General features: G+C 44.4%; 1 protein-coding gene across 1 annotated transcript; it reads left to right on the top strand.

Moving 5' to 3' along the window:
• Nucleotides 1-3,835: 3,835 nt before the first annotated feature.
• On the top strand, nt 3,836-241,865 carry LOC306766933 (inactive dipeptidyl peptidase 10-like; the record flags this gene model as incomplete). Its single annotated transcript, XM_079254791.1, has 29 exons — nt 3,836-3,892; nt 14,731-14,842; nt 17,970-18,065; nt 37,114-37,208; nt 37,529-37,603; nt 184,367-184,419; nt 184,697-184,778; nt 189,890-190,010; nt 194,998-195,152; nt 199,012-199,109; nt 199,189-199,312; nt 199,383-199,421; nt 206,574-206,681; nt 206,912-207,003; nt 207,080-207,127; nt 207,669-207,790; nt 207,884-207,931; nt 230,579-230,648; nt 234,153-234,347; nt 234,828-234,882; nt 234,957-235,056; nt 235,329-235,381; nt 236,389-236,480; nt 236,530-236,744; nt 236,862-237,086; nt 237,141-237,253; nt 240,486-240,558; nt 240,676-240,749; nt 241,749-241,865. The coding sequence occupies 29 exons, from the start codon at nt 3,836-3,838 to the stop codon at nt 241,863-241,865; spliced, it is 2,907 nt and encodes a 968-aa protein (XP_079110917.1).
• Between the last annotated feature and the right edge of the window lie 1,928 nt (nt 241,866-243,793).

Genomic DNA, 243,793 nt, shown 5'->3' on the forward strand with positions numbered 1-243,793 from the left:
TATATATATATATATATGTATATATATATATATATATATATATATATATATACATATTTGTTTTTCAGGCCCGAAGATAACGACCTCTGTCTTGTCTGAGTTTAAAAGGAGAAAATTCAGAGTCATCCAGGTCTTGATGTCTGTAAGACATCTTTGTAATCTAAGAAACTGATTGGTTTCATCTGGCTTCATGGAGAGGTAGATCTGAGTGTCATCCACATAGCAATGAAAATTTATACCATGCTGCCTGATGATATTTCCTAAGGGAAGCATGTATAATGTGAAAAGTAATGGTCCAAGTACAGAACCCTGAGGAACTCCATGACTTACCCTGGTGTGTGAGGAAGACTCATCATTTACATTTACAAACTGAAATCTATCAGATAAATATCCCAATCCCAGGCCCAGTTTGGTCCAGTCGGGTCCAGTCTGGTCCAGTCTGGTCCATGCTGGTCCAGTCTGGTCCGGTCTATTCAACCCAGTGACATCTCCAGGTAGGTTCAGGAATGAGGCCCCATCTCCACGACAACTCTAATCCAGTGGTTCCCTCAAGGCACACCAGGTGCAAAGTCAAAAATCTCAAGGCACACCTGTGTCAAAAAGCCCCTTAAGAACACGTATAATCACTTGTATCATGTAAAATATATGTAATCATTATTTACTAATGCCAGATAAAATGTGACAACTATATTTTTCATTAAATATTTATTAACACAATATTTCAAAACATAATTTGAAACTTCATATTTTTTAAAAAAAATTTTACATAAAAAATGCTTCATAAAAACAGCAAAAAACCTGTTTGAACCAGACAGGTCACAAAATGACCAACTCAGCGAAGAAAACTGAGCAGATATTTAGCAGAAAGAACGGTCAATGCAGGGAGGCGGAACTGTCCTGAACTACACCTCTTGTATTTTGTATCAGCATTGAAACTTGTGCTATTATAAATATTTTGCCTGCTTACAAATCAGTGAGACACGTGTGGTTGTCGGGGAGCACAGATTTTTTTAATCCTCGGTGGCACTGAGGACAGGCGTAAGTCCCGTTCAACAGAGAGCCGTGACCTCCTGTTGTTCTTCATGTAAACCAGAGTAGAGAACGCCAACTCACACAGGTAAGTCGTAGGAAAATGAAGAAGTCGAGTGATGTTTAGGTACTCCAACCAAAACTGATCCAGTGGGAGCTCACTAAATGTTTGAGTGTTTTAGTGTGCGGTCCATACAGATCTCTGCACACTCTTCTCTGTCTTTCATGGTGAGCTTTTCTGTTGAGGATTCCTGGTTGAATGGGTCTCGGATCCAGTCATACTCCTCCATGTCAGCCACACCTGGAAAGTAGCGCTCAAACAGCACACCACCTCTCATCCTTGTCCTGATGTGGAACAGCGTGCTCACGGGAAAATTCCAAAAGCTCTTCCCGAAGCTCATAAAGACGAGACAGAACTTTCCCCCGTGACAACCATCGCACCTCTGTGTGGAGGATCAGGCTTGTGTGGTCGGCGCACAGCTGGGAGAAGAGGCCAGATTTCAGGGGCCTTGCACGGTGTTACGGCTGCCTGTATTGCTCTTCAGCCTACTAATTCTGAACCTTCAGCTGGGATTCCTGCTCAAACACAGCCCTGATTGCTGCCTCCTGGCTGGGATTGGTCCTTCATGTCACCTGCTCATCTCCACCCTGCTCACTGGATAATTGGAACTCCAAGCTCAGCTGATTCCACTAATCACCAGGACTTAAAAGACACCAGGAGTCCTTCATTCAACGGCTACCACTGGCTCAGTCGTGGTCTGCCCTCCGCTTGTGTGGTGACTCTGAACTGGTGTATTTCGGGAGGACTTTGACAGAACTGCATTATTTTTCTGTTGTGTTGTTCATTGTCATGGTTCTTGACTCGTGTTTGTGGCTATAAAATCCAGTCCTGTAATATCTGTTAGTTTTTGTTTGGAATAGTTAAACCAGTGCTGTATTTTGTTGGAGAACTGCTTTACGGGTTTGTTTTGCTCTGGGTTTGGCTATTTTGAGGCCATTTCTGGCCTGTTCTTGCCTCGTCTTCCCCCCCATTGGACAATAAATCTGTATTGGTCCACATGTACACCTGGCCACAAGTCTTTCTTTCGTGCGGCTCAGTTGCCCTAGCTGAGTCTGGGTCGTAACACACGGCCTGATCCAGCAACTCTGTCAACTCTGGGGGCGTGGTTTTGGCAACTAATGCTTCTCGATGCAAAATGCAGTGGTTTGTCACAATATGTGGGTTCTGTGCTGTCACCTAAGGGATAAATCCTTTGACTCTCCCCGTCATGCATGCTGCGCCATCTGTGCAAAGACTGGCGCACATATTCCAGGTCAGATTGTCCTTTAGTCATTAGTTACCCTGAATGTTTCTTCTCCCGTTGTATGGCTTTCCATTTCTTTGCAGAAGAAAAAGGTCTTTGATAGAGTCCCCATCAACATATCTGACGTTAGCCAGGAGCCGGGCAGCCCTACTGATGTCAGTAGACTCGTCTATTAGGAGCGCTAATCTGCCGCACATCCGCAGTTTCTCCGCCTGCTGTTGCTCAATGTCTTCTGCCATGTCGACTTTTCTTCTTTCAATTGTATTGTCAGACAATGGCACTTTGGATAGCTCGTTTGCCGCATCTGGACCTAACATGACACCTGTGGTTATTTTGCAAGCGGGGAGAATGAGTGTCTCCACTATTGTGTGAGGTTTCTTTTGCCGGAAAGACTCACTTGTTACATAAAATGCTGTGTAAAATCTGGATGAAAAGAAGTACATTATGCTTGTCACGTTACTTAAAACCAAACACTCTTGTTTCCCTTTTGGCTTGTTCCTCTGAAGGGTCGCCACAGAGAATCATTGCGCCGGGTGAATTGGCATGTTTCACACTGGATGCCCTTCCTGACACAACTCTCTGCATTTCTCCCGGCTTGGACCGGTCTGCAGAGAACAGTTGTGTCCACAGCAGTGTGGGGCCCAGTCTGCCATGATGAGGCCACCAGACAAGCAGCCCTACCACCTGAGGCACTGCCACCCAGATTTAAAATCAAACAAAAAAAAGTATCTAATCAGCAAAAGAAATGTTTTTATGATTGATAACATTTTTTGAGGACATTACTATTTATAACTATTTAATTACTATTTCAGTAAAATTATGTATATGGAATGTGTTATATATATATATGCAATTATGTAGAAGAGAAAATATCCAATTTAAAAAATACTTTTTTAGTCAAATAAATTATATTTGTTATCTGCTTCATTTTATAATATTAAACATTTGATTAACTTACATTGATGGGGAACATTCAACTTTTTAACTTGAACTGGTTTAATCCGAGCAACTCTCAACACTGTAAATATACATTTATCTCCCCAATAAATGGCAGAAATGCAGATAATAAGTGTTAACTTTATAGAAAGGCTTTAAGTTCCATGTTCTGAATTTCAGTATTTAAAAAGATCAGTTTTATAACTAAATGATTCTCTAATCTGTCTCAATAAGGAACCCCAGTTCCTGTTTGTAGAAGTAAAAGCTTTGTGATTCCAGACGCAGTCTGTGTGTGGAAGGAGAAGAGTTAATGAGTTGTAAACAAACCCAGATTTCTGTGGATTATGTCCCGTTCTGTGCATGGTGAGCCTGCATCAGCCTGATTGCTGTTGTGGGATGAAAGCACAGCTGGCGCCAGCCTGCTCAGCCATCATTGGCTGGAAAAGAAGAAAAAACAGAAAAGCTCTGCGTGTCTAAGAAGGGGACCAAACACTAAAACGCCCCAGAGCAGCCCATTCTCCTGACTCTGCTACCGATCCGCGGACTGATCAGGATTTTGGTCCAACATGAACCAAAGCGCGGGAGCGGCGCAGCACACGCGCAGATACTCTGTAGAGGGGAAGGTAAGTGATCGCTGTGCTGGTCAGACTTCTTCTTCATCTTCAAAGTCGCTTGAACATCGTCTTCCCAAAACTTTCACAAAGCTACAGCTGCTTGGATCACATGCTCGTGCACGTGCACAGGTGGGGATGTAATGTGTCTCTAACCTTCGGGAGGAGGACTGGTGTGTTGCTGTGGAGCTCTGAGATGGAAAAGTCTGAGACTCCATGCATCCAGATCCAAATAGTGAATGAGCAGAAAAAATTAAGATTCCTCTTCCTCCCGACGTCACACGACAAAAAGCAACGCGACAAAAAGCAACGTGACAAAGAACAACGGGACAAAAGGCAACACGACAAAGAACAACGCGACAAAACACAACACGACAAAACGCAACGCGACAAAATGCAATGGGACAAAATGCAACGGGACAAAGAGCAATGCAACAAAACGCAACGCGACAAAATGCAATGGGACAAAATGCAAAGGGACAAAGAGCAATGCAACAAAACGCAACGCGACAACGCAACGTGACAAAGAACAACGTGACAAAGAACAACGGGACAAAACGCAACACGACAAAGAGCAACGCGACAAAACACAACATGACAAAACGCAACGTGACAAAGAGCAACGCGACAAAACACAACATGACAAAACGCAACGTGACAAAGAACAACGCGACAAAACACAACGCGACACAATGCAACACGACAAAGAACAACGCGACAAAACACAACGGGACAAAACGCAACGTGATAAAAAGCAACGTGATAAAAAGCAACAAAAAAAGGAGATTTTTACATTTTACAGATCAGTTGTTGATCTCATGAGAGCTACACGTCCACAAAGCAGAATCCGGTAGCAGGAACACAACATGTTGACAATGCGGAAACAAACTGAGACGTCGCTTCCAAAGAAACATGATGCTTCTTCTGTGTGTGTGTGTGTTTGTGTGTGTGTGTGATCATACATGAAACATAGTTTCTTGTATTTCATTGGAATCTGGTCATTTTGACCTCCATGTGCTGACAGTTGGGACAGAAAGTGTCTGCTGGTCTGAGTTCTGATCTCAGTGCTTTTTGTCGTTGGATCAGAGACAACGAGGGGTGTGTGAGTGTGTTTGTCTGATGGACGGGGACCTGTCCTGTGCCGGGATCAGAGACAACGAGGGGTGTGTGAGTGTGTTTGTCTGATGGACGGGGACCTGTCCTGTGCTGGGATCAGAGACAACGAGGGGTGTGTGAGTGTGTTTGTCTGATGGACGGGGACCTGTCCTGTGCCGGGATCAGAGACAACGAGGGGTGTGTGAGTGTGTTTGTCTGATGGACGGGGACCTGTCCTGTGCCGGGATCAGAGACAACGAGGGGTGTGTGAGTGTGTTTGTCTGATGGACGGGGACCTGTCCTGTGCCGGGATCAGAGACAACGAGGGGTGTGTGAGTGTGTTTGTCTGATGGACGGGGACCTGTCCTGTGCCGGGATCAGAGACAACGAGGGGTGTGTGAGTGTGTTTGTCTGATGGACGGGGACCAGTCCTGTGCTGGGATCAGAGACAACGAGGGGTGTGTGAGTGTGTTTGTCTGATGGACGGGGACCTGTCCTGTGCTGGGATCAGAGACAACGAGGGGTGTGTGAGTGTGTTTGTCTGATGGACGGGGACCTGTCCTGTGCTGGGATCAGAGACAACGAGGGGTGTGTGAGTGTGTTTGTCTGATGTAATAAAATAAAACTTTACAGCTGATATTTTCATCAATTATAGCCAACTGACCAGCACAAATTGTTTTATTTGTGGGCGAGTGCCAGATTCTGCCAGCCAATCAGCTGCACCAAGGTATTTTGCCACAGTACCTTTTTACTTTTTCACTCTCTTTATTTTAGTCAGGCCACTTAAAAGCAAAAAAAAAGAAAAACAAAAATCAAAACAGTAGGAACTGTCTGCTGCTCCCGACGGCCAATCCAGGCCTGTGGAGGGGTAATGGGGGTCTCCAGAGACCACTGTATTGAGTTTATTGTTGGCCAGTAATCTGTACAAAACCATCTTATGACAACATATGTAAATAATATGCCACTTAAATAATTTTATGTGTAATTTATATCTATTGAAAGCTTTTGGTGTGTAAGACTGGAGGCCGTAGTTTAAACTACAAAAGCATGTCCTTATAACACGATACATGACGTGTATGTAATGACTGCATCTGTTTATGAGAACATGACATGTAAACCAACTGTCCCGTGTAATGCAAGGTGTTGTAGAAATGTAGTTAAACGTATCCACACCTAAATGCCCCTAAGTAAAGTACAGGTACATGGAAAACATGTGCAGCTGCAAAGTACTTGTACTTGCCAGTGAACATTGCCAACCAGTGAAGGTGGAGAGAAAACTACAATACAAGACCAACCCAAAGTTCCTGGAACAGAAGTTATAAACTGGGATTTTCCTCCATGTTTTTACTTATTAGATATTTTCAACTAGAAATGACTGATTCAAGCAGAGTATTCATGTGCCCATTGAAGAAGCACATAACTTGTAAAATGCTGTTTTTTTCCAGGGATAAGCAGGAACGCAGTACAACAGAATTCCCACTTGGCACATTAACACACAGCTGAGAGGAATCCACAGTGAGCTCCTACCTCAGGACAGATGGGCAAACAGTTGTTCCATCCCCTGTAGAGAATGTTTTGGGAGAATGAATGAACCCTTTAACACCCATGAAAGGGGTCTCAGATGTTTTCTCATCTGTGTAACATCCTGCAGCAAATTACTCTACATTGACATGCAACCCACAGATACACCTATAAGACATCAATAATCAACAAAAAGCTCCTTCCTAGAGGAAAAAAGGACTAAAAATCTGACAGCAGATAAATAGGGAACTGAAAGATTACCGAAGAGTAATCTTTGTTTGCATTCAGCACCCATGGCAAACAGGTGTCTAGGGGAGGGACCAGACCAAGCACGGCTCATAGACCCCTATGATGACGACCAACCTGGGCATGAATGTTCCCTTGCCCGGACGCGGGTTACCGGGACCCCCCTCTGGAGCCAGGCCTGGAGGCGGGGTACGAGAGCAAGCATCTGGTGGCCGGGCCTTCGCCCATGGGGCCCGGTCGGGCTCAGCCCGAAAGGGTTACATGGGCCCCACCTCCCGTGGGCTCACCATCTGCGGGAGGAGCCGTAGGGGTCGGGTGCAATGTGAGCTGGGCGGCAGCAAGGGGCGGGGACCCTGGTGGTCCGATCCCCGGCTGCAGAAGCTGGCTCTAGGGACGTGGAACGTCACCTCTCTGGTGGGGAAGGAGCCTGAGCTTGTGCGCGAGGTTGAGCGGTTCCGACTAGATATAGTTGGACTCACCTCCAACTATATCTAGTTGGGTGAGGCGGGAGACATTGAGTCCGAATGGGCTGTGTTCCGTGCCTCTATTGCTGAGGCGGCCAGCCGGAGCTGTGGCTGCAAGGTCGTTGGTGCCTGTCGTGGCGGTAATCCCAGGACTCGTTGGTGGACACCAGCAGTGAGGGATGCCGTCAAGCTGAAGAAGGAGTCCTATCGGGCCTTCTTGGCCTGTGGGACTCTGGAGGCAGCTGATGGGTATCGACAGGCTAAGCGGCATGCGGCTTCGACCGTTGCCGAGGCAAAAACTCGGGCATGGGAGGAGTTCGGCGAGGCCATGGAGAAAGACTTCCGGACGGCTTCGAGGAGATTCTGGTCCACCATCCGGCGGCTCAGGGGGGGGAAGCAGTGCTCCATCAATACTGTGTACAGTGGAGATGGGGTGCTGCTGACCTCAACTTGGGACGTTGTGGGTCGGTGGAAGGAATACTTCGAAGACCTCCTCAATCTTACCAACACGTCTTCTGATGAGGAAGCAGAGCTGGGGGACTCAGGGGTGGACTCTCCTATCTCTGGGGCTGAAGTCGCTGAGGTGGTCAAAAAGCTCCTTGGCGGCAAGGCCCCGGGGGTGGATGAGATCCGCCCGGAGTTCCTTAAGGCTCTGGATGCTGTGGGGCTGTCCTGGCTGACACGCCTCTGCAGCATCGCGTGGACATCGGGGGCAGTACCGCTGGATTGGCAGACTGGGGTGGTGGTCCCCCTTTTTAAGAAGGGGGGCCGGAGGGTGTGTTCCCATTACAGGGGAATCACACTCCTCAGCCTCCCTGGTAAGGTCTATTCAGGGGTCCTGGAGAGGAGGGTCCGCCGCATAGTCGAATCCCGGATTGAGGAGGAGCAGTGTGGTTTTCATCCTGGTCGCGGAACAGCGGACCAGCTCTATACCCTCTCTGGGGTCCTGGGGGGGGGGGGGCATGGGAGTTTGCCCAACCAGTCTACATGTGCTTTGTGGACCTGGAGAAGGCATTCGACCGTGTCCCCCGGGGGCTCCTGTGGGGGGTACTTCGGGAGTATGGGGTACCGGACCCCCTTGTGCGAGCTATCCGGTCCCTGTACGACAGGTGTCAGAGCTTGGTCCGCATTGCCGGTAGTAAGTCGGATCCGTTTCCGGTGAGGGTTGGACTCCGCCAAGGCTGCCCTTTATCACCGATTCTGTTCATAACTTATATGGACAGAATTTCTAGGCGCAGCCGAGGGGTTGAGGGGATCCGACTTGGTGGCCTCAGGATTGGGTCCCTGCTTTTTGCGGATGACGTGGTCCTGTTGGCTTCATCTGGTTGTGATCTCCAGCTCTCACTTGAGCGATTCGCGGCCGAGTGTGAAGCGACTGGGATGAGAATCAGCACCTCCAAATCTGAGACCATGGTCCTCAGCCGGAATAGGGTGGATTGCCCTCTCCGGGTCGGGAGTCAGGTCCTGCCTCAAGTGGAGGAGTTTAAATATCTCGGGGTCTTATTCATGAGTGAGGGAAGGATGGAGCGTGAAATCGACAGACGGATCGGTGCGGCGTCTGCAGTAATGCGGACTCTGAGCCGGTCTGTCGTGGTGAAGAAGGAGCTGAGCCAGAAGGCGAAGCTCTCGATTTACCAGTCGATCTACGTTCCTACCCTCACCTATGGTCATGAGCTGTGGGTCGTGACCGAAAGAACGAGATCTCGTATACAGGCGGCTGAAATGAGTTTCCTCCGCAGGGTGGCCGGGCTCTCCCTTAGAGATAGGGTGAGGAGCTCGGTCATCCGGGAGGGGCTCAGAGTAGAGCCGCTGCTCCTCCGCATTGAGAGGAACCAGTTGAGGTGGCTCGGGCATCTGGTCAGGATGCCTCCTGGACGCCTCCCTGGTGAGGTGTTCCAGGCACGTCCCTCTGGGAGGAGACCCCGGGGAAGACCCAGGACACGCTGGAGGGATTACATCTCTCGGCTGGCCTGGGAACGCCTCGGGATCCCCCCCGCAGAGTTGGCAAATGTGGCTGGGGAGAGGGAAGTCTGGGCTTCCCTGCTTAGGCTGCTGCCCCCGCGACCCGACCCCGGATAAGCGGCAGAAGATGGATGGATGGATGGATGCATTCAGCAACTGGTCAGAGGTCATTTAAAACAGATACTTTACTAAAACTGATTCTGGGAAGTTGATGAAAGCCTGGCTGTCCATGAAAGAAGTGAGATAAGGTCTTCTTTCAGTTGTTCCACAGAAAGAAAGCAGTTGTCTCCTGTGTGTCTTTGGATAATATTAGTGTGCTTAAAGCTGAAGTATTAACTGAACGCGAAGCCGTTGCGTAGTTTCAACCTGCTAACAGGTTATGGGCCCAGAATAAGTTAAAGACTGTGCGTTTCCACTGAAGTGATGACATTGAAAGCACAGTGAGTAGACGATCAACTGATACAAGCTGTTGGTCTCGGCTTCTGTTTGATGGAGATGAATAGAATTATGAACTTTGGGAGACTAAATTCTTGGGCCATCTTCGGTTACAAGAGTTAAAAGATACTATTTTAAACCAACCTGCTGCTCCCAAAGACGTGCATACAGCAAAGAATGCCGAGGCATATGCAGAACTTATCCAGTTTTTGGATGACAAAATCCTTTCACTGGTAATGCATGAGGCAGCTCATGATGGGCGGAAAGCACTACGGATTTTGAGAGATTATTATCAAGGTAAAGGAAAGCCTCGTATAATCAGCCTGAACTGACGTCACTTAAAAAGTCAGATGATGAAAGTGTGACTGAATACGTGATTCGTGCTGAGACTGCTATCACAGCATTAAGAAATGCTGATGAAGCCTTAAGTGATGGCCTACTGATAGCCATGGTTTTAAAGGGGCTTCCAGAATCCTTCCAACCATTTGCAATCCATGTCACACAACTTGAAGAGACCATATCTTTGGCCGAGTTCAAAACAAAGTTAAGGAGCTATGAGGACACTGAAAAGATGCGTGCTGCTGCAGCTTGTGACAATGTGATGAAGACCCGGTTGCATCAGAGAGGGAGACCTGCCAACACAGGTGACCGGGGGCCAGAGAAGGCAACATGCTTCAGATGCGGCCTGAAGGGACATCTGGCCAGAACCTTTCAGCACAAGCTATGGTGCAGCTACTGCAGGAGCAGCTCATACCGGGACAACACCTGCAGACGGAAACAGCACAGAGGACGAGACGAAGTACGCAAAGCCTCTGGTGAAACAGATGCCCAGAACGATGGGGAGGAATATGCATTCGGAGTGAGCGAGGGGGCAGGTATCGACCTGAAGGGCCTGATAGTTGACTGCGGAGCAACCTCGCATATCGTCACAGATCTCGGGAAATTTAAACGTTTTGATGAGGACTTCAAAGCTGGAGCACTGTGTGGAGCTGGCTGATGGCACAAAGTGCAAAGGCGTGGCAGTGGGTCGTGGTGACGCAGAGGTCTGTCTGATTGACAGCGGAGGCAGACATGTGAAGGTCGTTCTGAAACAGGCCTTGTACGTCCCATCCTACCCACAGGACATCTTCTCAGTGAAAGCAGCAACTTCCAGTGGGGCCACTGTGACGTTCAAGAAAGGGAAGGAAGTTTTGATCCATAGAGACGGTACGAAATTCCACATTTCTGAACATGACAGACTGTATTATTTGCATACAGGTAATACTGATCAATGTGATGACCAATGTAAAGGGTGTTCTGATATGCAGACATAGCATGAGATTCTGGGGCACTGCAATAATAATGATATTCTAAGATTACAGAGTGTTGTTGACAGCATGAAAGTTAAGGGCTCAACAAGCAGGCTTCCATACTGTGGAGTTTGCATTCAAGACAAATTTCATCAAAACAGAAACAGGAAACCTGATGTAAGAGCTACAACACCTCTAGAGCTTGTACATATAGATTTGGTTGGACCAATCCACCCAGAGTCCAGAAATATGTGCTTTCATTCACCGATGATTTTTCTAGTGCAGTGTTTGTGTATTTCCTCAAGAGTAAGAGTGACACTGTTCTAGCTACACGAAGACTATCAAAATCTGGTCTGCTGAAGCTGAAGATGCTCTTAGAGGAGGCTTTGAGGCTACAGACTGGAACGTCCTCTGTGAACCTCATGGAGACGACATCAACGCCATGACTGAGTGTGTGACAGATTACATAAACTTCTGTGTGGACAGCATCGTCCCAACAAGAACAGTGAGGTGCTTACCCAATAACAAACCCTGGATCACCAGTGACCTGAAAAAGCTGCTGAACATCAAAAAGAAAGCCTTCAGGGATGGAGACAGGGAGTTATTGAGGGCAACACAAAAACAACTTAAAACACAAACTAAGAAGTGCAAGGAGGACTACAGGAAAGTAGTCTCGAAAGCATTTGCTTGACTTGCCGACGGCACCATAATCCTAGTGCCAGTTAAACTGCAGAAAACATTTTTTTTTTTAATGACTTGGCAACCCACAATGGCGGATGCTATTGGCTCATAAGTGTAAACAGAACAGCATTGTCGAACACATCAAAATTTTACATTTTGTAAATATTTTTAGGCTATATATAATTTATATATAATGGGGCTGCACGGTGGCACAGTGGTTAGCACTGTGGCCTCACAGCAAGAAGGTTCAATACTTGGCTGGGGAGGGGTTTGGTCAGTGGCCTTTCTGTGTGGAGTTTGCATGTTCTCCCCGTGTATGAGCCTTTTTGGGTTCTCTCCAGGTACTCCGGCTTCCTCCCACCGTCCAAAGACATGCATTAATTGGTTACTCTAAAAAATTGTGTGAGCATGAGTGGTTGTTCGTCTCTCTGTGTGACCCTGCAATGGACCAGCGAGCTGTCCAGGGTGTACCCTGCCTGTCGCCCAAAGCCAGCTGGGATAGGCTCCAGCTTCCCTGCAACCCTGAATTGGATTAAGCGGTTCAGAAAATGAATGAATGAATATAATTTTCAAGAAATTGCTGTACACCCCTCTCAAAGCCTCATGGAAGTATTGCATTTTTATTTATTTTTCTTTTGCTGAGAGACATGTTCCTCTGGGTGAAGTGGTTCCTCATCCTGATAGTAGTCTATACATTCTGTCATCATGAACAATAAGAAATATATTTAGACCCCTCAGTTTACTGTAAATCTGTAACAACTCTGACCAATCCAAACGTTCAGACCCAAATGGAGTTGTTCAGTTCTTATATTTCGTAGCTTCTTCTCCCGGCTCCCCTCCTCCCCCTCCAGCAGCACATACCTGATAGCCACACCCTGCATATAAACAGCATGTTAGGATGAAAATACAAAGTAGTGAAGAAGAAACTCGGAAGGCAAACATGGCTGAGAAAATGCAGGAAGGATTTCCCGACCCAGCTCGGTTCATTTGCCTCCTCCTGCTAAACAGCCGAGAAAGAGAAAATCGTTGGTGGAAAAAGCTGTGAATAAAAAAGCCTCGGATCACGCAAGGAGGAGAACCAGAGAGGGGAGGAGCCAAGACAGGGGGAGGAGCCAAGGTAGGGGGAGGGGCCAAGACAGGGTCCTACTAGCTCCTAAACACTACCTACCCAAGCTTCAAGTCTGCAACACAAACATGCCCAATTTAATCTTTCATAGATATTAAACATATTGTTTCATATATACAGTTGAAACACAAATGAGTTGAACAAAGAATGAGTAAAATAGAGCCATCGACATAAAACAATAAAATAACCATGTTAATTAAAATATGGAACCCTTCTCGACAGACAGGAAAATGTAGACACTTGTTTTCTTTGTGAGGAACTTGAAAAACAGTGATACAAAGCAGCCAGCTGAGTAGGAGCTTTTGCTTCTAAACTATTTCATTTACCATGGTCATTTTATTTTGAAAGCCATTGCATTGACACCTTAATGGGTGCGGGGTCACTCCACATAGGGTCTTGAGACGCTGTGGCTGGTATTATCACATACCTCCTCCATAGTAGCTCCACCACATGAGATGGTACGTGTGAGCCTTTTTGAATTTTTGAGTGCCCCACTCCGTTCACACCTCATAGTGATAGGAACCATTTCTCATGCAGACTTCTATGGAGGCATCTGATACCATTGGAAATACAGAACTGTCTTGACAGTAGCTCTGGGTATTTACCTAAAGTTTAATAGAAGGTTACAATTGTTCCACTTATCATTGGAGGGGTACAGTTCAGTCAGATATCCCTCAGTAAGTCATTCTTGCTCATATCAGGAATGACACTACATCTGGTACCGATGTCAGATGCTCGTGTCACAGCTGTTTGTATTTCTTTGTTTTTTCTGTAAAAGAGAAGAAAAGTAAGGAGATCTGGGCATTTTCCTACTTCTACTCAACCCACCATTACACCTGTCCTCTACTCATTGGCTTAAACCATATGAACGGGTGTGGGAAGGCATAGTTAACTTCCAGTTGGTGGTTGGATTTCCAGGTTCTAAGACAGGACTTTCCAAGGGGCAGGACTTTCAGTTGGAGGCAGTACTTCTGGTGATAATGTGTCAAGGTTGAGGGTACCTGTGAAAATTAATTTGATGTAAAGTACCCTGAATAGGTTTTATCTCCCCCTCCAACCTGAACAACACCCCAACATACAGGAACCCCTCCACTTGTGTCAGGGGCTCATTCCTGACCCAGAGAGGACACTCCAATCTTTTTATAGCTAAGGAACATGGTCTCAGATTTGGAGGTGCTGATTCTCTGGTGTAAAGTGGTCGGAGAGGGGGACTGATGGCGCCAACAGAACCACATCAAAAATTCAATCCTGAGTTCACCAAACAAGATTCTTCACCTGATCCCAGAAATTCTATACATAGAAACACTGCAAAAACTGAAATTTAAGTAAGATTAAAAATTTTGAATTAAGTACACATGTGCTTATTTTTTAAAGGTAAGATAATTCTTAGTTTCTATGCTAGAGAACTCCTCTTGTGTAATTGTGCCTTACGGGGAAGAAGGAATCTATCCCAGCAGTTACCATCTTAGAGACAGGTACACATAGACCAGTCCATCAAAGGACCAACACAGAGTGAAACAATCACCCACACTCAAACCTAGAGAATTTAGAGACCAGTTAACTCAACTGCTCTCCCAGTCACTGTGTTCTTGGGCAGGACACCTCACTCTCCTCTACTTGCTTCCAGTGTCATCATCGGGAATGTTTTGGTGGTAGCTGAAGAGACTGCTAGTCTGCACTGGTTTTCTTACAGTGTGTTCCAGGGCAGCTGTAGCTACACATGAACGAGGAGTGAATGAATAATAAATCCAATGTAAAGCACTTTGGGTGCCTTTAGAAGCTCTATATCAAACGAATCTATTATTATTATTATTATTATTATTATTATTATTATTATTATTATTATTATTATTATTATTATTATTAATAATAAAGATCCACTGTGTTCACCTCTGTTTGCAAAACAGGGATCTGGCTTCACCAGACATGAGACAACCTTTGTAACTACAAGGCTACAACTCCACTTTATCATGAATTAATTTTTTAATGAAATGAAATCCTAAAATATGAACTATTTGTTTTCTTTGACAGGAAATTGGACCCACTGGACCAGACAGAAACTGGAAGGGCATTGGCATTTCTCTGCTGGTTATTTTGGTTGTGCTGTCATTAATTGGACTTTCTATTGTTCTGCTGTCTAAGGGTGAGACTTCCTTTTTTTCGTTTTTAACATCCTATAACAAAATAACATTGTTTTGGAGGTTTGAAGAAATTGTATAATTTTATAAGATTATTCCAATTTAAATTGTGAGTGATTTGAAAAGTAATGTTCAATTGCTTATAGTTCATTGCTGTGTCCCAATTCAGAGTGTGCAGACTACGTATGCGTACGAAGTTTCTACATTGTTGGCAGACTTTGTAACACACTTAACATTAGTGAAATAAGACAGCCTACCTAGTCTTCATAAATTACTCATAGCACTCCAGTCCTCTGTTGCCTAGCAACTAGATATGCCAAGTTCATCTAATTAGTAATCCCATTCTTTCACAAAAAAACATAAGTATTTTTTTAAATGACAGAAAATCGCGCCAATACTTTTAATTTGATTTATTTTTATTTACATGTGGGGGAAGTGGCCCAGACAAGCTCTCCTCGGGCTTAGAGTGCAGTGAAGCTCTGTCCTTTGGCTGACAGCGCATCCTTTCAAGCTAAGAGCAAATTTCAGTGAAAAATATTCCTAGTTGAACACATTTAATTAATTTCATTTGTGGTTATTGGACACAGTGCCGCTGCCCCAGCTTTTCTGCTGGAACATTTATGTGTGTGTATGTACATTTAAAAAAAAGCAAACATTTTATAACAACTACACACTCTGAAGCATTAGTTAATTATTAATAAATACTGAATTCATAATTTTTCAGAACAGTTGTAGATGTTTTACTCATCATTGATGAGCACATTAGGAGTTCAGAATTCCTGAATTAACAATTTATTAAGAAAGTTTCTCACATTAATACTCATTGGTAGATACTTTATAAACACATTTAATAATGTTTTACTCTTTATTAATAAGCATATCTACAATAAAATTTATTGATTGTATTTTCATACCATAAAATATAGATTCAGCATTTCAAAATCCAGTATTACATCATTTACCAACCAGTTATGACTTATTTTTACGTATGCTTGTACTTATAGGGATAAGGTGTGTGCTAGTGGTTAGTAGATATCTTAATATTCTTTACAAATTCACAAATTTCTTTTCAAACCAATGTCTTACACATAGTTATTAATATAGGAATTCATTATTGTAAGTAGTTACAGAGCATTTATTACCTATTTATTAAGTATATGGTGTCAGGTCACCTAAAGTGAGTACTATCTGTATACCCAAATAATACCCAAAGAATCACAGAAATATCCGTTATTGGAGTAAAGTAAAGCTCAAACAAATTGCATTAAAATGTATTTCTACTTCTCAGGATGAAGAAGGTGACTCAGTAAATACGTGTCAACACCAACTACAGACAAAGTTCAAAAGTACAAAATTCAAAGTCTGAAAAATGATAAAACAGATATTAAGAACTGAACATAGTGCAATGCTTCCTCTGGTGGGATGGATGGTCCATTTCCTCTGCTGTCTTCCATTTGAGACTGAAAGAACCCTGCAAACTTTGGAATGCTCCAGTCAATGTTTCTCCCAGGTCTGTTTTTCACAGATCTGCTGATTTTCTCATGAAAGCACCATTCTAACTTTTTGGAAGACATATTGCACCGTCTCCCAATTAAAGTGGTGAAGCCTGACCATAGCTGTATATGAAAGATGGGCAGAGCCTCCGGTGGTTAAAAGTGAAGCCTATGCTGAAGTGCATAAAACTGCAGTTCCCCCTACATCCACTAGGGGCTGCAAAACAGAGCAAATTCCCATCGACTCCCATGTTAAAAAGACCAACTTCACAGCAGAAATAAACATGTTCACAGCAGAAATAAACATGTTTACAGCAGGAATAAACATGTTTACAGCAGAAATAAACACGTTTACAGCAGGAATAAACATGTTTACAGCAGAAATAAACATGTTTACAGATGGAATAAACATGTTTACAGCAGGAATAAACATGTTTACAGCAGAAATAAACATGTTTACAGATGTAATAAACATGTTTACAGCAGGAATAAACATGTTTACAGCAGAAATAAACATGTTTACAGCAGGAATAACATGTTTACAGCAGAAATAAACATGTTTACAGCAGGAATAAACATGTTTACAGCAGAAATAACATGTTTACAGCAGAAATAAACATGTTTACAGCAGGAATAAACATGTTTACAGCAGAAATAAACACGTTTACAGCAGGAATAAACATGTTTACAGCAGAAATAAACATGTTTACAGCAGGAATAAACATGTTTACAGCAGAAATAAACACGTTTACAGCAGGAATAAACATGTTTACAGCAGAAATAAACATGTTTACAGCAGGAATAAACATGTTTACAGCAGAAATAAACATGTTTACAGATGGAATAAACATGTTTACAGCAGGAATAAACATGTTTACAGCAGAAATAAACATGTTTACAGATGTAATAAACATGTTTACAGCAGGAATAAACATGTTTACAGCAGAAATAAACATGTTTACAGCAGGAATGACATGTTTACAGCAGAAATAAACATGTTTACAGCAGGAATAAACATGTTTACAGCAGGAATAAACATGTTTACAGCAGAAATAAACACGTTTACAGCAGGAATAAACATGTTTACAGCAGAAATAAACATGTTTACAGCAGGAATAAACATGTTTACAGCAGGAATAAACATGTTTACAGCAGGAACAAACATGTTTACAGCAGGAATAAACATGTTTACAGCAGGAATAAACATGTTTACAGATGGAATAAACATGTTTACAGCAGGAATAAACATGTTTACAGCAGAAATAAACATGTTTACAGATGTAATAAACATGTTTACAGCAGGAATAAACATGTTTACAGCAGAAATAAACATGTTTACAGCAGGAATAACATGTTTACAGCAGAAATAAACATGTTTACAGCAGGAATAAACATGTTTACAGCAGGAATATACATGTTTACAGCAGAAATAAACATGTTTACAGCAGAAATAAACATGTTTACAGCAGGAATAAACACGTTTACAGCAGAAATAAACATGTTTACAGCAGAAACGGCTTAATTTTTCCCTCATGTTTGTGAATTAGCTCAGTCGACTTCTAGTGGTCCAATGCACTGCTGAGTCTGCAGTTTGTTCCAACTCGAGGAATGTTCATTGATTTGTGTTTTCTGCTTATAGATAATGGAGGTAAACCTTCTGGATCGCAGCTGACTCTGGATGATCTCTTTAAAAGAAATTTCCAAATACACGATCCCGATGCAAAGTGGATTAGCGGTAAGAAAGACAACAGACCAGAAGTCCGATCAGATGGAACATCAAACATTTCAAACATGCAAGAGAAAAAATACTTCTATCCACCGCATGATGACTGTATAAAGTTAGTTAGAACAGTCAGCTAGACTTCCAATCAAACTTTATTTCTATATTGCACTTTTCACACAGATGCACCGCAAAGTGGTTTACAGCATAAAAACAGTTTCACACTTCCGCATGTGGAGGCAAGCAGTCTGTCAGTCAGGAGTCTGGTTCTGAAGTAAAAATAATTACAAAGTCTATTAAAAAGGTAAAAATGAACAAGGTATTACAAATTGCAATGTGGAGAAACCATTCAGAGGTCTGATTGAGCAGAATGCTGGTTAAGCCTTTCTTTTACAGTCCCTTGATCACCAGCTATTTACTAAGTACGTAACTACTGAATTCACTGACTTACCTGATAATTGCAACTACATTTAATGGGTAAATATGAAGAAACTACTGATTTTATAGTTTAACTAATCAGAATTTACCACTGAACTTCTAGCTACTAAGCAACAAACTACTTGGTAACTACAGGAACATGTAAGTGAATATGTACAGCTGAAGTACAGTGAAAACCCTTTCTTATTTCCAGGTTTAGTTATATTTGTCATCAGAAATACATGGAAGAAAACATGATAGAACATGTATTTTTGGGAAACTAAAGATGAATTTTTTTAAATGTCAATTTGTGTTACTGTTAAATCAAACGTAAGTTGCTCATGCATAATGTTCAAGTTGGTATCAAAGAGTTTTTCAGTGGGTATTATATGTATTTTACTGGGTAATTACTGAGGAATATCTGATGATGTACTTAGAAAGTCCTGTAAAATAAAGCCAGCTTAGTTCCCATGGTTTTGCAGGTACTACCTGACTGATTTTACATTACACCTTATTTGTGAGCAACACAAACCGGTTATGTTTCTTTGAAACTCAATCATTATTTATTGAGCACACATAGACACAAACATAAATATTGATGAAGAAAAAAAAATATAATGCCCTGTATGGTGTCACGTACTGCTGTTACCTGTTGATCTGTCACAGTGTTTCTCAATTCTGGTCCTCAGGACCCCCAACCCTGCACGTTTTATTGGCAACCCTACCTCAACACACCTGGATGAAATAAAGACTCGTTAACAGGCTGCAAAGAACTTGATGAAGAAGTTCAATAATCTGAATTAGGTGCTTTGGAGGAGGATCATGTCTAAAACATGGAGTACAGGGAGGTAATGACCACATAGCTTTACCTTGGAAAGTCCACAGATCCATTGTCCTCATTTTTACACCTTATAACATGCTCTTATATCTTAAAACAAGCGCCCAAGAATTCCAGCCCTATGTTCTCTTCCAAGCCAGTGGTTCCACTCTATGAACCCGAAGTTTATCCTCAAAGCTTTCTGTCAAATTTCTTCTGTATCCGTAGACTTGTTCTTTAGAATTTCACCATGCTCGTTCAATGTCAACAGGATGAACAAAATGTCGGTGGTGAGTCACTCGATAGCTAATGGAACCATTATCTGACAGTCTGTTATAAGAACCCCGGGGATCACTGATCTGCCAGATCTTACATATTTCCTTATTACTGGTACCAATTGCCTTCTGGATTTATTTTTCACAAGTTTTAAGACCGGTCGGTAAGAGCTCTTCACCTCTAAAAGTCAGAAAACCCAGGACCGTCTTCTCCAGGTGAGTCCACATGATCCTTGCCCATACTGAAAAATATGCTAAATAGACTTTTAAACATCTTCTAAGGTGTTTTTTACAGAGTTTTTCTGAGGTGCCCAGATGCTTTGTGGCATACAAAGATTTCAAACAAAACTGGAATAACAAACTAATTGATTTAGACTGAACTTAGATTAATGAATGAAAAACCTGAATCTCACAGTGGGGAAATGGACTGGACTGTTGTACTGGATCCATATCCAGTACAACTTGTCCAAGATTAGACAAAAAAAAATGCTGTACAGAAACAGTATCGGGCATATATATATATATATATATATATATATATATATATATATATATATATATATATATGTATATATATATATATATATATATGTATATATATATATATATATATATATATATATATATATATATATATATATATATATATATATATATATATATATATATATGTATATATATATATATATATATATATATATATATATATATATATATATATGTATATGCCTGATATTTCTAGATTATTTCTAGATTAAAGGTAAGATAATATTGCTAAATTGCATGGACCAGGCCTAATCCTGTGAAAACATAAAAAAACATGACTTGATAAGGTGAGGTTGAACTTGATAAGGTACAAAAATAGACCAGAACTGAAGGGTACAGAAATGTCTCTCAAAAGAGTACACCCCCAGCGACAATATATATATATATATATATATATATATATATATATATATATATATATATATATATATATATATATATATATATATATATAAATATATATATATATATATATATATCTTGTCGCTTCACCCGTAGGTTTATATATATAAACCTACGGGTGAAGTCACGGAGGCTCCGCCCATCTTTGATATATAGTATATGTGAGAGACATATAAGAGGGTGGGGTGGACTCTCCCAGCATGGCCAATCAATTCGCAGCCAGTCAGGAGCATCTCCAACTCGCCATCCGTAAGTGGGGGGAGGGGCAAGGTCCAGAGAAGATGGTGAAAGAGCTTCAGGCAGCATTTCATTCCAGGAGACGTGATAACCAGCCTGCTCTGCCAACGAAGGGAGCCAGATTTAGATAACAGCTTTGTTTTGGGTCAAGCCAGGCTCCTTTTAACTCAACCTTAAGTCCTTAGTGGTCTCAATCGGACTCTGAAACAGCCAAATCGGGCCTCAGTTTCCACCAAGCCAAGCTACAACTTCTTCATGATGTTTCCCACTACATGGATGTGTTCCAGAACCACAACCAGCCTGCCAGTTCGGGCCAGACTGGCATCCAGTTTACCATCCAGCTCTATCTTTTAGCAGAAGAGTGCACCTCTGACTAAACTTACGATACAAAGACCTAAATGTAATTACCTCTCTGAGTTCTGGGTCGGTCTTATTTGACAACATTCAGTGGTAAGCATTATTACAAGCTTACATAGAGTTCTAACAAGTCAGCTGTTAATAAAAAAAAAAGGTACTCCCTGACCAGAGTAAGAAATGTAAGAATTACAGAGAGAAACTTTTTTACCTTTCTTCTGTGCCTGAGTTTGCCTCCATCTATGGCCACAAAAGCTGCTCTTCCTCCAATTCTGGTTTGCCTTTGTCTTCCCAGTTGCCTCGTGGCCACAGCACAGATTGTCTGCAGAAACTTTAGTCAGTTATTTAAGCTAACATTGTTGCATATAAAGTTTAGCTAATTAGGCAACATAAAGCTGTGATTACATGGATCTCTACTAACATGAGGAAAATACTTTATATAATAAAGTGCCATAAGTACAATACTCAGGTATTGTGTAATTAATTAACCTTTAAGATGATTTCGGTGTATAGAGTGTGTAATATAGAACTTTACAAATAATTACACCTGTGTCTCTTCACTTGCATGTGATAAAAGGGGGGGTGGGATGACACAATCATATCATCTACACCATGGTCACTGATAGATGGACAAGTTAACTTACTGTCTTATCATTCTGTTACAGGTGTTGCTATAGCAACGCGTTAATCAGCTGGTTCAGATCAGCTGATTTTTGACAGGTGAATGAGAGAAACGTTACTTAACAACAGTTGTTTGGCATAAAAACTATAGAGGCCAACATGAAATAGTTCCTGTGGCCTACTTTAGCATATTTAGTGAGTTTTCTAAGAAAAAGAAAAGGAACAGAAATAAACGTTTGTGATAAAATGTTTACAGTGTGGGAGCATGGTGATGATGGCACCTAGACTCCACGTTGTCCCGTGAAATGCCGCTCCTCCTTGTTTAATCCTGTGTTTGAATGCTGTTAGATGTCAGACAGTCCACCGTGTGCGACTGAACGGTTACTGTTCTACAATCTGACTTACAAACATCTTCACCAACGCTGCAGCTGCGCCTCTTCACGTCTGTTTTACATGTGCTTTTTATTTCCAGCAGGTAGAGAACCAGGTAGGCTACAGTAGACATGTTTAATACAGAGCGTGCACGAGTCATGTCTGTCTCTAGGCAACCGTGACTGTCCAACACGCAGGCGCAGAGGGGAGGAGGATGGACCTGCGCAGTTTCTGCATGAAAAGAACGTTTTTACTGGCTGCTGTGCTTTATTTAGTTAATTATTTTTAGATTGAGTGTTGATGTGACCGACATGTGTAGGCTGTTGGATAGTTATGAAAATGTTGAACAAAGTGCGTCCCGTATTGGTTCAATCTGGGATGCAATGTTTTTTCTGTCAATTAAAGGACGATTCCGTATTTTACGGGATGGGTGGCAACCCTAGTGGTGGTGTCAGTATCCTCAAATATTTTATATTTCTATGATCTGAACAACTTAAACTACAAAGCTATGAAGTATAAATGCCATAAAAGATTATTAAAATGAGGAAGTGAAATGTATTTTAGTTTAGGAGATACATTCCTTATTAGGAGCATAAAAGGTGGTAGTGATTGAGCTGTTCAAAAGAGCTGCTGACAAATCCTGACCACAGCTATGACTACAACTTCAATTTCTGTCGCCACAACTCCTTCGACCACGCTCACAAGTTCTGTGACACTGACGACAATTTGGCTTCACATCAAGTTCATGCTGTGATTTGGTTGGATGCTCTTCTGCTTTTTTTAACCCCTCTGTTATGACCCAACTCTGTGAGGGCAAATGTGCCGAACAAGAGATAAGTGTGGCAAGATGTTGAAAGTTGGACCAATACCAATTTATTGTCACATTAGGAGATGAGGTATAAAAAATCTAAATAAAAGCAATAATAAAGGAGTTGAGGTTAAAGATTCTGCTTAAAACAACAAAATGCCAATAACAGCCCATAAAAGGAAAACAGGCCGGAAAAGTTAAGTATATACAAACAAAAGCTGCACCGATAACTGTCTAAAAAGAAAAATACAAACAAATGGTATCCAACTCTACACCAATAGCCAATCCCAACTTCTCACTAACCAAACCAACAGAAAGAGAAGCTATCAGGGCTTTAAACAACCATAAACGACCATAAAACAAAACTTAAACAGCCGTTTAACCGTAGCTCAAAGCCACGTACTTTTAATACGACTGTTGACAACCAAGCAACCACAAACAAAGGACCTATACTAAAAACAAATCTCCCCTGGAAATCTCACCATAAGTCCAAGCACAAAAAAACTGAGGAGCAAGCAGCTGCCCTGACTGAAGGCTTCCAGGTGTCTTTTATTTCCTGGTGGTTGGTAGAACCAGCCGTGATTGGAGCATCAGTTGTCCAGGGAGAAGGGAGGAGATGAAGGTCATTATGAAGATCATTATGTTTTTTTTCCTGTCTGTAAAGCGTCTTGAGATGGCATTGCCGTGATTTGACACTATACAAATAAAGTTGAATTGAATTGAATTGAACTGAAGGTGTGACCGGTTGGACCAATCACAGCCAGAGAGCAAGAAAAGATTTGAATGAGTAATGGATCACAGGTGTCGACTACGACAGCACGAGCACCCTCCAACTTTATTGAGGCTAATAAAGAAATAAAAATATTTTAAAAAAGGAAAAAAAAAACTGAATAACAAAAATAATGATGTAAAGTTTCGAAATTTGAATCATGATAAGAATAAAACTAGAAAAAGCACTCGGAGTGCGCAGACCTCCGCCAAGCACAATGTTATAGAATCCTTCCGGATCACCACCAAAATGCAATCAGTTCTTCCTTTTCACATTTCCAACAAGTCCTGAAAATTCCATCAAAATCCATCCAGAACTCTGAGTTATCTTCAACACAAACAGATAAACGGCGGGTAAAACGGAGGGAATTATCCAGAAAGATGGACTTGCATGTTGTGGCCTTCAGGGAAAAAGTCTTCATCCTCACTGCAGGATTCTGGTCTGGAAGAAAAATCCTCCACTCTCCTCAGTCTGCCAACAGCTGATGAGCCATCACCTCCAGATGTGTAACAAAACAAAACTATACTAAAAACAATCAAGAAAAATATGTTAAATCTGCTGAAGAACTATCGTTAAAAATACCAGAATACTAATATAACTAATTGTGATGTTCATATTAAAAAACTAAATTATACTCTTTATTTTACGATCGCTCTAATAATTGTTGCGCTCTTAGTCTCCTGCAAGCTCCGTGTTCCGCCATGTGTTTATATGGCTGCAGTGCACGGCACACAGCCATGTGTAGTTCGGGGGGTCAAGTGATGGCGGTGAGCTCCGTGCCACTTGGCTACATTTTTTCTAATATCCTGACAATCTGCTCGGTAACCACCCGAATTTTTAGTAGATACTACGAGCTATGTCCCTAGAATCATTTTGGCCTCAATCTTTTGATAGCATGGGAAACCAAGGAAACCAAAAGACAAAAATGATGCGTCCTCAGGGAACAACGACTCGCACCAAGATGGCGAAGGGCCGTCTAGCCCTGATGCTAACGAAGCTACCGTTGACCTAGACCCAGCCATGGCTTTGCCGTCATAGCCTTTGAGGCTATGACGGCTAACATAACAAAAGTGATTGATGATAAGCTGGGCCCATTGTCTACAACGGTACGCCAGCATGCTGAAGATACTAAAGCCACAAACACGCGGCTTGATGAGGCTGAAGCTAGGATACTAGCCTCCGAAGACATGATTGCAGCCTATGAATCCAGAATCGGACAGCTGGAGAAGGAAGTCCGTTTATCATCTGAAAAGGCTGACATAGCAGAAAACTACAGCAGACGTCTCAATATCCGACTTTTGGGTATGGCTGAGGGCTTGGAGACGAATCAGCCGGTTCATTTTTTGGAGTCGTGGTTACCTCAGTTTCTTAAGATACCCACTGACACGGGGCGTATTCGGCTTGAGCGCGCACACCGGGTACCTGGGTCACAGCTGTCTGCCGCTGTAACAAACCTCGGCCGTTGCTGCGATGCTTCCATGCATTTCAAGACAAGCAGCGGGTGATGGAGGTGGCGCGCAGGGCCAGTCAAGGTGACGCTCTTGCGTACAACCGGTCCCGACTTTTCTTCTATAATGACTTCTCTGCCTCCGTCGTGAAGAAGCGTAAGGCCTTTGATCCAGTTAAACGCCAGCTACGGGACCAGGGAATATCCTACGGGTTATTTTATCCAGCCACTTTGCAGGTTTCTTACAATGGTGCCAAGAAGAAGTACACATCTCCTGATGAGGTCCTCGCCTTTCTACACTCACTCACTTCTGACTGATGCAAGTACTAATACGTGATTTATATTGTCTGATGTATTGGTTGCTGATCATGACTGCCTATAATTTGTTTTCTTTGTAACGCCAAGTGGCGCAATTGCTGCTTATTCGATGGTGTGTCTATGCTCTGTTTGAGAACAGTAGAATATGAGAGAGTTGTCCCTTTGTTTTTAGGGAAAGACCCCATTATTTTATTTTGGCTTAGTATTTTTGTTTTGTTTAATTGTTCTAGTTCTTTTTCTTTGTTCGTTGCTCAGGACGAGAGTATTTGTCAATGCCTTATAGCTGATTGTTTTCTGCATGTAAATTTTTATCTCTTTTGCATGATGTCAGCATTTACATTTTTGCAATTTTTTTTTTTTTTTGTCATTATAAGGTCCAACGTAAATATTAAATTTTGTTCCTGGAATGTGAGAGGTTTACAAAAATCTGCTAAGAGAGCTGCAATTTATTTATTTTTAAAGAGAGAGGAGATTTCTATTGCATTTCTTCAGGAAACTCATTGTGAAAACAAAGATTTGACTAAACTCCATAAGAGCTGGGCTGGTCAAGTTTTTGCAACTTCTTATTCTTCATATGCCAGAGGGGTGGCAATCTTGGTTAACAAAAAAGTCCCTTTCACTGCTACAGATCCTATTGTAGATCCTGTAGATCCTGCTATTGTAGATCCTTCAGGATGCTTTGTCAGGGTTTCAGGTACACTCTTTGGTCAGACTGTTTCACTTTTAAATTTATACCGTTCACCCGGATATTCGCCCGACTTTTTGTCGAAAGTGTTTTCACAGTTTGCAAATTTGGCCTCTGATCACTTGTTTGTCGGGGGTGATTTTAATTGTGTTCTCGACCCCTCTATTGATAAATGTCCAGTCCATGGTTTATGTATGTCCAAACAGGCCAAAATGCTCTCCTCTTTATGCCAAGATACAGGGTTTTCTGATGTTTGGAGATGCTTACATCGAACAATCCAGGAGTTTACATTCTTCTCTCCTCCACATAAAAGTTACTCCAGACTTGATTACTTTTTTGTTCCTTCCACTAATATAGCCCACGTTCTCTCTTGTTCTATCGGCAACATTATACTTTCTGATCATGCTCCTGTATTTATGGTTTACAATTTTACCAATAATGCTTCCCTGTCCAAATTTTGAAGATTTCCCCCCTTTCTTCTTTAAGAAGATGCTTTTATTTCTTACTTAAATTCTGACTTGAAGATTTTTTTGTGCATTAACTCTGTTTCTGCTAAAAATCCTTCTATTCTTTGGGAAACTTGTAGGTCCTATTGCAGGGGGCTGGTTATTTCCTATATGGCATCTAAGAAACGACATAGAACAGAACATATTAAGCATCTTCAATCTAGCTTAGCTGACCTTGAACAGAAACATATTTCTACACCCAATCCTGAATTACTTACAGAAATTTCAGCTGCCAGAGCAGCTTTGAATACTCTTCTAATTCAAAAAGCAGAAGACTCTCTTAAATTTGCTAAACAGAAACTTTACGAATCCGGAGATAAACGTGGTAAATACCTTTCAAATCTTGTGAAGAAGCGATCGGCTGCTCATACTATAGTTTCTATTGTGGGTTTAGATCGTTCCAGGTATTTAGATACGAAATCTATTAATGCTGAGTTTGCAAAATTTTATTCAGATTTATACAAGTCGGAGCAGCCTCCTAATGCTATAGATCTCATGCATTCTTTTTTTTCAGATATTACACTTCCAGAGATTACAGAAACTCAGAAACAGAGTTTTAATTTACATGCAGAAAATAATCAGCTATAAGGCATTGACAAATACTCTCGTCCTGAGCAACGAACAAAGAAAAAGAACTAGAACAATTAAACAAAACAAAAATACTGAGCCAAAATCACCAGGGAGGAGGCTCTCCTAGCATTGAAGTCTATGCCATCTGGGAAGGCCCCAGGGCCGGACGGGTTTGGGTACGAATTTTACAAAGTGTTTTGTGACACTATTATAGACCCCATGCTTGCCATGCTGGATCATTCATTTACCTTAGGTGTCCTCCCTCCCTCTTTAAGGGAAGCAAATATTTCTCTTATTCTAAAAAAGGGAAAAGACTGAAAAATGTGCATCCTGTAGACCGATTGCTTTGCTTAATTCATACCAAAAACTACTTTCTAAAATACTGGCTTTAAGATTAGAAAAAATACTCCCCGATGTCATTTGCAATGATCAGACTGGTTTTATAAAAGGTCGGCACTCTAGTGACAATATGAGACGCCTACTAAATATTATTCAGTTACTTCATGACTCTAGAGGCCCAGGTTTAGTGGTTTCTCTTGATGCTGAAAAAGCGTTTGACCGCGTAGAGTGGTCATATCTATTTTATGTTCTGGCTAGATTTGGCTTTGGTGACACCTTTCTCAAGTGGATTCAGATTCTCTATAGTTCACCAACCGCCTCTGTCATTACTAACGGATTTAGATCTGATAATTTCCCTCTTTTCCGAGGGAACCGGCAGGGTGACCCTTTAAGTCCTCTGCTCTTCAATCTTTCCATTGAGCCATTAGCTCAAGCAATCAGACAGAATAAATTAATATCAGGAATTTTGGGGAATGATAGAGAACATAAGATTTCACTGTATGCGGATGATGTACTAATTTTTATGTCTAATCCTCTATCCTCTGTTTTGAATTTGGTCCGTACTATTGCTCTATTCAGTGAGTTCTCTGGCTATAGAATTCATTTTTCAAAATCGGTGGCCATGCCTTGGTCCTTGGTGTCAATTCCTGAGCTGCATATACCATTTCCATTTCGTTGGTCACCATCTGGATTTGTTTATTTGGGCACATTTATAACACCCTGTTTTGATTCTTTATATAAAGCTAACTATCCACCTCTCCTGGATGCCATAAAATCAGATTTAGATCGGTGGACTCCTTTGCTGTCTATGCCTATGTCTTGGCTTGGTAGAGTTGCTCTTGTCAAAATGTGTATCTTACTGAGGTTGCTTTACCCTATCGAGATGATACCGGTTTTATTAACAAACAAAGTGATCAAGTTGCTTGAAGGGTGGCTGAGTTCTGTTATATGGAGTAAAAGAAAACCTAGATTGAAAATGTCTAAACTTCAAAGACCTTGATCTGATGGGGGTCTTGATATGCCCAACTTCAGACATTATCAGTTAGCTGTGCATCCTGCGTGTAATAACTCAGTGGTTCCAGAATGGTAATATGTCAATGTGGTTTGACATTGAAACCAACCAGTGTAGTTGCCCTCTTTGGAACCTCCTTTTTGTGAATAGTCCTGTCAAAGAAATTTGTAGAAATCCTATTTCTTTAAATATTGTTAAGGCTTGGAAAATGGTACGTAAACTGGAGGCATGCCATAACCGTACCTCTCCTCTCACTCCAATTGTAGATAATCCGGATTTTTTGCCTGGCTGCAAGGACCAGGGTTTTAAACTTTGGTCAGGGAAAGGTATTAAAAAATTAGGAGACTTATTTGAAAATCACAGGCTGATGTCTTTTATACAGGCACAACAAAAATTTGGGTTACAGAAAACGGATTTTTTCAGATATCTACAACTTAGGCATTTTATTATTCAAGATACAACACTAGCAAATACTGATTTAACTGCTGTAGAAAATACAATTTGTTCTCAGGGTAAACATTCCATTTCTATATTTTATAAAGCTATAGTTTCTAATATTCCCTCTGCCTCTGTGTCTGTGAAATTAGCATGGGAAAATGATTTGGGCATTTTGATAGAGCCTGAGGTGTGGCAAGAAGTATGGGAAAAGGCTGCGAGAATTTCTGTTTTTAACCGGACCATGGCAGTTCAGTTTAGGATATTACATCGGATACATGTATACACCTGTTCTCAAAAATAAGATGGATCCAAAGTTTTCTCTGTTGTGTTGGAAATGGAAAGCTGAAGTTGGTGACTATTTACATGGTATGTGGTCATTTGTAAAAATACAACATTATTGGTCTAGTGTGGTTAAAGATTTGTATTTTATTTTTAATATTACCATACCCTTGAATCCCAGATATCTTCTTCTTGGCCTCCTGGACCCACATATCCAACCCAAGTACAAACCACTGTTTAATTTGTTAACTTTTACTGCCAGAAGGAACATTTTGCATTTTTGGATTAAGGACTCCGCTCCGACAAAAAAATCATAGCATAATATCACAATGGAATGTATCCCTAATGAATACATTACGTGTATGCTTCACACCTCTACGGACACTTTTTACTCCACCTGGGACCCATATTTGAGATTTATTGGCCCAAGTTTAGCATCCCGTGTGCTGAAAGGATTTCCCTCTCGTTAACTATGTCTGTCTTTTGTTTGTTTCCTCAGTTGTATATATGCTGACATCTTAATTTTTTATTTTTTAATTTTTTTTTTTTTTTTTACGTTTATTTGTACATACTTTTTATACATAATCTCTCTTTAGTTTTGCCTGAGCAGTTGTGTTTTTTTGTTTGTTCATAATTCAATAAAATGGAAAAAAAAAAAAAAAAAGCTATGTGTCATTCTGTGCTCCACCGTGTGTCTTTATGGCTGCAGTGCACGGCACACAGCTATGTGTCATTCTGTGCTCCACCGTGTGTCTTTATGGCTGCAGTGCACGGCACACAGCTATGTGTCATTCTGTGCTCCACCGTGTGTCTTTATGGCTGCAGTGCACGGCACACAGCTATGTGTCATTCTGTGCTCCACCGTGTGTCTTTATGGCTGCAGTGCACGGCACACAGCTATGTGTCATTCTGTGCTCCACCGTGTGTCTTTATGGCTGCAGTGCACGGCACACAGCTATGTGACGACACCATTGATGTGTGGTGATGTTTATTTTAGAGTACTTTAATTGCAGCTGTACTTTTCCATTTTAAAAGTGTTCAGTAATAATGTTATGTTTTTGTGTTTTAGGTAGAACTCCAGAGGATGTTGTTCACAGAAATTATTGTAGTGTACCAGGAGCATGGGGGTCTGCTATTGAACTTTTGACGTGGATCGGGACACCATTGCTTTGACTGCCATCATTGCTGAAGTCCTCATTGCTTCAGAGGGTGAAAACTTGAAGCCAACATTACCTCATTTGCAAAATCTTGCAAAGTTTTCTTGGAGGGAAACCAGTGTTCAAAGAAAAACTTAGAGAAATGAAAAAAGTTTCTGATCTGCTAGCCATTAAATATAAGTTAGAAAAGCAAATCATTCTGATGTAATGTATCTGTTGTAGAGTTTAGGGCTTTAAAAGCTTCACAAAGTTTCTTTTTTCTTTAACCTGTCCTGTCCAGCATCTCAGCATACAGAACAGCAATCTGCGTGCCATATTTTTGCCAGACAGATTTGCTGTCAAGGGAGACATCTCATGTAAATAGCTGCCCTTGATAATGTGAATTTTATTATTATTATTATTATTATTTATTTTGTAATCATCGTCAGTCTTGATATGGCCAAGCTGGACCTGGCAGGGGAAGAGGGAAAAAAAAGAAGATGAAGGGAGAAAAAGAGAGCGAAACGAATGGCGTGTCTAAGCTGCTAAAGTTACAGTATTCGCAAAACAATATAAACTACTACAGTAATAAAACAACATATAAGGAGAATAGTGACAATATTCAAAACAAACAAAAAAAAAGTAAAGAAAGTAAATGACTTAATAAAATAAAGTTTCATTTGTTGTGGCCTTTGTAGTGACTAGTGTTTAAAAAGAACAGAAGCAGCAGTCTGTATTTTTTATGGTAACGTTTGGGTTACTGTTGACTTTATTTGTACATTCATGAGAAGATATTTATTTTTCATACTTTATTAAAGACACCCCCAGGCACAGACCCCAACCGCCCCACCCCGGAGACAGCCATGCAGACTCATAGACACATAGACATATAGACATATAGACATATAGACACATATGTCACATAGACGCCCAGGAGGCGGCAGAGGGGGGTCCCAGTCAGAGTCCCCCGCAGTCAGGGGGAACAGGCCCCAGCAGGCCCGGACCAGCGAGGACCGGCCCCGCCGGGCAGACAGAGGGCGGGCCCCCCGGCCCCAAGAGCCCGGAAGCAACCCCCCACCCCCGCAGGCAGAGGGCCCAGCCCACACCGACGGAGGGCCGGGATCCCCAGACCGCCACCGAGCGGCAGCCAGGCCGCACCCCAGTGGACCAGCAGCGTCCCCCAAGACCCTCCCCATGCACGCACGCACACACACACACACACACACACACACACACACACACACACACACACACACACACACACATGTGCACACACACACACACACATCCACACTTCCTCCTTAAACACACCCTATCCACCCATTCTCTGACACACGCTCAAACTCACACTCTCCTACCCCCGTTCTTTATACACACACACCCCCTCACACACACATCCCTGCTCCCTCTATAATCACCCATTCTTCCATCCACACACACCCCACTCTACACACACACACACCTCCCTACACCCCTCTATCCACATTCACACTCCTCATTGTACACCCACCCCATCACTTCCCCGTACCACCAACATAACCCCACATACACACCCCCACCCATCTGCATACACCCCCCCTTCCTCCTATCCCAGCGGCCACCCACTTTCCTAAATTCTTTCACCCGGGGGAGCAGGGGATAGGAGGGCCCCGATCAGGGCCCCACAACTACCCCCCACCCCTGTCAATGCCCCCCCACCACTCCACACATGCAGCCGATCCAGCACCACCCAGGGCCAGCAGCAGTCCCACCCCCGCCAGGCCAGCCCAGACCCAGGCCCCCTGAACAGCACCACTCCCCCACCCAAACCCCCCCGGCACAGCCCCGGAAATAGGGGTGTGGCAGGACCCCATCGTCACCCCCTCCCTCCCAGCTTATGAATGATTGTGAAGTGTGTGTTGTTTGCAATTAAAATTGGGAAGAAGTAACCACATCATGTTGGGAGCGGGACCACCAAAGCAGCCCCGCCCACCGCACACTGCATGCCCCCCCCCCCAAAACATTTTCTAAATTTAAGGTTACCATTCTCTTGAACTACCTACACTGTTGAAAGTTAAAAAAAAAAAAACCCATTTATGTGTGAAAACATTTATATATATAAAACTTGTTGAATAAATGTTGATAAGAAACTTGTACTAATGAGAACTGAATGTGTAAGGTTACTTATAGATCAAAATCATGGGAACTAAGCTGGCTTTCTTTTACTGTACAGTTTCGCCGTACTTACTAAGTACATCATAAGATATTCCTCAGCAATTACCCAGTAAAATACATATAATACCCTCTGAAAAACTATAATACTAACTTAAACATAATGTTTGCGTAACTTATTTTTATTTATGGCTAACACAAATTGGCATTAAAAACTAATTTTTATGCTCCAAAAAATACATGTTCAATCGTGTTTTTACCATGATTACAAATATAACTAAAGACTTTATTACCAGGTAATAACAGAGGGTTTTCACTGTGCTTCAACAGGTTTTTCTTTCCACATATTCACTTACCTGTTCCTGTACCAAGTAGTTTGTTGCTTAGTAACAAGAACTTCAATAGTAAATTCTGAGTATTTAGATGCTGGATCTGTCTTTGTGTTTCAGATTTAGTCTTTAACTGTTCTAAAGTTAAGTCCATTTACTCACAGTTCATCAGCAGTAAGACGAGAAGCTGCTGTTGAGTTAGCAGTGATGCAGGCTGTTCTGAAGATCATGGCTGAAGAAGAATATCATCAGCAGGAGTTGCAGAGGTTTGAAGCTGAACACAAGTTGATAGCTGCAGATCATTAAGCAAAGAAGCACGTCTTGTCTTCTAACTTGGCGTCTCCAAGAAGAAAAGGAAGAAACGGAACAAAGGCTGGAAAGAGAGAGACAAGAAGCTGTTTTCTTAAGATAACAAGAAGAGGAAAAGGCTGCCCAAAAATAGCAGACTTACAAAAATGGCTTGAATGTCTGGAGATGAAAAAGCTGAATGCAGCCAGAGCAAGACTTCAGATTTATGATGGACATGAGCTTCATTTAGAGCAAGACACTAAACAAGTGATCTGTGAACTGCCAGCAGTCAAGCAAGCACTTCCTGAAAGGCCTACCTTATATCAACTTCCAGATCCACCAATGAATGTGGCTCCAAAAACTGAGGTACAAGATGACAGAGTGGAGTTTGGGAATGTCTTGGCAGAAGCAATAACAGAAAAAATGTCACCTATTCCAGAGCCTGCTATGTTTTGTGGCGATCCCCTCAAGTTCAACCAATGGAAGTCATCCTATGAAACACTTATTGGGAGGAAAAGTATCCGAGTCATTCAGGAAATCTTCTATCTTCAGAAACACAAGGGGGAACAGTAACAGATACATGAAGTTATTTTTTTACTCATTAAGAAGAAGCATTTCACTCAGCATAAATTCTGCTCATTGACAGATTTGGTCACCATTTTGTTATTGCCAAAGCTTTTCGAGACAAATTACATGCTTGGTCCAAAATAGCCTGAAGGGAGAGTGCAAAGAGTGCTTCTTACACAGTTACAAATCTGCCATGATTCATTGAGAACCAGAAACTCACAGCAAGGCTACTTGAGCGGTAAATCACTAGTTGGAACTCAAAAGCTACAGAATATCAGCTTGAACACAGATTTCCAACCTTTAGTAATTTGATTACATTTCTAGCGATGGAAGTCAGCATTGTTTGTGACCCTACCATGTCTTACCAAGCACTGTGGCCAAGTGAGACTAATAAGGAACAGTAGTTACACCAGTGAAATACCCAAAATAGCATGCATGTTTTGCAAAAAGATAGGACATGGCTTGCAAAAGTGTAAAAAATTCATTGACAAACCAGTCAGTGACAGAGTTAAATATGTGAGAAGTGAGAAACTGTGCTTCAGTTGTTTGAGCCCTGGTCAATCTAGAAGCTGCTGTAATAGAATGAGCTGTAACACTTGCTCAAAATGCCATCCGACATGCCTCCATGAGAATCACTTTGCGCAAGAGTGAGTACTAAAGACAGAACAATCTCAATAACTGGGTCGCAGTAATGAACAAAAGCAGTCAGCACCATAAGATATAGTTAAAGAGATTATACCCAACCAGGTAGTGCAAGATAGGAACAGCAAACATACTTCAGCAATAGTACCTGATTAGGTCTCTACCTCTGATGATTCAAGCACGGAAGTTGTGTTGATGCACTGTCAGACTTACAATATGATTCTTCTTTCATTCTTGAGGGACCGGCAGGTTTCCTCAATGTAGACACAGAACAAGTAAAACAGAAGCTGTTTTACTGCAGCTGGAACTGCAACTTCCAGCTGCAGTTCGAAAGGTTCGAAAGGTACAATCATTTTGTGTAAAAGACTGAAAGGTCTGCATTTAAGAGGTGTGTTTTCTTTCAAGAAGATAACAATACCAACCACTTAGACTTGTGAGTTCGTTCAGCTGATGAAAAGAAGTTTGCAGGCACGCTTAGACTATACAAGTTCATTTCCAACAACAAGAAGGTACTGGAATCCATCTGAAGGGAAGAATGTGTTGACTGTGTTAAAGACCTGGACATTCTATTCTATTCTATTCTATTTCATTGTAGAGTCATTTAGACGCTTTTATCCAAAACGACTTACATCTGAGTGAGAACAACACAAGCAGGAAATCAGACAGTAGAGGACATGGTAGGAAGGTGATGGTGGACTGTCCAGTTGGGCGCAGGTCCTTCCATGAAGCTACAGGATTGTTTTTTTTTGTTTGTTTACTCCCTTCCCATCCCATAATATCACCAATGTTATAGTCCAAAGAATTAATACCATAAAGTTTGTTGCAAAGAACTGGACTAAGTTCTCCAACTTTCCAACAAATACAGCTAAACTAAGTGTTGAAGTTCTCCTTGAAGAGCTGAGTCTTCAGCTGGGTCTTAAAAGTAGACAGGGACTCTGCAGAGCGGACAGAGTTTGGGAGATCATTCCACCATCGTGGAACAACAGAGGAAAAGAGTCTGGCTGGTGATTTAGTCCCACGTTGTGGTGGTAACACGAGGCGTCTTTCACTAGTGGAACGTAGCTGTGGAGAGGGAGTGTAGGTCTGGATTAGGGAGTGAAGGTAGACGGATATGTATGTATGTATATGCATTGTGTGCATTCATTGCAATACGAGAAAATGTCAGGCAGTTAAGGTGTGATCAAGGCACAAACTTTGTGGGTGTAAAGGCATAATTTGTGAATGCTATTAAGGACTCAACATATGAGCAGCTAAAATAATGAGAGATTGTAATGAACATTTTGTCATCAAGCCACATTGGCAGTTTTTGGCAAAGACAAATATGGACGATCAGAAACGCCTTCACAGCAATCCTTGATGAATCACCTGAAAGTCTGGACAGTTCTTATCTACAACCTCTCTGAAGGAGGTGATGGCAACAGTCAACAGCAGACCACTGACAACATCTGAATGATCCAACTTGTCTTGAGCCTCCCAAACCCAGCTACATTCCTATGATGGAGATAATAGCACCACCTCCTGGGGAATCTGTGAGCCAGGATTTATACCTGCGCAAGACATGGCAACAAGAGCAATTCTTGGTGAATGACTTTTGATCAAGGTGGAATAAGGAGTACCACCTTAATCTTCACCAAAGATAAGAATGGCTGAAGAGCAAGAGAAATACGTGGGATCTCGACTGAAGGGATCCCACAGTGGAAGTCAGCTCCAGAAGCTATTCCCAACGCTGATGGAACAGTCGGAACGGTAAAGTTACTGATGAGTGATAATCAGGGAAACGAACCACAACGCCGGTTTACCTCCACAGACCGGTACATTAAACCATTTCATTGCTTGAAACAAACACTTGAGTAAATTTGTGAAGATAAGTAAATTAATATCACTTGTTTGTGATTTAGTGGGAGTTTGATATTATTTATACAATTGTTTATATTTTTAGATTATTTGTATTGTTGATTTAAGTTTGGAACTAGATTTTGCGGTTAGGAACCAACGAGACGTTCCTGGCTGCACAGCCACCGGTTCTGTTACGTCCAGCTGCTCTGGAAGGCAGAAGGGTTTTGTCTGATGACGTACCGTGTCAGTATGAAGACTTTTTACTTCATTCCGTCTCGGTTATGTGCAGCCACTGGTATGTTTGCTGATCTTTAATTAATTTATTTTATTTATATTTCTGTATGGGTTATGCCTGTTAAGGCGTACCTAAAGATTTCCCAGTGAATAAAGAACTACGGTGTTTGTCCTGGAGGGAGTGCCGACGTGTGCTCAGGAATGAACCGACTGACATAATGAACATGTTCTTTAATTGGTTCAGTTCCACCTTAATCCAGTCCATCAGACCACATAGCCCTCACGATCCACAGGTTTCCTGTCTCCACTCACCATGCAGCCAGCTCAAGGACATGAACACATCTACCAGACCTCCTTGGTCTCCACCTGTCAGGTTCAGGGAAAACAGAACCAGTTCAGGGCAGCAGGTCCAGATGGTTTCAGCTCTAGAGTTCTGAAAACCTGCCTGGACCCACTGCAACCTTTTCCACACCAGAAAAGACTGTTGTAGAAAACATCCTGCCTTGTTCCAGGACCTGACACATTCCAATCATCTGGACCAGCTGCCTTCAGGTCCCATCATACTGATTTTTCATGGTTATTAGTTTATGTTTGGTTTGTCTCTAGTTAGTGATGAAGCACCCAAACCTGGCATGGTCCATGTAAGTTAACAGTTTGTTTTGTCCTAGAGGAAGACATCATCTTCCGGAGGTGGGATGGAGATGTGATGAGAGTCAACACACAGAGGAACGAGACACACGTCCTCCTGAAGAACACAACATTTGTGAGTTTATCACCAGCAGTTACTCAGATAGCAGCTCGAGGAGCTTATTGCAGGTTAGAACCCCCTCAGTATGGAGAAAAACATGATGCTGTATAAAAACACACCTGCGTATAGAGCATATTCATTATTAGCCTTAAAAACAATAAATACCTGCAGCTCCCAACACCGTCTCCCTGAGAGATGGGGGGTTTGGGGGGCCGCCTTAACGTGCAATTTGCTCTTTAAAAACGATTTCAATGTTGCAGGAAAACAGTCTGAAAGCTAAAATAATAACTTTTTCTTTCTGTAAAATTTCTATTGATTCATGTTTCTGTTTACAGGAAACATTTAAAGCGTTGCATTTCCACGTGTCTCCAGACCTGAACTTTGTCCTCCTGGCGTACGACGTCCAGCAGGTAGGAAGCTCCTCCTGTTCTACACCTGGTGTTGCTGGCTCCTCCTCCTGCAGCAGGAGGAGTAGGAAGCTCCTCTTGCTGCAGGAGGAGGTCACCCCCTGCAGGAGGAGGTGACCTCCTGCAGCTTGTTGCATGTTGGAGGCTGGAACTGTTAGTTAAATATCTAAAAAGGAGATTTTCAGTTCAGGTCTGTTGAGTTTTTCCTCTGAAAATGTATTTCTCCAGAAGGAATCAGGTCGTAGCGCTGATTCTCCAGAAGGAATCAGGTCGTAGCGCTGATTCTCCAGAAGGAATCAGGTCGTAGCGCTGATTCTCCAGAAGGAATCAGGTCGTAGCGCTGATTCTCCAGAAGGAATCAGGTCGTAGCGATGATTCTCCAGAAGGAATCACATTGTAGCCATGATTCTCCAGAAGGAATCAGGTCGTAGCGATGATTCTCCAGAAGGAATCACATCGTAGCAATGATTCTCCAGGAGGAATCAGGTCGTAGCCATGATTCTCCAGAAGGAATCAGGTCGTAGCGTTGATTCTCCAGAAGGAATCAGGTCGTAGCGTTGATTCTCCAGAAGGAATCAGGTCGTACCCATGATTCTCCAGAAGGAATCAGGTCGTACCCATGATTCTCCAGGAGGAATCACATCGTATCCATGATTCTCCAGAAGGAATCAGGTCGTAGGCATGATTCTCCAGAAGGACTTAGGTAGAAGCCTTGATTCTTCAGAAGGAATCACATCGTAGCCATGATTCTCCCGAAGGAATCAGGTAGTAGCCATGATTCTCCCGAAGGAATCAGGTCGTAGCCATGATTCTCCAGAAGGAATCAGGTCGTAGCCATGATTCTCCAGAAGGGATCGTATCGTAACCATGATTCTCCAGAAGGAATCACATTGTAGCCATGATTCTCCAGAAGGAATCAGGTCGTAGCCAATGATTCTCCAGAAGGAATCACATCGTAGCCATGATTCTCCAGAAGGAATCAGGTCGTACCCATGATTCTCCAGGAGGAAACACATCGTATCCATGATTCTCCAGAAGGAATCAGGTCGTACCCATGATTCTCCAGAAGGAATAATATCGTAGCCATGATTCTCCAGAAGGAATCAGGTCGTACCCATGATTCTCCAGGAGGAATCAGGTCGTAGCCATGATTCTCCAGGAGGAATCAGGTCGTAGCCATGATTCTCCAGAAGGGATCACAGCGTAGCCATGATTCTCCAGAAGGAATCAGGTCGTACCCATGATTGTCCAGAAGGAATCACATCGTAGCCATGATTCTCCAGAAGGAATCAGGTCGTAGCAATGATTCTCCAGAAGGACTCATGTTTGAGCCATGATTCTCCAGAAGGAATCACATCGTAGCCATGATTCTCCAGAAGGAATCACATCGTAGCCATGATTCTCCAGAAGGAATCACATCGTAGCCATGATTCTCCAGAAGGAATCAGGTCGTAGCCATGATTCTCCAGAAGGGATCACAGCGTAGCCATGATTCTCCAGAAGGAATCAGGTCGTACCCATGATTGTCCAGAAGGAATCACATCGTAGCCATGATTCTCCAGAAGGAATCAGGTCGTAGCAATGATTCTCCAGAAGGAATCAAATCGTAGCCATGATTCTCCAGAAGGAATCAGGTCGTACCCATGATTCTCCAGGAGGAATCACATCGTATCCATGATTCTCCAGAAGGAATCAGGTCGTACCCATGATTCTCCAGAAGGAATCAGGTCGTAACTATGATTTTCCAGAAGGAATCAGGTCGTAGCCATGATTCTCCAGAAGGAAACATGTTGTAGCCATGATTCTCCAGAAGGGATCACTTCGTAGCCATGCATCTCCAGAAGGAATCACATCGTAGCCATGATTCTCCAGAAGGAATCACATCGTAGCCATGATTCTCCAGAAGGAATCAGGTCGTACCCATGATTCTCCAGAAGGAATCAAATCGTAGCCATGATTCTCCAGAAGGAATCAGGTCGTACCCATGATTCTCCAGAAGGACTTAGGTAGAAGCCATGATTCTTCAGAAGGAATCACTTCGTAGCCATGATTCCCCAGAAGGAATCACATCGTAGCCATGATTCTCCAGAAGGAATCACATCGTAGCAATGATTCTCCAGGAGGAATCACATCGTATCCATGATTCTCCAGAAGGAATCAGGTCGTACCCATGATTCTCCAGAAGGACTTAGGTAGAAGCCATGATTCTTCAGAAGGAATCACTTCGTAGCCATGATTCCCCAGAAGGAATCACATCGTAGCCATGATTCTCCAGAAGGAATCACATCGTAGCCATGATTCTCCAGAAGGAATCAGGTCGTAGCCATGATTCCCCAGAAGGAATCACATCGTAGCCATGATTCTCCAGAAGGAATCAGGTCTAAGCCATGATTCTCCAGGAGGAATCAGGTCGTACCCATGATTCTCCAGAAGGAATCAGGTGGTAGCCATGATTCCCCAGAAGGAATCAGGTCGTACCCATGATTCTCCAGAAGGAATCACATCGTAGCCATGATTCTCCAGAAGGAATCAGGTCGTAGCCATGATTCCCCAGAAGGAATCACATCGTAGCCATGATTCTCCAGAAGGAATCAGGTCGTACCCATGATTCTCCAGAAGGAATCAAATCGTAGCCATCATTCTCCAGAAGGAATCAGGTCGTACCCATGATTCTCCAGGAGGAATCACATCGTATCCATGATTCTCCAGAAGGAATCAGGTCGTACCCATGATTCTCCAGAAGGAATCACATCGTAGCCATGATTCTCCAGAAGGAATCAGGTCTGACCATGATTCTCCAGAAGGAATCACATCGTAGCCATGATTCTTCAGAAGGAATCACATCGTAGCCATGATTCTCCAGAAGGGATCGTATCGTAACCATGATTCTCCAGAAGGAATCAGGTCGTACCCATGATTCTCCAGAAGGAATCAGGTCGTAGCCATAATTCTCCAGAAGGAATCACATCGTAGCCATGATTCTCCAGAAGGAATCAGGTCGTAGCCATGATTCTCCAGAAGGAATCACATCGTAGCCATGATTCTCCAGGAGGAATCAGGTCTGACCATGATTCTCCAGAAGGAATCACATCGTAGCCATGATTCTTCAGAAGGAATCACTTCGTAGCCATGATTCTCCAGAAGGAATCAGGTCGTACCCATGATTCTCCAGAAGGAATCAAATCGTAGCCATGATTCTCCAGAAGGAATCAGGTCGTACCCATGATTCTCCAGGAGGAATCACATCGTATCCATGATTCTCCAGAAGGAATCAGGTCGTACCCATGATTCTCCAGAAGGAATCAGGTCGTAGCCATAATTCTCCAGAAGGAATCACATCGTAGCCATGATTCTCCAGAAGGAATCAGGTCGTAGCCATGATTCTCCAGAAGGAATCACATCGTAGCCATGATTCTCCAGGAGGAATCAGGTCTGACCATGATTCTCCAGAAGGAATCACATCGTAGCCATGATTCTTCAGAAGGAATCACATCGTAGCCATGATTCTCCAGAAGGAATCAGGTCGTACCCATGATTCTCCAGGAGGAATCACATCGTATCCATGATTCTCCAGAAGGAATCAGGTCGTAGGCATGATTCTCCAGAAGGACTTAGGTAGAAGCCTTGATTCTTCAGAAGGAATCACATCGTAGCCATGATTCTCCCGAAGGAATCAGGTCGTAGCCATGATTCTCCAGAAGGGATCGTATCGTAACCATGATTCTCCAGAAGGAATCACATTGTAGCCATGATTCTCCAGAAGGAATCAGGTCGTAGCCAATGATTCTCCAGAAGGAATCACATCGTAGCCATGATTCTCCAGAAGGAATCAGGTCGTACCCATGATTCTCCAGGAGGAAACACATCGTATCCATGATTCTCCAGAAGGAATCAGGTCGTACCCATGATTCTCCAGAAGGAATCATATCGTAGCCATGATTCTCCAGAAGGAATCAGGTCGTACCCATGATTCTCCAGGAGGAATCAGGTCGTAGCCATGATTCTCCAGAAGGACTCATGTTTGAGCCATGATTCTCCAGAAGGAATCACATCGTAGCCATGATTCTCCAGAGGGAATCATGTTGTAGCCATGATTCTCCAGAAGGAATCACTTCGTAGCCATGATTCTCCAGAAGGAATCACATCGTAGCCATGATTCTCCAGAAGGAATCACATCGTAGCTATGATTCTCCAGAAGGAATCAGGTCGTAGCCATGATTCTCCAGAAGGGATCACAGCGTAGCCATGATTCTCCAGAAGGAATCAGGTCGTACCCATGATTGTCCAGAAGGAATCACATCGTAGCCATGATTCTCCAGAAGGAATCAGGTCGTAGCAATGATTCTCCAGAAGGAATCAAATCGTAGCCATGATTCTCCAGAAGGAATCAGGTCGTACCCATGATTCTCCAGGAGGAATCACATCGTATCCATGATTCTCCAGAAGGAATCGGGTCGTACCCATGATTCTCCAGAAGGAATCAGGTCGTAACTATGATTTTCCAGAAGGAATCAGGTCGTAGCCATGATTCTCCAGAAGGACTTAGGTAGAAGCCATGATTCTTCAGAAGGAATCACTTCGTAGCCATGATTCTCCAGAAGGACTTAGGTAGAAGCCATGATTCTTCAGAAGGAATCACTTCGTAGCCATGATTCCCCAGAAGGAATCACATCGTAGCCATGATTCTCCAGAAGGAATCACATCGTAGCCATGATTCTCCAGAAGGAATCAGGTCGTAGCCATGATTCCCCAGAAGGAATCACATCGTAGCCATGATTCTCCAGAAGGAATCAGGTCTAAGCCATGATTCTCCAGGAGGAATCAGGTCGTACCCATGATTCTCCAGAAGGAATCAGGTGGTAGCCATGATTCCCCAGAAGGAATCAGGTCGTACCCATGATTCTCCAGAAGGAATCACATCGTAGCCATGATTCTCCAGAAGGAATCAGGTCGTAGCCATGATTCCCCAGAAGGAATCACATCGTAGCCATGATTCTCCAGAAGGAATCAGGTCGTACCCATGATTCTCCAGAAGGAATCAAATCGTAGCCATCATTCTCCAGAAGGAATCAGGTCGTACCCATGATTCTCCAGGAGGAATCACATCGTATCCATGATTCTCCAGAAGGAATCAGGTCGTACCCATGATTCTCCAGAAGGAATCACATCGTAGCCATGATTCTCCAGAAGGAATCACATCGTAGCCATGATTCTCCAGAAGGAATCAGGTCTAAGCCATGATTCTCCAGGAGGAATCAGGTCGTACCCATGATTCTCCAGAAGGAATCAGGTCTGACCATGATTCTCCAGAAGGAATCACATCGTAGCCATGATTCTTCAGAAGGAATCACATCGTAGCCATGATTCTCCAGAAGGGATCGTATCCTAACCATGATTCTCCAGAAGGAATCACATTGTAGCCATGATTCTCCAGAAGGAATCACATCGTAGCCATGATTCTCCAGAAGGAATCAAATCGTAGCCATGATTCTCCAGAAGGAATCAGGTCGTACCCATGATTCTCCAGGAGGAATCACATCGTATCCATGATTCTCCAGAAGGAATCAGGTCGTACCCATGATTCTCCAGAAGGACTTAGGTAGAAGCCATGATTCTTCAGAAGGAATCACTTCGTAGCCATGATTCTCCAGAAGGAATCAGGTCGTACCCATGATTCTCCAGAAGGAATCAAATCGTAGCCATGATTCTCCAGAAGGAATCAGGTCGTACCCATGATTCTCCAGGAGGAATCACATCGTATCCATGATTCTCCAGAAGGAATCAGGTCGTACCCATGATTCTCCAGAAGGAATCAGGTCGTAGCCATAATTCTCCAGAAGGAATCACATCGTAGCCATGATTCTCCAGAAGGAATCATGTCGTAGCCATGATTCTCCAGAAGGAATCACATCGTAGCCATGATTCTCCAGGAGGAATCAGGTCTGACCATGATTCTCCAGAAGGAATCACATCGTAGCCATGATTCTTCAGAAGGAATCACATCGTAGCCATGATTCTCCAGAAGGGATCGTATCGTAACCATGATTCTCCAGAAGGAATCACATTGTAGCCATGATTCTCCAGAAGGAATCACATCGTAGCCATGATTCTCCAGAAGGAATCAAATCGTAGCCATGATTCTCCAGAAGGAATCAGGTCGTACCCATGATTCTCCAGGAGGAATCACATCGTATCCATGATTCTCCAGAAGGAATCAGGTCGTACCCATGATTCTCCAGAAGGACTTAGGTAGAAGCCATGATTCTTCAGAAGGAATCACTTCGTAACCATGATTCTCCAGAAGGAATCAGGTCGTACCCATGATTCTCCAGAAGGAATCAAATCGTAGCCATGATTCTCCAGAAGGAATCAGGTCGTACCCATGATTCTCCAGGAGGAATCACATCGTATCCATGATTCTCCAGAAGGAATCAGGTCGTACCCATGATTCTCCAGAAGGAATCAGGTCGTAGCCATAATTCTCCAGAAGGAATCACTTCGTAGCCATGATTCTCCAGAAGGAATCAGGTCGTAGCCATGATTCCCCAGAAGGAATCAGGTCGTACCCATGATTCTCCAGAAGGAATCACATCGTAGCCATGATTCTCCAGAAGGAATCAGGTCGTAGCCATGATTCCCCAGAAGGAATCACATCGTAGCCATGATTCTCCAGAAGGAATCAGGTCGTAGCAATGATTCTCCAGAAGGAATCACATCGTAGCCATGATTCTCCAGAAGGAATCAGGTCTGACCATGATTCTTCAGAAGGAATCACATCGTAGCCATGATTCTCCAGAAGGACTTAGGTAGAAGCCATGATTCTTCAGAAGGAATCACTTCGTAGCCATGATTCTCCAGAAGGAATCAGGTCGTACCCATGATTCTCCAGAAGGAATCAGGTCGTAGCAATGATTCTCCAGAAGGGATCACATCGTAGCCATGATTCTCCAGAAGGAATCAGGTCGTAACTATGATTTTCCAGAAGGAATCACATCGTAGCCATGATTCTCCAGAAGGAATCAGGTCGTAAACATGATTCTAAAGAAGGAATCAAATCGTACCCATGATTCTCCAGAAGGACTTAGGTAGAAGCCATGATTCTTCAGAAGGAATCACATCGTAGCCATGATTCTCCAGAAGGACTTAGGTAGAAGCCATGATTCTTCAGAAGGAATCACTTCGTAGCCATGATTCTCCAGAAGGAATCAGGTCGTACCCATGATTCTCCAGAAGGAATCAAATCGTAGCCATGATTCTCCAGAAGGAATCAGGTCGTACCCATGATTCTCCAGGAGGAATCACATCGTATCCATGATTCTCCAGAAGGAATCAGGTCGTACCCATGATTCTCCAGAAGGAATCTGGTCGTAGCCATGATTCTCCAGGAGGAATCAGGTCGTAGCCATGATTCTCCAGGAGGAATCAGGTCGTAGCCATGATTCTCCAGAAGGACTCATGTTTGAGCCATGATTCTCCAGAAGGAATCACATCGTAGCCATGATTCTCCAGAGGAGATCATGTTGTAGCCATGATTCTCCAGAAGGAATCACTTCGTAGCCATGATTCTCCAGAAGGACTTAGGTAGAAGCCATGATTCTTCAGAAGGAATCACTTCGTAGCCATGATTCTCCAGAAGGAATCAGGTCGTACCCATGATTCTCCAGAAGGAATCAAATGGTAGCCATGATTCTCCAGAAGGAATCAGGTCGTACCCATGATTCTCCAGGAGGAATCACATCGTATCCATGATTCTCCAGAAGGAATCAGGTCGTACCCATGATTCTCCCGAAGGAATCTGGTCGTAGCCATGATTCTCCAGGAGGAATCAGGTCGTAGCCATGATTCTAAAGAAGGAATCAAATCGTACCCATGATTCTCCAGAAGGACTTAGGTAGAAGCCATGATTCTTCAGAAGGAATCACATCGTAGCCATGATTCTCCAGAAGGACTTAGGTAGAAGCCATGATTCTTCAGAAGGAATCACTTCGTAGCCATGATTCTCCAGAAGGAATCAGGTCGTACCCATGATTCTCCAGAAGGAATCAAATCGTAGCCATGATTCTCCAGAAGGAATCAGGTCGTACCCATGATTCTCCAGGAGGAATCACATCGTATCCATGATTCTCCAGAAGGAATCAGGTCGTACCCATGATTCTCCAGAAGGAATCTGGTCGTAGCCATGATTCTCCAGGAGGAATCAGGTCGTAGCCATGATTCTCCAGGAGGAATCAGGTCGTAGCCATGATTCTCCAGAAGGACTCATGTTTGAGCCATGATTCTCCAGAAGGAATCACATCGTAGCCATGATTCTCCAGAGGGGATCATGTTGTAGCCATGATTCTCCAGAAGGAATCACTTCGTAGCCATGATTCTCCAGAAGGACTTAGGTAGAAGCCATGATTCTTCAGAAGGAATCACTTCGTAGCCATGATTCTCCAGAAGGAATCAGGTCGTACCCATGATTCTCCAGAAGGAATCAAATGGTAGCCATGATTCTCCAGAAGGAATCAGGTCGTACCCATGATTCTCCAGGAGGAATCACATCGTATCCATGATTCTCCAGAAGGAATCAGGTCGTACCCATGATTCTCCCGAAGGAATCTGGTCGTAGCCATGATTCTCCAGGAGGAATCAGGTCGTAGCCATGATTCTCCAGGAGGAATCAGGTCGTAGCCATGATTCTCCAGAAGGACTCATGTTTGAGCCATGATTCTCCAGAAGGACTCATGTTTGAGCCATGATTCTCCAGAAGGAATCACATCGTAGCCATGATTCTCCAGAGGGGATCATGTTGTAGCCATGATTCTCCAGAAGGAATCACTTCATAGCCTTGACACTCCAGAAGGAATCACATCGTAGCCATGATTCTCCAGAAGGAATCAGGTCGTAGCCATGATTCTCCAGAAGGGATCACAGCGTAGCCATGATTCTCCAGAAGGAATCAGGTCGTACCCATGATTGTCCAGAAGGAATCACATCGTAGCCATGATTCTCCAGATGGAATCAGGTCGTAGCAATGATTTTCCAGAAGGAATCAGGTCGTAGCCATGATTCTCCAGAAGGAAACATGTTGTAGCCATGATTCTCCAGAAGGAATCACTTCGTAGCCATGATTCTCCAGAAGGAATCACATCGTAGCCATGATTCTCCAGAAGGAATCACATCGTAGCCATGATTCTCCAGAAGGAATCACATCGTAGCCATGATTCTCCAGAAGGAATCAGGTCATACCCATGATTCTCCAGGAGGAATCAGGTTATAGCCATGATTCTGCAGAAGGAATCAGGTCGTACCCATGATTCTCCAGAAGGAATCATATCGTAGCCATGATTCTCCAGAAGGAATCAGGTCGTACCCATGATTCTCCAGGAGGAATCAGGTCGTAGCCATGATTCTCCAGTAGGAATCACATCGTAGCCATGATTCTCCCGAACGAATCAGGTCGTAGCCATAATTCTCCAGAAGGAATCACATCGTAGCCATGATTCTCCAGAAGGAATTCGGTCGTAGCCATGATTCTTCAGAAGGAATCACATCGTAGCCATGATTCTCCAGAAGGAATCAGGTCGTAGGCATGATTCTCCAGAAGGACTTAGGTAGAAGCCTTGATTCTTCAGAAGGAATCACATCGTAGCCATGATTCTCCCGAAGGAATCAGGTCGTAGCCATGATTCTCCAGAAGGGATCGTATCGTAACCATGATTCTCCAGAAGGAATCACATTGTAGCCATGATTCTCCAGAAGGAATCAGGTCGTAGCCAATGATTCTCCAGAAGGAATCACATCGTAGCCATGATTCTCCAGAAGGAATTAGGTCGTAGCCGTGATTCTTCAGAAGGAATCACATCGTAGCCATGATTCTCCAGAAGGAATCAGGTCGTAGCCATGATTCTCCAAAAGGGATCACATCGTAGCCATGATTCTCGAGAAGGAATCAGGTCGTAGCCATGATTCTCCAGAAGGAATCACATCGTAGCCATGATTCTCCTGAAGGAATACGGTCGTACCCATGATTCTCCAGATGTAATAAGGTCGTAGCCATGATTCTCCAGGAGCAATCATGTCGTAGCCATGATTCTCCAGAAGGAATCAAATCGTAGCCATGATTCTCCAGAAGGAATCAGGTCACATCGTAGCCATGATTCTCCAGAAGGAATCACATCGTAGCCATGATTCTCCAGAAGGAATCACATCGTAGCCATGATTCTCCAGAAGGAATCAGGTCGTAGCCATGATTCCCCAGAAGGAATCACATCGTAGCCATGATTCTCCAGAAGGAATCAGGTCGTAGCAATGATTCTCCAGAAGGAATCAGGTCGTAGCCATGATTCTCCAGAAGGAATCACTTCGTAGCCATGATTCTCCAGAAGGAATCACATCGTAGCCATGATTCTCCAGAAGGAATCACATCGTAGCCATGATTCTCCAGAAGGAATCAGGTCGTAGCCATAATTCTCCAGAAGGAATCACATCGTAGCCATGATTCTCCAGAAGGAATCAGGTCTAAGCCATGATTCTCCAGGAGGAATCAGGTCGTACCCATGATTCTCCAGAAGGAATAAGGTCGTAGCCATGATTCTCCAGGAGGAATCATGTCGTAGCCATGATTCTCCAGGAGGAATCAGGTCACATCGTAGCCATAATTCCCCAGAAGGAATCACATCGTAGCCATGATTCTCCAGAAGGACTCATGTTGTAGCCATGATTCTCCAGAAGGAATCAGGTCGTAGCCTTGATTCTCCAGAAGGAATCAAGGCTACGACCTTGATTCTCCTGAAGGAATCAGGTCGTACCCATGATTCTCCAGAAGGAATAAGGTCGTAGCCATGATTCTCCGGGAGGAATCATGTCGTAGCCATGATTCTCCAGAAGTAATCAAATCGTAGCCATGATTCTCCAGAAGGAATCACATCGTAGCCATGATTCTCCAGAAGGAATCAGGTCGTAGCCATGATTCTCCAGAAGGAATCAGGTCGTAGCCATGATTCTCCAGAAGGAATCACATCGTAGCCATGATTCTCCAGAAGGAATCAGGTCGTAGCCATGATTCTCCAGAAGGAATCACATCGTAGCCATGATTTTCCAGAAGTAATCAGGTCGTAGCCATGATTCTCCAGAAGGAATCACATCGTAGCCATGATTCTCCAGAAGGATTCAGGTCACGTCGTAGCCATGATTCTCCAGACGGAATCACATCGTAGCCATGATTCTCCAGAAGGAATCAGGTCACATCGTAGCCATGATTCTCCAGAAGGAATCAGTTCTAAGCCATGATTCTCCAGAAGGAATCAGGTCGTACCCATGATTCTCCAGAAGGAATAAGGTCGTAGCCATGATTCTCCAGGAGGAATCATGTCGTAGCCATGATTCTCCAGGAGGAATCAGGTCGTAGCCTTGATTCTCCAGAAGGAATCAAGGCTACGACCTTGATTCTCCTGAAGGAATCAGGTCGTACCCATGATTCTCCAGAAGGAATCATGTCGTAGCCATTATTCTCCAGAAGGAATCAAATCGTAGCCATGATTCTCCAGAAAGAATCAGGTCACATCGTAGCCATAATTCTCCAGAAGGAATCAGGTCACATCGTAGCCATGATTCTCCAGAATGAATCACATCGTAGCCATGATTCTCCAGAAGGAATCACATCGTAGCCATGATTCTCCAGAAGGAATCAGGTCGTAGCCATGATTCCCCAGAAGGAATCATTTCGTAGCCATGATTCTCCAGAAGGAATCACATCGTAGCCATGATTCTCCAGAAGGAATCACGTCGTAGCCATGATTCTCCAGAAGGAATCAGGTCGTAGCAATGATTCTCCCGAAGGGATCACATCGTAGCCATGATTCTCCAGAAGGAATCAGGGCGTTACCATGATTCTCCAGAAGGAATCAGGTCGTAGCCATGATTCTCCAGAAGGAATCATGTTGTAGCCATGACTCTCCAGAAGGAATCATTTCGTAGCCATGATTCTCCAGAAGGAATCACATCGTAGCCATGATTCTCCAGAAGGAATCAGGTCGTAGCCATGATTCTCCAGAAGGAATCAGGTCGTAGCCATGATTCTCCAGAAGGAATCACATCGTAGCCATGATTCTCCAGAAGGAATCAGGTCGTAGCCATGATTCTCCAGAAGGAATCACATCGTAGCCATGATTTTCCAGAAGTAATCAGGTCGTAGCCATGATTCTCCAGAAGGAATCACATCGTAGCCATGATTCTCCAGAAGGATTCAGGTCACGTCGTAGCCATGATTCTCCAGACGGAATCACATCGTAGCCATGATTCTCCAGAAGGAATCAGGTCACATCGTAGCCATGATTCTCCAGAAGGAATCAGTTCTAAGCCATGATTCTCCAGAAGGAATCAGGTCGTACCCATGATTCTCCAGAAGGAATAAGGTCGTAGCCATGATTCTCCAGGAGGAATCATGTCGTAGCCATGATTCTCCAGGAGGAATCAGGTCGTAGCCTTGATTCTCCAGAAGGAATCAAGGCTACGACCTTGATTCTCCTGAAGGAATCAGGTCGTACCCATGATTCTCCAGAAGGAATCATGTCGTAGCCATTATTCTCCAGAAGGAATCAAATCGTAGCCATGATTCTCCAGAAAGAATCAGGTCACATCGTAGCCATAATTCTCCAGAAGGAATCAGGTCACATCGTAGCCATGATTCTCCAGAATGAATCATATCGTAGCCATGATTCTCCAGAAGGAATCACATCGTAGCCATGATTCTCCAGAAGGAATCAGGTCGTAGCCATGATTCCCCAGAAGGAATCATTTCGTAGCCATGATTCTCCAGAAGGAATCACATCGTAGCCATGATTCTCCAGAAGGAATCACGTCGTAGCCATGATTCTCCAGAAGGAATCAGGTCGTAGCAATGATTCTCCCGAAGGGATCACATCGTAGCCATGATTCTCCAGAAGGAATCAGGGCGTTACCATGATTCTCCAGAAGGAATCAGGTCGTAGCCATGATTCTCCAGAAGGAATCATGTTGTAGCCATGACTCTCCAGAAGGAATCATTTCGTAGCCATGATTCTCCAGAAGGAATCACATCGTAGCCATGATTCTCCAGAAGGAATCACATCGTAGCCATGATTCTCCAGAAGGAATCAGGTCGTACCCATGATTATCCAGAAGGAATCAGGTCGTACCCATGATCCTCCAGAAGGAATCACTTCGTAGCCATGATTCTCCAGAAATAATCAGGTCATACCCATGATTCTCCAGGAGGAATCAGGTCGTAGCCATGATTCTGCAGAAGGAATCAGGTCGTACCCATGATTCTCCAGAAGGAATCAAATCGTAGCCATGATTCTCCAGAAGGAATCAGGTCGTACCCATGATTCTCCAGGAGGAATCACATCGTATCCATGATTCTCCAGAAGGAATCACATCGTAGCCATGATTCTCCAGAAGGAATCACATCGTAGCCATGATTCTCCAGAAGGGATCGTATCGTAACCATGATTCTCCAGAAGGAATCACATTGTAGCCATGATTCTCCAGAAGGAATCAGGTCGTAGCCAATGATTCTCCAGAAGGAATCACATCGTAGCCATGATTCTCCAGAAGGAATTAGGTCGTAGCCATGATTCTTCAGAAGGAATCACATCGTAGCCATGATTCTCCAGAAGGAATCAGGTCGTAGCCATGATTCTCCAAAAGGGATCACATCATAGCCATGATTCTCCAGAAGGAATCAGGTCGTAGCCATGATTCTCCAGAAGGAATCACATCGTAGCCATGATTCTCCAGAAGGAATCAGGTCGTAGCAATGATTCTCCAGAAGGGATCACCTCGTAGCCATGATTCTCCAGAAGGAATCAGGTCGTACCCATGATTCTCCAGAAGGAATCAGGTCGTACCCATGATTCTCCAGGAGGAATCAGGTCGTAGCCATGATTCTCCAGGAGGAATCAGGTCATAGCCATGATTCTCCCGAAGGAATCAGGTCGTACCCATGATTCTCCAGAAGGAATAAGGCCATAGCCATGATTCTCCAGTAGGAATCATGTCGTAGCCATGATTCTCCAGGAGGAATCAGGTCGTAGCCATGATTCTCCAGAAGGACTCATGTTGTAGCCATGATTCTCAAGAAGGAATCACATCGTAGCCATGATTCTCCAGAAGGAATCGGGTCGTAGCCATGATTCTTCAGAAGGAATCACATCGTAGCCATGATTCTCCAGGAGGAATCAGGTCGTAGCCACGATTCTCCAGAAGGAATCAGGTCGTAGCCATGATTCTCCAGAAGGAATCAGGTCGTAGCAATGATTCTCCAGAAGGAATCACATCGTAGCCATGATTCTCCAGAAGGAATCAGGTCGTGGCAATGATTCTCCAGAAGGGATCACATCATAGCCATAATTCTCCTGAAGGAATCAGGTCGTAGCCATGATTCTCCAGGAGGAATCAGGTCGTACCCATGATTCTCCAGAAGGAATAAGGTCGTAGCCATGATTCTCCAGAAGGAATCAGGTCACATCGTAGCCATAATTCTCAAAAATGTATCAGGTCGTAGCCATGATTCTCCAGAAGGAATCAGGTCACATCGTAGCCATAATTCTCCAGAATGTATCAGGTCGTAGCCATATTTCTCCAGAAGGAATTAGGTCGTAGCCATGATTCTTCAGAAGGAATGACATCGTAGACATGATTTTTTAGAAAGAATCAGGTCGTAGCCATGATTCTCCAGAAGGGATCACATCATAGCCATGATTCTCCAGAAGGAATCAGGTCGTAAACATGATTCTAAAGAAGGAATCAAATCGTACCCATGATTCTCCAGAAGGACTTAGGTAGAAGCCATGATTCTTCAGAAGGAATCACATCGTAGCCATGATTCTCCAGAAGGACTTAGGTAGAAGCCATGATTCTTCAGAAGGAATCACATCGTAGCCATGATTCTCCCGAAGGAATCAGGTCGTCGCCATGATTCTGCATAAGGGATCACATCGTAACCATGATTCTCCAGAAGGAATCAGGTCGTAGCCATGATACTCCAGAAAGAATCAGGTCATATCGTAGCCATAATTCTCCAGAATGTATAAGGTGGTAGCCATATTTCTCCAGAAGGAATCACATCGTAGCCATGATCCTCCAGAAGGAATCAGGTCGTAGCCATGATTCTTCAGAAGGAATCACATCGTAGCCATGATTCTCCAGAAGGAATCAGGTCGTAGCCATGATTCTCCAGAACGGATCACATCGTAGCCATGATTCTCCAGAAGGAATCACATCGTAGCCATGATTCTCCAGAAGGAATCAGGTCGTAGCCATGATTCTCCAGAAGGAATCATGTTGTAGCCATGATTCTCCAGAAGGAATCACTTCGTAGCCATGATTCTCCAGAAGGAATCACATCGTAGCCATGATTCTCCAGAAGGAATCAGGTCTGACCATGATTCTCCAGAAGGAATCACATCGTAGCCATGATTCTTCAGAAGGAATCACATCGTAGCCATGATTCTCCAGAAGGACTTAGGTAGAAGCCATGATTCTTCAGAAGGAATCACATCGTAGCCATGATTCTCCCGAAGGAATCAGGTCGTAACCATGATTCTCCAGAAGGAATCACATCGTAGCCATGATTCTCCAGGAGGAATCACATCGTAGCCATGATTCTCCAGAAGGGATCGTATCGTAACCATGATTCTCCAGAAGGAATCACATTGTAGCCATGATTCTCCAGAAGGAATCAGGTCGTAGCCAATGATTCTCCAGAAGGAATCACATCGTAGCCATGATTCTCCAGAAGGAATTAGGTCGTAGCCATGATTCTTCAGAAGGAATCACATCGTAGCCATGATTCTCCAGAAGGAATCACATCGTAGCCATGATTCTCCAGAAGGAATCAGGTCGTAGCCATGATTCTCCAAAAGGGATCGCATCGTAGCCATGATTCTCCAGAAGGAATCAGGTCGTAGCCATGATTCTCCAGAAGGAATCACATCGTGGCCATGATTCTCCAGAAGGAATCAGGTCGTAGCAATGATTCTCCAGAAGGGATCACCTCGTAGCCATGATTCTCCAGAAGGAATCAGGCCGTAACCATGATTCTCCAGAAGGAATCAGGTCGTAGCCATGATCCTCCAGAAGGAATCATGTTGTAGCCATGATTCTCCAGAAGGAATCAGTTCGTAGCCATGATTCTAAAGAAGGAATCACATCGTACCCATGATTCTCCAGAAGGAATCACATCGTAGCCATGATTCTCCAGAAGGAATCAGGTCGTAGCCATAATTCTCCAGAAGGAATCACATCGTAGCCATGATTCTCCAGAAGGAATCAGGTCTAAGCCATGATTCTCCAGGAGGAATCAGGTCGTACCCATGATTCTCCAGAAGGAATCAGGTCGTAGCCATGATTCTCCAGAAGGAATCATGTTGTAGCCATGATTCTCCAGAAGGAATCACTTCGTAGCCATGATTCTCCAGAAGGAATCACATCGTAGCCATGATTCTCCAGAAGGAATCACATCGTAGCCATGATTCTCCAGAAGGAATCAGGTCGTAGCCATAATTCTCCAGAAGGAATCACATCGTAGCCATGATTCTCCAGAATGAATCAGGTCTAAGCCATTATTCTCCAGGAGGAATCAGGTCGTACCCATGATTCTCCAGAAGGAATCAGGTCGTACCCATGATTCTCCAGGAGGAATCAGGTCGTAGCCATGATTCTGCATAAGGAATCAGGTCGTAGCCATGATACTCCAGAAAGATTCAGGTCATATCGTAGCCATAATTCTCCAGAATGTATAAGGTGGTAGCCATATTTCTCCAGAAGGAATCACATCGTAGCCATGATCCTCCAGAAGGAATCAGGTCGTAGCCATAATTCTCCAGAAGGAATCACATCGTAGCCATGATTCTCCAGGAGGAATCAGGTCGTACCCATGATTCTCCAGAAGGAATAAGGTCGTAGCCATGATTCTCCAGAAGGAATCAGGTCACATCGTAGCCATAATTCTCAAAAATGTATCAGGTCGTAGCCATGATTCTCCAGAAGGAATCAGGTCACATCGTAGCCATAATTCTCCAGAATGTATCAGGTCGTAGCCATATTTCTCCAGAAGGAATTAGGTCGTAGCCATGATTCTTCAGAAGGAATGACATCGTAGACATGATTTTTTAGAAAGAATCAGGTCGTAGCCATGATTCTCCAGAAGGGATCACATCATAGCCATGATTCTCCAGAAGGAATCAGGTCGTAAACATGATTCTAAAGAAGGAATCAAATCGTACCCATGATTCTCCAGAAGGACTTAGGTAGAAGCCATGATTCTTCAGAAGGAATCACATCGTAGCCATGATTCTCCAGAAGGACTTAGGTAGAAGCCATGATTCTTCAGAAGGAATCACATCGTAGCCATGATTCTCCCGAAGGAATCAGGTCGTCGCCATGATTCTGCATAAGGGATCACATCGTAACCATGATTCTCCAGAAGGAATCAGGTCGTAGCCATGATACTCCAGAAAGAATCAGGTCATATCGTAGCCATAATTCTCCAGAATGTATAAGGTGGTAGCCATATTTCTCCAGAAGGAATCACATCGTAGCCATGATCCTCCAGAAGGAATCAGGTCGTAGCCATGATTCTTCAGAAGGAATCACATCGTAGCCATGATTCTCCAGAAGGAATCAGGTCGTAGCCATGATTCTCCAGAACGGATCACATCGTAGCCATGATTCTCCAGAAGGAATCACATCGTAGCCATGATTCTCCAGAAGGAATCAGGTCGTAGCCATGATTCTCCAGAAGGAATCATGTTGTAGCCATGATTCTCCAGAAGGAATCACTTCGTAGCCATGATTCTCCAGAAGGAATCACATCGTAGCCATGATTCTCCAGAAGGAATCAGGTCTGACCATGATTCTCCAGAAGGAATCACATCGTAGCCATGATTCTTCAGAAGGAATCACATCGTAGCCATGATTCTCCAGAAGGACTTAGGTAGAAGCCATGATTCTTCAGAAGGAATCACATCGTAGCCATGATTCTCCCGAAGGAATCAGGTCGTAACCATGATTCTCCAGAAGGAATCACATCGTAGCCATGATTCTCCAGGAGGAATCACATCGTAGCCATGATTCTCCAGAAGGGATCGTATCGTAACCATGATTCTCCAGAAGGAATCACATTGTAGCCATGATTCTCCAGAAGGAATCAGGTCGTAGCCAATGATTCTCCAGAAGGAATCACATCGTAGCCATGATTCTCCAGAAGGAATTAGGTCGTAGCCATGATTCTTCAGAAGGAATCACATCGTAGCCATGATTCTCCAGAAGGAATCACATCGTAGCCATGATTCTCCAGAAGGAATCAGGTCGTAGCCATGATTCTCCAAAAGGGATCGCATCGTAGCCATGATTCTCCAGAAGGAATCAGGTCGTAGCCATGATTCTCCAGAAGGAATCACATCGTGGCCATGATTCTCCAGAAGGAATCAGGTCGTAGCAATGATTCTCCAGAAGGGATCACCTCGTAGCCATGATTCTCCAGAAGGAATCAGGCCGTAACCATGATTCTCCAGAAGGAATCAGGTCGTAGCCATGATCCTCCAGAAGGAATCATGTTGTAGCCATGATTCTCCAGAAGGAATCAGTTCGTAGCCATGATTCTAAAGAAGGAATCACATCGTACCCATGATTCTCCAGAAGGAATCACATCGTAGCCATGATTCTCCAGAAGGAATCAGGTCGTAGCCATAATTCTCCAGAAGGAATCACATCGTAGCCATGATTCTCCAGAAGGAATCAGGTCTAAGCCATGATTCTCCAGGAGGAATCAGGTCGTACCCATGATTCTCCAGAAGGAATCAGGTCGTAGCCATGATTCTCCAGAAGGAATCATGTTGTAGCCATGATTCTCCAGAAGGAATCACTTCGTAGCCATGATTCTCCAGAAGGAATCACATCGTAGCCATGATTCTCCAGAAGGAATCACATCGTAGCCATGATTCTCCAGAAGGAATCAGGTCGTAGCCATAATTCTCCAGAAGGAATCACATCGTAGCCATGATTCTCCAGAATGAATCAGGTCTAAGCCATTATTCTCCAGGAGGAATCAGGTCGTACCCATGATTCTCCAGAAGGAATCAGGTCGTACCCATGATTCTCCAGGAGGAATCAGGTCGTAGCCATGATTCTGCATAAGGAATCAGGTCGTAGCCATGATACTCCAGAAAGATTCAGGTCATATCGTAGCCATAATTCTCCAGAATGTATAAGGTGGTAGCCATATTTCTCCAGAAGGAATCACATCGTAGCCATGATCCTCCAGAAGGAATCAGGTCGTAGCCATGATTCTTCAGAAGGAATCACATCGTAGCCATGATTCTCCAGAAGGAATCAGGTCGTAGCCATGATTCCCCAGAAGGAATCACATCGTAGCCATGATTCTCCAGAAGGAATCAGGTCGTAGCAATGATTCTCCAGAAGGGATCACATCGTAGCCATGATTCTCCAGAAGGAATCACATCGTAGCCATGATTCTCCAGAAGGAATCAGGTCGTAGCCATGATTCTCCAGAAGGAATCATGTTGTAGCCATGATTCTCCAGAAGGAATCACTTCGTAGCCATGATTCTCCAGAAGGAATCACATCGTAGCCATGATTTTCCAGAAGGAATCAGGTCTGACCATGATTCTCCAGAAGGAATCACATCGTAGCCATGATTCTTCATAAGGAATCACATCATAGCCATGATTCTCCAGAAGGGATCGTATCGTAACTATGATTCTCCAGAAGGAATCACATTGTAGCCATGATTCTCCAGAAGGAATCAGGTCGTAGCCAATGATTCTCCAGAAGGAATCACATTGTAGCCATGATTCTCCAGAAGGAATTAGGTCGTAGCCATGATTCTTCAGAAGGAATCACATCGTAGCCATGATTCTCCAGAAGGAATCAGGTCGTAGCCATGATTCTCCAGACGGAATCACATCGTAGCCATGATTCTCCAGAAGGAATCAGGTCACATCGTAGCCATGATTCTCCAGAAGGAATCACATCGTAGCCATGATTCTCCAGAAGGAATCACATCGTAGCCATGATTCTCCAGAAGGAATCAGGTCGTAGCCATGATTCCCCAGAAGGAATCACATCGTAGCCATGATTCTCCAGAAGGAATCACATCGTAGCCATGATTCTTCAGAAGGAATCAGGTCGTAGCCATGATTCTCCAGTAGGAATCACATCGTAGCCATGATTCTCCAGAAGGAATCAGGTCGTAGCAATGATTCTCCAGAAGGGATCACATCGTAGCCATGATTCTCCAGAAGGAATCAGGTCGTAACTATGATTTTCCAGAAGGAATCACATCGTAGCCATGATCCTCCTGAAGGAATCAGGTCGTAGCCATGATTCTCCAGAAGGAATCACAATGTAGCCATGACTCTCCAGAAGGAATCAGGTCGTAGCCAATGATTCTCCAGAAGGAATCACATCGTAGCCATGATTCTCCTGAAGGAATCAGGTCGTAGCCATGATTCTCCAGAAGGAATCACATCGTAGCCATGATTCTCCAGAAGGAATCAGGTCGTAGCCAATGATTCTCCAGAAGGAATCACATCGTAGCCATGATTCTCCAGAAGGAATCAGGTCGTAAACATGATTCTAAAGAAGGAATCAAATCGTACCCATGATTCTCCAGAAGGACTTAGGTAGAAGCCATGATTCTTCAGAAGGAATCACATCGTAGCCATGATTCTCCAGAAGGACTTAGGTAGAAGCCATGATTCTTCAGAAGGAATCACTTCGTAGCCATGATTCTCCAGAAGGAATCAGGTCGTACCCATGATTCTCCAGAAGGAATTAAATCGTAGCCATGATTCTCCAGAAGGAATCACATCGTAGCCATGATTCTCCAGAAGGAATCACATCGTAGCCATGATTCTCCAGAAGGAATCAGGTCGTAGCCATGATTCTCCAGAAGGGATCACAGCGTAGCCATGATTCTCCAGAAGGAATCAGGTCGTACCCATGATTGTCCAGAAGGAATGACATCGTAGCCATGATTCTCCAGAAGGAATCAGGTCGTAGCAATGATTCTCCAGAAGGGATCACATCGTAGCCATGATTCTCCAGAAGGAATCAGGTCGTAACTATGATTTTCCAGAAGGAATCAGGTCGTAGCCATGATTCTCCAGAAGGAAACATGTTGTTGCCATGATTCTCCAGAAGGAATCAGGTCGTAGCAAATGATTCTCCAGAAGGAATCACATCGTAGCCATGATTCTCCAGAAGGAATTAGGTCGTAGCCATGATTCTACAGAAGGAATCACATCGTAGCCGTGATTCTCCAGAAGGAATTAGGTCGTAGCCATGATTCTTCAGAAGGAATCACATCGTAGCCATGATTCTCCAGAAGGAATCACATCGTAGCCATGATTCTCCAGAAGGAATCAGGTCGTAGCCATGATTCTCCAGAAGGAATCATGTTGTAGCCATGATTCTCCAGAAGGAATCACTTCGTAGCCATGATTCTCCAGAAGGAATCACATCGTAGCCATGATTCTCCAGAAGGAATCAGGTCTGACCATGATTCTCCAGAAGGAATCACATCGTAGCCATGATTCTTCAGAAGGAATCACATCATAGCCATGATTCTCCAGAAGGGATCGTATCGTAACCATGATTCTCCAGAAGGAATCACATTGTAGCCATGATTCTCCAGAAGGAATCAGGTCGTAGCCAATGATTCTCCAGAAGGAATCACATCGTAGCCATGATTCTCCAGAAGGAATTAGGTCGTAGCCATGATTCTTCAGAAGGAATCACATCGTAGCCATGATTCTCCAGAAGGAATCAGGTCGTGACTATGATTTTCCAGAAGGAATCACATCGTAGCCATGATTCTCCTGAAGGAATCAGGTCGTAGCCATGATTCTCCAGAAGGAATCACATTGTAGCCATGATTCTCCAGAAGGAATCAGGTCGTAGCCAATGATTCTACAGAAGGAATCACATCGTAGCCATGATTCTCCAGAAGGAATCAGGTCGTAAACATGATTCTAAAGAAGGAATCAAATCGTACCCATGATTCTCCAGAAGGACTTAGGTAGAAGCCATGATTCTCCAGAAGGAATCACATCGTAGCCATGATTCTCCAGAAGGACTTAGGTAGAAGCCATGATTCTTCAGAAGGAATCACTTCGTAGCCATGATTCTCCTGAAGGAATCAGGTCGTACCCATGATTCTCCAGAAGGAATCAAATTGTAGCCATGATTCTCCAGAAGGAATCAGGTCGTACCCATGATTCTCCAGGAGGAATCACATCGTATCCATGATTCTCCAGAAGGAAACAGGTTGTACCCATGATTCTCCAGAAGGAATCAGGTCGTAGCCATGATTCTCCAGGAGGAATCAGGTCGTAGCCATGATTCTCCAGGAGGAATCAGGTCGTAGCCATGATTCTCCAGAAGGACTCATGTTTGAGCCATGATTCTCCAGAAGGAATCACATCGTAGCCATGATTCTCCAGAGGGAATCATGTTGTAGCCATGATTCTCCAGAAGGAATCACTTCGTAGCCATGATTCTCCAGAAGGAATCACATCGTAGCCATGATTCTCCAGAAGGAATCACATCGTAGCCATGATTCTCCAGAAGGGATCACAGCGTAGCCATGATTCTCCAGAAGGAATCAGGTCGTAGCAATGATTCTCCAGAAGGGATCACATCGTAGCCATGACTCTCCAGAAGGAATCAGGTCGTTACTATGATTGTCCAGAAGGAATCACATCGTAGCCATGATTCTCCAGAAGGAATCAGGTCGTAGCAATGATTCTCCAGAAAGGATCACATCGTAGCCATGATTCTCCAGAAGGAATCAGGTCGTAACTATGATTTTCCAGAAGGAATCAGGTCGTAGCCATGATTCTCCAGAAGGAAACATGTTGTAGCCATGATTCTCCAGAAGGAATCACTTCGTAGCCATGATTCTCCAGAAGGAATCACATTGTAGCCGTGATTCTCCAGAAGGAATCACATCGTAGCCATGATTCTGCAGAAGGAATCAGGTCGTACCCATGATTCTCCAGAAGGAATCAGGTCGTACCCATGATTCTCCAGGAGGAATCAGGTCGTAGCCATGATTCTCCAGTAGGAATCACATCGTAGCCATGATTTTCCCGAACGAATCAGGTCGTAGCCATAATTCTCCAGAAGGAATCACATCGTAGCCATGATTCTCCAGAAGGAATCAGGTCATAGCCATGATTCTTCAGAAGGAATCACATCGTAGCCATGATTCTCCAGAAGGAATCAGGTCGTAGGCATGATTCTCCAGAAGGACTTAGGTAGAAGCCTTGATTCTTCAGAAGGAATCACATCGTAGCCATGATTCTCCCGAAGGAATCAGGTCGTAGCCATGATTCTCCAGAAGGGATCGTATCGTAACCATGATTCTCCAGAAGGAATCACATTGTAGCCATGATTCTCCAGAAGGAATCAGGTCGTAGCAAATGATTCTCCAGAAGGAATCACATCGTAGCCATGATTCTCCAGAAGGAATTAGGTCGTAGCCATGATTCTTCAGAAGGAATCACATCGTAGCCATGATTCTCCAGAAGGAATCAGGTCGTAGCCATGATTCTCCAAAAGGGATCACATCGTAGCCATGATTCTCCAGAAGGAATCAGGTCGTAGCCATTATTCTCCAGAAGGAATCACATCGTAGCCATGACTCTCCAGAAGGAATCAGGTCGTAGCAATGATTCTCCAGAAGGGATCACCTCGTAGCCATGATTCTCCAGAAGGAATCAGGTCGTAACCATGATTCTCCAGAAGGAATCAGGTCGTAGCCATGATTCTCCAGAAGGAATCACATCGTAGCCATGATTCTCCAGAAGGAATCACATCGTAGCCATAATTCTCCAGAAGGAATCACATCGTAGCCATGATTCTCCAGAAGGAATCAGGTCTAAGCCATGATTCTCCAGGAGGAATCAGGTCGTACCCATGATTCTCCAGAAGGAATAAGGTCGTAGCCATGATTCTCCAGGAGGAATCATGTCGTAGCCATGATTCTCCAGGAGGAATCAGGTAGTAGCCATGATTCTCCAGGAGGAATCATGTCGTAGCCATGATTCTCCAGGAGGAATCAGGTAGTAGCCATGATTCTCCAGAAGGAATCAGGTCGTAGCCTTGATTCTCCAGAAGGAATCAAGGCTACGACCTATATTCTCCTGAAGGAATCAGGTCGTACCCATGATTCTCCAGAAGGAATAAGGTCGTAGCCATGATTCTCCAGGAGGAATCAAATCGTAGCCATGATTCTCCAGAAGGAATCAGGTCACATCGTAGCCATAATTCTCCAGAAGGAATCACATCGTAGCCATGATTCTCCAGAAGGAATCAGGTCGTAGCCATGATTCTCCAGAAGGAATCACATCGTAGCCATGATTCTCCAGAAGGAATCAGGTCGTAGCCATGATTCTCCAGAAGGAATCACATCGTAGCCATGATTTTCCAGAAGGAATCAGGTCGTAGCCATGATTCTCCAGAAGGAATCACATCGTAGCCATGATTCTCCAGAAGGAATCAGGTCACATCGTAGCCATGATTCTCCAGACGGAATCACATCGTAGTCATGATTCTCCAGAATGAATCAGGTCACATCGTAGCCATGATTCTCCAGAAGGAATCACATCGTAGCCATGATTCTCCAGAAGGAATCACATCGTAGCCATGATTCTCCAGAAGGAATCAGGTCGTAGCCATGATTCCCCAGAAGGAATCACATCGTAGCCATGATTCTCCAGAAGGAATCAGGTCGTAGCAATGATTCTCCAGAAGGAATCAGGTCGTAGCCATGATTCTCCAGAAGGAATCATGTTGTAGCCATGATTCTCCAGAAGGAATCACTTCGTAGCCATGATTCTCCAGAAGGAATCACATCGTAGCCATGATTCTCCAGAAGGAATCACATCGTAGCCATGATTCTCCAGAAGGAATCAGGTCGTAGCCATAATTCTCCAGAAGGAATCACATCGTAGCCATGATTCTCCAGAAGGAATCAGGTCTAAGCCATGATTCTCCAGGAGGAATAAGGTCGTAGCCATGATTCTCCAGGAGGAATCATGTCGTAGCCATGATTCTCCAGGAGGAATCAGGTCGTAGCCATGATTCTCCAGAAGGACTCATGTTGTAGCCATGATTCTCCAGAAGGAATCAGGTCGTAGCCTTGATTCTCCAGAAGGAATCAAGGCTACGACCTTGATTCTCCTGAAGGAATCAGGTCGTACCCATGATTCTCCAGAAGGAATAAGGTCGTAGCCATGATTCTCCAGGAGGAATCATGTCGTAGCCATGATTCTCCAGAAGGAATCAAATCGTAGCCATGATTCTCCAGAAGGAATCAGGTCACATCGTAGCCATAATTCTCCAGAAGGAATCACATCGTAGCCATGATTCTCCAGAAGGAATCACATCGTAGCCATGATTCTCCAGAAGGAATCAGGTCGTAGCCATGATTCCCCAGAAGGAATCACATCGTAGCCATGATTCTCCAGAAGGAATCAGGTCGTAGCAATGATTCTCCCGAAGGGATCACATCGTAGCCATGATTCTCCAGAAGGAATCACATCGTAGCCATGATTTTCCAGAAGTAATCAGGTCGTAGCCATGATTCTCCAGAAGGAATCATTTCGTAGCCATGATTCTCCAGAAGGAATCACATCGTAGCCATGATTCTCCAGAAGGAATCACATCGTAGCCATGATTCTCCAGAAGGAATCAGGTCGTACCCATGATTCTCCAGAAGGAATCAGGTCGTACCCATGATTCTCCAGAAGGAATCACATCGTAGCCATGATTCTCCAGAAAGAATCAGGTCATACCCATGATTCTCCAGGAGGAATCAGGTCGTAGCCATGATTCTGCAGAAGGAATCAGGTCGTACCCATGATTCTCCAGAAGGAATCAAATCGTAGCCATGATTCTCCAGAAGGAATCAGGTCGTACTCATGATTCTCCAGGAGGAATCACATCGTAGCCATGATTCTCCAGAAGGAATCAGGTCGTAGCCATGATTCTCCAGAAGGAATCACATCGTTGCCATGATTCTCCAGATGGAATCAGGTCGTAGCCATGATTCTCCAGAAGGAATCACATCGTAGCCATGATTCTCCAGAAGGAATCACGTCGTAGCCATGATTCTCCAGAAGGAATCACATCGTAGCCATGATTTTCCAGAAGTAATCAGGTCGTAGCCATGATTCTCCAGAAGGAATCACATCGTAGCCATGATTCTCCAGAAGGAATCAGGTCGTAGCCATGATTCTCCAGAAGGAATCACATCGTAGCCATGATTCTCCAGAAGGAATCAGGTCTTAGCAATGATTCTCCCGAAGGGATCACATCGTAGCCATGATTCTCCAGAAGGAATCAGGGCGTAACCATGATTCTCCAGAAGGAATCAGGTCGTAGCCATGATTCTCCAGAAGGAATCATTTCGTAGCCATGATTCTCCAGAAGGAATCACATCGTAGCCATGATTCTCCAGAAGGAATCACATCGTAGCCATGATTCTCCAGAAGTAATCAGGTCGTACCCATGATTCTCCAGAAGGAATCAGGTCGTACCCATGATTCTCCAGAAGGAATCACATCGTAGCCATGATTCTCCAGAAAGAATCAGGTCATACCCATGATTCTCCAGGAGGAATCAGGTCGTAGCCATGATTCTGCAGAAGGAATCAGGTCGTACCCATGATTCTCCAGAAGGAATCAAATCGTAGCCATGATTCTCCAGAAGGAATCAGGTCGTACCCATGATTCTCCAGGAGGAATCAGGTCGTAGCCATGATTCTCCAGTAGGAATCTCATCGAAGCCATGATTCTCCCGAAGGAATCAGGTCGTAGCCATAATTCTCCAGAAGGAATCACATCGTAGCCATAATTCTCCAGAAGGAATCACATCGTAGCCATGATTCTCCAGGAGGAATCAGGTCGTAGCCATGATTCTCCAGAAAGAATCATGTTGTAGCCATGATTCTCCAGAAGGAATCATTTCGTAGCCATGATTCTCCAGAAGGAATCAGGTCGTAGCCAGGATTCTCCAGAAGGAATCACATCGTAGCCATGATTCTCCAGAAAGAATCAGGTCGTAGCCATGATTCTCCAGAAGGAATCAAATCGTAGCCATGATTCTCCAGAAGGAATCAGGTCGTACCCATGATTCTCCAGAAGGAATCAGGTCGTACCCATGATTCTCCAGGAGGAATCAGGTCGTAGCCATGATTCTCCAGTCGGAATCACATTGAAGCCATGATTCTCCAGAAGGAATCACATCGTAGCCATGATTCTCCAGAAGGAATCAGGTCTTAGCAATGATTCTCCCGAAGGGATCACATCGTAGCCATGATTCTCCAGAAGGAATCAGGGCGTAACCATGATTCTCCAGAAGGAATCAGGTCGTAGCCATGATTCTCCAGAAGGAATCATTTCGTAGCCATGATTCTCCAGAAGGAATCACATCGTAGCCATGATTCTCCAGAAGGAATCACATCGTAGCCATGATTCTCCAGAAGTAATCAGGTCGTACCCATGATTCTCCAGAAGGAATCAGGTCGTACCCATGATTCTCCAGAAGGAATCACATCGTAGCCATGATTCTCCAGAAAGAATCAGGTCATACCCATGATTCTCCAGGAGGAATCAGGTCGTAGCCATGATTCTGCAGAAGGAATCAGGTCGTACCCATGATTCTCCAGAAGGAATCAAATCGTAGCCATGATTCTCCAGAAGGAATCAGGTCGTACCCATGATTCTCCAGGAGGAATCAGGTCGTAGCCATGATTCTCCAGTAGGAATCTCATCGAAGCCATGATTCTCCCGAAGGAATCAGGTCGTAGCCATAATTCTCCAGAAGGAATCACATCGTAGCCATAATTCTCCAGAAGGAATCACATCGTAGCCATGATTCTCCAGGAGGAATCAGGTCGTAGCCATGACTCTCCAGAAAGAATCATGTTGTAGCCATGATTCTCCAGAAGGAATCATTTCGTAGCCATGATTCTCCAGAAGGAATCAGGTCGTAGCCAGGATTCTCCAGAAGGAATCACATCGTAGCCATGATTCTCCAGAAAGAATCAGGTCGTAGCCATGATTCTCCAGAAGGAATCAAATCGTAGCCATGATTCTCCAGAAGGAATCAGGTCGTACCCATGATTCTCCAGAAGGAATCAGGTCGTACCCATGATTCTCCAGGAGGAATCAGGTCGTAGCCATGATTCTCCAGTCGGAATCACATTGAAGCCATGATTCTCCCGAAGGAATCAGGTCGTACCCATGATTCTCCAGAAGGAATAAGGTCATAGCCATGATTCTCCAGTAGGAACATGTCGTAGCCATGATTCTCCAGGAGGAATCAGGTCGTAGCCATGATTCTCCAGAAGGACTCATGTTGTAGCCATGATTCTCCAGAAGGAATCACATCGTAGCCATGATTCTCCAGAAGGAATCAGGTCGTAGCCATGATTCTCCAGAAGGAATCACATCGTAGCCATGATTCTCCAGAAGGAATCAGTTCGTAGCCATGATTCTAAAGAAGGAATCACATCGTACCCATGATTCTCCAGAAGGAATCACATCGTACCCATGATTGTCCAGAAGGAATCACATCGTAGCCATGATTTTCCAGAAAGAATCAGGTCGTAGCCATGATTCTCCAGAAGGAATCACATCGTAGCCATGATTCTCCAGAAGGAATCACGTCGTAGCCATGATTCTCCAGAAGGAATCAGGTCGTAGCAATGATTCTCCAGAAGGAATCACATCGTAGCCATGATTCTCCAGAAGGAATCAGGTCGTGGCAATGATTCTCCAGAAGGGATCACATCATAGCCATAATTCTCCTGAAGGAATCAGGTCGTAGCCATGATTCTCCAGGAGGAATCAGGTCGTACCCATGATTCTCCAGAAGGAATAAGGTCGTAGCCATGATTCTCCAGAAGGACTTAGGTAGAAGCCATGATTCTTCAGAAGGAATCACATCGTAGCCATGATTCTCCCGAAGGAATCAGGTCGTCGCCATGATTCTGCATAAGGGATCACATCGTAACCATGATTCTCCAGAAGGAATCAGGTCGTAGCCATGATACTCCAGAAAGAATCAGGTCATATCGTAGCCATAATTCTCCAGAATGTATAAGGTGGTAGCCATATTTCTCCAGAAGGAATCACATCGTAGCCATGATCCTCCAGAAGGAATCAGGTCGTAGCCATGATTCTTCAGAAGGAATCACATCGTAGCCATGATTCTCCAGAAGGAATCAGGTCGTAGCCATGATTCTCCAGAACGGATCACATCGTAGCCATGATTCTCCAGAAGGAATCAGGTCGTAGCCATGATTCTCCAGAAGGAATCACATCGTAGCCATGATTTTCCAGAAGTAATCAGGTCGTAGCCATGATTCTCCAGAAGGAATCACATCGTAGCCATGATTCTCCAGAAGGAATCAGGTCACATCGTAGCCATGATTCTCCAGACGGAATCACATCGTAGCCATGATTCTCCAGAAGGAATCAGGTCACATCGTAGCCATGATTCTCCAGAAGGAATCACATCGTAGCCATGATTCTCCAGAAGGAATCAGGTCACATCGTAGCCATGATTCTCCAGAAGGAATCACATCGTAGCAATGATTCTCAAGAAGGAATCACATCGTAGCCATGATTATCCAGAAGGAATCAGGTCGTAGCCATGATTCCCCAGAAGGAATCACATCGTAGCCATGATTATCCAGAAGGAATCAGGTCGTAGCAATGATTCTCCCGAAGGGATCACATCGTAGCCATGATTCTCCAGAAGGAATCACATCGTAGCCATGATTTTCCAGAAGTAATCAGGTCGTAGCCATGATTCTCCAGAAGGAATCATTTCGTAGCCATGATTCTCCAGAAGGAATCACATCGTAGCCATGATTCTCCAGAAGGAATCACATCGTAGCCATGATTCTCCAGAAGGAATCAGGTCGTACCCATGATTCTCCAGAAGGAATCAGGTCGTACCCATGATTCTCCAGAAGGAATCACATCGTAGCCATGATTCTCCAGAAAGAATCAGGTCATACCCATGATTCTCCTGGAGGAATCAGGTCGTAGCCATGATTCTGCAGAAGGAATCAGGTCGTACCCATGATTCTCCAGAAGGAATCAAATCGTAGCCATGATTCTCCAGAAGGAATCAGGTCGTACTCATGATTCTCCAGGAGGAATCACATCGTAGCCATGATTCTCCAGAAGGAATCAGGTCGTAGCCATGATTCTCCAGAAGGAATCACATCGTTGCCATGATTCTCCAGAAGGAATCAGGTCGTAGCCATGATTCTCCAGAAGGAATCACATCGTAGCCATGATTCTCCAGAAGGAATCACGTCGTAGCCATGATTCTCCAGAAGGAATCACATCGTAGCCATGATTTTCCAGAAGTAATCAGGTCGTAGCCATGATTCTCCAGAAGGAATCACATCGTAGCCATGATTCTCCAGAAGGAATCAGGTCGTAGCCATGATTCTCCAGAAGGAATCACATCGTAGCCATGATTCTCCAGAAGGAATCAGGTCGTAGCAATGATTCTCCCGAAGGGATCACATCGTAGCCATGATTCTCCAGAAGGAATCAGGGCGTAACCATGATTCTCCAGAAGTTATCAGGTCGTACCCATGATTCTCCAGGAGGAATCAGGTCGTAGCCATGATTCTCCAGTCGGAATCACATCGAAGCCATGATTCTCCCGAAGGAATCAGGTCGTACCCATGATTCTCCAGAAGGACTAAGGTCATAGCCATGATTCTCCAGTAGGAACATGTCGTAGCCATGATTCTCCCGAAGGAATCAGGTCGTCGCCATGATTCTGCATAAGGGATCACATCGTAACCATGATTCTCCAGAAGGAATCAGGTCGTAGCCATGATACTCCAGAAAGAATCAGGTCATATCGTAGCCATAATTCTCCAGAATGTATAAGGTGGTAGCCATATTTCTCCAGAAGGAATCACATCGTAGCCATGATCCTCCAGAAGGAATCAGGTCGTAGCCATGATTCTCCAGAAGGAATCACATCGTAGCCATGATTCTCCAGAAGGAATCACATCGTAGCCATAATTCTCCAGAAGGAATCACATCGTAGCCATGATTCTCCAGGAGGAATCAGGTCGTAGCCATGATTCTCCAGAAAGAATCATGTTGTAGCCATGATTCTCCAGAAGGAATCATTTCGTAGCCATGATTCTCCAGAAGGAATCAGGTCGTAGCCATTATTCTCCAGAAGGAATCACATCGTAGCCATGATTCTCCAGAAAGAATCAGGTCGTAGCCATGATTCTCCAGAAGGAATCAAATCGTAGCCATGATTCTCCAGAAGGAATCAGGTCGTACCCATGATTCTCCAGAAGTTATCAGGTCGTACCCATGATTCTCCAGGAGGAATCAGGTCGTAGCCATGATTCTCCAGTCGGAATCACATCGAAGCCATGATTCTCCCGAAGGAATCAGGTCGTACCCATGATTCTCCAGAAGGACTAAGGTCATAGCCATGATTCTCCAGTAGGAACATGTCGTAGCCATGATTCTCCAGGAGGAATCAGGTCGTAGCCATGATTCTCCAGAAGGACTCATGTTGTAGCCATGATTCTCCAGAAGGAATCACATCGTAGCCATGATTCTCCAGAAGGAATCAGGTCGTAGCCATGATTCTCCAGAAGGAATCACATCGTAGCCATGATTCTCCAGAAAGAATCAGTTCGTAGCCATGATTCTAAAGAAGGAATCACATCGTACCCATGATTCTCCAGAAGGAATCACATCGTACCCATGATTGTCCAGAAGGAATCACATCGTAGCCATGATTTTCCAGAAAGAATCAGGTCGTAGCCATGATTCTCAAGAAGGAATCACATCGTAGCCATGATTCTCCAGAAGGAATCACGTCGTAGCCATGATTCTCCAGTAGGAATCAGGTCGTAGCAATGATTCTCCAGAAGGAATCACATCGTAGCCATGATTCTCCAGAAGGAATCAGGTCGTGGAAATGATTCTCCAGAAGGGATCACATCATAGCCATAATTCTCCTGAAGGAATCAGGTCGTAGCCATGATTCTCCAGGAGGAATCAGGTCGTACCCATGATTCTCCAGAAGGAATAAGGTCGTAGCCATGATTCTCCAGAAGGACTTAGGTAGAAGCCATGATTCTCCAGAACGGATCACATCGTAGCCATGATTCTCCAGAAGGAATCAGGTCGTAGCCATGATTCTCCAGACGGAATCACATGGTAGCCATGATTCTCCAGAAGGAATCAGGTCGTAGCAATGATTCTCCAGAAGGGATCACATCGTAGCCATGATTCTCCAGAAGGAATCAGGTCGTAGCCAATATTCTCCAGAAGGAATCACATCGTAGCCATGATTCTCCAGAAGGAATCAGGTCGTAGCAATGATTCTCCAGAAGGGATCACCTCGTAGCCATGATTCTCCAGAAGGAATCAGGTCGTAACCATGATTCTCCAGAAGGAATCAGGTCGTAGCCATGATTCTCCAGAAGGAATCATGTTGTAGCCATGATTCTCCAGAAGGAATCACTTCGTAGCCATGATTCTCCGGAAGGAATCACATCGTAGCCATGATTCTCCAGAAGGAATCACATCGTAGCCATGATTCTCCAGAAGGAATCAGGTCGTAGCCATAATTCTCCAGAAGGAATCACATCGTAGCCATGATTCTCCAGAAGGAATCAGGTCTAAGCCATGATTCTCCAGGAGGAATCAGGTCGTACCCATGATTCTCCAGAAGGAATCATGTCGTAGCCATGATTCTCCAGAAGGAATCAGGTCGTAGCCATGATTCTCCAGAAGGACTCATGTTGTAGCCATGATTCTCCAGAAGGAATCAGGTCGTAGCCTTGATTCTCCAGAAGGAATCAAGGCTACGACCTTGATTCTCCTGAAGGAATCAGGTCGTACCCATGATTCTCCAGAAGGAATAAGGTCGTAGCCATGATTCTCCAGAAGGAATCAAATCGTAGCCATGATTCTCCAGAAGGAATCAGGTCACATCGTAGCCATAATTCTCCAGAAGGAATCACATCGTAGCCATGATTCTCCAGAAGGAATCACATCGTAGCCATGATTCTCCAGAAGGAATCAGGTCGTAGCCATAATTCTCCAGAAGGAATCACATCGTAGCCATGATTTTCCAGAAGGAATCAGGTCTAAGCCATGATTCTCCAGGAGGAATCAGGTCGTACCCATGATTCTCCAGAAGGAATCATGTCGTAGCCATGATTCTCCAGGAGGAATCAGGTCGTAGAGATGATTCTCCAGGAGGAATCAGGTCGTAGCCATGATTCTCCAGAAGGACTCATGTTGTAGCCATGATTCTCCAGAAGGAATCAGGTCGTAGCCTTGATTCTCCAGAAGGAATCAAGGCTACGACCTTGATTCTCCTGAAGGAATCAGGTCGTACCCATGATTCTCCAGAAGGAATAAGGTCGTAGCCATGATTCTCCAGGAGGAATCATGTCGTAGCCATGATTCTCCAGAAGGAATCAAATCGTAGCCATGATTCTCCAGAAGGAATCAGGTCACATCGTAGCCATAATTCTCCAGAAGGAATCACATCGTAGCCATGATTCTCCAGAAGGAATCACATCGTAGCCATGATTCTCCAGAAGGAATCAGGTCGTAGCCATGATTCTCCAGAAGGAATCACATCGTAGCCATGATTCTCCAGAAGGAATCAGGTCGTAGCCATGATTCTCCAGAAGGAATCACATCGTAGCCATGATTCTCCAGAAGGAATCAGGTCGTAGCCATGATTCTCCAGAAGGAATCAGGTCGTAGCCATGATTCTCCAGAAGGAATCACATTGTAGCCATGATTCTCCAGAAGGAATCAGGTCGTAGCCATGATTCTCCAGAAGGAATCACATCGTAGCCATGATTCTCCAGAAGGAATCAGGTCGTAGCCATGATTCTCCAGAAGGAATCACATCGTAGCCATGATTTTCCAGAAGTAATCAGGTCGTAGCCATGATTCTCCAGAAGGAATCACATCGTAGCCATGATTCTCCAGAAGGAATCAGGTCACATCGTAGCCATGATTCTCCAGACGGAATCACATCGTAGCCATGATTCTCCAGAAGGAATCAGGTCACATCGGAGCCATGATTCTCCAGAAGGAATCACATCGGAGCCATGATTCTCCAGAAGGAATCACATCGTAGCCATGATTCTCCAGAAGGAATCAGGTCGTAGCCATGATTCCCCAGAAGGAATCACATCGTAGCCATGATTCTCCAGAAGGAATCAGGCCGTAGCAATGATTCTCCAGAAGGAATCAGGTCGTAGCCTTGATTCTCCAGAAGGAATCAAGGCTACGACCTTGATTCTCCTGAAGGAATCAGGTCGTACCCATGATTCTCCAGAAGGAATAAGGTCGTAGCCATGATTCTCCAGGAGGAATCATGTCGTAGCCATGATTCTCCAGAAGGAATCAAATCGTAGCCATGATTCTCCAGAAGGAATAAGGTCGTAGCCATGATTCTCCAGGAGGAATCATGTCGTAGCCATGATTCTCCAGAAGGAATCAAATCGTAGCCATGATTCTCCAGAAGGAATCAGGTCACATCGTAGCCATAAATCTCCAGAAGGAATCACATCGTAGCCATGATTCTCCAGAAGGAATCACATCGTAGCCATGATTCTCCAGAAGGAATCAGGTCGTAGCCATGATTCTCCAGAAGGAATCACATCGTAGCCATGATTCTCCAGAAGGAATCAGGTCGTAGCCATGATTCTCCAGAAGGAATCACATCGTAGCCATGATTCTCCAGAAGGAATCAGGTCGTAGCCATGATTCTCCAGAAGGAATCATATCGTAGCCATGATTTTCCAGAAGTAATCAGGTCGTAGCCATGATTCTCCAGAAGGAATCAGGTCGTAGCAATGATTCTCCGGAAGTAATCAGGTCGTAGCCATGATTCTCCAGAAGGAATAAGGTCGTAGCCATGATTCTCCAGGAGGAATCATGTCGTAGCCATGATTCTCCAGGAGGAATCAGGTCGTAGCCATGATTCTCCAGAAGGACTCATGTTGTAGCCATGATTCTCCAGAAGGAATCAGGTCGTAGCCTTGATTCTCCAGAAGGAATCAAGGCTACGACCTTGATTCTCCTGAAGGAATCAGGTCGTACCCATGATTCTCCAGAAGGAATAAGGTCGTAGCCATGATTCTCCAGAAGGAATCATGTTGTAGCCATGATTCTCCAGAAGGAATCACTTCGTAGCCATGATTCTCCAGAAGGAATCACATCGTAGCCATGATTCTCCAGAAGGAATAAGGTCGTAGCCATGATTCTCCAGGAGGAATCATGTCGTAGCCATGATTCTCCAGGAGGAATCAGGTCGTAGCCATGATTCTCCAGAGGGACTCATGTTGTAGCCATGATTCTCCAGAAGGAATCAGGTCGTAGCCTTGATTCTCCAGAAGGAATCAAGGCTACGACCTTGATTCTCCTGAAGGAATCAGGTCGTACCCATGATTCTCCAGAAGGAATAAGGTCGTAGCCATGATTCTCCAGGAGGAATCAAATCGTAGCCATGATTCTCCAGAAGGAATCAGGTCACATCGTACCCATATTTCTCCAGAAGGAATCACATCGTAGCCATGATTCTCCAGAAGGAATCACATCGTAGACATGATTCTCCAGAAGGAATCAGGTCGTAGCCATGATTCTCCAGAAGGAATCACATCGTAGCCATGATTCTCCAGAAGGAATCAGGTCGTAGCCATGATTCTCCAGAAGGAATCACATCGTAGCCATGATTCTCCAGAAGGAATCAGGTTGTAGCCATGATTCTCCAGAAGGAATCACATCGTAGCCATGATTTTCCAGAAGTAATCAGGTCGTAGCCATGATTCTCCAGAAGGAATCACATCGTAGCCATGATTCTCCAGAAGGAATCAGGTCACATCGTAGCCATGATTCTCCAGACGGAATCACATCGTAGCCATGATTCTCCAGAAGGAATCAGGTCACATCGTAGCCATGATTCTCCAGAAGGAATCAGGTCACATCGTAGCCATGATTCTCCAGAAGGAATCACATCGTAGCCATGATTCTCAAGAAGGAATCACATCGTAGCCATGATTCTCCAGAAGGAATCAGGTCGTAGCCATGATTCCCCAGAAGGAATCACATCGTAGCCATGATTCTCCAGAAGGAATCAGGTCGTAGCAATGATTCTCCCGAAGGAATCACATCGTAGCCATGATTCTCCAGAAGGAATCAGGGCGTAACCATGATTCTCCAGAAGGAATCAGGTCGTAGCCATGATTCTCCAGAAGGAATCATGTTGTAGCCATGATTCTCCAGAAGGAATCATTTCGTAGCCATGATTCTCCAGAAGGAATCACATCGTAGCCATGATTCTCCAGAAGGAATCACATCGTAGCCATGATTCTCCAGAAGGAATCAGGTCGTAGCCATGATTCTCCAGAAGGAATCAGGTCGTACCCATGATTCTCCAGAAGGAATCACATCGTAGCCATGATTCTCCAGAAAGAATCAGGTCATACCCATGATTCTCCAGGAGGAATCAGGTCGTAGCCATGATTCTGCAGAAGGAATCAAGTCGTACCCATGATTCTCCAGAAGGAATCAAATCGTAGCCATGATTCTCCAGAAGGAATCAGGTCGTACTCATGATTCTCCAGGAGGAATCACATCGTAGCCATGATTCTCCAGAAGGAATCAGGTCGTAGCCATGATTCTCCAGAAGGAATCACATCGTAGCCATGATTCTCCAGAAGGAATCAGGTCGTAGCCATGATTCTCCAGAAGGAATCACATCATAGCCATGATTCTCCAGAAGGAATCAGGTCGTAGCCATGATTCTCCAGAAGGAATCACATCGTAGCCATGATTTTCCAGAAGTAATCAGGTCGTAGCCATGATTCTCCAGAAGGAATCACATCGTAGCCATGATTCTCCAGAAGGAATCAGGTCGTAGCAATGATTCTCCCGAAGGGATCACATCGTAGCCATGATTCTCCAGAAGGAATCAGGGCGTAACCATGATTCTCCAGAAGGAATCAGGTCGTAGCCATGATTCTCCAGAAGGAATCATTTCGTAGCCATGATTCTCCAGAAGGAATCACATCGTAGCCATGATTCTCCAGAAGGAATCACATCGTAGCCATGATTCTCCAGAAGTAATCAGGTCGTACCCATGATTCTCCAGAAGGAATCAGGTCGTACCCATGATTCTCCAGAAGGAATCACATCGTAGCCATGATTCTCCAGAAAGAATCAGGTCATACCCATGATTCTCCAGGAGGAATCAGGTCGTAGCCATGATTCTGCAGAAGGAATCAGGTATTACCCATGATTCTCCAGAAGGAATCAAATCGTAGCCATGATTCTCCAGAAGGAATCAGGTCGTACCCATGATTCTCCAGGAGGAATCAGGTCGTAGCCATGATTCTCCAGTAGGAATCTCATCGAAGCCATGATTCTCCCGAAGGAATCAGGTCGTAGCCATAATTCTCCAGAAGGAATCACATCGTAGCCTTAATTCTCCAGAAGGAATCACATCGTAGCCATGATTCTCCAGGAGGAATCAGGTCGTAGCCATGATTCTCCAGAAAGAATCATGTTGTAGCCATGATTCTCCAGAAGGAATCATTTCGTAGCCATGATTCTCCAGAAGGAATCAGGTCGTAGCCATGATACTCCAGAAAGAATCAGGTCATATCGTAGCCATAATTCTCCAGAATGTATAAGGTGGTAGCCATATTTCTCCAGAAGGAATCACATCGTAGCCATGATCCTCCAGAAGGAATCAGTTCGTAGCCATGATTCTAAAGAAGGAATCACATCGTACCCATGATTCTCCAGAAGGAATCACATCGTACCCATGATTGTCCAGAAGGAATCACATCGTAGCCATGATTTTCCAGAAAGAATCAGGTCGTAGCCATGATTCTCCAGAAGGAATCACATCGTAGCCATGATTCTCCAGAAGGAATCAGGTCGTAGCCATGATTCTCCAGAAGGAATCAGGTCGTAGCAATGATTCTCCAGAAGGAATCACATCGTAGCCATGATTCTCCAGAAGGAATCAGGTCGTGGCAATGATTCTCCAGAAGGGATCACATCATAGCCATAATTCTCCTGAAGGAATCAGGTCGTAGCCATGATTCTCCAGGAGGAATCAGGTCGTACCCATGATTCTCCAGAAGGAATAAGGTCGTAGCCATGATTCTCCAGAAGGACTTAGGTAGAAGCCATGATTCTTCAGAAGGAATCACATCGTAGCCATGATTCTCCCGAAGGAATCAGGTCGTCGCCATGATTCTGCATAAGGGATCACATCGTAACCATGATTCTCCAGAAGGAATCAGGTCGTAGCCATGATACTCCAGAAAGAATCAGGTCATATCGTAGCCATAATTCTCCAGAATGTATAAGGTGGTAGCCATATTTCTCCAGAAGGAATCACATCGTAGCCATGATCCTCCAGAAGGAATCAGGTCGTAGCCATGATTCTTCAGAATGAATCACATCGTAGCCATGATTCTCCAGAAGGAATCAGGTCGTAGCCTTGATTCTCCAGAAGGAATCAAGGCTACGACCTTGATTCTCCTGAAGGAATCAGGTCGTACCCATGATTCTCCAGAAGGAATAAGGTCGTAGCCATGATTCTCCAGGAGGAATCATGTCGTAGCCATGATTCTCCAGAAGGAATCAAATCGTAGCCATGATTCTCCAGAAGGAATCAGGTCACATCGTAGCCATAATTCTCCAGAAGGAATCACATCGTAGCCATGATTCTCCAGAAGGAATCACATCGTAGCCATGATTCTCCAGAAGGAATCAGGTCGTAGCCATGATTCTCCAGAAGGAATCACATCGTAGCCATGATTCTCCAGAAGGAATCAGGTCGTAGCCATGATTCTCCAGAAGGAATCACATCGTAGCCATGATTCTCCAGAAGGAATCAGGTCGTAGCCATGATTCTCCAGAAGGAATCAGGTCGTAGCCATGATTCTCCAGAAGGAATCACATCGTAGCCATGATTCTCCAGAAGGAATCAGGTCGTAGCCATGATTCTCCAGAAGGAATCACATCGTAGCCATGATTCTCCAGAAGGAATCAGGTCGTAGCCATGATTCTCCAGAAGGAATCACATCGTAGCCATGATTTTCCAGAAGTAATCAGGTCGTAGCCATGATTCTCCAGAAGGAATCACATCGTAGCCATGATTCTCCAGAAGGAATCAGGTCACATCGTAGCCATGATTCTCCAGACGGAATCACATCGTAGCCATGATTCTCCAGAAGGAATCAGGTCACATCGGAGCCATGATTCTCCAGAAGGAATCACATCGGAGCCATGATTCTCCAGAAGGAATCACATCGTAGCCATGATTCTCCAGAAGGAATCAGGTCCTAGCCATGATTCCCCAGAAGGAATCACATCGTAGCCATGATTCTCCAGAAGGAATCAGGCCGTAGCAATGATTCTCCAGAAGGAATCAGGTCGTAGCCTTGATTCTCCAGAAGGAATCAAGGCTACGACCTTGATTCTCCTGAAGGAATCAGGTCGTACCCATGATTCTCCAGAAGGAATAAGGTCGTAGCCATGATTCTCCAGGAGGAATCATGTCGTAGCCATGATTCTCCAGAAGGAATCAAATCGTAGCCATGATTCTCCAGAAGGAATAAGGTCGTAGCCATGATTCTCCAGGAGGAATCATGTCGTAGCCATGATTCTCCAGAAGGAATCAAATCGTAGCCATGATTCTCCAGAAGGAATCAGGTCACATCGTAGCCATAAATCTCCAGAAGGAATCACATCGTAGCCATGATTCTCCAGAAGGAATCACATCGTAGCCATGATTCTCCAGAAGGAATCAGGTCGTAGCCATGATTCTCCAGAAGGAATCACATCGTAGCCATGATTCTCCAGAAGGAATCAGGTCGCAGCCATGATTCTCCAGAAGGAATCACATCGTAGCCATGATTCTCCAGAAGGAATCAGGTCGTAGCCATGATTCTCCAGAAGGAATCATATCGTAGCCATGATTTTCCAGAAGTAATCAGGTCGTAGCCATGATTCTCCAGAAGGAATCAGGTCGTAGCAATGATTCTCCAGAAGGAATCAGGTCGTAGCCATGATTCTCCAGAAGGAATAAGGTCGTAGCCATGATTCTCCAGGAGGAATCATGTCGTAGCCATGATTCTCCAGGAGGAATCAGGTCGTAGCCATGATTCTCCAGAAGGACTCATGTTGTAGCCATGATTCTCCAGAAGGAATCAGGTCGTAGCCTTGATTCTCCAGAAGGAATCAAGGCTACGACCTTGATTCTCCTGAAGGAATCAGGTCGTACCCATGATTCTCCAGAAGGAATAAGGTCGTAGCCATGATTCTCCAGAAGGAATCATGTTGTAGCCATGATTCTCCAGAAGGAATCACTTCGTAGCCATGATTCTCCAGAAGGAATCACATCGTAGCCATGATTCTCCAGAAGGAATAAGGTCGTAGCCATGATTCTCCAGGAGGAATCATGTCGTAGCCATGATTCTCCAGGAGGAATCAGGTCGTAGCCATGATTCTCCAGAGGGACTCATGTTGTAGCCATGATTCTCCAGAAGGAATCAGGTCGTAGCCTTGATTCTCCAGAAGGAATCAAGGCTACGACCTTGATTCTCCTGAAGGAATCAGGTCGTACCCATGATTCTCCAGAAGGAATAAGGTCGTAGCCATGATTCTCCAGGAGGAATCATGTCGTAGACATGATTCTCCAGGAGGAATCAAATCGTAGCCATGATTCTCCAGAAGGAATCACATCGTAGACATGATTCTCCAGAAGGAATCAGGTCGTAGCCATGATTCTCCAGAAGGAATCACATCGTAGCCATGATTCTCCAGAAGGAATCAGGTCGTAGCCATGATTCTCCAGAAGGAATCACATCGTAGCCATGATTCTCCAGAAGGAATCAGGTTGTAGCCATGATTCTCCAGAAGGAATCACATCGTAGCCATGATTTTCCAGAAGTAATCAGGTCGTAGCCATGATTCTCCAGAAGGAATCACATCGTAGCCATGATTCTCCAGAAGGAATCAGGTCACATCGTAGCCATGATTCTCCAGACGGAATCACATCGTAGCCATGATTCTCCAGAAGGAATCAGGTCACATCGTAGCCATGATTCTCCAGAAGGAATCACATCGTAGCCATGATTCTCCAGAAGGAATCAGGTCACATCGTAGCCATGATTCTCCAGAAGGAATCACATCGTAGCCATGATTCTCAAGAAGGAATCACATCGTAGCCATGATTCTCCAGAAGGAATCAGGTCGTAGCCATGATTCCCCAGAAGGAATCACATCGTAGCCATGATTCTCCAGAAGGAATCAGGTCGTAGCCATGATTCCCCAGAAGGAATCACATCGTAGCCATGATTCTCCAGAAGGAATCAGGTCGTAGCAATGATTCTCCCGAAGGAATCAGGTCGTAGCCATGATTCTCCAGAAGGAATCATGTTGTAGCCATGATTCTCCAGAAGGAATCAGGTCGTAGCCATGATTCTCCAGAAGGAATCATGTTGTAGCCATGATTCTCCAGAAGGAATCATTTCGTAGCCATGATTCTCCAGAAGGAATCACATCGTAGCCATGATTCTCCAGAAGGAATCACATCGTAGCCATGATTCTCCAGAAGGAATCAGGTCGTAGCCATGATTCTCCAGAAGGAATCAGGTCGTACCCATGATTCTCCAGAAGGAATCACATCGTAGCCATGATTCTCCAGAAAGAATCAGGTCATACCCATGATTCTCCAGGAGGAATCAGGTCGTAGCCATGATTCTGCAGAAGGAATCAGGTCGTACCCATGATTCTCCAGAAGGAATCAAATCGTAGCCATGATTCTCCAGAAGGAATCAGGTCGTACTCATGATTCTCCAGGAGGAATCACATCGTAGCCATGATTCTCCAGAAGGAATCAGGTCGTAGCCATGATTCTCCAGAAGGAATCACATCGTAGCCATGATTCTCCTGAAGGAATCAGGTCGTAGCCATGATTCTCCAGAAGGAATCACATCATAGCCATGATTCTCCAGAAGGAATCAGGTCGTAGCCATGATTCTCCAGAAGGAATGACATCGTAGCCATGATTTTCCAGAAGTAATCAGGTCGTAGCCATGATTCTCCAGAAGGAATCACATCGTAGCCATGATTCTCCAGAAGGAATCAGGTCGTAGCAATGATTCTCCCGAAGGGATCACATCGTAGCCATGATTCTCCAGAAGGAATCAGGGCGTAACCATGATTCTCCAGAAGGAATCAGGTCGTAGCCATGATTCTCCAGAAGGAATCATTTCGTAGCCATGATTCTCCAGAAGGAATCACATCGTAGCCATGATTCTCCAGAAGGAATCACATCGTAGCCATGATTCTCCAGAAGTAATCAGGTCGTACCCATGATTCTCCAGAAGGAATCAGGTCGTACCCATGATTCTCCAGAAGGAATCACATCGTAGCCATGATTCTCCAGAAAGAATCAGGTCATACCCATGATTCTCCAGGAGGAATCAGGTCGTAGCCATGATTCTGCAGAAGGAATCAGGTATTACCCATGATTCTCCAGAAGGAATCAAATCGTAGCCATGATTCTCCAGAAGGAATCAGGTCGTACCCATGATTCTCCAGGAGGAATCAGGTCGTAGCCATGATTCTCCAGTAGGAATCTCATCGAAGCCATGATTCTCCCGAAGGAATCAGGTCGTAGCCATAATTCTCCAGAAGGAATCACATCGTAGCCTTAATTCTCCAGAAGGAATCACATCGTAGCCATGATTCTCCAGGAGGAATCAGGTCGTAGCCATGATTCTCCAGAAAGAATCATGTTGTAGCCATGATTCTCCAGAAGGAATCATTTCGTAGCCATGATTCTCCAGAAGGAATCAGGTCGTAGCCATGATACTCCAGAAAGAATCAGGTCATATCGTAGCCATAATTCTCCAGAATGTATAAGGTGGTAGCCATATTTCTCCAGAAGGAATCACATCGTAGCCATGATCCTCCAGAAGGAATCAGTTCGTAGCCATGATTCTAAAGAAGGAATCACATCGTACCCATGATTCTCCAGAAGGAATCACATCGTACCCATGATTGTCCAGAAGGAATCACATCGTAGCCATGATTTTCCAGAAAGAATCAGGTCGTAGCCATGATTCTCCAGAAGGAATCACATCGTAGCCATGATTCTCCAGAAGGAATCAGGTCGTAGCCATGATTCTCCAGAAGGAATCAGGTCGTAGCCATGATTCTCCAGAAGGACTTAGGTAGAAGCCATGATTCTTCAGAAGGAATCACATCGTAGCCATGATTCTCCCGAAGGAATCAGGTCGTCGCCATGATTCTGCATAAGGGATCACATCGTAACCATGATTCTCCAGAAGGAATCAGGTCGTAGCCATGATACTCCAGAAAGAATCAGGTCATATCGTAGCCATAATTCTCCAGAATGTATAAGGTGGTAGCCATATTTCTCCAGAAGGAATCACATCGTAGCCATGATCCTCCAGAAGGAATCAGGTCGTAGCCATGATTCTTCAGAATGAATCACATCGTAGCCATGATTCTCCAGAAGGAATCAGGTCGTAGCCATGATTCTCCAGAACGGATCACATCGTAGCCATGATTCTCCAGAAGGAATCAGGTCGTAGCCATGATTCTCCAGAAGGAATCACATGGTAGCCATGATTCTCCAGAAGGAATCAGGTCGTAGCAATGATTCTCCAGAAGGGATCACATCGTAGCCATGATTCTCCTGAAGGAATCACATCGTAGCCATGATTCTCCAGAAGGAATCAGGTCGTACCCATGATTCTCCAGAAGGAATCACATCGTAGCCATGATTCTCCAGAAAGAATCAGGTCATACCCATGATTCTCCAGGAGGAATCACGTCGTAGCCATGATTCTCCAGAAGGAATCAGGTCGTACCCATGATTCTCCAGAAGGAATCACATCGTAGCCATGATTCTCCAGAAAGAATCAGGTCATACCCATGATTCTCCAGGAGGAATCACGTCGTAGCCATGATTCTCCAGAAGGAATCACATCGTAGCCATGATTCTCCAGAAGGAATCAGGTCACATCGTAGCCATGATTCTCCAGAAGGAATCAGGTAACATCGTAGCCATGATTCTCCAGAAGGAATCACATCGTAGCCATGATTCTCCAGAAGGAATCAGGTCACATCGTAGCCATGATTCTCCTGAAGGAATCACATCGTAGCCATGATTCTCAAGAAGGAATCACATCGTAGCCATGATTCTCCAGAAGGAATCAGGTCGTAGCCATGATTCCCCAGAAGGAATCACATCGTAGCCATGATTCTCCAGAAGGAATCAGGTCGTAGCAATGATTCTCCCGAAGGGATCACATCGTAGCCATGATTCTCCAGAAGGAATCAGGGAGTAACCATGATTCTCCAGAAGGAATCAGGTCGTAGCCATGATTCTCCAGAAGGAATCATGTTGTAGCCATGATTCTCCAGAAGGAATCATTTCGTAGCCATGATTCTCCAGAAGGAATCACATCGTAGCCATGATTCTCCAGAAGGAATCACATCGTAGCCATGATTCTCCAGAAGGAATCAGGTCGTACCCATGATTCTCCAGAAGGAATCAGGTCGTACCCATGATTCTCCAGAAGGAATCACATCGTAGCCATGATTCTCCAGAAAGAATCAGGTCATACCCATGATTCTCCAGGAGGAATCAGGTCGTAGCCATGATTCTCCAGAAGGAATCAGGTCGTACCCATGATTCTCCAGAAGGAATCAGGTCGTACCCATGATTCTCCAGGAGGAATCAGGTCGTAGCCATGATTCTCCAGTAGGAATCACATCGAAGCCATGATTCTCCCCAAGGAATCAGGTCGTACCCATGATTCTCCAGAAGGAATAAGGTCATAGCCATGATTCTCCAGTAGGAACATGTCGTAGCCATGATTCTCCAGGAGGAATCAGGTCGTAGCCATGATTCTCCAGAAGGACTCATGTTGTAGCCATGATTCTCCAGAAGGAATCAAATCGTAGCCATGATTCTCCAGAAGGAATCAGGTCGTAGCCATGATTCTCCAGAAGGAATCACATCGTAGCCATGATTCTCCAGAAGGAATCAGTTCGTAGCCATGATTCTAAAGAAGGAATCACATCGTACCCATGATTCTCCAGAAGGAATCACATCGTACCCATGATTGTCCAGAAGGAATCACATCGTAGCCATGATTCTCCAGAAGGAATCAGGTCGTGGCAATGATTCTCCAGAAGGGATCACATCATAGCCATAATTCTCCTGAAGGAATCAGGTCGTAGCCATGATTCTCCAGGAGGAATCAGGTCGTACCCATGATTCTCCAGAAGGAATAAGGTCGTAGCCATGATTCTCCAGAAGGACTTAGGTAGAAGCCATGATTCTTCAGAAGGAATCACATCGTAGCCATGATTCTCCAGAATGTATAAGGTGGTAGCCATATTTCTCCAGAAGGAATCACATCGTAGCCATGATCCTCCAGAAGAATCAGGTCGTAGCCATGATTCTTCAGAAGGAATCACATCGTAGCCATGATTCTCCAGAAGGAATCAGGTCGTAGCCATGATTCTCCAGAAGGAATCACATCGTAGCCATGATTCTCCAGAAGGAATCAGGTCGTAGCCATGATTCTCCAGAAGGAATCACATGGTAGCCATGATTCTCCCGAAGGAATCAGGTCGTAGCCATGATTCTCCAGAAGGAATCATGTTGTAGCCATGATTCTCCAGAAGGAATCACTTCGTAGCCATGATTCTCCAGAAGTAATCAGGTCGTACCCATGATTCTCCAGAAGGAATCAGGTCGTACCCATGATTCTCCAGAAGGAATCAAATCGTAGCCATGATTCTCCAGAAAGAATCAGGTCATACCCATGATTCTCCAGGAGGAATCAGGTCGTAGCCATGATTCTCCAGAAGGAATCAGGTCGTACCCATGATTCTCCAGAAGGAATCAAATCGTAGCCATGATTCTCCAGAAGGAATCAGGTCGTATCCATGATTCTCCAGGAGGAATCAGGTCGTAGCCATGATTCTCCAGTAGGAATCTCATCGAAGCCATGATTCTCCCGAAGGAATCAGTTCGTAGCCATAATTCTCCAGAAGGAATCACATCGTAGCCATAATTCTCCAGAAGGAATCACATCGTAGCCATGATTCTCCAGGAGAAATCAGGTCGTAGCCATGATTCTCCAGAAAGAATCATGTTGTAGCCATGATTCTCCAGAAGGAATCATTTCGTAGCCATGATTCTCCAGAAGGAATCAGGTCGTAGCCATGATTCTCCAGAAGGAATCACATCGTAGCCATGATTCTCCAGAAAGAATCAGGTCATACCCATGATTCTCCAGGAGGAATCAGGTCGTAGCCATGATTCTCCAGAAGGAATCAGGTCGTACCCATGATTCTCCAGAAGGAATCAAATCGTAGCCATGATTCTCCAGAAGGAATCAGGTCGTACCCATGATTCTCCAGGAGGAATCAGGTCGTAGCCATGATTCTCCAGTAGGAATCACATCGAAGCCATGATTCTCCCGAAGGAATCAGGTCGTACCCATGATTCTCCAGAAGGAATAAGGTCATAGCCATGATTTTCCAGAAAGAATCAGGTCGTAGCCATGATTCTCCAGAAGGAATCAGGTCGTAGCCATGATTCTCCAGAAGGAATCAGGTCGTAGCAATGATTCTCCAGAAGGAATCACATCGTAGCCATGATTCTCCAGAAGGAATCAGGTCGTGGCAATGATTCTCCAGAAGGGATCACATCATAGCCATAATTCTCCTGAAGGAATCAGGTCGTAGCCATGATTCTCCAGGAGGAATCAGGTCGTACCCATGATTCTCCAGAAGGAATAAGGTCGTAGCCATGATTCTCCAGAAGGACTTAGGTAGAAGCCATGATTCTTCAGAAGGAATCACATCGTAGCCATGATTCTCCCGAAGGAATCAGGTCGTCGCCATGATTCTGCATAAGGGATCACATCGTAACCATGATTCTCCAGAAGGAATCAGGTCGTAGCCATGATACTCCAGAAAGAATCAGGTCATATCGTAGCCATAATTCTCCAGAATGTATAAGGTGGTAGCCATATTTCTCCAGAAGGAATCACATCGTAGCCATGATCCTCCAGAAGGAATCAGGTCGTAGCCATGATTCTTCAGAAGGAATCACATCGTAGCCATGATTCTCCAGAAGGAATCAGGTCGTAGCCATGATTCTCCAGAACGGATCACATCGTAGCCATGATTCTCCAGAAGGAATCAGGTCGTAGCCATGATTCTCCAGAAGGAATCACATGGTAGCCATGATTCTCCAGAAGGAATCAGGTCGTAGCAATGATTCTCCAGAAGGGATCACATCGTAGCCATGATTCTCCTGAAGGAATCACATCGTAGCCATGATTCTCCAGAAGGAATCAGGTCGTAGCCATGATTCTCCAGAAGGAATCACATCGTAGCCATGATCCTCCAGAAGGAATCAGGTCGTAGCCATGATTCTTCAGAAGGAATCACATCGTAGCCATGATTCTCCAGAAGGAATCAGGTCCTAGCAATGATTCTCCAGAAGGGATCACATCGTAGCCATGATTCTCCTGAAGGAATCACATCGTAGCCATGATTCTCCAGAAGGAATCAGGTCGTAGCCATGATTCTCCAGAAGGAATCATGTTGTAGCCATGATTCTCCAGAAGGAATCACTTCGTAGCCATGATTCTCCAGACGGAATCACATCGTAGCCATGATTCTCCAGAAGGAATCAGGTCTGACCATGATTCTCCAGAAGGAATCAGGTCGTTGCCATAATTCTCCAGAAGGAATCACATCTTAGCCATGATTCTCCAGAAGGAATCAGGTCGTACCCATGATTCTCCAGAAGGAATCACATCGTAAGCATGATTCTCCAGAAGGAATCAGGTCATACCCATGATTCTCCAGAAGGAATCAGGTCATAGCCATGATTCTCCAGAAGGAATCATGTTGTAGCCATGATTCTCCAGAAGGAATCACTTCGTAGCCATGATTCTCCAGAAGGAATCACATCGTAGCCATGATTCTCCAGAAGGAATCAGGTCTGACCATGATTCTCCAGAAGGAATCAGGTCGTTGCCATAATTCTCCAGAAGGAATCACATCTTAGCCATGATTCTCCAGAAGGAATCAGGTCGTAGCCATGATTCTCCAGAAGGAATCACATCGTAAGCATGATTCTCCAGAAGGAATCAGGTCGTAGCCATGATTCTCCAGAAGGAATCAGGTCATAGCCATGATTCTCCAGAAGGAATCATGTTGTAGCCATGATTCTCCAGAAGGAATCAGGTCGTAGCCATGATTCTCCAGAAGGAATCAGGTCATAGCCATGATTCTCCAGAAGGAATCATGTTGTAGCCATGATTCTCCAGAAGGAATCACTTCGTAGCCATGTTTCTCCAGAAGGAATCAGGTCGTAGCCATGATTCTCTAGAAGGAATCACATAGTAGCCATGACTCTCCAGAAGGAATCAGGTCGTAAACATGATTCTAAAGAAGGAATCAAATCGTACCCATGATTCTCCAGAAGGAGATAGGTAGAAGCCATGATTCTTCAGAAGGAATCAGGTCGTAGCCATGATTCTCCAGAAGGACTTAGGTAAAAGCCATGATTCTTCAGAAGGAATCACATCGTAGCCATGATTCTCCCGAAGGAATCAGGTCGTAGCCATGATTCTCCAGAAGGGATCACATCGTAACCATGATTCTCCAGAGGGAATCACATCGTACCCATGATTCTCCCGAAGGAATCAGGTCGTAGCCATGATTCTCCAGAAGGAATCAGGTCACATCGTAGCCATAATTCTCCAGAATGTATCAGGTCGTAGCCATATTTCTCCAGAAGGAATCACATCGTAGCCATGATTCTCCAGAAGGAATTAGTTCGTAGCCATGATTCTTCAGAAGGAATGACATCGTAGACATGATTTTTCAGAAGGAATCAGGTCGTAGCCATGATTCTCCAGAAGGGATCACATCATAGCCATGATTCTCCAGAAGGAATCAGGTCGTAAACATGATTCTAAAGAAGGAATCAAATCGTACCAATGATTCTCCAGAAGGACTTAGGTAGAAGCCATGATACTTCAGAAGGAATCACATCGTAGCCATGATTCTCCAGAAGGACTTAGGTAGAAGCCATGATTCTTCAGAAGGAATCACATCGTAGCCATGATTCTCCCGAAGGAATCAGGTCGTAGCCATGATTCTCCAGAAGGGATCACATCGTAGCCATGATTCTCCAGGAGGAATCAGGTCGTAGCCATAATTCTCCAGAACGGATCACATAGTAGCCATGATTCTCCAGAAGGAATCAGGTCGTAGCAATGATTCTCCAGAAGGAATCAGGTCGTAGCAATGATTCTCCAGAAGGGATCACATCGTAGCCATGATTCTCCAGAAGGAATCACATCGTTGCCATGATTCTCCAGAAGGAATCAGGTCTGACCATGATTCTCCAGAAGGAATCAGGTCGTAGCCATAATTCTCCAGAAGGAATCACATCTTAGCCATGATTCTCCAGAAGGAATCAGGTCATACTCAAGATTCTCCAGGAGGAATAACATCGTAGCCATGATTCTGCAGAAGGAATCACATCGTAGCCATGATTCTCCAGAAGGAATCACATCGTAGCCATGATTCTCCAGAAGGAATCAGGTCGTACCCATGATTCTCCAGGAGCAATCAGGTCGTAGCCATGATTCTCCAGAAGGAATCACATCGTAGCCATGATTCTCCTGAAGGAATCAGGTCGTAGCCATGATTCCCCAGAAGGAATCACATCGTAGCCATGATTCTCCAGAAGGAATCAGGTCGTAGCCATGATTCTTCAGAAGGAATCACATCGTAGCCATGATTCTCCAGGAGGAATCATGTTGTAGCCATGATTCTCCAGAAGGAATCACTTCGTAGCCATGATTCTCCAGAAGGAATCACATCGTAGCCATGATTCTCCAGAAGGAATCAGGTCGTAGCCATGATTCTCCAGAAGGAATCATGTTGTAGCCATGATTCTCCAGAAGGAATCACTTCGTAGCCATGATTCTCCAGACGGAATCACATCGTAGCCATGATTCTCCAGAAGGAATCAGGTCTGACCATGATTCTCCAGAAGGAATCAGGTCGTAGCCATAATTCTCCAGAAGGAATCACATCTTAGCCATGATTCTCCAGAAGGAATCACATCGTAGCCATGTTTCTCCAGAAGGAATCAGGTCGTACCCATGATTCTCCCGAAGGAATCAGGTCGTAGCCATGATTCTCCAGAAGGAATCAGATCACATCGTAGCCATAATTCTGCAGAATGTATCAGGTCGTAGCCATATTTCTCCAGAAGGAATCACATCGTAGCCATGATTCTCCAGAAGGAATTAGGTCGTAGCCATGATTCTTCAGAAGGAATCACATCGTAGACATGATTTTTCAGAAGGAATCAGGTCGTAGCCATGATTCTCCAGAAGGGATCACATCATAGCCATGATTCTCCAGAAGGAATCAGGTCGTAAACATAATTCTAAAGAGGGAATCAAATCGTACCCATGATTCTCCAGAAGGACTTAGGTAGAAGCCATGATTCTTCAGAAGGAATCACATCGTAGCCATGATTCTCCAGAAGGACTTAGTTAGAAGCCATGATTCTTCAGAAGGAATCACATCGTAGCCATGATTCTCCCGAAGGAATCAGGTCGTCGCCATGATTCTGCAGAAGGGATCACATCGTAACCATGATTCTCCAGAGGGAATCACATCGTACCCATGATTCTCAAGAAGGAATCAGGTCGTAGCCATAATACTCCAGAAAGAATCAGGTCACATCGTAGCCATAATTCTCCAGAATGTATAAGGTGGTAGCCATATTTCTCCAGAAGGAATCAGGTCGTAGCCATGATCCTCCAGAAGGAATTAGGTCGTAGCCATGATTCTTCAGAAGGAATCACATCGTAGCTATGATTCTCCAGAAGGAATCAGGTCGTAGCCATGATTCTCCAGAACGGATCACATCGTAGCCATGATTCTCCAGAAGGAATCAGGTCGTAGCCATGATTCTCCAGAAGGAATCAGGTCGTAGCCATGATTCTCCAGAAGGAATCATGTTGTAGCCATGATTCTCCAGAAGGAATCATGTTGTAGCCATGATTCTCCAGAAGGAATCACTTCGTAGCCATGATTCTCCAGAAGGAATCACATCGTAGCCATGATTCTCCAGAAGGAATCAGGTCGTAGCCATGATTCTCCAGAAGGAATCAGGTCGTAGCCATGATTCTCCAGAAGGAATCATGTTGTAGCCATGATTCTCCAGAAGGAATCATGTTGTAGCCATGATTCTCCAGAAGGAATCACTTCGTAGCCATGATTCTCCAGAAGGAATCACATCGTAGCCATGATTCTCCAGAAGGAATCACATCGTAGCCATGATTCTCCAGAAGGAATCACATCGTAGCCATGTTTCTCCAGAAGGAATCAGGTCTGACCATGATTCTCAGAAGGAATCAGGTCACATCGTAGCCATAATTCTCCATAATGTATCAGTTCGTAGCCATATTTCTCCAGAAGGAATCACATCGTAGCCATGATTCTCCAGAAGGAATTAGGTCGTAGCCATGATTCTTCAGAAGGAATCACATCGTAGACATGATTTTTCAGAAGGAATCAGGTCGTAGCCATGATTCTCCAGAAGGGATCACATCATAGCCATGATTCTCCAGAAGGAATCAGGTCGTAAACATAATTCTAAAGAGGGAATCAAATCGTACCCATGATTCTCCAGAAGGACTTAGGTAGAAGCCATGATTCTTCAGAAGGAATCACATCGTAGCCATGATTCTCCCGAAGGAATCAGGTCGTCGCCATGATTCTGCAGAAGGGATCACATCGTAACCATGATTCTCCAGAGGGAATCACATCGTACCCATGATTCTCAAGAAGGAATCAGGTCGTAGCCATGATACTCCAGAAAGAATCAGGTCACATCGTAGCCATAATTCTCCAGAATGTATAAGGTGGTAGCCATATTTCTCCAGAAGGAATCACATCGTAGCCATGATCCTCCAGAAGGAATTAGGTCGTAGCCATGATTCTTCAGAAGGAATCACATCGTAGCCATGATTCTCCAGAAGGAATTAGGTCGTAGCCATGATTCTCCAGAACGGATCACATCGTAGCCATGATTCTCCAGAAGGAATCAGGTCGTAGCAATGATTCTCCAGAAGGGATCACATCGTAGCCATGATTCTCCAGAAGGAATCACATCGTAGCCATGATTCTCCAGAAGGAATCAGGTCGTAGCCATGATTCTCCAGAAGGAATCATGTTGTAGCCATGATTCTCCAGAAGGAATCACTTCGTAGCCATGATTCTCCAGAAGGAATCACATCGTAGCCATGATTCTCCACAGGGAATCAGGTCTTACCATGATTCTCCAGAAGGAATCAGGTGGTAGCCATAATTCTCCAGAAGGAATCACATCTTAGCCATGATTCTCCAGAAAGAATCAGGTCATACCCATGATTCTCCAGGAGGAATCACATCGTAGCCATGATTCTGCAGAAGGAATCAGGTCGTACCCATGATTCTCCAGAAGGAATCACATCGTAGCCATGATTCTCCAGGAGGAATCAGGTCGTACCCATGATTCTCCAGGAGGAATCAGGTCGTAGCCAACATTTTCCAGAAGGAATCACATCGTAGCCATGATTCTCCTGAAGGAATCAGGTCGTAGCCATGATTCCCCAGAAGGAATGACATCGTAGCCATGATTCTCCAGAAGGAATCAGGTCGTAGCCATGATTCTCCAGGAGGAATCAGGTCGTACCCATGATTCTCCAGAAGGAATAAGGTCGTAGCCATGATTCTCTAGGAGGAATCAGGTCGTAGCCATGATTCTTCAGGAGGAATCAGGTCGTAGCCATGATACTCCAGAAGGACTCATGTTGTAGCCATGATTTTCCAGAAGGAATCACATCGTAGCCATGATTCTCTAGAATGTATAAGGTGGTAGCCATATTTCTCCAGAAGGAATCACATCGTAGCCATGATTCTCCAGAAGGAATCAGGTCGTAAACATGATTCTCCAGAAGGAATCACATCGTAGCCATGATTCTCCAGAAGGAATCACATCGTAGCCATGTTTCTCCAGAAGGAATCAGGTCGTACCCATGATTCTCCCGAAGGAATCAGGTCGTAGCCATGATTCTCCAGAAGGAATCAGGTCACATCGTAGCCATGATTCTCCAGAAGGAATTAGGTCGTAGCCATGATTCTTCAGAAGGAATCACATCGTAGACATGATTTTTCAGAAGGAATCAGGTCGTAGCCATGATTCTCCAGAAGGGATCACATCATAGCCATGATTCTCCAGAAGGAATAAGGTCGTAAACATAATTCTAAAGAGGGAATCAAATCGTACCCATGATTCTCCAGAAGGACTTAGGTAGAAGCCATGATTCTTCAGAAGGAATCACATCGTAGCCATGATTCTCCTGAAGGACTTAGGTAGAAGCCATGATTCTTCAGAAGGAATCACATCGTAGCCATGATTCTCCCGAAGGAATCAAGTCGTCGCCATGATTCTGCAGAAGGGATCACATCGTAACCATGATTCTCCAGAGGGAATCACATCGTACCCATGATTCTCAAGAAGGAATCAGGTCGTAGCCATGATACTCCAGAAAGAATCAGGTCACATCGTAGCCATAATTCTCCAGAAGGAATTAGGTCGTAGCCATGATTCTCCAGAAGGAATCACATCGTAGCCATGATTCTCCAGAAGGAATCAGGTCGTAGCCATGATTCTCCAGAACGGATCACATCGTAGCCATGATTCTCCAGAAGGAATCAGGTCGTAGCCATGATTCTCCAGAAGGAATCAGGTCGTAGCAATGATTCTCCAGAAGGGATCACATCGTAGCCATGATTCTCCAGAAGGAATCACATCGTAGCCATGATTCTCCAGAAGGAATCAGGTCGTAGCCATGATTCTCCAGAAGGAATCAGGTCTGACCATGATTCTCCAGAAGGAATCAGGTCGTACCTATGATTCTCCAGGAGGAATCAGGTCGTAGCCATGATTCCCCAGAAGGAATCACATCGTAGCCATGATTCTCCAGAAGGAATCAGGTCGTAGCCATGATTCTCAAGGAGGAATCAGGTCGTACCCATGATTCTCCAGAAGGAATAAGGTCGTAGCCATGATTCTCCAGGAGGAATCAGGTCGTAGCCATGATACTCCAGAAGGACTCATGTTGTAGCCATGATTTTCCAGAAGGAATCACATCGTAGCCATGATTCTCCAGAATGTATAAGGTGGTAGCCATATTTCTCCAGAAGGAATCACATCGTAGCCATGTTTCTCCAGAAGGAATCAGGTCGTAACCATAATTCTCCAGAAGGAATCACTTCGTAGCCATGATTCTCCAGAAGGAATCACATCGTAGCCATGTTTCTCCAGAAGGAATCAGGTCGTACCCATGATTCTCCAGAAGGAATCAGGTTGTAGCCATAATTCTCCAGAAGGAATCACTTCGTAGCCATGATTCTCCAGAAGGAATCACATCGTAGCCATGATTCTCCAGAAGGAATCAGGTCTGACCATGATTCTCCAGAAGGACTCATGTTGTAGCCATGATTCTCCAGAAGGAATCAGGTCGTAGCAATGATTCTCCAGAAGGGATCACATCGTAGCCATGATTCTCCAGAAGGAATCACATCGTAGCCATGATTCTCCAGAAGGAATCAGGTCGTAGCCATGATTCTCCAGAAGGAATCATGTTGTTGCCATGATTCTCCAGAAGGAATCACTTCGTAGCCATGATTCTCCAGAAGGAATCACATCGTAGCCATGATTCTCCAGAAGGAATCAGGTTTGACCATGATTCCCCAGAAGGAATCAGGTCGTAGCCATGATTCTCCAGAAGGAATAACATCGTAGCCATGATTCTCCTGAAGGAATCAGGTCGTAGCCATGATTCCCCAGAAGGAATCACATCGTAGCCATGATTCTCCAGAAGGAATCAGGTCGTAGCCATGATTCTCCAGGAGAAATCAGGTCGTAGCCATGATACTCCAGAAGGACTCATGTTGTAGCCATGATTTTCCAGAAGGAATCACATCGTAGCCATGATTCTCCAGAATGTATAAGGTGGTAGCCATATTTCTCCAGAAGGAATCACATCTTAGCCATGATTCTCCAGAAGGAATCAGGTCGTAACCATGATTCTCCAGAAGGAATCACTTCGTAGCCATGATTCTCCAGAAGGAATCACATCGTAGCCATGATTCTCCAGAAGGAATCACATCGTAGCCATGTTTCTCCAGAAGGAATCAGGTCGTAGCCATGATTCTCCAGAAGGAATCATGTTGTAGCCATGATTCTCCAGAAGGAATCACTTCGTAGCCATGATTCTCCAGAAGGAATCACATCGTAGCCATGATTCTCCAGAAGGAATCAGGTCGTAGCCATGATTCTCCAGAAGGAATCACATCGTAGCCATGATTCTCCTGAAGGAATCAGGTCGTAGCCATGATTCCCCAGAAGGAATCACATCGTAGCCATGATTCTCTAGGAGGAATCAGGTCGTAGCCATGATTGTTCAGGAGGAATCAGGTCGTAGCCATGATACTCCAGAAGGACTCATGTTGTAGCCATGATTTTCCAGAAGGAATCACATCGTAGCCATGATTCCCCAGAAGGAATCACATCGTAGCCATGATTCTCTAGGAGGAATCAGGTCGTAGCCATGATTCTTCAGGAGGAATCACTTCGTAGCCATGATTCTCCAGAAGGAATCACATCGTAGCCATGATTCTCCAGAAGGAATCAGGTCTGACCATGATTCTCCAGAAGGAATCACGTCGTACCCATGATTCTCCAGGAGGAATCAGGTCGTAGCCATGATTCTCCAGAAGGAATCACATCGTAGCCATGATTCTCCCGAAGGAATCAGGTCGTCGCCATGATTCTGCAGAAGGGATCACATCGTAACCATGATTCTCCAGAGGGAATCACATCGTACCCATGATTCTCAAGAAGGAATCAGGTCGTAGCCATGATACTCCAGAAAGAATCAGGTCACATCGTAGCCATAATTCTCCAGAATGTATAAGGTGGTAGCCATATTTCTCCAGAAGGAATCACATCGTAGCCATGATCCTCCAGAAGGAATTAGGTCGTAGCCATGATTCTCCAGAAGGAATCACTTCGTAGCCATGATTCTCCAGAAGGAATCACATCGTAGCCATGATTCTCCAGAAGGAATCAGGTCTGACCATGATTCTCCAGAAGGACTCATGTTGTAGCCATGATTCTCCAGAAGGAATCAGGTCGTAGCAATGATTCTCCAGAAGGGATCACATCGTAGCCATGATTCTCCAGAAGGAATCACATCGTAGCCATGATTCTCCAGAAGGAATCAGGTCGTAGCCATGATTCTCCAGAAGGAATCATGTTGTTGCCATGATTCTCCAGAAGGAATCACTTCGTAGCCATGATTCTCCAGAAGGAATCACATCGTAGCCATGATTCTCCAGAAGGAATCAGGTCTGACCATGATTCTCCAGAAGGAATCAGGTCGTAGCCATGATTCTCCAGGAGAAATCAGGTCGTAGCCATGATACTCCAGAAGGACTCATGTTGTAGCCATGATTTTCCAGAAGGAATCACATCGTAGCCATGATTCTCCAGAATGTATAAGGTGGTAGCCATATTTCTCCAGAAGGAATCACATCGTAGCCATGATTCTCCAGAACGAATCAGGTCGTAACCATGATTCTCCAGAAGGAATCACTTCGTAGCCATGATTCTCCAGAAGGAATCACATCGTAGCCATGTTTCTCCAGAAGGAATCAGGTCGTAGCCATGATTCTCCAGAAGGAATCATGTTGTAGCCATGATTCTCCAGAAGGAATCACTTCGTAGCCATGATTCTCCAGAAGGAATCACATCGTAGCCATGATTCTCCAGAAGGAATCAGGTCGTAGCCATGATTCTCCAGAAGGAATCACGTCGTAGCCATGATTCTCCTGAAGGAATCAGGTCGTAGCCATGATTCCCCAGAAGGAATCACATCGTAGCCATGATTCTCTAGGAGGAATCAGGTCGTAGCCATGATTGTTCAGGAGGAATCAGGTCGTAGCCATGATACTCCAGAAGGACTCATGTTGTAGCCATGATTTTCCAGAAGGAATCACATCGTAGCCATGATTCCCCAGAAGGAATCACATCGTAGCCATGATTCTCTAGGAGGAATCAGGTCGTAGCCATGATTCTTCAGGAGGAATCACTTCGTAGCCATGATTCTCCAGAAGGAATCACATCGTAGCCATGATTCTCCAGAAGGAATCAGGTCTGACCATGATTCTCCAGAAGGAATCACGTCGTACCCATGATTCTCCAGGAGGAATCAGGTCGTAGCCATGATTCTCCAGAAGGAATAACATCGTAGCCATGATTCTCCTGAAGGAATCAGGTCGTGGCCATGATTCCCCAGAAGGAATCACATCGTAGCCATGATTCTCCAGAAGGAATCAGGTCGTAGCCATGATTCTCCAGGAGAAATCAGGTCGTAGCCATGATTCTCTAGGAGGAATCAGGTCGTAGCCATGATTCTTCAGGAGGAATCACTTCGTAGCCATGATTCTCCAGGAGGAATCAGGTCGTAGCCATGATTCTCCAGAAGGAATAACATCGTAGCCATGATTCTCCTGAAGGAATCAGGTCGTAGCCATGATTCCCCAGAAGGAATCACATCGTAGCCATGATTCTCCAGAAGGAATCAGGTCATAGCCATGATTCTCCAGGAGAAATCAGGTCGTAGCCATGATACTCCAGAAGGACTCATGTTGTAGCCATGATTTTCCAGAAGGAATCACATCGTAGCCATGATTCTCCAGAATGTATAAGGTGGTAGCCATATTTCTCCAGAAGGAATCACATCGTAGCCATGATTCTCCAGAAGGAATCAGGTCGTAACCATGATTCTCCAGAAGGAATCACTTCGTAGCCATGATTCTCCAGAAGGAATCACATCGTAGCCATGTTTCTCCAGAAGGAATCAGGTCGTAGCCATGATTCTCCAGAAGGAATCATGTTGTAGCCATGATTCTCCAGCAGGAATCACTTCGTAGCCATGATTCTCCAGAAGGAATCACATCGTAGCCATGATTCTCCAGAAGCAATCAGGTCTGACCATGATTCTCCAGAAAGAATCAGGTCGTACCCATGATTCTCCAGGAGGAATCATGTCGTAGCCATGATTCTCCAGAAGGAATCACATCGTAGCCATGATTCCCCAGAAGGAATCACATCGTAGCCATGATTCTCTAGGAGGAATCAGGTCGTAGCCATGATTCTTCAGGAGGAATCAGGTCGTAGCCATGATACTCCAGAAGGACTCATGTTGTAGCCATGATTTTCCAGAAGGAATCACATTGTAGCCATGATTCTCTAGAATGTATAAGGTGGTAGCCATATTTCTCCAGAAGGAATCACATAGTGGCCATGATTCTCCAGAAGGAATCAGGTCGTACCCATGATTCTCCCGAAGGAATCAGGTCGTAGCCATGATTCTCCAGAAGGAATCAGGTCACATCGTAGCCATAATTCTCCAGAAGGACTTAGGTAGAAGCCATGATTCTTCAGAAGGAATCACATCGTAGCCATGATTCTCCCGAAGGAATCAGGTCGTCGCCATGATTCTGCAGAAGGGATCACATCGTAACCATGATTCTCCAGAGGGAATCACATCGTACCCATGATTCTCAAGAAGGAATCAGGTCGTAGCCATGATACTCCAGAAAGAATCAGGTCACATCGTAGCCATAATTCTCCAGAATGTATAAGGTGGTAGCCATATTTCTCCAGAAGGAATCACATCGTAGCCATGATCCTCCAGAAGGAATTAGGTCGTAGCCATGATTCTCCAGAAGGAATCACATCGTAGCCATGATTCTCCAGAAGGAATCACATAGTAGCCATGATTCTCCAGAAGGGATCACATCGTAGCCATGATTCTCCAGAAGGAATCACATCGTAGCCATGATTCTCCAGAAGGAATCAGGTCGTAGCCATGATTCTCCAGAAGGAATCATGTTGTAGCCATGATTCTCCAGAAGGAATCACTTCGTAGCCATGATTCTCCAGAAGGAATCACATCGTAGCCATGATTCTCCAGAAGGAATCAGGTCTGACCATGATTCTCCAGAAGGAATCAGGTCGTACCCATGATTCTCCAGAAGGAATCATGTTGTAGCCATGATTCTCCAGAAGGAATCACATCGTAGCCATGATTCTCCAGAAGGAATCAGGTCGTAGCCATGATTCTCAAGGAGGAATCAGGTCGTACCCATGATTCTCCAGAAGGAATCAGGTCGTAGCCATGATTCTCCAGGAGGAATCAGGTCGTAGCCATGATACTCCAGAAGGAGTCATGTTGTAGCCATGATTTTCCAGAAGGAATCACATAGTAGCCATGATTCTCCAGAATGTATAAGGTGGTAGCCATATTTCTCCAGAAGGAATCACATCGTAGCCATGATTCTCCAGCAGGACTAAGGTCGTAACCATAATTCTCCAGAAGGAATCACTTCGTAGCCATGATTCTCCAGAAGGAATCACATCGTAGCCATGTTTCTCCAGAAGGAATCAGGTCGTACCCATGATTCTCCAGAAGGAATCAGGTTGTAGCCATAATTCTCCAGAAGGAATCACTTCGTAGCCATGATTCTCCAGAAGGAATCACATCGTAGCCATGATTCTCCAGAAGGAATCAGGTCTGACCATGATTCACCAGAAGGACTCATGTTGTAGCCATGATTCTCCAGAAAGAATCAGGTCGTAGCAATGATTCTCCAGAAGGGATCACATCGTAGCCATGATTCTCCAAAAGGAATCACATCGTAGCCATGATTCTCCAGAAGGAATCAGGTCGTAGCCATGATTCTCCAGAAGGAATCATGTTGTAGCCATGATTCTCCAGAAGGAATCACTTCGTAGCCATGATTCTCCAGAAGGAATCACATCGTAGCCATGATTCTCCAGAAGGAATCAGGTCTGACCATGATTCTCCAGAAGGAATCAGGTCGTACCCATGATTCTCCAGGAGGAATCAGGTCGTAGCCATGATTCTCCAGAAGGAATCACATCGTAGCCATGATTCTCCTGAAGGAATCAGGTCGTAGCCATGATTCCCCAGAAGGAATCACTTCGTAGCCATGATTCTCCAGAAGGAATCAGGTCGTAGCCATGATTCTCCAGGAGGAATCAGGTCGTACCCATGATTCTCCAGAAGGAATAAGGTCGTAGCCATGATTCTCCAGGAGGAATCAGGTCGTAGCCATGATACTCCAGAAGGACTCATGTTGTAGCCATGATTTTCCAGAAGGAATCACATCGTAGCCATGATTCTCCAGAATGTATAAGGTGGTAGCCATATTTCTCCAGAAGTAATCACATCGTAGCCCTGATTCTCCAGAAGGAATCACTTCGTAGCCATGATTCTCCAGAAGGAATCACATCGTAGCCATGATTCTCCAGAAGGAATCAGGTCATACCCATGATTCTCCAGGAGGAATGACATCGTAGCCATGATTCTGCAGAAGGAATCAGGTCGTACCCATGATTCTCCAGAAGGAATCACATCGTAGCCATGATTCTCCAGAAGGAATCAGGTCGTACCCATTATTCTCCAGAAGGAATCACATCGTAGCCATGATTCTCCAGGAGGAATCAGGTCGTAGCCATGATTCTCCAGGAGGAATCAGGTCGTAGCCATGATACTCCAGAAGGACTCATGTTGTAGCCATGATTCTCCAGAAGGAATCACATCGTAGCCATGATTCTCCAGAAGGAATCACATCATAGCCATGATTCTCCAGAAGGAATCACATCGTAGCCATGATTCTCCAGGAGGAATCAGGTCGTAGCCATGATTCTCCAGGAGGAATCAGGTCGTAGCCATGATACTCCAGAAGGACTCATGTTGTAGCCATGAATCTCCAGAAGGAATCACATCGTAGCCATGATTCTCCAGAAGGAATCACATCATAGCCATGATTCTCCAGAAGGAATCACATCGTAGCCATGATTCTCCAGGAGGAATCAGGTCGTAGCCATGATTCTCCAGGAGGAATCAGGTCGTAGCCATGATACTCCAGAAGGACTCATGTTGTAGCCATGAATCTCCAGAATGAATCAGGTCGTAGCCATGATTCTCCAGAAGGAATCAGGTCGTAGCCATGATTCTCCAGAAGGGATCACATCGTAGCCATGATTCTCCAGAAGGAACCAGGTCGTAGCCATGATTCTCCAGAAGGAATCAGGTCGTAGCCATGATTCTCCAGAAGGAATCATGTTGTAGCCATGATTCTCCAGAAGGAATCACTTCGTAGCCATGTGTCTCCAGAAGGAATCAGGTCGTAGCCATGATTCTCCAGAAGGAATCACATAGTAGCCATGACTCTCCAGAAGGAATCAGGTCGTAAACATAATTCTAAAGAAGGAATCAAATCATACCCATGATTCTCCAGAAGGAGATAGGTAGAAGCCATGATTCTAAAGAAGGAATCAAATCGTACCCATGATTCTCCAGAAGGACTTAGGTAGAAGCCATGATTCTTCAGAAGGAATCACATCGTAGCCATGATTCTCCAGAAGGAATCACATCGCAGCCATGATTCTCCCGAAGGAATCAGGTCGTAGCCATGATTCTGCAGAAGGGATCACATCGTAACCATGATTCTCCAGATGGGATCACATCGTAGCCATGATTCTCCAGAAGGAATCAGGTCGTAGCCATGATTCTCCAGAAGGAATCACATCGTAGCCATGATTCTCCAGAAGGAATCAGGTCATAGCAATGATTCTCCAGAAGGGATCACATCGTAGCCATGATTCTCCAGAAGGAATCAGGTCGTAACCATGATTCTCCAGAAGGAATCAGGTCGTAGCCATGATTCTCCAGAAGGAATCATGTTGTAACCATGATTCTCCAGAAGGAATCAGGTCGTAGCCATGATTCTCCAGAAGGAATCACATCGTAGCCATGATTCTCCAGAAGGAATCAGGTCACATCATAGCCATAATTCTCCAGAATGTATCAGGTCGTAGCCATATTTCTCCAGAAGGAATCACATCGTAGCCATGATTCTCCAGAAGGAATCAGGTCGTAGCCATGATTCTTCAGAAGGAATCACATCGTAGCCATGATTCTCCAGAAGGAATCAGGTCGTAGCCATGATTCTCCAGAAGGGATCACATCGTAGCCATGATTCTCCAGAAGGAATCAGGTCGTAAACAAGATTCTAAAGAAGGAATCAGGTCGTAGCCATGATACTCCAGAAGGACTCATGTTGTAGCCATGATTCTCCAGAAGGAATCACATCGTAGCCATGATTCTCCAGGAGGAATCAGGTCGTAGCCATGATTCTCCAGGAGGAATCAGGTCGTAGCCATGATACTCCAGAAGGACTCATTTTGTAGCCATGAATCTCCAGAATGAATCAGGTCGTAGCCATGATTCTCCAGAAGGAATCAGGTCGTAGCCATGATTCTCCAGGAGGAATCAGGTCGTAGCCATGATTCTCCAGGAGGAATCAGGTCGTAGCCATGATACTCCAGAAGGACTCATGTTGTAGCCATGATTCTCCAGAAGGAATCACATCGTAGCCATGATTCTCCAGAAGGAATCACATCGTAGCCATGATTTTCCAGGAAGAATCAGGTCGTAGCCATGATTCTCCAGGAGGAATTAGGTCGTAGCCATGATTCTTCAGAAGGAATCACATCGTAGCCATGATTCTCCAGAAGGAATCAGGTCGTAGCCATGATTCTCCAGAAGGGATCACATCGTAGCCATGATTCTCCAGAAGGAATCAGGTCATAGCAATGATTCTCCAGAAGGGATCACATCGTAGCCATGATTCCCCAGGAGGAATCAGGTCGTACCCATGATTCTCCAGAAGGAATAAGGTCGTAGCCATGATTCTCCAGGAGGAATCAGGTCGTAGCCCTGATTCTCCAGGAGGAATCAGGTCGTAGCCATGATACTCCAGAAGGACTCATGTTGTAGCCATGATTCTCCAGAAGGAATCACATCGTAGCCATGATTCTCCAGATGGAATCACATCGTAGCCATGATTCTCCAGAAGGAATCAGGTCGTAGCCATAATTCTCCAGAAGGAATCACATCGTAGCCATGATTCTCCAGAAGGAATCAGGTCATACCCATGATTCTCCAGGAGGAATCACATCGTAGCCATGTTTCTCCAGAAGGAATCAGGTCGTACCCATGATTCTCCAGAAGGAATCAGGTCGTAGCCATAATTCTCCAGAAGGAATCACATCGTAGCCATGATTCTCCAGAAGGAGATAGGTAGAAGCCATGATTCTAAAGAAGGAATCAAATCGTACCCATGATTCTCCAGGAGGACTTAGGTAGAAGCCATGATTCTTCAGAAGGAATCACATCGTAGCCATGATTCTCCAGAAGGAATCACATCGCAGCCATGATTCTCCCGAAGGAATCAGGTCGTAGCCATGATTCTGCAGAAGGGATCACATCGTAACCATGATTCTCCAGAAGGGATCACATCGTAGCCATGATTCTCCAGAAGGAATCAGGTCGTAGCCATGATTCTCCAGAAGGAATCACATCGTAGCCATGATTCTCCAGAAGGAATCAGGTCATAGCAATGATTCTCCAGAAGGGATCACATCGTAGCCATGATTCTCCAGAAGGAATCAGGTCGTAACCATGATTCTCCAGAAGGAATCAGGTCGTAGCCATGATTCTCCAGAAGGAATCATGTTGTAACCATGATTCTCCAGAAGGAATCAGGTCGTAGCCATGATTCTCCAGAAGGAATCAGGTCGTACCCATGATTCTCCAGAAGGAATCAGGTCGTAGCCATAATTCTCCAGAAGGAATCACATCGTAGCCATGATTCTCCAGAAGTAATCACGTCATACCCATGATTCTCCAGGAGGAATCACATCGTAGCCATGATTCTCCAGAAGGAATCAGGTCATAAACAAGATTCTAAAGAAGGAATCAGGTCGTAGCCATGATACTCCAGAAGGAATCAGGTCGTAGCCATGATACTCCAGAAGGAATCAGGTCGTTGCCATGATTCTCCAGAAGGAATCACATCGTAGCCATGATTCTCCAGAAGGAATCAGGTCATAGCAATGATTCTCCAGAAGGGATCACATCGTAGCCATGATTCCCCAGGAGGAATCAGGTCGTACCCATGATTCTCCAGAAGGAATAAGGTCGTAGCCATGATTCTCCAGGAGGAATCAGGTCGTAGCCATGATTCTCCAGGAGGAATCAGGTCGTAGCCATGATACTCCAGAAGGACTCATTTTGTAGCCATGAATCTCCAGAATGAATCAGGTCGTAGCCATGATTCTCCAGAAGGAATCAGGTCGTAGCAATGATTCTCCAGAAGGGATCACATCGTAGCCATGATTCTCCAGAAGGAATCAGGTCGTAGCCATGATTCTCCAGAAGGAATCAGGTCGTAGCCATGATTCTCCAGAAGGAATCATGTTGTAGCCATGATTCTCCAGGAGGAATCACATCGTAGCCATGATTCTCCAGAAGGAATCAGGTCGTACCCATGATTCTCCAGAAGGAATCAGGTCGTAGCCATAATTCTCCAGAAGGAATCACATCGTAGCCATGATTCTCCAGAAGTAATCACGTCATACCCATGATTCTCCAGGAGGAATCACATCGGAGCCATGATTCTCCAGAAGAAATCAGGTCGTAGCCATGATTCTCCAGGAGGAATCAGGTCGTACCCATGATTCTCCAGAAGGAATCAGGTCGTAGCCATGATTCTCCAGGAGGAATCAGGTCGTAGCCATGATTCTCCAGGAGGAATCAGGTCGTAGCCATGATACTCCAGAAGGACTCATGTTGTAGCCATGATTCTCCAGAAGGAATCACATCGTAGCCATGATTCTCCGGAAGGAATCACATCGTAGCCATGATTTTCCAGGAGGAATCAGGTCGTAGCCATGATTCTCCAGGAGGAATTAGGTCGTAGCCATGATTCTTCAGAAGGAATCACATCGTAGCCATGATTCTCCAGAAGGAATCAGGTCGTAGCCATGATTCTCCAGAAGGGATTACATCGTAGCCATGATTCTCCAGAAGGAATCAGGTCGTTGCCATGATTCTCCAGAAGGAATCACATCGTAGCCATGATTCTCCAGAAGGAATCAGGTCATAGCAATGATTCTCCAGAAGGGATCACATCGTAGCCATGATTCCCCAGGAGGAATCAGGTCGTACCCATGATTCTCCAGAAGGAATAAGGTCGTAGCCATGATTCTCCAGGAGGAATCAGGTCGTAGCCATGATTCTCCAGAAGGAATCAGGTCGTAGCCATAATTCTCCAGAAGGAATCACATCGTAGCCATGATTCTCAAGAAGGAATCAGGTCATACCCATGATTCTCCAGGAGGAATCACATCGTAGCCATGTTTCTCCAGAAGGAATCAGGTCGTACCCATGATTCTCCAGAAGGAATCAGGTCGTAGCCATAATTCTCCAGAAGGAATCACATCGTAGCCATGATTCTCCAGAAGGAATCAGGTCATACCCATGATTCTCCAGGAGGAATCACATCGTAGCCATGATTCTCCAGAAGGAATCACATCGTAGCCATGATTTTCCAGGAGGAATCAGGTCGTAGCCATGATTCTCCAGGAGGAATTAGGTCGTAGCCATGATTCTTCAGAAGGAATCACATCGTAGCCATGATTCTCCAGAAGGAATCAGGTCGTAGCCATGATTCTCCAGAAGGGATCACATCGTAGCCATGATTCTCCAGAAGGAATCAGGTCGTTGCCATGATTCTCCAGAAGGAATCACATCGTACCCATGATTCTCCAGAAGGAATCAGGTCATAGCAATGATTCTCCAGAAGGGATCACATCGTAGCCATGATTCCCCAGAAGGAATCAGGTCGTAACCATGATTCTCCAGAAGGAATCAGGTCGTAGCCATGATTCTCCAGAAGGAATCACTTCGTAGCCATGATTCTCCAGAAGGAATCATATCGTAGCCATGATTCTCCAGAAGGAATCAGGTCGTAGCCATGATTCTCCAGAAGGAATCGGGTCGTAGCCATAATTCTCCAGAAGGAATCACATCTTAGCCATGATTCTCCAGGAGGAATCAGGTCGTACCCATGATTCTCCAGGAGGAATAAGGTCGTAGCCATGATTCTCCAGGAGGAATCAGGTCGTAGCCATGATTCTCCAGGAGGAATCAGGTCGTAGCCATGATACTCCAGAAGGACTCATGTTGTAGCCATGATTCTCCAGAAGGAATCACATCGTAGCCATGATTCTCCAGGAGGAATCAGGTCGTAGCCATGATTCTCCAGGAGGAATCAGGTCGTAGCCATGATACTCCAGAAGGACTCATGTTGTAGCCATGATTCTCCAGAAGGAATCACATCGTAGCCATGATTCTCCAGATGGAATCACATCGTAGCCATGATTCTCCAGAAGGAATCAGGTCGTAGCCATAATTCTCCAGAAGGAATCACATCGTAGCCATGATTCTCCAGAAGGAATCAGGTCGTACCCATGATTCTCCAGAAGGAATCACATCGTAGCCATGATTCCCCAGAAGAAATCAGGTCGTAGCCATGATTCTCCAGGAGGAATCAGGTCGTACCCATGATTCCCCAGAAGAAATCAGGTCGTAGCCATGATTCTCCAGGAGGAATCAGGTCGTACCCATGATTCTCCAGAAGGAATCAGGTCGTAGCCATGATTCTCCAGGAGGAATCAGGTCGTAGCCTTGATTCTCCAGGAGGAATCAGGTCGTAGCCATGATACTCCAGAAGGACTCATGTTGTAGCCATGATTCTCCAGAAGGAATCACAATGTAGCCGTGATTCTCCAGGAGGAATCAGGTCGTAGCTATGATTGTCCAGGAGGAATCAGGTCGTAGCCATGATTCTCCAGGAGGAATCAGGTCGTAGCCTTGATTCTCCAGGAGGAATCAGGTCGTAGCCATGATACTCCAGAAGGACTCATGTTGTAGCCATGATTCTCCAGAAGGAATCACAATGTAGCCGTGATTCTCCAGGAGGAATCAGGTCGTAGCTATGATTGTCCAGGAGGAATCAGGTCGTAGCCATGATACTCCAGAAGGACTCATTTTGAAGCCATGAATCTCCAGAATGAATCAGGTCGTAGCCATGATTCTCCAGAAGGAATCAGGTCGTAGCCATGATTCTCCAGAAGGAATCATGTTGTAGCCATGATTCTCCAGAAGGAAACACTTCGTAGCCATGTGTCTCCAGAAGGAATCAGGTCGTAGCCATGATTCTCCAGAAGGAATCATGTTGTAGCCATGATTCTCCAGAAGGAATCACTTCGTAGCCATGTGTCTCCAGAAGGAATAAGGTCGTAGCCATGATTCTCCAGAAGGACTTATGTAGAAGCCATGATTCTTCAGAAGGAATCACATCGTAGCCATGATTCTCCAGAAGGAATCACATCTCAGCCATGATTCTCCCGAAGGAATCAGGTCGTAGCCATGATTCTGCAGAAGGGATCACATCGTAACCATGATTCTCCAGAAGGAATCACATCGTACCCATGATTCTCCAGAAGGAATCAGGACGTAGCCATGATACTCCAAAAAGAATCAGGTCACATCGTAGCCATAATTCTCCAGAATGTATCACATCGTAGCCATGATTCTCCAGAAGGAATCAGGTCGTAGCCATGATTCTCCAGAAGGAATTAGGTCGTAGCCATGATTCTTCAGAAGGAATCACATCGTAGCCATGATTCTCCAGAAGGAATCAGGTCGTTGCCATGATTCTCCAGAAGGAATCACATCGTACCCATGATTCTCCAGAAGGAATCAGGTCATAGCAATGATTCTCCAGAAGGAATCACATCGTAGCCATGATTCTCCAGAAGTAATCACGTCATACCCATGATTCTCCAGGAGGAATCACATCAGAGCCATGATTCTCCAGAAGAAATCAGGTCGTAGCCATGATTCTCCAGGAGGAATCAGGTCGTACCCATGATTCTCCAGAAGGAATCAGGTCGTAGCCATGATTCTCCAGGAGGAATCAGGTCGTAGCCATGATTCTCCAGGAGGAATCAGGTCGTAGCCATGATACTCCAGAAGGACTCATGTTGTAGCCATGATTCTCCAGAAGGAATCACATCGTAGCCATGATTCTCCGGAAGGAATCACATCGTAGCCATGATTTTCCAGGAGGAATCAGGTCGTAGCCATGATTCTCCAGGAGGAATTAGGTCGTAGCCATGATTCTTCAGAAGGAATCACATCGTAGCCATGATTCTCCAGAAGGAATCAGGTCGTAGCCATGATTCTCCAGAAGGGATTACATCGTAGCCATGATTCTCCAGAAGGAATCAGGTCGTTGCCATGATTCTCCAGAAGGAATCACATCGTAGCCATGATTCTCCAGAAGGAATCAGGTCATAGCAATGATTCTCCAGAAGGGATCACATCGTAGCCATGATTCCCCAGGAGGAATCAGGTCGTACCCATGATTCTCCAGAAGGAATAAGGTCGTAGCCATGATTCTCCAGGAGGAATCAGGTCGTAGCCATGATTCTCCAGAAGGAATCAGGTCGTAGCCATAATTCTCCAGAAGGAATCACATCGTAGCCATGATTCTCAAGAAGGAATCAGGTCATACCCATGATTCTCCAGGAGGAATCACATCGTAGCCATGTTTCTCCAGAAGGAATCAGGTCGTACCCATGATTCTCCAGAAGGAATCAGGTCGTAGCCATAATTCTCCAGAAGGAATCACATCGTAGCCATGATTCTCCAGAAGGAATCAGGTCATACCCATGATTCTCCAGGAGGAATCACATCGTAGCCATGATTCTCCAGAAGGAATCACATCGTAGCCATGATTTTCCAGGAGGAATCAGGTCGTAGCCATGATTCTCCAGGAGGAATTAGGTCGTAGCCATGATTCTTCAGAAGGAATCACATCGTAGCCATGATTCTCCAGAAGGAATCAGGTCGTAGCCATGATTCTCCAGAAGGGATCACATCGTAGCCATGATTCTCCAGAAGGAATCAGGTCGTTGCCATGATTCTCCAGAAGGAATCACATCGTACCCATGATTCTCCAGAAGGAATCAGGTCATAGCAATGATTCTCCAGAAGGGATCACATCGTAGCCATGATTCCCCAGAAGGAATCAGGTCGTAACCATGATTCTCCAGAAGGAATCAGGTCGTAGCCATGATTCTCCAGAAGGAATCACTTCGTAGCCATGATTCTCCAGAAGGAATCATATCGTAGCCATGATTCTCCAGAAGGAATCAGGTCGTAGCCATGATTCTCCAGAAGGAATCGGGTCGTAGCCATAATTCTCCAGAAGGAATCACATCTTAGCCATGATTCTCCAGGAGGAATCAGGTCGTACCCATGATTCTCCAGGAGGAATAAGGTCGTAGCCATGATTCTCCAGGAGGAATCAGGTCGTAGCCATGATTCTCCAGGAGGAATCAGGTCGTAGCCATGATACTCCAGAAGGACTCATGTTGTAGCCATGATTCTCCAGAAGGAATCACATCGTAGCCATGATTCTCCAGGAGGAATCAGGTCGTAGCCATGATTCTCCAGGAGGAATCAGGTCGTAGCCATGATACTCCAGAAGGACTCATGTTGTAGCCATGATTCTCCAGAAGGAATCACATCGTAGCCATGATTCTCCAGATGGAATCACATCGTAGCCATGATTCTCCAGAAGGAATCAGGTCGTAGCCATAATTCTCCAGAAGGAATCACATCGTAGCCATGATTCTCCAGAAGGAATCAGGTCGTACCCATGATTCTCCAGAAGGAATCACATCGTAGCCATGATTCCCCAGAAGAAATCAGGTCGTAGCCATGATTCTCCAGGAGGAATCAGGTCGTACCCATGATTCCCCAGAAGAAATCAGGTCGTAGCCATGATTCTCCAGGAGGAATCAGGTCGTACCCATGATTCTCCAGAAGGAATCAGGTCGTAGCCATGATTCTCCAGGAGGAATCAGGTCGTAGCCTTGATTCTCCAGGAGGAATCAGGTCGTAGCCATGATACTCCAGAAGGACTCATGTTGTAGCCATGATTCTCCAGAAGGAATCACAATGTAGCCGTGATTCTCCAGGAGGAATCAGGTCGTAGCTATGATTGTCCAGGAGGAATCAGGTCGTAGCCATGATTCTCCAGGAGGAATCAGGTCGTAGCCTTGATTCTCCAGGAGGAATCAGGTCGTAGCCATGATACTCCAGAAGGACTCCTGTTGTAGCCATGATTCTCCAGAAGGAATCACAATGTAGCCGTGATTCTCCAGGAGGAATCAGGTCGTAGCTATGATTGTCCAGGAGGAATCAGGTCGTAGCCATGATACTCCAGAAGGACTCATTTTGAAGCCATGAGTCTCCAGAATGAATCAGGTCGTAGCCATGATTCTCCAGAAGGAATCAGGTCGTAGCCATGATTCTCCAGAAGGAATCATGTTGTAGCCATGATTCTCCAGAAGGAAACACTTCGTAGCCATGTGTCTCCAGAAGGAATCAGGTCGTAGCCATGATTCTCCAGAAGGAATCATGTTGTAGCCATGATTCTCCAGAAGGAATCACTTCGTAGCCATGTGTCTCCAGAAGGAATAAGGTCGTAGCCATGATTCTCCAGAAGGACTTATGTAGAAGCCATGATTCTTCAGAAGGAATCACATCGTAGCCATTATTCTCCAGAAGGAATCACATCTCAGCCATGATTCTCCCGAAGGAATCAGGTCGTAGCCATGATTCTGCAGAAGGGATCACATCGTAACCATGATTCTCCAGAAGGAATCACATCGTACCCATGATTCTCCAGAAGGAATCAGGACGTAGCCATGATACTCCAAAAAGAATCAGGTCACATCGTAGCCATAATTCTCCAGAATGTATCACATCGTAGCCATGATTCTCCAGAAGGAATCAGGTCGTAGCCATGATTCTCCAGAAGGAATTAGGTCGTAGCCATGATTCTTCAGAAGGAATCACATCGTAGCCATGATTCTCCAGAAGGAATCAGGTCGTTGCCATGATTCTCCAGAAGGAATCACATCGTACCCATGATTCTCCAGAAGGAATCAGGTCATAGCAATGATTCTCCAGAAGGGATCACATCGTAGCCATGATTCCCCAGAAGGAATCAGGTCGTAACCATGATTCTCCAGAAGGAATCAGGTCGTAGGCATGATTCTCCAGAAGGAATCACTTCGTAGCCATGATTCTCCAGAAGGAATCATATCGTAGCCATGATTCTCCAGAAGGAATCAGGTCGTAGCCATGATTCTCCAGAAGGAATCGGGTCGTAGCCATAATTCTCCAGAAGGAATCACATCGTAGCCATGATTCTCCAGATGGAATCACATCGTAGCCATGATTCTCCAGAAGGAATCAGGTCGTAGCCATAATTCTCCAGAAGGAATCACATCGTAGCCATGATTCTCCAGAAGGAATCAGGTCGTACCCATGATTCTCCAGAAGGAATCACATCGTAGCCATGATTCCCCAGAAGAAATCAGGTCGTAGCCATGATTCTCCAGGAGGAATCAGGTCGTACCCATGATTCCCCAGAAGAAATCAGGTCGTAGCCATGATTCTCCAGGAGGAATCAGGTCGTACCCATGATTCTCCAGAAGGAATCAGGTCGTAGCCATGATTCTCCAGGAGGAATCAGGTCGTAGCCTTGATTCTCCAGGAGGAATCAGGTCGTAGCCATGATACTCCAGAAGGACTCATGTTGTAGCCATGATTCTCCAGAAGGAATCACAATGTAGCCATGATTCTCCAGGAGGAATCAGGTCGTAGCTATGATTGTCCAGGAGGAATCAGGTCGTAGCCATGATACTCCAGAAGGACTCATTTTGAAGCCATGAATCTCCAGAATGAATCAGGTCGTAGCCATGATTCTCCAGAAGGAATCAGGTCGTAGCCATGATTCTCCAGAAGGAATCATGTTGTAGCCATGATTCTCCAGAAGGAAACACTTCGTAGCCATGTGTCTCCAGAAGGAATCAGGTCGTAGCCATGATTCTCCAGAAGGAATCATGTTGTAGCCATGATTCTCCAGAAGGAATCACTTCGTAGCCATGTGTCTCCAGAAGGAATAAGGTCGTAGCCATGATTCTCCAGAAGGACTTATGTAGAAGCCATGATTCTTCAGAAGGAATCACATCGTAGCTATGATTCTCCAGAAGGAATCACATCTCAGCCATGATTCTCCCGAAGGAATCAGGTCGTAGCCATGATTCTGCAGAAGGGATCACATCGTAACCATGATTCTCCAGAAGGAATCACATCGTACCCATGATTCTCCAGAAGGAATCAGGACGTAGCCATGATACTCCAGAAGGAATCAGGTCGTAGCCATGATTCTCCAGAAGGAATTAGGTCGTAGCCATGATTCTTCAGAAGGAATCACATTGTAGCCATGATTCTCCAGAAGGAATCAGGTCGTAGCCATGATTCTCCAGAAGGAATCATGTTGTAGCCATTATTCTACAGAAGGAATCACTTCGTAGCCATGATTCTCCAGAAGGAATCACATCGTAGCCATGATTCTCCAGAAGGAATCAGGTCGTAGCCATGATTGCCCAGAAGGTATTAGGTCGTAGCCATGATTCTTCAGAAGGAATCACATCGTGGCCATGATTCTCCAGAAGGAATCAGGTCGTAGCCATGATTCTCCAGAAGGAATCACATCGTAGCCATGATTCTCCAGAAGGAATCAGGTCATACCCATGATTCTCCAGGAGGAATCACATCGTAGCCATGATTCTCCAGAAGGAATCACATCGTAGCCATGATTTTCCAGGAGGAATCAGGTCGTAGCCATGATTCTCCAGGAGGAATTAGGTCGTAGCCATGATTCTTCAGAAGGAATCACATCGTAGCCATGATTCTCCAGAAGGAATCAGGTCGTAGCCATGATTTTCCAGAAGGAATCACGTTGTAGCCATGATTCTCCAGAAGGAATCACTTCGTAGCCATGATTCTCCAGAAGGAATCATATCGTAGCCATGATTCTCCAGAAGGAATCAGGTCGTAGCCATGATTCTCCAGAAGGAATCGGGTCGTAGCCATAATTCTCCAGAAGGAATCACATCTTAGCCATGATTCTCCAGGAGGAATCAGGTCGTACCCATGATTCTCCAGGAGGAATAAGGTCGTAGCCATGATTCTCCAGGAGGAATCAGGTCGTAGCCATGATTCTCCAGGAGGAATCAGGTCGTAGCCATGATTCTCCAGAAGGAATCAGGTCGTAGCCATGATTCTCCAGAAGGGATCACATCGTAGCCATGATTCTCCAGAAGGAATCAGGTCGTAGCCATGATTCTCCAGGAGGAATCAGGTCGTAGCCATGATTCTCCAGGAGGAATCAGGTCGTAGCCATGATTCTCCAGGAGGAATCAGGTCGTAGCCATAATTCTCCAGAAGGAATCACATCGTAGCCATGATTCTCCAGAAGGAATCAGGTCATACCCATGATTCTCCAGGAGGAATCACATCGTAGCCATGATTCTCCAGAAGGAATCACATCGTAGCCATGATTTTCCAGGAGGAATCAGGTCGTAGCCATGATTCTCCAGGAGGAATTAGGTCGTAGCCATGATTCTTCAGAAGGAATCACATCGTAGCCATGATTCTCCAGAAGGAATCAGGTCGTAGCCATGATTCTCCAGAAGGGATCACATCGTAGCCATGATTCTCCAGAAGGAATCAGGTCGTTGCCATGATTCTCCAGAAGGAATCACATCGTACCCATGATTCTCCAGAAGGAATCAGGTCATAGCAATGATTCTCCAGAATGTATCACATCGTAGCCATGATTCTCCAGAAGGAATCAGGTCGTAGCCATGATTCTCCAGAAGGAATTAGGTCGTAGCCATGATTCTTCAGAAGGAATCACATTGTAGCCATGATTCTCCAGAAGGAATCAGGTCGTAGCCATGATTCTCCAGAAGGAATCATGTTGTAGCCATTATTCTACAGAAGGAATCACTTCGTAGCCATGATTCTCCAGAAGGAATCACATCGTAGCCATGATTCTCCAGAAGGAATCAGGTCGTAGCCATGATTGCCCAGAAGGTATTAGGTCGTAGCCATGATTCTTCAGAAGGAATCACATCGTGGCCATGATTCTCCAGAAGGAATCAGGTCGTAGCCATGATTCTCCAGAAGGAATCACATCGTAGCCATGATTCTCCAGAAGGAATCAGGTCATACCCATGATTCTCCAGGAGGAATCACATCGTAGCCATGATTCTCCAGAAGGAATCACATCGTAGCCATGATTTTCCAGGAGGAATCAGGTCGTAGCCATGATTCTCCAGGAGGAATTAGGTCGTAGCCATGATTCTTCAGAAGGAATCACATCGTAGCCATGATTCTCCAGAAGGAATCAGGTCGTAGCCATGATTTTCCAGAAGGAATCATGTTGTAGCCATGATTCTCCAGAAGGAATCACTTCGTAGCCATGATTCTCCAGAAGGAATCATATCGTAGCCATGATTCTCCAGAAGGAATCAGGTCGTAGCCATGATTCTCCAGAAGGAATCGGGTCGTAGCCATAATTCTCCAGAAGGAATCACATCTTAGCCATGATTCTCCAGGAGGAATCAGGTCGTACCCATGATTCTCCAGGAGGAATAAGGTCGTAGCCATGATTCTCCAGGAGGAATCAGGTCGTAGCCATGATTCTCCAGGAGGAATCAGGTCGTAGCCATGATTCTCCAGAAGGAATCAGGTCGTAGCCATGATTCTCCAGAAGGGATCACATCGTAGCCATGATTCTCCAGAAGGAATCAGGTCGTAGCCATGATTCTCCAGGAGGAATCAGGTCGTAGCCATGATTCTCCAGGAGGAATCAGGTCGTAGCCATGATTCTCCAGGAGGAATCATGTCGTAGCCATAATTCTCCAGAAGGAATCACATCGTAGCCATGATTCTCCAGAAGGAATCAGGTCATACCCATGATTCTCCAGGAGGAATCACATCGTAGCCATGATTCTCCAGAAGGAATCACATCGTAGCCATGATTTTCCAGGAGGAATCAGGTCGTAGCCATGATTCTCCAGGAGGAATTAGGTCGTAGCCATGATTCTTCAGAAGGAATCACATCGTAGCCATGATTCTCCAGAAGGAATCAGGTCGTAGCCATGATTCTCCAGAAGGGATCACATCGTAGCCATGATTCTCCAGAAGGAATCAGGTCGTTGCCATGATTCTCCAGAAGGAATCACATCGTACCCATGATTCTCCAGAAGGAATCAGGTCATAGCAATGATTCTCCAGAAGGGATCACATCGTAGCCATGATTCCCCAGAAGGAATCAGGTCGTAACCATGATTCTCCAGAAGGAATCAGGTCGTAGCCATGATTTTCCAGAAGGAATCATGTTGTAGCCATGATTCTCCAGAAGGAATCACTTCGTAGCCATGATTCTCCAGAAGGAATCATATCGTAGCCATGATTCTCCAGAAGGAATCAGGTCGTAGCCATGATTCTCCAGAAGGAATCGGGTCGTAGCCATAATTCTCCAGAAGGAATCACATCTTAGCCATGATTCTCCAGGAGGAATCAGGTCGTACCCATGATTCTCCAGGAGGAATAAGGTCGTAGCCATGATTCTCCAGGAGGAATCAAGTCGTAGCCATGATTCTCCAGGAGGAATCAGGTCGTAGCCATGATACTCCAGAAGGACTCATGTTGTAGCCATGATTCTCCAGAAGGAATCACATCGTAGCCATGATTCTCCAGGAGGAATCAGGTCGTAGCCATGATTCTCCAGGAGGAATCAGGTCGTAGCCATGATACTCCAGAAGGACTCATGTTGTAGCGATGATTCTCCAGAAGGAATCACATCGTAGCCATGATTCTCCAGAAGGAATCAGGTCGTAGCCATAATTCTCCAGAAGGAATCACATCGTAGCCATGATTCTCCAGAAGGAATCAGGTCGTACCCATGATTCTCCAGAAGGAATCACATCGTAGCCATGATTCCCCAGAAGAAATCAGGTCGTAGCCATGATTCTCCAGGAGGAATCAGGTCGTACCCATGATTCTCCAGAAGGAATCAGGTCGTATCCATGATTCTCCAGGAGGAATCAGGTCGTAGCCTTGATTCTCCAGGAGGAATCAGGTCGTAGCCATGATACTCCAGAAGGAATCATGTTGTAGCCATGATTCTCCAGAAGGAATCACATCGTAGCCATGATTCTCCAGAAGGAATCAGGTCATACCCATGATTCTCCAGGTTGAATCACATCGTAGCCATGTTTCTCCAGAAGTAATCAGGTCGTACCCATGATTCTCCAGAAGGAATCAGGTCGTAGCCATAATTCTCCAGAAGGAATCACATCGTAGCCATGATTCTCCAGAAGGAATCAGGTCATACCCATGATTCTCCAGGAGGAATCACATCGTAGCCATGATTCTCCAGAAGGAATCACATCGTAGCCATGATTCTCCAGAAGGGATCACATCGTAGCCATGATTCTCCAGAAGGAATCAGGTCGTTGCCATGATTCTCCAGAAGGAATCACATCGTACCCATGATTCTCCAGAAGGAATCAGGTCATAGCAATGATTCTCCAGAAGGGATCACATCGTAGCCATGATTCCCCAGAAGGAATCAGGTCGTAACCATGATTCTCCAGAAGGAATCAGGTCGTAGCCATGATTTTCCAGAAGGAATCATGTTGTAGCCATGATTCTCCAGAAGGAATCACTTCGTAGCCATGATTCTCCAGAAGGAATCATATCGTAGCCATGATTCTCCAGAAGGAATCAGGTCATACCCATGATTCTCCAGGAGGAATCACATCGTAGCCATGATTCTCCAGAAGGAATCACATCGTAGCCATGATTTTCCAGGAGGAATCAGGTCGTAGCCATGATTCTCCAGGAGGAATTAGGTCGTAGCCATGATTCTTCAGAAGGAATCACATCGTAGCCATGATTCTCCAGAAGGAATCAGGTCGTAGCCATGATTCTCCAGAAGGGATCACATCGTAGCCATGATTCTCCAGAAGGAATCAGGTCGTTGCCATGATTCTCCAGAAGGAATCACATCGTACCCATGATTCTCCAGAAGGAATCAGGTCATAGCAATGATTCTCCAGAAGGGATCACATCGTAGCCATGATTCCCCAGAAGGAATCAGGTCGTAACCATGATTCTCCAGAAGGAATCAGGTCGTAGCCATGATTTTCCAGAAGGAATCATGTTGTAGCCATGATTCTCCAGAAGGAATCACTTCGTAGCCATGATTCTCCAGAAGGAATCATATCGTAGCCATGATTCTCCAGAAGGAATCAGGTCGTAGCCATGATTCTCCAGAAGGAATCGGGTCGTAGCCATAATTCTCCAGAAGGAATCACATCTTAGCCATGATTCTCCAGGAGGAATCAGGTCGTACCCATGATTCTCCAGGAGGAATAAGGTCGTAGCCATGATTCTCCAGGAGGAATCAAGTCGTAGCCATGATTCTCCAGGAGGAATCAGGTCGTAGCCATGATACTCCAGAAGGACTCATGTTGTAGCCATGATTCTCCAGAAGGAATCACATCGTAGCCATGATTCTCCAGGAGGAATCAGGTCGTAGCCATGATTCTCCAGGAGGAATCAGGTCGTAGCCATGATACTCCAGAAGGACTCATGTTGTAGCGATGATTCTCCAGAAGGAATCACATCGTAGCCATGATTCTCCAGAAGGAATCAGGTCGTAGCCATAATTCTCCAGAAGGAATCACATCGTAGCCATGATTCTCCAGAAGGAATCAGGTCGTACCCATGATTCTCCAGAAGGAATCACATCGAAGCCATGATTCCCCAGAAGAAATCAGGTCGTAGCCATGATTCTCCAGGAGGAATCAGGTCGTACCCATGATTCTCCAGAAGGAATCAGGTCGTATCCATGATTCTCCAGGAGGAATCAGGTCGTAGCCTTGATTCTCCAGGAGGAATCAGGTCGTAGCCATGATACTCCAGAAGGAATCATGTTGTAGCCATGATTCTCCAGAAGGAATCACATCGTAGCCATGATTCTCCAGAAGGAATCAGTTCATACCCATGATTCTCCAGGAGGAATCACATCGTAGCCATGTTTCTCCAGAAGTAATCAGGTCGTACCCATGATTCTCCAGAAGGAATCAGGTCGTAGCCATAATTCTCCAGAAGGAATCACATCGTAGCCATGATTCTCCAGAAGGAATCAGGTCATACCCATGATTCTCCAGAAGGAATCACATCGTAGCCATGATTCTCCAGAAGGGATCACATCGTAGCCATGATTCTCCAGAAGGAATCAGGTCGTTGCCATGATTCTCCAGAAGGAATCACATCGTACCCATGATTCTCCAGAAGGAATCAGGTCATAGCAATGATTCTCCAGAAGGGATCACATCGTAGCCATGATTCCCCAGAAGGAATCAGGTCGTAACCATGATTCTCCAGAAGGAATCAGGTCGTAGCCATGATTTTCCAGAAGGAATCATGTTGTAGCCATGATTCTCCAGAAGGAATCACTTCGTAGCCATGATTCTCCAGAAGGAATCATATCGTAGCCATGATTCTCCAGAAGGAATCAGGTCGTAGCCATGATTCTCCAGAAGGAATCGGGTCGTAGCCATAATTCTCCAGAAGGAATCACATCTTAGCCATGATTCTCCAGGAGGAATCAGGTCGTACCCATGATTCTCCAGGAGGAATAAGGTCGTAGCCATGATTCTCCAGGAGGAATCAGGTCGTAGCCATGATTCTCCAGGAGGAATCAGGTCGTAGCCATGATACTCCAGAAGGACTCATGTTGTAGCCATGATTCTCCAGAAGGACTCATGTTGTAGCCATGATTCTCCAGAAGGAATCACATCGTAGCCATGATTCTCCAGATGGAATCACATCGTAGCCATGATTCTCCAGAAGGAATCAGGTCGTAGCCATGATTCTCCAGAAGGAATCACATCGTAGCCATGATTCCCCAGAAGAAATCAGGTCGTAGCCATGATTCTCCAGGAGGAATCAGGTCGTACCCATGATTCTCCAGAAGGAATCAGGTCGTATCCATGATTCTCCAGAAGGGATCACATCGTAGCCATGATTCTCCAGAAGGAATCACATCGTAGCCATGACTCTCCAGAAGGAATCAGGTCATAGCAATGATTCTCCAGAAGGGATCACATCGTAGCCATGATTCCCCAGAAGGAATCAGGTCGTAACCATGATTCTCCAGAAGGAATCAGGTCGTAGCCATGATTTTCCAGAAGGAATCATGTTGTAGCCATGATTCTCCAGAAGGAATCACTTCGTAGCCATGATTCTCCAGAAGGAATCATATCGTAGCCATGATTCTCCAGAAGGAATCAGGTCATAGCAATGATTCTCCAGAAGGGATCACATCGTAGCCATGATTCCCCAGAAGGAATCAGGTCGTAACCATGATTCTCCAGAAGGAATCAGGTCGTAGCCATGATTTTCCAGAAGGAATCATGTTGTAGCCATGATTCTCCAGAAGGAATCAGGTCGTAACCATGATTCTCCAGAAGGAATCAGGTCGTAGCCATGATTTTCCAGAAGGAATCATGTTGTAGCCATGATTCTCCAGAAGGAATCACTTCGTAGCCATGATTCTCCAGAAGGAATCATATCGTAGCCATGATTCTCCAGAAGGAATCAGGTCGTAGCCATGATTCTCCAGAAGGAATCGGGTCGTAGCCATAATTCTCCAGAAGGAATCACATCTTAGCCATGATTCTCCAGGAGGAATAAGGTCGTAGCCATGATTCTCCAGGAGGAATCAGGTCGTAGCCATGATTCTCCAGGAGGAATCAGGTCGTAGCCATGATACTCCAGAAGGACTCATGTTGTAGCCATGATTCTCCAGAAGGACTCATGTTGTAGCCATGATTCTCCAGAAGGAATCACATCGTAGCCATGATTCTCCAGATGGAATCACATCGTAGCCATGATTCTCCAGAAGGAATCAGGTCGTAGCCATGATTCTCCAGAAGGAATCACATCGTAGCCATGATTCCCCAGAAGAAATCAGGTCGTAGCCATGATTCTCCAGGAGGAATCAGGTCGTACCCATGATTCTCCCGAAGGAATCAGGTCGTATCCATGATTCTCCAGAAGGGATCACATCGTAGCCATGATTCTCCAGAAGGAATCAGGTCGTAGCCATGACTCTCCAGAAGGAATCAGGTCATAGCAATGATTCTCCAGAAGGGATCACATCGTAGCCATGATTCCCCAGAAGGAATCAGGTCGTAACCATGATTCTCCAGAAGGAATCAGGTCGTAGCCATGATTTTCCAGAAGGAATCATGTTGTAGCCATGATTCTCCAGAAGGAATCACTTCGTAGCCATGATTCTCCAGAAGGAATCATATCGTAGCCATGATTCTCCAGAAGGAATCAGGTCATAGCAATGATTCTCCAGAAGGGATCACATCGTAGCCATGATTCCCCAGAAGGAATCAGGTCGTAACCATGATTCTCCAGAAGGAATCAGGTCGTAGCCATGATTTTCCAGAAGGAATCATGTTGTAGCCATGATTCTCCAGAAGGAATCACTTCGTAGCCATGATTCTCCAGAAGGAATCATATCGTAGCCATGATTCTCCAGAAGGAATCAGGTCGTAGCCATGATTCTCCAGAAGGAATCGGGTCGTAGCCATAATTCTCCAGAAGGAATCACATCTTAGCCATGATTCTCCAGGAGGAATCAGGTCGTACCCATGATTCTCCAGGAGGAATAAGGTCGTAGCCATGATTCTCCAGGAGGAATCAGGTCGTAGCCATGATTCTCCAGGAGGAATCAGGTCGTAGCCATGATACTCCAGGAGGAATCAGGTCGTACCCATGATTCTCCAGAAGGAATCAGGTCGTATCCATGATTCTCCAGGAGGAATCAGGTCGTAGCCTTGATTCTCCAGGAGGAATCAGGTCGTAGCCATGATACTCCAGAAGGAATCATGTTGTAGCCATGATTCTCCAGAAGGAATCACATCGTAGCCATGATTCTCCAGAAGGAATCAGGTCATACCCATGATTCTCCAGGTTGAATCACATCGTAGCCATGTTTCTCCAGAAGTAATCAGGTCGTACCCATGATTCTCCAGAAGGAATCAGGTCGTAGCCATAATTCTCCAGAAGGAATCACATCGTAGCCATGATTCTCCAGAAGGAATCAGGTCATACCCATGATTCTCCAGGAGGAATCACATCGTAGCCATGATTCTCCAGAAGGAATCACATCGTAGCCATGATTCTCCAGAAGGGATCACATCGTAGCCATGATTCTCCAGAAGGAATCAGGTCGTTGCCATGATTCTCCAGAAGGAATCACATCGTACCCATGATTCTCCAGAAGGAATCAGGTCATAGCAATGATTCTCCAGAAGGGATCACATCGTAGCCATGATTCCCCAGAAGGAATCAGGTCGTAACCATGATTCTCCAGAAGGAATCAGGTCGTAGCCATGATTTTCCAGAAGGAATCATGTTGTAGCCATGATTCTCCAGAAGGAATCACTTCGTAGCCATGATTCTCCAGAAGGAATCATATCGTAGCCATGATTCTCCAGAAGGAATCAGGTCATACCCATGATTCTCCAGGAGGAATCACATCGTAGCCATGATACTCCAGAAGGAATCACATCGTAGCCATGATTTTCCAGGAGGAATCAGGTCGTAGCCATGATTCTCCAGGAGGAATTAGGTCGTAGCCATGATTCTTCAGAAGGAATCACATCGTAGCCATGATTCTCCAGAAGGAATCAGGTCGTAGCCATGATTCTCCAGAAGGGATCACATCGTAGCCATGATTCTCCAGAAGGAATCAGGTCGTTGCCATGATTCTCCAGAAGGAATCACATCGTACCCATGATTCTCCAGAAGGAATCAGGTCATAGCAATGATTCTCCAGAAGGGATCACATCGTAGCCATGATTCCCCAGAAGGAATCAGGTCGTAACCATGATTCTCCAGAAGGAATCAGGTCGTAGCCATGATTTTCCAGAAGGAATCATGTTGTAGCCATGATTCTCCAGAAGGAATCACTTCGTAGCCATGATTCTCCAGAAGGAATCATATCGTAGCCATGATTCTCCAGAAGGAATCAGGTCGTAGCCATGATTCTCCAGAAGGAATCGGGTCGTAGCCATAATTCTCCAGAAGGAATCACATCTTAGCCATGATTCTCCAGGAGGAATCAGGTCGTACCCATGATTCTCCAGGAGGAATAAGGTCGTAGCCATGATTCTCCAGGAGGAATCAAGTCGTAGCCATGATTCTCCAGGAGGAATCAGGTCGTAGCCATGATACTCCAGAAGGACTCATGTTGTAGCCATGATTCTCCAGAAGGAATCACATCGTAGCCATGATTCTCCAGGAGGAATCAGGTCGTAGCCATGATTCTCCAGGAGGAATCAGGTCGTAGCCATGATACTCCAGAAGGACTCATGTTGTAGCGATGATTCTCCAGAAGGAATCACATCGTAGCCATGATTCTCCAGAAGGAATCAGGTCGTAGCCATAATTCTCCAGAAGGAATCACATCGTAGCCATGATTCTCCAGAAGGAATCAGGTCGTACCCATGATTCTCCAGAAGGAATCACATCGAAGCCATGATTCCCCAGAAGAAATCAGGTCGTAGCCATGATTCTCCAGGAGGAATCAGGTCGTACCCATGATTCTCCAGAAGGAATCAGGTCGTAACCATGATTCTCCAGAAGGAATCAGGTCGTAGCCATGATTTTCCAGAAGGAATCATGTTGTAGCCATGATTCTCCAGAAGGAATCACTTCGTAGCCATGATTCTCCAGAAGGAATCATATCGTAGCCATGATTCTCCAGAAGGAATCAGGTCGTAGCCATGATTCTCCAGAAGGAATCGGGTCGTAGCCATAATTCTCCAGAAGGAATCACATCTTAGCCATGATTCTCCAGGAGGAATCAGGTCGTACCCATGATTCTCCAGGAGGAATAAGGTCGTAGCCATGATTCTCCAGGAGGAATCAGGTCGTAGCCATGATTCTCCAGGAGGAATCAGGTCGTAGCCATGATACTCCAGAAGGACTCATGTTGTAGCCATGATTCTCCAGAAGGACTCATGTTGTAGCCATGATTCTCCAGAAGGAATCACATCGTAGCCATGATTCTCCAGATGGAATCACATCGTAGCCATGATTCTCCAGAAGGAATCAGGTCGTAGCCATGATTCTCCAGAAGGAATCACATCGTAGCCATGATTCCCCAGAAGAAATCAGGTCGTAGCCATGATTCTCCAGGAGGAATCAGGTCGTACCCATGATTCTCCCGAAGGAATCAGGTCGTATCCATGATTCTCCAGAAGGGATCACATCGTAGCCATGATTCTCCAGAAGGAATCAGGTCGTAGCCATGACTCTCCAGAAGGAATCAGGTCATAGCAATGATTCTCCAGAAGGGATCACATCGTAGCCATGATTCCCCAGAAGGAATCAGGTCGTAACCATGATTCTCCAGAAGGAATCAGGTCGTAGCCATGATTTTCCAGAAGGAATCATGTTGTAGCCATGATTCTCCAGAAGGAATCACTTCGTAGCCATGATTCTCCAGAAGGAATCATATCGTAGCCATGATTCTCCAGAAGGAATCAGGTCATAGCAATGATTCTCCAGAAGGGATCACATCGTAGCCATGATTCCCCAGAAGGAATCAGGTCGTAACCATGATTCTCCAGAAGGAATCAGGTCGTAGCCATGATTTTCCAGAAGGAATCATGTTGTAGCCATGATTCTCCAGAAGGAATCACTTCGTAGCCATGATTCTCCAGAAGGAATCATATCGTAGCCATGATTCTCCAGAAGGAATCAGGTCGTAGCCATGATTCTCCAGAAGGAATCGGGTCGTAGCCATAATTCTCCAGAAGGAATCACATCTTAGCCATGATTCTCCAGGAGGAATCAGGTCGTACACATGATTCTCCAGGAGGAATAAGGTCGTAGCCATGATTCTCCAGGAGGAATCAGGTCGTAGCCATGATTCTCCAGGAGGAATCAGGTCGTAGCCATGATACTCCAGAAGGACTCATGTTGTAGCCATGATTCTCCAGAAGGAATCACATCGTAGCCATGATTCTCCAGGAGGAATCAGGTCGTAGCCATGATTCTCCAGGAGGAATCAGGTCGTAGCCATGATACTCCAGAAGGACTCATGTTGTAGCCATGATTCTCCAGAAGGAATCACATCGTAGCCATGATTCTCCAGATGGAATCACATCGTAGCCATGATTCTCCAGAAGGAATCAGGTCGTAGCCATAATTCTCCAGAAGGAATCACATCGTAGCCATGATTCTCCAGAAGGAATCAGGTCGTACCCATGATTCTCCAGAAGGAATCACATCGTAGCCATGATTCCCAGGAAGAAATCAGGTCGTAGCCATGATTCTCCAGGAGGAATCAGGTCGTACCCATGATTCTCCAGAAGGAATCAGGTCGTATCCATGATTCTCCAGGAGGAATCAGGTCGTAGCCTTGATTCTCCAGGAGGAATCAGGTCGTAGCCATGATACTCCAGAAGGACTCATGTTGTAGCCATGATTCCCCAGAAGGAATCAGGTCGTAACCATGATTCTCCAGAAGGAATCAGGTCGTAGCCATGATTTTCCAGAAGGAATCATGTTGTAGCCATGATTCTCCAGAAGGAATCACTTCGTAGCCATGATTCTCCAGAAGGAATCATATCGTAGCCATGATTCTCCAGAAGGAATCAGGTCGTAGCCATGATTCTCCAGAAGGAATCGGGTCGTAGCCATAATTCTCCAGAAGGAATCACATCTTAGCCATGATTCTCCAGGAGGAATCAGGTCGTACCCATGATTCTCCAGGAGGAATAAGGTCGTAGCCATGATTCTCCAGGAGGAATCAGGTCGTAGCCATGATTCTCCAGGAGGAATCAGGTCGTAGCCATGATACTCCAGAAGGACTCATGTTGTAGCCATGATTCTCCAGAAGGAATCACATCGTAGCCATGATTCTCCAGGAGGAATCACGTCGTAGCCATGATTCTCCAGGAGGAATCAGGTCGTAGCCATGATACTCCAGAAGGACTCATGTTGTAGCCATGATTCTCCAGAAGGAATCACATCGTAGCCATGATTCTCCAGATGGAATCACATCGTAGCCATGATTCTCCAGAAGGAATCAGGTCGTAGCCATAATTCTCCAGAAGGAATCACATCGTAGCCATGATTCTCCAGAAGGAATCAGGTCGTACCCATGATTCTCCAGAAGGAATCACATCGTAGCCATGATTCCCCAGAAGAAATCAGGTCGTAGCCATGATTCTCCAGGAGGAATCAGGTCGTACCCATGATTCTCCAGAAGGAATCAGGTCGTATCCATGATTCTCCAGGAGGAATCAGGTCGTAGCCTTGATTCTCCAGGAGGAATCAGGTCGTAGCCATGATTCTCCAGAAGGACTCATGTTGTAGCCATGATTCTCCAGAAGAAATCACAATGTAGCCATAATTCTCCAGGAGGAATCAGGTCGTAGCTATGATTCTCCAGGAGGAATCAGGTCGTAGCCATGATACTCCAGAAGGACTCATTTTGTAGCCATGAATCTCCAGAATGAATCAGGTCGTAGCCATGATTCTCCAGAAGGAATCAGGTCGTAGCCATGATTCTCCAGAAGGGATCACATCGTAGCCATGATTCTCCAGAAGGAATCAGGTCGTAGCCATGACTCTCCAGAAGGAATCAGGTCATAGCAATGATTCTCCAGAAGGGATCACATCGTAGCCATGATTCCCCAGAAGGAATCAGGTCGTAACCATGATTCTCCAGAAGGAATCAGGTCGTAGCCATGATTTTCCAGAAGGAATCATGTTGTAGCCATGATTCTCCAGAAGGAATCACTTCGTAGCCATGATTCTCCAGAAGGAATCATATCGTAGCCATGATTCTCCAGAAGGAATCAGGTCATAGCAATGATTCTCCAGAAGGGATCACATCGTAGCCATGATTCCCCAGAAGGAATCAGGTCGTAACCATGATTCTCCAGAAGGAATCAGGTCGTAGCCATGATTTTCCAGAAGGAATCATGTTGTAGCCATGATTCTCCAGAAGGAATCACTTCGTAGCCATGATTCTCCAGAAGGAATCATATCGTAGCCATGATTCTCCAGAAGGAATCAGGTCGTAGCCATGATTCTCCAGAAGGAATCGGGTCGTAGCCATAATTCTCCAGAAGGAATCACATCTTAGCCATGATTCTCCAGGAGGAATCAGGTCGTACCCATGATTCTCCAGGAGGAATAAGGTCGTAGCCATGATTCTCCAGGAGGAATCAGGTCGTAGCCATGATTCTCCAGGAGGAATCAGGTCGTAGCCATGATACTCCAGAAGGACTCATGTTGTAGCCATGATTCTCCAGAAGGAATCACATCGTAGCCATGATTCTCCAGGAGGAATCAGGTCGTAGCCATGATTCTCCAGGAGGAATCAGGTCGTAGCCATGATACTCCAGAAGGAATCATATCGTAGCCATGATTCTCCAGAAGGAATCAGGTCGTAGCCATGATTCTCCAGATGGAATCACATCGTAGCCATGATTCTCCAGAAGGAATCAGGTCGTAGCCATAATTCTCCAGAAGGAATCACATCGTAGCCATGATTCTCCAGAAGGAATCAGGTCGTACCCATGATTCTCCAGAAGGAATCACATCGTAGCCATGATTCCCAGGAAGAAATCAGGTCGTAGCCATGATTCTCCAGGAGGAATCAGGTCGTACCCATGATTCTCCAGAAGGAATCAGGTCGTATCCATGATTCTCCAGGAGGAATCAGGTCGTAGCCTTGATTCTCCAGGAGGAATCAGGTCGTAGCCATGATACTCCAGAAGGACTCATGTTGTAGCCATGATTCTCCAGAAGGAATCACAATGTAGCCATAATTCTCCAGGAGGAATCAGGTCGTAGCTATGATTCTCCAGGAGGAATCAGGTCGTAGCCATGATACTCCAGAAGGACTCATTTTGTAGCCATGAATCTCCAGAATGAATCAGGTCGTAGCCATGATTCTCCAGAAGGAATCAGGTCGTAGCCATGATTCTCCAGAAGGGATCACATCGTAGCCATGATTCTCCAGAAGGAATCAGGTCGTAGCCATGATTCTCCAGAAGGAATCAGGTCGTAGCCATGATTCTCCAGAAGGAATCATGTTGTAGCCATGATTCTCCAGAAGGAAACACTTCGTAGCCATGTGTCTCCAGAAGGAATCAGGTCGTAGCCATGATTCTCCAGAAGGAATCATGTTGTAGCCATGATTCTCCAGAAGGAATCACTTCGTAGCCATGTGTCTCCAGAAGGAATCAGGTCGTAGCCATGATTCTCCAGAAGGACTTATGTAGAAGCCATGATTCTTCAGAAGGAATCACATCGTAGCCCTGATTCTCCAGAAGGAATCACATCGCAGCCATGATTCTCCCGAAGGAAACAGGTCGTAGCCATGATTCTGCAGAAGGGATCACATCGTAACCATGATTCTCCAGAAGGAATCACATCGTACCCATGATTCTCCAGAAGGAATCAGGACGTAGCCATGATACTCCAAAGAGAATCAGGTCACATCGTAACCATAATTCTCCAGAATGTATCACATCGTACCCATGATTCTCCAGAAGGAATTAGGTCGTAGCCATGATTCTTCAGAAGGAATCACATTGTAGCCATGATTCTCCAGAAGGAATCAGGTCGTAGCCATGATTCTCCAGAAGGAATCATGTTGTAGCCATTATTCTCCAGAAGGAATCACTTCGTAGCCATGATTCTCCAGAAGGAATCACATCGTAGCCATGATTCTCCAGAAGGAATCAGGTCGTAGCCATGATTGTCCAGAAGGTATTAGGTCGTAGCCATGATTCTTCAGAAGGAATCACATCGTGGCCATGATTCTCCAGAAGGAATCAGGTCGTAGCCATGATTCTCCAGAAGGAATCACATCGTAGCCATGATTCTCCAGAAGGAATCAGGTCGTAGCCATGATTCTCCAGAAGGAATCACATCGTGGCCATGATTTTCCAGAAGGAATCAGGTCGTAGCCATGATTCTCCAGAAGGAATCACATCGTAGCCATGATTCTCCAGAAGGAATCAGGTCGTAAACATGATTCTAAAGAAGGAATCAAATCGTACCCATGATTCTCCAGAAGGACTTAGGTAGAAGCCATGATTCTTCAGAAGGAATCACATCGTAGCCATGATTCTCCAGAAGGAATCAGGTCGTAGCCATGATTCTCCAGAAGGAATCACATCGTAGCCATGATTCTCCAGAAGGAATCATGTCGTAGCAATGATTCTCCAGAATGAATCAGGTCGTAGCCATGATTCTCCAGAAGGAATCAGGTCGTAGCCATGATTCTCCAGAAGGAATCACATAGTAGCCATGACTCTCCAGAAGGAATCAGGTCGTAAACATGATTCTAAAGAAGGAATCAAATCGTACCCATGATTCTCCAGAAGGAGATAGGTAGAAGCCATGATTCTTCAGAAGGAATCACATCGTAGCCATGATTCTCCCGAAGGAATCACATCGTAGCCATGATTCTCCCGAAGGAATCAGGTCGTAGCCATGATTTTCCAGAAGGGATCACATCGTAACCATGATTCTCCAGAAAGAATCACATCGTACCCATGATTCTCCCGAAGGAATCAGGTCGTTGCCATGATTCTCCACAAGGAATCAGGTCACATCGTAGCCATAATTCTCCAGAATGTATCAGGTCGTAGCCATATTTCTCCAGAAGGAATCACATCGTAGCCATGATTCTCCAGAAGGAATTAGGTCGTAGCCATGATTCTTCAGAAGGAATCACATAGTAGCCATGACTCTCCAGAAGGAATCAGGTCGTAAACATGATTCTAAAGAAGGAATCAAATCGTACCCATGATTCTCCAGAAGGAGATAGGTAGAAGCCATGATTTTTCAGAAGGAATCACATCGTAGCCATGATTCTCCAGAAGGAATTAGGTCGTAGCCATGATTCTTCAGAAGGAATCACATCGTAGCCATGATTCTCCAGAAGGAATCAGGTCATAACCATGATTCTCCAGAAGGAATTAGGTCGTAGCCATGGTTCTTCAGAAGGAATCACATCGTAGCCATGATTCTCCAGAAGGAATCAGGTCGTAGCCACGATTCTCCAGAAGGGATCACATCGTAGCCATGATTCTCCAGAAGGAATCAGGTCGTAGCCATGATTCTCCAGAAGGAATCACATCGTAGCCATGATTCTCCCGAAGGAATCAGGTCGTAGCAATGATTCTCCAGACGAGATCACATCGTAGCCATGATTCTCCAGAAGGAATCAGGTCGTACCCATGATTCTCCAGGAGGAATCACATCGTAACCATGATTCTCCCGAAGGAACCAGTTCGTAGCCATGATTCTCCAGAATGAATCACATCGTAGCCATGATTCTCCAGAATGTATAAGGTGGTAGCCATATTTCTCCCGGAGGAATCAGGTCGTAGCCATGATTCTCCAGGAGGAATCAGGTCGTAGCCATGATTTTCCAGAAGGAATCACATCGTACCCATGATTCTCCAGAAGGAATCAGGTCGTAGCCATGATTCTAAAGAAGTAAACACATCGTACCCATGATTCTCCAGAAGGAATTAGGTCGTAGCCATGATTCTTCAGAAGGAATCACATTGTAGCCATGATTCTCCAGAAAGAATCACATCGCAGCCATGATTCTCCCGAAGGAATCAGGTCGTAGCCATGATTCTGCAGAAGGGATCACATCGTAACCATGATTCTCCAGAAGGAATCACATCGTACCCATGATTCTCCAGAAGGAATCAGGACGTAGCCATGATACTCCAAAAAGAATCAGGTCACATCGTAGCCATAATTCTCCAGAATGTATCACATCGTAGCCATGATTCTCCAGAAGGAATCAGGTCGTAGCCATGATTCTCCAGAAGGAATTAGGTCGTAGCCATGATTCTCCAGAAGGAATCATGTTGTAGCCATTATTCTCCAGAAGGAATCACTTCGTAGCCATGATTCTCCAGAAGGAATCACATCGTAGCCATGATTCTCCAGAAGGAATCAGGTCGTAGCCATGATTGTCCAGAAGGTATTAGGTCGTAGCCATGATTCTTCAGAAGGAATCACATCGTGGCCATGATTCTCCAGAAGGAATCAGGTCGTAGCCATGATTCTCCAGAAGGAATCACATCATAGCCATGATTCTCCAGAAGGAATCAGGTCGTAGCCATGATTCTCCAGAAGGAATCACATCGTGGCCATGATTTTCCAGAAGGAATCAGGTCGTAGCCATGATTCTCCAGAAGGAATCACATCGTAGCCATGATTCTCCAGAAGGAATCAGGTCGTAAACATGATTCTAAAGAAGGAATCAAATCGTACCCATGATTCTCCAGAAGGACTTAGGTAGAAGCCATGATTCTTCAGAAGGAATCACATCGTAGCCATGATTCTCCAGAAGGAATCAGGTCGTAGCCATGATTCTCCAGAAGGAATCACATCGTAGCCATGATTCTCCAGAAGGAATCATGTCGTAGCAATGATTCTCCAGAATGAATCAGGTCGTAGCCATGATTCTCCAGAAGGAATCAGGTCGTAGCCATGATTCTCCAGAAGGAATCACATAGTAGCCATGACTCTCCAGAAGGAATCAGGTCGTAAACATGATTCTAAAGAAGGAATCAAATCGTACCCATGATTCTCCAGAAGGAGATAGGTAGAAGCCATGATTCTTCAGAAGGAATCACATCGTAGCCATGATTCTCCAGAAGGACTTAGGTAGAAGCCATGATTCTTCAGAAGGAATCACATCGTAGCCATGATTCTCCCGAAGGAATCACATCGTAGCCATGATTCTCCCGAAGGAATCAGGTCGTAGCCATGATTTTCCAGAAGGGATCACATCGTAACCATGATTCTCCAGAAAGAATCACATCGTACCCATGATTCTCCCGAAGGAATCAGGTCGTTGCCATGATTCTCCACAAGGAATCAGGTCACATCGTAGCCATAATTCTCCAGAATGTATCAGGTCGTAGCCATATTTCTCCAGAAGGAATCACATCGTAGCCATGATTCTCCAGAAGGAATTAGGTCGTAGCCATGATTCTTCAGAAGGAATCACATCGTAGCCATGATTCTCCAGAAGGAATCAGGTCGTAGCCATGATTCTCCAGAAGGCATCAGGTCGTAGCCATGATTCTCCAGAAGGAATCACATAGTAGCCATGACTCTCCAGAAGGAATCAGGTCGTAAACATGATTCTAAAGAAGGAATCAAATCGTACCCATGATTCTCCAGAAGGAGATAGGTAGAAGCCATGATTTTTCAGAAGGAATCACATCGTAGCCATGATTCTCCAGAAGGAATTAGGTCGTAGCCATGATTCTTCAGAAGGAATCACATCGTAGCCATGATTCTCCAGAAGGAATCAGGTCATAACCATGATTCTCCAGAAGGAATTAGGTCGTAGCCATGGTTCTTCAGAAGGAATCACATCGTAGCCATGATTCTCCAGAAGGAATCAGGTCGTACCCATGATTCTCCAGGAGGAATCACATCGTAACCATGATTCTCCCGTAGGAATCAGTTCGTAGCCATGATTCTCCAGAATGAATCACATCGTAGCCATGATTCTCCAGAATGTATAAGGTGGTAGCCATATTTCTCCCGGAGGAATCAGGTCGTAGCCATGATTCTCCAGGAGGAATCAGGTCGTAGCCATGATTTTCCAGAAGGAATCACATCGTACCCATGATTCTCCAGAAGGAATCAGGTCGTAGCCATGATTCTAAAGAAGTAAACACATCGTACCCATGATTCTCCAGAAGGAATTAGGTCGTAGCCATGATTCTTCAGAAGGAATCACATCGTAGCCATGATTCTCCAGAAGGAATCAGGTTGTAGCCATGATACTCCAGGAGGAGTCAGGTCGTACCCATGATTCTCCAGAAGGAATCAGGTCGTAGCCATGATTCTCCAGGAGGTATCAGGTCGTAGCCATGATTCTCCAGGAGGAATCAGGTCGTAGCCATGATACTCCAGAAGGACTCATGTTGTAGCCATGATTCTCCAGAAGGAATCACATCGTAGCCATGATTCTCCAGGAGGAATCAGGTCGTAGCCATATTTCTCCAGGAGGAATCAGGTCGTAGCCATGATACTCCAGAAGGACTCATGTTGTAGCCATGAATCTCCAGAATGAATCAGGTCGTAGCCATGATTCTCCAGAAGGAATCAGGTCGTAGCCATTATTCTCCAGAAGGGATCACATCGTAGCCATGATTCTCCAGAAGGAATCAGGTCGTAGCCATGATTCTCCAGAAGGAATCAGGTCGTAGCCATGATTCTCCAGAAGGAATCATGTTGTAGCCATGATTCTCCAGAAGGAATCACTTCGTAGCCATGTGTCTCCAGAAGGAATCAGGTCGTAGCCATGATTCTCCAGAAGGACTTAGGTAGAAGCCATGATTCTTCAGAAGGAATCACATCGTAGCCATGATTCTCCAGAAGGAATCACATCGCAGCCATGATTCTCCCGAAGGAATCAGGTCGTAGCCATGATTCTGCAGAAGGGATCACATCGTAACCATGATTCTCCAGAAGGAATGACATCGTACCCATGATTCTCCAGAAGGAATCAGGTCGTAGCCATGATACTCCAAAAAGAATCAGGTCACATCGTAGCCATAATTCTCCAGAATGTATATGGTGGTAGCCATATTTCTCCAGAAGGAATCACATCGTAGACATGATTCTCCAGAAGGAATCACATCGTAGCCATGATTCTCCCGAAGGAATCAGGTCGTAGCCATGATTTTCCAGAAGGGATCACATCGTAACCATGATTCTCCAGAAGGAATCACATCGTACCCATGATTCTCCCGAAGGAATCAGGTCGTAGCCATGATTCTCCAGAAGGAATCAGGTCACATCGTAGCCATAATTCTCCAGAATGTATCAGGTCTTAGCCATATTTCTCCAGAAGGAATCACATCGTAGCCATGATTCTCCAGAAGGAATTAGGTCATAGCCATGATTCTTCAGAAGGAATCACATCGTAGCCATGATTCTCCAGAAGGAATCAGGTCGTAGCCATGATTCTCCAGAAGGAATTAGGTCGTAGCCATGATTCTTCAGAAGGAATCACATCGTAGCCATGATTCTCCAGAAGGAATCAGGTCGTAGCCATGATTCTCCAGAAGGGATCACAACGTAGCCATGATTCTCCAGAAGGAATCAGGTCGTAGCCATGATTCTCCTGAAGGAATCACATCGTGGCCATGATTCTCCCGAAGGAATCAAGTCGTAGCAATGATTCTCCAGAAGGGATCACATCGTAGCCATGATTCTCCAGAAAGAATCAGGTTGTAACCATGATTCTCCAGAAGGAATCAGGTCGTAGCCATGATTCTCCAGAAGGATCATGTTGTAGCCATTATTCTCCAGAAGGAATCACTTCGTAGCCATGATTCTCCAGAAGGAATCACATCGTAGCCATGATTCTCCAGAAGGAATCGGGTCGTAGCCATGATTCTCCAGAATGTATTAGGTCGTAGCCATGATTCTTCAGAAGGAATCACATCGTGGCCATGATTCTCCAGAAGGAATCAGGTCGTAGCCATGATTCTCCAGAAGGAATCACATCGTAGCCATGATTCTCCAGAAGGAATCAGGTCGTAGCCATGATTCTCCAGAAGGAATCACATCGTGGCCATGATTTTCCAGAAGGAATCAGGTCGTAGCCATGATTCTCCAGAAGGAATCACATCGTAGCCATGATTCTCCAGAAGGAATCAGGTCGTAAACATGATTCTAAAGAAGGAATCAAATCGTACCCATGATTCTCCAGAAGGACTTAGGTAGAAGCCATGATTTTTCAGAAGGAATCACATCGTAGCCATGATTCTCCAGAAGGACTTAGGTAGAAGCCATGATTCTTCAGAAGGAATCACATCGTAGCCATGATTCTCCAGAAGGAATCAGGTCGTAGCCATGATTCTCCAGAAGGAATCACATCGTAGCCATGATTCTCCAGAAGGAATCAGGTCATAGCAATGATTCTGCAGAATGAATCAGGTCGTAGCCATGATTCTTCAGAAGGAATCAAATCGTACCCATGATTCTCCAGAAGGAGATAGGTAGAAGCCATGATTCTTCAGAAGGAATCACATCGTAGCCATGATTCTCCAGAAGGACTTAGGTAGAAGCCATGATTCTTCAGAAGGAATCACATCGTAGCCATGATTCTCCCGAAGGAATCACATCGTAGCCATGATTCTCCCGAAGGAATCAGGTCGTAGCCATGATTTTCCAGAAGGGATCACATCGTAACCATGATTCTCCAGAAAGAATCACATCGTACCCATGATTCTCCCGAAGGAATCAGGTCGTTGCCATGATTCTCCACAAGGAATCAGGTCACATCGTAGCCATAATTCTCCAGAATGTATCAGGTCGTAGCCATATTTCTCCAGAAGGAATCACATCGTAGCCATGATTCTCCAGAAGGAATTAGGTCGTAGCCATGATTCTTCAGAAGGAATCACATCGTAGCCATGATTCTCCAGAAGGAATCAGGTCGTAGCCATGATTCTCCAGAAGGAATTAGGTCGTAGCCATGATTCTCCAGAAGGAATCACATAGTAGCCATGACTCTCCAGAAGGAATCAGGTCGTAAACATGATTCTAAAGAAGGAATCAAATCGTACCCATGATTCTCCAGAAGGAGATAGGTAGAAGCCATGATTTTTCAGAAGGAATCACATCGTAGCCATGATTCTCCAGAAGGAATCAGGTCGTAGCCATGATTCTTCAGAAGGAATCACATCGTAGCCATGATTCTCCAGAAGGAATCAGGTCGTAGCCATGATTCTCCAGAAGGAATTAGGTCGTAGCCATGGTTCTTCAGAAGGAATCAGGTCGTAGCCATGATTCTCCAGAAGGAATCAGGTCGTAGCCATGATTTTCCAGAAGGAATCACATCGTACCCATGATTCTCCAGAAGGAATCAGGTCGTAGCCATAATACTCCAGAAAGAATCAGGTCACATCGTAGCCATAATTCTCCAGATCGTATAAGGTGGTAGCCATATTTCTCCAGAAGGAATCACATCGTAGCCATGATTCTCCAGAAGGACTTAGGTAGAAGCCATGATTCTTCAAAAGGAATCACATCGTAGCCATGATTCTCCAGAAGGAATCAGGTCGTAGCCATGATTCTCCAGAAGGAATCACATCGTAGCCATGACTCTCCAGAAGGAATCATGTCGTAGCAATGATTCTCCAGAATGAATCAGGTCGTAGCCATGATTCTCCAGAAGGAATCAGGTCGTAGCCATGATTCTCCAGAAGGAATCACATCGTAGCCATGATTCTCCAGAAGGAATCAGGTCATAGCAATGATTCTGCAGAATGAATCAGGTCGTAGCCATGGTTCTTCAGAAGGAATCAAATCGTACCCATGATTCTCCAGAAGGAGATAGGTAGAAGCCATGATTCTTCAGAAGGAATCACATCGTAGCCATGATTCTCCAGAAGGACTTAGGCAGAAGCCATGATTCTTCAGAAGGAATCACATCGTAGCCATGATTCTCCCGAAGGAATCACATCGTAGCCATGATTCTCCCGAAGGAATCAGGTCGTAGCCATGATTTTCCAGAAGGGATCACATCGTAACCATGATTCTCCAGAAAGAATCACATCGTACCCATGATTCTCCCGAAGGAATCAGGTCGTTGCCATGATTCTCCACAAGGAATCAGGTCACATCGTAGCCATAATTCTCCAGAATGTATCAGGTCGTAGCCATATTTCTCCAGAAGGAATCACATCGTAGCCATGATTCTCCAGAAGGAATTAGGTCGTAGCCATGATTCTTCAGAAGGAATCACATCGTAGCCATGATTCTCCAGAAGGAATCAGGTCGTAGCCATGATTCTCCAGAAGGAATTAGGTCGTAGCCATGATTCTCCAGAAGGAATCACATAGTAGCCATGACTCTCCAGAAGGAATCAGGTCGTAAACATGATTCTAAAGAAGGAATCAAATCGTACCCATGATTATCCAGAAGGAGATAGGTAGAAGCCATGATTTTTCAGAAGGAATCACATCGTAGCCATGATTCTCCAGAAGGAATCAGGTCGTAGCCATGATTCTTCAGAAGGAATCACATCGTAGCCATGATTCTCCAGAAGGAATCAGGTCGTAGCCATGATTCTCCAGAAGGAATTAGGTCGTAGCCATGGTTCTTCAGAAGGAATCACATCGTAGCCATGATTCTCCAGAAGGAATCAGGTCGTAGCCACGATTCTCCAGAAGGGATCACATCGTAGCCATGATTCTCCAGAATGTATAAGGTGGTAGCCATATTTCTCCAGGAGGAATCAGGTCGTAGCCATGATTCTCCAGGAGGAATCAGGTCGTAGCCATGATTTTCCAGAAGGAATCACATCGTACCCATGATTCTCCAGAAGGAATCAGGTCGTAGCCATAATACTCCAGAAAGAATCAGGTCACATCGTAGCCATAATTCTCCAGAATGTATAAGGTGGTAGCCATATTTCTCCAGAAGGAATCACATCGTAGCCATGATTCTCCAGAAGGACTTAGGTAGAAGCCATGATTCTTCAAAAGGAATCACATCGTAGCCATTATTCTCCAGAAGGAATCAGGTCGTAGCCATGATTCTCCAGAAGGAATCACATCGTAGCCATGACTCTCCAGAAGGAATCATGTCGTAGCAATGATTCTCCAGAATGAATCAGGTCGTAGCCATGATTCTCCAGAAGGAATCAGGTCGTAGCCATGATTTTCCAGAAGGGATCACATCGTAACCATGATTCTCCAGAAAGAATCACATCGTACCCATGATTCTCCCGAAGGAATTAGGTCGTTGCCATGATTCTCCACAAGGAATCAGGTCACATCGTAGCCATAATTCTCCAGAATGTATCAGGTCGTAGCCATATTTCTCCAGAAGGAATCACATCGTAGCCATGATTCTCCAGAAGGAATTAGGTCGTAGCCATGATTCTTCAGAAGGAATCACATCGTAGCCATGATTCTCCAGAAGGAATCAGGTCGTAGCCATGATTCTCCAGAAGGAATCAGGTCGTAGCCATGATTCTCCAGAAGGAATCACATAGTAGCCATGACTCTCCAGAAGGAATCAGGTCCTAAACATGATTCTAAAGAAGGAATCAAATCGTACCCATGATTCTCCAGAAGGAGATAGGTAGAAGCCATGATTTTTCAGAAGGAATCACATCGTAGCCATGATTCTCCAGAAGGAATTAGGTCGTAGCCATGATTCTTCAGAAGGAATCACATCGTAGCCATGATTCTCCAGAAGGAATCAGGTCGTAGCCATGATTCTCCAGAAGGAATTAGGTCGTAGCCATGGTTCTTCAGAAGGAATCACATCGTAGCCATGATTCTCCCGAAGGAATCACATCGTAGCCATGATTCTCCCGAAGGAATCACATCGTACCCATGATTCTCCCGAAGGAATCAGGTCGTTGCCATGATTCTCCACAAGGAATCAGGTCACATCGTAGCCATAATTCTCCAGAATGTATCAGGTCGTAGCCATATTTCTCCAGAAGGAATCACATCGTAGCCATGATTCTCCAGAAGGAATTAGGTCGTAGCCATGATTCTTCAGAAGGAATCATATCGTAGCCATGATTCTCCAGAAGGAATCAGGTCGTAGCCATGATTCTCCAGAAGGAATTAGGTCGTAGCCATGATTCTCCAGAAGGAATCACATAGTAGCCATGACTCTCCAGAAGGAATCAGGTCGTAAACATGATTCTAAAGAAGGAATCAAATCGTACCCATGATTCTCCAGAAGGAGATAGGTAGAAGCCATGATTTTTCAGAAGGAATCACATCGTAGCCATGATTCTCCAGAAGGAATTAGGTCGTAGCCATGATTCTTCAGAAGGAATCACATCGTAGCCATGATTCCCCAGAAGGAATCAGGTCGTAGCCATGATTCTCCAGAAGGAATTAGGTCGTAGCCATGTTTCTTCAGAAGGAATCACATCGTAGCCATGATTCTCCACAAGGATTCAGGTCGTAGCCACGATTCTCCAGAAGGGATCACATCGTAGCCATGATTCTCCAGAATGTATAAGGTGGTAGCCATATTTCTCCAGGAGGAATCAGGTCGTAGCCATGATTCTCCAGGAGGAATCAGGTCGTAGCCATGATTTTCCAGAAGGAATCACATCGTACCCATGATTCTCCAGAAGGAATCAGGTCGTAGCCATAATACTCCAGAAAGAATCAGGTCACATCGTAGCCATAATTCTCCAGAATGTATAAGGTGGTAGCCATATTTCTCCAGAAGGAATCACATCGTAGCCATGATTCTCCAGAAGGACTTAGGTAGAAGCCATGATTCTTCAAAAGGAATCACATCGTAGCCATGATTCTCCAGAAGGAATCAGGTCGTAGCCATGATTCTCCAGAAGGAATCACATCGTAGCCATGACTCTCCAGAAGGAATCATGTCGTAGCAATGATTCTCCAGAATGAATCAGGTCGTAACCATGATTCTCCAGAAGGAATCAGGTCGTAGCCATGATTTTCCAGAAGGGATCACATCGTAACCATGATTCTCCAGAAAGAATCACATCGTACCCATGATTCTCCCGAAGGAATTAGGTCGTTGCCATGATTCTCCACAAGGAATCAGGTCACATCGTAGCCATAATTCTCCAGAATGTATCAGGTCGTAGCCATATTTCTCCAGAAGGAATCACATCGTAGCCATGATTCTCCAGAAGGAATTAGGTCGTAGCCATGATTCTTCAGAAGGAATCACATCGTAGCCATGATTCTCCAGAAGGAATCAGGTCGTAGCCATGATTCTCCAGAAGGAATCAGGTCGTAGCCATGATTCTCCAGAAGGAATCACATAGTAGCCATGACTCTCCAGAAGGAATCAGGTCGTAAACATGATTCTAAAGAAGGAATCAAATCGTACCCATGATTCTCCAGAAGGAGATAGGTAGAAGCCATGATTTTTCAGAAGGAATCACATCGTAGCCATGATTCTCCAGAAGGAATTAGGTCGTAGCCATGATTCTTCAGAAGGAATCACATCGTAGCCATGATTCTCCAGAAGGAATCAGGTCGTAGCCATGATTCTCCAGAAGGAATTAGGTCGTAGCCATGGTTCTTCAGAAGGAATCACATCGTAGCCATGATTCTCCAGAAGGAATCAGGTCGTAGCCACGATTCTCCAGAAGGGATCACATCGTAGCCATGATTCTCCAGAAGGAATCAGGTCGTAGCCATGATTCTCCAGAAGGAATCACATCGTAGCCATGATTCTCCCGAAGGAATCAGGTCGTAGCCATGATTCTCCAGAAGGAATCAGGTCGTACCCATGATTCTCCAGGAGGAATCACATCGTAACCATGATTCTCCCGAAGGAATCAGTTCGTAGCCATGATTCTCCAGAATGAATCACATCGTAGCCATGATTTTCCAAAAAGTATAAGGTGGTAGCCATATTTCTCCAGGAGGAATCAGGTCGTAGCCATGATTCTCCAGGAGGAATCAGGTCGTAGCCATGATTTTCCAGAAGGAATCACATCGTACCCATGATTCTCCAGAAGGAATCAGGTCGTAGCCATAATACTCCAGAAAGAATCAGGTCACATCGTAGCCATAATTCTCCAGAATGTATAAGGTGGTAGCCATATTTCTCCAGAAGGAATCACAACGTAGCCATGATTCTAAAGAAGTAAACACATCGTACCCATGATTCTCCAGAAGGAATTAGGTCGTAGCCATGATTCTTCAGAAGGAATCACATCGTAGCCATGATTCTCCAGAAGGAATCAGGTCGTAGCCATGATTCTCCAGAAGGGATCACATCGTAGCCATGATTCTCCAGAAGGAATCAGGTCGTAGCCGTGATTCTCCAGAAGGAATCACATCGTAGCCATGATTTTCCAGAAGGAATCACGTCGTAGCCATGATTCTAAAGAAGGAATCACATCGTACCCATGATTCTCCAGAAGGACTTAGGTAGAAGCCATGATTCTTCAGAAGGAATCACATCGTATCCATGATTCTCCTGAAGGAATCAGGTCAAAGCCATGATTCTTCAGAAGGAATCACATTGTAGCCATGATTCTCCAGAAGGAATGAGGTCGTAGCCATGATTCTCCAGAAGGAATCAGGTCGTAGCCATGATTCTCCAGAAGGAATCATGTCGTAGCCATGATTCTCCAGAAGGGATCACATCGTAGCCATGATTCTCCAGAAGGAATCAGGTCGTAGCCGTGATTCTCCAGAAGGAATCACATCGTAGCCATGATTCTCCAGAAGGAATCACATCGTAGCCATGATTCTCCAGAAGGAATCAGGTCGTAGCAATGATTCTCCAGAAGGAATCACATCGTAGCCATGATTCTCCAGAAGGAATAAGGTCGTAGCCATGATTCTCCAGGAGGAATCAGGTCGTAGCCATGATTCTCAAGGAGGAATCAGGTCGTAGCCATGATTCTCCAGAAGGAATCACATCGTAGCCATGATTCTCCAGAAGGAATCAGGTCGTAGCCATGATACTCCAGAAAGAATCAGGTCACATCGTAGCCATAATTCTCCAGAATGTATAAGGTGATAGCCATATTTCTCCAGAAGGAATCACATCGTAGCCATGATTCTCCAGAAGGAATCAGGTCATAACCATGATTCTCCAGAAGGAATCAGGTCTTAACCATGATTCTCCAGAAGGAATCATGTTGTAGCCATGATTCTCCAGAAGGAATCACTTCGTAGCCATGATTCTCCAGAAGGAATCACGTCGTAGCCATGATTCTCCAGAAGGAATCACATCGTAGCCATGATTCTCCACAAGGAATCAGGTCGTAGCCATGATTCTCCAGAAGGAATCACATCGTAGCCATGATTCTCCAGAAGGAATCAGGTCGTAGCCATGATTCTAAAGAAGGAATCACATCGTACCCATGATTCTCCTGAAGGAATCAGGTCGAAGCCATGATTCTTCAGAAGGAATCACATCGTAGCCATGATTCTCCAGAAGGAATCAGGTCGTAGCCATGATTCTCCAGAAGGAATCAGGTAGTAGCCATGATTCTCCAGAAGGGATCACATCGTAGCCATGATTCTCCAGAAGGAATCAGGTCGTAGCCGTGATTCTCCAGAAGGAATCTGGTCGTAGCAATGATTCTCCAGAAGGGATCACATCGTAGCCATGATTCTCCAGAAGGAATCAGGTCGTAACCATGATTCTCCAGAAGGAATCAGGTCGTAACCATGATACTCCAGAAGGAATCATGTTGTAGCCATGATTCTCCAGAAGGAATCACTTCGTAGCCATGATTCTCCAGAAGGAATCACATCGTAGCCATGATTCTCCAGAAGGAATCAGGTCGTAGCCGTGATTCTCCAGAAGGAATCACATCGTAGCCATGATTCTCCAGAAGGAATCAGGTCGTAGCAATGATTCTCCAGAAGGGATCACATCGTAGCCATGATTCTCCAGAAGGAATCAGGTCGTAACCATGATTCTCCAGAAGGAATCACATCGTAACCATGATTCTCCAGAAGGAATCACATCGTTGCCATGATTCTCCAGAAGGAATCAGGTCGTAGCCATGATTCTAAAGAAGGAATCACATCGTACCCATGATTCTCCAGAAGGACTTAGGTAGAAGCCATGATTCTTCAGAAGGAATCACATCATAGCCATGATTCTCCAGAAGGAATCAGGTCGTAGCCGTGATTCTCCAGAAGGAATCACATCGTAGCCATGATTCTCCAGAAGGAATCATGTCGTAGCAATGATTCTCCAGAAGGGATCACATCGTAGCCATGATTCTCCAGAAGGAATCAGGTCGTAACCATGATTCTCCAGAAGGAATCAGGTCGTAACCATGATACTCCAGAAGGAATCATGTTGTAGCCATGATTCTCCAGAAGGAATCACTTCGTAGCCATGATTCTCCAGAAGGAATCACATCGAAGCCATGATTCTCCAGAAGGAATAAGGTCGTAGCCATGATTCTCCAGGAGGAATCAGGTCGTAGCCATGATTCTCCAGGAGGAATCAGGTCGTAGCCATGATTCTCCAGAAGGAATCACATCGTACCCATGATTCTCCGGAAGGAATCAGGTCGTAGCCATGATACTCCAGAAAGAATCAGGTCACATCGTAGCCATAATTCTCCAGAATGTATAAGGTGGTTGCCATATTTCTCCAGAAGGAATCACATCGTAGCCATGATTCTCCAGAAGGAATCAGGTCGTAACCACGTTTCTCCAGAAGGAAACAGGTCGTAACCATGATTCTCCAGAAGGAATCATGTTGTAACCATTATTCTCCAGAAGGAATCACTTCGTAGCCATGATTCTCCAGAAGGAATCACATCGTAGCCATGATTCTCCAGAAGGAATCACATCATAGCCATGATTCTCCAGAAGGAATCAGGTCGTAGCCATGATTCTCCAGAAGGAATCACATCGTAGCCATGATTCTCCGGAAGGAATCAGGTCGTAGCCATGATTCTAAAGAAGGAATCACATCGTACCCATGATTCTCCAGAAGGACTTAGGTAGAAGCCATGATTCTTCAGAAGGAATCACATTGTAGCCATGATTTTCCAGAAGGAATCAGGTCGTGGCCATGATTCTCCAGAAGAAATCACATCGTACCCATGATTCTCCTGAAGGAATCAGGTCGTAACCATGATTCTCCAGAAGGAATCACATCGTAACCATGATTCTCCAGAAGGAATCACATCGTAGCCATGATTCTCCGGAAGGAATCAGGTCGTAGCCATGATTCTAAAGAAGGAATCACATCGTACCCATGATTCTCCAGAAGGACTTAGGTAGAAGCCATGATTCTTCAGAAGGACTTAGGTAGAAGCCATGATTCTTCAGAAGGAATCACATCGTAGCCATGATTCTCCCGAAGGAATCACATCGTAGCCATGATTCTCCCGAAGAAATCAGGTCGTAGCCATGATTTTCCAGAAGGGATCACATCGTAACCATGATTCTCCAGAAAGAATCACATCGTACCCATGATTCTCCCGAAGGAATCAGGTCGTTGCCATGATTCTCCACAAGGAATCAGGTCACATCGTAGCCATAATTCTCCAGAATGTATCAGGTCGTAGCCATATTTCTCCAGAAGGAATCACATCGTAGCCATGATTCTCCAGAAGGAATTAGGTCGTAGCCATGATTCTTCAGAAGGAATCACATCGTAGCCATGATTCTCCAGAAGGAATCAGGTCGTAGCCATGATTCTCCAGAAGGAATCAGGTCGTAGCCATGATTCTCCAGAAGGAATCACATAGTAGCCATGACTCTCCAGAAGGAATCAGGTCGTAAACATGATTCTAAAGAAGGAATCAAATCGTACCCATGATTCTCCAGAAGGAGATAGGTAGAAGCCATGATTTTTCAGAAGGAATCAAATCGTAGCCATGATTCTCCAGAAGGAATTAGGTCGTAGCCATGATTCTTCAGAAGGAATCACATCGTAGCCATGATTCTCCAGAAGGAATCAGGTCGTAGCCATGATTCTCCAGAAGGAATTAGGTCGTAGCCATGGTTCTCCAGAAGGAATCACATCGTAGCCATGATTCTCCAGAAGGAATCAGGTCGTAGCCATGATTCTCCAGGAGGAATCAGGTCGTAGCCATGATTCTCCGGAAGGAATCAGGTCGTAGCCATGATACTCCAGAAAGAATCAGGTCACATCGTAGCCATAATTCTCCAGAATGTATAAGGTGGTTGCCATATTTCTCCAGAAGGAATCACATCGTAGCCATGATTCTCCAGAAGGAATCAGGTCGTAACCATGATTCTCCAGAAGGAATCAGGTCGTAACCATGATTCTCCAGAAGGAATCATGTTGTAACCATTATTCTCCAGAAGGAATCACTTCGTAGCCATGATTCTCCAGAAGGAATCACATCGTAGCCATGATTCTCCAGAAGGAGATAGGTAGAAGCCATGATTTTTCAGAAGGAATCACATCGTAGCCATGATTCTCCAGAAGGAATTAGGTCGTAGCCATGATTCTTCAGAAGGAATCACATCGTAGCCATGATTCCCCAGAAGGAATCAGGTCGTAGCCATGATTCTCCAGAAGGAATTAGGTCGTAGCCATGGTTCTTCAGAAGGAATCACATCGTAGCCATGATTCTCCAGAAGGATTCAGGTCGTAGCCACGATTCTCCAGAAGGGATCACATCGTAGCCATGATTCTCCAGAATGTATAAGGTGGTAGCCATATTTCTCCAGGAGGAATCAGGTCGTAGCCATGATTCTCCAGGAGGAATCAGGTCGTAGCCATGATTTTCCAGAAGGAATCACATCGTACCCATGATTCTCCAGAAGGAATCAGGTCGTAGCCATAATACTCCAGAAAGAATCAGGTCACATCGTAGCCATAATTCTCCAGAATGTATAAGGTGGTAGCCATATTTCTCCAGAAGGAATCACATCGTAGCCATGATTCTCCAGAAGGACTTAGGTAGAAGCCATGATTCTTCAAAAGGAATCACATCGTAGCCATGATTCTCCAGAAGGAATCAGGTCGTAGCCATGATTCTCCAGAAGGAATCACATCGTAGCCATGACTCTCCAGAAGGAATCATGTCGTAGCAATGATTCTCCAGAATGAATCAGGTCGTAACCATGATTCTCCAGAAGGAATCAGGTCGTAGCCATGATTTTCCAGAAGGGATCACATCGTAACCATGATTCTCCAGAAAGAATCACATCGTACCCATGATTCTCCCGAAGGAATTAGGTCGTTGCCATGATTCTCCACAAGGAATCAGGTCACATCGTAGCCATAATTCTCCAGAATGTATCAGGTCGTAGCCATATTTCTCCAGAAGGAATCACATCGTAGCCATGATTCTCCAGAAGGAATTAGGTCGTAGCCATGATTCTTCAGAAGGAATCACATCGTAGCCATGATTCTCCAGAAGGAATCAGGTCGTAGCCATGATTCTCCAGAAGGAATCAGGTCGTAGCCATGATTCTCCAGAAGGAATCACATAGTAGCCATGACTCTCCAGAAGGAATCAGGTCGTAAACATGATTCTAAAGAAGGAATCAAATCGTACCCATGATTCTCCAGAAGGAGATAGGTAGAAGCCATGATTTTTCAGAAGGAATCACATCGTAGCCATGATTCTCCAGAAGGAATTAGGTCGTAGCCATGATTCTTCAGAAGGAATCACATCGTAGCCATGATTCTCCAGAAGGAATCAGGTCGTAGCCATGATTCTCCAGAAGGAATTAGGTCGTAGCCATGGTTCTTCAGAAGGAATCACATCGTAGCCATGATTCTCCAGAAGGAATCAGGTCGTAGCCACGATTCTCCAGAAGGGATCACATCGTAGCCATGATTCTCCAGAAGGAATCAGGTCGTAGCCATGATTCTCCAGAAGGAATCACATCGTAGCCATGATTCTCCCGAAGGAATCAGGTCGTAGCAATGATTCTCCAGACGAGATCACATCGTAGCCATGATTCTCCAGAAGGAATCAGGTCGTACCCATGATTCTCCAGGAGGAATCACATCGTAACCATGATTCTCCCGAAGGAATCAGTTCGTAGCCATGATTCTCCAGAATGAATCACATCGTAGCCATGATTTTCCAAAAAGTATAAGGTGGTAGCCATATTTCTCCAGGAGGAATCAGGTCGTAGCCATGATTCTCCAGGAGGAATCAGGTCGTAGCCATGATTTTCCAGAAGGAATCACATCGTACCCATGATTCTCCAGAAGGAATCAGGTCGTAGCCATAATACTCCAGAAAGAATCAGGTCACATCGTAGCCATAATTCTCCAGAATGTATAAGGTGGTAGCCATATTTCTCCAGAAGGAATCACAACGTAGCCATGATTCTAAAGAAGTAAACACATCGTACCCATGATTCTCCAGAAGGAATTAGGTCGTAGCCATGATTCTTCAGAAGGAATCACATCGTAGCCATGATTCTCCAGAAGGAATCAGGTCGTAGCCATGATTCTCCAGAAGGGATCACATCGTAGCCATGATTCTCCAGAAGGAATCAGGTCGTAGCCGTGATTCTCCAGAAGGAATCACATCGTAGCCATGATTTTCCAGAAGGAATCACGTCGTAGCCATGATTCTAAAGAAGGAATCACATCGTACCCATGATTCTCCAGAAGGACTTAGGTAGAAGCCATGATTCTTCAGAAGGAATCACATCGTATCCATGATTCTCCTGAAGGAATCAGGTCAAAGCCATGATTCTTCAGAAGGAATCACATTGTAGCCATGATTCTCCAGAAGGAATGAGGTCGTAGCCATGATTCTCCAGAAGGAATCATGTCGTAGCCATGATTCTCCAGAAGGAATCATGTCGTAGCCATGATTCTCCAGAAGGGATCACATCGTAGCCATGATTCTCCAGAAGGAATCAGGTCGTAGCCGTGATTCTCCAGAAGGAATCACATCGTAGCCATGATTCTCCAGAAGGAATCACATCGTAGCCATGATTCTCCAGAAGGAATCAGGTCGTAGCAATGATTCTCCAGAAGGAATCACATCGTAGCCATGATTCTCCAGAAGGAATAAGGTCGTAGCCATGATTCTCCAGGAGGAATCAGGTCGTAGCCATGATTCTCAAGGAGGAATCAGGTCGTAGCCATGATTCTCCAGAAGGAATCACATCGTAGCCATGATTCTCCAGAAGGAATCAGGTCGTAGCCATGATACTCCAGAAAGAATCAGGTCACATCGTAGCCATAATTCTCCAGAATGTATAAGGTGATAGCCATATTTCTCCAGAAGGAATCACATCGTAGCCATGATTCTCCAGAAGGAATCAGGTCATAACCATGATTCTCCAGAAGGAATCAGGTCTTAACCATGATTCTCCAGAAGGAATCATGTTGTAGCCATGATTCTCCAGAAGGAATCACTTCGTAGCCATGATTCTCCAGAAGGAATCACGTCGTAGCCATGATTCTCCAGAAGGAATCACATCGTAGCCATGATTCTCCACAAGGAATCAGGTCGTAGCCATGATTCTCCAGAAGGAATCACATCGTAGCCATGATTCTCCAGAAGGAATCAGGTCGTAGCCATGATTCTAAAGAAGGAATCACATCGTACCCATGATTCTCCTGAAGGAATCAGGTCGAAGCCATGATTCTTCAGAAGGAATCACATCGTAGCCATGATTCTCCAGAAGGAATCAGGTCGTAGCCATGATTCTCCAGAAGGAATCAGGTAGTAGCCATGATTCTCCAGAAGGGATCACATCGTAGCCATGATTCTCCAGAAGGAATCAGGTCGTAGCCGTGATTCTCCAGAAGGAATCTGGTCGTAGCAATGATTCTCCAGAAGGGATCACATCGTAGCCATGATTCTCCAGAAGGAATCAGGTCGTAACCATGATTCTCCAGAAGGAATCAGGTCGTAACCATGATACTCCAGAAGGAATCATGTTGTAGCCATGATTCTCCAGAAGGAATCACTTCGTAGCCATGACTCTCCAGAAGGAATCACATCGTAGCCATGATTCTCCAGAAGGAATCAGGTCGTAGCCGTGATTCTCCAGAAGGAATCACATCGTAGCCATGATTCTCCAGAAGGAATCAGGTCGTAGCAATGATTCTCCAGAAGGGATCACATCGTAGCCATGATTCTCCAGAAGGAATCAGGTCGTAACCATGATTCTCCAGAAGGAATCACATCGTAACCATGATTCTCCAGAAGGAATCACATCGTTGCCATGATTCTCCAGAAGGAATCAGGTCGTAGCCATGATTCTAAAGAAGGAATCACATCGTACCCATGATTCTCCAGAAGGACTTAGGTAGAAGCCATGATTCTTCAGAAGGAATCACATCATAGCCATGATTCTCCAGAAGGAATCAGGTCGTAGCCGTGATTCTCCAGAAGGAATCACATCGTAGCCATGATTCTCCAGAAGGAATCATGTCGTAGCAATGATTCTCCAGAAGGGATCACATCGTAGCCATGATTCTCCAGAAGGAATCAGGTCGTAACCATGATTCTCCAGAAGGAATCAGGTCGTAACCATGATACTCCAGAAGGAATCATGTTGTAGCCATGATTCTCCAGAAGGAATCACTTCGTAGCCATGATTCTCCAGAAGGAATCACATCGAAGCCATGATTCTCCAGAAGGAATAAGGTCGTAGCCATGATTCTCCAGGAGGAATCAGGTCGTAGCCATGATTCTCCAGGAGGAATCAGGTCGTAGCCATGATTCTCCAGAAGGAATCACATCGTACCCATGATTCTCCGGAAGGAATCAGGTCGTAGCCATGATACTCCAGAAAGAATCAGGTCACATCGTAGCCATAATTCTCCAGAATGTATAAGGTGGTTGCCATATTTCTCCAGAAGGAATCACATCGTAGCCATGATTCTCCAGAAGGAATCAGGTCGTAACCACGTTTCTCCAGAAGGAAACAGGTCGTAACCATGATTCTCCAGAAGGAATCATGTTGTAACCATTATTCTCCAGAAGGAATCACTTCGTAGCCATGATTCTCCAGAAGGAATCACATCGTAGCCATGATTCTCCAGAAGGAATCACATCATAGCCATGATTCTCCAGAAGGAATCAGGTCGTAGCCATGATTCTCCAGAAGGAATCACATCGTAGCCATGATTCTCCGGAAGGAATCAGGTCGTAGCCATGATTCTAAAGAAGGAATCACATCGTACCCATGATTCTCCAGAAGGACTTAGGTAGAAGCCATGATTCTTCAGAAGGAATCACATTGTAGCCATGATTTTCCAGAAGGAATCAGGTTGTGGCCATGATTCTCCAGAAGAAATCACATCGTACCCATGATTCTCCTGAAGGAATCAGGTCGTAACCATGATTCTCCAGAAGGAATCACATCGTAACCATGATTCTCCAGAAGGAATCACATCGTAGCCATGATTCTCCGGAAGGAATCAGGTCGTAGCCATGATTCTAAAGAAGGAATCACATCGTACCCATGATTCTCCAGAAGGACTTAGGTAGAAGCCATGATTCTTCAGAAGGACTTAGGTAGAAGCCATGATTCTTCAGAAGGAATCACATCGTAGCCATGATTCTCCCGAAGGAATCACATCGTAGCCATGATTCTCCCGAAGAAATCAGGTCGTAGCCATGATTTTCCAGAAGGGATCACATCGTAACCATGATTCTCCAGAAAGAATCACATCGTACCCATGATTCTCCCGAAGGAATCAGGTCGTTGCCATGATTCTCCACAAGGAATCAGGTCACATCGTAGCCATAATCCTCCAGAATGTATCAGGTCGTAGCCATATTTCTCCAGAAGGAATCACATCGTAGCCATGATTCTCCAGAAGGAATTAGGTCGTAGCCATGATTCTTCAGAAGGAATCACATCGTAGCCATGATTCTCCAGAAGGAATCAGGTCGTAGCCATGATTCTCCAGAAGGAATCAGGTCGTAGCCATGATTCTCCAGAAGGAATCACATAGTAGCCATGACTCTCCAGAAGGAATCAGGTCGTAAACATGATTCTAAAGAAGGAATCAAATCGTACCCATGATTCTCCAGAAGGAGATAGGTAGAAGCCATGATTTTTCAGAAGGAATCAAATCGTAGCCATGATTCTCCAGAAGGAATTAGGTCGTAGCCATGATTCTTCAGAAGGAATCACATCGTAGCCATGATTCTCCAGAAGGAATCAGGTCGTAGCCATGATTCTCCAGAAGGAATTAGGTCGTAGCCATGGTTCTCCAGAAGGAATCACATCGTAGCCATGATTCTCCAGAAGGAATCAGGTCGTAGCCATGATTCTCCAGGAGGAATCAGGTCGTAGCCATGATTCTCCGGAAGGAATCAGGTCGTAGCCATGATACTCCAGAAAGAATCAGGTCACATCGTAGCCATAATTCTCCAGAATGTATAAGGTGGTTGCCATATTTCTCCAGAAGGAATCACATCGTAGCCATGATTCTCCAGAAGGAATCAGGTCGTAACCATGATTCTCCAGAAGGAATCAGGTCGTAACCATGATTCTCCAGAAGGAATCATGTTGTAACCATTATTCTCCAGAAGGAATCACTTCGTAGCCATGATTCTCCAGAAGGAATCACATCGTAGCCATGATTCTCCAGAAGGAATCACATCATAGCCATGATTCTCCAGAAGGAATCAGGTCGTAGCCATGATTCTCCAGAAGGAATCACATCGTAGCCATGATTCTCCGGAAGGAATCAGGTCGTAGCCATGATTCTAAAGAAGGAATCACATCGTACCCATGATTCTCCAGAAGGAATCACATCGAAGCCATGGTTCTCCAGAAGGAATCACATCGTAGCCATGATTCTCCAGAAGGAATAAGGTCGTAGCCATGATTCTCCAGGAGGAATCAGGTCGTAGCCATGATTCTCCGGAAGGAATCAGGTCGTAGCCATGATACTCCAGAAAGAATCAGGTCACATCGTAGCCATAATTCTCCAGAACGTATAAGGTGGTTGCCATATTTCTCCAGAAGGAATCACATCGTAGCCATGATTCTCCAGAAGGAATCAGGTCGTAACCATGATTCTCCAGAAGGAATCAGGTCGTAACCATGATTCTCCAGAAGGAATCATGTTGTAACCATTATTCTCCAGAAGGAATCACTTCGTAGCCATGATTCTCCAGAAGGAATCACATCGTAGCCATGATTCTCCAGAAGGAATCACATCATAGCCATGATTCTCCAGAAGGAATCAGGTCGTAGCCATGATTCTCCAGAAGGAATCACATCGTAGCCATGATTCTCCGGAAGGAATCAGGTTGTAGCCATGATTCTAAAGAAGGAATCACATCGTACCCATGATTTTCCAGAAGGACTTAGGTAGAAGCCATGATTCTTCAGAAGGAATCACATCGTAGCCATGATTTTCCAGAAGGAATCAGGTCGTGGCCATGATTCTCCAGAAGAAATCACATCGTACCCATGATTCTCCTGAAGGAATCAGGTCGTAACCATGATTCTCCAGAAGGAATCACATCGTAACCATGATTCTCCAGAAGGAATCACATCGTAGCCATGATTCTCCAGAAGGAATCACATCGTAGCCATGATTCTCCAGAAGGAATCAGGTCGTAGCCATGATTCCCCAGAAGGAATCACATCGTAGCCATGATTCTCCAGAAGGAATCAGGTCGTAGCAATGATTCTCCAGAAGGAATCACATCGTAGCCATGATTCTCCGGAAGGAATCAGGTCGTAGCAATGATTCTCCAGACGAGATCACATCGTAGCCATGATTCTCCAGAAGGAATCAGGTCGTAGCCATGATTCTCCAGAAGGAATCAGGTCGTAACCATGATACTCCAGAAGGAATCATGTTGTAGCCATGATTCTCCAGAAGGAATCACTTCGTAGCCATGATTCTCCAGAAGGAATCACATCGTAGCCATGATTCTCCAGAAGGAATAAGGTCGTAGCCATGATTATCCAGGAGGAATCAGGTCGTAGCCATGATTCTCCAGGAGGAATCAGGTCGTAGCCATAATACTCCAGAAGGAATCACATCGTATCCATGATTCTCCTGAAGGAATCAGGACGAAGCCATGATTCTTCAGAAGGAATCACATCGTAGCCATAATTCTCCAGAAGGAATCACATAGTAGCCATGACTCTCCAGAAGGAATCAGGTCGTAAACATGATTCTAAAGAAGGAATCAAATCGTACCCATGATTCTCCAGAAGGAGATAGGTAGAAGCCATGATTCTTCAGAAGGAATCACATCGTAGCCATGATTCTCCAGAAGGACTTAGGTAGAAGCCATGATTCTTCAGAAGGAATCACATCGTAGCCATGATTCTCCCGAAGGAATCACATCGTAGCCATGATTCTCCCGAAGAAATCAGGTCGTAGCCATGATTTTCCAGAAGGGATCACATCGTAACCATGATTCTCCAGAAAGAATCACATCGTACCCATGATTCTCCCGAAGGAATCAGGTCGTTGCCATCATTCTCCACAAGGAATCAGGTCACATCGTAGCCATAATTCTCCAGAATGTATCAGGTCGTAGCCATATTTCTCCAGAAGGAATCACATCGTAGCCATGATTCTCCAGAAGGAATTAGGTCGTAGCCATGATTCTTCAGAAGGAATCACATCGTAGCCATGATTCTCCAGAAGGAATCAGGTCGTAGCCATGATTCTCCAGAAGGAATTAGGTCGTAGCCATGGTTCTCCAGAAGGAATCACATCGTAGCCATGATTCTCCAGAAGGAATAAGGTCGTAGCCATGATTCTCCAGGAGGAATCAGGTCGTAGCCATGATTCTCCAGGAGGAATCAGGTCGTAGCCATGATTCTCCAGAAGGAATCACATCGTACCCATGATTCTCCGGAAGGAATCAGGTCGTAGCCATGATACTCCAGAAAGAATCAGGTCACATCGTAGCCATAATTCTCCAGAATGTATAAGGTGGTTGCCATATTTCTCCAGAAGGAATCACATCGTAGCCATGATTCTCCAGAAGGAATCAGGTCGTAACCATGATTCTCCAGAAGGAATCAGGTCGTAACCATGATTCTCCAGAAGGAATCATGTTGTAACCATTATTCTCCAGAAGGAATCACTTCGTAGCCATGATTCTCCAGAAGGAATCACATCGTAGCCATGATTCTCCAGAAGGAATCACATCATAGCCATGATTCTCCAGAAGGAATCAGGTCGTAGCCATGATTCTCCAGAAGGAATCACATCGTAGCCATGATTCTCCGGAAGGAATCAGGTCGTAGCCATGATTCTAAAGAAGGAATCACATCGTACCCATGATTCTCCAGAAGGACTTAGGTAGAAGCCATGATTCTTCAGAAGGAATCACATCGTAGCCATGATTTTCCAGAAGGAATCAGGTCGTGGCCATGATTCTCCAGAAGAAATCACATCGTACCCATGATTCTCCTGAAGGAATCAGGTCGTAACCATGTTTCTCCAGAAGGAATCACATCGTAACCATGATTCTCCAGAAGGAATCACATCGTAGCCATGATTCTCCGGAAGGAATCAGGTCGTAGCAATGATTCTCCAGACGAGATCACATCGTAGCCATGATTCTCCAGAAGGAATCAGACGTAGCCATGATTCTCCAGAAGGAATCAGGTCGTAACCATGATTCTCCAGAAGGAATCAGGTCGTAACCATGATACTCCAGAAGGAATCATGTTGTAGCCATGATTCTCCAGAAGGAATCACTTCGTAGCCATGATTCTCCAGAAGGAATCACATCGTAGCCATGATTCTCCAGAAGGAATAAGGTCGTAGCCATGATTCTCCAGGAGGAATCAGGTCGTAGCCATGATTCTCCAGGAGGAATCAGGTCGTAGCCATAATACTCCAGAAGGAATCACATCGTACCCATGATTCTCCGGAAGGAATCAGGTCGTAGCCATGATTCTCCAGAAAGAATCAGTTCACATCGTAGCCATAATTCTCCAGAATGTATAAGGTGGTTGCCATATTTCTCCAGAAGGAATCACATCGTAGCCATGATTCTCCAGAAGGAATCAGGTCGTAGCCATGATTCTCCAGAAGGAATCACATCATAGCCATGATTATCCAGAAGGAATCAGGTCGTAGCCATGATTCTCCAGAAGGAATCACATCGTAGCCATGATTCTCCGGAAGGAATCAGGTCGTAGCCATGATTCTACAGAAGGAATCACATCGTACCCATGATTCTCCAGAAGGACTTAGGTGGAAGCCATGATTCTTCAGAAGGAATCACATCGTAGCCATTATTTTCCAGAAGGAATCAGGTCGTGGCCATGATTCTCCAGAAGAAATCACATCGTACCCATGATTCTCCTGAAGGAATCAGGTCGTAACCATGATTCTCCAGAAGGAATCACATCGTAACCATGATTCTCCAGAAGGAATCACATCGTAGCCATGATTCTCCGGAAGGAATCAGGTCGTAGCCATGATTCTAAAGAAGGAATCACATCGTACCCATGATTCTCCAGAAGGACTTAGGTAGAAGCCATGATTCTTCAGAAGGAATCACATCGTAGCCATGATTTTCCAGAAGGAATCAGGTCGTGGCCATGATTCTCCAGAAGGAATCACATCGTATCCATGATTCTCCTGAAGGAATCAGGACGAAGCCATGATTCTTCAGAAGGAATCACATCGTAGCCATGATTCTCCAGAAGGAATGAGGTCGTAGCCATGATTCTCCAGAAGGAATCAGGTCGTAGCCATGATTCTCCAGAAGGAATCACATAGTAGCCATGACTCTCCAGAAGGAATCAGGTCGTAAACATGATTCTAAAGAAGGAATCAAATCGTACCCATGATTCTCCAGAAGGAGATAGGTAGAAGCCATGATTCTTCAGAAGGAATCACATCGTAGCCATGATTCTCCAGAAGGACTTAGGTAGAAGCCATGATTCTTCAGAAGGAATCACATCGTAGCCATGATTCTCCCGAAGGAATCACATCGTAGCCATGATTCTCCCGAAGGAATCAGGTCGTAGCAATGATTCTCCAGAAGGGATCGCATCGTAGCCATGATTCTCCAGAAGGAGTCAGTTCGTAGCCATGATTCTAAAGAAGGAATCACATCGTACCCATGATTCTCCTGAAGGAATCAGGTCTAAGCCATGATTCTTCAGAAGGAATCACATCGTAGCCATGATTCTCCAGAAGGAATCAGGTCGTAGCCATGATTCTCCAGAAGGAATCAGGTAGTAGCCATGATTCTCCAGAAGGGATCACATCGTAGCCATGATTCTCCAGAAGGAATCAAGTCGTAGCCGTGATTCTCCAGAAGGAATCACATCGTAGCCATGATTCTCCAGAAGGAATCAGGTCGTAGCAATGATTCTCCAGAAGGGATCACATCGTAGCCATGATTCTCCAGAAGGAATCAGGTCGTAACCATGATTCTCCAGAAGGAATCATGTTGTAGCCATGATTCTCCAGAAGGAATCAGGTCGTAGCCATGATTCTCCAGAAGGGATCACATCGTAGCCATGATTCTCCAGAAGGAATCAGGTCGTAGCCGTGATTCTCCAGAAGGAATCACATCGTAGCCATGATTCTCCAGAAGGAATCAGGTCGTAGCCGTGATTCTCCAGAAGGAATCACATCGTAGCCATGATTCTCCAGAAGGAATCAGGTCGTAGCAATGATTCTCCAGAAGGGATCACATCGTAGCCATGATTCTCCAGAAGGAGTCAGGTCGTAACCATGATTCTCCAGAAGGAATCAGGTCGTAACCATGATTCTCCAGAAGTAATCACATCGTAGCCATGATTCTCCAGAAGGAATCAGGTCGTAGCCATGATTCTAAAGAAGGAATCACATCGTACCCATGATTCTCCAGAAGGACTTAGGTAGAAGCCATGATTCTTCAGAAGGAATCACATCGTAGCCATGATTTTCCAGAAGGAATCAGGTCGTGGCCATGATTCTCCAGAAGGAATCACATCGTATCCATGATTCTCCTGAAGGAATCAGGACGAAGCCATGATTCTTCAGAAGGAATCACATCGTAGCCATGATTCTCCAGAAGGAATGAGGTCGTAGCCATGATTCTCCAGAAGGAATCAGGTCGTAGCCATGATTCTCCAGAAGGAATCACATAGTAGCCATGACTCTCCAGAAGGAATCAGGTCGTAAACATGATTCTAAAGAAGGAATCAAATCGTACCCATGATTCTCCAGAAGGAGATAGGTAGAAGCCATGATTTTTCAGAAGGAATCACATCGTAGCCATGATTCTCCAGAAGGAATTAGGTCGTAGCCATGATTCTTCAGAAGGAATCACATCGTAGCCATGATTCTCCAGAAGGAATCAGGTCGTAGCCATGATTCTCCAGAAGGAATCAGGTCGTAGCCATGATTCTCCAGAAGGAATCACATAGTAGCCATGACTCTCCAGAAGGAATCAGGTCGTAAACATGATTTTAAAGAAGGAATCAAATCGTACCCATGATTCTCCAGAAGGAGATAGGTAGAAGCCATGATTTTTCAGAAGGAATCACATCGTAGCCATGATTCTCCAGAAGGAATCAGGTCGTAGCCGTGATTCTCCAGAAGGAATCACATCGTAGCCATGATTCTCCAGAAGGAATCAGGTCGTAGCAGTGATTCTCCAGAAGGAATCACATCGTAGCCATGATTCTCCAGAAGGAATAAGGTCGTAGCCATGATTCTCCAGGAGGAATCAGGTCGTAGCCATGATTCTCAAGGAGGAATCAGGTCGTAGCCATGATTCTCCAGAAGGAATCACATCGTACCCATGATTCTCCAGAAGGAATCAGGTCGTAGCCATGATACTCCAGAAAGAATCAGGTCACATCGTAGCCATAATTCTCCAGAATGTATAAGGTGATAGCCATATTTCTCCAGAAGGAATCACATCGTAGCCATGATTCTCCAGAAGGAATCAGGTCATAACCATGATTCTCCAGAAGGAATCAGGTCGTAACCATGATTCTCCAGAAGGAATCATGTTGTAGCCGTGATTCTCCAGAAGGAATCACATCGTAGCCATGATTCTCCAGAAGGAATCAGGTCGTAGCCGTGATTCTCCAGAAGGAATCACATCGTAGCCATGATTCTCCAGAAGGAATCAGGTCGTAGCAATGATTCTCCAGAAGGGATCACATCGTAGCCATGATTCTCCAGAAGGAGTCAGGTCGTAACCATGATTCTCCAGAAGGAATCAGGTCGTAACCATGATTCTCCAGAAGTAATCACATCGTAGCCATGATTCTCCAGAAGGAATCAGGTCGTAGCCATGATTCTAAAGAAGGAATCACATCGTACCCATGATTCTCCAGAAGGAATCAGGTCGTAGCCATGATACTCCAGAAAGAATCAGGTCACATCGTAGCCATAATTCTCCAGAATGTATAAGGTGATAGCCATATTTCTCCAGAAGGAATCACATCGTAGCCATGATTCTCCAGAAGGAATCAGGTCATAACCATGATTCTCCAGAAGGGATCACATCGTAGCCATGATTCTCCAGAAGGAATCAGGTCGTAGCCGTGATTCTCCAGAAGGAATCACATCGTAGCCATGATTCTCCAGAAGGAATCAGGTCGTAGCCGTGATTCTCCAGAAGGAATCACATCGTAGCCATGATTCTCCAGAAGGAATCAGGTCGTAGCAATGATTCTCCAGAAGGGATCACATCGTAGCCATGATTCTCCAGAAGGAGTCAGGTCGTAACCATGATTCTCCAGAAGGAATCAGGTCGTAACCATGATTCTCCAGAAGTAATCACATCGTAGCCATGATTCTCCAGAAGGAATCAGGTCGTAGCCATGATTCTAAAGAAGGAATCACATCGTACCCATGATTCTCCAGAAGGACTTAGGTAGAAGCCATGATTCTTCAGAAGGAATCACATCGTAGCCATGATTTTCCAGAAGGAATCAGGTCGTGGCCATGATTCTCCAGAAGGAATCACATCGTATCCATGATTCTCCTGAAGGAATCAGGACGAAGCCATGATTCTTCAGAAGGAATCACATCGTAGCCATGATTCTCCAGAAGGAATGAGGTCGTAGCCATGATTCTCCAGAAGGAATCAGGTCGTAGCCATGATTCTCCAGAAGGAATCACATAGTAGCCATGACTCTCCAGAAGGAATCAGGTCGTAAACATGATTCTAAAGAAGGAATCAAATCGTACCCATGATTCTCCAGAAGGAGATAGGTAGAAGCCATGATTTTTCAGAAGGAATCACATCGTATCCATGATTCTCCAGAAGGAATTAGGTCGTAGCCATGATTCTTCAGAAGGAATCACATCGTAGCCATGATTCTCCAGAAGGAATCAGGTCGTAGCCATGATTCTCCAGAAGGAATCAGGTCGTAGCCATGATTCTCCAGAAGGAATCACATAGTAGCCATGACTCTCCAGAAGGAATCAGGTCGTAAACATGATTTTAAAGAAGGAATCAAATCGTACCCATGATTCTCCAGAAGGAGATAGGTAGAAGCCATGATTTTTCAGAAGGAATCACATCGTAGCCATGATTCTCCAGAAGGAATCAGGTCGTAGCCGTGATTCTCCAGAAGGAATCACATCGTAGCCATGATTCTCCAGAAGGAATCAGGTCGTAGCAGTGATTCTCCAGAAGGAATCACATCGTAGCCATGATTCTCCAGAAGGAATAAGGTCGTAGCCATGATTCTCCAGGAGGAATCAGGTCGTAGCCATGATTCTCAAGGAGGAATCAGGTCGTAGCCATGATTCTCCAGAAGGAATCACATCGTACCCATGATTCTCCAGAAGGAATCAGGTCGTAGCCATGATACTCCAGAAAGAATCAGGTCACATCGTAGCCATAATTCTCCAGAATGTATAAGGTGATAGCCATATTTCTCCAGAAGGAATCACATCGTAGCCATGATTCTCCAGAAGGAATCAGGTCGTGGCCATGATTCTCCAGAAGGAATCACATCGTAGCCATGATTCTACAGAAGGAATTAGGTCGAAGCCATGATTCTCCAGAAGGGATCACATCGTAGCCATGATTCTCCAGAATATATCAGGTCGTAGCCATGATTCTCAAGAAGGAATCAGGTCATAGCAATGATTCTCCAGAAGGAATCACATCTTACCCATGATTCTCCAGAAGGAATCAGGTCGTAGCCATGATTCTTCAGAAGGAATCACATCGTAGCCATGATTCTCCAGAAGGAATCAGCTCGTAGCCATGATTCTCCAGAAGGAATCAGGTCGTAGCCATGATTCTCCAGAAGGAATCACATCGTAGCCATGATTCTCCAGAAGGAATCAGATCGTAGCCATGATTTTAAAGAAGGAATCACATCGTACCCATGATTTTCCAGAAGGACTTAGGTAGAAGTCATGATTCTTCAGAAGGAATCACATCGTAGCCATGATTCTCCAGAAGGAATCACATCGTAGCCATGATTCTCCAGAAGGAATCAGATCGTAGCCATGATTTTAAAGAAGGAATCACATCGTACCCATGATTTTCCAGAAGGACTTAGGTAGAAGTCATGATTCTTCAGAAGGAATCACATCGTAGCCATGATTCTCCAGAAGGAATCAGGTCGTGGCCATGATTCTCCAGAAGGAATCACATCGTAGCCATGATTCTCCAGAAGGAATTTGGTCGTAGGCATGGTTCTCCAGAAGGGATCACATCGTAGCCATGATTCTCCAGAATGAATCAGGTCGTAGCCATGATTCTCCAGAAGGAATCAGGTCGTAGCCATGATTCTCCAGAAGGGATCACATCGTAGCGATGATTCTCCAGAAGGAATCAGGTCGTAGCCATGATTCTTCAGAAGGAATCACATCGTAGCCATGATTCTCCAGAATGAATCAGGTCGTAGCCATGATTCTCCAGAAGGAATCAGGTCGTAGCCATGATTCTCCAGAAGGGATCACATCGTAGCGATGATTCTCCAGAAGGAATCAGGTCGTAGCCATGATTCTCCAGAAGGAATCAGGTCGTAGCCATGATTCTCCAGAAGGAATCATGTTGTAGCCATGATTCTCCAGAAGGAATCACTTCGTAGCCATGATTCTCCAGAAGGAATCACATCGTAGCTATGATTCTCCAGAAGGAATCACATCTTACCCATGATTCTCCAGAAGGAATCAGGTCGTAGCCATGATTCTTCAGAAGGAATCACATCGTAGCCATGATTCTCCAGAAGGAATCAGCTCGTAGCCATGATTCTCCAGAAGGAATCAGGTCTTAGCAATCATTCTCCAGAAGGAATCACATCGTAGCCATGATTCTCCAGGAGGAATCAGGTCGTAGCCATGATTCTCCAGAAGGAATCACTTCGTAGCCATGATTCTCCAGAAGGAATCACATGGTAGCCATGATTCTCCAGAAGGAATCACATCGTAGCCATGATTCTCCAGAAGGAATCAGATCGTAGCCATGATTTTAAAGAAGGAATCACATCGTACCCATGATTTTCCAGAAGGACTTAGGTAGAAGTCATGATTCTTCAGAAGGAATCACATCGTAGCCATGATTCTCCAGATGGAATCACATCGTAGCCATGATTCTCCAGAAGGAATCAGATCGTAGCCATGATTTTAAAGAAGGAATCACATCGTACCCATGATTTTCCAGAAGGACTTAGGTAGAAGTCATGATTCTTCAGAAGGAATCACATCGTAGCCATGATTCTCCAGAAGGAATCAGGTCGTGGCCATGATTCTCCAGAAGGAATCACATCGTAGCCATGATTCTCCAGAAGGAATTTGGTCGTAGGCATGGTTCTCCAGAAGGGATCACATCGTAGCCATGATTCTCCAGAATGAATCAGGTCGTAGCCATGATTCTCCAGAAGGAATCAGGTCGTAGCCATGATTCTCCAGAAGGGATCACATCGTAGCGATGATTCTCCAGAAGGAATCAGGTCGTAGCCATGATTCTCCAGAAGGAATCAGGTCGTAGCCATGATTCTCCAGAAGGAATCATGTTGTAGCCATGATTCTCCAGAAGGAATCACTTCGTAGCCATGATTCTCCAGAAGGAATCACATCGTAGCTATGATTCTCCAGAAGGAATCACATGGTAGCCATGATTCTAAAGAAGGAATCACATCGTACCCATGATTCTCCAGAAGGACTTAGGTAGAAGCCATGGTTCTTCTGAAGGAATCACATCGTAGCCATGATTCTTCAGAAGGAATCAGGTCGTAGCCATGATTTTCCAGAAGGAATCGCATCGTAGCCATGATTGTCCAGAATGAATCAGGTCGTAGCCATGATTGTCCAGAAGGAATCAGGTCGTAGCCATGATTCTCCAGAAGGGATCACATCGTAGCCATAATTCTCCAGAAGGAATCAGGTCGTAGCTATGATTCTCCAGAAGGAATCAGGTCGCAGCCATGATTCTCCAGAAGGAATCACATCGTACCCATGATTCTCCTGAAGGAATCAGGTCGAAGCAATGATTCTTCAGAAGGAATCACATCGTTGCCATGATTCTCCAGAAGGAATCAGGTCGTAGCCATGATTCTCCAGAAGGAATCAGGTTGTAGCCATGATTCTCCAGAAGGAATCACATCGTAGCCATGATTCTCCAGAAGGGATCAGGTCGTAGCCATGATTTTCCAGAAGGAATCACATCATAGCCATGATTCTCCAGAAGGAATCAGATCTTAGCCATGATTCTAAAGAAGGAATCACATCGTACCCATGATTCTCCAGAAGGAATCAGGTCGTAACCATGATTCTAAAGAAGGAATCACATCGTACCCATGATTCTCCAGAAGGAGATAGGTAGAAGCCATGATTCTCCAGAAGGAATCACATCGTAGCCATGATTCTCCAGAAGGACTTAGGTTGAAGCCATGATTCTCCAGAAGTAATAACATCGTAGCAATGATTCTCCAGAAGGAATCACATCGTAGCCATGATTCTAAAGACGGAATCACATCGTACCCATGATTCTCCAGAAGGAATTAGGTCGTACCCATGATTCTCCAGAATGAATCACATCGTAGCCATGATTCTCCAGAAGGACTTAGGTAGAAGCCATGATTCTTCAGAAGGAATCACATCGTAGCCATGATTCTCCAGAAGGACTTAGGTAGAAGCCATGATTCTTCAGAAGGAATCACATCGTAGCCATGATTCTCCAGAAGGAAATAGGTCGTAGCCATGATTCTTCAGAAGGAATCACATCGTAGCCATGATTCTCCAGAAGGAATCAGCTCGTAGCCATGATTCTCCAGAAGGAATCAGGTCGTAGCCATGATTCTCCAGAAGGAATCACATCGTTGCCATGTTTCCCCAGAAGGAATCAGGACGTAGCCATGATTTTCCAGAAGGAATCACGTCGTAGCCATGATTCTCCAGAAGGAATCACATCGTAGCCATGAGTCTCCAGAAGGAATCAGGTCGTAGCCATGATTCTCCAGAAGGAATCACATCGTAGCCATGATTCTCCAGAAGCAATCAGATCGTAGCCATGATTTTAAAGAAGGAATCACATCGTACCCATGACTCTCCAGAAGGACTTAGGTAGAAGTCATGATTCTTCAGAAGGAATCACATCGTAGCCATGATTCTCCAGAAGGAATCAGATCGTGGCCATGATTCTCCAGAAGGAATCACATCGTACCCATGATTTTCCAGAAGGACTTAGGTAGAAGTCATGATTCTTCAGAAGGAATCACATCGTAGCCATGATTCTCCAGAAGGAATCAGGTCGTGGCCATGATTCTCCAGAAGGAATCACATCGTAGCCATGATTCTCCAGAAGGAATTTGGTCGTAGGCATGGTTCTCCAGAAGGGATCACATCGTAGCCATGATTCTCCAGAATGAATCAGGTCGTAGCCATGATTCTCCAGAAGGAATCAGGTCGTAGCCATGATTCTCCAGAAGGGATCACATTGTAGCGATGATTCTCCAGAAGGAATCAGGTCGTAGCCATGATTCTCCAGAAGGAATCAGGTCGTAGCCATGATTCTCCAGAAGGAATCATGTTGTAGCCATGATTCTCCAGAAGGAATCACTTCGTAGCCATGATTCTCCAGAAGGAATCACATCGTAGCTATGATTCTCCAGAAGGAATCACATGGTAGCCATGATTCTCCAGAAGGAATCACATCGTACCCATGATTCTCCAGAAGGAGATAGGTAGAAGCCATGATTCTCCAGAAGGAATCACATCGTAGCCATGATTCTCCAGAAGGACTTAGGTAGAAGCCATGGTTCTTCAGAAGGAATCACATCGTAGCCATGATTCTTCAGAAGGAATCAGGTCGTAGCCATGATTTTCCAGAAGGAATCACATCGTAGCCATGATTCTCCAGAATGAATCAGGTCGTAGCCATGATTGTCCAGAAGGAATCAGGTCGTAGCCATGATTCTCCAGAAGGGATCACATCGTAGCCATAATTCTCCAGAAGGAATCAGGTCGTAGCCATGATTCTCCAGAAGGAATCACATCGTACCCATGATTCTCCTGAAGGAATCAGGTCGAAGCCATGATTCTGCAGAAGGAATCACATCGTAGCCATGATTCTCCAGAAGGAATCAGGTCGTAGCCATGATTCTCCAGAAGGAATCAGGTTGTAGCCATGATTCTCCAGAAGGAATCACATCGTAGCCATGATTCTCCAGAAGGGATCAGGTCGTAGCCATGATTTTCCAGAAGGAATCACATCATAGCCATGATTCTCCAGAAGAAATCAGATCTTAGCCATGATTCTAAAGAAGGAATCACATCGTACCCATGATTCTCCAGAAGGACTTAGGTAGAAGCCATGATTCTTCAGAAGGAATCACATCGTAGCCATGATTCTCCAGAAGGAATCAAATCGTAGCCTTGATTCTCCAGAAGGAATTAGGTCGTAGCCATGATTCTCCAGAAGGGATCACATGGTAGCCATGATTCTCCAGAATGAATCAGTTCGTAGCCATGATTCTCCAGAAGGAATCAGGTCGTAGCCATGATTCTCCAGAAGGGATCACATCGTAGCCATGATTCTCCAGAAGGAATCAGGTCGTAGCCATGATTCTCCAGAAGGAGATAGGTAGAAGCCATGATTCTCCAGAATGAATCACATCGTAGCCATGATTCTCCAGAAGGACTTAGGTAGAAGCCATGATTCTTCAGAAGGAATCACATCGTAGCCATGATTCTCAAGAAGGAGTCAGGTCGTGGCCATGATTCTCCCGAAGGAATCACATCGTACCCATGATTTTCCAGAAGGACTTAGGTAGAAGTCATGATTCTTCAGAAGGAATCACATCGTAGCCATGATTCTCCAGAAGGAATCAGGTCGTGGCCATGATTCTCCAGAAGGAATCACATCGTAGCCATGATTCTCCAGAAGGAATTTGGTCGTAGGCATGGTTCTCCAGAAGGGATCACATCGTAGCCATGATTCTCCAGAATGAATCAGGTCGTAGCCATGATTCTCCAGAAGGAATCAGGTCGTAGCCATGATTCTCCAGAAGGGATCACATTGTAGCGATGATTCTCCAGAAGGAATCAGGTCGTAGCCATGATTCTCCAGAAGGAATCAGGTCGTAGCCATGATTCTCCAGAAGGAATCATGTTGTAGCCATGATTCTCCAGAAGGAATCACTTCGTAGCCATGATTCTCCAGAAGGAATCACATCGTAGCTATGATTCTCCAGAAGGAATCACATGGTAGCCATGATTCTCCAGAAGGAATCACATCGTACCCATGATTCTCCAGAAGGAGATAGGTAGAAGCCATGATTCTCCAGAAGGAATCACATCGTAGCCATGATTCTCCAGAAGGACTTAGGTAGAAGCCATGGTTCTTCAGAAGGAATCACATCGTAGCCATGATTCTTCAGAAGGAATCAGGTCGTAGCCATGATTTTCCAGAAGGAATCACATCGTAGCCATGATTCTCCAGAATGAATCAGGTCGTAGCCATGATTGTCCAGAAGGAATCAGGTCGTAGCCATGATTCTCCAGAAGGGATCACATCGTAGCCATAATTCTCCAGAAGGAATCAGGTCGTAGCCATGATTCTCCAGAAGGAATCACATCGTACCCATGATTCTCCTGAAGGAATCAGGTCGAAGCCATGATTCTGCAGAAGGAATCACATCGTAGCCATGATTCTCCAGAAGGAATCAGGTCGTAGCCATGATTCTCCAGAAGGAATCAGGTTGTAGCCATGATTCTCCAGAAGGAATCACATCGTAGCCATGATTCTCCAGAAGGGATCAGGTCGTAGCCATGATTTTCCAGAAGGAATCACATCATAGCCATGATTCTCCAGAAGAAATCAGATCTTAGCCATGATTCTAAAGAAGGAATCACATCGTACCCATGATTCTCCAGAAGGACTTAGGTAGAAGCCATGATTCTTCAGAAGGAATCACATCGTAGCCATGATTCTCCAGAAGGAATCAAATCGTAGCCTTGATTCTCCAGAAGGAATTAGGTCGTAGCCATGATTCTCCAGAAGGGATCACATGGTAGCCATGATTCTCCAGAATGAATCAGTTCGTAGCCATGATTCTCCAGAAGGAATCAGGTCGTAGCCATGATTCTCCAGAAGGGATCACATCGTAGCCATGATTCTCCAGAAGGAATCAGGTCGTAGCCATGATTCTCCAGAAGGAGATAGGTAGAAGCCATGATTCTCCAGAATGAATCACATCGTAGCCATGATTCTCCAGAAGGACTTAGGTAGAAGCCATGATTCTTCAGAAGGAATCACATCGTAGCCATGATTCTCAAGAAGGAGTCAGGTCGTGGCCATGATTCTCCCGAAGGAATCACATCGTACCCATGATTCTCCAGAAGGAATCAGGTCGTAACCATGATTCTAAAGAAGGAATCACATCGTACCCATGATTCTCCAGAAGGACTTAGGTAGAAGCCATGATTCTTCAGAAGGAATCACATCGTAGCCAAGATTCTCCAGGAGGAATCAGGTCGTAGCCATGATTCTCCAGAAGGAATCACATCGTAGCCATGATTCTCCAGAAGGAATCACATCGTACCCATGATTCTCCAGAAGGAGATAGGTAGAAGCCATGATTCTCCAGAAGGAATCACATCGTAGCCATGATTCTCCAGAAGGACTTAGGTTGAAGCCATGATTCTTCAGAAGGAATCACATCGTAGACATGATTCTCCAGAAGGAATCAGGTCGTGGCCATGATTCTCCAGAAGGAATCACATCGTAGCCATGATTCTACAGAAGCAATTAGGTTGAAGCCATGATTCTCCAGAAGTAATCACATCGTACCCATGATTCTCCAGAAGGAGATAGGTAGAAGCCATGATTCTTCAGAAGGAATCACATCGTAGCCATGATTCTCCAGAAGGAGTCAGGTCGTGGCCATGATTCTCCCGAAGGAATCACATCGTAGCCATGATTCTCCAGAAGGAATCAGGTCGTAACCATGATTCTAAAGAAGGAATCACATCGTACCCATGATTCTCCAGAAGGACTTAGGTAGAAGCCATGATTCTCCAGAAGGAATCACATCGTAGCCATGATTCTCCAGAAGGAATCACATCGTAGCCATGATTCTCCAGAAGGACTTAGGTTGAAGCCATGATTCTTCAGAAGGAATCACATCGTAGACATGATTCTCCAGAAGGAATCAGGTCGTGGCCAATATTCTCCAGAAGGAATCACATCGTAGCCATGATTCTACAGAAGCAATTAGGTCGAAGCCATGATTCTCCAGAAGGAATCACATCGTACCCATGATTCTCCAGAAGGAGATAGGTAGAAGCCATGATTCTCCAGAAGGAATCACATCGTAGCCATGATTCTCCAGAAGGACTTAGGTTGAAGCCATGATTCTTCAGAAGGAATCACATCGTAGACATGATTCTCCAGAAGGAATCAGGTCGTGGCCATGATTCTCCAGAAGGAATCACATCGTAGCCATGATTCTACAGAAGCAATTAGGTCGAAGCCATGATTCTCCAGAAGGGATCACATCGTAGCCATGATTCTCAAGAAGGAATCAGGTCATAGCAATGATTCTCCAGAAGGAATCACATCTGACCCATGATTCTCCAGAAGGAATCAGGTCGTAGCCATGATTCTTCAGAAGGAATCACATCGTAGCCATTATTCTCCAGAAGGAATCAGGTCGTAGCCATGATTCTCCAGAAGGAATCATATCGTAGCCATGATTCTCCAGAAGGAATCAGGTCGTAGCCATGATTCTCCAGAAGGAATCACGTCGTAGCCATGATTCTCCAGAAGGAATCACATCGTAGCCATGATTCTCCAGAAGGAATCAGGTCGTAGCCATGATTCTCCAGAAGGAATCACATCGTAGCCATGATTCTCCAGAAGGAATCAGATCGTAGCCATGATTTTAAAGAAGGAATCACATCGTACCCATGATTCTCCAGAAGGACTTAGGTAGAAGTCATGATTCTTCAGAAGGAATCACATCGTAGCCATGATTCTCCAGAAGGAATCAGGTCGTGGCCATGATTCTCCAGAAGGAATCACATCGTAGCCATGATTCTCCAGAAGGAATTAGGTCGTAGGCATGATTCTCCAGAAGGGATCACATCATAGCCATGATTCTCCAGAAGGAATCAGGTCGTAGCCATGATTCTCCAGAAGGAATCAGGTCGTAGCCATGATTCTCCAGAAGGGATCACATCGTAGCCATGATTCTCCAGAAGGAATCAGGTCGTAGCCATGATTCTCCAGAAGGAATCAGGTCGTAGCCATGATTCTCCAGAAGGAATCACATCGTAGCCATGATTCTCCAGAAGGAATCAGGTCGTAGCCATGATTCTCCAGAAGGAATCACATCGTAGCCATGATTCTCCAGAAGGAATCAGATCGTAGCCATGATTTTAAAGAAGGAATCACATCGTACCCATGATTCTCCAGAAGGACTTAGGTAGAAGTCATGATTCTTCAGAAGGAATCACATCGTAGCCATGATTCTCCAGAAGGAATCAGGTCGTGGCCATGATTCTCCAGAAGGAATCACATCGTAGCCATGATTCTCCAGAAGGAATTAGGTCGTAGGCATGATTCTCCAGAAGGGATCACATCGTAGCAATGATTCTCCAGAATGAATCAGGTCGTAGCCATGATTCTCCAGAAGGAATCAGGTCGTAGCCATGATTCTCCAGAAGGAATCAGGTCGTAGCCATGATTCTCCAGAAGGAATCATGTTGTAGCCATGATTCTCCAGAAGGAATCACTTCGTAGCCATGATTCTCCAGAAGTAATAACATCGTAGCAATGATTCTCCAGAAGGAATCACATCGTAGCCATGATTCTAAAGACGGAATCACATCGTACCCATGATTCTCCAGAAGGAATTAGGTCGTACCCATGATTCTCCAGAATGAATCACATCGTAGCCATGATTCTCCAGAAGGACTTAGGTAGAAGCCATGATTCTTCAGAAGGAATCACATCGTAGCCATGATTCTCCAGAAGGAATCAGGTCGTGGCCATGATTCTCCAGAAGGAATCACATCGTAGCCATGATTCTCCAGAAGGAATCAGGTCGTAACCATGATTCTAAAGAAGGAATCACATCGTACCCATGATTCTCCAGAAGGACTTAGGTACAAGCCATGATTCTTCAGAAGGAATCACATCGTAGCCATGATTCTCCAGAAGGACTTAGGTAGAAGCCATGATTCTTCAGAAGGAATCACATCGTAGCCATGATTCTCCAGAAGGAATCAGGTCGTAACCATGATTCTAAAGAAGGAATCACATCGTACCCATGATTCTCCAGAAGGAATTAGGTCGTACCCATGATTCTCCAGAATGAATCACATCGTAGCCATGATTCTCCAGAAGGACTTAGGTAGAAGCCATGATTCTTCAGAAGGAATCACATCGTAGCCATGATTCTCCAGAAGGAATCAGGTCGTGGCCATGATTCTCCAGAAGGAATCACATCGTAGCCATGATTCTCCAGAAGGAATCAGGTCGTAACCATGATTCTAAAGAAAGAATCACATCGTACCCATGATTCTCCAGAAGGACTTAGGTAGAAGCCATGATTCTTCAGAAGGAATCAAATCGTAGCCATGATTCTCCAGAAGGAATCAGGTCGTAGCCATGATTCTTCAGAAGGAATCACATCGTAGCCATGATTCTCCAGAAGGAATCAGCTCGTAGCCATGATTCTCCAGAAGGAATCAGGTCGTAGCCATGATTCTCCAGAAGGAATCACATCGTAGCCATGTTTCCCCAGAAGGAATCAGGACGTAGCCATGATTTTCCAGAAGGAATCACGTCGTAGCCATGATTCTCCAGAAGGAATCACATCGTAGCCATGAGTCTCCAGAAGGAATCAGGTCGTAGCCATGATTCTCCAGAAGGAATCACATCGTAGCCATGATTCTCCAGAAGCAATCAGATCGTAGCCATGATTTTAAAGAAGGAATCACATCGTACCCATGACTCTCCAGAAGGACTTAGGTAGAAGTCATGATTCTTCAGAAGGAATCACATCGTAGCCATGATTCTCCAGAAGGAATCAGGTCGTGGTCATGATTCTCCAGAAGGAATCACATCGTAGCCATGATTCTCCAAAAGGAATTAGGTGGTAGGCATGATTCTCCAGAAGGGATCACATCGTAGCCATGATTCTCCAGAATGAATCAGGTCGTAGCCATGATTCTCCAGAAGGAATCAGGTCGTAGCCATGATTCTCCAGAAGGGATCACATCGTAGCCATGATTCTCCAGAAGGAATCAGGTCGTAGCCATGATTCTCCAGAAGGAATCAGGTCGTAGCCATGATTCTCCAGAAGGAATCATGTTGTAGCCATGATTCTCCAGATGGAATCACTTCGTAGCCATGATTTTCCAGAAGGAATCACATCGTAGCCATGATTCTCCAGAAGGAATCACATCGTAGCCATGATTCTAAAGAAGGAATCACATCGTACCCATGATTCTCCAGAAGGAATCAGGTCGTGGCCATTATTCTCCTGAAGGAATCACATCGTAGCCATGATTCTTCAGAATGAATCAGGTCGTAGCCTTGATTTTCCAGAAGGAATCAGGTCGTAGCCATGATTCTCCAGAAGGGATCACATCGTAGCCATGATTCTCCTGAAGGAATCAGGTCGTAGCCATGATTCTCCAGAAGGAATCAGGTCGTGGCCATGATTCTCCAGAAGGAATCAGGTCGTAGCCATGATTCTCCAGAAGGAATCATGTTGTAGCCTTGATTCTCCAGAAGGAATCACATCGTAGCCATGATTCTCTAGAAGGACTTAGGTAGAAGCCATGATTCTTCAGAAGGAATCACATCGTAGCCATGATTCTCCAGAAGGAATCAGGTCGTGGCCATGATTCTCCAGAGGGAATCACATCGTAGCCATGATTCTCCAGAAGGAATCAGGTCGTAACCATGATTCTAAAGAAGGAATCACATCGTACCCATGATTCTCCAGAAGGACTTAGGTAGAAGTCATGATTCTTCAGAAGGAATCACATCGTAGCCATGATTCTCCAGAAGGAATCAGGTCGTGGTCATGATTCTCCAGAAGGAATCACATCGTAGCCATGATTCTCCAGAAGGAATTAGGTGGTAGGCATGATTCTCCAGAAGGGATCACATCGTAGCCATGATTCTCCAGAATGAATCAGGTCGTAGCCATGATTCTCCAGAAGGAATCAGGTCGTAGCCATGATTCTCCAGAAGGGATCACATCGTAGCCATGATTCTCCAGAAGGAATCAGGTCGTAGCCATGATTCTCCAGAAGGAATCAGGTCGTAGCCATGATTCTCCAGAAGGAATCATGTTGTAGCCATGATTCTCCAGATGGAATCACTTCATAGCCATGATTTTCCAGAAGGAATCACATCGTAGCCATGATTCTCCAGAAGGAATCACATCGTAGCCATGATTCTTCAGAAGGAATCACATCGTAGCCATGATTCTCCAGGAGGAATCAGGTCGTAGCCATGATTCTCCAGAAGGAATCAGGTCGTGGCCATTATTCTTCGGAAGGAATCACATCGTAGCCATGATTCTTCAGAATGAATCAGGTCGTAGCCATGATTTTCCAGAAGGAATCAGGTCGTAGCCATGATTCTCCAGAAGGGATCACATCGTAGCCATGATTCTCCAGAAGGAGTCAGGTCGTAACCATGATTCTAAAGAAGGAATCACATCGCACCCATGATTCTCCAGAAGGACTTAGGTAGAAGCCATGATTCTTCAGAAGGAATCACATCGTAGCCATGATTCTCCAGGAGGAATCAGGTCGTAGCCATGATTCTCCAGAAGGAATCACATCGTAGCCATGATTCTCCAGAAGGAATCACATCGTACCCATGATTCTCCAGAAGGAATTAGGTCGTAACCATGATTCTCCAGAATGAATCACATCGTAGCCATGATTCTCCAGAAGGACTTAGGTAGAAGCCATGATTCTTCAGAAGGAATCACATCGTAGCCATGATTCTCCAGAAGGAATCAGGTCGTGGCCATGATTCTCCAGAAGGAATCACATCGTAGCCATGATTCTCCAGAAGGAATCAGGTCGTAACCATGATTCTAAAGAAAGAATCACATCGTACACATGATTCTCCAGAAGGACTTAGGTAGAAGCCATGATTCTTCAGAAGGAATCACATCGTAGCCATGATTCTCCAGAAGGAATCAGGTCGTAGCCATGATTCTTCAGAAGGAATCACATCGTAGCCATGATTCTCCAGAAGGAATCAGCTCGTAGCCATGATTCTCCAGAAGGAATCAGGTCGTAGCCATGATTCTCCAGAAGGAATCACATCGTAGCCATGTTTCCCCAGAAGGAATCAGGACGTAGCCATGATTTTCCAGAAGGAATCACATCGTAGCCATGATTCTCCAGAAGGAATCACATCGTAGCCATGAGTCTCCAGAAGGAATCAGGTCGTAGCCATGATTCTCCAGAAGGAATCACATCGTAGCCATGATTCTCCAGAAGCAATCAGATCGTAGCCATGATTTTAAAGAAGGAATCACATCGTACCCATGACTCTCCAGAAGGACTTAGGTAGAAGTCATGATTCTTCAGAAGGAATCACATCGTAGCCATGATTCTCCAGAAGGAATCAGGTCGTGGTCATGATTCTCCAGAAGGAATCACATCGTAGCCATGATTCTCCAGAAGGAATTAGGTGGTAGGCATGATTCTCCAGAAGGGATCACATCGTAGCCATGATTCTCCAGAATGAATCAGGTCGTAGCCATGATTCTCCAGAAGGAATCAGGTCGTAGCCATGATTCTCCAGAAGGGATCACATCGTAGCCATGATTCTCCAGAAGGAATCAGGTCGTAGCCATGATTCTCCAGAAGGAATCAGGTCGTAGCCATGATTCTCCAGAAGGAATCATGTTGTAGCCATGATTCTCCAGATGGAATCACTTCGTAGCCATGATTTTCCAGAAGGAATCACATCGTAGCCATGATTCTCCAGAAGGAATCACATCGTAGCCATGATTCTTCAGAAGGAATCACATCGTAGCCATGATTCTCCAGGAGGAATCAGGTCGTAGCCATGATTCTCCAGAAGGAATCAGGTCGTGGCCATTATTCTCCTGAAGGAATCACATCGTAGCCATGATTCTTCAGAATGAATCAGGTCGTAGCCATGATTTTCCAGAAGGAATCAGGTCGTAGCCATGATTCTCCAGAAGGGATCACATCGTAGCCATGATTATCCTGAAGGAATCAGGTCGTAGCCATGATTCTCCAGAAGGAATCAGTTTCGTGGCCATGATTCTCCAGAAGGAATCAGGTCGTAGCCATGATTCTCCAGAAGGAATCATGTTGTAGCCATGATTCTCCAGAAGGAATCACATCGTAGCCATGATTCTCCAGAAGGAATCAGGTCGTAGCTATGATTCTCCAGAAGGAATCACATCGTAGCCATGATTCTCCAGAAGGAATCAGGTCGTAGCTATGATTCTCCAGAAGGAATCACATCGTAGCCATGATTCTCCAGAAGGAATCAGGTCGTAGCCATGATTCTCCAGAAGGAATCAGTTGGTAGCCATGATTCTCCAGAAGGAATCAGGTCGTAGCCATGATTCTCCAGAAGGAATCACATCGTAGCCATGATTCTCTAGAAGGAATCAGGTCATAGCCACGAATCTCCAGAAAGAATCACATCTTAGCCATGATTCTCCAGAAGGAATCAGGTCGTAGCCATGATTCTCCAGAAGGAATCATGTCATAGCCATGATTCTCCAGAAGGAATCACATCGTACCCATGATTCTCCAGAAGTAATCACATCGTAGTGTGTACCAGTATCGCTGGATTGGCAGACTGGGGTGGTGGTCCCCCTTTTTAAGAAGGGGGACCGGAGGGTGTGTTCCAATTACAAGGGAATCACACTCCTCAGCCTCCCTGGTAAGGTCTATTCAGGGGTCCTGGAGAGGAGGGTCTGCCGGATAGTCGAATCCCAGATTGAGGAGGAGCAGTGTGGTTTTCGTCCTGGTCGTGGAACAGTGGACCAGCTCTATACCCTCTTTGGGGTCCTGGAGGGGGCATGGGAGTTTGCCCAACCAGTCTACATGTGTTTTGTGGACCTGGAGAAGGCATTCGACCGTGTCCCCCGGGGGCTCCTGTGGGGGGTACTCCCGGAGTATGGGGTACCGGACCCCCTTGTAAGGGCTGTCCGGTCCCTGTACGACAGGTGTCAGAGCTTGGTCCGCATTGCCGGTAGTAAGTTGGATTCGTTTCCGGTGAGGGTTGGACTCCGCCAAGGCTGCCCTTTATCACCAATTCTGTTCATAACTTATATGGATAGAATTTCTAGGTGCAGCCGAGGTGTTGAGGGGATCCGGCTCGGTGGCCTCAGGATTGGGTCTCTGCTTATTGCAGATGACGTGGTCCTGTTGGCTTCATCTGGTCGTGATCTCCAGCTCTCGCTTGAGCGATTCGCGGCCGAGTGTGAAGCGGCTGGGATGGGAATCAGCACCTCCAAATCTGAGACCATGGTCCTAAGCCGGAATAGGGTGGATTGCCCTCTCCGGGTCGGGAGTCAGGTCCTGCCTCAAGTGGAGGAGTTTAAATATCTCGGGGTCTTGTTCACGAGTGAGGAAAGGATGGAGCGTGAGATGGACAGACGGATCGGTGCGGCGTCTGCAGTAATGCGGACTCTGCGCCGGTCTGTCGTGGTGAAGAAGGAGCTGAGCCAGAAGGCGAAGCTCTCCATTTACCAGTCGATCTACGTTCCTACCCTCACCTATGGTCATGAGCTGTGGGTCGTGACCGAAAGAAGGAGATCTCGTATACAGGCGGCTGAAATGGGTTTCCTCCACAGGGTGGCCGGGCTCACCCTTAGAGGTAGGGTGAGGAGCTCGGTCATCCGGGAGGAGATCAGAGTAGAGCCGCTGCTCCTCCGCATTGAGAGGAACCAGTTGAGGTGGCTCGGGCATCTGGTCAGGATGCCTCCTGGACCTCCCTGGTGAGGCGTTCCAGGCACGTCCCTCTGGGAGGAGACCCCGGGGAAGACCCAGGACACCCTGGAGGGATTATATCTCTCCGCTGTCCTGGGAACGCCTCGGGATCCCCCCGCAGAGTTGGCAAGTGTGGCTGGGGAGAGGGAAGTCTGGGCTTCCCTGCTTAGGCTGCTGCCCCCGCGACCCGACCCCGGATAAGCAGCAGAAGATGGATGGATGGACAGTGATACAGTAATACAGTTATAAAGTTATGAAGTCATACAGTTATATAGTAATACAGTTATCCAGGATACATGGAGTCATAACGGTATGTAAACACACACATACACAGTAAACACACACACACACACACACACACACACACAAACATCTCTCCTCCACCTCCTCTACTGACTCCACCTCCTCCTTACTAACATCTGCAACACCTTTCCACCTCCTCCACCTACTTCATCTCCTCCACCTCCTCAACCGACTCCACCTTATTCACCTCCTCCATCTACTCCACCTACTCCATCTCCTCCACTTTCTCCACCTCCTCCACCTATTCCATCTACTCCACTTACTCTACCTCCTCCACCTGCTCCACCTCTAACTCCACCTCCCCCACCTCCTTCACCTACTCCACCTCCTCCATCTCCTTCAACTCCTCCACCTCCTCCACCTACTCCACATCCTCCACCTCCTCCACCTACTACACCTCCTCCACCTATTCCATCTACTCCACCTCCTCCCCCTTCTCTACCTCGTCTATCTCCTCCACCTACTCCACCTCCTCCCTACTAACATCGGCAACACCTTTCCACCTCCTCCACCTACTCCATTTCCTCCACCTTCTCCACCTATTCCATCTACTCCACCTACTCCGACTCCACCTACTCCACCTTCTCCACCAACTCCTCCTAGTCCCCCTACTCCACCTCCTCCACCTACTCCCTAATGTGCAACCTGAGGTCCTGCCATCAAAGATCAACTGAGTACTAGTTAAGGAGGACGGCCACGGCCCCAAGAACCCAAGACCCCCCAGGTCCCAGCAGACCCCCCAGGTCCCAGCAGGCCCCCCAGGTCCCAGAACCCTACCCACAGCAGGTCATTGTAATCTTCGCCTATCTTTAGGTTTCTGTAATGTTTTTAAACTAATGGTTTATTCTTTCAGAGGAATTGGGAGATGTTTGATTCCCCAGATGTGAACCAGATGGAAGGAGATTTGATAGGAATCATTCCCACTAAAAATTTCTGGGTTGAAAAAGACCCAGTCTGAACCCAGCAGCTGGGTTATTCCAACTCAGCGGGGTTGGGTTATGAGTTGGACCCAGCACACTGGGTTGTGATTTCTACCCAAAAGTTGGGTAAAAATGACCATTTTGTGGCGTAAAGATTTTCCAACTATTGGATTAAAAAGAAAAACCCATTGGATAGGTTATTATATTGGTGACAGTTGGGTTAAAATGATCTAATTTCATTCTTTTAATTTTTTTTTACAAGAAATACAGTATTTTTATAGCACACAAAGCTATATAAATAACATGCCCACCAATGCAAAAAATATATATTTTTATTTTTTATTTGATATATTTACATCTGAATATGTGGAAATGCACTGAAATACTGTTCACAACTATTCAATCATGTAAAAACAATATGCATCAATATCTCAACATTGTACTTAAGTCTGTAGCAGTATTCCAAGCCCAGTTAACTTGTCTGTAATTCAGTCAGTCATCCTTTACTGAGCGTGCAGCAGTTTGAAAGCACTTGTCTCATGTCCTGGCATTTCAAAGACAACAGTTTGAACAATCTCCCCAAAAATGTTTTAAAACATCCACCAACTGCACCCACAAGTGTGGGGTATTCCATGGCAGTCCCGTTTATTATGACAAATGCTTGGGAACAGCTAATGTCCTCTGCAAGCACATGTGGGTTCTCCATGTTTCTATTTGCCACTACTCCACCATGTTTGTTCCAATCTGAGGATAAAAATTAAGAAAAAAGAATGATAGAAAGAGATAAAAAGAGGGAGAAAGAGTCAGATAAGATGCCAAAACAGTGTCGTCAAAAGTGACTGTGAACCAAATATCGAATAACAGAACTCACAGGATGGATGTCAGTGAAAGCCTTGCGACTTTCCCGCCTGCTTGGTCGGTGAAGTCTCCCTCCGACTTTATTGGGTGCTGTGGGGAGAAGCACTGGCAGCAACAGCAAAGCCACTTCGCCTTGTTTATCTGTCAAATTCAGATACTTATCTGTCACTTTTTTCAAACTGATGATCAAACTAGAAAACAACAACAGCAAAATATGACAAATAGATTTGTGATCTTCAGATCACAGCAAACTGGGGCCAGATGAGGCCTGCAGCTGGTGCTATGGAAAGTCCCTGACTGCTATAATGTCATAATGTCTTCTTTCTGCAACAATGCAGCATAATGAAGAGACAAAACACTGATAACCACGTAATGCAGTACCCAGCTGTCATGTGATGCTTCCAGCTGGAACATACATTTCCATGAGTGATTTGTCAGTCTCAGAATGAGGCAGGTTGTTAGGTTGGACCCTGCTGAAATGTTACTACAGTGAAGCTGAGGGAACCAGTCTTCACCTGCACTTCAGTTACCAAGGTGGATCCCTGCTGGTCCCTGCCATGGAGCCAAGTCTATCAGCTACTTTTGGTGTTAAAGCTGGGAGACGGCCCTGCTCATCAGTGTGCCTACCAGGTCTCAGCGACCTTTGCTGCCAGCTTAAAGCATCACTAAGAAGGCTGAGGAACCCGATCATCTTGCAGAAGGCACAGAGGAATTTGCTAAAGTTGCCAGCACTATCCTGAACCTGTGCACAACCACAGCAGTTGTCACCGTTTGCACAACTGGTTGGACTGTTTGGTCCTCAGTGGACCTTCTGCTGTTAACATGTGGAGCATGTTCCGCCTTGCCACCCTACTGGGACGAGCCCCCACCGGGGGCCATGGCCTCAGATGTTGCCCTGCGCCTTTCATCCTGTCTCACTGATTTACCTGGTCTTAGATTGGATCAAGGAAAATCAGTTTTCAATGATTGCGCCGGAGCACACCAGCGCTCTGGGGTTTCCAACTCTGTGTGCAGGATCCAGGATTTACTTCGCTTACTATGCTCTACTTCTCCCAGTGGTCAGTTTCCGGCGCTGGTGTCTGGAAAGAGTCCCACAGTGTGCACACTACCCTGCGTCCTCTCTATCCTCCACATATTGTGGGAGAGGAATCTGGCCTTCAGCACCAATAAAACTTATGCTCCGGGTATTTTATTTAGTCATGAAGGTTTTGCTGACAGATCTCTGTTCAGTCATCCCCTCCCTGTCAAACGCTTCCTGAAAGACACACTGGTGTCAGGGGCCCTCGCACCTCAGTGGGATTTGTGGCTCCATGACTCCTGGACTGCCTCAGAATACAAGGAAAGGGCCGTGCTGTGTCCTAACCCAGCATACGTCCCCAAAAACATCCCCAGCTCCTTTAGATCCGGAGTGGTCAGACTGTTTCTACCCTCCTCCTCACCAGTTAGAGGAGGCTGCGCGTTAGCACTTGCTTTGTCCAGTGCATGTGCTGCCATGCTACGTCACGCGAAGATCACATCTACTCAGCAGAGGAGCTTGCTAGAATGTGTGGGATTTTGAGAATACTTTGATGAAGCTAGTGGTTTCAGAAACACAAATATGCTGTGGTAGTGCACCACCTGTGTGTTCTTGTACTTATATTTAGAATGGGTAAAAATGTAATTTTAATCTCAATTAAAGGAGAATTAAGTCAACGACCATTTTTGTTAAAGGAGAACACCTGCTGGAAGCAAATCTATGCTGATGGGACAATCTGCTGCCTTTTTAGCCATGTGAATGATCTTTTCTGAGAATGAGGTGTTCCAGCTTTCAGTCAGTTTTCCAAAGGACTCTGGACAGAGAAATCTTGGGAAATCTGAAAACAGATAAAGAGAAAGATGCAAACTTAAATTATTGCATGATCATTGATACAGTCAAACTTATTTTGTGACATGTAAGCTTACCACTAAACGTGGAAACTCAGAGATATTCTGGGGATTGGCATTGAGCCATTTGACTGAATCCATTGAGCTCTGTGGATGGCAGTCTCCAGCAAGAACTGGACAACTTGTGGCGGTGGCCAAATATTATTCTTGAGCCACTCGGTCCATTGGATGGCTTGCTCTGGAGAAATAGTGACCTCTGTAAAAAACAAATAGCAGCAGCCATGGCTATGGGATGGAGCGACCTCCCCAATGACTGCTAGGATAGGCTCCAGCTTTGGCTAAGAACTGGACTAAGCAGTTAAGAAAATGAATGGAATTAACAGCAATGACAGCTCACCGCCTCACGAATTAGATTTAGATGGAAAGGTAAGCTTGCTGTACTCAGCAAAATGATCCCATCTTCCTGAGGGCCTTGAGTAGACTCAATTCTCCTGCAGGAATGGAACCTTTTCCTAATGTTGCAAAGACGCTCCTCCAAAAACCCTGTTGCAGGACGATGTTTTCTTCCTGGAGTGAACCTAATGTTTTCAAGCCAAAGGAAAGACTATAAGAAACAGAATATAAGAAATAACAGAACCAGAAGCAACTTTGAAATTAGGACCTGATTAAAAAATATATTTTTTAAAGATCCTAAGACTTACTTTAAGCTCAGAACTGGTCTAAAGCAGGGATCTCAAACATGCAGTCCTCAAGTGCCCCAATTTAGTAAATTATGTTCTTTTTCATACTAATGATGGAAACATACAATGTGATAAACAAGGTATGTGATTTACTGAATATGCTTTATTTTGACTCACAGAAGAATTAATAAAAAATTTTGGAATGTTTTTTTTTTTTTTTAAATAGCACATTTTTTGTGTACAAGACAATTCAACATACTTTATATACAAGACTAAAAACTACTTACGTGGCCTGTGCCACGACTGTCCTTCAGACATGGAAACTGATCCACTACTGCTGATGCTAGTAATTCCTTTTCCTTGAGGTTGGACTGTACATCAAGAAACATTCCATTTTAATTTTCACAACCAAAACCTCTAAATATTCTTCATGCAATAAAGAGGACACGCCCCGAAATATGCCAAATTTCAAGATGAAAAAACTTCTATGCAGAGGAGGAATAAAAAATTCACTAACCCCCCAGTTTTCATAAACGACCTATTAAACCTAAAATGTTTTTGTACCAGGCATGTTTATTTCTGCTGTGAAGGTGTCCTGCTCTGTGTTGGAGTCCCTAGTGGATGAGGGGGGAACTGCCATTTTGACAGTTCCACACAGGCTTCACCTTCAACCGCTGGAGGTTGCTGCTTGGTTCGAACTCAGCCATTTACAGCAGGATTTTGCTTTAGAGCATCACATCACACACCAACAACTAGATATCAACACTCCAGCCTTTTTGAATGTTACTGTGGCTGATTTGTTTTTTTTGTTTTGTTTATGAAACCCAAGAGGACATTATCAGAGGAAGAGAAGAAAACAAAGAGAGAAAGGAACAGAGCAAGAGACAGAACAAGAGTCGACATCAGACTGACAAGGGAACAATAGCTCAGAGAACGTACAAATTAAATGTCAGTGAGCCATCAAAAAAACGCAAGCACAGAGTTTTAGGGTCTGTTTTAGGGTCTGTGGTGGAGCTTCAAAGAAGCCACAATGTGGCGTTGTGAGGTGCCAAAGCCCAAATTATTTGGATAAGATGACCCACGTCATGCATTCAGCTCGAGGTTCTATACTTAAAGCAAATAATAATGGGCTGAAGCAGTTGCCTTGCTGGACTCCTCTTCAAAGGAAAGAAATCCAAACAACATCCAATTTACTTTCATTCTTGATTTTGGATCTTTATAGATAAGTTTAATCCAATTTATGAACTTTGAATGAAATCCAAACACACAGTACATGATATAAATACTTCCATTTTACACAGTCAAATGCCTTTTGTGCATCTAAACTTAGTAGTACATTAATGTTTGAGCTTCTCTTGGCACAGGATATAAGATTCAAAGTTTTTCTAATATTGTTAGCACCCTGTCTTCCAGGAATAAAGCCTGTTTGATCAAGTTTAAATAATTTTGATCTATATTTCTGAATTTTATTTGCCATCATACTTGTTAAAAATCTTTATATCATTACAAAGCAGGCTGACAGGATCTTCTCCTTCCTTATGCAGGACAGAAATAAGAGCTTCAGACCATTTCCAGTTTCTAAAACATGATTAAATGTTCTTTGTAATAATGGTACTACCCCTTCAATAAAACATTTATAGAATTCCCCAGTAAACCCATCGACTCATGGACTCCTATTGTTTTTAAAATGTTTGATTTTGTCAATTATTTCTTTAAGGGTAATTGGTTCTATCATCTCCAATGCTTGCTAATTAGTCAACATTTGTAAAATAAACTTATCTGTAAATATGTTCATTATTTTATCCAGTGCGTCAATGCCTTGATTGTCATATAAAATTTTATAATAGTCTGCAAATGCTCTTGCAATATCTGTTGGTCTTATGTAGATTTCCTTAGATACAGGATGTCTTACTTTTGTTACTAATCGCTCTGTCTCTTTTTCATTTGAAACGCTAGAAATCTGTTTGCTCTGTTACTCGTTTCATAATACATTTCTTATATAAATCGCAAAGCATTTGCAGCTTTTAAAGTGTAGCACCCCATCAGGCTTTTTACCAAAATCAAACAGACTAACAAACCTGTTTGTTAGTCTGATTTTACTGTAATACGAAAATTCACTATGCTAACAGACTAGCAGATACCGCACCAGACAACCACTTTGAGAAAAAAAACAAAACAATGGTCAGCTTTAATAACAATTAGTTGTTCTTCACATAAACCAAATAAATGAGCACTTCCTTGACCACAAGTTAACTCACCGTTTAGTTGACGGGTGATTTCAAGTAACAACCGAACAGTTTAAACAAACCCATGTGACTGCCGGTCATAATATTGTGAAATTACTTTATGATTATACACAAAGCACACATATTACCAAACTTCTTAATAAACAAAAACCCATTCATTAAAAGTTTTCTTAAATTATCAATTTAAACAATACGTTATGTTCAAAATGATCCAATCTGAACACAGGAATTAAATTAATTAATTCCCTTATTTACCAGGGCTACAAAAGTAAATAATTGATCTAATTCATATCTTTTTTCTTTTAATTCTAACATAGATTTTTTAAAAGTTCTTACATGTTCCATTTCCAATTTTTTTTTATTTCTTTCTCTACGTTTTTCTGTTGATGTTGGATTTTTTTTTTTTCATTCGAGATGTTATTTCCATAATTTTTCCTCTAATTGCTGCCTTACCACATTCCCATAAGGTCGTTAGATCAACTTCTCCATTGTCATTGTCTTCACTATATTGATGAATACATTGTTTTATTTCTTGTACCAATGTTTTATCTGATAAGATTGACAAATTAAGCCTCCATTATTTATAAGAGGAAAAGCCCTTATCTATTTCCAATATAAAACAAATAGGCGCATGATCACTTATAGTTATTGGTTCAATCCCATTATTCTTCACTTTATAAATATCTTGTTTAGAAATAAACAGAAAATCTATCCTTGAATAACTCTTGTGTGGGTTAGAGTAAAACATAAATTATTTTTCTTTTGGATGACTTATCCTCCATGAATCCATCAGTCCACAATCCTTTATTAAATTTTTCAACATTCTTGATCTTTTTATTATTCCCTTTTCCAGTGGTAATCAATTCAATTTTCCATTTTGTATGGTATTAGAATCACCTCCTAGAACCTTTTCCTTCTTGGATAACAAAATTTGCAATGATTTTAATGTATAACTCACTCTCTTCAAAGACTCTTCTGAAATGTTTGCCTACCAGTAAAAAAAAAGTGCTTTTTGTAATTTGTCATTAACCCATTAACAGTCACCCCCCAAAATGCCAAACATGCCTGAAAGAGACATACCCAAATTAAAGTAGATGCTGTTCTTGAACTCTTTGGAGTATGTTCAACAGCATGGTCTCTTTTTAAAGATAACACTCGAAAGTTTTACCCTGAGCTTTCAGATGTATTGTAACAGTAAGCAGCATAAAGTTATTGAAGTTGGAACACAAGGAAATTTCAGTTTTTTCCCTGGTCTGAATTTCTCTTCTACTTTGTCAACATGCTGCTCATGGGGAGATGGAGATATGGACTGGAAAATCAGATGGAGCTGTAGCATGAAGCCTTTCCTATGTAAACAATATAATGCCATGTTATGTAATGTAAACAAAATGTAATAATAAAAATACCAGAACACAATAGAATTTACATATTTACATTAGATTAGAACTATTGTCTGATAAAGAGTGTTTGTAAAAGTAAAGTAAAAAGCAGGAGAGCAGAATATGTAGCTGTTATGATGAGCAGGGGTCCTGGTGGTCTGAAGGGCAGGAATGTAGTCTTCCTCTGGAAGGAGCTGCTCCTTCTTCATCTGAAGAGCTGCTGGGTTTCCATCACAATCACATGACAGACTAATAAAGACAAACAAGAAGTTTTTATCCCACATTAGTCCTGCGACTGTAATAAGTGTATGTTCTAACAGACACGCATCGCTGCACGCATGCGCACACAGAGTATGGAAGCGGTCCACACACACGCAGATAAATCAGCAGCAGCTTATTTTCTTTCTATCATTTTCTATTTATGAACAAATGTTTACAACTGGAGGGAAATAGAGGTGTTGAACCGCTGCGTCTCTTTCATCGCTGCTCTTTTTGCTTCACGCACACTTGGACTGAACGACACCCGCATGAACGGTTCCCCCGGTCCGGGGTCTGACGTTTTAGAGCCGAGACCCCAAGTTTTCTAACAAACCAGGTCCCACGTCTTTAGCAGACCCAACAGAACCACTGGAGATACGGCAACAGTAAGAAACAACGTCAGAACTGGCATCAGAGTTGGTGGGCGAGGTCTGGAAGCAGAAACGTATGTGATGGTCAGACCACCTAGGTTGACATATTGGCTATTATTGGCTAAAGAACGACCATGGATCAATCCAGTTGGTCAAAAATGGGGTCAATCAGAAGGAGAGAGCCTAACGGTGTGTCATGTGCAGTTTTATTGAAATAGTAAACGTCTAAGATATTGTAGGAGCGTGATATAAAAAGAAAAATGGAAAACGGCCCGCAGGCGGGCCGCCGACGGTTAAGGGGTTAATTAAACTTGTAATTCAATAACGCATCGAATATGGACAGCCTGGAACCTACATGTTCAAAAAAACTATCTAATTATGATTGTAGTTATTTTCTTAGTTATTTTTTTTTTTTAATCTTACATACTCCACCTTTAACCTATCCATAACAAAATCATGTTGGTCTTAAGTAGCCTATTGTATATTCTCCCTCTTACAGTTATCTTACCCCTAGAGCCTAAAACACAACTATCCATTTATTTTACATTTATCTCTAAACAACAAAAACAAGTAAATAAATAGTTAATTTATTAATATCAGATAACTTCCAACAAAAATGTCTAAAAAAACTATGACCTCTTTCAGAAAACTGCACGAAGTGCACTAGCAACTTTTTTTTTCAGTTCTCAATAAAGTTGCTTAATACTCAAATAGAGAGAAACTCTGCAACCAAAATAGGCCAAGTTATCTATGTAGCTCCTTTTTTCACAGTCTTCCTTCCTTTTCATTACTCAATTAAATATCCATTTTACCTTTTCATTAGTAAGAACTTAATAAAAACTTAATAATAGGAGCTTTTTGACCACCTCAGCGACTTCAGCCCCAGAGATAGGAGAGTCCACCCCTGAGTCCACCAGCTCTGCTTCTGTAATGAAACACTTTTATTTATTCAGACAGGATCGTGGAAGTCGGTGAATAATGACCACAACAGACTCTCAGTGTTCAACAATTAAATCGCATTTATTAATCTGAACAGCAAAGAGAAAGCAAACACATCATTGGTATAGCACTTAGATAGTTTCAGTTCCAGCTCTTACCGTTTTACGCGATAGGTTGGAGAGCCCACAACCCCGGTAGAGAGTGCCAAAAAATACCAGCTGGGCGTCCTGATCAGTGAAACCCGCAGCAGACTCCACCAGAAGTCCGGGACTTCTCCACTTTATACCCTGGCACAAACAACACCGTGCGCGAGCAGGTAGAGAGGTGGCCAACCTTTTTCCCCACATACACACAGTGGCTGACTCAGTTGTGTTATTGAGTCTTCTCAACATTCTCATGACCTTCTTAAAGCAAACACAATTGTTTTACAGAATGCAGCTGTGCATAGCCGAATAACAGGATGCAGCCGTGCACAGCTGCACGTAGGCAGTTACATAGAAATTAAATGAAGGCACACAACATCACTAATAAACAGTCATACTTCAGCTTCCTCATCGGAAGACGTGTCGTTAGGATTGAGGAGGTCTTCGAAGTGTTCCCTTCACTGACCCACAACGTCCCGAGTTGAGGTCAGCAGCTCCCCACCTCCACTGTACACAGTGTTGATGGAGCACTGCTTCCCCCTCCTGAGCCGCCGGATGGCAGACAGCAGACCCTCAACACGTTTGGGCCTGCCAGCTCTGACCGGCTTCCTCCCCCACCATCTGAGCCAACTCACCACCAGGTGGTGATCAGTTGAAGCTCCGCCCCCCTCTTCACCAGAGTGTCCAAGGCATGTGGCCGTAGGTCCGACGATACGACTACAAAATCCATCATCGAACTGCGGCCCAGGGAGTCCTGATGCCAGGTGTACATACGGACACTCTTATGTTGGAACATGGTGTTCGTTATGGACAATCCATGACGAGCACAGAAGTCCAATAACAAAACACCATTTGGGTTCAGAGGGGGGGGCATGCCTCCCAATCACTCCCCTCCAGGTCTCACTGTCATTGCCCACGTGAGCATTGAAGTCCCCCAGCAGAACAATGGAGTCCCCAGAAGGAGCACCCTCCAGCACTCCCTCCAAGGACTCCAGAAAGGGTGGGTACTCTGAACTGCTGTTTGGTGCATAAGCACAGACAACAGTCAGGACCCGTCCCCCCACCCGGAGGCGGAGGGAAACTACCCTTTCATCCACCGGGGTAAACCCCAACGTGCAGGCACCAAGCTGGGGGCTGATGAGAATGCCCACACCTGCTCGGCGCCTCTCACCATGAGCAACTCCAGAGTGGAAGAAGGTCCAGCCATCAGACGCTTGCTCTCGTACCCCACCCCCAGGCCTGGCTCCAGTGGGGGGTCCCGGTAACCTAATCCAGGGCAAGGGAACATGGTTCCCATGGTTGTATTCATCATAGAGATCTTTGAGCCCTACTTGGTCTGGTTCCTCCCCTAGACACCTGTTTGCCATGGGTGACCCTACCAGGGGCATAAAGCCCCGACAACATAGCTGCTAGGATCTTTGGGACCCACAAACCCCTCCACCACGATAAGGTGACAGCTCAGGGAGGGGAGATATTGAAAAGTGGTTAAAAATCTCCTGCTGCTCTGCAGCATCGCGTGGACATCGGGGACAGTGCCGCTGGATTGGCAGACTGGGGTGGTGGTCCCCCTTTTTAAGAAGGGGGACCGGAGGGTGTGTTCCAATTACAGGGGAATCACACTCCTCAGCCTCCCTGGTAAGGTCTATTCAGGGGTCCTGGAGAGGAGGGTCCGCCTGATAGTCGAACCACAGATTGAGGAGGAGCAGTGTGGTTTTCGTCCTGGTCGAGGAACAGTGGACCAGCTCTATACCCTCTTTGGGGTCCTGGAGGGGGCATGGGAGTTTGCCCAACCAGTCTACATGTGCTTTGTGGACCTGGAGAAGGCGTTTGACCGTGTCCCCCTGTGGGGGGTACTCCGGGAGTACGAGCTGTCCGGTCCCTGTATGACAGGTGTCAGAGCTTGGTCCACATTGCCGGTAGTAAGTCGGATTCGTTTCCGGTGAGGGTTGGACTCCACCAAGGCTGCCCTTTATCACCGATTCTTTTCATAACTTATATGGACAGAATTTCTAGGTGCAGCCGAGGTGTTGAGGGGATCCGGCTTGGTGGCCTCAGGATTGGGTCTCTGCTTTTTGCAGATGATGTGGTCCTGTTGGCTTCATCTGGTCGTGATCTCCAGCTCTCGCTTGAGCGATTCACGGCCGAGTGTGAAGCGGCTGGGATGAGAATCAGCACCTCCAGATCTGAGACCATGGTCCTCAGCCGGAATAGGGTGGATTGCCCTCTCCGGGTCGGGAGTCAGGTCCTGCCTCAAGTGGAGGAGTTTAAATATCTCGGGGTCTTGTTCACGAGTGAGGGAAGGATGGAGCGTGAGATGGACAGACGGATCGGTGCGGAGTCTGCAGTAATGCGGACTCTGCGCCGGTCTGTCGTGGTGAAGAAGGAGCTGAGCCAGAAGGCGAAGCTCTCCATTTACCAGTCGATCTACGTTCCTACCCTCACCTATGGTCATGAGCTGTGGTTCGTGACCGAAAGAACGAGATCTCGTATACAGGCGGCTGAAATGAGTTTAAATTTGTCTAAATTTAGTCTGTTTATCTCATTTTTTGTAAGTAAAGGGTGAAAATCTGTTAATTTAAACTTGTTTTCTCTTTATTGAACTTCAGGTCTACCAGCATTCTTTCTTGGCCTCATACCTGATCTACAACCTTTATACAAGGTGAGAAACAGAGCATAAACCATGGAATCTTACTCGTATGTAGTTGTTGTGACGTATTTACTCTGTTGCATCCTGTTCTTTGCAAACAGGAATCACAAAGTACTTATTGAATCGGGACTATTTTCAAAGCTAAAGTCCAAAAAGATGAGACAAATTATGACCACAAAACAATTAGAAGTTATTGCATACTAGCCTCATTGTACTGTACTGTACATCTGTTGTACTGGTTGTACTGGTGCTTTCAGTAACGTGATGATGGGATTATTTGTCATTTCAGAGAAGTGTGGGAGCTGAATCCTCCAGAAGTCTCACACTCTGTCCTTCAGTTTGCCTCATGGGGCATTCAGGGTCAGCAGTTGGTAGGTTCCCTAAACTCAATGTGGTTCCCAGCCTAGGGTCTCTGGCCCCATCACACCACCCTCATTAGAAGCATAAACACCATCTTGAGTGCAGTTGTTGATTAATTAACCGCTGCTTGAGATGGGCCTATAATCACCCCCTTCCTCTCGAGCAGCACACGGTGAAGGTCAGGTTCTGGATAGCTAGCTAAATAAAAACAGATGTCTGGGCAGTCACCTATATGACTGTTGGTGGGTCAGGGTGGAAGATAGGGGATAATCAAGGAGGGAGATTGGTTAATGGGGGGTCCTAGTTCAGGGGGGTTTACAGCCTACTGGAGTCTGTCTCTTTCAGATATGTAAATTAATTAATGTTTTTAAAAGAAAATAAATCATTTTAGTTTAGCAAAGAAAAAGAGAAGGGAAGTGAAGCTTCTACCTCTTTAACCATGAGGTTCTGCTTATCCGAAGGAAAGCGTGCCTAGAGGAGACGAGGAAATGAAACTTTTTATTCAGTGTACAGCACGAAACAAGTTTTTATTCACTATATTAACACATTTATGACCTCTGATTGGCTAATTCACCTGAAGACAACCAGTTCATGAGCTGACAGTGTTTCATATTGCAACATTTGTAGCTCCATGAGAGTCATGAACACTTTCTTTTGCGAAGGTAGTGGTTACGTCTGACAATGCACACAGACACTTTCTGGGCTCGTGCCTGTGATTTGGACTTTATATGTACATCAAGAAGCAATACGAATAGCTGTTACTTTCGCTCTTCCCTTTTGTCCCCTTTCTGTTCAGAACTACTTTCTGTCTTCTTATGTTGCAACACATCTGGCAACATTCTTCAAGCATTATAAAATATAAACTTATTTCAACAGTAAATACTTCAAGCTGTTTTTGACATACTAGAAGGCCCTGTCTGCATTATAAGCAAGCAAAATGAATAAAAATAAGCATTCAATAAAGAAGCAGAAAGAGAAATTTCAAATAATAGCTTTCAACAAGGTCACATAATAATGAGTGGGATTTAAAAAAAAAACAGCCGACTCCACAATATGATGCCTTACAGGATAAGGTAAAAAAATTAAAAAAACACTGACATATCTGTACAGTGTTTTTTATATAAACAGCAATATGTTGGGTCTTCAGCTAGTTGCTACACAGCTTTATTGTCATGGAAAACATGACGAGACAACATACACAAAAGAAGGTAGACAAGAAATTTTGTTTCTGTTTCCAAAGCTATCCATGGATTTGGCCCATAAATGAGAAGAAGCTGGTGAACCATTTAAGCCAGGAGTTCACCCATAAACACCACATCACTTAATGATCCAGCGGACCATTTTACAGGCAGAGTAGTCCCTCATCAGATGGGACTGAGGTTAAATCAGCTTGTGTTTGCATCTTTGGGCTAAAAATATAACTTTGTCCCAAGAGCATTTCCTCACCATAGTCTGATTTACACAGCTACATGCACAGAAATAACCAAGCGCAAAAGTTCCCACTTGTTTCATTCATTGCCCCCACTTCACAAACACAACTATTACTGTACGAAACACTTTCTAAAAAGAACATGATCCATTTTCTTCTGAAGTAACAGCACCAGAGAAACTCATTTTTTGTTCAAAGTATGTTTTTTTTTTTTTTTTTTTTCTTTTTTTTTCTGAGATCCAAACTACTTTAAATCTTATGTAAGGAAGATGTGTGTTCATAGTGCATACAGGATGTTATGGCTCATAACTCTTCATGCCTCATAAACATTGCTGTCTCATTAAATACAGTAAAATATTGACAATATAATCACAATGACAATCTAGGCTGGGATTTATACAGCTACATCCTCAAAGTGTCAAATTTACAAGCCCTGTGAAGCGCAACACAAATAACCAGAAACTCATTCCATTAGGGGATATTTCTCTCATTATTGTGAATAATTCCTTGCACTGATGGACTCCTCACTGCTCCAATGTAAACACTCATCAGAATGTTTTATTGGCAGAAAACAAAGAAAAAACAACTATGAAAAAAACATTTTTGTTCTAAATCAAGTTGTTGGACAGCCAGTGCTCCCTGCATGAGTGTTGATTCCACCATGGAGGTCAATATGGCTTATTTGCAACATTAAGAAAATTGGGGTTTGGCTCATCGTTTATCGACTGGATAAAGATACTGTATAGCAATCCAAATGCATGCGTCAGGACAAATGATCAAACTTCTCACAGCTTCAGTTTGAGGAGGCGCCAGACAAGGCTGTCCACTCTCTCCTCACTTTTTGCAATCTTTATTGAACCCTTAGCAGCTAGCATTAGACAAAACAAAGACATTAAAGGCATTAACTGTAGAAATATGGAGCATAAGACCAGTCTTTATGCTGATGATGTATTACTTTTCCTTCAAAATTCACAATCATCCATCTGTCAGACAATCGCACTCATCAATAAATTCTCATCAATTTCTGAATATTCCATTAATTGGCCTAAAACCACCGTTCTACCCATCAACTGTTCCTTCCATAATCCTCCTGACACTGCTTTACAGTCAGGAGATATTAGATACTTGGGAATAAACATCTCACCCAGACTGTCAGACCTTATAAAGCTAAATTATGTCCCTCTACTAAAAACAATTGAGGACGATCTCACACGGTGGAAATCTTTACCCATATCACTAATGGGAAGAGTTGCCACTATAAAAATGATGATTCTACCTAAAATCAATTATCTGTTTTCAATGATCCCCATTAAACCTCCATCGACCTGGTTTAAATGGCTGGACTCTCATGTCACTAAAGACAAACCACCACGGATTAGTCTAAAAACACTCCAGAAGACTAAAGATAGCGGTGGCTTAGACTAATTTCCAGAATTACTTTATAAGCAAAAAAGTACATGTGATGTGGGGGTCAGGAGGATGGTTTTGAGGGTGGGCTGAATGTGTGGCTGGGTGGACCTGAATGTGTCAGGAAGTGTGTGTGTGTGGCTGTAGGTGTGTGTGCTGAGACAGTGGCGGATGTGTGTGAAAGTGCCGATGTGTGGACAAGGGGGGACTTCATGTCCCAAGGTGGGGGTGTCCTCTGTGAGTGAGGGGGCGGTGGACCATCGGTCTGGGATTCCCCTTCTGCCGCCCCGCCTCTTCTCTGGCCTCATGCCCCCCTTCTGCGTGTGGTGAGTTGGTCCCCTCTTGGGTCGGTGATGACTCTCTGGTTAGAGTCGCCAAAGTCTGGAGGAAAGTGAGCTTTCCTCCAGACTTAAGTCCCTCGACCCCTCTTCCTCCCCGCTCCCCATCACACACAGGCAGGGTATTGGGAGGTGTGCACGTGGCGCTGGGTGGTGGTCCTGTACCCGGGGAGTGCAGCTGGTGTACTGGGGTGCGACCTGGCTGCCGCTAGGTGGCGGTCTGGGGATCCTGGTTCTCCGTCGGTGTGGGCTGTGCCCTCTGCCTGCGGGGGTGGGGGGCTGCTCTCTGTCTGCCCTGGGGGGCCGGTGCCCGGTGGGATCGGCCCTTGCCGGCCTGGGCCTGCTGGGGCCTGTTCCCCCTGACTGCGGGGGACTCTGGTTGGGGACCTCCTTCGCCACCTCCTGGGCAGATGCATGGCTGGCTCCGGAGTGGGGGGGTTGGGGTCGGTGCCTGGGGGTGACTGTCGGTTACCCGGGTCTCTGGGTTCTACTGGCCTGCCTCTAGCCGTGGGTGGGCGGGGTCACATTGGCATGATCACTCTTCTCTGAACACGTTCCACTCTAAATGTTCTGCATGAATGTTCTGCATGTGTCACAGTCACTGAGTCATCCAGCAAGTTTATTCACTAACAGCAGGTACCTCTCTTTCTGTCTTTTTGACTTAACTTGCCAGTTTCTGGTCCTCATGATTGTCAATGGTTCTGTTATATATATATATATATATATATATATATATATATATATATATATATATATATACACACACACATATATATGTATTTTTATATATATATATATATATATATATATATATATATATATATATATATATATATATATATATATATAGATATGTATATATATATATATATATATATATATATATATATATATATATATATATATATACACACACACATATATATGTATTTTTATATATATATATATATATATATATATATATATATATATATATATATATATATATATATATATATATAGATATGTATATATATATATATATATATGTAGGTGGGTATGTATGTGCATATATGTGTGTCTCTTTCCCTTATTTTCTCTGTTCTCTTTTCTGTTCTCTTTCTGTCCCTTTTCTATCCTCTCCAGTCCAGCAGCATAAACTCTGTAATATGAACAAATAAACAAAACAAATAGAAAAATAAATTAAGAATCCAGAAATACAAGGGGATCATTATGTCTATAAAAGCTCTCCTTGGCTAAATAAATTTACTCAGCGGAACGCAGCATCCAGAACATCAGTCTGCTTGCTTTAATGCTGGACAAGACAATGAAAAAGAAAAAAAAAAAGTACTGCGACTTGAACTTAGAAAGAGGTTTATACAGGAGAAGGCAACTTGAGGAAGCATCATGCGGCGACATGACTTTCTCAAGGAAAAACAAGCCAGTACTAGGCGTGCAAGCTCTGCAACAGAAACTATAGCACTGAGCATTGTGTGCATTGCAGAAAGTTTACCTGTCGTAAATGTAGGAGGGACTCACCTTGGGTTTGTGGAAACTCCTAAATAGGACGAGAAATAAATGTCTTTCCTTTACTGAAGTCATACTGTTTGTCTTTTTCTAAACTGAAATAACTACAATGCAGTGGACTTTGCCACCAAGTTGTTGGTTCTTTCACAATGTGAACAGTGCAATGTCGTCTTCGTGAGAAACTGGTCTGCAACTTACAATTCTGACGTTCATGGTTTTCATTATTCTTCCTCATATGTGCATTTTCAATAAGAACGAAAAGTACTTCTCCTCAAATGATAATAGGAACAGCAAGTTTTCAAGTTAGAATAAGTGTGATCGAAAAGAAAATCAGATTTAGATATGACTGATCAAATAAATATTACTGCAAAAAGGGTTGGCTCTGAAGGAAAGTGGTGGAACACACTCTTGTTCTGTTGCCAGTTTGTTTTCTGTTTTACAGATATATATATTTGAAAACAACATCTATTACCAGTCTACTGTTCAGAGCAGCTCATGGAGGCTCACATCGTCTGGGCAGGATGGTGTCATCTTCAACGGCATCGCAGACTGGCTGTATGAGGGTAAGACTGAGGGCGCTTCACATGTTTACATCTTATGGTCATATGTCAGAAATACCAAAACCAAAAGTGTCCAACTCTGTGTAAGTGTAATGGGCCCCGAATGAACCAATAAATAGCTTTTCTGTGGAGCAGCTGACAGTCAACACACAGATTTCTGATGAGTTAAATAGGGTTAGTTTATTAAAAACTAGCACACTGTCTTTAATCCCTCTGGGAGAGCTGCAGCCACTGTTTCTGATGCCCGCTGTTAGATCCACTGCAAACTCAGAATAAAAGTCTCTAAATAAACCATAGCACACAGAAAACAAACTGAATAAGATGAAGATAGAGAAAAGTGGTCTTCTATCCTCGCGAGTGGGTTAAAACAAGACAGAGGGTACTTAGCTGAAACTTCACCGCTCCCTGTGTTTGATGAGGGATCGTTTCTTGTCTTTCCCCTCCAGTCTGTGATGTCACTCGGTTTCACCGAATCCTTCACTTTGTTGTGGCTCCCACTCATACTCCGACAGCAGGGAATTTCCTCCTCCCGTGCCTTGGGCCTAATCTGTTCCAGTGCCCCCGTACTCCTTCTGCTGCCATTCCCCGTTGTGTAGCCATGTTTCCCAATCATGGCCTCTGTGCACTGTTCCTCATGCCACGACTTATCTGCCACCTCCGTTGCTGCTCAGTCTTCCATATCGAACTCTCTCCGTCCCTCCATGTCCCCCGAGCAGAAGGCACAAATAAACATCTTTCAGCCAATCCTTAGCCAGCAGGCCCAGTCCCCAGGTGCTGATTACCTGTCCTGCTTGGGAGGAGCTGGGTGTAAAACACACACACACACACACACCCCTGACATAAGGTTCTGACATAACAGAGAGCTGTGAAACACACAAGCCTCCATGATCACTGCAGAGTCCTGCTGGGCATAACGAACGTGGAATTTCCCAACAACATGGCTGCATCAAATTTAATCTCACAAGATGGAACAAATAATCAAGAAAGTACCATATATAACATCATAAAAAACTATACTTGTTTTTCTACAAACCAAGTCTTTGTCGTTGCTTTTGTTAATATAACTTTATTTAAGATGTTCAAAGAATTCAGATAAACATACAGCAACAAAAACAACACAGAGATAGACAGAGGAAAGAAAACCTTCCCAATCACACAAACACACACCTAAACAAACAACACACACAATTTAATTCAATTCAACTTTATTTGTACAGCGCCACTTCACAACAATTTTGTCACAGGGCACTTTACAGACACATCATTTCTAACCAGTTCATACATATCCTATAATAGAAACCAACTGATTGCATCGAGTCGTGACTTGGATCCAATCCTCCATCCTGAGCTGCACGAGGCGACAGTGGGAAGGAAAAAACTCCCCTTTAACAGGAAGAAAACCTCCGGCAGAACCCGGCTCAGGGAGGGCAGCCATCTGCCTCGACTGGTTGGGGTGGAGACGACAGGAAAGACAGATCAACATGTACAACTGCACTTATTCAGGAAGACCTGCAGAAAAAAGGAGAAATAAGTTAGAGACGGCAATATCGGCATATATTTATACATTAATATATTAGAGAAATAGAGCGAGGTACTTCTCAGTGCATCAGGTAACATCCCCATTGCTACATAAGTAATGGATGGCTAGACTACCCATAACTATAAGAGCAGTGAGCAGAACCTGGACAGTTGGGTCCCGTACATGCAGACTCCAACTCAGGAGATGCTCATATCCTAACTATAAGAATCATGGAAAAGGAAGGTTTTCAGCTCCATCTTAAAGGTGTGGAGGGAGTCTGCCTCCTGAACCCACAGTGGGAGCTGGTTCCATAAGAGAGGAGCCTGATAGCTAAAGGCCCTTCCTCCCTTAGTACTCTTAGAGACTCTGGGAACCACCAGTAAACCTGCAGTCTGAGAGCCAAGTGCTCCATTTGGAATATATGGAACTATAAGATCTTTTATGTACAATGGAGCTTGGTCATGGAGAGCTTTATATGTGAGGAGAAGAATTTTAAACTTTATCCTGGATTTAACAGGGAGCCAGTGTAGAGAGGCTAAAACTGGTGAAACATGATCTCTCCTGCTAGTCCTCATCAGAACCCTCGCTGCAGCATTTTGGATCAGATGGAGACTTTTCAGGGCATATTTGGGACAACCCATAAATAAGGAATTGCAGTAATCCAGTCTGGAAGTAATAAAGGCATGGACTAATTTTTCTGCATCTTTCTGAGACAAGATGCTCCTAATTTCTGCAATATTACGCAGGTGGAAGAAGGCGGTTCTAGAAACCTGTTTTAAATGTGAGCTAAAAGACAAGTCCTGGTCAATAATGACTCCAAGATTCCTCACAGTGGTACTGGAGGCCAGATTAATGCCATCCAGATTAATTACATAACTGGATAATGTTCTAAGTTTTTCAGACCTGAAGATAACGACCTCTGTCTTGTCTGAGTTTAAAAGGAGAAAATTCAGAGTCATCCAGGTCTTGATGTCTGTAAGACATCTTTGTAATCTAAGAAACTGATTGGTTTCATCTGGCTTCATGGAGAGGTAGATCTGAGTGTCATCCACATAGCAATGAAAATTTATACCATGCTGCCTGATGATATTTCCTAAGGGAAGCATGTATAATGTGAAAACATACACACAAACAGAAATAAAGAACAAAATGAAGGGGATTTTAGAATTTGACATATTAAGAACAATTAACTACTTCGGTGCATGGCTGTATGTAATTAAAGTGTCCACCAGACTTGGCAAGAAAATCTAAGAATAGTTGCTATATGGATAAAATTGATAAAGATGGCCCACCGCATCATATGCAATTTTTTCAGTTACGATACCTTTTAATCTCCAGCAGTCAACAGCATCTGAAAGTGATGAAAGAAATGCATTCTTGCAGTGGACTGGGGCATGAATAGAGGTATCTGACAGATTGCAATACTTACCAGATTGCCAGAATTTAAAACAATTAGAAATTATACAGTTTTCCACCATTGTGCCAAAAGGCAGAGAAGACGGTGAAAAAAGAATTGCCGACAATGAGCCATTTAAGATGGATTCTTTTTCCATTTAGACCCATGTCTATAGCTTTAGTCTTATAGTCTTTCTGCCAGTACATAAGAGCTTTTAAATTTTCAGCCGAATAATAATATAGAAGCAAGGAAGCCTAAATCCGCCCATCTCTTTTGGTTTCATTCAGTGAGTTTTTGAAATCCTATGGATTCTGAAGGCCCAAATAAAAGACAAGATTAGTTACTGTAATGATTTGAAAACTGATTTTGTTAAAAAAAAAAAAAAAGAAAAAAAAAAGAGATATTATAAATATAGAAATCTCAGCGAAGATGTAATTTATTAGCATTATTGTACCCACTCATGGAGAAAGGAAGGGTAGCCCATGTCCACCTTGTCCAAAAAATAGAATTTAAAAGTAATCTAGGATCTCTAGGTAAAACAACACCAAGATACCCAAGTTTATCTGTGATACTAAAAGGAAGATTTTCCAAAGATTCCGTCAAGACTGACACCAAAAGATGTGAATTTACTTTTTTGCCAATTGATTTTATAACCAGAGATATTACCAAATAAATTTATATGGTCCAGCAGAATGGGAATAGATAGTTCAAGTTGTGAAAAAAAGGACAACAACATCATCTGCATATAGAGAAACATGTCACTAAGGTGAAAGAGAAAGATGCTGTCTCACACTAATGGCAAGCGGCCCCACAGCGATAGAACAAAGCGCTAAGGAGACAACCCTGACGGGTTCCTCAGTGCAAAGCAAATGAAGCTGACCTTTCTTGATTGGTCAGAATGGAAGAGGAAGGGAAGGTATATATTATCTTGATTTAGGATACAAACCGGGGGCCGAATCCAAATTCCTCAAATACTTTGCACATAGGCCTATCAGGCCATTTCATCTGATCACATGCCTTCTCTGCATCTAAACAAAGGGCAGCAACAGTGGCATCTCCAGCCTTCTAGGACACACACACACACACACACACACACACACACACACACACACACATATATATATATATATATATATATATATATATATATATATATATATATATATATGTGTGTGTGTGTGTGTGCTGCAGTCATCGCATTCCTCCATCAGAGTCATTGAGAGCAGAAGTCCCGATGTATCTCCCATCATTTTGGTTCTTAAAATAGGATGAGAGTTTGTGTTTATGTGTTGACTGCCGTCTCCTGAACAGCAGGACCAGAAAGGATGCTTTCTTCTTGCCTCATATTGAGGAGGCCTGTTAGTTCTCAAAGCTCAATTTGGCCAGTGGCTATCACCATTTCCGAACATTGACAGATCAAAAACTGCATTCTGTACGCCTTTCAGCCTTTTCAAATTTAATCGCATGACTTTGGCTTGTGTAATGCCCCACGCACATTCCAGCGCCTAATGCAGACAATACGCGAAGACCAGCAAAATCCTTCTGTGCTTTTTGTGTCTTGAAGATATTGTTTTATACTGGAAATATTTGAAGTTTCTGATTTGGTTTTGTCATGATGAAATTACTGCTGTAGCTTGGTTGAACTTAGGACTCATTAAATCCTTTTTGTCATTTTAACTCTTTATCTAACTTAAAACTGTAGGAGAAAAATGACTAGACCCAGAAATTTTAACAAATGACCAAATACTTCAAGATATGGAGAGGAGCTCAGGGCAAACATGTCTATTCCATCTGGTAATCACTAGCGCCCCATAAATTAAAAAAAAAAAAACAACAAAAAAACAACACGTCTTTTGAAAGGGAAACTCCTATAAAAACACAAATCACATGGATCAGCAAGTCTGAACCTTTCCCTGGGTCTCGTGAAAAAAATCCCAGACATAACTTCTAACATAAAAACTGGGCTTTTAGAAGGTACAACCCAGTCTGTTCCATGATATTATGTAACAAAAAATTAATTCATTGGTGAAATTAATAAACTTTCTCATTGATTTTCTGATTTGTTTGGTTTGTAGAAGAAGTGTTGCACACTCAGGTGGCACATTGGTGGTCACCTGATGGCTCCAGACTGGCCTACCTCACCATCAATGACTCCCTGGTCCCTACCATGATTCTGCCTCAATTCACAGGCTCTCTGTACCCCAGGGGGAAGGAGTACCATTACCCAAAGGTGGGATTATTTAGCCTAGCTAGCCTAGCTGCCATTTAGGATGTCAATCAATCAATCAATCAATCAACCAAACCAACCAACCAATCAAAATAAAAAATCCTCATAAATTTGCCGGATTTAGCAGGGTTTTGATTTCCATCTGTAGTCCCATAAACATAACATCAACAATAATAAATCAATAATATAAATTGAAGTGCCATAGAAGATCATACAAAATGGTTTGAAACAAAGACAGTTTAGAGTAAAATAAAACCTGTGACCTGAGTTGAAGTCAGTTGTATTACCCAGCAGCATTCTGCAACCGAGCAGATCCGGTAACAGATTGATGAAGAAACATTTCTTGGCTTTTTGAGATCACAGAATAGTTGAAATTCTTCAGCTTTTCATTGAAATACTTAAACACTGTAGTTGAATGTGTTAGCTTGGAGAATATCATCCCAACCAGTCAACACTGAATCGCCTCACCAGCAATCTGAAGAAGCTGCTGGATGCGAGGATTAAAGTCTTCATGGAGGAATTGCAGTTCCTAAAAAGTGCAAAGCTGGAAAACCTGCTCCACTGCGCAGATCTTTGATCAGAGGTTAACATCAGGATCTCTGCTGATGTTTGTCATCAGGAATTAGATAAAGACTGAACCAGAACAAGGCTGCAGGTCCAGAGTGTCCCTATAGAAACTCATCCATTTGCCCTCATTGACAAGACCAGCTGCCCAAACAGCTCATCTAATGAAAGCCCTGGAGAGACAACCAGGACACATCCCTTGTTTTTAAAGTCTTTAAAAACCAGATAGCGTGATCGCTTGTCAGAGCATAAAGCTTACATTATGAAGTAGTTTTGCCGAATCTTTTGACTAATCTTTTCGTTACCACTTTGTTCTTTAATTTTACATCCAGATTGCCAAGTTTATAGCCTAATCGGCAACATCAGGACAATTTTATAGTTGCTAGCGCTGTTTGCGTCATGCTTCCTACAATAGCCTCTAAACAAGCGATTTGTGACGCCATACAACAGCTGAGAGCTGACCCGCTCTCACACTTTGATTCATAAATTGACCAACTCCAGCTGAGTCCTACTACAATTCAAGGCTCTATTGCTTTGCTTGGAGAACAAGTGACGTCTATGGAACAAAGAGTCAGCGTCAATGACGACAACGTTTCTGATCTGGAAAAACGTGTTAAACTTCTTAAAAGTGAAAACGCATACCTGAGAGAGAAAGCCGAGGACCTCGAGAACAGAAGTCCATCACCTAATTTGCGCTTCTTGCGGATTCTGGAAGAGGCGGAGGGCCGAGATATATTGAGCTTCATGTTGCAACTCATCCTTAAGCTGCTCAGCCTGGAAAATTTTCCAATACAGCCTGTCATTGGGCGAGCTCATCGTACTCCCACCTTTCTCCAGCCAAACTCCAAAACTGCTCCGAGGCCTATCCTGGTAAAGTTTCTGAATATTCAAGACAAAATGAAGATTCACCGTCTTGCCAGGATGAAAGGAGACCTGATGTTTCAAGGAGTCCGAATTTACCCAGACTTCAGCGCTGGGTTGCTTCAGAAACGCCAACTCTTTGACCCAATTAAGAGAAAACTTTGTGAGTTGAACATCAAATACTCGTTGCTGTATCCTGCCACACTGAAAGTAATCAGAGATGGTAAATCCTCTTTATTCCATTGCTCTGAGGCGCATTTCTTCGTGATCTTCCCTGAGGACTGAAGAATATCTGGCTGATACTTTTTCCTTCATTTTCAAAGTTCTTCTTTTACGAACAGCATTATTTTAAACTATTAGGTGGTACACAGTTTTATTCAGATTTGCTATGGTTTTGGACTGATGTATATTTGTTGCAACTTTTTCACAGAGTCTTTTGTTTAATAAATAATTGAGCTCTGTCGTAAAGCCTTAATTTTTCAGAAGTATTTGAGGCATGATGTTTACGGTCTAGGCCATTTTAGTATGAGTGTTTTAGTGTGTGTGTGTGTGTGTGTGTGTTTATATGTGTGGGGAATGTTTACGTTTTTGACTGCCCTGATAATAGCCTCTTGTCACCAGTCCCCATTAGTTTATGGAACAGTACGATTCATGACATATATATATATATATATACATATATATATATATATATATATATATATATATATATATATATATATATATATATATATATATATATATGGGTATACGTATATGTATGTGCATATTAATCATGGATATCATAGCTATTTTTATGTTGATTTATGAATTCTGTTAAAGGTCTTAATATTATCCACTTCAATATCAGGAGTCTATTTCCTAAGATCGATCTTCGAAGAAACCTGGCTGACTTATAATAAACCTCATGTAATTACTCTCTCCAAGACTTGGCCTAATAATAAAATATTAAATGATGATGTTAAACTTGAAAATGATGTCTTGTATAGATCTGATAGAAATTCAAGAGGTGGAGGAGTTGCTACATACGTTTCTACAAACTTGGTTTCAGAGCTTGCCATACCAAAGGAGAATCCCTTACATTTTGAAAGTCTATTTGTTAAAATTATTTTTCATACAAATAAACAGTCATTGGAAACATTTATTGACCACCAAATGCCCTGGCTGAGTCCACCAGGTGCATCTTATCTACTATTAAATCTATTCATCATGTTACAGAAATGGTTCTTCTGGGTGACTTTAATAATAACTGGTTAGATCGTTCATATAATAATGATCGTAATTTATTTGGCAGTATAAACTTACCTCAACTTCCAACAAAACCTACGAGAGTTAATTCTACATAATCTTCTCTTTTAGACTGGATTTTAGTTTCACATCCTGATAGAACATCTCAGCCCACACTTCAGGGGAATGCATCTGTATTTCTCTGCTTCCCAAACAAACCAGGGTTTCAGAGACTGGAGGGTTTTATGGCTGAAGAGGTGGTCAACAGCACAAAGAAAGATGAGTCTGCTGTGATGTTATGGACCAGTTATAGACCAAAATCTGACTGCAGGTCAATTGGTCAATGTAAACAAATGTCTCAAATATAAACAAAACAAAGAAGATGATGGTGAGTTTTAGAAGGGCTGAGTAAAACCCAATTTTCCATCTGAGAGAAGACATGGAGGACAACTCCTGAGTGTTTGAACAACAGGCTGGACTGTAATGTCTGAGCAATCCTCAAGAGGAATAGAAGTTTCAATCTTTAGCAGGAGGTTGCACAGCTTTTATAAGCCATCTGGTGTAGTAATAAGGAATTATGACTCCACTAATAATGTTGAAGCTTTTGTTTATGGAGGTCAAAATAAACTATTATATCATGGAATCCTGTCTTGTTTCTTCATGTCTGATCAGAAATGTCATGTTTGGCAGGGCTTTGGGTCCAGTACAGTATGCTTCCAACACAAGGGATAGAACAATTACTTATTTCTTCTTACCTCATTCAGTCTATGGCATCACCAAAAACTTGTGACGTAAAGCAAACAGACTTATGATTGTTTAACTCCACAATACTGAAAACTGGAAATAATATGAGGAGGAAATAAAGCCATGCAGCAGTGGATGAATGCTGTTATTTTATGATGGGTTATTTCCTCCTTCGGACAGACTCATGAGCTCTATTACTGATGAATGCATTCAACTCTTTAGTAAAGGAAACCGGCCGAATTCCTCCAGCTGCGGCATACTTTGCAACATACAATAATTATTCATTACTTCCCTTTCTCTTATTCTTACCATTTTCTCTACTCAAGTCCTCCTTGGCATCATTTTGAAAAAAACATTAGAAACCAACTCCAGGGTGTAGGACTTTCTATTGCTTTTTGCTGTTAAATCTGATTAGTTTGCACCAGTGGATGTTAAGAAACTGTATTTATTGTATTTTCTATCATAGATGGGTCAGGTCAATCCCACCGTCAGCCTCTATGTCGTCACTCTGGACGGCAGCTCCCTGACAACCAAGCTGGGACCTCCCGACAGTTTCACAAACAGGTGCAACTCAAACTGAGCTGGAGTCAGACTGCGGCTGACCTAGCTGCTGACATGTTCTTATGATTTTCTCTTTATCCAGAGATTTCTATATCACCATGGTGACATGGCTGATTCAACAGAAGCTGAGTGTACGGTGGGTGAATCGAGCTCAAAACATGTCAATCCTTTCATTGTGTGACGCCACCACAGGTGTCTGCACCAAGGTAAGATGTCAAGTTGGCATGTTAGTTGTGTTTGGAATTACTGTGAACTGACCTGATCTTTCTGATGCAGAGACATGTAATGACATCAGAGACGTGGCTAGATCGACAGGTGAGTTTCATGGCTTCAGTGAGAGCTGGGACTTTCTAACACCATTGATATGGGTCCGCTTTGAACTCACTATTTCCAGTCATTTCTGCTGTCACTACTGCGATTAAATTCAATTCAACTTTATTTATATAGCATCAAATCACGGTAATACCATCTCAAGACGCTTTACAGACAGAGAAGAAAACATAATGAAAGCAAATTCATAACAGCCTATATAAGGAAACCAACAGATTGAGTTGGAGGTCCAACTCAATCTCCCATCCTGAGCAAGCACACTGGCAACAGTGGGAAGGAAAAAACTCCACAGCAGAGGCAGCCATCTGCCTCTGCTGTGTGGGGGGAAGAGGACAGAAAGACAACAGACAACAGGAACTGCTACTCCCAGTCAGGGAGACCTGCTGAGACAGGAGACATACATGTTAATGATGCAACACTGTTGGGGGGGAATAAAAGAGAGATATTAAGAGAAAGAAGCTCAGTGTATCAGGAAATGTCCCTCAGCAGTCTAAACCTATAGCAGCATAACTAAGGGATGCTAACCATCCCTAGCTATAGGACTTATCAAAAAGATAAGTCTCAGCCTAGTCTTAAAGGTGGGGAGGGTGTCTGCTTCCCTAACACTAACTGGGAGCTTATTCCATAAGAGAGGGGCCTGATAACCAAAGGCTCTGCCTCCTGCTCGGCTCTTTGAGACTCTAGGAACCACAAGTAAGCCTGCAGTCTGCGAACGAAGTACTCTGCTTGGTATATAAGGAACTATGAGGTCTTTGATATATAGTGGTGCCTGGTTGTGGAGGGCTTTATATGTAAGGAGAAGGATTTTAAATTCTATTCTAGATTCAACAGGCAGCCAATGAAGAGAGGCTAAAACTGGAGAAATATGATCTCTCCTGCTGGTTCTGGTCAGGACTCTGGCTGCAGAATTCTGGATCAGCTGAAGGCTTTTCAGGGCATATTTAGGACAGCCCAGTAATAGAGAGTTACAGTAATCTAGTCTCAAAGTAACAAAAGCGTGAACCAGTTTTTCTGCATCACTCCGAGACAGAATGTCCCTAATTTTGGCTATATTACGTAAATGAAAGAAGGCTGTTTTAGTAACCTGCTTAATATGTGGGCCAAAGGACAGGTCAGGGTCAAATATTACTCCAAGGTTTCTCACTGTAGCACTGGAAGCTAAAGTAATGCCATCCAGGTTCATTACAAAACCGGAAAATTTAGCTCTGAGTTTTTCAGATCCAATGAGAATTACTTCAGTCTTATCTGAGTTTAAGAGGAGAAAATTTCTAGACATCCAAGTCTTTATGTCTATGAGACAATTTTGTAGCCTATCGGGCTGATTTGTTTCATCTGGTTTAAAGGATAAGTATAGTTGAGTATCATCTGCATAACAATGAAAGTTTATTCCATGCTGTCTAATAATTTTGCCTAAAGGGAGCATATATAGCGTGAAGAGTACTGGTCCAAGTACAGAACCTTGAGGAACTCCATGACTTACTGTAGTTTGTGAGGAGGACTTGTCATTTACATGAACAAACTGAAGTCTATCAGATAAATATGATTTAAACCAGCTTAACGCTGTACCTGTAATTCCAATCACCTGTTCTAGTCTCTGTAACAGAATGTTATGATCGACTGTATCAAATGCAGCACTAAGATCAAGCAAGATAAGTACGGACACAAGTCCTTTGTCTGAGGCCATAAGAAGGTCATTAGTAACTTTCAACAATGCTGTCTCAGTGCTATGATGAGCTCTAAATCCTGACTGAAACTCTTTGAATAAATTATTTCTGCTCAGGTGGGCATGTAGCTGAGCTGAAACTATTTTCTCCAGAATTTTGGACATAAACGGGAGGTTAGATATAGGTCTATAATTTGCTATCACCTCTGGATCCAGAGATAGCTTTTTAAGTAAAGGCTTGATGACAGCAGTTTTAAATGATTGTGGTACATATCCTGTCACTAAAGACATATTGATAAGACTTAGTAGTGATGTATTAATTAAAGGGAAAATGTCCTTAAAGAGGCTCGTTGGGAGAGGGTCTAAGATACAGGTGGATGGTTTAGATGAAGCTATTATTTTAGTTAATTCAGAGGGTTGGACAGGACAGAAACTATTTAGACACAAGTCAGATCCTGGTTCTAAGGATGCTTCGGAGACCACAACAGGCTCAACATTATAGGTAGAAGGGAGAATATTGTGAATTTGATCTCTAATAGTATCAATTTTATTCCTGAAAAAATACATGAAATCATCCCAGCTAAGTGAGAAAGGAATACATGGCTCCACAGCGCTCCGGCTCCTAGTAAGCCTAGCTACAGTGCTGAAAAGAAACCGAGGGTTGTTTTTGTTTTCCTCTATCAATGATGAATAATAAGCTGTTCTTGCCGTACGTAAGGCTTTTTTGTATACAATTAAACTTTCTTTCCAGGTTAAGTGAGACTCCTCTAGTCCTGATGAACGCCATCTGTTTTCCAAACGCCTTAATGCCTGTTTTAGAGCTCGAAGCTGGGAATTAAACCAGGGAGCCTTCATAATCTTACCTAATTTCTTCTTCTTTAGGGGAGCAACATTATCCAAGGTTGTACGCATTGAAGCTGTTATAGTATCAGCATGTTGATCAATCTGAGCAGGAGTAAGGCTTAAAGGGGGACTCTCAGTCATGCTAACACATGGTAGAGGGGAAAAAATTGATTCAATTGATTGTTTAAATTTTGTAATATTATTGTCTGATAAACATCTACTATAGTAGAATTTATTTTTGGTCAGTGAGTAATCAAATAAAGTGAATTCAAAGGTTAATAAGAAGTGATCGGACAAGACAGGGTTTTGAGGAAAAACTTTGAGCTTATCAGTCTCAATACATGGCATGTTGTGATTCAGCCATTACTCCTATAAACAAATCAAGCTACACCCTCTGCCTCCAGTTCATCGCACTTATTCTGCAATGCGTTGGCATTTCTCAATTTAATGCTGGGCAGAAAAGGCTTGTACCTCCATGTGTTCTCATTTCTTTTAGCCTTCCTCATTATTCCAGTACTCCATTACTCCTGTTTGTGCTAAACTTTTTGCAAACATTTGGGAAAAAAACAGATGAAGACGGCATCAACCCTGCTACTGCTGGAAAGAGGGGCATTGTCTCAACATCAATGCAGTCGGTAAGTTTCGCTACTGATATAAAATAATTTTTGTCGTGATTGAGACATGAATTAACCTGATGCAGATAATTCTAATGCTGACGCTAATGCTAAAGGGACAGGCCTAAAAGCTTGATTTCCTGCTAAGTACAAATGGGCCCCGTGTTTTATTTGCTTATATTTATCTTGTACTCTGCCACGTAAATGTTTGTAAAAGTCTGTTGGCGGAGGGTCCTGCATGTTACCACTTAGGTGTGGACCCCACCTGCTTTTATCTGGGTGGTTACTATGGCAACAACCTCTGTGGTTATTGGGGTCTGACTCCTGGTGTGAATGGATCTAATAGATATGTTTCGTCACATTCGCATCATTCACATATCTGTGTATAGCAGTGTGTGAAATAAAATGAGTGTGTTTTTAATATTCTATGTTGTATATTTTGGTTTGAAAACCTTGTTTTATTTAATGTCCTTTTTTAAAAACTTTGGCATGAAATTTCTTTATAAAGTTTGATTTCATCTGTTGGTATTACAATATTTTGATGACTCATAAACTGCAGCTATTTACACCTACAATCTATTCATGAGATGATCTGACATTTTTCTAACTTCTGTTTGCAGATGGTAGATGTTGGCTGATAGACTGACCCTACAATGCAGGCAACAACTGGAACACAGCTGTCATCAAGGACTTTCCACCCTCACTTCAGCGAAACAGGTTTGTCGTCTTTTTCATTCATTTTACATAAAGAAAATGATAATTAGTGAAACACATATACATTCTTTATCGAAGCTAAGAGGCACTTTTATTGCTCGTTTTAATGTCAGTATCTGGTTCTGTGCAGAAAAGGAACATAGACGACAGCAGTAAAGATGATGTAGGAGTCTGCACGTCTCTTCACCGTGGTTCCTGTCTTCCCTGGTCTAAACAGCCATCCCTGAAGAAGCCTCAACTCAGTCTGGAGGAAGATAAAGATTTGTTTGGAGACTTGCTCAGTGGCTCTAGAACCACCAGACACCACATTTAATCACATTTAACCATATTTAACCCAGGAAACTCAGCTACTGTGGTCACACAATCAATAGCAAAGAGTGAAAATTACTATTTTTATTTTATTACATTAAAAATAAGCCTTGATTTTATTTCTGTACACCAATAAAGACATTGTGTGAGCTGTTTTTTTTTTCACTTCAGCTTTACATTTTACATTCAGAAGTTAGATCCAGAAATGTGTGAGGGTAAAGTTGTGTATTTACTTGAAGTGACTGCAGCAAAGTTACTATTTGTTATATGTAATATATAATGACAAGAACATATATAACCACCTTTTGCAGTTACTTGCCATTTGACTAGCCTTATTTCTGAATGTTTTGGGTCTAGAAGAGAAACTTCCCTCTCATTTCCTCCAATATGTAAATGTACACAATCCACTTATAAATGTTTCTTGTATTTTGTAATGAAAAAGCATTTAAACAGACAGGTTCCATACCAGGATGTTGGATCAGACACGGGGGAGTTTGGAGCTGTTTCATCTTCCTTAGCACCTGAGAAATTAAAAACCTTTTATTTTCTAAGCACGGTGATAAATTATTTCTTGCTGTCTCCTATGTTGGCATCGTAGCAAAATGTCCACACGTGCAGCTTAACAGAGACGATAATTAGAACATAAAAGATGGCAGGTGATGCTGCATATATAAAACACATGGGCCAGCAGGAAGCCTCATCAGGATGTTGCAGCCAAACCGTGATGCTTTATTTATACAGGATATTTAACTTCATGTTATTTATCTATACAGTAACACGGCTACACGGCGGCTAAATCAACCAGAGATCTGTCATGTGGAAATCACCACATTTTCCAGACTCCTGGCCAAAACATCTAAATAGGTGAATTACTTAAGATAAATACTGACTGTAAATAAAACCTAAAGTAAACGCGCTGTTTTGTGCAGTTCTGTGTTATGTCTCAAATGTGTGTGCTTATCTGGCTGCTGGATAAGTTCGGTGTGGCGTGTGTGTAAGTTTGGTAGGGAAATATGCAGGGTGAACATTTCTTCATTTTTTTACATCTCTAACTCTAGATTTTTTTTAGAAAAATACATTCATAGTTTAAAAAAATTGTCCAACACAAAATAAAACTGAGACGTATTAACGTGAACGACATGCCTCGTTGTCAACATCCTATCTGACTTTACAGCAAGGTGAGCAGACATTAAAATGATGACTTTACATTCAGAGACAGTTTGTTGTAAACGTGCTCCTTCCACCATCTCTGTGTCTTCTCTCTGGCTCAATCGGGTTCAGACATAGATGGCTGAATTCAGAAAGCTGCTGCTGTAGGCACCAATCAGTGTGCACCTCATTAACATTATTTAAACTAACATCTGTTTTGATCAAAATCTCGCATAAAGTCTAACGAGAAAAGTTTTGTTATAAATGGGTCAGAAAAACCATGTATCAATTTTAAACCTTTGCCTCTGGTTTACAAAACAATAACTTAACGGCTCCCGTCTACCTTCACTCCCTAATCCAGACCTACACTCCCTCTCCACAGCTACGTTCCACCAGTGAAAGACGCCTTGTGTTACCACCAATATGTGGGACTAAATCACCAGCCAGACTCTTTTCCTCTGTTGTTCCACGATGGTGGAATGATCTCCCAAACTCTGTCCGCTCTGCAGAGTCCCTGTCTACTTTTTAAGAGCAAGTTGAAGACTCAGCTCTTCAAGGAGAACTTTAACACTTAGTTTAGCTGTATTTGTTGGAAAGCTGGAGAAGTTGGCACACTTTGCAACAAACATTATGTTGTATCTTTAGAATTAGTTCTTTGTATCATAACATAAGTTATATTATTGGGTGGGAAGGGAGTAAACAACAACAACAACAAAAAAGCCTGTAGCTTCATGGAAGGACCTGCATCCAACTAGACAGTCCACCAGCACCTTCCTACCATGTCCTCTACTGTTTATTTTATGCTTGTGTTGTTCTCACTCATATTTAAGTCGCTTTGGATAAAAGCATCTAAATGAATGTAGAATAGAATAGAATAGAATAGAATAGAATAGAATAGAATAGAATAGAATAGAATGCACAAAGCGCTCTTTTTTTTAACAGCTTTTGGTTTAATAAGTTTTTAAGCAATCATTTAAATACACTTAGGGGGACGGTGGACACAAGAAAAGACCAGGTGATGACACCTTTAGTGACTTTCATGCTAACATCTGTAACACTAACATCTGGAATGCTAACAAATGTAACACTTTAGGCTGTAATGGTAATGCATTTAACATTAACGACTAACACTAACAGCTTGAATTTCCCCTCTGGGATAAATAAAGTACCTTTGATTTAATTAGTAAGACTAACAACATCTGTAATGCTAACAACTGTAATTCTAACAACGTTAAATCTAATATCTGCAGCACTACCATCAGTAATGCTAACAACAGCTGTAATGCTAACAATGGCTGTAATGCTAATGGTTGTATTACTTACAGTGACTGTGCTGCTAGCAGTTACAGGTGTATTTTTGTCATGTGTCTGTTTCAAATAATTTTACATGGAAAAATGGGGGTATTTCTAAATATTTTACCATTGCTGCTCATTGAGAACAGTCATGATTATCTTCTGTGTCTGAACATGCAGGTACGTCTGTAGCAGCCTGTAAGGAATGGCCTGCTTAATACTCCCCTCCTAAATGCTCTACAGTCAACAATGTGTTTCTATTCTAAAACTAATCCATATTTCTTTTCTCTTCAAGTTTTTCTGAATAAAGAAAATATAAAATGAGAAAAAGTACAAAAAAGTTACAAGAGAAAATAAATTTAAAGTTTCTTGACTGATAAATCTGTGAAGAAAAAAGTAGGAAGTCGTGATTTCAGAGGAAACGTTTCTTCAACAGGTTGAAGAAAACATGCAGGTTTCATTAGACAAGGATTATTAATTTTTTATATTTTTAATTGTTTACTTAATTATTTATATTCAGATCCATGTGTGTATTTCTGTCTCTTTTCTCAGAATGAAAAGCCGGTGTTTTCCATGGACTGTACCACACTCTTCATCACCATGCCCAAAAAACACAGCATCCACGGGATGTTCAGTCATATTACCATGATCTCCAGCAAAGTAAAACAACTTTGCACTAAAAAGAATACTTTTAGTCTGGAAGTTGTGTTTCCTTACTGAAAGAACGGCCTTCCAGTTATTACAGAAATCATATAATCACACGATCAACAGTCTCACTGGTTTGAATAATTTTTCCTGAAATACTGTTAGAGTGACTATGTGTTAGATGCACTTATGAGCAGGTTTATCCATCTTCTCACTCATGAGCTCTCTGTTCTGCTCTCTCACAGTCTGATGATCCAGAGGTCAGTCTCCAGCACATGACCTCTGGAAACTGGGAGGTGACTCACATTCTGGCATATGATGAGATGAAAAAAGCAGTGTAAGGCCAAGTTATGACTCTCTATTATACTGACAGAATGATGCCAGATCTTTCATGATAACTTTGTGTTTTCTAGTTATTTTCTGAGCACAGAAGAAGGTCCGACTCAACAACACTTCTACAGGTAAAATTTCCATGTATTTTATCAAAGCCTATAAAACACAGAACTGGGAAGCAGATGAGAGGACGGAAAGAGTAGAGTACAGTTAGGAAGCAGCAGCGGTGGTGAAAAAACATGGCTTTCCAGTGATTTCTGCATCTTGTAATGTAATGAGACATAAATCCAAAACAATGCATAATGTTACAGGAACTAATCCATGAAACATACCATAGTTTCACAAGCAGTGTCTATTAACTGTTAGTTGATTGCACATGTAAGGTAGACATGAGATTGGTATTGATCTTCTCAGTGTCATGCTTCCTTTGAACCATCTCTACAGTTCCAGTGATTGTAGACTTTAAGGACTAACTCTAATCCTGCAGGCGTGTGCTGTTAAACCGCTCTTTTGTTGCAGTGTCAACACAGTTTGGATGTTCTTTGTTCTTTCATGCTTTGCCGCTAAACTTTTCTTACCTGCAGCTAAAAGCAAACTTATTAAAACAACATTTTAGATTCTGTGAAATAAACTTGTTTTCTTCTCACTAAGCAGTTGGTTCTATGGCAGGTTGTCGACTGAAGATCCATTTCATAAAGAATGTCTGAGCTGCTCCCTATTCACACTGAATTGCACCTACTATGATGCTGTTCTCAGCCCGAATTATCAACATGTTCTTCTCCACTGTAGAGGTAAGAACATTGCTGCTTCTTTAGATCGCTATGGTACTGAACCATTTGAATAACAGGTCTCACAAAGTAACACTATCTGAACTAACCTTACAGGTCCCGGAATACCACAAACCACACTACATAAACTGGCTGACATGAAAAGTAAGTACTTTGGCAGGGAAACATTATATAAACTCTTTTACTCCCTTACATCAGCGATGTTTGTTTTCTCTTCTTTTTAGTCACAATGGATATTAATGGAGAAGAACCAAAATGTAAATATGCTAGAATTAGCCAGTGGCTAATTTCTATCTATAGCCCTGGCATATCAAGAACATTTAAACCAATATACAACAAAATATACATGAAAAAAAACCAGGTAGCACAAGTTGCTCTCACTCCTTACTCATCAGGAGTAAAGACAGAGAACATTAATCATGAATAAAAATACAGAAACAGTTTTCAGAAATCCCTTACATTGGAAAACATTCTCCATATACTTCGAGTAAGGTATCAGAACATGGTGGACTTTTCTTACTCTATTCTCAGTGTCTGAAAAGCAGATAAGTTGTATGATTAAGCCAACATTTAACATCTGAGGTGTCTAAAGGTGTATAAGAAAGGACAATAAGATTTGATGAAAATTGACCTGAGCGAAATCTTCTCTGCTCCTCTTTCATCTGGGGTTTAAGAAGAAAAGCATAAACATGGTTGACACGTCTTGCCTTTGCTTCTGTTTTTCTTGCTGATGTCATTCAGTAGTCTTTCATTTTGACATTTTCCACTGTCACATTTTACCAAAAGTTTTAGTTTTACATTATCATACTGTAAAGTCCAAATTTAGCTACAATAGATGTGTGCAGATAAATTTATTTCATGTAACTCAAGTAATTCTTTTTTTTTCAAAATCCAACAGGACTCAAAACTGTGGAGACGAATGCAGAATTAAGACGTGCCCTAGAGGATAGGACGGTGCCAAAGTGGAAAAAAAAAACTATACATATAAACAAGCTTGGTAAGACATTATATTTCAACATATGTTTAAAAACCCCATCTTGTCTGGACCACCTCATCCGTGACTAAAATCTCTTGTTAAAACACATCGTGATGAGAACCTCCAAAAGGACATCATGATGCGAATCTCCCGTTCCACCACATGACCATGAGAATCTCCCGTTCCACATCATCACCATGAGAATCTGCTGTTCCACCTCATCACCATGAGAATCTGCTGTTCCACCTCATCACCATGAGAATCTGCTGTTCCACCTCATCACCATGAGAATCTGCTGTTCCACCTCATCACCATGAGAATCTGCTGTTCCACCTCATCACCATGAGAATCTGCTGTTCCACCTCATCACCATGAGAATCTGCTGTTCCACCTCATCACCATGAGAATCTGCTGTTCCACCTCATCACCATGAGAATCTTTCATTCCATCACATCCCTATGAGAATGTCCCTTACAACCACATGACCATGAGAATGTCCCGTTCCACCACATCACCATCAGAATCTTCTGTTCCACCACATCACCATGAGAATCTGCTGTTCCACCTCATCACCATGAGAATCTCCCGTTCCACCTCATCACCATGAAAATCTTTCATTCCTTCACATCACCATGAGAATCTTCAGTTCCACCACATCGCCATGAGAATCTCCCGTTCCACGTCATCACCATGAGAATCTTCAGTTCCACCACATCACCATGAGAATCTCCCGTTCCACCACATCACCATGAGAATCTCCCGTTCCACCACATCACCATGAGAATCTCCCGTTCCACTACATCACCATGAGAATCTCCCGTTCCACCACATCACCATGAGAATCTCCCGTTCCACGTCATCACCATGAGAATCTTCAGTTCCACCACATCACCATGAGAATCTCCCGTTCCACGTCATCACCATGAGAATCTTCAGTTCCACCACATCACCATGAGAATCTCCCGTTCCACCACATCACCATGAGAATTCCCCGTTCCACCACATCACCATGAGAATCTCCCGTTCCACCACATCACCATGAGAATCTCCCGTTCCACCACATAACCATGAGAATTCCCCGTTCCACCACATCACCATGAGAATCTCCCGTTCCACCACATCACCATGAGAATCTCCCGTTCCACGTCATCACCATAAGAATCTTAAGTTCCACCACATCACCATGAGAATCTTTCATTCCTTCACATCACCATGAGAATTCCCCGTACCACCTCATCACAATGAGAATCTCCCGTTCCACCACATCACCATGAGAATCTCCTGTTCCACCTCATCATGATGAGAATCTCCTGTGTACCACATAGCCATGAGAATTCCCCGTTCCACCACATCAAAGTGAGATTCTCCTGTTCCACCACATCACCATGAGAATCTCCTGTTCCACCTCATTATGATGAGAATGTCCTGTTCCACCACATAGCCATGAGAATCTTCCGTTCCACCTCATCACCATGAGAATATTCCGTTCCACCACATCAAAGTGAGATTCTCCCGTTCCACCTCATCACCATGAGAATCTCCCGTTCCACCAAATCACCATGAGAATCTTTCATTCCTTCACATCACCATGAGAATCTCCCTTTTCCCCCTCATCACCATGAGAATCTTCAGTTCCACCTCATCACCATGAGAATCTCCCGTTCCACCACATCACCATGATAATCTCCCGTTCCACCAAATCACCATGAGAATCTTTCATTCCTTCACATCACCATGAGAATCTCCCGTTCCACCACATCACCATGAGAATCTCATGTTCCACCTCATCATGATGAGAATCTCCTGTTCCACCACATAGCCATGAGAATCTCCCGTTCCACGTCATCACCATAAGAATCTTAAGTTCCACCACATCACCATGAGAATCTTTCATTCCTTCACATCACCATGAGAATCTCCCGTTCCACCACATCACCATGAGAATCTTTCATTCCTTCACATCACCATGAGAATTCCCCGTTCCACCACATCACCATGAGAATCTCTTGTTCCACCTCATCATGATGAGAATCTCCTGTGTACCACATAGCCATGAGAATTCCCCGTTCCACCACATCAAAGTGAGATTCTCCTGTTCCACCACATCACCATGAGAATTTCCTGTTCCACCTCATTATGATGAGAATGTCCTGTTCCACCACATAGCCATGAGAATCTTCCGTTCCACCTCATCACCATGAGAATATTCCGTTCCACCTCATCATGTTAAGGAATCTCCCTTTTCCCCCTCATCACCGTGAGAATCTTCAGTTCCACCACATCACCATGAGAATCTCCCGTTCCACCAAATCACCATGAGAATCTTTCATTCCTTCACATCACCATGAGAATCTCCCGTTCCACCACATAGCCATGAGAATTCCCCGTTCCACCTCATCACCATGAGAATCTCCCGTTCCACCTCATCACCATGAGAATCTTTCATTCCTTCACATCACCATGAGAATATCCTGTTCCACCTCATCACCATGAGAATCTCCCGTTCCACCAAATCACCATGAGAATCTTTCATTCCTTCACATCACCATGAGAATCTCCCTTTTCCCCCCTCATCACCATGAGAATCTTCAGTTCCACCTCATCACCATGAGAATCTCCCGTTCCACCACATCACCATGAGAATCTTTCATTCCTTCACATCACCATGAGAATCTCCCGTTCCACGTCATCATGTTAAGGAATCTCCCTTTTCCCCCTCATCACCATGAGAATATCCTGTTCCACCTCATCACCATGAGAATCTCCCGTTCCACCACATCACCATGAGAATCTTTCATTCCTTCACATCACCATGAGAATCTCCCGTTCCACGTCATCATGTTAAGGAATCTCCCTTTTCCCCCTCATCACCATGAGAATATCCTGTTCCACCTCATCACCATGAGAATCTCCCGTTCCACCAAATCACCATGAGAATCTTTCATTCCTTCACATCACCATGAGAATCTCCCGTTCCACCACATCACCATGAGAATCTCCTGTTCCACCTCATTATGATGAGAATCTCCTGTTCCACCACATAGCCATGAGAATCTTCCGTTCCACCTCATCACCATGAGAATATTCCGTTCCACCTCATCATGTTAAGGAATCTCCCTTTTCCCCCTCATCACCGTGAGAATCTTCAGTTCCACCTCATCACCATGAGAACCTCCCGTTCCACCACATCACCATGAGAATCTTTCATTCCTTCACATCACCATGAGAATCTCCCGTTCCACGTCATCATGTTAAGGAATCTCCCTTTTCCCCCTCATCACCATGAGAATATCCTGTTCCACCTCATCACCATGAGAATCTCCCGTTCCACCAAATCACCATGAGAATCTTTCATTCCTTCACATCACCATGAGAATCTCCCGTTCCACCACATCACCATGAGAATTCCCCGTACCACCCCATCACAATGAGAATCTCCCGTTCCACCACCTCACCATGAGAATCTCCTGTTCCACCTCATCATGATGAGAATCTCCTGTGTACCACATAGCCATGAGAATTCCCCGTTCCACCACATCAAAGTGAGATTCTCCTGTTCCACCACATCACCATGAGAATCTCCTGTTCCACCTCATTATGATGAGAATCTCCTGTTCCACCACATAGCCATGAGAATCTTCCGTTCCACCTCATCACCATGAGAATATTCCGTTCCACCACATCAAAGTGAGATTCTCCCGTTTCACCTTATCACCATGAGAATCTTTCATTCCTTCACATCACCATGAGAATTCCCCGTTCCACCTCATCACCATGAGAATCTCCCGTTCCACCTCATCATGTTAAGGAATCTCCCTTTTCCACCGCATCACCATGAGAATCTCCCGTTCCACCAAATCACCATGAGAATCTTTCATTCCTTAACATCACAATGAGAATCTCCCGTTCCACCACATCACCATGAGAATTCCCCGTTCCACCTCATCACAATGAGAATCTCCTGTTCCACCTCATCACCATGAGAATCTCCCGTTCCACCACATCACCATGAGAATCTCATGTTCCACCTCATCATGATGAGAATCTCCTGTTCCACCATATAGCCATGAGAATTCCCCGTTCCACCTCATCACCATGAGAATCTCCCGTTCCACCTCATCACCATGAGAATCTTTCATTCCTTCACATCACCATGAGAATCTCCCTTTTCCCCCTCATCACCATGAGAATCTTCAGTTCCACCTCATCACCATGAGAATCTCCCGTTCCACCACATCACCATGAGAATCTTTCATTCCTTCACATCACCATGAGAATCTCCCGTTCCACGTCATCATGTTAAGGAATCTCCCTTTTCCCCCTCATCACCATGAGAATATCCTGTTCCACCTCATCACCATGAGAATCTTTCATTCCTTCACATCACCATGAGAATATCCTGTTCCACCTCATCACCATGAGAATCTCCCGTTCCACCAAATCACCATGAGAATCTTTCATTCCTTCCCATCATGATGAGAATCTCCCGTTCCACCACATCACCATGAGAATTCCCCGTACCACCTCATCACAGTAAGAATCTCCCGTTCCACCACATCACCATGAGAATCTCCTGTTCCACCTCATCATGATGAGAATCTCCTGTTCCACCACATAGCCATGAGAATTCCCCGTTCCACCACATCAACGTCAGAATCTCCCGTTCCACCTCATCACCATGAAAATCTTTCATTCCTTCACATCACCATGAGAATCTCCCGTTCCACGTCATCACCATGAGAATCTTCAGTTCCACCATATCACCATGAGAATCTTTCATTCCTTCACATCACCATGAGAATATCCTGTTCCACCTCATCACCATGAGAATCTCCCGTTCCACCACATCACCATGAGAATCTCCCGTTCCACGTCATCACCATGAGAATCTTCAGTTCCACCACATCACCATGAGAATCTCCCGTTCCACGTCATCACCATGAGAATCTTCAGTTCCACCACATCACCATGAGAATCTCCCGTTCCACCACATCACCATGAGAATCTCCCGTTCCACGTCATCACCATGAGAATCTTTCATTCCTTCACATCACCATGAGAATATCCTGTTCCACCTCATCACCATGAGAATCTCCCGTTCCACCAAATCACCATGAGAATCTTTCATTCCTTCACATCACCATGAGAATCTCCCGTTCCACCACATCACCATGAGAATTCCCCGTACCACCTCATCACAATGAGAATCTCCCGTTCCACCACATCACCATGAGAATCTCCTGTTCCACCTCATCATGATGAGAATCTCCTGTGTACCACATAGCCATGAGAATTCCCCGTTCCACCTCATCACAATGACAATCTCCCGTTCCACCACATCACTATGAGAATCTCCCGTTCCACCTCATCACCATGAGAATATTCCGTTCCACCACATAACCATGAGAATCTTCAGTTCCACCTCATCACCATGAGAATCTCCCGTTCCACCACATCACCATGAGAATCTCCCGTTCCACCAAATCACCATGAGAATCTTTCATTCCTTCACATCACCATGAGAATCTCCCGTTCCACCACATCACCATGAGAATTCCCCGTTCCACCTCATCACAATGAGAATCTCCCGTTCCACCTCATCACCATGAGAATCTCCCGTTCCACTTCATTATGATGAGAATCTCCTGTTCCACCACATAGCCATGAGAATTCCCCGTTCCACCTCATCACAATGAGAATCTCCCGTTCCACCACATCACTATGAGAATCTCCCGTTCCACCTCATCGTGTTAAGGAATCTCCCTTTTCCCCCTCATCACCATGAGAATATCCTGTTCCACCTCATCACAATGAGAATCTCCCGTTTCACCACATCACCATGAGAATCTTCCATTCTACCTCATCACCATGAGAATATTCCGTTCCACCACATCACCATGAGAATATCCTGTTCCACCTCATCACCATGAGAATCTCCCGTTCCACCACATCACCATGAGAATCTCCCGTTCCACGTCATCACCATGAGAATCTTCAGTTCCACCACATCACCATGAGAATCTCCCGTTCCACGTCATCACCATGAGAATCTTCAGTTCCCCCACATCACCATGAGAATCTCCCGTTCCACCACATCACCATGAGAATCTCCAGTTCCACGTCATCACCATAAGAATCTTAAGTTCCACCACATCACCATGAGAATCTTTCATTCCTTCACATCACCATGAGAATCTCCCGTTCCACGTCATCATGTTAAGGAATCTCTCTTTTCCCCCTCATCACCATGAGAATATCCTGTTCCACCTCATCACCATGAGAATCTTCAGTTCCACCACATCACCATGAGAATCTTTCATTCCTTCACATCACCATGAGAATATCCTGTTCCACCTCATCATCATGAGAATCTCCCGTTCCACCAAATCACCATGAGAATCTTTCATTCCTTCACATCACCATGAGAATCTCCCGTTCCACCACATCACCATGAGAATTCCCCGTACCACCTCATCACAATGAGAATCTCCCGTTCCACCACATCACCATGAGAATCTCCTGTTCCACCTCATCATGATGAGAATCTCCTGTGTACCACATAGCCATGAGAATTCCCCGTTCCACCTCATCACAATGACAATCTCCCGTTCCACCACATCACTATGAGAATCTCCCGTTCCACCTCATCACCATGAGAATATTCCGTTCAACCACATAACCATGAGAATCTTCAGTTCCACCTCATCACCATGAGAATCTCCCGTTCCACCACATCACCATGAGAATCTCCCGTTCCACCAAATCACCATGAGAATCTTTCATTCCTTCACATCACCATGAGAATCTCCCGTTCCACCACATCACCATGAGAATTCCCTGTTCCACCTCATCACAATGAGAATCTCCCGTTCCACCTCATCACCATGAGAATCTCCCGTTCCACTTCATTATGATGAGAATCTCCTGTTCCACCACATAGCCATGAGAATTCCCCGTTCCACCTCATCACAATGAGAATCTCCCGTTCCACCACATCACTATGAGAATCTCCCGTTCCACCTCATCGTGTTAAGGAATCTCCCTTTTCCCCCTCATCACCATGAGAATATCCTGTTCCACCTCATCACAATGAGAATCTCCCGTTTCACCACATCACCATGAGAATCTTCCATTCTACCTCATCACCATGAGAATCTTCAGTTCCACCACATCACCATGAGAATCTCCCGTTCCACGTCATCACCATGAGAATCTTCAGTTCCACCACATCACCATGAGAATCTCCCATTCCACCACATCACCATGAGAATCTCCAGTTCCACGTCATCACCATAAGAATCTTAATTTCCACCACATCACCATGAGAATCTTTCATTCCTTCACATCACCATGAGAATCTCCCGTTCCACGTCATCATGTTAAGGAATCTCTCTTTTCCCCCTCATCACCATGAGAATATCCTGTTCCACCTCATCACCATGAGAATCTTCAGTTCCACCACATCACCATGAGAATCTTTCATTCCTTCACATCACCATGAGAATATCCTGTTCCACCTCATCATCATGAGAATCTCCCGTTCCACCAAATCACCATGAGAATCTTTCATTCCTTCACATCACCATGAGAATCTCCCGTTCCACCACATCACCATGAGAATTCCCCGTACCACCTCATCACAATGAGAATCTCCCGTTCCACCACATCACCATGAGAATCTCCTGTTCCACCTCATCATGATGAGAATCTCCTGTGTACCACATAGCCATGAGAATTCCCCGTTCCACCTCATCACAATGACAATCTCCCGTTCCACCACATCACTATGAGAATCTCCCGTTCCACCTCATCACCATGAGAATATTCCGTTCCACCACATAACCATGAGAATCTTCAGTTCCACCTCATCACCATGAGAATCTCCCGTTCCACCACATCACCATGAGAATCTCCCGTTCCACCAAATCACCATGAGAATCTTTCATTCCTTCACATCACCATGAGAATCTCCCGTTCCACCACATCACCATGAGAATTCCCCGTTCCACCTCATCACAATGAGAATCTCCCGTTCCACCTCATCACCATGAGAATCTCCCGTTCCACTTCATTATGATGAGAATCTCCTGTTCCACCACATAGCCATGAGAATTCCCCGTTCCACCTCATCACAATGAGAATCTCCCGTTCCACCACATCACTATGAGAATCTCCCGTTCCACCTCATCGTGTTAAGGAATCTCCCTTTTCCCCCTCATCACCATGAGAATATCCTGTTCCACCTCATCACAATGAGAATCTCCCGTTTCACCACATCACCATGAGAATCTTCCATTCTACCTCATCACCATGAGAATATTCCGTTCCACCACATCACCATGAGAATCTCCTGTTCCACCTCATCATGATGAGAATATCCTGGTCCACCACATAGCCATGAGAATTCCCCGTTCCATCTCATCACAATGAGAATCTCCCGTTCCACCTCATCACCATGACAATCTCCCGTTCCACCACATCACCATGAGAATCTCCCGTTCCACCACATCATGATGAGAATCTCCTGTTCCACCATATAGCCATGAGAATTCCCAGTTCCACCTCATCACAATGAGAATCTCCCGTTCTACCACATCACTATGAGAATCTCCCGTTCCACCTCATCATGATGAGAATCTCCCGTTCCACCTCATCACCATGACAATCTCCCGTTCCACCACATCACCATGAGAATCTCCCGTTCCACCACATCATGATGAGAATCTCCTGTTCCACCATATAGCCATGAGAATTCCCAGTTCCACCTCATCACAATGAGAATCTCCCGTTCTACCACATCACTATGAGAATCTCCCGTTCCACCTCATCATGTTAAGGAATCTCCCTTTTCCCCCTCATCACCATGAGGATATCCTTTTCCACCTCATCACAATGAGAATCCCCCGGTTCACCACATCACTATGAGAATCTTCCGTTCCACCTCATCACCATGAGAATATTCCGTTCCACCACATAAAGTGAGATTCTCCCGTTCCACCACATCACCATGAGAATCTCCTGTTCCACCTCATTATGATGAGAATCTCCTGTTCCACCACATAGCCATGAGAATTCCCCGTTCAACCTCATCACAATGAGAATCTCCCGTTCCACCACATCACTATGAGAATCTCCCGTTCCACCTCATCGTGGTAAGGAATCTCCCTTTTCCCCCTCATCACCATGAGAATATCCTGTTCCACCTCATCACAATGAGAATCTCCCGTTTCACCACATCACCATGAGAATCTTCCATTCTACCTCATCACCATGAGAATATTCCGTTCCACCACATCAAAGTGAGATTCTCCCATTCCACCACATCACCATGAGAATATCCTGTTCCACCACATCACTATGAGAATCTTTCATTCCACCACATCACCATGAGAATCTCCCGTTTAACTTCATCACCATGAGAGTCTCCTGTTCCACCACATACCTATTAGATTTCCCCATTCCACCTCATCACAATGAGAATCTCCTGTTCCACCACATACCCATGAGAATTCCCCGTTCCACCTCATCACCATGAGAATCTTCAGTTCCACCCCATCATGATGAGAATCTCCCGTTCCATCACATCACCATGAGAATCTCATGTTCCACCTCATCATGATGAGAATCTCCTGTTCCACCACATAGCCATGACAATTCCCTGTTCCACCTCATCACCATGAGACTCTTCATTCTTTCACATCACCATGAGAATCTCCCGTTCCACAACATCACCATGAGAATCTCCTGTTCCACCTCATCATGATGAGAATCTCCTGTTCCACCACATAGCCATGAGAATTCCCCGTTCCACCTCATCACAATGAGAATCTCCCGTTCCACTTCATCACCATGAGAATCTCCCGTTCCACCACATCACCATGAGAATCTCATGTTCCACCTCATCATGATGAGAATCTCCTGTTCCACCACATAGCCATGAGAATTCCCCGTTCCACCTCATCACCATGAGAATCTTTCATTCCTTCACATCACCATGAGAATGTCCCGTTCCACCACATCACCATGAGAATTCCTGTTCCACCTCATCACAATGAGAATCTCCCGTTCCACCACATCACCATGAGAATCTCCTGTCCCACCTCATCATGATGAGAATATCCTGTTCCACCACATAGCCATGAGAATACCCCATTCCATCTCATCACAATGAGAATCTCCCGTTCCACCTCATCACCATGAGAATCTCCCGTTCCACCACATCACCATGAGAATCTCCCGTTCCACCACATCATGATGAGAATCTCCTGTTCCACCACATAGCCATGAGAATTCCCAGTTCCACCTCATCACAATGAGAATCTCCCGTTCCACCACATCACTATGAGAATCTCCCGTTCCACCTCATCATATTAAGGAATCTCCCTTTTCCCCCTCATCACCATGAGGATATCCTTTTCCACCTCATCACAATGAGAATCCCCCGGTTCACCACATCACTATGAGAATCTTCCGTTCCACCTCATCACCATGAGAATACCCCATTCCATCTCATCACAATGAGAATCTCCCGTTCCACCTCATCACCATGAGAATCTCCCGTTCCACCACATCACCATGAGAATCTCCTGTCCCACCTCATCATGATGAGAATATCCTGTTCCACCACATAGCCATGAGAATACCCCATTCCATCTCATCACAATGAGAATCTCCCGTTCCACCTCATCACCATGAGAATCTCCCGTTCCACCACATCACCATGAGAATCTCCCGTTCCACCACATCATGATGAGAATCTCCTGTTCCACCACATAGCCATGAGAATTCCCAGTTCCACCTCATCACAATGAGAATCTCCCGTTCCACCACATCACTATGAGAATCTCCCGTTCCACCTCATCATATTAAGGAATCTCCCTTTTCCCCCTCATCACCATGAGGATATCCTTTTCCACCTCATCACAATGAGAATCCCCCGGTTCACCACATCACTATGAGAATCTTCCGTTCCCCCTCATCACCATGAGAATATTCCGTTCCACCACATAAAGTGAGATTCTCCCGTTCCACCACATCACAATGAGAATCTCCCGTTCCACCTCATTATGATGAGAATCACCTGTTCCACCACATAGCCATGAGAATTCCCCGTTCCACCTCATCACAATGAGAATCTCCCGTTCCACCACATAAAGTGAGATTCTCCCGTTCCACCACATCACCATGAGAATCTCCTGTTCCACCTCATTATGATGAGAATCACCTGTTCCACCACATAGCCATGAGAATTCCCCGTTCCACCTCATCACCATGAGAATCTCCCGTTCCACCACATCACTATGAGAATCTCCCGTTCCACCTCATCGTGGTAAGGAATCTCCCTTTCCCCCCTCATCACCATGAGAATATCCTGTTCCACCTCATCACAATGAGAATCTCCCGTTTTACCACATCACCATGATAATCTTCCATTCTACCTCATCACCATGAGAATATTCCGTTCCACCACATCACCATGAGAATCTCCCGTTCCACCTCATTATGATGAGAATCACCTGTTCCACCACATAGCCATGAGAATTCCCCGTTCCACCTCATCACAATGAGAATCTCCCGTTCCACCACATAAAGTGAGATTCTCCCGTTCCACCACATCACCATGAGAATCTCCTGTTCCACCTCATTATGATGAGAATCACCTGTTCCACCACATAGCCATGAGAATTCCCCGTTCCACCTCATCACAATGAGAATCTCCCGTTCCACCACATCACTATGAGAATCTCCCGTTCCACCTCATCGTGGTAAGGAATCTCCCTTTCCCCCCTCATCACCATGAGAATATCCTGTTCCACCTCATCACAATGAGAATCTCCCGTTTTACCACATCACCATGAGAATCTTCCATTCTACCTCATCACCATGAGAATATTCCGTTCCACCACATCAAAGTGAGATTCTCCCGTTCCACCACATCAAAGTGAGATTCTCCCGTTCCACCACATCACCATGAGAATCTCCCGTTCCACCACATCACTATGAGAATCTTTCATTCCATCACATCTCCATGAGGATCTCCCGTTTAACTTCATCACCATGAGAGTCTCCTGTTCCACCACATACCTATTAGATTTCCCCGTTCCACCTCATCACAATGAGAATCTCCTGTTCCACCACATACCCATGAGAATTCCCCGTTCCACCTCATCACCATGAGAATCTTCAGTTCCACCCCATCATGATGAGAATCTCCCGTTCCACCACATCACCATGAGAATCTCATGTTCCACCTCATCATGATGAGAATCTCCTGTTCCACCACATAGCCATGAAAATTCCCCGTTCCACCTCATCACCATGAGAATCTTCATTCCTTCACATCACCATGAGAATCTCCCGTTCCACCACATCACCATGAGAATCTCCTGTTCCACCTCATCATGATGAGAATCTCCTGTTCCACCACATAGCCATGAGAATTCCCGTTCCACCTCATCACAATGAGAATCTCCCGTTCCACCTCATCACCATGAGAATCTCCCGTTCCACCACATCACCATGAGAATCTCATGTTCCACCTCATCACAATGAGAATCTCCCGTTCCACCACATCACAATGAGAATCTCCTGTTCCACCTCATCATGATGAGAATCTCCTGTTCCACCACATAGCCATGAGAATTCCCCGTTCCACCTCATCACAATGACAATCTCCCGTTCCACCTCATCACCATGAGAATCTCCCGTTCCACCACATCACCATGAGAATCTCCCGTTCCACCACATCATGATGAGAATCTCCTGTTCCACCACATAGCCATGAGAATTCCCAGTTCCACCTCATCACCATGAGAATCTCCCGTTCCACCACATCACTATGAGAATCTCCCGTTCCTCCTCATCATGTTAAGGAATCTCCCTTTTCCCCCTCATCACCATGAGGATATCCTGTTCCACCTCATCATGATGAGAATCTCCTGTTCCACCACATAGCCATGAGAATTCCCCGTTCCATCTCATCACAATGAGAATCTCCCGTTCCACCTCATCACCATGAGAATCTCCCGTTCCCCCCACATCACCATGAGAATCTCCCGTTCCACCACATCATGATGAGAATCTCCTGTTCCACCACATAGCCATGAGAATTCCCAGTTCCACCTCATCACAATGAGAATCTTCCGTTCCACCACATCACTATGAGAATCTCCCGTTCCACCTCATCATGTTAAGGAATCTCCTTTTTCCCCCTCATCACCATGAGGATATCCTTTTCCACCTCATCACAATGAGAATCTCAGGTTTCACCACATCACTATGAGAATCTTCCGTTCCACCTCATCACCATGAGAATATTCCGTTCCACCACATAAAGTTAAATTCTCCCGTTCCACCACATCACAATGAGAATCTCCCGTTCCACCTCATTATGATGAGAATCTCCTGTTCCACCACATAGCCATGAGAATTCCCCGTTCCACCTCATCACAATGAGAATCTCCCGTTCCACCACATAAAATGAGATTCTCCCGTTCCACCACATCACCATGAGAATCTCCTGTTCCACCTCATTATGATGAGAATCTCCTGTTCCACCACATAGCCATGAGAATTCCCCGTTCCACCTCATCATCATGAGAATCTCCCGTTCCACCACATCACCATGAGAATCTCCCGTTCCACCTCATCATCATGAGAATCTCCCGTTCCACCTCATCACCATGAGAATATCCTGTTCCACCTCATCACAATTAGAATCTCCCGTTTCACCACATCACCATGAAAATCTTCCATTCTACCTCATCACCATGAGAATCTCCTGTTCCACCTCATCATGATGAGAATCTCCTGTTCCACCACATAGCCATGAGAATTCCCCATTCCATCTCATCACAATGAGAATCTCCCGTTCCACCTCATCACCATGAGAATCTCCCGTTCCACCACATCACCATGAGAATCTCCCGTTCCACCACATCATGATGAGAATCTCCTGTTCCACCACATAGCCATGAGAATTCCCAGTTCCAACTCATCACAATGAGAATCTCCCGTTCCACCACATCACTATGAGAATCTCCCGTTCCACCTCATCATGTTAAGGAATCTCCCTTTTCCCCCTCATCACCATGAGGATATCCTTTTCCACCTCATCACAATGAGAATCCCCCGGTTCACCACATCACTATGAGAATCTTCCGTTCCACCTTATCACCATGAGAATCTTTCATTCCTTCACATCACCATGAGAATTCCCTGTTCCACCTCATCACCATGATAATCTCCCGTTCCACCTCATTATGATGAGAATCTCCTGTTCCACCACATGGCCATGAGAATTCCCCGTTCCACCTCATCACAATGAGAATCTCCCGTTCCACCACATAAAGTGAGATTCTCCCGTTCCACCACATCACCATGAGAATCTCCTGTTCCACCTCATTATGATGAGAATCTCCTGTTCCACTTCATTATGATGAGAATCTCCTGTTCCACCACATAGCCATGAGAATTCCCCGTTCCACCTCATCACAATGAGAATCTCCCCTTCCACCACATCACCATGAGTTTCTCCCGTTCCACCACATCACCATGAGAATCTCCCGTTCCACCACATCACCATGAGAATGTCCCGTTCCACCACATCACCATGAGAATATTCCGCTCCACCTCATCACCATGAGAATCTCCTTTTCCGCCTCATCACCATGAGAATCTCCTGTTCCACCACTTCACAGTGACAATCTCCCGTTCCACCTTATTAAAGTGACAATATCCCATTCTACCTCTTCACCATGAGAATCTTTCATTCCACCACATCACCATGAGAATCTCCTGTTCCACCACATCACCATGAGAATCTTTCATTCCACCACATCACCATGAGAATCTCCTGTTCCACCACATCACCATGAGAATCTTTAATTCCACCACATCACCATGAGAATCTCCTGTTCCACCTCATCACCATGAGAATCTCCTGTTCCACCTCATCACCATGAGAATCTCCTTTTCCATCTAATCACAATGAGAATCTCCCGTTCCACCACATCACCATGAGAATCTCCCGTTCCACCACATCACCATCAGAATCTTCCGCTCCACCTCATCACCATGAGAATCTCCTGTTCCACTTCATCACCATGAGAATCTCCCGTTCCACCACATCACCATCAGAATCTTCCGCTCCACCTCATCACCATGAGAATCTCCTGTTCCACCTCATCACCATGAGAATCTTTCATTCCATCACATCTTTATGAGAATGTCCCGTTCCACCTCATCACCATGAGAATCTCCCGTTCCACCTCATTACAGTGAGATTCTCCTGTTCCACCTCATCACATATCCACGAGAATATCCTTCCACCACATTACCATGAGTTTCTCCCGTTCCACCACATCACCATGAGAATATCCTGTTCCACCACATCACTATGAGAATCTTTCATTCCATCACATCACCATGAGAATCTCCCGTTCCACCTCATCACCATGAGAATCTCCCGTTCCAGCTCATTACAGTGAGATTCTCCTGTTCCACCACATCACCATGAGAATATCCTGTTCCACCTCATCATCATGAGAATCTCCCGTTCCATCAAATTCTCCATGAGGATCTCCCGTTTAACTTCATCACCATGAGAGTCTCCTGTTCCACCACATAGCTATTACATTTCCCCGTTCCACCTCATCACAATGAGAATCTCCCCTTCCACCATATCACCATGAGAATCTTTCATTCCATCACATCTCTATGAGAATGTCCCGTTCCACCTCATCACCATGAGAATCTCCCGTTCCACCTCATTACAGTGAGATACTCCTGTTCCACCTCATCACCATGAGAATATCCTTCCACCACATTACCATGAGTTTCTCCCGTTCCACCACATCACCATGAGAATCTCCCATTCCATCTAATCACCATGAGAATCTCCCGTTCCACCACATCATCATGAGAATCTCCCGTTCCACCACATCACCATGAGAATCTCCCGTTCCACCTCATCATCATGAGAATCTCCCGTTCCACCACATCACCATGAGAATCTCCCGTTCCACCACATCACCATCAGAATCTTTCATTCCATCACATCTCTATGAGAATGTCCCGTTCCACCTCATCACCATGAGAATCTCCCGTTCCACCTCATTACAGTGAGATTCTCCTGTTCCACCTAATCACCATGAGAATATCCTTCCACCACATTACCATGAGTTTCTCCCGTTCCACCTCATCACCATGAGAATCTCCCGTTCCACCACATCACCATGAGAATCTCCCGTTCCACCACATCACCATGAGAATCTCCCATTCCACCTAATCACAATGAGAATCTCCCGTTCCACCACATCACCATGAGAATATCCTTCCACCACATTACCATGAGTTTCTCTCGTTCCACCACATCACCATGAGAATCTCCCGTTCCACCTCATCACTCTGAGAATCTCCCGTTCCACCTCATCACCATGAGAATCTCCCGTTCCACCAAATCACCATGAGAATCTTTCATTCCTTCACATCACCATGAGAATCTCCCGTTCCACCACATCACCATGAGAATCTCCCGTTCCACCACATCACCATGAGAATATTCCGCTCCACCTCATCACCATGAGAATCTCTTGTTCCGCCTCATCACCATGAGAATCTCCTGTTCCACAACTTCACAGTGAGAATCTCCCGTTCCACCTCATTAAAGTGAGAATATCCCATTCTACCTCTTCACCATGAGAATCTTTCATTCCACCACATCACCATGAGAATCTCCTGTTCCACCACATCACCATGAGTATCTTTCATTCCACCACATCACCATGAGAATCTCCTGTTCCACCACATCACCATGAGAATCTTTCATTCAACCACATCACTATGAGAATCTCCTGTTCCATCTAATCACAATGAGAATCTCCCGTTCCACCACATCACCATGAGAATCTCCCATTCCACCTCATCACCATGAGAATCTCCTGTTCCACCACATCACCATGAGAATCTTTCATTCAACCACATCACTATGAGAATCTCCCGTTCCACCTAATCACAATGAGAATCTCCCGTTCCACCTCATCATCATGAGAATCTCCCGTTCCACCACATCACCATGAGAATCTCCCGTTCCACCTCATCATCATGAGAATCTCCCGTTCCACCTCATCACCATGAGAATCTCCCGTTCCACCTCATTACAGTGAGATTCTCCTGTTCCACCTCATCACCATGAGAATATCCTTCCACCACATTACCATGAGTTTCTCCCGTTCCACCACATCACCATGAGAATCTCCCGTTCCACCTCATCACCATGAGAATCTCCCGTTCCACCTCATCACCATGAGAATCTCCCGATCCACCACATCACCATGAGAATCTCCCGTTCCACCACATCACCATGAGAATCTCCCATTCCACCTAATCATAATGAGAATCTCCCGTTCCACCACATCACCATGATAATCTCCCATTCCATCTAATCACCATGAGAATCTCCCGTTCCACCACATCACCATGAGAATCTCCCATTCCACCTAATCACAATGAGAATCTCCCGTTCCATCTCATCATCATGAGAATCTCCCGTTCCACCACATCACCATGAGAATCTCCCGTTCCACCTCATCATCATGAGAATCTCCCGTTCCACCACATCACCATGAGAATCTCCCGTTCCACCTCATCACCATGAGAATCTCCCGTTCCACCTCATCATCATGAGAATCTCCCGTTCCACCACATCACCATGAGAATCTCCCATTCCACCTAATCACAATGAGAATCTCCCGTTCCATCTCATCATCATGAGAATCTCCCGTTCCACCACATCACCATGAGAATCTCCCGTTCCACCTCATCACCATGATAATCTCCCGTTCCATCTCATCACCATGAGAATCTCCCGTTCCACCACATCACCATCAGAATCTTTCATTCCATCACATCTCTATGAGAATGTCCCGTTCCACCTCATCACCATGAGAATCTCCTGTTCCACCTCATTACAGTGAGATTCTCCTGTTCCACCTAATCACCATGAGAATATCCTTCCACCACATTACCATGAGTTTCTCCCGTTCCACCACATCACCATGAGAATCTCCCGTTCCACCTCATCACCATGAGAATCTCCCGTTCCACCACATCACCATGAGAATCTCCCGTTCCACCACATCACCATGAGAATCTCCCATTCCACCTAATCACAATGAGAATCTCCCGTTCCACCACATCACCATGAGAATATCCTTCCACCACATTACCATGAGTTTCTCCCGTTCCACCACATCACCATGAGAATCTCCCGTTCCACCTCATCACTATGAGAATCTCCCGTTCCACCTCATCACCATGAGAATCTCCCGTTCCACCAAATCACCATGAGAATCTTTCATTCCTTCACATCACCATGAGAATCTCCCGTTCCACCACATCACCATGAGAATCTCCTGTTCCACCACATCACCATGAGAATCTTTCATTCAACCACATCACTATGAGAATCTCCTGTTCCATCTAATCACAATGAGAATCTCCCGTTCCACCACATCACCATGAGAATCTCCCATTCCACCTCATCACCATGAGAATCTCCTGTTCCACCACATCACCATGAGAATCTTTCATTCAACCACATCACTATGAGAATCTCCCGTTCCACCTAATCACAATGAGAATCTCCCGTTCCACCTCATCATCATGAGAATCTCCCGTTCCACCACATCACCATGAGAATCTCCCGTTCCACCTCATCATCATGAGAATCTCCCGTTCCACCTCATCACCATGAGAATCTCCCGTTCCACCTCATTACAGTGAGATTCTCCTGTTCCACCTCATCACCATGAGAATATCCTTCCACCACATTACCATGAGTTTCTCCCGTTCCACCACATCACCATGAGAATCTCCCGTTCCACCTCATCACCATGAGAATCTCCCGTTCCACCTCATCACCATGAGAATCTCCCGATCCACCACATCACCATGAGAATCTCCCGTTCCACCACATCACCATGAGAATCTCCCATTCCACCTAATCATAATGAGAATCTCCCGTTCCACCACATCACCATGATAATCTCCCATTCCATCTAATCACCATGAGAATCTCCCGTTCCACCACATCACCATGAGAATCTCCCATTCCACCTAATCACAATGAGAATCTCCCGTTCCATCTCATCATCATGAGAATCTCCCGTTCCACCACATCACCATGAGAATCTCCCGTTCCACCTCATCATCATGAGAATCTCCCGTTCCACCACATCACCATGAGAATCTCCCGTTCCACCTCATCACCATGAGAATCTCCCGTTCCACCTCATCATCATGAGAATCTCCCGTTCCACCACATCACCATGAGAATCTCCCATTCCACCTAATCACAATGAGAATCTCCCGTTCCATCTCATCATCATGAGAATCTCCCGTTCCACCACATCACCATGAGAATCTCCCGTTCCACCTCATCACCATGATAATCTCCCGTTCCATCTCATCACCATGAGAATCTCCCGTTCCACCACATCACCATCAGAATCTTTCATTCCATCACATCTCTATGAGAATGTCCCGTTCCACCTCATCACCATGAGAATCTCCTGTTCCACCTCATTACAGTGAGATTCTCCTGTTCCACCTAATCACCATGAGAATATCCTTCCACCACATTACCATGAGTTTCTCCCGTTCCACCACATCACCATGAGAATCTCCCGTTCCACCTCATCACCATGAGAATCTCCCGTTCCACCACATCACCATGAGAATCTCCCGTTCCACCACATCACCATGAGAATCTCCCATTCCACCTAATCACAATGAGAATCTCCCGTTCCACCACATCACCATGAGAATATCCTTCCACCACATTACCATGAGTTTCTCCCGTTCCACCACATCACCATGAGAATCTCCCGTTCCACCTCATCACTATGAGAATCTCCCGTTCCACCTCATCACCATGAGAATCTCCCGTTCCACCAAATCACCATGAGAATCTTTCATTCCTTCACATCACCATGAGAATCTCCCGTTCCACCACATCACCATGAGAATCTCCCGTTCCACCACATCACCATGAGAATATTCCGCTCCACCTCATCACCATGAGAATCTCTTGTTCCGCCTCATCACCATGAGAATCTCCTGTTCCACCACTTCACAGTGAGAATCTCCCGTTCCACCTCATTAAAGTGAGAATATCCCATTCTACCTCTTCACCATGAGAATCTTTCATTCCACCACATCACCATGAGAATCTTTCATTCCACCACATCACCATGAGAATCTCCTGTTCCACCACATCACCATGAGAATCTTTCATTCAACCACATCACTATGAGAATCTCCTGTTCCATCTAATCACAATGAGAATCTCCCGTTCCACCACATCACCATGAGAATCTCCCATTCCACCTAATCACAATGAGAATCTCCCGTTCCACCTCATCATCATGAGAATCTCCCGTTCCACCACATCACCATGAGAATCTCCCGTTCCACCTCATCATCATGAGAATCTCCCGTTCCACCACATCACCATGAGAATCTCCCGTTCCACCACATCACCATGAGAATCTCCCGTTCCACCTCATCACCATGAGAATCTCCCGTTCCACCACATCACCATGAGAATCTCCCGTTCCACCACATCACCATGAGAATCTCCCATTCCACCTCATCATGATGAGAATCTCCCGTTCCACCTCATCACCATGAGAATCTCCCGTTCCACCTCATCACCAGGAGAATCTCCCGTTCCACCACATCACCATGAGAATCTCCCATTCCACCACATCACCATGAGAATCTCCCGTTCCACCTCATCATCATGAGAATCTCCCGTTCCACCTCATCACCATGAGAATCTCCCGTTCCACCACATCACCATGAGAATCTCCCGTTCCACCAAATCACCATGAGAATCTTTCATTCCTTCACATCACCATGAGAATCTCCCGTTCCACCTCATCACCATGAGAATCTCCCGTTCCACCACATCACCATGAGAATCTCCCGTTCCACCACATCACCATGAGAATATTCCGCTCCACCTCATTAAAGTTAGAATATCCCATTCTACCTCTTCACCATGAGAATCTTTCATTCCACCACATCACCATGAGAATCTCCTGTTCCACCACATCACCATGAGAATCTTTCATTCCTTCACATCACCATGAGAATCTCCTGTTCCGCCTCATCACCATGAGAATCTCCCGTTCCACCTCATTAAAGTTAGAATATCCCATTCTACCTCTTCACCATGAGAATCTTTCATTCCACCACATCACCATGAGAATCTCCTGTTCCACCACATCACCATGAGAATCTTTCATTCCACCACATCACCATGAGAATCTCCTGTTCCACCACAGTTTGAGAATTTTCCTTCAACATCATGATGAGAATTTTATTGTAAAATCTGGTGAAATGGAAATAGTTTTACATTGTTAAATATGGTTCTAAAAAACTGTCATTTGAATTAAGATGCGAATATAATGCTTCCCTTTTAATATCCAGCTTTCACATGTTCTCACCTCCCAGTTTGTCCACCAAACATCTCCACGTCTGAAAACTGTATGATAGGGAAATTTTCCACATGGAGATGCAACTAATGTCTTACTGTGATGACTTGGTCCAGACTGGACACAGATTGAGACTAAAAAGAAATCAAATAATATCTGAGCAGAACAACAGTCTTTGTAGCTTTCTGTTAAACTTATTTAGTGTCTACTTACGGTTAGCTGAGCTGTTGAGTGTTGATCCATCATTTGTAGTGATCTGTAACTGCATCACATCATTTTCAACCAGAACCTTCAGGATGTTGATGTATTTTGCAGCTTTTCGCCTGGAGTTGATTTTCCCAGTCAATTTGGATAAGACCAAGGAGCACCCACTTTTGCTGGTCCTGTATGTATTTTCTGTTGCGCATGCATTTCTTTCTACCTGCTGTAAAACTTCATTTAAAGCCTGACACACAATTGGTCTCCCTATTCATCAGTTTTTACATGATGTCCACAAGTATATCTCATTAATTCATGTGTACAGTGCCCTTTTTAGAACATCCTTGTCAAGAAAGAAGAGGTATCAGGGAAAATTTGTCCAGTTCCAGTAAAAAGGTTGTCAGAACGATAGCCTACTCAACACTTTACTTTACTAAAATGCAACAACTTTGCACCACTATGTTACACAGCAGGCAACAAAAGCCAGCAATACAGCTCAACCATGGTAAGGCACAGCCTGTTGATCATTTTAGTAAATGTAAAATAAAATTTAGAAATCATTGTATAGCATTGTAATAACATTTAAATTCATATAATTTTTTTTTCTTTCAAAAATGCAACGTTTGCTCTGAAGCTTTTGTCAGTTTCAATAATAGCCAGCAGAAGGGTTTATACACTGCACCTTGAGATCAATGCTGAATGAATGGGGGGGAAATAAAACAGGAAACCCGAAACTAAGGCACAGCAAAAACCACATCATGACAGGTGATGCATTTCAACATCAGTTGTTCAGAGGAGACTGCCTAAACTGGGCCTCCATGGTCAAATTGCTGTAAAGAGAAAGAAAAATAAGAATAAGAGACTAATTTGGGTCAAGAAACATCAGGAATGACTTCATATCAGTGGAAATCTGTGCTCTGGTCTGATGAATTCAAATATGAGATATTTAGTTCCACTTGCCATGTTTTTGTGAGATGCAGAAAAGGTGAGCACATGGTTCCTATATGTGTGGTTCCCACGGTGAAGCATGCAGGAGGAGACGTATGGGGGTTCTTTGCTAGTGAAACAGTTGATTAGTTAGTCAACATCCAAAGAACACTTAACCAGCATGGCGACCTCAGCATTGATCAGCAATATGCCATCCCATCTGGTTTGCACTTAATGGGACCATCACTTGTATTTCAAGAGGGCAATGATCCCAAACACACCTCCAGACTGTGTAGGGGATGTTTGACCAAGAAACAGAATGATGGAGTGCTGCATAAGACAACCTGGCTTCCATAATCACTTGACCTTAACTCACTTGAGATGGTTTGGGATGTTTTGGACCAAAGAGTGAAGGCAAAGCATCTAACAAGTGCTCAACACCTCCAGGAACTCATTTGAGACTATTGATAAGCCATTCCAGGTGACTGCCTTATGAAGCTGATTGAGAAAATGTTACGAGTGTGCCAAGCTGTCATCAAACAAAAGGTGATTACTTTGAAGAATCTAAAATATAAAACATATTCTGGTTTATTTACAATTCTTTTTTTGTTTACTATGTAGTTCCACATGTGTTCCTTCATAGTGTGGATGTATTTAGTTGTATTCTGCAATTAAGAAAATGAAGAAAAACCTCTAAGTTAGAAGGTGTATCCAAACTTTTGACTGGTACTGTATATGTCTGTAAATAAATATCGGAACCGAGCGGAAAAACCAAGCAGTTGGGTAGCTCAGTTAGTAGAGCATCCGCCTCGAGAACTGAGTTAGAATCCCACAGCTAACGTGCTTGCTAGGTATTTGCATAGCTCCAAAGCAACATCATCCATTATTTTTATGTTGCCTGGTCAAACAAGGTCTGCATCATACACCGAGGAACCAGGGTGCTGCGGAACAGGAACACGAAGTAGACAACACTGGACATGAGAGGCAAATAAGGTACTGCTGGAATGTTACTATGCAAGTAACCCTGATGAGCAGGGCTATACGAAGAGGCTGTGGGACACAACGATACTTGACACAGAAACTAAGCACAGAAACACCGCTATCTATTCAGGAGATACAACACACTAATACTGTGGGGGATAAAGGTATCAACTACCCCATCGAGACTGGGTACCAAGCCCCAGTAATAGAGATAAGTGAGGGAATAATCAGTCTCAGAGACAGCATCATAGCTAAGATGAGAGTGAGGCACCCACTGGGAAGAATTAGTGATGAACCACCAGAAAGCCTTCTAACCGAGGTGAATGCAGCAATAAGTACAATCCCTACCGCGACCATCACTGAAACCAATGAGCTGATATACAGCAACAGTGATCCTGGAGAAGCTTGGCCAACATAACATCAAGGGCAAGAAGGAGGCACCAGAGAGGAGAAGGTTAGAAACCAAGATCAAGGCAACTCGAAGGGTTGTTAGTCAACTGTTAGAACTCCAGAAGGAAACAACCATGAAGAGGGTTCCAGAGAGGTACAGCCAGATGTCCATATTTCAGGGCCTGGAAACCGCCAAACACAAATTCCAAGCATTGGCTGTCTAACTGAAGAGATACACAAGAGAAGTTGAGGCCAGAAGAATAAACTGCCTGTTTTCAACTAACCCAGCTAAAGTGTACTCCCATTGGCAGGGTAATACTACACAAGCTGACCCACCAAGGCTGGAGATGGGATGATACTGGAAAGGCATATGGGAGAAGGAGGCATCACATAACAGTGAAGTACAGTGGTTAAAAGACCTCAGAGCAGACCACAGCTCCCTCCCTGAACAAGACCCAGTTCCCATCATGGTGGCAGATATCCAGCAGACTCTCAGGTATGAAGAACTGCTCGGCGCCTGGCCCTGATATACTATTCAATTCAATTCAACTTAATTTATATAGCGTCAAATCACGGCAATGCCATCTGAAGACGCTCTACAGACAGGAAAAAAAACCCATAATGAATGCCACTCATAATAGCCCATATAAGGAAATGTCTGTCAATCACCTCTAGGGATGATAGAGCCATCTTTGTGGCTTCGTTGAAACTGGTGTGGGCTTCTGCTAAAAGTGACAAAAGCTCACAGCCTCCAAAACCCTGCTAAGACCCCACCTTTCTCAATCATTCATAGAAAGTAGTCTTATTATTATAAAGCATTATTTTGTTCTGTCACTGTCCTTTAGTAAAATCTGCTGTTTTAAATTTTTTGTGTTTTTTTTTCTTCTTTTTTTTATTGTTTTAGTGTTTTTATTTTTATGTTATCTTTTCTTTTCTTTTTTTTTTAGCTTGTGCAGCATCTTGGGCGACTTTTGGTGTAAGTGTGCTTGAGAATAAACTTGAATTTGATTATCATAACATGATCCCCATTCATTTGGTGTTTATCTCTGATCAGATTGCCATGTTTAAACCTTATGCATGTACAAATTTCCATTACACGCTATTATCATATCATAATGGAGCAACATTGTTGCACTTTAGTGAGGTACATTGTTGAGTAGGCTCTTGTTGTGATACTTCTCCTGATACTTGAAAACTTCTGCATGATACCTGATGATTTTTGTCCTGACAGCTGACATTTGATTCTGACAATGAGGATGTCCCAAAAAAAACACTCCACAGATGTATTTTTTGCAGTGTGTTATGGGACTAACCTTTTTCTGCCCCACTCCATACTCTCTCTCTCACACACACACACACACACACACACACACACACACACACACACACATAGTGACAGCGCCCCTGGTGGTCAGGCTGTTAGTGACCGTTTCTCCCTGGGTTGGGAGTCCGTCCTGGTCAGCTCTCACCGAGTTATTGTGGCCCGTCTGGATGGACGAGGAAGCGGCTTCCAGGGTCAGAAGATCCTGCATGAGGTCCACCAGAGACTGGGAATTGTTGATGTTCAGGACCAGATCGCAGCCTTAAAGTAAGTTTAATTTTATTTTTCAAGGGAGTGATTCTACCAGATAATTAGTTCCAACATTTAGATACAAAAACCGGACCATAGATTGACTTAAAACTTGGACCAAAGAGACTCCAATAGCCCAGAGACTGCTTTCATCTCCTTTAATTCATAAGGACAGGACAAGACCCACAAATTAAATTAAATTAAATTAAATTAAATTAAATTAAATTAAATTAAATTAAATTAAATTAAATTAAATTAAATTAAATTAAATATTAAAAAAAAGAGATAGATACATTCTGTTTCCGCAATTCCAAAACATGTCAGAACAATGTTACATTTACGCTTAAAAGAACCCAGTTATTTCAATTGTGTTAAAACAACAACAACAAAAAAAACCCAACTATTTTCAATACATCTGAACAGTATTTCTTCGTAAGATATTCTCTGTAAGTGGTTTCTTCCAGATATGACTTGGCTGACCCTCAGTTAAACTTTCAGGCACCTCATGGGGCTTCCGTACATCGACAGGAACAGGGTTGGCGTTTATGGAAAGGTAATATCTCAACTTCAAGGAGGAAGAGTGTAACTTGGTCTTCTTTAAAAGCATCAGTTTCTCTGGTTTCGCAGGCTTATGGAGGTTTCCTGGCCACCCTGTTGCTACTCTCGCAGAGCTCGCTGCTGAAATGTGGCATTGTTGTAGCTCCTATAACAGACTGGAGACTCCACGGTGAGTCAGTGAACTGGTCATATGTAAGTTGTGATATCTAATGATATACGTATGGTGTAAATATGTTCAAGGTTCATGTCTTTGGATCTTGCTCTGTTGTTTGGAAAAGACAGAGATTCCATTTATAACTCATGACTCATATGATGAGTCCAGACATCATTACATAAGAGTTTCATTCTGATGGTTAAATTTATATTCAGGTTATTGGAGATCAGTCAGTCACTGATGTAAAGCCTTAAAGTATTTCAATAACCATTTTTATACTCAAACAGGGTCGACTTACAGCGAGAGATACTTTCCCCCTAAAGACCATCACAAGTACCAGGTATGATCAATGATGCATGAAGACTCACTTCTGTTTCTGGAAATATACAAGACTGTGACTTCTGAAGTCACCACATAGCCAACCACATGACCACATGTCATCGGAGTCACATGACTCAGGACAAACCAATCATGTGATGTCATAGTCACATGACTCAGGACAAACCAATCACGTGATGATTTTAGAGTCACATTGTCACAATTAGCCCTGCTTCTTTCCACTTTGCTGCTAAACCACACCCCCCATCAGTCAATTTTCCTCACCTGCCACTGACACCTGTTCATGTACCTGTACATATGCTGCCTCCACCACTCACTCTTTGCTAGATTGTCATCGCCTTCCAGCACTTAATCCTGAACTGCCTGGCTGTTGCTGACCTGATCTGCCCCCGTCTACTGCCTTCTGCTTTGCCTTAGAACACTGTAACTCTCAACCCTCTGAATACCTGTCCTGGAGGACCAACACTTGTGAGTCTGTGGATTGCTTCTCTTACACCAGTTTAGATACACCAGTCTGCTCCGTTAGCCAGGAGGATATCGCTCTGCCTGGCATGTTGGAGACCTGAGTTCAACTGCAACAAGAAATGTGCCATTGAGAGCAATTCAAATAAAGTCTGTACACAACACAGTGCTGCTTTTTGGGTCCATTCCCTGCCCTTACAGTACAATCTGGCCAAACCATGGACCCAGCACAAAACCATACACCTCTCAGCCATCTGGAGACAATCAAGGTTGTTCTGCATCAGCCACTGAGGCAGAAAAGCAGCTGAGATCCAGCGACGCTCTCTAGCAGCTTTAACAGCTCACATGCAACAGCTGACAGCCCAACTTTCCTAGCTCACTACTTCTCTCTGCCAGGCCCCTCTTCTGAAGCATCAGCTCCTGCATCTGCCTCTCTGCCAAGCGACGCTCCTCTAGCCCCATGTGGGAACTCCAGAGTGTTACGACGGTGACGAAAAGACTTGTGACCCCTTCCTCACTAGCTGTTCTCTTTTGTTTGCACTGCAGCCCCGCACCTTCACATCTGAATCGGCGAAGGTAGCTTTTGTCATCAACCACCTGACAGGCAGAGCTCGCTTATGGGGAACAGTGGAGAGGAGGTCACCAGACTGTGCTTCTTTTGATCTGTTTGCCGCTTAACTTCGCAAGGTCTTTGGATGAGAAGAATGGTTCTGATTCTGCAAGGGGATTGCTGGGCTTAAAGCAAGGCACAAAAACTGTGGCACACTATATCGATTTCTGCATCAGAGCCAGTCAAAGCAGTTGGAACAGTTCAGCCCTTTGTGATGCCTCCTGTGGTTCCTCCATGGCCTCTGACTACATCAAAGATGAACTTGTTTCCAAAGATATCCCAAAGACCTTGGGTGGGATCATTGAACTGGCGATACGCATCGAAAATCGTTTCCAGACTCGTTGATGGGAGAAGAACCAAGGGAGAACCCAAAGATCTCTTCTTCCTCACCCTTGCCCGCTGCCTTCAGGGGGTCCAGCCCCACTGGTTGGGGGTCCAGAGCATTTGGGCTGCACCTCACTCCCTCCAGAGGAAAAGGAACATTGTCGCAAGTCCAACCTCTCTTTATTGTGGGGCCGCTGGACACTACATTGTGGGGTGCCCAGTAAAAGCCAGAGCTCATCTGTAAAAGGGGAGAAACTGGTGAGCTCAACAGCTTTGTCAACTCCCCAAAGCCAGAGAGCCCTTTCCCAAGGTTGTCTCCTTCTTCCTGATAGCCCTTATACCTTATTCATTTTTACTGACTCAGGAGCCGATGTAAGCATCATTGACGAGGAGATGGTCCTTCAGCTGGGACTCGAGTGGGTTCCCTTGCCTCATCCGGTTCCTGATAGAGCATTAGATGGCAACATTTTGGGCACTGTAACACAGACCTCTCCTGTCCATCTGTTGTTTTCGGGAAACCCTCATGAAACCATCCAGTTCCACATCCTGAGCTCTGCCCGCCTGCCACTCATCCTTGGGTATCCATGCCTTCGTCTTCATAACCCACACATTGACTGGACCACTGGAGCCATTTTGGAGTGGAGTCCTTCTTGTCACTAAAGGTGCTTCAAGCAAACCTCATCTCTATTCCACTCGTCCAGTTCCAGATCTTCTGCTGACCTCACCAGAGTGCCTCCAGAGTATCATGATTTTAGCTAGGCCTTCAGTAAAGCCAGGGCCAGGCCCCCGCACCGCCCCTTTGACTGCGCCATAGATCTCCTGCCTGGAACATCACCACCCATTTTGGCCCGAGTCTCTTGCTCCATTTCTTTCCACATTTAAATCATGGCTCTGGTCAGCTGGTCTCTCAATGGAGTAGATAAAATCTTTTCTATCCAAAGAACAGGCAAAGGGAAGCTGGATGTCCTGATGGAGTGCACGCTGCTGGATACTGTGCCCCACGAGGCACAGTCTGGTGGTACCTGTTTTTTGCCCCCTACCCTCAATCCTAATGTACTTCTGTTATTTTGTGTTGAAAAGCGGCACCAGATAAAGCCAGCTGCGAGGCCTCAGAACTGCCTGGCCTGTTTTCTTGTGGTTGTTTGTTTGTATGTTTGTCTGATCTTGGTCAAGTCGTTTGTACAACCTGTCTAAACCAGAAACTGAGGTCATGGAGAAATACATCCCAGATTCCCTGGCTGCTGGTTTAATTATTCCCTCTTCAACCCCCAAGGGTTCTGGATTTTTATTTGTCTCTAAGAGGGATGGTTTTTTCTGGCCCTGACTATCGTAGGTTAAATACTATTACCATGAAAACCAAATATCTGCCTCTTCTTGAGTCAGCCTTCAACTCTCTCCATGGTTCTACTATCTTCACTAAACTGGACCTTTGTAGTTTTTATCACCTGGTCGGGATAAAGGAGTTAGATGAGTGGAAGATAGCATTGAAGACCCCTCTTAGTCATTTTGAGTATTGGGTCGTGCCCTTTGGACTTTGTAAAGCTCCTGCTATGTTCCAGGCATTATTTAATGTTGTGTTAAGAGATTTCCTGAGCCGCTTTGTTTTCGTCTATCTAGATGGTATCCTCATCTTCTCCTGCAATCAGTCTGAGCATGTTGACAAGTCCTACAGAGACCTCTGGAAAATTGCTGGTTTGGAAAGGCTGAGAAATGTGATTTTGATAAAAACAAAATTTCTTTTCTCGGCTACATTTTTGAGAGCGAATAAGTCGGAGCAGATCCTGAAAAGGACAAAGCTGTTACCGATTGGGCTGTTCCATCTTCTGTTAAACAACTTCAGTGTTTTTTGGGTTTTGCACATTTCTATTGCCGCTTCATCTGCAATTATAGTCACATTGCAACCCCCTGACCTCTCCTGCAGTTTCGTTTGTCTGGTCCGAGGCGACAGTTCAGGCTTTTACTCTAAGAATCTGTTTACCACAGCTCTTGTTCTCCTCCGCCCTGATCTCAACCACCAATTTATGGAAGAAGCTGATCCTTCTGATGTTGGACTTGGGACACTTGTCCCAGCAATCCTCTGAGACTCAGAAGTTGCATCCTTGTGGCTTTTTCTCCTGGCACCTAACACCTGCAGAACCCGAACTACTATCAGTGATTGAGAGCTCTTAGCCATAAAACTAGCCCTGGAACACCTTGAAACGCCTAACCAAGGATGGGGAGCGTAAATAGCCTGCGGCTATAAGCCTTATAAACATGGCATCGGCCACCTGATTGTATTCTTGTACTGTCCCTCCCAAAAAAATAAACAAACAAATAAATAAGAAATAAACATTGGTGCCATTGGCTGGAGGGATCCGAGGTGCCATTCCGTATCAGAACAAACCACAAAAACCTGGAGTAAGTGCAGTCTGCAAAAGAAATGAATCCCCAACAAGCTTGTTGGTCTCTTTCCTTTAACTACTTCAACTTCACTTTGTCATATGGACCTGGTTCCAAGAACCAGAAACCTGACTTCCACCCTCACCAATTCCCACCTAAGACTTCGGCCTCTGCTTTCCTGCCTGCAACTTGTTTTATAGTCAATGTTTTCGGGGAAGTGGAGGACTAGAAGTGGAGACTTCTCAGGTATGGAAGTCTTTCTCTCAATCTCTTGGAGCCACTTTGAGTCTGTCGTCAGGTTTTCATCCCCAAACCAATGGCCTGGCTGAAAGAACAAATCAGCATCTAGAGACTGCCTAAAGATGTGTGGCTGAATCCAACCCTTCCTCCTGGAGGGGTCATCTGGACTGGGTACACTCACAACTCCCTTACCTCTTCTGCTTCAGACTTTTCTCCTTTCCAATGCTCCCTAGGATATCAGTCACTACTTTTTCCAGCTGAGGAGGAGGTTTCTGTGCCATCTTTCTAGCTACACATTTGCCGCTGCTAACGGGTTTGGTGGAAGACTAGGGCTGCCTTACTTTGTGCTACCGAACATACCTGCCACATGGCATATCGTTACTGGTTTCCTAGAACCCGCTACACACCAGGTCAGATTGCTGCCTGAGTTTTTGAACCACAATAGCAGTGTGTCTGGCTTTAACCAGGATTTGTTGCACAATGCTTAACTTCTAATTCATACCAACACATTTTTATGGTCACCAGTCCTCCTGATTGCTCCTGGGCTTAAACTTATGTTACTCTTTATGTGTGTTTAGGTAGAAGTTAGCCGACATTTTTCTAGCTAACATTGCAGGTGTTAAGTACCACTGTCCCATTTGAACGAATGATAGAAGCTAGTTGCTGTGTTGTCAATTGCATGTGTTTATAAAAGACAATGTGCTACTAATGGCAAGCCAACTGGATATCCATCACTTAATAATGTTAATATACATACACACATATATATATTAATATTATTAAGTGATGGCCATCCAGTCATCAGAGACTCTAGATGGTAAATCCACCATTATTTATCACATCTTCATCACCATCACTACCATGTTGCTACGAAACCTCTATTTTCACCTGGACATGATGATGAAGACACTTCCTGTCAGACTTTCCACCAATGAGAGCGCAAAACTGATGGCTGAAGCAGCCAGTCTTTGCCTGCACACTTCGGCTGAACTTCAACATCTGCTGAACATACCAGACTTTGAACTTGTAATGATATTATAAGATAATGTTGGATGTTGTGAGATTGTGAGACTGTTTCTGTGTTTGTCAGGTTTCTAGTCTGCTCAGTGGCATCATGATGCCTGATCCCCCCCACTTCCTAATCATCCACGGCACAGCTGATGGTCTGTATATTTTTGCATGAAGTTACCTAACGCAGCACATTTATTCATCATTAATGACTGAATTGTTGTTATTACATGTTATTGTCTGTGTTATTAACATCCTCTGTTCTTTCGCAGCCACGGTTCATTTCCAGCATTCTGCTGAGTTGGTCCAAATGTTGTCGGCATTAGGGCTTAACTACACACTGCAGGTAAACACTGCTCTCTGGAGAAGTAGAAATGTGTTTTCCCAATACTGAGTCTTTCTGCTTGCTTGTAGAGGGAATTAGCATCCTGAGGACTTTTGCTTCTTCTAAAATATTTTAGACGGAAAGATGTCTTCTTAACATCTGATGAAGAGGGTTTTCCAACAAGCCTGGTTTGTAGTAACAGCTCTGTGGTCGTCACTCAAAAAAAGTAATTAGTTACTTTCACTCGTTACTTCTGTTAATTGCAACAAAATTACTCAGCATTTAAAAAGTAACAACACTGCTTAACATGTTACTTTATTGTGTAAATCAGGGGTCGGCAACTAGATCTAAATCTGCCCAACTGAGTGGTGGTCAGAAAGACCCGGGGGTTGAAACGACGCAGGGATGGGAACGGCCCGGGGGAGGGAACGGCCCGGGGGGAGGGAACGGCCCGGGGGGAGGGAACGGCCCAGGGGGAGGGAACGGCCCGGGGGGAGGGAACGGCCCCGGGGAGGGAACGGCCCGGGGGGAGGGAACGGCCCGGGGGGAGGGAACAGCCCAGGGGGAGGGAACAGCCCAGGGGGAGGGAACGGCCCAAGGATGGGAGCGGTCTGGGGGTGGTAACAGGCCTGGGGTGGGAACGGCACAGGGGAGGGAACAGCCCAGGGGGAGGGAACGGCCCAAGGATGGGAGCGGTCTGGGGGTGGTAACAGGCCTGGGGTGGGAACGGCACAGGGGAGGGAACGGCCCGGGAGAACAGCCCGGGGAATGGGTCCAGAAAGATGAAACATCTGTGAGGTTCAGACCATGATGCATCCGGCTGACTGAGAGACCATGGCGGCATTCTCATGGTCCTGATCTCTGCTCCTTCCTCACATCACCCTTCTGACCTGAAGGAATTCCTGATAGTTTCTACTTCAGGTTTTTGTGTGAAGCAGAAACTCGTGTCGAGGTTCGGGTCAGACATAAACATTTTCCACTCAAATGTCTCATATTAAGCTTTTTCTCCTGGTCCTGCAGATTTTCCCAGATGAAGGACACGACATTGTCTCTGTCGCCAGCCGCCACTACCTTCTCCACTCAGTGCAGACGTTCTTCAAGCTCTGCTTTAAGGAGGAGCAGCAAGAGAGATGTTGAAGGAAGATGAATAGCTTTAAGTTTTATTGATGCAGGCTTCTAGAATCCACCGCAGGAAAATGTTTATATGTAAAAACAGGTAAATTAGACGACTTGCATTGAGGTCATGACCACCAAACACCTCCTGCAGGTGTCATTACCTCATTATTACACTGTCAGTGTCCAAGCTTAAAGCCAGCACAAGCGATAGCACAATACCAGGAAGATGCGGCACATCACACTGTTGTTTGAAAAAAGAGTCAGACTTGGAGGATAATGTGGGATGGGAACGTTCAGAGGAAGACAGCTGCTGTTCTGCCGTTGCATATGTTCATGTTTGCTGCTCTGCTTTACAGCTTTCAGACTTCCCAGGAATCATGAAATCTGCTTCAGATTAAAAAACCTTTCAGTGATCAGTTTGTGCTGTTGACGCTGTCATTTAAACCCCATGAATTGAACCAGAGTTGAAAAAGTTTGGTGATATAAGATTCGTGTGTGTGTGTGTGTGTGTGTGTGTGTGTGTGTGTGTGTGTGTGTGTGTGTGTGTGTGTGTGTGTGTGTGAGACCAGCCTCTGTGTCCTGTCCTGAGTAGAAACCAGTTCACATCTGTGGTCAGGATCCTGTCTCAACAGGAGATGTAGAAGTAAACCTGGACTCACTTCTAATGTCAAATAAATAGTTCAACATCGTTTCTTTTCCTTGCTTCATTCTTTCTGATAAAATGCCGTTTATTCTGTACTTTCAACATGAGGCGGACACTGCTGAGAAGTGGATCGGATCAATTCTGCTTCCTGCTCTTGGAGAGGACGGAGGCTTTTTCTCTCCCTCCCGTTTCTCCCGCTTCTTTATATTGTCAACTATATCTGAGCCTCTTGCTCCATTTCCTTCCGAATTTAAATCATGGATCTGGTCAGCTGGTCTCTCAATGCAATTTATAAAATCTTTTTTCCCAAAGAACGGGCTATGGGCCCGCAGGTCCCGACGGAAGTCATGCTGCTGGATCCGTGATGAAGGTCATGTGCCTGCTGCTTCTTTCTGTGGAGGATTTCTACATGATTGGATTTATGATAACTGGGTTTCTGCTGTTTAGTGTGTGCGGTTTCCTGGTGTCTCGCAAATTCTGGAAGATCTGTGATGGACTATGCCGAGCAACTAGCACTCGAACTCATGCGTGACGGCACTGGACCGCGACTGGCGCTGGTCCTGGTTCTGGAGCTCATCCGTAAGAAGAGGTTACGGAGAAGAGGTTGCTCAGTTTTGGTGGAAACTGACCCCCGATCCAGCTGTTTCAGAGTCCGACTGAGACCACTAAGGACTCAAAGCTGAGCCAAACGAAGCTTAGCTTGACCCAAAACAAAGCTGTTATCTGAATCTGGCTCCCTGACTGGCCTTGGGCAGGCTGGTTATCACATCTCCTGGAATAAAATGCTGTCTGATGCTCAGTACCCCTCCTAAGTGTGTTGGGTCAGTGTGTGTGTTGGGTCAGTGTGTTGGTACAGTGTGTGTGTATTGGGTCAGTGTATGTGTTGGGTCGTTGTGTGTGTTGGGTCAGTGTGTTGGGTCAGTGTATGTGTTGGGTCGGTGTGTTGGGACAGTGTGTGTGTATTGGGTCAGTGTATGTGTTGGGTCGGTGTGTTGGGACAGTGTGTGTGTTGGGTCAGTGTATGTGTTGGGTCAGTGTGTGTGTTGGGTCAGTGTATGTGTTGGGTCAGTGTGTGTGTTGGGTCAGTGTATGTGTTGGGTCAGTGTATGTGTTGGGTCAGTGTGTGTGTGTTGGGTCAGTTTGCATGTGTTGGGTCAGTGTGTGTGTGTTGGGTCAGTTTGCATGTGTTGGGTCAGTGTGTGTGTGTTGGGTCAGTGTGTATGTGTTGGGTCAGTGTGTGTGTGTTGGGTCAGTGTGTATGTGTTGGGTCAGTGTGTGTGTGTTGGGTCAGTGTGTATGTGTTGGG

The sequence above is a fragment of the Telmatherina bonti genome (assembly GCF_933228915.1).
Source record: "Telmatherina bonti genome assembly, chromosome: 15".
NCBI lineage: Eukaryota > Metazoa > Chordata > Actinopteri > Atheriniformes > Telmatherinidae > Telmatherina > Telmatherina bonti.